Below are 278,591 nucleotides of genomic sequence, written 5' to 3' on the forward strand. Positions count from 1 at the left end.
GGAAAATGTTCATGGAATGAACTTTTCTATAGAAAATTGTTCATTGAATAAACTTTTCTATAGGATAATGGTCATAGAATGAAATTTTCTGTAATACCCCTTTGCACTTAACCGGATTTAATAAACTCACTGGGTTTCAAATGTCAATTCTATAGCGCAAACGTCAAATAAATCCTCAAAAAGAAGATTAAACCGACAAACGCCGTTTAAGAAAATATTCCTCGGATTAATATAATGCCTGTTCCAGAACCTGCAAGAAGCTACTACTTTTTACTACGATAACATTTTTTACTTTACGTTATCGAAAAAAATAGTAAAAATTAGTAAATTTTTGCAGTACTGGAACAGACCAATATTTAGAAAAAATGTGGAAAATACATTTTTGTTTATTCTGGCATCAGTGGCTCATGGTGAAATTCATTTGTGATGTCTGGAAATTTTTATTCTAATAAGGTGGCAATACTTTCCTCAAAATTCAGCTGATATTTACATATCAGTGTTGGGCACTTTATACTATGAGAGCGTGTGTTCATTTTCATTTCATTATTTTATTATTTCCTTGTAAAGATTTTTACAAGAAAAACGGTGACAAGTTTAGGCAAGTTTGTGGACTAGATACGGTTAAAATATTGTCTTAAACGCCGTGCTACTCAAAACTTCTTCAACTGAACTAGTTCGTTCACGATCTACACAACACTACTAGCATTCGTTAATGCGTCATATGTTTTTGGCTTCGTTGTTCGTCATAATATTCGCGAAATTCGAAATTCTCTCATTTAAGTCAGTGCAAGTGAAGAAGCTAAAACATTTATTTATATAAATAATATTTTTGTGGAGGGGAGGAAGCGTAAAGGGTCTACCCCCAAACAGGTTTTATTCAATTAACCATAAATTATTTACAAGTCACAAGAGTAAAAACAACTTGTTGTTGTGGCGTTACAATTGGACAGCGACAACCAACAAAAAACCCCAAAACACAAAGCTAAACAGTCTTTAATTAAACTTCCCAACAAGCAGTTCGTTTTAAGAGTTCGTCTTCGAAAACTACGGGCTATTGAAAAATCTCGAAAAGAAAAAATTAATCGAAATAAACGAAAATGGTAACACGTATTAGTGGAACCATTGTACTGGTGTTAAGTGCATTACTGCTACTTTCTCCCCCCTTAAGTGAGGCTAAGCGGGCTTTGGGTGGTGGAGGTCGTAAGACATCATCGGGTGGAGGTCACACCACCCGAAGACAACCGGATACACATGTCACGAAGCCGACGTACTCTGTTAGCAGCGGCAATTCACATGCCGACCAAGCTAAACTCAGCTATCCCAATTATAATGCACAACCCAATAGACCAGCCAGTGCTCCATCCTCTTCGAACAACCAACCGATAGGCTGGAATGTACCAAATAATCAACATGCCGCCGGACCTCCACCAGCCTATTCACCGAGTAATGTAGCTGGTGGAGCCAAGACGAATATTCATGAACCTCCACCGGTCTATCAAAAGCCCAACTACGGTGCTCCACCTCCAAACTATAACCAAGCAACTGGTACTCATTATGGTTCAGCCTCATATCCCCAACAACAGCTGCCGGCTGGCGCTACCTATCACAGTCCCAATAATCTTCCACCAGGGGCAACGCTCTATAACAATCCATCACATGTTCCAGGAGGTTATCCTATGGCTGGTGGTTATCCGATGGGCGGCGGAGGTTATCACGCCCCCAGTGGTGGTTATTATCCTGCAAATTCTGTTCCAGCTGGTGCTAGTTATTTCCCTGCTGGTGGTCAATTGCCACCAGGCGCAGTGATGTATTCATCACCGCCACAACAAACATCATCCGGATTAGGTTTTGGTAAGTAAAAGAGAGGGGGGAAATGGGGAAGAAAATTTTGTTGCTTTTCAGGGCAATCATGAATATTTCCCTCGGAATTTTCCGCACGGAAAATAATTTTAAAAAGTGATATTCCCTTAAAATCAATATTTTAATACGTTGAAAACCTACTAGAATCACTTAATTATGGAATATTTTCCCCGAATCGATAAAAATATTCTCGTTTTGGACATAAATTTGGAAATTAAAAATTGTAAAATTGGGGAAAGGGAAAAAATTCCGCACGGAATTTTTATTCATGATTGCCCTGTTTATGTTTTTAATATGCAAAAAGTGTGACGAAAATGTTTAAACATTTTATGGGCCAAGTTCGATGGTGGCAATGGGGAAAGTGACTTAAGTAATGGGCATCACTTGAATTTTCATTCAATTTCTCAGAGATTGACCATCTCCCTGCATGGTCCCCTAAACTTTACTTCAATCGTGACGACAACAACAACAAAAATAAGATAACGATAATCTTTTTTATGCGAAAAAGTTCATCCGATAAACTTTCATCTCATGCACTTTTTAGTAGGAAAAAGTTCATCCCATGAACTTTTCTATAGGAAAAAGTTCGTCCGATGAAATTTTCTATAAGAAAAAGTTCATCCGATGAACTTTTCTATAAGAAAAATTCATCCGATGAACTTTTCTATAGGAAAAAGTTCATCCGATGAACTTTTCTATAGGAAAAAGTTCATCCGATGAACTTTTCTATAGGAAAAAGTTCATCCGATGAACTTTTCTATAGGAAAAACTTCATCCGATGAACTTTTCTATAGGAAAAACTTCATCCGATGAATTTTTCTATAGGAAAAACTTGATGATGAACTTTTCTATAGGAAAAACTTGATGATGAACTTTTCTATAGGAATAAGTTCATCCGATGAACTTTTCTATAGGAAAAACTTCATCCCATTAACTTTTCTATAGGACAAAGTTCATCCGATGAACTTTTATATAGCAACAAGTTTATCCGATGAACTTTTCTATAGGAAAAAGTTCATCCGATGAACTTTTATATAGCAAAACGTTCAACCGATGAAGTTTTCTATAGGAAAAGGTTCATCCGATGAAGTTTTCTATAGGAAAAGGTTCATCCGATGAACTTTTCTATAGGAAAAGGTTCATCCGATGAAGTTTTCTATAGGAAAAGGTTCATCCGATGAACTCATCCGATGAACTTTTCTATAGGAAAAACTTGATGATGAACGTTTATATAGCAAAACGTTCATCCGATGAAGTTTTCTATAGGAAAAGGTTCATCCGATGAACTTTTCTATAGGAAAAGGTTCATCCGATGGACTTTTCTATAGGAAAAGGTTCATCCGATGAAGTTTTCTATAGGAAAAGGTTCATCCGATGAACTTTTCTATAGGAAAAGGTTCATCCGATGAAGTTTTCTATAGGAAAAGGTTCATCCGATGAACTCATCCGATGAACTTTTCTATAGGAAAAACTTGATGATGAACGTTTATATAGCAAAACGTTCATCCGATGAAGTTTTCTATAGGAAAAGGTTCATCCGATGAACTTTTCTATAGGAAAAACTTCATCCGATGGACTTTTCTATAGGAAAAGGTTCATCCGATGGACTTTTCTATAGGAAAAGGTTCATCCGATGGACTTTTCTATAGGAAAAGGTTCATCCGATGAACTTTTCTATAGGAAAAAGTTCATCCGATGAACTTTTCTATAGGAAAAAGTTCATCCGATGAACTTTTCTATAGGAAAAAGTTCATTCGATGACTTCTATAGGAAAAAATTCATCCGATGAACTTCTGTATAGGAAAAAGCTCATCCGATGAACTTTTCTATAGGAAAAGTTCATCCGATGAACTTTTATATAGCAAAACGTTCATCCGATGAAGATTTCTATAGGAAAAGGTTCATCCGATGAACTCTTCTATAGGAAAAGGTTCATCCGATGAACTTTTCTATAGGAAAAAGTTCATCCGATGAACTTTTCTATAGGAAAAGGTTCATCCGATGAACTTTTCTATAGGAAAAAGTTCATCCGATGAACTTTTCTATAGGAAAAAGTTCATCCGATGAACTTTTCTATAGGAAAAAGTTCATCCGATGAACTTTTCTATAGGAAAAACTTCATCTTATGAACTTCTCTATAGGAAAAAGTTCATCCGTTGAACTTCTCTATATGAAAAACTTTTCTATAGGAAAAAGTTCATCCGATGAACTTTTCTATAGGAAAAACTTCATCCGATGGACTTTTCTATAGGAAAAGGTTCATCCGATGGACTTTTCTATAGGAAAAGGTTCATCCGATGGACTTTTCTATAGGAAAAGGTTCATCCGATGAACTTTTCTGTAGGAAAAAGTTCATCCGATGAACTTTTCTATAGGAAAAAGTTCATTCGATGACTTTTCTATAGGAAAAAATTCATCCGATGAACTTCTGTATAGGAAAAAGCTCATCCGATGAACTTTTCTATAGGAAAAAGTTCATCCGATGAACTTTTATATAGCAAAACGTTCATCCGATGAAGATTTCTATAGGAAAAGGTTCATCCGATGAACTTTTCTATAGGAAAAGGTTCATCCGATGAACTTTTCTATAGGAAAAAGTTCATCCGATGAACTTTTCTATAGGAAAAGGTTCATCCGATGAACTTTTCTATAGGAAAAATTTCATCCGATGAACTTTTCTATAGGAAAAAGTTCATCCGATGAACTTTTCTGTAGGAAAAATTTCATCCGATGAACTTTTCTATAGGAAAAATTTTATCCGATGAACTTTTCTATAGAAAAAACTTCATCTTATGAACTTCTCTATAGGAAAAAGTTCATCCGATGAACTTCTCTATATGAAAAAGTTCATCCGATGCCTTTTCTATAGAAAAACTTTTCTATAGGAAAAAGTTCATCCGATGAACTTTTCTATAGGAAAAAGTTCATCCGATGAAGTTTTGGAGCAGGTTGAACGTTTGGACTGGATTCGGATAGATCTGAAATTTTTACCACCGGTAGGGATTGCTGTGCTGATCACGCCAATGTATATATCATGGGTAGGAAGCCCATACTTCCCGAGATATAGAATCCGAAATTTAAAAAAATTCCTTGGTTTTGACGATAAGTTTAGTTTAAAACGAATTTGTTTCATATATAGCCGGCCTTCGGTCGGGGATTTAAGACTTTCTCCTATGGACAGGAGCAAATCTCGGCTAACGCGAACAAAATTTTCCTTTAAATCAAAATTTTTTTTATCATCGATCCGAATCTAGTCCTTATATTCAACTTGTGCCGAAAATATTCATCGAATGAACTTTTTTATAGAAAAATGTTTATTGGATGAACATTTTTGTAGCATCGGATAAACTTTTCTGTAGGAAAAAGTTCATCGAATGAACTTTTATTGATCCAATGAACTTTTCTATAGCAAAATCTTCATCCGATGAACTTTTCTATAGCAAAATCTTCATCCGATGAACTTTTCTATTGCAAAATCTTCATCCGATGATCTTGAGGAAAAGGTTCATCCGATTAAATTTTTTATAGGAAAATGTGTATACGGAGAACTTTTCTATAGGATAAGTTTATACGATCAACTTTGCTATAGGAAATTCTTCATCCGATGATCTTGAGGAAAAGGTTCATCCGATTAAATTTTTTATAGGAAAATGTGTATACGGTGGCATTTTCTATAAGAAAATGTTTATCCGAAGGAATTTTCTGCCAAAAATGTTTATTCGACGTACTTTTTCTAGGAAAACAGTTCATCCGATGAAGATGAAAAATATAAGAAAATGTTTATCCGATGAACTTTTCTATAGGAAAATGTTCATTCGATGGATTTTTCTACTGTACCATTCGATGAAGATTTCTATACGGAAGTAAACATCCCACCATACGGAAGTACAATTCGTCGCCTGAGAAGGGTACTTTTTCATAGGTTTTTATATTGAGTTCGTGTGATCTGCCCCAAAAAAATTACGTGATGTAAATAATAAAACGCTACCTAGGTATTAATTGATGTACCCATCTAGGAACCGCTTTAGAAGAATGCTAAGTATGTATTGTATTAATTATACCCTCCACCATATGGAGGGTATAATTAAATTTGTCATTTATATATTAGAATTGTTCGTTTGGAATAATTTAATTCTTTTTAATTCTTCAGATGATGAGTATACTACCTTTCCAATATTTGCTTTGTTCACCGCTCACTTTTATTAAACTTTCTAATGAAGCAGAAAAATAACATAGCTATTCAAAATCTAATCTCCAAACATTATGCATGCATCAGTTAGCCGGGTGACAGATGCAAACGTGTGTTAAACTTGTTTTTTTAGTCAGTCTGTTACTGCTAAATAATACTCCCTTTGTTTCTCCTATAGACAATGCGCTATAGCCAGCTGGGGGATCAATGATAAATAAATTGGTTACGTGCCAGTTATTATTGTTACTCGTGTAAACAAATCTCAAACACAATAAAAATGTTATTAATTTTAAGGAATTCCATCAATTACATAGGAAATCTATTAAGAAGAAGGTTCAAAATTTAATCTTTTTCTAATGGAAACGATTTCGTCAGAGATTTCAATCTGTCGCCATACTTCAGCCAAGTTTTTTTTTTTTTGACATGAATATCAAAAACGTGTTAATTACTTCGATAAACAACAACGATTATCACAAGACCTTAAAGTGAAGACACAAACAAAATATGCTCCCCTTTAGAAGTTGTATACAATACCGGCGAAAACAAGTAAAAACATATATACCTAGAAATCATGATCGAAACACTTTGAATTTAAAAATATTTTTTTTAATGCTAAGCTGGCTTTAAATACCCTATGAAGACCCATGAGATGAAATTTTCAGTAGGACATTGTCTTCCTATTTTAATTAAAATAAAATGGACATTTTTGCGAATGGAAACCTACACATGTAGAGACACATTTCATAAAAATCCACTGTTTACTGACTCCCAACCAACTCCACTCTGTTTTCTAAATGTTAATTACATTACCCATCTTTTTCCCACAAGAAAACAATGTCAAAGTCGTCTTTACAGTTCCTTAACATATGAAACGAAAAGAGTTGTTAATCTGTCCATGACATGCAAATTTCGTATTTATGCAATCGACACATTTCTTGACCATTAAAAAAGTATATTGACATGTTTTGTTTGTCAATAGCTTTGTGTAGTGTGTGTTACCTTTTTGGGTAGAATTTTTGTTTAAATGGAGGAGGAGGAATGTTTGTGTATAGTATACTGAAATGTGACACTAAACAGTTTGTGTGTATGATTCAGAAGATTTGTCGCAATTTCTTTTTTTCCTTTGTTTCTGAAAAAAAAGTCTCGTCAATGTATTGCTGTGACTGATGCCATTTACTAATGGGCTTAAATGTAGTTTGGTGGCATTATTTTCATCATAAATTTGTCGTGGTCAGAACCATTTTTCTTGATGAGTTTTAAATATTACAAATTATTTTATTAAATATGGAAATCTAATGGGTACTTTACACGGTATGTTTTTTACATATGAGTTGTCACTTCTCCCATACAAAATGTACTTGCAAAGTGACAACTCATAAGTAAAAAAACATATCGTGTAAAGTACCCATAAGTACATACATACGTATTTTATTAAAATATTGTTTGGGGTTAAGTTCGTACTGTTTTTGAAAAGTGTCAATATCCCCCACAATACCTCATTTTATGGGATTGACCAAAGGGAAAATAGTTCTACATCAAATGTCACCATAGGTCATTGGAACAGAAGAAATCTGTAAATACAATATTTAGCATTAAAACCTATTAAAAACAATTTACTAAAACAAGTTTTTGGGGTTGTGTTCATACTATTTTCGAAAGGTGTGAATTTTTCCCACAAAACCTCATTTTATGGGGTTGGCATCAAAGGGTAACTAATTCTACATCAAGTTTCACCGTAGGTCATGGAAGAAAAAAATTCTGCATATACAATGTTTAACTTTAAAAATTATTAAAAGCAATTTACTAAAATCAAATTCAAGGGTTATGTTAGTATTGTTTCCGATAAGAGCCAATTTCTTCCACAAGACTTCATTTCATGTTAGGTTCTCGGTGTCAATGGAAAAATAAGCATACATCAAATTTCACTATAGGTCATAGAACAAAAGAAGTCTGTAAATACAATATTTAACTTTAAAAACTATTAAAATAAATTTACAAAAACAAGTTTTGGGGTTATGTTCATGCTATTTTGGAAAGTTGTGAATTTCTCCCACAAAACCTCATTTTATGGGGTTGGCGTCAAAGAGAAACTAATTCTACATCAAATTTCACCGTGGGTCATGGAACAAAAGAAGTCTGCATATACAATATTTAACTGTAAAAATTATTAAAAGCAATTCACTAAAATCAAGTTTTGGGGTTATGTTAGTATTGTTTCCGAAAAGAGGCAATTTCTTCCACAAGACTTTATGTTAGGGTCTCGGTGTCAATGGGAAAATAAGCATACATCAAATTTCACTATAGGTCATAGAACAAAAGAAGTCTGTAAATACAATATGTAACATTAAAAACTATTAAAACAAAAAATTTACTAAAACAAGTTTTGGGGTTATGTTCGTACTGTTTTCGAAATGTGTCAATATCTCTCACAATACCTCATTTTATCTGGTGGGTCTCAAAGGGAAACTAATTCTACATTAAATTTTACTATAGGTTACCGAACAAAAGAAATTTGTAAATACAGTATATATTATAAAAAACTACAAAAACAATTTATTAACAAAAATTTTTGGGGTTAAGTTCGTACTGTTTTCTCGAAAAACACTTAAATTTAGAGTCTAGGTGTAAGGGGAAAAGTAATTCTACATAAAATTTCCCTATAGGTTTCCGAACAAATGAAATCTGTAAATACCGTATATATCATTAAAAACAATAAAAAATATTTAACAAAATATTTTGGGGTTAAGTTCGTACTTTTTTTCAAAAAGTGTCCAAATCTCTCAATATACTTTATTTAAGGGTCTCACTGTGAAAGGGAAAAAAATTCTACATCAAATTTCACTATAGGTCACCATGCAAAAGAAAGTTGTAAATATGACTTGAAATATTAGAAAATTTAAAAACAAATTCGTTAAAAATGATTTATGGCCAAAGTTTTGTGCTGTTTTCGAAAAGTGTCAATTTCTGCCACAGGACTTCAATTTGGAGTCTTGGTGTCAAAGGAAAAGTAATTCTACATCAAATTTTAGTATAGGTCACAGAACAAAGAAAATCTGTACATACATTATATATCATTAAAAAGTGTTCAAATTAATTTGTTATACCAGATATGTGAGGTGAATTTCGTACTCTTCTCGATTAGTGTCAATTTAATATAGAAAACTTTATTCTAAGCGGTTGAGGTCAAGGGAGAAAAAATTCCACCGTAAATTTCATTGTAAATCTCCAAATTGATTCAAAATTTTTAAAGAAATATTAGTAAAAAAAACACTAAAAGCACTAAAAATGTTGTGAAGGTTAATTTCTTATTCTTACTGTTTTCGAATAGTGCCATTTTGTCCTACCATGCTTCTTCGTATTAAGCTGTAAACAGATACAACGTTTGGGTAATGTTTTGTGTCGTTTTGGCCGTTTTTACACAGTTGGGCATGATGCCGAAAAATTCAAATTCATTTGAAATATATGCCGGCAAACAGATATACGCTGGACTTTTGTATCGCCGTCGCCCTGTTGTTGTTGTTTTTTTTTCTCGACGCCCAACGCAAAACTTTAATCAAACGCTGTATCTGTTTCCAGCTTATCTGTTTTCAGCTTTAGAGGTGGAAAAAATATTGCAATTTAAATTTCGCCATTAGTCACTGAAGAATATAATCCTAAAGCTATAATATCTGTAACAATTTGTAAATGTTAACATAATTAAATTTCAGAATGTCCCCCCCAAAAGAATTTTACTTATATTTGCTGTTTTCTTTCCCACAGGTTCTGGTTTAGCTGCCGGTGCAATTGGTGGTGCAATTTTGGGACATGTCTTGACACCCAGTCACACCAAGGTCGTAGAACAGGCTCCAGCTGCTGGTAATGCTGCCGGTGGAGGTGATCGCGTTATTATTATCAACAATACAGGACAACCTATCAATGCCACAGATGCAAATGGTGCCACTATAATAAACGCTGGCGGTACACCAGCTCCCGCCACCAGTGATGCTGCAGCAGCTGCCGTTCCCATGGCTCCTTTGGCACCTTTGGCCCCAATGCCTGCCGGAGATATGAATAATACATCACCAGCTCCAATGGCCCCCATGGCTGATGGTACAAATGCCACAAATCCCGAACAACCTCCGGCTCCTGCTCCTGGCGGCATAATTTGTGTGCCCGTTCGAGTTAATGCCACTGATCCCAATGATGCAACCAAAATGATGGAAGTTGAACAAATTGCATGCTATCCAGCACCGCCACCAGCAGCCATGGATCCTGCTGCTCCAGGTCAACAACCCCCAGCAGATGGCTCAGCACCTTTGGCCCCCATGCAGCCTGTGCCCGCAGGAGGTTCTGAACAGCTGCAACAATCTACATTGGTGGGTGAACAAAATGCCAAAACAGCCGATTCTGGAGCCAATCGCCAACAACAACAACAACAGGGTCTAATTGGACTAATTGTTTGCTTTGTGGTTAGCTATTTGCTTGCCTATTAAAAATCTCTTTATAACCCTTTTATATTGAATCTCCCCACAAAAAAACCCCTTTGTTAATATTTCGAACAAAACAAGTAATCTTGAGAATCTCCATTGAATCTTGTCAAACAAACAGCAAATATTAAAACAAATTTGTAATTAAATGCAGTAACATACCTACCCCCTTTTATCCATTGCTAGCTTTTTGCTAATTAGTATTCGTTGCAGACAAAATAACTTGTCTTTAGCACTTAGTAACCTTGAATACATTTTTGAAAATAATTGAAATTGAAACTTAATTCGAATGCAAAGAAAAAAATACAATATACCTCTATTGAAGAAGCTTTAAGTGTTAATTAAAATTAAATTAGATTTTTTTGTTTTATATTTTTAATAAGATATTAAATGAACCCATTTTGTAATTTCATACAAAGAACTTCTCCTTACTTCTCTCTCAATTGTCAAAAAAAAAAAAAAACAAATATTTGTATTATTAATTAATAGTTCTCCCGGTGTTCACCCATTTGTCCACACCTCCAACCAACAAATGTACATTTAACACCATTCCCATTCCATTTGTCCTTTTAAAAGACCTTTTGTGACCTTTTGAGTTTAACCTCTTTTAACTTGTAACAAACTAAACTAAATGTGGACTATCATAATTCTAATCATTGTTTGTTTGTATGTATCTTCCTTCATTTATAATGAACAAGAAAAACAAACCGAAGAGCGACCAACAAATCGTCAAAATTTACTTATACACACAGTTATACCAACACCAATAACAAAACCACTTGAACTACTGGCAAATTTATGGCCTTAAAAATACGAAACGTAATTAGGGAATTTTTTTCTTTGTAAAAACTGCAAAACGTCTTTCTGTTTTTTGTATTATTTCATAACGGTAAACTACTCTACTATTGTTCAATACAATTTTGTTGGCAGCTTTTATTGATAAACTACTATATATTGTTGTATTTTTTATTATTACTATTATTAATTGTTAAAATTGTTGTATTTTATATTTTCAAAAATTTTCATATTTTTTCTCGAAATCCAATAAAATATATGCATCATAATACTCCAATGCAGGTATTTTAAATGTTAAGTTTGTCTTTAAGGATATACTAAGGTGGGCCCGCATCCCTTTTCTTTGGGCTGTTGTGGAGTTTTGTGAATGTGAAAAAATCTACCATCATTATACCCTCCACCATATGGAGGGTATAACTAAATTTGTCATTCCGTTTGTAACACATCGAAATATTCGTCGGAGACCCTATAAAGTATATATATTATTGATCAGCATAAAATTCTATGTCGATTTAACCATGTCCGTCCGTCTGTCTGTTGAAATCAAGATACAGCTCGCAATTTTAAAGATAGAGAGTCAATATTTGATACTGAAGTTTTTATTACTTGCAGGATGGTTGGTATTGAACATGGGCTATATCGGTCCTCGTTTTGATATAGCCCCCATAGAACGGTACCACCCGATTTTCGGTATTTTGAAGGTACTAGCTTCACTATCACACCGAAATGGCTGAAATTTGGCACTTAGTCTTCTTTAAGGGTATAAAACTTTCCCCCAGAATTTCGTCGGTACCGGTCCCCGTCTTCATATAGCCCCCATAGAACGGTACCTCACGATTTTCGGTATTTTGAATGTTTTAGTTTCATTATCACACCAATATGGCTGAAATTTGGTACTTAGTCTGCGTTAGGGGTATAAAACCTTCCCCCTAAATTTTGTCGGTATGGGTCCATGCCTTCATATAGCCCCCATAGAACGGTACCTCCCGATTTTCGATATTTTGAATGTTTTAGTTTCATTATCACACCAATATGGCTGTGTTAGGGTTCTACTGTAAACAATCAGAAACTAGGCATCATTGTTATTATACATACACACACACACACTTGCTACCCTCATGCTATACTCTTTCTCACTCAGTCAGTCTCTTTCAGTCATTCAGACAACACAGTCATTGTATTACACCACAAGTAGTAACACGCACATCAATTGTAACGTATTTTCAGTTTCCAGAATTAAACAGAATAAATCTTGCTTAAGTTTGTTAATTTATCAATAAGTCTTTTATTTACAACATAAAAGCACAACTAAATCTTTTACTCAAACGTAAGAGCACAACAACTGGCGACGAGGACGGTGAATAAGGAAATAAATTCTTTAATTTCAATTCATCTACGCAAAAATCAACTGCACATAAAATGTCAAGCGAGAACATTGTGAAATTACTAGCTGAACAGCAAGCGGCTATGAATCTTCAAACGCAGTTACTGCAACAATTAACAAATCTACTTCAAGCACAGAGTACTGGAAACACCAAAGATGCTACGAGTCCCAGCACTTCAAAAGCAGCATTGATGGAATCTCTTTCACATTCCATGACAGACTTCGTTTATGAACCGGAAAGCGGATTAATTTTTCAAGCGTGGTACAATCGCTACCAACATGTCTTCGAAAAAGAAGCCCAATCTCTGGACGATCATGACAAAGTTGCGTTACTCTGGAGAAAGATGTCAAACAGTGTTCACGAAAGATTCAGGAACTACGTTCTTCCAAAGAATCCAACAGAAATGAGTCTCAAAGACACCCTGGAGAAACTTAACAAACTATTTGGTAAGGTAGAAACTCAAGTGTCTCAACGCTACAAGTGTTTGCAAATGAAAAAACTTGAAGGAGAAGACTATAAGGAATACGCCGGTAGAGTTAACTTACAGTGCGAACTCTTCAAGCTAAATGAAATGCAAGTGGATCAATTCAAGTGTCTAATCTATGTCTTAGGTTTACAATCAAGCAAAGACAACGACATTCGCTTACGTTTACTCAAATTGCTAGACGAAGCAAAGGACTCCACAACTCTAGACACTATTGTAGATGAAACTCAACGACTCATGGATTTGAAAACAGACAATACATTGATCGAGCATCAATCGCAATCAATATGCGCAGTCAAGAAATTCGCCAAGAACAACAACAAGCATTCCCATAAAATTCCTAAAACGCCCTGCTGGTTATGCGGAGACATGCATTACTCAAAATACTGTCCATTTAAAAATCATAAATGTTCAAAGTGTCAGCAGACAGGTCACAAGGATAACTTTTGCAAAAGCGCAAAAGGAGGCAAGTCCACTACAGACAAAACTGCAGTCAAGTCGGACAAAACAAAATACAACGCCAACGCTGTATTCTCTTCAAAGCAACTCCAATTTCAACAATTGCGAAAATATACCACCGTGGAAATAAACAAGAAACAAGTCAAATTACAAATCGACACAGCATCCGATATTTCAATCATATCACGATCAACATGGGAATACATAGGTAAGCCTCACGTACACAAAACAAATGATACTGCAACAGACGTGAATTCCAACAGCATCAGCCTAATCGGAAAGTGTCAATGCAACATAACGGTATCAGACAAAACGCTAACTCTACAATGTTACGTCACGGAAATCGATAACTTAAACATAATGGGTATCGACTGGATACAAAGTTTTAACCTTTGGGACAAACCAATTTCAGCTTGGTGTCGCCAAATATCAAACGATGAATACATATCAAACCTGAGAAGCAAGTTCAAACCTGTTTTCGACAACAGCAGTCTTGGCCTTTGTACAAAAACCAAAGTGCATATTAAACTTCTTCCAGACGCAAAAGAAACATTCATTGCAAAACGCCCAGTACCATATGCCGTGAGAACAGAAATAGAAACAGAGCTAGATAGACTTGAAAAAGCAAATATCATCACACCAGTCAATTCTTCAAAATTTGCAGCGCCAATAGTCGTAAGTAGAAGGAACGGAAAAATTAGAATTTGTGCAGACTATTCCACGGGTCTCAACAATTCAATTGAACCAAATCAGTATCCTCTGCCCACTCCCGAAGAAATTCTCTCAGATTGTCACGATTGTATGATATTTAGTCATTTGGATCTCTCTGACGCATATCTACAAGTAGAAGTCGACGATCAAAGCAAAGACTTGCTAACTATTAATACTCACAAAGGGTTATACAGATTTAATCGCCTCACTCCAGGTATAAAATCAGCACCAGGATCCTTCCAGCGAATCATGGATGAGCTATGCACAGGCATCCAAGGAGCACGAGCGTACATAGACGACATAGTCTTGGCAAGTAGATCTCTTCACGATCACAAAACTAATCTTAATTTGTTATTACAGAAAATTCAAGATTACGGGTTCAAACTCAAATTCGAAAAATGTCAATTTTTCAAACCATCAATAAAGTATCTAGGTCAAATCATAGATAAAAATGGCATACGACCTGATCCAGATAAAATTCTTGCAATACAGAACCTGAAGGTCCCTGAAAACATTTCAGAAGTACGATCTTTACTAGGCTCCATAAACCACTATGGAAAGTATGTCTACAACATGAAAAACATCCGAAAACCACTAGATGATCTCTTAAAAAAAGATCACAAATTCATTTGGACCAAAGAATGTCAACAATCTCTCAACGAATTCAAACGCATTCTAACATCGGATTTACTACTAACTCATTACAATCCAGCATTGCCAATTCACATTGCAGCGGACGCATCATCACATGGCATCGGAGCGGTAATATACCATACTTACCCAGACAACAGTGTCAAAGCCATTCATCACGTCTCAAGATCACTTACTCCAACGGAGCGAAATTACAGTCAAATCGAAAAAGAAGGACTAGCACTAGTTTTCGCCGTACAACGTTTCCACAAAATGATTTTCGGAAGAAAATTCACCCTACATACCGACCATAAGCCATTGCTCACCATATTTGGTTCCAAAAAAGGTATTCCGGTCTACACCGCGAACAGGTTACAACGTTGGGCTCTCATCCTTCTCACCTACGATTTCGATATAAAGTATACCAATACAAAGGATTTTGGACATGCAGACGTTCTGTCAAGATTGATAAGCGCACATGAAAAACCATCAGACGAGTACATCATAGCTTCAATCAACCTAGAAGACGACATAAGATATGACATCACAGACGCCGTATCAACACTGCCAGTTAGCTTCAAAATGATACAGGATGCAACCAAAAAGGATTCAACCTTACAAACAGTTTCAAACTACGTATACAACGGCTGGCCAGAAAACAAAAACAGCATAGATTCTTCAATTCTTCCATATTTCAACAGGCAAGATTCAATATCAATAACAGATGATTGTCTTATGTTCAATACGCGCATAATAGTACCCGAATGCTACAGAAAACAAATTCTCAAACAACTGCATCGCGTACACATAGGAACAGAAAGAAGCAAATCTATCGCACGCAGCTACGTATATTGGCCAAACATAGACAAGGACATAGAGACTTACGTCAAGAAATGCAACAATTGCCAACTCGCAGCAAAAAGTCCCATCAAAACCAACCTTTGTCCTTGGCCCACAACAACACGCGTTCTCGAACGTGTTCACATAGATTACGCAGGTCCTGTAAAAAGCATTTACTACCTCGTAATAGTGGATTCATATTCCAAATATCCCGTCATATATGAAACTTCATCAACCACGACCGCAGCAACATTAAGGTTACTAACAACTTATTGTTCACAGTTTGGAAATCCTGAACAAATCGTATCCGACAATGGAACACAATTTTCCTCAGCGGATTTTGAAAATTGGCGTTCTAAACGAGGAATCAAACACACACGAACAGTTCGATATCACCCAAGTTCCAATGGTCAAGCAGAAAGATTCGTCGATACTCTCAAACGATCTTTAAAAAAATCAGAGGGAAAGGAGACGGCATCTAATGCACTACAAACATTCTTAGAAGTGTATCGTTCAACACCGAACAAAAACTCACCTAATGAACTCTCTCCAGCGGAATCATTCCTAGGTCGAAAAATGAGAACAGTTTTCGATTTAATAACAAAGCCTCCACCAGCGAGCAGAGAGAGAAACATTCAAATGGAGAAACAATACAACCGGAAACATGGTACAAAACAACGAAATTTCATCACTGGAGATCTTGTCTACGCTAAACACTTCAAAGGTAATAATAGCTACTGGGTTCCAGGTGAAATTATAAACAAAGTGGGAAATGTTACCTACAACACTCTCATTCAAGTGGATAAGAGACAAATTCTTGTGAGATCTCACGCAGATCAACTCAGACCAAGAGAAACCGATGAAAATGTACCTGCAGAGCAAAATGATAATCTTCCTCTTCAAATCCTACTAGAAGACTTCAACATTAGTCCACCAATGGAAGAAGATTTCACAACTCCACCATCATCACCGGTTATGCACCCACAACGCATCACTTCTCGAAGAAACCCTGTACAGCCAGTATCCCGGACCCCCGAGAAGTCTCAAAAAGGGAGATGTTAGGGTTCTACTGTAAACAATCAGAAACTAGGCATCATTGTTATTATACATACACACACACACACTTGCTACCCTCATGCTATACTCTTTCTCACTCAGTCAGTCTCTTTCAGTCATTCAGACAACACAGTCATTGTATTACACCACAAGTAGTAACACGCACATCAATTGTAACGTATTTTCAGTTTCCAGAATTAAACAGAATAAATCTTGCTTAAGTTTGTTAATTTATCAATAAGTCTTTTATTTACAACATAAAAGCACAACTAAATCTTTTACTCAAACGTAAGAGTACAACAGGCTGAAATTTGGTATTTACTCTAGGTTGGGAGTATAAAACCTTCCCCCTAAATTTTGTCGGTATCGGTCCATGCCTTCACATAGCCCCCATGGAACGGTACCTCCCGATTTTCGGTATTTTGAAGATTGTGGCCTCAATATTCCACCGACTTGGCTGAAGTTTGGTATTAAGCCTTTGTTGGGGGTATACAACTTTCCCCAATAAATTTGTCGGTATAGGTCCACGCCTTCACCCTATTTTCGGTATTTTGAAGGTACTAGCTTCACTATCACACCGAAATGGCTGAAATTTGGCACTTAGTCTTCTTTAAGGGCATAAAACTTTCATCCAGAATTTCGTCGGTACCGGTCTACGCCTTCATATAGCCCCCATAGAACGGTACCTCCCGATTTTCGGTATTTTTAAGGTTTTAGCTTCATTATTCTACCAAAATGGCTGAAATTTGGTACGTAGTCTTCTTTAGGGGTATAAAACTTTCCCCCAGAATTTTGTCGGTATCGGTCCATGCCTTCATATAGCCCCCATAGAACGGTACCTCCCGATTTTCGGTATTTTGAAGATTGTGGCCTCAATATTCCACCGAAATGGCTGAAGTTTGGTATTAAGCCTTTGTTGGGGGGTATACAACTTTCCCCTATAAATTTGTCGGTATCGGTCCATGCCTTCATATAGCCCCCATAGAACGGTACCTTCCAATTTTTTGTGTTTTGAAGGTTGTGGCCTCGGTTTTCCTCCGAAATGGCTGAAATTTGGTATTGAGACATCGTTTGGGGGTTCCTTTTCCTTTCCTCTTTAAATTTGTCGTATAGGTCCACGCCTTCATATAGTACCCATTCAACGGTACCTCCCGATTTTCGATATTTTGAAGATTGTGGCCACAATTTTCCTCTGAAATGGCTGAAATTTGGTATTTAGACTTGGTTGGGGATACTCAAACTTCCCCTTTAAATTTGCCGGTATAGGTTCGCGCCTTCATATAGCCCCCATGGAAAGGTGCCTCCCGATGTTCGGTATTTTGAAGATTGTGGCTTCAATATTCCACCAAAATGGCTCAAATTTGGTATTGAATTTTCTTTGAGTCTAAAAACTTTCCGTCAGATATTTGTCGGTATAGATCGATGTTTTGAAATACCCCCGATAGAACGGTGCCTCACATTGTTTTGCCGAAATTGCTGAAATTTTGTATTAAGTCCTCTTCATACACGAATTGAAACTAATTTTTCCATTTTACTTCAATACAACTTGTGGTGGAGGGTATAACAAGTTTGGCCCGGCCGAACTTAATGCCGTTCTTACTTGTTTTTTATTATTATACCCTCAGCATTTATGCTAACGAGGGTGCATACACTTTCATACCAAAATGTGCTTCATCGAAATAATGGTTTTAAATCCCAAGTATGTTTGGACGAAATGTGTTTCAGACAATTTGGAGTCGATTTAGCAATGTCCGTCCGTCTGTCTGTCTGGCTGTCTGGTGCACACGATAACTCTCGAACGGATGAACCGATTTGGTCCAACATTTGGCTTTCGCAATATTTTGTCATAACTTAGTTTAAGTTCGAAGATGGATTATATCGGCCAACTTCTTCCGGTACCTCCCCCACAAAAGTTCGAAAATGTTCGGAAAATTTGTGCGCACGATAACTCTTTGCACATCGTGAAATTTCTACCAAACTTAGATGAGGATCCAATATGGACTCAATCGGTCCACGCCTTCGGGTACCTCCCACACAAAATTTCGGAAAAGTTCAGTTAAGGACCTGCTCTCGAATCGTTTTGATTTTTGTTGTAACAACTTGTATTCACGGCCACCCATACGGCGGTACAAGTTTCATCAGAGGCAAAACTATACTTCCTGAGAAAATAGCCTGAAAGGTTAAAAAAACCCTACGACACCGTGTGTAGTGGTTGCAGCGCAAGATTCGATCCAAAATTTGAACTTCATAATATTTTGTCCAAACTTAGTTTAAGTTCGAAGATGGGACCAAATCGGTTCACAACTTCCGGTACTTCCCCCCAATATTTAAAAAAATGTCACAAAAATGGTATGCACGATGTCTCTTAAACGGGTCAACCCATTTCGGTCCTCTCCTTAGGATATCTCCCCCACAAAAGTTCAACATTTGTGTCCAAGTGCAGTTAAGGGTCTGTTCGGAGATCCTTTGGAAATTTATACCTGTTTACAACCATATTATGTTTTTTCGTGGACAAGTCCATGCTTCCTGGATTACTGGTCCAACAGGTGTACGATAACCCACTGAAATGACTCGATGTCTATCGAAAATATATGACTCTGTAGGTTCATTTCCTCCTTCGCAAAACTTTTGAACTGTAATCCTAATCCACATTTTTGTCGGCAAGTTCAAATGTCCAAAAAAAATCTGAAAAGACACTAAAAAATTCGGTCTGTCCGTAGATGGAAGTTCCAATTCAAATAGGCTGAGGGCATGATGAAATTATAAGGTGGCGTAAAACGGCCAGCTGATTGGTTTCAATCTGTCAAATATTTTGTTATTGTGAATAAATTGTATGAAAACGTAAACAAACATTTTGACATATTGAAGAATTTTTGGCCAAAATAGAGTTGTTGTTGTGCTACTTACGTGACCTGTTAAATAGATCTTGGCTGAGGGTATATCTCGTCGGCAAAGCATACTGATACTTTTTTACTTGTTTTTTTTTTTTTTTAATAGAGGCGATCAAGTTACCAATCCATTCGCTGCTTGTTATTGTTTACATACATCTATTATCCTCTTCTCTTGCACCTTCTAAAATGTGCGGACTTCTTTCACAGCAATACAATGGCATGGGAAATCCCCCTCCATAAGTTATATGCGATCTAATCTCCTCTCCAAAACTGAATGGCATGCAATAATTAATGTCAACTACACCAAGCATTCATTCATAGATAGAATGACTGACAGACAGAACGACAGGCAAACAGATCCATGACAATGAAACTGTTTTGAAATTCAGATTAGATTACAAATAAACTATAAAAATACTTAATTTTATAAATTTAATATTCAATTATAGCAAGCAGCTGAATGTTACATTTTGCCTTCAAAGTGTTTTGGTGTTGATTATGGCAAGCAATTGCCTCTGATATTCGTCACAATTGACGTTGGCGTTGAGTAATCATTGACTTTACCTGTGTTCCAAAAAAACACACAAAATGCAAAAAAAATGTTATTTGCATGAAAATCTCCAAACAAAGCCCACCTACCTCATGACTATGAAATGCCATAAGACCGGCATATGTTTGTTATTGTTGTTGTAATTGATAAGACAAACGCCAAAAAGGGAAATGCTGAGAACGGCTGATTTTTATCGGGGCAAAACTACTATAATCATTCATGACGGCATTATGAGTAAATAGAACCCATATTGAAAAAACACACAGAGAAAGAGCTGGGCTTTGAAACAGAGAGTGAGAGATTGCTGCTAATGAACCCTAATATAAATAAACAAGTTCATAGTGGAAAGGCGGTTATGAAAAAACAAATCAGAGATGGATAAAATCAACTGAATTCATTCGTTAAACATTTTCTGTAAAAAAATCATGCGATGAACATTTTCCTATAAAAAATTCTTACCATGACATTTTCCTATAGAAAAGTTCATCCGATGAACTTTTCCCTATAGAAAATTCATCCGATGAACATTTTCCTACAGAAAAGTTCATCCTATGAACATTTTCCTATAGAAAAGTTCATCCGATAAACATTTTCCTATAGAAGAGTTAATCCGATGAACATTTTCCTATAGAAGAATTCATTCTATAATCATTTGCCCATAGAAGAGTTAATTCGATGAACATTTTCCTTTAGAAAAATTCATCCGATGAACATTATCCTATAGAAAAGTTCATCCGATGAACATTTTCCTATAGAAAAGTTCATCCGATGAAAATTTTCCTATAGAAAAGTTATCCGATGAGCATTTTCCTATAGATAAGTTCATCCGATATACATTTTCCTATAGAAAAGTTCATCCGATGAACATTTTCCTATAGATAAGTTTATCCGATGAGCATTTTCCTTTCGAAAAGTTCATCTGATGAACATTTTTCTATAGAAAAGTTCATCCGATGAACATTTTCCTATAGAAAAGTTCATCCGATGAACATTTTCCTATAGAAAAGTTCATCCGCTGAAAATTTTCCTATAGAAAAGTTCATCCGATGAACATTTTCCTATAGAAAAATTCATCCGATGAACTTTTTCCTGTATAAAAGTTCATCCGATGAACTTTTTCCTATATAAAAGTTCATCCGATGAACTTTTTCCTATAGAAAAGTTCATCCGTTGAACTTTTTCCTATAGAAAAGGTCATCATACAAACAATTTCCTTTCGAAAAGTTCATCTAATGAATGTTTTTATATAGAAAATTCAACCGATAAACATTTTCCTATAGAAAAGTTCATCCAATGAACATTTTCCTATAGAAAAGTTGATCCGTTGAACACTTTACTATAGAAAAGTCCATAGGATAAAGATTTTGCTATAGAAAATTTCATCGGATGAACATTTGCCTATACAAAATTTCATTCGATGAATATTTTTCTACAGGAAAGTTCATCCGTTGAACATTTTTTTATAAAAAAGTTCATCCATGAACATTTTTCTATAGAAAAGTTCATCCGGTGAGCATTTTCCTATAAAAAAATTCACCCAACAAACAATTTCCTATAGAAAAGTTCATCCGATGAACTTTTTTCTATGGAATAGTTCATCCGATGAACATTTTCCTATAGAAAAGTTCATCCGATGAACATTTTCCTATAGAAAAGTTCATCCGATGAACATTTTCCTATAGAAAAGTTCATCCGATGAACATTTTCCTATAGAAAAGTTCATCCGATGAACATTTTCCTATAGAAAAGTTCATCCGATGAACATTTTCCTATAGAAAAGTTCATCCGATGAACATTTTCCTATAGAAAATTTCATCCGATGAACATTTTCCTATAAAAAAGTTCATCCGATAAACTTTTTCCTACAGAAAATTTCACCCGATAAACATTTTCCTATGGGAAAGTTTATGCGATAAACATTTTCCTATAGAAAAGTTCATCCGATGAACATTTTCCTATAGAAAATTTCATCCGATGAACATTTTCCTATAGAAAAGTTCATTCGATGAACATTTTCCTACAGAAAAGTTCATCCGATGAACATTTTCCTATAGAAAAGATCATCCGATGAACATTTTCCTATAGAAAAGTTCATCCGATGAACATTTTCCTATAGAAAAGTTCATCCGATGAACATTTTCCTATAGAAAAGTTCATCCGATGAACATTTTCCTATAGAAAAGTTCATCCGATGAACATTTTCCTATAGAAAAGTTCATCCGATGAACATTTTCCTATAGAAAAGTTCATCCGATGAACATTTTCCTATAGAAAAGTTCATCCGATGAACATTTTCCTATAGAAAAGTTCATCCGATGAACATTTTCCTATAGAAAAGTTCATCCGATGAACATTTTCCTATAGAAAAGTTCGTCCGATGAACATTTTCCTATTGAAAAATTCATCCGATGAACATTTTCCTATTGAAAAATTCATCCGATGAACATTTTCCTATTGAAAAATTCATCCGATGAACATTTTCCTATAGAAAAGTTCATCCGATGAACATTTTTCAATAAAAAAGTTCATCCGATGAACATTTTCCTATAGAAAAGTTCATCAGATGAACTTTTTCCTATAGAAAAGTTCATCAGATGAATTTTTTCCTATAGAAAAGTTCATCCGATGAACTTTTTCCTATAGAAAAGTCCATCAGATGAACTTTTTCCTATAGAAAAGTTCATCAGATGAACTTTTTCCTATAGAAAAGTTCATCCGATGAACTTTTTCCTATAGAAAAGTTCATCCGATGAACATGTTCCTGAACTGTCCGCTGAACTTTTTCCTATAGAAAAGTTCATCCGATGAACACTTTCCTATAGAAAAGTTCATCCGATGAACACTTTCCTATAGAAAAGTTCATCCGATGAACTTTTTCCTATAGAAAAGTTCATCCGATGAGCATTTGTCTATAGAAATACTAATCCGATGAACATTTTCCTATAGAAAAGTTCATCAGATGAACATATTCTTATAGAAAAGTTCATCAGATGAACTTTTTCCTATAGAAAAGTTTATCAGATGAACTTTTTCCTATAGAAAAGTTCATCCGATGAACTTTTTCCTATAGAAAAGTTTAACCGAAAAACATTTTTCTATAGAAAGTTCATCTGATAAACATTTTCTTATAGAAAAGTTTATCCAATGAACATTTTCCTATAGAAAAGTTCATCCTATAGAAAAGTTCATCCGATGAACTTTTTCCTATTGAAAAGTTTAACCGATAAACATTTTTCTATAGAAAGTTCATCTGATAAACATTTTCTTATAGAAAAGTTCACCCAATGAACATTTTCCTATAGAAAAGTTCATCCGATGAACTTCTTCCTATAGAAAAGTTCATCCGATGAGCATTTGTCTATAGAAATACTAATCCGATGAACATTTTCCTAAAGAAAAGTTCATCCAATGAACAATTTCCTATAGAAAAATTTCTTGGATCAACATTTTCCTATAGAACATTTCACCCGATTAACTTTTTCTTATAGAAAACCGTTTCCTATAGAAATAAAAAATGTCCATCCCTGATACGTTTGTCTCAATAACTGATAAGTGATTTAATTCAGTAATACTTCTACTATTATTTACTGACGTTGTTGTTGTTGTTGCTTTTGTTTTCGTCCAGGTTCCTGATAAGATATGCGATACCCTCAATCCACCAAGCAAAAAAAAAAAAACAAACCATGAGAAACACTAGTCGATGGAATGTCATAAAGAAAATATCGTTCATCGCACGGTTGGTTGTTTGTTTCGAAACAATTCCCTATCTTCACACGAAAATATGCCGGTAGAGTAATAAATCCCTTATGAAGAGTCAGAAAAAAAAGAACAAAGTGCATAATAATAGATACAATTTTACTGTGATCTGCGGTGATGTTCTAAAGTCCAGATTCCCATATAAAAAGTGCAACTGTTTTGCTTCAGTGATTAAATAAAGCAGAATAAAAACAAAAACGCGGAACGTCTGGAAACAAACAAATACTGGCTACTGGCCACTTTGCTACTGTCTCGAGTGCAATTGTGCAGTTGAGTAACGGAGAGTAAGAGAGAAGAAAAAAGAAGCAGAGGATATAAATATTTAAAAGATAACAAATTCCAAGCCACTGCTGGACACAAACATAACTGACCGCAAAGTTATTGTTGTATACATTGGCTTTCGTGCATATCGAACTTGGTAGCCGCCTTGCCTACCACCCACCGCCATAACTTCCATCATGCCTGATGGCTGGCTCTTTGTTTGATTAGCACTTTTAGGGTTTTGTTCTCCGCTTATTGTTTTAACGGATAACTCACTCTTCTACTCAATGGAATTCTGAGAGAGAGTATTTTTTAGAAATCAAAACTATGGAGCCAACGTATCGCAATTACACAAACATCAACTACACAAGTAATCAAGATGAGCCTTGGTTTCCTAACAATTCATCTCCAACAATACAACAATTACCACAGGCCCGCGAATCGGAAGGCATGCTTATCGCTACAGCAGCATCGGCAGCCAACGAACGTAGAGGCCAAACGAAAACCATTATGAATTGTTTGCGCGATCGTACGCCCAGCAGTAGTTATACTCGTTCCAACAGCCATATAGCACGTGCCAACGGTGGTCTGGTCTCCTCTACGTCCAGGCAACCACCTGTTCTCGCCCACCGGGAACCGCGTCCGCGACCCATTAAACTAACCTTACTCAAAAGTTCAAGCACTCGTGATCTTTCTCGCCTCTTAGAATTGGAAACACCGCCCCTACAAACATCCTCTTCGACGGCGGATCTTTTAAATATGACTTCTAGTCCAACGACATCGTTATCATCATCAACGGCAACAACGACATCCACTCAGTGTTCCGGTTCATGTAGGCAAAAAATTCAACGACTCGAACAGCGTATCAATGATTTGGAATTTCAATTGAATCAGCAACAAGTTACTGCCATAGAGATGGCCACACGACTGGAAGAGTTAAATAAGAAATTTCAGTTATTCTCAAAGGAAACGGAAATGCAACAGCAGCAGCAACAACAACAGGGTAAACGTAAAAAATCTGCCTCACCACGTTTTGGAAAAAAGGAAAGTGTTAATAATGCGGGGGTTTCAAGTGGTGGAGCAGGAAATGGAAGTGGAAGCGGTGGTTCCAGTATTGTAATGCAACCCTCGAAATTGGTGGCCTGGATAAAGTTATCAAATTTTTGGAAACAACGACCCAGCATTCAAACATTAAAGGAACAAAATATCTATAATGGTAAGAAGAATAAATAGGTGATAATAAGCAAGTAAAAAAAGTTAAGTTCAGGGCCGGCCCGAACTTTTTATACCCCACAGCATGAAATACCCTGAGCTAATATGGAATTAATTAATTTCTTTTTTTTTTTTTTGCGAATGTACCTTCCCCGAAGTTAATCTGTCACAGGAAACCATAAATGTCAAATTATAGCGAATTCGGTCAGAAAATGTAGCTAAAAACGTCAAAATATCTCTAATCGGGCGGTATCGTTATATGGGGACTATAACAAAACGTGGACCTATGTCCATAATTTTTGGTGAAGTTTCTTGGTCACTGGAAACTCTAAATATCAAATTAAAATGTATCTTATATCGCCAAAATGGCTGAAATCGGGCGGTACCTTTATATGGGGCCATACCAAAACGTGGGCCGATATAGCGCATCTTCGAACTTGATCTAAGTTCAGCCCGAAGACACATTACAATTACAACAGACGGACCGACGGACATGGCCAAATCGACTTAGAATTTTATCGGGGAGTTTGGACTTGACGCTTCAATTCCAAAATTATGGATTTAATGCATTCACATACATAATTCCAGTTTTGTGGGGACTCCAACATTAACTGGATTATGTTTTCTACACTTATTGTACTTCCAATTTGCCACTCCAAGTTCATCCTTTCCTAATTAAACCTAGGAATACACAAATAAGATATGGCTGGGATCCTCTACATCTTCTGCGCAGTTCGGGCAGAAGGGCGAGTTATCGAGTCCAAAGCGGAATAGATACGACCTAAAACATCCGTGCCCACTTAGAAATTGGGTTAGATAGAAATTTAAATCGCCGTGTTGTCTGTTACACCAAGTGTCAACGTTGGGTATTAGTTTTTGCGTCCACCTGCCTTTTGTTGACGTCGTCCATCTGCTCTGCCACTCTTCCATGGTTTGACTTGTGACTGCCTCCACGTCACCAGCATTTGTCGTTGAGCGACGAAGCTCAAACGTGCGTTCCGCTTGCTTTGCCAACAGATCAATCGGCGTCATTGCTGCAATAACAAACGCAGCATTATCGGATACAGTTCTGTATGCACAACACACACGAAGTGCAACAAGCCTATACACAGAATTTATCTTCGCACAGTACGATTTGAATCTTAACGATTTTGCCCATATTGGTGCTGCATAAAGGATTATATTTTTGATTACTCCTGCTAACATCTTTCTGGTCAGATACTTAGGACCCCTCGTATTTGGCATGATTCGACATAGCGCTGCACATGTTTTACCCGACTTCAGCTTTATGTAGTCGAGATGTTGTTTGAAGGATAGGCGGTTATCTATCATAACTCCCAGATATTTTAAACTTTCTGCAGTTCTTATCACACAGTCGCCAATTTGGAGTTCAAGATACTCCACATTTTTGCTTCTTGTTATTAGGATGGCTTCCGTTTTGTGTTCTGCTAATTGCAATCCCCTTGAGTTAAGCCAAGATTTAACGACGTGGATGGTGGCTTCTGACACTATTTTCGCCTCTCCTATAGTCTTTGCTACTATTGCCAAAGCTATATCGTCCGCAAAACCGATTATATTGGATTTTTCTGGTAGTTTTAATCTTAGAACCCCATCATACATAATGTTCCATAGCAGCGGTCCCAGGACAGACCCCTGTGGAACTCCTCCTGTGATTTTTTGTTCTTTGACTCCTTCGTCTGATTCATATATTAAGACTCTTTGTCGAAAGTAGTCTTTAATTATAGCTACTAGGTAAGGTGGGATGTTAAGGTGAATAAGGGCATTCACGATGTTTTCCCAGTTTGCTGTATTGAAGGCATTTTTAACATCCAGGGTTATGATCACACAGTATTCTTTTGTACCCTTCTTCCAACTCCTGCCATCTATTGCGGTTCTTGCAATGTCAACGACCGTTTTTATAGCCTCCACCGTTGATCTATTCTTCCTGAAGCCGAATTGCATTTCGGATAAGCCCTCTGTAGCTTCGACATGTTCTTGCAGTCTATTTCGTAGAACACTCTCCAATAGCTTCCCAAATGTATCGATCATACATAGGGGCCGATATGACGATGGTGTGTCAAGTGGCTTCCCTTCTTTTGGTAATAGTACCAACCTTTGTCTTTTCCATATTGATGGGAAAGATCCACATTGCAAACAGGAATTGAACAACTGTAGCAGTTGATCGCCGCAGCATTCAACAACTTCTTTAACAACAGCATTAGGAATGTTGTCTAATCCAGGTGACTTTGAATCCTCGAATTTAGAGACGGCTGTCATTATCTCTGTGAGATTTACAGGTGGGAATGTAAAGCATCCACCGGGGTCGAATGTTTCCCAGGATGTTACATCTTGGTGTGGAAAAAGGTTGTTTACTATATTTTTCAATGTTGCAGCTTCTGTGGGTGCGCTGTTTTTGAAGATTTTCAGCTTTTTGGTCACTAGTTTATAAGCTAGTCCATAGGGTTGATTTTCAATCTCATCGCAGATGCGCAGGAAACAATTGCGTTTGCTACGGCGTATTGCAACTTTAAGCTCCTTCTTATTCTCTTTGAGCGTCTGGTGATGTAAATCATTATCTGCTCTATTACGAGTTCGTATGAATCGTCGTCTGGCTCGGATACAGTCTTTGCGTAGTTCAGCTATTTCGTGGTTCCACCAATACACTGGGGATTTATTTGCACCTCGCTTTCTCTTTTTCATCGAAGCGTTACACGATTGGGTTATGTTTGTAATCAGTTGTTGCGCCATTCTCTCTGGGGAACCATTTAATGTGATGCCTTCAATTGATCGCTTGAATATCTCTCTGTTAAAGGGAATTTTCTTCCAACCTGTTGGATTCTGGTCGCGAGTACTTGCAGGTGCAGGTTCACTTAGATCCATTATTATGGCATTGTGGTCGCTATGGGTATACACATCTAAAATTTGCCAGGAAAGACGACTATATATACTAATACTGGCAAAGGCAACATCAATAACACTGTGCAACAAAATGGAGCTCAAAGTCTGGGGGGTGGAAAATTCCTACTGAAGATGAAAGCCCTTGGTGAGTATATACAGAACCCCGAAGGACAGATTCGCCGTGAGTCGAACTTTCGCGATATGGCGTGATGAATATTTTGCTGGAGACCCTAAAAGCCATCTGGAATCAGCGTTATATCTCTGTTCGCTGTTGCTTAAGCATATATTTAAGATGACATGTCTTCAGTGAAATCAAATGAGGATTTTTTTCGTAGAACATTTCGACCTTCTAACTCGCTTCCTTCAATGTCCTTTTCGTCCTTTATTTCAAGAACCGTAATAAAAGTGGCACAAGATGACCTTTTTTCAGCTTCGGAATATTCTACAAAAATGTCGCTCGGAAGATTTTAGGTACGGTTCCCAAAGACATAAAATCGGTAAAGTCTTGTTTAAGCGGTCGTTTTTCACTTTTACCCGAATCTTGCTCAGACAGCCCTATATCTATATATTTCAATATATTACTGTTAACCTATTGATGACCTAGAATTCTCGCAGTCATTAAAACAATTGTATCCCGTTTTGCTAAGCACGTTAATTTCATTATTTTTTGGAATAAAGATCCGGATATCCGAATTATGGAACCGATTATTCTGATATTAAAACCGAATTTTTATCCGGTTTTTATGAACCGATTAACCGTATATGTATATCATTAGAATGCTATTAAGATTGTCAATCAGATATGATTAATATGCATTAGACATTTTCAGCGGCTTTGGTGCTGGAACAAAAAAAAACGCATTTTTTAACCGTTTCTTAACGTTTGTAAGGATACATTTCTGTGCGTGAAAAAAAAAAATTTGATCATGACCTGGAGGGTGGAAAATTCTTTTTGTAGGTGAAAGCCCTTGGTGAGGACATACAGAACCCTGAAGGGCAGAAACGCCGTGAGCCGAACTTTGAGTTATGGCGGGTTGAATTCTGGGATGGTGACCCATTATTGCAAGTGTAAAAAGTTACGTAACTGAATTTCAAGTGGGTTTAGGGTTCTACTGGGACAGTATGTGCTGAGTCAAATCGATTTAAGGCGATTTCTGTAGAACATTTAGTGTCTTACTCTTATCCTGTTTTGTTGTTTATGTCCTTGTTGTCGAAAAAGGTATAAAAATATACTTTAAAGAAAAGGAAAGATGCAATTTCGGGGTTAAAATATTAAAACAAAAAAAATTTCATTCGATTTGGCTAGGGTATATCACGAAAATAATCTTACGCCGACATAGCACATACTGTTCCAGTAGAACCATAAACCAACTTGAAATTCAGTTACGTAACTTTTAACACTTGCAATAATGGGTCACCATCCTAGAATTCAACCCGCCATAACTCAAAGGTTCGACTCACGGCGCATCTGCCCTTCAGGTTTCTGTATGTCCTCATCAAGGGCTTTCACCTACAAAAAGAATTTTCCACCCCCCAGGTCATGATCATAATTTTTTTTCACGCACAGAAATGTATCTTTACAAACGTTAAGAAACGGTTGAAAAATGCGGTTTTTTTGTTCCAGCACCAAAGCCGCTTAAAATGTCTAATGCATATTAATCATATCTGATTGACAATCTTAATAGCATTCTAATGATATACATATACGGTTAATCGGTTCATAAAAACCGGATAAAAATTCGGTTTTAATATCAGAATAATCGGTTCCATAATTCGGATATCCGGATCTTTATTCAAAAAAATAATGAAATTAACGTGCTTAGCAAAACGGGATACAACTGTTTTAATGACTGCGAGAATTCTAGGTCATCAATAGGTTAACAATAATATATTGATATAAATAGATATACGGCTGTCTGAGCAAGATTCGGGTAAAAGTGAAAAACGACCGCTTAAACAAGACTTTATCGATTTTATGTCTTTAGGAACCGTACCTAAAATCTTCCGAGCGACATTTTTGTAGAATATTCTGAAGCTGAAAAATGTCTTCTTGTGCCACTTTTATTACGGTTCTTGAAATAAAGGACGAAAAGGACATTGAAGGAAGCGAGTTAGAAGGTCGAAATGTTCTACGAAAAAAATCCTCATTTGATTTGACTGAAGACATGTCATCTTAAATATATGCTTAAACAACAGCGAACAGAGATATAACGCTGATTCCAGATGGCTTTTAGGGTCTACAGCAAAATATTCATCACGCCATATCGCGAAAGTTCGACTCACGGCGAATCTGTCCTTCGAGGTTCTGTATATACTCACCAAGGGCTTTCATTTCCAATAGGAATTTTCCACCCCCCAAAATTTCGGTTCACAGTGTAATTGAACTTCCGCCATTTCGGTTAAATGTCGGACTGGTTCCTGAGTTCATTATCAACACATCAAGTCGGGCAAATGATTCCAGTAGTATTCGACCCCTCTCGTCGGTTCTTGGACTCCCCCATTCTGTTGCCCACGCATTGAAGTCGCCAGCTATAATGATTTGCTTCCATTTTGAAGCATCATTAGTTAATTTATCCACTATTCTCCCATACTCCTCAATGTCATACCTCGGTGGAATGTAGCAGCTGTATATTGTTATACCTGCGACCGTAGCGCGAACAAACCCCGTCTCTTTTAATATGTTTTTCATTGGCTTCTGTAAAGACCAAATTGCAGATGTTCCAGTGATATAGCTTGACCAGCTATCTGCCTTTATATTTCTATATTGTTCACTGATTATTGCCAGGTCTATATTTAGTTCCTGGATTGTTTGCCTTAATAAATCTTGCGCAGCTTCACAGTGATTTAGATTTATCTGCATATATCTCATATTAAGGTCTTGAGTTGACGCAGCGTTGGGGGCATACCCTTGACCCAGTTACATGTTTCGGGTTTGCTTTTGTGTTTTTACACAGTATACAACATGGGGGCTTCGTACATGAGGCAATCTTATGGCCAGATTCCCCACATCGGAAGCAACAACCTGAGTTGTCATTTTCACCTTTCAGGCATCTGTAGCATCTTTTTGGCATAAGTTTTGGACGTGTTCGGCAATCATCCCATCCAATACGTAGTTTCGGCCCTTCTAATATAATATTTGCTAGTACTGAATTCAAGGCAATTGTGGCAGTTTGAGTACCTCCATATGCTTTCCTCAGTGACTTTATAGCAGATACTTCCACAGAACTAAATTTCTCAGAGACAGCTTTGACTGCGTCCAGTACATCCTGTTTATTTGACACCTCATCTATGTCTTTTATTTCTAAAAGCACTTCTTGTGTCAGCGATCGAACTTCTGCTGTACTTCTAAGCACCTCCTTAATTGCATCGCGGAATTCGTTTGTATGCTGATGCGACGGCTTATTGAGCTCCAGTATCAACTCACCCTTCTCTGTTTTTCGAACGTTTTTGACATTTTCTCCAACAACTGCCAATTTTAGTTCTCTCTTCACCTGCTTAAGAATGTCCGTATACGACGAGTCCCCACAGGTTTTTATTATCAGCGCATCCGATTTGATTGGTTTCATTCTCCGCTTAGCTTTCGGATGTACTTTCTTCCAGTCATATTTCGTTGCTTCGAGAACCTGATCCCCTGTGTTTTTGAGCATATCTTCAGAGAATGCTTCTGCTGGCTTATCCTCTGTTTTCTTTTGGGTAGCTTCTTTCTTCTTCTTGGTTTTACTCTCCTTCGTGCTTTGAGTTTTTGGACCTCTTTTTAGTGCTGGAGTGCTAGGTGTTCCCAGTTTTTGAGGTTTTATCCAGGCCTTCGTTTGGGTCTCCTTGTTATCCAACTGTGCATTCTGGCAGTTTGCAGGTACTTTATTTGAGTCATCTGCTACTTTGACAAATAAAGCCTGTAACTCACGCGTCATTGAGGTGATATATTTATGTATGTTTGACTTAGATATTACAAAATCTGCCAACTGCGATATTTTCAATCCAAGTTTTCTTATCCTCTCGTCTAAGGGAGACTTACTATTTAGCTCTTGCCCAATTTGCTTATTACCACCCGATGATTTCATCGTACCGAAACTCCGTCTGAATGGGGAGTCTAAACCTCCTGCCTGTTGTTGATTTTCCACTCTTAACTCCGAGCAGCTTCCCAAAGGGGTTTCATCTACTCCAATGTTTATTCTGTTTGTTTCTTGAATATCTGTCATGTTTATGTTTCTTGGTCCCAACTCAAAGCCGCTATCTCCGCTCGTATAAAGTGTAGACACGTCTTGATCCCATGGGTCCCTATTTCTAGGTCCATGCGAGGGTTGACGAGAGACCCTTATGAGGTCTCCCGTTTAGAACCAGATCCGTGTTAATCGGGAATGTGCATCCGAACCTACACTGCCAACTTAATGGGACGAGCATTGAACGTACTTTGAGACTTGCCAGGTTTTAACGGGACGGAGGCAGTTGTGGCATTAGCCTGAAAGCCATTTCTGTAAGGTTCCACCCCGACATACTCAGGTTCCAGAATCGTAGTCCAGTAATGTCATAATCAAGATCGTGCTGGCTTGATCTTTATGCTTTTCAGCAGGGTTTCATGTTCCTCCTTGTATAGGTGTTTGACTGGGGAAACCACGGAGTCATCACCTCCTTTTCAAACCTCTCTTGAGGTGTACCCCTATGGTGGAATACATAATTGTGGGCGGTATTCATTCGCCCCGACACAGGGTTTCATAAAGCACTTGTACTATTTTAGTACGCTCTCCACACCTGCCAAGACTAGGGTCCACGGGGTCGTTACTCCCGTTATCCTCTCCTGAAGATTCTTATTCCCTTTATTCCCTTTCCATATTAAAATATATATTGTTGTATTCAGGACAAACGGACCTCGGCCTATACGGCGTAGTACACTCCTCTTCGCCCTATCAATCTCGTGGTGTGGTTAAAATAACGCGCGCTCCTCTTCGGATCTGTCACTGTAACATTGTTCAAATTAACAGTCGTTCCATGATCCTTCACGGGTTGCCTACAATTTTCTTTATTCTACTTTAATCTGATTTTGGTTATACGACCAGCAGGTATATGACGAGCCGTTGCAGCTGTAATGATATCCAGAAAACTTCTTTCAGGTACCCGAGGATCTGAGGGTGGGCAGCTATCTGAAACGGTGATTGGTAAATTCTCTGAACCCTTGCCAATCAGCTTTTCCATGATTCAAAAAAGTATGGCAGTCAGAGGTTAATACGTCGGGTGGTCTACTAATGGAGACGATGATTGTCATAGCCAAGTGAAATATGATGGGTATGGCAATCTCCTTTGTTGTTGTTGTTGTAACAATGTTTGTTATTATGTTTGTATGTTCGTTCTTTTGTTCAATCTGGCTCTGGGTCTATCTCCAGTTCCAGGAAAGTGGCTGCTTCGATGGGACGTAACCACAGATCCACTGGAGTTAGATTAGTAGGGTTAGCTGGGCAGTTGAAAAGGTGTTTTGTGTCGTGCGGGCCCATGCCACATACTGAGCAGATGTCCTGCACGGCGCGGTCGATTTCCGCCCAATAAGAATTAAGGCGACTGCAATATCCCGAGCGTAGTTGAGCCAAAACTACTCTAGTTTGTCGTGGCAGCTGACGCTCCTCAGCTGCGATAGATGGGGGATGTATTTCGAGGACTTAATTCACACTATATCTGCTTAAGGCCTTGGCAACTGCATCCGTGTGAATACCATTTAAACCTGTTTGATACGCTTGTTGATCTAGGGGTTCTCTCCTGTACCGTTGGACCACTCCCTCTACAGCATGGATATCCTTCCTGATCTGCCTGTATGTGACGGGCCTACCCACAAGATGGTGATTGGGATGGCTCACACGGTAACATCCAATCAGGTACTGCAACGAAAGCATCTCATTGTGATGCTTTACTGGAAGAATCTTTGCCTCCTCATGTTGATGGTTCACTGAAGATTTGGCAAGTTTGAATTTTTTTCCAATTCGTATCACATAATCTCGGGGACCAGACTGGCGCCGCATAGCTTACCACAGACCGACCTATCGCGTTATATGTGGTCAACAAGGTTTCTTTATCTGCACCCCAAGTGCAGCCGGCTAGGGACTTGAGGACCTTGTTCCTACTTTCCAGTTTGTCGCAGATAGCTGTGGCGTGCGCGCACGACGTGAAAGTAGTGTAACCCCTAAAATGTTGGGGCAATTTGTGGTCGGAATTCTGCTACCGTCGACCACGACATTCAATTCTCTTCCAAACTGCGCTGTCCATGTGGTGAACAGAGTGGCTGTTGATTTTGTGGCGGAAATCTGCATATTCCTCGAATGGAAAAAGGTGGTAAGATCGGTTAAATAGTTGTTCAGTCTCTCACAGATGTCATCAGGATAGGTACCCGACGCCAGGATCGTGCAATCATCGATCTCGATGCCGTCTGGAGGGGGGCGGAATACAGGAGAGGTAGAGGTTAAACAGTTCCAGAGATATCACCCCACCTTGGGGAACTCCCTGTTTCACTCTACGGGGTTTGGACTTCTTGTTCCTGAATTCCGCGTACGACTGGCGTCCACACATATAATTGACTATCCAACGTTTCAAGCTTGGCCGGAAGGTTGTCTGCTCAATGTCCTCAAACAGCGTGGAGTGCCTGACTGTATCAAAGGCTTTTGATAAGTCAAGCGCCACCATCACTGTTCTATCGCACGGCCGTCTCTGGTTGAGTCCTTGACAAATATGTGTGGTAATGGCGTGCAGCGCAGTTGTCGTGCTGTGCTGCTTACGGAATCCATGCTGATTATCGGCAACTTGATAGCTATTTCTGATACTGGGGAGGACTAAGGCCTCAAGGGTCTTTGCTACGGGCGACAATAGCGAAATCGGCCTGTACGATTTACTTTTGCTGGCATCCTTGCCGGGCTTCCGTAGTGGGACCACCCTGCCCATTTTCCAGACTTCGGGAACAATGAGGGTAGATAGCGACAAGTTGAGAACTTTTGTGAGATACTCCACTCCCGGCTCATCCAGCTGCTTCAGCATTACCATGGAGATTCCATCAGGGCCCAACGCTTTGGATGATTTAGCGTTCCTGATGGCATTGGCAACATCATCCATTGTAAACTGTGGTGGTTCCTCCTCGGCAGGAAGAGATCTGATGCGACGTAATACTCTTCTCTTCGCCCTGTCACTCTCGGGGTGCTCGACAAACTGTCGATTGAAATAACTTGCGCACCTCATCGGGTGGTCTGCTAATGGAGACAATTATTTTGGAGAACAGAACAGGTGACACGATGGTTATGACTGGCGAGCTGTGACACTCTATTCTAATTCTGGTAGGGGCGTCCTCATTGACGTAGATCTGTCAATCTGCTCAGCCAGCGCTGTACCTCTCTGGTTGTTCCGAGGGCCGAATGCCACATGCGCATTAAAGTCCCCCAGGACCAGACGATTATGACCTTCCAAAAGCGGGTTAATGTTAGGCACGTAATCTGAGATACAGCTATTTCTCGGCGGGATGTATACGTTCAGCAACTCTATCTCGGCAGTTCCACACCTGACTGCTACTCCCATACATTCCATGTACGGGTCATTAGAAACAGGCTCAAGCGAGATAGGTCTGTATTGGACAGACTGGTGCAATAGGAAAGCTAATCCCCCACCTTCACTTCTGGTGCGATCTTCCCTTAGCACATTGTAACCATCACAATGTTATAAACTACAGTTGTTGTTGAGCTTGGTTTCTTGCACCGCAGCGACCATGATGTTCTTCCGACTCATGAAATCTACTATTTTCTCGATCTTTCCTCGGAGTTCTTTGTAGGAGTGCCTTCGTTAATCGTGCAAAGTTTAGAGCTATCAAATTGCTCGGCCAGCGCTGTACCCATTTATGATGGGCATTGATGTTCCTTAGCACCAAACAGTTATTGACATCCAGGCATATAACACAGGGAACAACTGTGCATCGGTTGCATTGGCGGTATGTTTACATTCCCACACTTTACTTCTACCCCCATACATTCCATCTGTGGGTCACTAGAATCGAGCTTCAATGAGATAGGTCTGTACTGGACTGGCTGGAAGACAAGTCCTCCCACATCCGCTGCTTGTGAGATCATTTCGCAAAACATTGGAACCATCGCAACGTTACAACCTACCGGCACGGATCAAAAGAGCTCGGAACAGGCTTTTCGGGATATATGGCCGATCCGATAGTGAACAAATATATGAAAACAAACGAATAATTGTTTAGGTGACGACAGAAGATTCCTCTGAGTCAATCCGGTGCATAGTAACGTCAGCCGTGGAATTATGTCGAAGCGCGTGTCACCAGACAAGGCATCCGTATGATAAGATGGGTCTCACAACAGTGTTATACAGCCAGTGTATAATAGCTGCATTTAATCCACAGCTTTTCCCAATCGAATTCTTACATGAATATAGTGCAATTATACCTCTCTTCATCCGTTCCTCTTCCATCTCAATTGTGAATCCAGGATTGTACCTAGGTATTTAGCCTCAGGAGATAGATGTAATTGCACTCCATCTAATGTTGGTGGTACGAAGTCGCCGAGCTTGCGCTTTCTGGTGAACAATACCAGTTCTGTCTTTGTTGGATTTACACCAAGGTCATTTGCGGTGGCCCAACGGGACAGCTTTGATAAGGCTCTTTGCATAAGCTCCGATATTGTGCTGGATCTTAGGGTAAAAAGGGTTAAGGATCTGTGAAAAACTTCCACTTATGTTAGGTTAGCTAAAGGGTTGTTTACACCATCTATCAATGTCATATGAGCTGTCATTTCTTTCAACAATTCGACATTCTCTATGTTTGTCAAAAGTGACGTCATCCATACAACTTTCAATTTGTGCGTTCATACCTACAAATGTTATTTTCGTATGACATAACCTATAAATATAAAAACAGCTGTTTTTGTCATTGTTTACATTTATTGTTGAGTTAAAAAATTTGCGCAAATTTTAATTTTTTTTTAATTTTGGTTGAATGAAAATGAGTTTAACAATCGGTGATAAAGAAATACATAGCTGTGTCCACTATAATTTCAATGATGTCTACAATAAAAAAAGAAACAAGAAAATAAATTGAACAGGTAAAATTTTTTTGAGAATGCCAGAAAACAACTGATAAATTTGTGTTTACATACGAGAATGCCGTATCAAATAGAGCGCTCCCTAAATGAAAAATTTACATATGAGTTGCCAAATCATTTTGATAGATGAAAATTTTCATAGTGGTCACACTAGCTTTGTTCCCGTACTTTTTAATAGTAAAACTCGTAAAAGAGAGAAATAGAGAAAAATTGTTGTAACACCAAAGGTTTTTTCAAAAAGTTCGGGAACGCAAAAATGGAAAAAACGCCAAAAAAAGCTGGAACAAATGTCAAAGTCGGCATACCAGCCAATCAGACGCCGGCACCCATGTTACTATTTTTTACACGCACAAATTTGTCGGCATTCAGCGCCATTTTTGTTTAAAGAGAAGTGAACATTTTACAACTTTTCTGTGTACGGGAACGCTTTTTCGAGTAAAATGTTAAAAGTCGTAAAAATTTTAAAAACTTTTTAGTTCTGGAACACAGCTACTATGTGTACAACATTCGCAGGTTGAAAATTTGACATCTCATACGACATTGATAGATGGTGTAAACAGCCCTTAAGAGGTTATTTTTAGCAGTTACATGAATGACTTATCGATCTTGTCCATATTAGAAAACCACAAACTACATCTTGTGTGCTAAATCTGTGAAAAACTCCAACTTTTGCTGTGGTTATCATTAATCTAAAAAAATACAATCTTTTTAGGTTAGGTTAGGTTAACAAAGGGGTTATTTTCTACGATAACATGTAGAAAATTATATTTCGATTTTGTCAATGGCTACAATTTTGAAAAAATGGTAACTTATTTAAAAATGTTGTTGTGGTTTTTAAAAAATAGAATTGCAAGTAAGTGATTCAATTATTATTATATTTTTATAATCATGAATGATTATAAGATTATTAAAAATATCTTGTGACAAATTGGAAGAAAAAGCAATATCAGTAATGAGTTTGTTAAATGCGAAACAATGTTACCTAACCCATAAAATTTAATATTTTTAATTTTTTTCCAGATATTTTTAATATAGTAGTTTTAATTTGTTCTTCCAGATGAACCCTGTTTTGATACCGAAATTGAAATGGTACTAAAGGATGAGCTGCATGGTACGGTACCAAAAATTGTAGTCGATTGTTGTCAACTGATCGAAGATAAATATCGTAAATCCACTGAACCTGTTGAGGGTATTTACCGGCAATGTGGTGATTATAATAAAATGCAAGCATTACGTTTTTCAATAGATGCCAATGATTATAATGCCTTAAGGCAACCGAATGTGGATATACACACCTTGACGGGAGTGCTGAAATTGTTTTTAAGGGAAATTAAAAGTCCCCTTATATCGACAAATGAAGCTAAGACATTTATTGGGAAACCAAATCAGTGGGGTATGTAGAAACTATGGAATAAATCTATAGATTCTTAACTAAGTATCTTTAATATGTATATGTATTGCCTTTCTTCCATAAAAGTGTTAACAGAATTACCCAATAAACTGGAAATCTTGAGAAGACTGATACGCTCCTTACCGGAAATCAATAGAGATACCTTGGAATACTTATTTGCTCACTTCAATAGGTAAGAAGGGTTACAAAACTTTAAAAAAAGCTTAAATGTTGTAAAGTCTTGGTCCACAATAGAGTAATTTCATTTAACACTTCATGAAATTAGGTGTTCTTACATCGAGTTCCCCACTGCACCAATTTCATAATATTATTTTACTATGGAACTCGATCTAGGGACGCATAATTTCATAAAAATTTCTAAATTAATTTTCCATTGTGATTTTTGTTTTAATATTTCCAGACTCACCAAAGTACCTTTGCAACACATTAGCGCCGAAACCTTGGCCATTTCCATAACACCATCCATATTCCACACGGTTCAACAAGGAGCCCGCATGCAGGACATACATGCCCTCCTAAAAGAAAGTGAAATTTTATCAGATTGTGTTAAAATCATGATTGAATATCATCAGAAAATATTTGAGTAAGTTGGAAAAATTGTTTGTACCATGTTCTTTTCTTTAACTGAAATTGGTTTCTTTTCAATTTGTTTTCTCCCCCATCCCCTTACACTTTTTACAAAATTATTAGATTGCCGTCTAGTGGTAGTTTAACAAATCTAATAACACAATTCAATAATCTACCAATACCTTTACCACGTTCCCACACCGACAAAACAACAGCAACAACAACAGCCAAAAATAATTCATAATAGAAAATCTTTATACAAAAAAAGCATGTAAATTTAAATGACAAAATAGAATGGAGTCTTTGAGCTAAAAACATAGGCATAAATGTAAAATTTATACATTTTCCCTTCTAAAATTAACGATAAACCTCAATAATCTAAACCTCCAAAGCCAAAGACTTCATTCTGTTTGTATCTTAAAATGTATCCATCCTTGTATAAAAAAAAATATATATGTATTTGTTTTATTATTTTAGATGTACAGCCGATCGCAAACACCAAAAGAATCGCATCAGTGTTAAAAATCTTAAGAAGACTTTATCCCATCCAGATTTATTATTTCAAAATCTATTTTAAATAAATACACACATATTTTATATATACGTAATATTCTTTTTTAATACAAAATATTTATTATAATTTTATTTAAGTATATAACATTTAGTAATTTTTAAAATAATTTAATAATTTGTACGTAAATAAATAAAAAAACATAATTGAATATAACCTCAAAAATCCCTTAAAGGTATTTAACGTTCTTATATAATAGTTTCTAAATGGAAATAAATATATTGTAAAATTTATTAAAAATCATTGATAATTGTTTCCCACTTAGCTCTAATATTTTGTTAATATTTAGTATACATATCCCAGCAAAATAAATTGGAAGTAGTGCAATGTAGACTAGTGCTTGGTTTACATTTACGACATCCACTCGATTTCAACTGTCAATTCCTTTGCGTATACGTCAAATGGAAACTCATCTGAAATCGATTCGATTTCATTTGACGTTTGAGCAATGGAATTGACAGTTGAAATCGATTGGATTTCGTAAATGTAAACGTACTATAGTTCTCCGACGGCATGTTTAGATGCAGTTCAAACGGAGTCGTGAAAAAGGCACTCCGTTCGATACATTTTAGTTGTGTTCCTCTACTTACCTGAGGTTACCATTTTTAACCTGCAAAGCGTTCCTTAACCCCAAAAAGTGGTAAAACTGGTCGCAATTTTTAAGAGAGTGAGAGAGGAGAGAGCTCATATGTATGCCTTTCTCTTCTACCACAGGCTACCAGCAAAACTTCTGCAGGTAAAATGGTAGAACTGATTTTTCGACTTTTGTTTGACGATTATTTCACAATGAAGCAAACAAATAGACGAAAAATAGAAGAAAAAGTCGAACGCTGAGAAAACTAAATTAAAAACTGTGAAATAAAAGACGAAAATTGATTTTTTATGTTTCTTTCTGACATTGCTGCCAAATCTACCATTTTTTCGTTCCTTTACTTTTCTGGTGAAAATGTTCATGAGAGAGCAATTTTGAGTAGTTTTGACACTTTTCTCTTTTACCACTTTTAAAATTAAAAAAGTAAAGGAACAAAGCTTATATGTCTTGTTCCTGTCGGAAAAGGTCGTAAGTCCACAAAAAGTGAAAATTTGAGTACGAAAAGGTCGTAAGTCCACAGGAAAAGTTATGTTTTGATTGAATACTTCAGCTAATGTGGTTCAGATATAAACGTCATCCACGGTTGGGGTACATGGCAACTTTGGACTTTGGATAATCGAATGATATGTGGCGGAGCCAAAGGACCGAACTTTTGCAGAAAAATCTGATAATTTTTTTTTAATAATTTAACCCCCTGCATTTGTATCTATATAACAATCTGGTTTAGATTGTTCAGGAAAACACAAGTGAGGATTGATGTAGACTGCCAGACGGACACATTGTCTCATTGTGATCTTATCTGATAGTTACATAACGTGTTAGAATGGAGATCACCCCTTGTGATCTTATCTGATGGTTATGTAACGCGTTAGATTGTAGATCACAAACTGAGCGAATTTATTATAATTTCTTCTATTTAGGTCAGCCATGCACGCGTCTTTACGAAAAAGTTAACTACAACTCTCTTTCCCATACAAAAGCCCAAAATAGCATTCTCTTCTTGTGCACCATTGATTTAGGTACTGAGTATGAGAAGTACGTAGTAGTTACTAGTACAGAGTTATGTAATTTAGTAGTAAATAACAATAATAAGTTGGTTTACAAGTGGTCTGTTCCTTTACTTTTGAAAGTGGTAAAACCGGCAAAAGTAGCAAAAGTTGTAAACTGCTCCCATATAAATTGTATGGTGTCTGAAGTAAAGGAACGCTTTTCGAGTAAAAAGTGGTAAAACTTGAAGATTCTTGCACGTAATGGGTACTTTACACGATATGTTTTTTACATATGAGTTGTCACTTTGCATATACATTTTGTATGGGAGAAGTGACAACTCATATGCTAAAAACATATCGTGTAAAGTACCCATAAAGGAACAGAGCTAAGAGTAGTACATAGATTAAAATATTTACATGGTTGCATTTTGTCAGTTAATTTTAAAATTCAATGAATCAATCACAATAGAAAATTTAAATATTTACAAACTCACAATGACAAACTGTTACTATTGAAATGTAGATGGCGTAAAACTGTAATTACTAAACTATGGATTGCTTCAACTATTTTTTGTTCGTTCGTCTATATTTGTAATAATTTACCCCCAGTTTTTATACCCTATACCACAATGTGGAAAAGGGTATAATAAGTTTGTTTTCCCAAAAATTCATGTAACGCCGCGAAATATTCGTCGTAGACCCCTCATGTGGTATACCAAACTTCATATCTCGACGAGATAAAGCGATTTAGCGATGTGTGTCCGTCCGTCCGTCCGTCCGTCTGTCCGTCCATTAAAAATTGTAATCAAGCTAGAGGCCGCAATTATGGACCGATTGTCACGAAATTTAGTATGGAGGTCGGGTTTGGACCAGAATAGAACTGATTAGTTTTTGGCGATGATCGTGAAATGTTAAAGGGATCCCAGCGAAAAGTTTGCCTCCAAAGAGGCAGTTAAATGATATGTACAAGTGATTTGGAAGTGCATCAAATTATGCATTTTCACTCATGATTTTTACAAGGGAGTGACCCCGGAAAGAGGCACTCCATTGCACCGCATTTTAACTGACCCTTTGGCATTGCATTTTAACAGAACCTTTGGCACTGCATTTTAACTGACCCTTTGGCATTGCATTTTAACTGACCCTTTGGGGTAGAATAGGAGGCAGTCCAGAGCACGTGTTTTGAATAACAAAATAAAATGCATTTATTATTTGTGTAAAACAAAAATATTAATAACTTTATTAAATTAACATTATGAAAATTCTCTATTGAATTCAATAACAAACATGTGTGTTCCTTCGCTCTTTATTTAATCCAAGCTTAAGTGCTTTTGCTTCTTCTGCTAAATGGGTTTGATATTGTCTTCCCATCACTAGTTAAGATTTCGACATGTACTCCAACAGCACCCCATTGGGAAATTTTCTTCTCGTGAGTTACCGGAAAAATGTTCACAAATTAAATATTATTTAGTTTGTATTAACAAATGTTTGGAAATGTTAACGCGATTATCTCTTTTATTCCGCTGCCTGTAGAGATGTATAAACTGATTTATGTACATGTAGGGATCTCTAACAACTGCTAATAAAATGTAGTGAACGGAGTGCCTTTTTCACGACTCCGTTTGCACTGCATCCGGATGCTGTTAAATTGTGAGGAATTGGAGTGCCTTTTTCACGACTCCGTTGAACTGCCTCCGGATGTTGTTAAAATGTGACGAATGGATGTGATTCTTTGGATTGCATCCAAATGCGGTTAAAATGTGAGGAATGGAGTGCCTTTTTCACGACTCCGTTTGAACTGCATAAAAACATGCCGTGAAAGAACTAGTCTACATTGCACTACTTCCAATTTATTTTGCTGGGATGAAATGGACCAAAAACAAAATTTTTGCTCGATTTTGTAGCCGCTCTGTAGGTCGCAATAATAGTCCGATCGGCGCGAAATTTTAAACGTAGTTTTGGTTTGAGATGAAGAAGTAGCGTGCAAGTCAACGGTATGATCGGATAATATTTAGCGGGTTAAATTGATCAAAACTTTTGTGTATACATTTAAATAAAAGTTATCATTTATCAAAAGCTAGCCCGGAAAGCTAGTGCACAGGGATAGTGGTATAGGGTATCACATGGTCGGCCCCGTCCGACTATAGTCTGTTCTTACTTGTTGTAACTTATTTTTGTTCGTTCATCTATATTCGTAATAATTTAGGCATTCATAGCTCAGCCCCCAGATGACATACACATCTAATTTTTCGTATACCCGTTCCATATATCATTAATGATTCCTCATTTAAAAATCAGCGCTCTACATTTGCGCTAAAGCGAGTAAATCGATCTACAAAATTTGACAATTCGTGTGAGAAGAATAAAAATTGTTACAAAAACTGGGGGTTAGGCATCCATAGCTCAGCCAGATGACATACGGACCTAATTTTTCGTAGACGCGTTCCATATATAGTTAAGAAATCCTCTTTTAAAAATCAGAGCTCTACATTTGCGCTGAGGCGAGTAAATCGATCTACAAAATTTGACAGTTCGTGTTAGAAGAATAAAAATTTTTACAAAAACTGGGGGTAATTATTTATTTTGCTAGGAAAATGTATATTTGACAGGTATTTTGCTTTATAAGCACACTGATTATGAAAGCTGTACTCCTGGCCTTTTCATTGATGTATGTTACTCTTGTGCTCGACATTGAAAATAACACATGAAAATATTTTAGCTTTTAGGAGAGAGCGGAGGTGAAGGCGCTCCCTTTCTCCCTTCTTATCTATAAGTTAAAAAAAAAAAATCATGAAAATTTTCATAGTCTGGCACAAGAGTATTCTAATACAACGCATATTTTAAAATTTGTAAAAAATTTCAATTTTTTATTGTTGTTTTTTTGTCGTTTATCCTATTTAAAATTATATGTGATGCTTACATGTAATAAGTCCTTTGTATTTTGCAAAATAAAAAGGTTGATGTTTCCCCTGATTATATAGCAAAGCAAAGTAGTCCTTCATAATCCCGAATCGTAAGATTACACATTTGTATGAAGTATATTCTTCAAATACACGCAGAGAAAAAATATTTTTCGCTTTTGTTGGAACAAAAATATATGTTTTGGTTCCAAAAATGTATTTGTTTTGTTCAAACATTGTAATGCAAATCCAAAAATACCATCTTTTGTTCCAAACATAGAAAACAAAACAACTTTCGAATTTCCGCAATATTGTTAAAATCGTTAACAATACCGATTTTAGGAACTATCATAATCTAATTTTGTTTACAAAAAGTATTGTCAATACAGAAAACCAGCCCAGAAATTTTTGATTTGAGTGCATATACTTCTCATATACACTTTTCGCATAACTTGGATATAAATGTCGCGTATAATATTGCAATCATTGATGAACACAAAACATGGTTTGCTGCATTGGCTGACAACAAAGACAAACAAAAAGCCACAAGAACCCACCACAACATAAGGAATAATTAAACACCATAACAAACATGAAAAGGAAAGAAGAATGAAACAAAACAGAAACAAATAAAAATAAGAGTCTCACAAGTACATACACACAAAAACAAAGGTAAAGGCAGCATGTCATACAAACACACCACAACTCACCAAAATTGTTTTTTCAACACGGCATCGAATAGCGAGAGAAGAGAAACAAATTTTCGAAGAAAAGAGAGAAATATTGTTCAGTTGACACAAACTATTTTTGGATTTACAATACTACATGAGGAATCCAACAATATGTTAACAATACATATTTTGCTCTTGGAATATTGTTGGATCAAACATATTTTTTTCTCTGCGTGTATATTCGAGCTGGCCGATGATGCAAAAGTGACGGATCTGTGCGGTTTTAAATACATGTCCAATTGAGATCAATGGTTTAAACTGAACTTTTCGGATCAGTGGATGAGTAGCCTCAAGAAATTAATAATGGAATAACTGCATTGCAGTTCTAACCAACATATACATGTGGCAATTCCGTTATTTAACCGTTACTTTAATTTCAATAAATGGAAAGGTCGAAAGTTCTTTTCCATATATTTTTAAAGCAACTTTACCGAAATATGTCCTGAATGAATTAAAATATGCACCAAAATCTAAACATGATATTGAACTAAACATGATATTGAACTATAAATATCCTCTAGCGGATTATGGTTACACTACAAGCAATTACAACTGCGGATCCCGGTACATATTTTGCTGAAACTCTATTATCTGACCATGTAACATATTTGACATCAGTGGAAAGGTCAAGAGTTCCTCTTCTAAATATAACTTATGTGGTTGGAACATATCTAATGTTTCGGTCCATTTAACCCGTTTATTATTATCTGATCATGTTTAATTGTAAGCTTATTGTTTGTCGTAAACATAAACCTTACTTAAAATTTCGCCCGATCACACGATCATTGTGACATCCATTTTGGTCCATTTTACGATCATCACCAACAAATAATGGGGCATCTTCTGGTCGGAACTTGACCTCTCCACTAAATTTCGTGACGTTCGGTCCATAATTGTGGTCTGAAGTTTTTATTACAATTTTTAATAGACAGGCGGACATACATAGTTACTTCGCTCTATCTCGTCGAGATATGAAAAATGACATAGTGCGTCAACTCAACTTGTTCCCGTATTTGGGTAATACGGACGCTCAGAGAGCGTTGTTTTGGTAGGTTGGTGAAATATTTGTGTACGTCCCGTCGTTATTTAGTTTTAGCAGTAAGACATAACAAAGAAATAGTCCCAATTTACATTAGGCCATTTTACTTGCGGCAATTGTCAGTTTGTGGGTGAGAGAGGGTGTTGAGAGGCAAAGGGTTACCATATACCTCACCTCTCTCTCCATCAAACTGAGAATTGCCGCAAGTAAACTCGCCTTATGTAAATTGAGACATAGTATAAATCATTCGCAGTTCGCTCATACAGAACTATAGCTTTGTTCCAGAACTAAAAAGTTTGTACAATTTTTACACATTGATGCCCTACACCACTGTGAATAGGTAAAATATATATAAGGGAGCTAAATCCAAATGTGAACAGATTACGATATAATTTGGCACATATATTTCTAGACCACACACCGTCGCACATTCCAAATTTCATCAAAATTAGACATACATAGCGTCTTTGGTGCATCAAATACCTTCAATCGTGAGAAAATATATATGGGAGCTATATCCAAATTCAAACCTACTTCGATAAAATTTGGCACTCTTATTTCTAGACCAAATTCCGTCACACATTCCATATTTCATTGAGATCGGATATATAACGTGTTTCGTGCACCAAATACCAAAAATCGGCCAAAAATATATATGGGAGCTATATCCAAATCTTAACCGATTTTCACCAAAAGCTATAGCGTTCTTCATTAGGCTAAAATGATCTTCCCCAATTTTCAGCCAAATCGAACAATAAATGCGACCTGCACGTTGCGAACGGACGGACATGCATAAATCGACTCAGAAAGTGATTCTATGCATATCCCTAGAAGGAACTATGGGTCTATCTATTTTCCTTAGGCATGTAACATACAAATCATGGCACAATTACCCAGGTAGTGGCATCGTAAAATTTTGAATATGTTATGTCAAAACTTTCTTCATGTTGTTGGGGAAATTACAACAAAAATAATTTTTTTATAAAGGGATTTGACTTTTCATATATTCATATTCTGCCATGATACAAATACACTAACACATACTACCCTTCCCAGCAAAAAATTTTGGAAGTTGTGCAATTGGAGTTATGATTTCACATCTTTCGATGTAGTCCAACTGAGTTATGAAAAATGCACTCCGTCCGATACATTTTTTTTAAGCAGTTACTGTAGAGATCCCTACAGAAGAAACAGTTGGTTGATCCCTACACATTTCTTCAAAAGTAAACAAGAGTGTATACATTTCGAAGAAATTGTTATAAAATAAAGAAATAACAACTTAAGTTGCGAGCATTTTTGCGGTAATTCACGAGACGGAAATTTTTAATGGAGTGGATTTGGAGTCTAGTGGAACTAGTAATGGAAAGGCAACTTAGAACAGCTTTAGGATGATGAAAGAAAACGGAGGAAGTAAGCTCAAATGTGATTGAATTTAATGGATTTTTTTTTTAATTTGTGTTTATGTAATAAAGTTCTTTGTGTTCTTGTTTTACACAAATAATAAATGCATTTTATTTATTTTGGGATATTTCGCAATGGCTTGCATTTTAATTGCATCTTTAGACTGATTAAAAATGCAATCCGAAGAATGCATATAAATTCAATCCAAAACACTGCATCTTAAGCCGTGATTTGGATCGAAAATAGAGTGCATCCTAGCTGTGTGCTGTGGAAGCAAAATGGAGTGCATCCTAGCTGCGCGCTCTCTTGTAAAATTCATAAGTGAATTCATAGGAAAAGATGTACTCCAACGGCAAATGTACTGTACACATGTAGGTATTCAACTGCATTCACGCCCAGCAAAAAAGTTTAGAAGTAGTGCAATGCAGAGTTATGATTTCAATACATCTTTCGACGCAGTCCACACGGAGTTATGAAAATGCACTGCGCTCGATACATTTTGGAAGCACTCGCTTAAAGATCCCTAGCCAAGCAAGCCAATTTTTTGATCCCTACAGTCGCAGTCTTTTTTCTGAACACAAGAAAGAGTGTTAAAATTCTAAGAATTTTTTTTATAAAATAAATAAAGAAATACAAAACTAAAGTTATGAACTTTGCTGTAATGCACGAGACGCAAATTATTTTTGAAGTGGAGTTGGAGTTTTTTGGAAATCTAAACTGAAGTGGGAGGAAAAATGAAAAACCATTTGGATGATGATGAATATCAATTTTGATGTCATAAGCAGACTAGAGGAAGCAAACTTAGTTACGATCAAATTTAATGGAGAGTTTTTATAATTTGTGTTAATATAATAAAGTTAATATTCTTGTTTTACACGAATAAGCAATGTATTTTATTTATTTTGGGATATTTGCAATGGCTTGCATTTTATAGCATCTTTAGACTGCAATTAAATACAATCCAAAATACTACATCAAAGGCTGTGATTTGGATCGAAAATGGAGTGCATCCTAGCTGTGTGCCGTGGAAGCAAAATGGAGTGCATCCTAGCTGCGCGGTCTCTTGTAAAATTCATAGGTGAATTCATAGGAAAAGATGTACTCCAGCGGCAATTGTTCTAGTGATTTAACTGCATCCGCGGCTGCAAACTTTTTGCTGGGAATGTTTATTCCTGTTTGGTGTATGTGTTTTCATCAAGCGAATGATAAGAGCCCGTGAACGATTCTGATCCGAATTATTGAACTGGATAGTGTACTATGAACTAGATTACTAAACTAGTTCAGTTAAAAGAGCTGAGCTATTGAACTAGATCTTTCAAATGAACTAGATTGTACAACTCTATTATTAATTTAGGTTTTGCCTTTAATCAGCTGATTTTTGAGGTTATTGTGGATTGTATACTTGTTTTGTTTATTTCGAACAATACATCCTGAAAAGATGTTTCAAGCGGAGAAGACACTCCTAAAACCAATCACAAAACCAGGGAGGAGGGTCCAGCCATGTCTGTACTACTACTGGAACATATTTGCCTTACTTGTCTACAGGAATCTTCTGAATCTTCTGCAATGCACAAGTTATTGGATACGAGGAAAGATCAACCAACAACGTCCATTCAAAATATGTTGCAACGCACGCATCGTTCCCATATTAATTGCCAACAACTTGGATTCATCCATGCCCATTGAGATTTGTGGAGACTGCTTGAATAAACTAACCACAGCTTTCGATTTTCAAAAAATGTGTTTATGCAGTTATGAGAAACTACAAACCATCAAATCGAAAGAAATAAGGATGTGTGATGCAGTATCAACAGGAATTGTGGAAGATTTAGAGATGGCATTATCACAAGTTGATTATAATGAAACCCAAGGAAACGATAGTGATCTCGTGGACATTATTGAGATAGGACCCGTCAAATTAGAAACTGGAATAAATTGGTACAATGAAGAATCGCAGGAAAGTGTTGTGCAGCTTACAGAAGACAACAAAACAACAAAAACAGTTATTAACCCTAAAAAGCCAAGAAAAGTAAATCCTGGAACTTTAGAAGAAAGAACTTGCCCTGAATGCAGCAGAGTATTCGCAATAAAAGAAAGCTTGAAATGGCACATTCGTGTACATAACAAAGAGAATAAACATGTATGTGATATATGCCAATATCGATTTAGTAGTGAATCAACATTAAAGTCACACATTGTAAGCAAACATCAATATGGCAAATTACTTACATGTACTATTTGCGGTTGTATTAACGGAACATTTCCCGCATTAGCTCTGCACATGAAAAGGAAACATCCGGAAGTACCACCATATAAATGTGAAATGTGCAATGAAGTTTTTCCCTCGGAAGGCCATCGTGAACATCATATGAGTGTTCATAAAGGATATCGATGTTTTGACTGTGATGCAGGTATCAAGCACATTACATGTACATGTGGAAAACTATCGGTTTTATAACTGTCACCAAAAAATGTTATGTAGGTACCTCGAAAAAGAAAACATTTGTTGAGAATTAAAAAATCTCAGTAAGAAAATTATCTGGTCTTACAAAAAACAAAACTGAGGAGGTTTCTGAGAGGGATATAAAATTAAAAAGGGCATATCTTTCCTTTACCGACAGTATTCGAAAAAATATGAATTTATTACCACCGATAGTGATTATGCTGATTCCAAGGCTGTATAACTTTTGTTGGGGAAATGTATACTTGCCGAGATATGGGACTCTTAAGTTCCGAATACTCCCTTGTTGAAAGTCCTCCTACTTAGAGAAAATTTTTAATTTAAAAGTAAATGTTGTTCCCAGGCCGAATGCCGTCTATTAAAAGAAACTTAATATTAAAAAATGCGAACTGTCGGTAAAGGAAATTTGTTCCAAACAAAGTCTTCCCCGCATCATTATAATATTATTGTATTATTACATTATGTATTATTATATTATGTATTATTATATTATGTATTATTATCAATAATATTTAATTCTTTTCTGCGATTTCAGTTTTGACAACAAAAAAATCACTGGAAACGCATAGATCAACCACCCACAATGATGGGCCTTATCCTTGTCCAAAATGTGGCAAAATATTCAAAGGCAAACACTTATTAAAGCAACATTTAAGGACCCACGAAGAGCCGAAATTACAATGTCCCGAATGTCCATCCCGCTTTAAGGAGAAAGCTACTTTACAAAAACACATGGTTATTCACACCAAGGTGGTTGCATATGTTTGTGACATTTGTGGGGCTTCATTTAGTTGGAAAGCTTCTCTAAGATCTCATAGAAAAAAGCATGATAAAAATTTTATTATGCCTCATAAGTGTTCCCTATGCGATAAGAGGTAAATTAATAAGATAATCATATGTCAGTTGTATAATGAAAAAATATTTCTTTCAGATTTCCTACCAAATATAAAGGGCTGTTTACACCATCTATCAATGTCGTATGAGATGTCAAACTTTCTACCTGCGAATGATGTACACATAGTGTGACCACTATGAAAATTTTCATCTATCAAAATGATTTGGCAACTCATATGTAAATTTTTCATTTAGGGGGCGCTCTATTTGATACGACATTCTCGTATGCAAACATAAATTTATCAGCTGTTTTCTGGCATTCTCAAAAAAAAATTGAAAAACAAAATCTTTTAAAAAAGAAAATGGAAAGTTATGTATATTTAAATATTTAAAAAAGGAAATAAATGGTGTTTATAATGTTATTTTCAGATCGATTGGTCGAAAGAAGTAGTCTTGGAAATGATTGCTTTGTGGCAAAAACATGAATGCCTCTATAACCCCAAAAACCTATTCTACCACAACAGACATGCTAGATATTCATTTTCCTTCAACCAAAATTAAAATTTGCGCAAATTTGCAAGTCAACAATAAATGTAAACAATGACAAAAACAGCTGTTTTTATATTTATAGGTTATGTCATAGGAAAATAACACTTGTAGGTATGAACGCACAAATTGAAAGTTGTATGGATGACGTCAATTTTGACAAACATAAAGAATGTCGAATGGGTGAAAGAAATGACGGCTCATATGACATTGATAGATGGTGTAAACAGCCCTTAAATTGCAATGTCACGAAAAGACTCATTCTGGTGAGAAGGAACATGCATGTTCCTACTGCGATAGAGCTTTTACATCGACAGGGGAATTGAATACACATTTAAAACTGCATGTGGGCGAAAAGACATATTTCTGTGATGAATGTCCAGAGGCTTTTAAATATCATAGGGAATTACGGGATCATAAGAATCAACATTATAAAGAGAAACACGGTTTGGCTTCAAAGACAGAAGAGTCACCAGCAAGTGAATTATAATAAAATATGTTTAGTACAAAAATTACAATCAATGTTTATTTAGCAATGGTACACAGAAATCAAATTCAGGGCCTGGATTCTTGTTCTATGCAAATTTGAAATGAAAAATATTTTCTTTGTAATTTTTTTAATTTCTGGTAAACCTAACTAGGCTTTTTGTCCCAATTTACATTAGGCGAGTTTACTTGCGGCAATTGTCAGTTTTTGGGTGAGAGAGGGTGTTGAGAGGCAAAGGGTTACCACATACCTCACCTCTCTCTCTTTCAAACTGAAAATTGCCGCAAGTAAACTCGGCTAATGTAAATTGGGACTTACACACAGACAGTATTGGCAAGACAATGGCAAAGTTACAAACCATTTTCACCAATACATTCATAATTTTCTCTATACATGTTTACAATTTTATGAATGTATTTGTGAAAAAGGTTTGTATTTTTTTTTTTTGTATCTTGCCAATACTGGCATTTGTAAACGCCAGGTAAATAATTCGTTATTTACCCACACACACATACATCAGCGTCGCCCAACAGAATACCATCCCAATAGAAAATCGAGTCTTCGATGACATTTTCGTCGACGATTCGTTAATGAAATTGCCGAAATTGTCGTGCACGACACGATGCATGACTATTTCTTGCAATGTGTCACCAGAAAAAACAAAAATAATCAAACAAAATATGCTATGAAATAATTGTACACATATATAGGAAATTTTAATATTTCAATACGACTGAAATCGGTAAAACATTGCAGTTTGAATTAAAAATCCGCGACATTCTTCTAAACAGCTGAAGGTAAGTGAGAAATAGTATGACTGACATACTACATATGAGCTTTAAAATAATGATTTTGTTTGTTTCTTTAAGCCGTCATCAGACCATCTGCTTTTTCACATGTATGACATCAGCTGTTCTGTATATTAGTATACCCAAAGTGACAACATACATGTGAAAAAGCAGATGGTCTGATGGCCGCCTTAGCATAGGATGAAGCAATCAACATCAATTTTAATTTTTTATTTGGAGTCTATTATAGAGAAACGCGATCGGGGAAACAATTAAAGGTAAATGTGTAAATGACATACATACATACATATATTTATACATCACAAGATTGCGCATAATTTTTTATTAGTTGCAGAATTTGCTAAAAAGTCTTGTTGGCCTAGGAGTTGTTGTTAAATGAAGTCTTGGGCCGTTCTGGATTATAGACCACACTGCCGCGGAAATGTTTTTATATAATGTAGTATATTTTTATATGTACATAAATGTTATATTCTGTATGTTAACAAAATAAAAAGATGTTAAAAACATATTTATGTATGTAAATAAAATTATCTTTACGAGGGTCGTTGGTGACAAATTACAAGACATTGTCTGCAAAAGGATCGTTAACGAAAAGTAGGGTTTTTGTCTTCGAAGTCGTCGTCGACGACAGCTTCGCTTACCTAGTCGCCCAAGTTGTCATGCATGAATACTGGGGCACTTGTGTGGAAAAGTCGTCAACGATCCCAAAGGGCTGTCTGCAAGGAGTCGTGAACGAATTGGAAATGTCGTGTACGATTCATCAATGTTGTCTTAAAGACACTTTCTATTGGGATCAAACTGAAGCAAGTGTTTATGTATAGGTGAAAAAACAACAACCACATTATGTTTATCAGTCGTGTTTTTCTCACGTACACTGTGAATGAGGGAGAATGGCAAAAGCAAAACAACTCAGTGGGCGCCCGCAGTATACAGATGGGCGACCCTGACATACATGCATACAAAACGTTCGTCGAGTAAAATGTGTAAAAGTCGTAAAAATTGTAAAAACTTTTTAGTTCTGGAACACAGCTTTAATATAAGTTGCGGTGTCGCAAAAAGCAGAGCAGAGGATGTAAATTCAGTTATGATCAAATTTAGTGGAGAATTTTTGTTCTAGTGATTTAACTGCATCCGCGGATGCAAACTTTTTGCTGGGTAGTGCCTAATGGGCGACATATCTATGGAAAGGGATGACTCGAAAAAAACCACTTCCAATATTGAAAACTTTTGAGCTTTCATTCAAATTCATATCTTTGTCGACAAGAAAATAATCAAATATCTTATAGGGAAGTTTGACTATATATAAATAATTTTTATTAAAAAATAATAAAACAACAACGTAATAATAAAACAACCAAAAGGCAAAATAATTATATATAGAACTGAATACCTCATACTTATTATTTAAAAATTATTACTATAACAAATAAAGTATACAAAAATAATTAAAAATATAATATATAAAATTAATAACAATTATAAACTATATATGTTACATATCTACAAATAAAACCCTTCCATTTAAATGTACATCAGTTTACTCTTTGACGTAGATTTCTTTTTCCTTTTTTCCTTCCCGAAGATGGTAGTGATGTACGTGGAGTTCCTTCCAAAACATCTGAAGATAATTGTCTGGGATGACTTATGTGTTGACGATTTGGAGCTAAGGGTAAGAATTGCGTTTGTGGTATTGGTGTGGATGCATGCTGTGGTGCCATTGGTGGTGTATCCAAATCGTGTTCATTTAAATTAAATAAATGTGGCATATTTCTTCTACGTATTAGCTGCTGACTTGTTCCGGGTTCTTCAAAATCATAAGTTTGACTTAAGGGTGGTGGTGACTGGTAGTCTGGTTGTTCAGTTGTTTTCGGCCTTCTCAGACTTCTAACATCAGGATTTGTAACAGTTTTCCTTCTAACAGCACGAGTTGAATTTATTTTATTGCTGAATTCTTTTTTATTAACCAATTTTAGGTGTCCTGTTAAGCCACGACCTGTTATATTTTTAACTTCCTTAGAAGCTATTAAGCCATTGAGGTGTTTCTTTATCAATCCTTTTCTTAGTGAGGTTATATCTGCTGAGTATTTGTTTTTAATTGCCTTGTAAATGCCCACCAATGTTATGCCTAAGGGGGAAAAGAATGTATTACATCACAATTAAGAGCGACTTAAGCTAGTTTGAGGGTATCCGCCTGAAATTTATATTGAATATTGTCTATTTTCCATGATTTCCATACGAACATGTTTTACATACATACATATGTATGTATGTCACTCATGCCATTTAAGATACATAGTGACCCAAAATTGTACGTGTGCCTTATTTTTTTTATGACAATTAGGCCGATTTTACACTGTTGGGCATGATGCCGAAAAATTCAAATTCATTTGAAATATATGCCGACAAACAGATAAACGCTGGACTTTGGTATCGTCGTCGCCCTGTTGTTGTTGTTTTTTTCTCGACGCCCAACGCAAAACTTTAATCAAACGTTGTATCTGTTTTCAGCTTTAATGCTTGAAAGAGTAGCGCTCTCCTTGGCCCACTCCTACCTAGAGGAGTTTGAAAGATGTTAAGCTGGAAACAGATACAACGTTTGATTAAAGTTTTGCGTTGGGCGTCGAGAAAAAAACAACAACAACAGGGCGACGACGACACCAAAGTCCAGCGTTTATCTGTTTGTCGGCATATATTTCAAATGAATTTGAATTTTTCGGCATCATGCCCAACAGTGTAAAAACGGCCAAAACGACACAAAACTTTACCCAAACGTTGTATCTGTTTACAGCTTTAGAGCCATAAACCAAAGTACAAAGTATGAAAATAAGAAGATCAATCGATCAATAATCAGATTAGAGCTCAATATTATCTCTTTTACAAAATTCCACAATTACATATATAATTCCACATATAATTTTCAACTGCTCTAAATATAATGACGCGAGAAGAATTTTCAGTTCTTTGTACGAAGTCCTCGCCGTAGAGGAGTTCGTGAGTAAATTTGGCTTGGGTAGCCTAAATGTGCGTGTGCCTTAATGACAGACATTTACAAAGTTTTGTTACCTTTTCTTGCATCCGCTTCCAATAGAGCTTCATTGGTTACTTTGGATATCGTTGGAAGACGTGATGGCATAATTATGTACAATTTAGTTTAACTGAACACCCAAAAACTGAAGCAATCACCACAAAAATAAATGTTCAGTACATACATACGTACATATATTTATTTTTTATTTTATTATCAAAAATATAACGGTACTTCTTAGTGCAAAATGTCAAATCAAAACAAAAAAGTAAAAACTTATAGTACGTTTACATTTACGAAATCCACTTGATTTCAAACGTCAAATGAAATCCATTGGATTACAGATAAGTTTTCATTTGACGTATACGCAAAGAAATTGACAGTTAAAGCTTCGTTCCCGTACTTTTTAATAGTAATGCTAAGTTTACATTTAAGAAATCCACTCGATTTTAACTGTCAATTCCATAGCTCAAACGTCAAATGAAATCTCATCTGGATTTCATTTGTCGTTTAACCTATGGATTTGACAGTTGAAATCGAGTGGATTTCGTAAATGTAAACCGAGCATAAAACTCGTAAAAGAGAGAACTGCAAAAATTTTGTTGTCACACACAAGTTTTTTGGAATAGTTCGGGAACGGAAAAATGGAAAATACGTCAAAAAACTGGAACAAATGTCAAAGTCGGTGTATCAGCCAATCAGACGCCGGCAACCATGTTACTATTTTTTTACTCGCCCAAATTTGTCGTGTAAAAAGTTTTTAAAGAGAGCGTCATTCAGCGCCATTTTTGTTTAAAGAGAAGTGAACATTTTACAATTTTGTTGTGTACGGGAACGGTTTTTGGAGAAAAATGTGTAAAAGTCGTAAAAATTGTAAAAACTTTTTAGTTCTGGAACACTGCTTTTATGTCAATTTAAATTTTTTCATTCGAGTATGCCTAAAACTTCAAAACAATAGCTTCGTTCCCGTACTTTTTAATAGTAAAACTCGTAAAAGAGAGAACTGCAAAAAATTTGTTGTCACACACAAGTTTTTTCAAATAGTTCGGGAACGGAAAAATGGAAAATACGTCAAAAAAACTGGAACAAATGTCAAAGTCGGCGTATCAGCCAATCAGACGCCGGCAACCATGTTACTATTTTTTTACTCGCCCAAATTTGTCGTGTAAAAAGTTTTTAAAGAGAGCGTCATTCAGCGCCATTTTTGTTTAAAGAGAAGTGAACATTTTACAACTTTTTTGTGTACGGGAACGGTTTTTGGAGTAAAATGTGTAAAAGTCGTAAAAATTGTAAAAACTTTTTAGTTCTGGAACACAGCTAATATAAACAAAATGTGTATGTGTGTGTGTGGTGTTTGAATAATATGCCAAACAATTTTAAAAACAATCGAATTCAATGATTTTTTAAATTGTTTTTAGACCATTTGTATGGAAGAAATTGATGATAGTTGCATGGAAACAATCAGTTTATCATATATACTACTCGATTATGTGGAGAAAACTTAACTCTTCATTCATTTTTCGCGTTTTTTATAAAATGCTCAAAAAAATGCATTGTAAACAAACCCACTTGTTGCTTTTATTTTGAAGTTTTAGGAATTCAAGAAAAACAAGGGTTCTATAGATTTTTTTCATTTAAATCTACCTCTTTACTTATACCATGCTTTACACGATATGTTTTTTACATATGAGTTGTCACTTTGCATATACATTTTGTATGGCAGAAGTGACAACTCATATGTAAAAAAACATACCGTGTAAAGTACCCCTAAGAGATTCCACCATGGATTTTATGTAACACCTTCTTATAGTATGTTTACATTTACGAAATTTACTCGTTATCAACTGTCAATTCCATTGCTTAAACGTCAAATGAAATCCAATGGATCAGTTCTGCCATTTTTTACCTGCAGAAATTTTTCTGGTAGCCTGTGGTAGAAGAGAAAGCCATTTTCGCTCTCTCTCCCCTCTCACTCTCTTAAAAATTGCTCCCAATTTTGCCACTTTTCGGGGTTAAGGAACGCTTTGCAGGTTAAAAATGGTAAAAATGGCAACCTCAGGTAAGTAAAGGAACACAGCCGTTGCAACTTAAGGGAGAAAGTGAAAAAATTCACGGGCAGTTGCCGTTCATGATAATGCTTAGTTTACATTCGGCGTCGTTTCGTGATTTCGAAGGAGTTTCGTGATTTCGCGCGGAATTAAGCAAAATTTATCATGATTTCGCATACAAAAATGAAATCATCTCATTTCGTGATTTCAGCGAAATCAACATCGAAATCACAGTACACATGATATACAACCTTGCTTTTGCCTAAAAAAGTACCAAAAGTTGCAACACTTTTCACGTATCACAATAAACAAGGTAGATGTGCGAATTGCTGGAACAAAAAATGTTAATAGGTCTGTACGATAACTTCGCAAGTGCAAGTCGATGGTCAGACTAGCAAGGTTTCTCAAAACCAATTTCGTTAAAGTTTCTTTTAAAGTTTCGTTTGTGTCCACACACGTTAACGTGAAATTTAAGGTTTTTGCGTGTCCTCTTTATTCTACCATTCGCGTTTGTTGTGCTTCTCATACCAATAAAAACAAAAAAGACATAAATAAACCAAAAAAACAACACAAAATTATTAACATTAATAATTAATATTAATATTTAAATTTTCACTATTTCATTAATTAAATGTTTTTATTAAATCTTTTTATGTTTGTTTTGTTGTTAACGTTTGCTTGAAAGAAAACGGAAGAAAAAATCTTGCAACGAAAAACAAGAAGAGGCAACATAACAAACACAGAAAACCATGTACATGGGTTTCACTACTTCATACCCCTCGCCTATAAACTTGACGTCGCCATGTTGAAATCGCGCTAGTCTGACCATCGACTAAAGAACTTGCAAGTACTCAGCAAGTTCTCAGTAACGTCTCTCCACTTCTCAGTAACGTCTCTCCAACTTGCAAGAAGTCAGGTGATTTGAAGAAGAAGAATTTGGCGGAAAAGATTAAATAAATAAATAAAAAGTAGTCACCACAAACTACAAAATAAGATATTTTATTTACATTATCGTTTTCCATAATTTATTTAATAATTTGTCCCTTTTTTATTTCTATTTATTTTAATAACCAAACGTTTGTTTATGTTTTTGCCAAGAAGTCCGCCACAAAACATTCGAATTTAAATCAGCTGATCAAACTTGCAAGTTCTTACAAGAAAAATTTTCCCTGCAAAAACTTGTAAACAAAACTCTCCAAAGCTCTCCAAAATTTTCTCACTATTGTCTCCAAATTCGCTCTCTTTTACTTTACAAGTTTGTTATCGAACAGCATTTTGTAAAAGTTTGTGCAAATTTGTACAAACTTTTAGGTTATCGTACAGACCTAATATCAAAATTTGTAAACAATGTGAAAAAATATTAAATTACATTGTTACAATGTTATTTTTCATTGTGTTCCCGTACTTTTTTAATGGTAATGTTAGAAAATATACCGAATTGTCAAAAATTGCTTCCCCATACAAATTTCGTAAAAAATATGGGAACGGAAATATGACGGAAATTGCAAAAACTCCAGCAGAAATGCCAAAATCAACGTATCAGCTTTAAGATTAGATACCAAGATCTATTTAACAGGTCACGTAAGTAGCACAACAACAACTCTATTTTGGCCGAAAATTCTTCAATATGTCAAAATGTTTGTTTACTTTTTCATACAATTTATTCACAATAACAAAATATTTGACAGATTGAAACCAATCAGCTGGCCGTTTTACGCCACCTTATAATTTCATCATGTTAAATACCAATGAACATATGAACATGCTTGCTGCTAGTTTCTAGGCCAAAATTGTATGGCAGAAAACAGGAGAAGAGTGTGTTATTCGGCGCTATTTTTATTTAAAGAGAAGTGCAAGTCTTGCTAGATTTCGGAGTACGGGAACGTATTTTTAGCACTAAATGGAAAAACTACTGCAAGTACTAATATTTTGCAGGTTCTGAGCACAACTTTTATCTATTAAAATTAAGTATTATGTCTCAACGATAAAAATCTTTTTTTTTCATTTGTTAGTACTATACACAATTAATACGATGTATAGATAATTTTACGATAATTTTCCAAATAAAGTTGTAAAGTTCTATATTGTCGTATATTTTTGATGATTAATTCAATTTACAACAACTTGCTTTTAAAATTAATTAAAATGTATGCATCTACCTTGATCATTGTGATATGTTTGAAATCAACAAAAAATAAGAGTAAACACCGGGTTGTATTTCAGGATTTCGTGAAATGCAGTGGATTTTGGAGCGTAAAAGTAAACTTGGCATAACCCCCTATATGAAATCATATAAGATGTTATAATTGCTTTGCATTGGTTGGAGAGTTACGAATTTGAACACATTGGATTTCATTTGACGTTTATGCAATGGAATTGACATTTGAAATCAAGTAGATTTCTCTAATGCTTGGTTTACATTCGGCGTCGTTTCGTGATTTCGAAGGCGTTTCGTGATTTCGCGCGGAATCAAACAAAATTTATCATGATTTCGCATACAAAAATGAAATCATCTCATTTCGCGATTTCAGCGAAATCAACATCGAAATCACAGTACTCATGATATACAACCCTGTTTTTGCCTAAAATAGTACCAAAAGTTGCAACACTTTTCACGTATCACAATAAACAAGGTAGATGGTCAATTGCTGCAACAAAAAATTTTATTATACAAATGTGTAAACAATGTGAAAAAAATATTAAGTTACTTTGTTAGAATGATATGTTCCATTGTGTTCCCGTACTTTTTTAACGGTAATGTTAGAAAAAGAGCGAATTGTCAAAAATTGCTTTCCGATACAAATTTCTTAAAAAATACGGGAACGGAAAAATGACAGAAATTGCAAAAACTCCAGCAGAAATGTCGAAATCAAATCAGCTATCATATTCAGATGCCAATAAACATGCTGCTAGTTTCTACTATGCCAAATTTGTGTAGCAGAAAACAAGCAAGTCTTGCTAGATTTCGGAGTACTGGAAAGCATTTGTAGCACTAAACGGGAAAACTACGGCAAGTAGTAATATTTTGCACGTTCTGAACACAACCAAAATTTATTATTATGATGTCTCAACGATAAAATAATTTTTTATTTCTTCATTTGTTAGTATTATAACCAATTAATACGATATATAGATAATTTGACGATAATTTTCGAAATAATGCAATAAAGTTCTATATTGTCGTGTTTTTTTTTTTTTTGACGACTAATTCAATTTACAACAGCTTGTTTTGAAAATTCATGTTCGATCAGATGCGCATATGCATCTACTTTGATAATTGTGATATGTTTGAAATCAACAAAAAAAATAAGTATAAACACCGGGGTGTATTTCAGGATTTCGTGAACTCCAGTGGATTTTGGAGCGCAAGTGTAAACTTGGCATAAGTCCCGGTCCACTCTAGAGTGATTTCATTTAAAAAATTGCATGAAAGTATAAGTCACTAGATCGACTTCCATAGCAGAGTAAAATCATAAAATTGCTGTAGTGGGGAATTCGATTTAATAACGCCTAATTTCATGAAATTTTATAATGAAATTCATACTAGTGTGGACCGGGACTAAAGCCACACTCTTAAACTTTTATACAAAACTTTCTTATTATTTTGGCTTTCATAGATCGAGTTCCATAGTCCCGGTCCACACTAGGGTGAATTTCATTAAAAAATTTCATGAAATTAGGTGTTCTTAAATCGAATTCCCCACTACAGCAATTTTATGATTTTACTCTACTATGGAGGTCGATCTAGAGACGCATAATTTCATATCAAAATTTCAATGAAATTACTGTAGTGTGGCCCGGGAAATATTAAAGTAATTTTATGAAATTATTGTATTGGGGAACTCGACCTAAGAACGCCAAAATAATGGGAAAGATTCGTATGAAAGTTTCAGCGTGTGGATTTAGAGATTCGTAATTGTAAACCTAGCATTACTCCACCATGGGCTGGCTCCTCCTTGTAAATTGTGTACATTAAACAGCTGATTTTTAGGTTATTGTGGATTTTATATTAGTTCTGTTTATTTCAAAGAATTCATCCTGAATAGATCGTTGAGGCAGTGGAGAGACTCGAAAACCAATCACAAAATCAGGGAGGAGGATTCCATTAACCATGTCTGTACTTCTATTGGAACATATTTGTATTACTTGTTTGCAGGAATCTTCTGCAATGCACAAGTTATTGGATACAAGAGAAGACGAACCAACAACGTCCATTCATCATATGCTGCAACGCATTGCTCCAATTTTAATTGCAAACAACTTGGATTCATCCATGCCCGTTGAGATTTGTGGAGAGTGTTTGAATAAATTAACCACAGCTTTCGATTTCCAAAAAATGTGTTTGTCCAGTTATGAGAAACTACAAAGCCTCAAATCGAAAGAAATAAGGATGTGTGATGCAGTATCAACAGGAGTTGTGGAAGATTTAGAGATGGCATTATCACAAGTTGATTATAATGAAACCCAAGAAAACGATAGTGATCCCGTGGACATTATTGAGATAGGACCCGTCAAATTAGAAACTGGAATGAATCGAAGGAAAGTGTTGTGCAGCTTACAGAAGACAACAAAACAACAAAAACAGTTACTAACCCTAAAAAGCCAAGAAAAGTAAATCCTGGAACTTTAGAAGAAAGAACTTGCCCTGAATGCAGCAGAGTATTCGCAATAAAAGAAAGCTTGAAATGGCACATTCGTGTACATAACAAAGAGAATAAACATGTATGTGATATATGCCAATATCGATTTAGTAGTGAATCAACATTAAAGTCACACATTGTAAGCAAACATCAATATGGCAAATTACTTACATGTACTATTTGCGGTTGTATTAACGGAACATTTCCCGCATTAGCTCTGCACATGAAAAGGAAACATCCGGAAGTACCACCATATAAATGTGAAATGTGTAATGAAGTTTTTCCCTCGGAAGGCCATCGTGAACATCATATGAGTGTTCATAAAGGATATCGATGTTTTGACTGTGATGCAGGTATCAAGCACATTACATGTACATGTGGAAAACTATCGGTTTTATAACTGTCACCAAAAAATGTTATGTAGGTACCTCGAAAAAGAAAACATTTGTTGAGAATTAAAAAATCTCAGTAAGAAAATTATCTGGTCTTACAAAAAACAAAACTGAGGAGGTTTCTGAGAGGGATATAAAATTAAAAAGGGCATATCTTTCCTTTACCGACAGTATTCGAAAAAATATGAATTTATTACCACCGATAGTGATTATGCTGATTCCAAGGCTGTATAACTTTTGTTGGGGAAATGTATACTTGCCGAGATATGGGACTCTTAAGTTCCGAATACTCCCTTGTTGAAAGTCCTCCTACTTAGAGAAAATTTTTAATTTAAAAGTAAATGTTGTTCCCAGGCCGAATGCCGTCTATTAAAAGAAACTTAATATTAAAAAATGCGAACTGTCGGTAAAGGAAATTTGTTCCAAACAAAGTCTTCCCCGCATCATTATAATATTATTGTATTATTACATTATGTATTATTATATTATGTATTATTATATTATGTATTATTATCAATAATATTTAATTCTTTTCTGCGATTTCAGTTTTGACAACAAAAAAATCACTGGAAACGCATAGATCAACCACCCACAATGATGGGCCTTATCCTTGTCCAAAATGTGGCAAAATATTCAAAGGCAAACACTTATTAAAGCAACATTTAAGGACCCACGAAGAGCCGAAATTACAATGTCCCGAATGTCCATCCCGCTTTAAGGAGAAAGCTACTTTACAAAAACACATGGTTATTCACACCAAGGTGGTTGCATATGTTTGTGACATTTGTGGGGCTTCATTTAGTTGGAAAGCTTCTCTAAGATCTCATAGAAAAAAGCATGATAAAAATTTTATTATGCCTCATAAGTGTTCCCTATGCGATAAGAGGTAAATTAATAAGATAATCATATGTCAGTTGTATAATGAAAAAATATTTCTTTCAGATTTCCTACCAAATATAAAGGGCTGTTTACACCATCTATCAATGTCGTATGAGATGTCAAACTTTCTACCTGCGAATGATGTACACATAGTGTGACCACTATGAAAATTTTCATCTATCAAAATGATTTGGCAACTCATATGTAAATTTTTCATTTAGGGGGCGCTCTATTTGATACGACATTCTCGTATGCAAACATAAATTTATCAGCTGTTTTCTGGCATTCTCAAAAAAAAAATTGAAAAACAAAATCTTTTAAAAAAGAAAATGGAAAGTTATGTATATTTAAATATTTAAAAAAGGAAATAAATGGTGTTTATAATGTTATTTTCAGATCGATTGGTCGAAAGAAGTAGTCTTGGAAATGATTGCTTTGTGGCAAAAACATGAATGCCTCTATAACCCCAAAAACCTATTCTACCACAACAGACATGCTAGATATTCATTTTCCTTCAACCAAAATTAAAATTTGCGCAAATTTGCAAGTCAACAATAAATGTAAACAATGACAAAAACAGCTGTTTTTATATTTATAGGTTATGTCATAGGAAAATAACACTTGTAGGTATGAACGCACAAATTGAAAGTTGTATGGATGACGTCAATTTTGACAAACATAAAGAATGTCGAATGGGTGAAAGAAATGACGGCTCATATGACATTGATAGATGGTGTAAACAGCCCTTAAATTGCAATGTCACGAAAAGACTCATTCTGGTGAGAAGGAACATGCATGTTCCTACTGCGATAGAGCTTTTACATCGACAGGGGAATTGTAGGGATAGGTAATGGAAAGCAATAATCGATTTTTCGACTTTTCGATTTTGGTCTAAAACTAAAAATGCGATTTTTCGGTTTTGCGATTATTTCAGTTGTCTTAAAACTCGACTTTCGACTTTTTCATAACCACAGAAAATCGATTATAATCGACTATTCGTCGATTTTCGAGTTTTTTTTTTTGAAACTGTAAAACCGCCAAAAGTGTAAAACCGCCATGCCACTATCTATGGGCAAACTCGAAAATCGATCACAAGATAATCGATTATGCGATTTTCCCTCCAGACAAAAGTCGACTACGATTTGCAGATTTTTGATTGCAAAAAGTCGATTAATCGATTAACCGAAAGTCGACTTACCTATCCCTAGGGAATTGAATACACATTTAAAACTGCATGTGGGCGAAAAGACATATTTCTGTGATGAATGTCCAGAGGCTTTTAAATATCATAGGGAATTACGGGATCATAAGAATCAACATTATAAAGAGAAACACGGTTTGGCTTCAAAGACAGAAGAGTCACCAGCAAGTGAATTATAATAAAATATGTTTAGTACAAAAATTACAATCAATGTTTATTTAGCAATGGTACACAGAAATCAAATTCAGGGCCTGGATTCTTGTTCTATGCAAATTTGAAATGAAAAATATTTTCTTTGTAATTTTTTTAATTTCTGGTAAACCTAACTAGGCTTTTTGTCCCAATTTACATTAGGCGAGTTTACTTGCGGCAATTGTCAGTTTTTGGGTGAGAGAGGGTGTTGAGAGGCAAAGGGTTACCACATACCTCACCTCTCTCTCTTTCAAACTGAAAATTGCCGCAAGTAAACTCGGCTAATGTAAATTGGGACTTACACACAGACAGTATTGGCAAGACAATGGCAAAGTTACAAACCATTTTCACCAATACATTCATAATTTTCTCTATACATGTTTACAATTTTATGAATGTATTTGTGAAAAAGGTTTGTATTTTTTTTTTTTGTATCTTGCCAATACTGGCATTTGTAAACGCCAGGTAAATAATTCGTTATTTACCCACACACACATACATCAGCGTCGCCCAACAGAATACCATCCCAATAGAAAATCGAGTCTTCGATGACATTTTCGTCGACGATTCGTTAATGAAATTGCCGAAATTGTCGTGCACGACACGATGCATGACTATTTCTTGCAATGTGTCACCAGAAAAAACAAAAATAATCAAACAAAATATGCTATGAAATAATTGTACACATATATAGGAAATTTTAATATTTCAATACGACTGAAATCGGTAAAACATTGCAGTTTGAATTAAAAATCCGCGACATTCTTCTAAACAGCTGAAGGTAAGTGAGAAATAGTATGACTGACATACTACATATGAGCTTTAAAATAATGATTTTGTTTGTTTCTTTAAGCCGTCATCAGACCATCTGCTTTTTCACATGTATGACATCAGCTGTTCTGTATATTAGTATACCCAAAGTGACAACATACATGTGAAAAAGCAGATGGTCTGATGGCCGCCTTAGCATAGGATGAAGCAATCAACATCAATTTTAATTTTTTATTTGGAGTCTATTATAGAGAAACGCGATCGGGGAAACAATTAAAGGTAAATGTGTAAATGACATACATACATACATATATTTATACATCACAAGATTGCGCATAATTTTTTATTAGTTGCAGAATTTGCTAAAAAGTCTTGTTGGCCTAGGAGTTGTTGTTAAATGAAGTCTTGGGCCGTTCTGGATTATAGACCACACTGCCGCGGAAATGTTTTTATATAATGTAGTATATTTTTATATGTACATAAATGTTATATTCTGTATGTTAACAAAATAAAAAGATGTTAAAAACATATTTATGTATGTAAATAAAATTATCTTTACGAGGGTCGTTGGTGACAAATTACAAGACATTGTCTGCAAAAGGATCGTTAACGAAAAGTAGGGTTTTTGTCTTCGAAGTCGTCGTCGACGACAGCTTCGCTTACCTAGTCGCCCAAGTTGTCATGCATGAATACTGGGGCACTTGTGTGGAAAAGTCGTCAACGATCCCAAAGGGCTGTCTGCAAGGAGTCGTGAACGAATTGGAAATGTCGTGTACGATTCATCAATGTTGTCTTAAAGACACTTTCTATTGGGATCAAACTGAAGCAAGTGTTTATGTATAGGTGAAAAAACAACAACCACATTATGTTTATCAGTCGTGTTTTTCTCACGTACACTGTGAATGAGGGAGAATGGCAAAAGCAAAACAACTCAGTGGGCGCCCGCAGTATACAGATGGGCGACCCTGACATACATGCATACAAAACGTTCGTCGAGTAAAATGTGTAAAAGTCGTAAAAATTGTAAAAACTTTTTAGTTCTGGAACACAGCTTTAATATAAGTTGCGGTGTCGCAAAAAGCAGAGCAGAGGATGTAAATTCAGTTATGATCAAATTTAGTGGAGAATTTTTGTTCTAGTGATTTAACTGCATCCGCGGATGCAAACTTTTTGCTGGGTAGTGCCTAATGGGCGACATATCTATGGAAAGGGATGACTCGAAAAAAACCACTTCCAATATTGAAAACTTTTGAGCTTTCATTCAAATTCATATCTTTGTCGGCAAGAAAATAATCAAATATCTTATAGGGAAGTTTGACTATATATAAATAATTTTTATTAAAAAATAATAAAACAACAACGTAATAATAAAACAACCAAAAGGCAAAATAATTATATATAGAACTGAATACCTCATACTTATTATTTAAAAATTATTACTATAACAAATAAAGTATACAAAAATAATTAAAAATATAATATATAAAATTAATAACAATTATAAACTATATATGTTACAAACAAATACTACAAATAAAACCCTTCCATTTAAATGCACATCAGTTTACTCTTTGACGTAGATTTCTTTTTCTATTTTTCCTTCCCGAAGATGGTAATGATGTACGTGGAGTTCCTTCCAAAACATCTGAAGATAATTGTCTGGGATGACTTATGTGTTGACGATTTGGAGCTAAGGGTAAGAATTGCGTTTGTGGTATTGGTGTGGATGCATGCTGCGGTGCCATTGGTGGTGTTTCCAAATCGTGTTCATTTAAATTAAATAAATGTGGCATATTTCTTCTACGTATTAGCTGCTGACTTGTTCCGGGTTCTTCAAAATCATAAGTTTGACTTAAGGGTGGTGGTGACTGGTAGTCTGGTTGTTCAGTTGTTTTCGGCCTTCTCAGACTTCTAACATCAGGATTTGTAACAGTTTTCCTTCTAACAGCACGAGTTGAATTTATTTTATTGCTGAATTCTTTTTTATTAACCAATTTTAGGTGTCCTGTTAAGCCACGACCTGTTATATTTTTAACTTCCTTAGAAGCCATTAAGCCATTGAGGTGTTTCTTTATCAATCCTTTTCTAAGTGAGGTTATATCTGCTGAGTATTTGTTTTTAATTGCCTTGTAAATGCCCACCAATGTTATGCCTAAGGGGGAAAAGAATGTATTACATCACAATTAAGAGCGACTTAAGCTAGTTTGAGGGTATCCGCCTGAAATTTATATTGAATATTGTCTATTTTCCATGATTTCCATACGAACATGTTTTACATACATACATATGTATGTACAGTGTTGCGCATATCAAAAGCAACAAATCCAGGATTTTGCATTATTTCAATTTTTAGATCGGTTACAATTTTTTAAAATTTAATATTTTGTGCCCAGTTGTTCTTTGTTATGTACAGAAGGCTTTCAACAAGTTGTTTCTGTACTTTGTAGTTGGATGGGATAACAACAACAATATTGACTGATCCTCGAGAATGGGAAATGCAAAACAAAAGCAACAATAGAATATTATAAAAATTTTATTGTAGTCGGTGTTAATTAACTGTACTTTTGACTTAAATTTGTCTTTTGGAGCATGGCTGTGTAATTTTAGAAAGAATTGGCATTTGTTATCTTAACAGGGTTGCCACTTTCTACCACTTTTCCCATGGTATGGGGAAATATCAAAATACCCTCAAATTAAAAATTTTTCCCTCATATAAAATTTAAAATTTTAAAATGTTCATTCAGAAAGTGGATTAAAATCAACCATTCTAATGTTTGCCGTGTAATAAAAACGTTAAACAACCGAATATTGGTAAACACAATACATCCTATTGTAAACCCCATAAGGCCATCGGCACATTGTGGCTAAAAACGTTGGGGAAACTTCAAAAATAATGCAAATAGGAACTTCCAAGAATTAGTTGGGGCTCTTATTTCCGATATATGGGCCAGGGTACTTCGCAGAAGAAGTTTTGAAAACAATTTGAAAAGTTATATACTGGCCAAGAAACCATTGTCATACCCAAAAGGAAGACAATTTGGGAAACACTGGTAGAAAATGCAATATTTTATATGGTTTAAACGACACAATATGATTTTTTTTATTTAATTTTTAATAAATTATACTTTAATATAAGATTTAATAACAAAAAATATAAAAAACTTGAATTATTTAGCCATATTATGATATTTTACCCATTGTTGGTTGAAACAATAGGTTCTTGACCGTTGTGTAGTTTGAGATGGGGGCTGTGTAGCTTTTCAAATCGTTTTCAAAACTTCTTTTGCGAAGTACTCTGGGCCATATATCGGAAATAAGAGCCCCAACTAATTCTTGGAAGTTCCTATTTGCATTATTTTTGAAGTTTCCCCGACGTTTTTAGCCACAATGTGCCGATGGCCTCAAGGGGTTTACAATAGGATGTATTGTGTTTACCAATATTCGGTTGTTTAACGTTTTTATTACACGGCAAACATTAGAATGGTTGATTTTAATCCACTTTCCTAATGAACATTTTAAAATTTTAATTTTTATATGAGGGAAAAATTTTTAATTTGAGGGTATTTTGATATTTCCCCATACCATGGGAAAAGTGGTAGAAAGTGGCAACCCTGTTAGGATAACAAATGCCAATTCTTTCTAAAATTACACAGCCATGCTCCAAAAGACAAATTTAAGTCAAAAGTACAGTTAATTAACACCGACTACAATAAAATTTTTATAATATTCTATTGTTGCTTTTGTTTTGCATTTCCCATTCTCGAGGATCAGTCAATATTGTTGTTGTTGTTATCCCATCCAACTACAAAGTACAGAAACAACTTGTTGAAAGCCTTCTGTACATAACAAAGAACAACTGGGCACAAAATATTACATTTTAAAAAATTGTAACCGATCCAAAAATTGAAATAATGCAAAATCCTGGATTTGTTGCTTTTGATATGCGCAATACTGTATGTCACTCATGCCATTTAAGATACATAGTGACCCAAAATTGTACGTGTGCCTTATTTTTTTTTTTATGACAATTAATGCTTGAAAGAGTAGCGCTCTCCTTGGCCCACTCCTACTCCTACCTAGAGGAGTTTGAAAGATGTTAGAGCCATAAACCAAAGTACAAAGTATGAAAATAAGAAGATCAATCGATCAATAATCAGATTAGAGCTCAATATTAGCTCTTTTACAAAATTCCACAATTACATATATAATTCCACATATAATTTTCAACTGCTCTAAATATAATGAAGCGAGAAGAATTTTCAGTTCTTTGTACGAAGTCCTCGCCGTAGAGGAGTTCGTGAGTAAATTTGGCTTGGGTAGCCTAAATGTGCGTGTGCCTTAATGACAGACATTTACAAAGTTTTGTTACCTTTTCTTGCATCCGCTTCCAATAGAGCTTCATTGGTTACTTTGGATATCGTTGGAAGACGTGATGGCATAATTATGTACAATTTAGTTTAACTGAACACCCAAAAACTGAAGCAATCACCACAAAAATAAATGTTCTATATTTATTTTTTATTTTATTATCAAAAATATAACGGTACTTCTTAGTGCAAAATGTCAAATCAAAACAAAAAAAGTAAAAACTTATAGTACGTTTACATTTACGAAATCCACTTGATTTCAAACGTCAAATGAAATCCATTGGATTACAGATAAGTTTTCATTTGACGTATACGCAAAGAAATTGACAGTTAAAGCTTCGTTCCCGTACTTTTTAATAGTAATGCTAAGTTTACATTTACGAAATCCACTCGATTTTAACTGTCAATTCCATAGCACAAACGTCAAATGAAATCTCATCTGGATTTCATTTGACGTTTAACCTATGGATTTGACAGTTGAAATCGAGTGGATTTCGTAAATGTAAACCAAGCATAAAACTCGTAAAAGAGAGAACTGCAAAAAATTTGTTGTCACACACAAGTTTTTTGGAATAGTTCGGGAACGGAAAAATGGAAAATACGTCAAAAAACTGGAACAAATGTCAAAGTCGGTGTATCAGCCAATCAGACGCCGGCAACCATGTTACTATTTTTTTACTCGCCCAAATTTGCCGTGTAAAAAGTTTTTAAAGAGAGCGTCATTCAGCGCCATTTTTGTTTAAAGAGAAGTGAACATTTTACAATTTTTTTGTGTACGGGGACGGTTTTTGGAGAAAAATGTGTAGAAGTCGTAAAAATTGTAAAAACTTTTTAGTTCTGGAACACAGCTTTTATGTCAATTTAAATTTTTTCATTCGAGTATGCCTAAAACTTCAAAACAATATAAACAAACTGTGTATGTGTGTGTGGTGTTTGAATAATATGCCAAACAATTTTAAAAACAATCGAATTCAATGATTTTTTAAATTGTTTTTAGACCATTTGTATGGAAACAATCAGTTTATCATATATACTACTCGATTATGTGGAGAAAACTTAACTCTTCATTCATTTTTTCGCGTTTTTTATAAAATGCTCAAAAAAATGCATTGTAAACAAACCCACTTGTTGCTTTTATTTTGAAGTTTTAGGAATTCAAGAAAAACAAGGGTTCTATAGATTTTTTTCATTTAAATCTACCTCTTTACTTATACCATGCTTTACACGATATGTTTTTTACATATGAGTTGTCACTTTGCATATACATTTTGTATGGCAGAAGTGACAACTCATATGTAAAAAAACATACCGTGTAAAGTACCCCTAAGAGATTCCACCATAGATTTTATGTAACACCTTCTCAACTTCAACTGTCAATTCCATTGCTTAAACGTCAAATGAAATCCAATGGATCAGTTCTGCCATTTTTTACCTGCAGAAATTTTTCTGGTAGCCTGTGGTAGAAGAGAAAGCCATTTTCGCTCTCTCTCCCCTATCACTCTCTTAAAAATTGCTCCCAATGTTGCCACTTTTCGGGGTTAAGGAACGCTTTGCAGGTTAAAAATGGTAACAAATGGTAAAAATGGCAACCCAGGTAAGTAAAGGAACACAGCTTAGTCGATGGTCAGACTAGCACGATTTCAACATTGCCTCTTCTTGTTCTTCGTTGCAAGATTTTTCTTCAATTTTCTTTCATTTTTATTTTCTCAAGCAAACGTTAACAACAAAACAAACATAAATATATTTAATAAAAACATTTAATTAATGAAATAGTGAAAATTTTACTATTAGTATTAATTAATAATTAATGTTAATTATTTTGTGTTGTTTTTGGTTTATTTATGTCTTTTTTGTTTTTATTGGTATGAGAAACACAACAAACGCGAACGGTAAAATAAAGAGGACACGCAAAGATCTTAAATTTCACGTTAACGTGTGTGGACATTAACGAAATTTGAAAAGAAACTTTACCGAAATTGGTTTCAAGAAACCTTGCTAGTCTGACCATCGACTTATAGGGGTTATTATGAATGAAATTTCCCCGGAATTTTCGCCTTTCCGCAGTTGCAACTTAAGGGAGAAAGTGAAAAAATTCACGGGCAATTGCCGTTCATGATAATGCTTGGTTTACATTCGGCGTCGTTTCGTGATTTCGAAGGAGTTTCGTGATTTCGCGCGGAATTAAGCAAAATTTATCATGATTTCGCACATACAAAAATGAAATCATCTCATTTCGTGATTTCAGCGAAATCAACATCGAAATCACAGTACACATGATATACAACCTTGCTTTTGCCTAAAAAAGTACCAAAAGTTGCAATACTTTTCACGTATCACAATAAACAAGGTAGATGTGCGAATTGCTGTAACAAAAAATGTTAATAGGTCTGTACGATAACTTCGCAAGTGCAAGTCGATGGTCAGACTAGCAAGGTTTCTCGAAACCAATTTCGTTAAAGTTTCTTTTAAAGTTTCGTTTGTGTCCACACACGTTAACGTGAAATTTAAGGTTTTTGCGTGTCCTCTTTATTCTACCATTCGCGTTTGTTGTGCTTCTCATACCAATAAAAACAAAAAAAGACATAAATAAACCAAAAAACAACACAAAATTATTAACATTAATAATTAAATTAATATTAATATTTAAATTTTCACTATTTCATTAATTAAATGTTTTTATTAAATCTTTTTATGTTTGTTTTGTTGAAGAAGAAGAAGAATTTGGCGGAAAAGATTAAATAAATAGATAAAAAGTAGTCACCACAAACTACAAAATAAGATATTTTATTTACATTATCGTTTTCCATAATTTATTTAATAATTTGTCCCTTTTTTATTTCTATTTATTTTTATAACCAAACGTTTGTTTATGTTTTTGCCAAGAAGTCCGCCACAAAACATTCGAATTTAAATCAGCTGATCAAACTTGCAAGTTCTTACAAGAAAAATTTTCCCTGCAAAAACTTGTAAACAAAACTCTCCAAAGCTCTCCAAAATTTTCTCACTATTGTCTCCAAATTCGCTCTCTTTTACTTTACAAGTTTGTTATCGAACAGCATTTTGTAAAAGTTTGTGCAAATTTGTACAAACTTTTAGGTTATCGTACAGACCTAATATCAAAATTTGTAAACAATGTGAAAAAATATTAAATTACATTGTTACCAAGGTACATTTATAGAAGGTAGAAGTGACAATCAGCTGTATACTTACTTTTTTTGTAAATTTAGTTTTCAAAATGTAATAGGGTCTACTCATGAAATTTGAAACTTCGAAATTTGCTACCATAAAATACTGTTTTTCTTTCCAAACTTGTAAAAAAAATGACCTACAACAGTTCCGAATGCTTTATATTTACATTGTCATTCAAATTTACTCTATTTTGGATGATTTTCAAAATGTATTTATGTTTTTCCTGAGAAAATTTTTGGAACGACCCTATTATTCAATATTTTCTTTGACAATTAATTTTCTTTACCATCAATGTTGTTTTTGTAAATTTGTTAGTTGTTGTAATTCATGCACATACCTTCTATAAATTTACCTTGATTGTTACAATGCTATTTTTCATTGTGTTCCCGTACTTTTTTAATGTAATGTTAGAAAATATACCGAATTGTCAAAAATTGCTTCCCCATACAAATTTCGTAAAAAATATGGGAACGGAAATATGACGGAAATTGCAAAAACTCCAGCAGAAATGCCAAAATCAAAGTATCAGCTTTATGATTAGATACCAATGAACATAGCTCTGTTCCTTTACGTTCAAGAATCTTAAAGTTTTACCACTTTTTACTCGAAAAGCGTTCCTTTACTTCAGACACCATACAATTCATATGGGAGCAGTTTGCAACTTTTGCTACTTTTGCCGGTTTTACCATTTTCAAAAGTAAAGGAACAGACCACATATGATCATGCTTGCTGCTAGTTTCTACTAGGCCAAAATTGTATGGCAGAAAACAGGAGAAGAGGGTGTTATTCGGCGTTATTTTTGTTTAAAGAGAAGTGCAAGTCTTGCTAGATTTCGGAGTACGGGAACGTATTTTTAGCACTAAATGGAAAAACTACTGCAAGTACTAATATTTTGCAGGTTCTGAGCACAACTTTTATCTATTAAAATTAAGTATTATGTCTCAACGATAAATATATTTTTTTTCATTTGTTAGTACTATACACAATTAATACGATGTATAGATAATAAAGTTGTAAAGTTCTATATCGTAGTATATTATTGATGATTAATTCAATTTACAACAACTTGCTTTTAAAATTAATTAAAATGTATGCATCTACCTCGATCATTGTGATATGTTTGAAGCATGGTACAAATACACAGGTAGCCGCATTGGCAATTGTTGGTAACATAAGGTGTCAAAATTTGTCATCAATTCAATGCAGTTGACACATTATGTTACCATCAGCTGGCATGATAATGCTACCTGTATTATTGTACCATGGTTTGAAATCAACAAAAAATAAGAGTAAACACCGGGTTGTATTTCAGGATTTCGTGAGATCCAGTGGATTTTGGAGCGTAAATGTAAACTTGGCATAAAAGTCCCGGTCCACTCTAGAGTGATTTCATTTAAAAAATTGCATGAAAGTATACGTCACTAGATCGACTTTCATAGCAGAGTAAAATCATAAAATTGCTGTAGTGGGGAATTCGATTTAATAACGCCTAATTTCATGAAATTTTTTAATGAAATTCATACTAGTGTGGACCGGGACTAAAGCCACACGCTGAAACTTTCTTATTATTTTGGCTTTCATAGATCGAGTTCCATATTAAAGTAATTTTATGAAATTACTGTATTGGGGAACTCGACCTAAGAACGCCAAAATAATGGGAAAGATTCGTATGAAAGTTTCAGCGTGTGGATTTAGAGATTCGTAATTGTAAACCTAGCATTACTCCACCATGGGCTGGCTCCTCCTTGTAAATTGTGTACATTAAACAGCTGATTTTTAGGTTATTGTGAATTTTATATTAGTTCTGTTTATTTCAAAGAATTCATCCTGAATAGATCGTTGAGGCAGTGGAGAGACTCGAAAACCAATCACAAAATCAGGGAGGAGGATTCCATTAACCATGTCTGTACTTCTATTGGAACATATTTGTATTACTTGTTTGCAGGAATCTTCTGCAATGCACAAGTTAATGGATACAAGAGAAGACCAACCAACAACTTCCATTCAAAATATGCTGCAACGCATTGCTCCAATTTTAATTGCAAACAACTTGGATTCATCCATGCCCGTTGAGATTTGTGGAGAGTGTTTGAATAAATTAACCACAGCTTTCGATTTCCAAAAAATGTGTTTGTCCAGTTATGAGAAACTACAAAGCCTCAAATCGAAAGAAATAAGGATGTGTGATGCAGTATCAACAGGAGTTGTGGAAGATTTAGAGATGGCATTATCACAAGTTGATTATAATGAAACCCAAGAAAACGAGAGTGATCCCGTGGACATTATTGAGATAGGACCCGTCAAGTTAGAAACTGGAATAAATTCGTACGATGAAGAATCGCAAGAAAGTGGTGGTGTACAGCTTAAGAATGACAACAGCATAACTAAAGAAGGTGTAAAACCTAAACAACCACGAAAAGTAAATCCTGGAACATTAGAAGAAAGAACTTGTCCACAATGCGGTAAAGTATTCGTAAGAAAAGACAGCATGAAATGGCATAGTCGTGTACATAACGAAGAGAATAAACATGTTTGTGATATATGTCAATATCGATTTAGTAATGAATTACAATTAAGGTCACACATTGTAAATAGACATCAATATGGCAAATTACTTACATGTACTATTTGCGGTTGTAGTAATGGAACATTTGCTGCTTTAGCTCTGCACATGAAAAAGAAACATCCGGAAGTACCACCATATAAATGTGAAATGTGCAATGAAGTGTTTCCCTCGGAAGGCCATCGTGAACAACATATGCAGGTTCATAGAGGATATAGTTGTAATGACTGTGATGTAGGTATGAAGCACATAGAGAAAGTATCAAATTTATAAGTGTCGCAAAACCAACCTTCAATTTTACCTATGATTTCAGTTTTTGAAACAAAGCAAGCTCTGGTAACACATAGGACAAACACCCACAACGGTGGGCCTTTTCCATGTCCACAATGTGGCAAAATATTTACAAGCAGAAGTGCATTAAGGCAACATTTAAGAACTCATGCCGAACCGAATTTCCCATGTCCAGAATGTCCATCGCGTTTTAAGGAAAAATCTAAATTACAAAAACATATGGTTATTCATACCAAGGTTGCGGCATATGTTTGTGATATTTGTGGAGCTTCATTTACATGGCACGAATCATTACAACTTCACCGAAAAAGGCATCAAAAAGTAGAAATGCCTTTTAAGTGTTCCGCATGTGGTATGAGGTAAATTAATAAGAGATTCCTTTAGCCGTAGACCTAATACTGAAATTATTTATTACAGTTTCAGAACCAAATATAATTTGCACCGTCACGAAAAGACACATACTAGTGAGAAGGAAAATATATGTTCTTATTGCGGTAGAGGTTTTACACAAAAAGGAGACTTGAATAAACATTTGAGATTGCATTTGGGCGAAAAGACATATTCCTGTGATGAATGTCCAGATGCTTTCAAATATAAAAAAGAATTACGCGATCATAAGAATCAGCATTATAAAGAGAAACACGGTTTGACTATAAAGATAGAAGAGTCACAAAATGATTGAAAAAATTACGTAAATATTCTGTGCAGCATATATAATATAATTTAATATAATAAAATAGCAAAAAACATTAACATTTTGTTTTAACTTTTAAACCAAGCACTCTATAACTATTGGCTAATATTTCCTAGCTAAATATCTCAAAAAACTCACAATAAGAGACAGAAAAATAGATATCATTGAAAACGTATGTTAATGGCATTTTGCGTCTAAGTCCTGTAAGGATTGCTATCCCAAACACAAAGTTTGTAAATAATTTACAATGACTTAGGCTAAGCAGTTGATTTTTGAAAGGACATTTCACAATTTAACAAATTCCTTTTGTAATTTCTATGGTTTTTTTCCTTGTTTTCCATGGCTACTAGATATTCTCTAAAAAATGGAGAAGGAGAATGTTTATACATTTAACTAAACATGAGCAAAAATTAATCATAACCTCATAGTCAAATTTATTTAATTAAAAAGAAAATGTTAATTTTAACTAGGTATTCATTCCTCTTATATCACAAAAATGTTTGACCGTTGTGCTGTTACATATTATACATATACATACATACATATTAAACAAATTTAGTTCTAAAAGGTATTACTGACGGAGGCATCTCTTATTAAATGGTATTCTCGCGCTTGCAAAATATCCAATCGATCCGACCCTGCCAGGCAATTTTCAGACATGTTCAATTGTAAAATAAACAGGTTACAGCTATTCCTAACTCTCAGCCCGACGTACAAAAATTATTCACCAACCTACCACAACAACGCTCTCTGAGCGTCCGTATTACCCAAATACGTTGAGTCCAAAATCACATTTAAAACACAAATTCCGCAACCGAAACTTACTTAAATGTTTTTATTCGTAAAACAAGTAATTTTCCGTTGAAATGAATTGTATCTCATGTTTTGTTGGTTTTTTTTTTTTTAAATACAAAACACACACATACAATAACGTTCTGTCAAAGTTAAATTTTTTCAACTTACAAAAAGTATACGCTCGACGTATATCGGCACTTCTCATAAGAATACATGTGTTCTACTTTTTTCACCACACACGCCCTGGGTATACGGCCGTACATAGGGTATGGGCCTAAAATGGCTATGAGGCAGTGTTAATCACCACTGGGCTCGCGAGCCGTGTCTGTGTGAACACACACAATCTCAATTGTGGTGAGTTTGAACGTTACTCTCACCACCGATCGTCTTCTTTGTTTTAGCATTGAATTAACGCTCACGATGTTTATCAAGATCTATTTATAAGGTCACGTAAGTAGCACAACAACAACTGTATTTTGGCCGAAAATTCTTCAGTATGTCAAAATGTTTGTTTACGTTTTCATACAAATGATTCACAATAACATAAAAATTGACAGATTGAAACCAATCAGCTGGTCGTTTTACGCCACCTTATAATTTCATCATGATGTTTATCTAGAGAGGGATAGATTATCTCGTGTGTGTGTGCCCAACACAAACGCAGCGGTTGAATTTGTTGTTGCTGGTGAACCCTGCATTAGATCTGTACGATAACCCAAAAATTTGTACAAGTTCGTACAAATTTTTACTGAATGCTGTTCGATAACAAAATTGTCCAAAATTGGCATACACAAATATATACATGTCTAGAGTACGTACAAAGAGTTTAATGACATATGAAAAGCAGAGTTCGAAAATAAACAGTACACTAACATTTGGTCTGTTCCAGAACTGCAATAATCTACTAATTTTTACTAGTTTTTTCGCTCCGAGTACAGTATCACTAATATATTTTTAGCGGTAGTGTTCCGAAACACAAACACTAAAAAATATTTTAGTGATACTGTTCCGGAGCACAACGATAAACGTAGTGTACCACATTTTGGTACACTAAAAACGCTGGATACCGTAGTCGGAACACGAAAGTATGGCTGACTTCGTCGTATCGTCAGTTGCTTACAAATGACTGAAAATCTGCGAAGTATTATGTTTCTTAACGCCGTTGCAATTAACAACTACGAAGCTACGTTTTTCAAACAGATCTACTATTTCTCTGTTCCTTTACTTTTGTGCAAAACTTCTTACGTGAGAGCAATTTTGACAGTTTTTACTACTTTTACTATTAAAAAATTAAAGGAACAAAGCTAATATGTTAATCCTAAAGCTGAGTACACATTGCCAGTTTTGAATGACAACTTTGTTCGTGCTTGCTAGTGTGGCCGTTCATTTTTGTCATTCATCATTGAACCACAAAATATTTTAAAATTTGTCCATACCAACTTACTAGGCGTTTAGACACGACAGACTGTCTGCAAATACAACTCTGATTTACCAACACATACATATATTTGTCGTTTGTCTCCCAGCTGTCCATCATTTTTTCACAGGCAGTAGGGTTAACAAATGTTTGAAATTTTTTGTAAAAATTGGTCTGTTCCAGTACTGCAAGAATCTACTAATTTTTACTATTTTTTCCGATAACATAAAGGAAAAAATGTTATCGTAGTAAAAAATAGTAGCTTCTTGCAGGTTCTGGAACAGAGCAAATGTATGAAATAATAATTGAAATGTATTGAAAACAAATGAATATGAACAATAACAAAATATGTGAATGGAAAACAAAAAGAAATCGACGATTTCTGTTCATAATTTTACAACTGTTTTTGCAGTTGTCTGGATGACTACGTCACACAGGCAAGTTTTGGGTTTTTGACAACCAATACATGTGCTCAACTGTCCTGTCATGTGTAAACGCAGGGTTAAGCGGAGTACACACGATCAGTTTTGACTGTCGATTTTTTGGAATTATCGATATTTTGTGGTTGCCTGTAGGCCTATTCTGTAACTTTTATCGATTGAAAAGTTGTTAAAATTTCTTTTGTTTTTGTAACAACTACAAAACAAACAAATGAAATTGTTGTAAAATAAACAATGAGTAAAGTTGTTAAAAAGTTACTGAATAGGGGGGCTGATGACTGACAAAAGTGAACGGCCACACTGGCAAGCAAATGATTATTTGAGCAAAACTGACAGTCAAAACTGATTGTGTGTACCCCGCTTTACTTTCTTACATCCACAAAACCGAAAAGCCGCGAATTTCTATTAATTTCAATGAATTTTAGGTTAGGGGGTTTTAATCTGATAATATCGATATTGTATTTTTAAAAAATAATCGAAAGTGCCATCGATTTTGTCAGCTCTAGGGTAAACGAACACACATATTAGCTCTGTTCCAGAACTAAAAAGTTTTTACAATTTTTACCACTTTTACAAATATTAGCTCTATTCCTTTACGCGCAAAAATCTTCAAGTTTTACCACTTTTTACTCGAAAAGCGTTCCTTTACTTTATACACCGTACAATTCATATGGGAGCAGTTTACAGCTTTTAATGCTTTTGCCGGTTGTACTTTTTTCAAAAGTAAAGGAACAGGAAATTTACATTCCCGTTCAAAAAATTTATATGAAAATAGTTTACGAATTTTACCACTTTATAAAGTACGGGAACAGGTCAATTGTGTACATTAAACAGCCGATCTTTATTGTGAATAGCATTAAACCCGTATATTCTTTATATCGAGGAATCGTTGAGGCAGTGGAGGAACTCGAAAATAAATCATAAAATCAAAATCACATCGATGTCATCGATGTAACACCTTCTTATTCCACCATGATCAGACCAAACGTCAAAATTTGCGAACAAATGTTGATGTTTGGTGTGGTAAATGGCCCGATTATTGTTATCGATGTAACACCTTGTTATTCCTCCATGGTTTTGCCTTTGACCAGCTGATTTTGAGGTTATTGTGAATTGTATACTTGTTTTGTTTATTTCGAAGAGTACAACCTGAAAAGATATTTCAAGCGGTGAAGACACTCCTAAAACCAATTACAAAACCAGGGAGGAGGGTTCCAGCCATGTCTGTACTTCTACTGGAACATATTTGCCTTACTTGTTTGCAGGAATCTTCTGCAATGCACAAGTTATTGGATACGAGAAAAGATCAACCGACAACGTCCATTCAAAATATGTTGCAACGCATAGTTCCCATATTAATTGCCAACAACTTGGATTCATCCATGCCCGTTGAGATTTGTGGAGACTGTTTGAATAAATTAACCACAGCTTTCGATTTCCAAAAAATGTGTTTATCCAGTTATGAGAAACTACAAAGCCTCAAATCGAAAGAAATAAGGATGTGTGATGCAGTATCAACAGGAATTGTAGAAGATTTAGAGATGGCATTATCACAAGTTGATTATAATGAAACCCAAGAAAACGATAGTGATCCCGTGGACATTATTGAGATAGGACCCATCAAATTAGAAACTGGAATAAATTGGTACAATGAAGAATCGCAGGAAAGTGTTGTGCAGCTTACAGAAGACAACAAAACAACAAAAACAGTTATTAACCCTAAAAAGCCAAGAAAAGTAAATCCTGGAACTTTAGAAGAAAGAACATGCCCTGAATGCAGCAGAGTATTCGCAATAAAAGAAAGCTTGAAATGGCACATTCGTGTACATAACAAAGAGAATAAACATGTATGTGATATATGCCAATATCGATTTAGTAGTGAACCAACATTAAAGTCACACATTGTAAGCAAACATCAATATGGGAAATTACTTACATGTACTATTTGCGGTTGTATTAACGGAACATTTCCCGCATTAGCTCTGCACATGAAAAGGAAACATCCGGAAGTACCACCATATAAATGTGAAATGTGTAATGAAGTTTTTCCCTCGGAAGGTCATCGTGAACATCATATGAGTGTTCATAAAGGATATCGGTGTTTTGACTGTGATACAGGTATTAAGCACATTACATGTACATGTGGAAAACTATCGGTTTTATAACTGTCACCAAAAAATGTAATGTACCTCGAAAAAGAAAACATTTGTTGAGATTTAAAAATCTCAGTAAGAAAGTTATCTTATGCTGATTCCAAGGCTGTATAACTTTTGTTGGGGAAATGTATACCTCCCGAGATATGGGACTCTTAAATTCCGAATATTCTCTTGTTGAAAGGCATCCTACTTAGAGAAAATTTTTAATTTAAAAGTAAACGTTGTTCCCGAGATTGGTTCCTGTCCATAGGAAAAAGTCTTAAATCCCAGGCCGAATGCCGCCTATTAAAAAACTTAAGATTTAAAAAAGAATTGCGAACTGTCGGTAAAGGAAATTTGTTCCAAACAAAGTCTTCCCCGCGTCCTTATAATATTGTATTATTATATTATGTGTTATTATCAATAATATTTAATTCTTTTCTGCGATTTCAGTTTTGACAACAAAAAAATCACTGGAAACGCATAGATCAACCACCCACAATGATGGGCCTTATCCATGTCCTAAATGTGGCAAAATATTCAAAAGCAAACACTTATTAAAGCAACATTTAAGGACCCACGAAGAACCGAAATTACAATGTCCCGAATGTCCATCCCGCTTTAAGGAGAAAGCTACTTTACAAACACACATGGTTATTCACACCAAGGTCGTTGCATATGTTTGTGACATTTGTGGGGCTTCATTTGGTTGGAAAGCCTCTCTAAGATCTCATCGAAAAAAGCATGATAAAAATTTTATAATGCCTCATAAGTGTTCCCTATGCGATAAAAGGTAAATTAATAAGATAATCATATATCAGTTGTATAATGACAAATTACTTCTTTCAGATTTCCTACCAAATATAAATTGCAATGTCACGAAAAGACTCATTCTGGTGAGAAGGAACATGTATGTTCCTATTGCGATAGAGCTTTTACATCGAAAGCGGAATTGAATACACATTTAAAACTGCATTTGGGCGAAAAGACATATTTCTGTGATGAATGTCCAGAGGCTTTTAAATATCATAGGGAATTACGGGATCATAAGAATCAACATTATAAAGAGAAACACGGTTTGGCTTCAAAGACAGAAGAGTCACCAGCAAGTGAATTATAATAAAATATGTTTAGTACAAAAATTACAATCAATGTGCATTTAGTAAGGTTACACAGAAAACAAATTCAGGGTCTGTAGGCCTATTCTGTAACTTTTATTGATTGAAAAGTTGTTAAAATTTATTTTGTTTTTGTAACAACTACAAAACAAACAAATGAAATTGTTGTAAAATAAACAATGAGTAAAGTTGTTAAAAAGTTACAGAATAGGTACCCAGCCCCCCTATTCAGTAACTTTTTAACAACTTTACTCATTGTTTATTTTACAACATTTTCATTTGTTTGTTTTGTGGTTGTTACAAAAACAAATGAAATCCACTGGGGCCTATTTTTGTTCTATGAAAATTCGAAATGAAAAATATTTTCTATATAATTTTTTTCATTTGACAGTTTTTTTCCTTTATATAATTTTTCATTTCACATTTTCATAGAAACAGAATTGAGCCCCAGGTCTTATATTGCCTTTATATCATTGCACAGTTACCCAGGTAGTGGCATCGTAAAATTTTGAATATGTTATGCCAACATTTTCTTAACAAAATTAATTTTTTATAAAAATTAATTTTTTTATAAACATGTGATTAAAAGTCAGCTGGTCAGACTTGCAAATTTTTGCGGGACAAATTTTCCCAGCAAAAATTTGCAAGTTCTCAGTCACAAAACTCTCCAAAAATCTCTCCAAACTCGCTCTCTTTTGCTGAATAATTTTGTTATCGAACAGCATTCAGCAAAAATTTGTACGAATTTGTACAAATTATTGGGTTATCGTACACACCTATTATTGTGACATAAAATACAAAGGAAATCAAATCACAATAATGAACAATCTATTATGTTTGTTGTCAAATGTTGTTAACAGTACTCTGAATGGCCGACCTTCTGTAGGCCTTGTTGTGTACATTAAACAGCTGATTTTTCAGGTTATTGTGAATTTTATATTAGTTCTGTTTATTTCAAAGAAGTCATCCTGAATAGATCGTTGAGACAGTGGAGAAATTCGAAAACCAATCACAAAATCAGGGAGGAGGATTCCATTAACCATGTCTGTACTTCTATTGGAACATATTTGTATTACTTGTTTGCAGGAATCTTCTGTAATGCACAAGTTAATGGATACAAGAGAAGACGAACCAACAACGTCCATTCAAAATATGCTGCAACGCATTGCTCCAATTTTAATTGCAAACAACTTGGATTCATCCATGCCCGTTGAGATTTGTGGAGAGTGTTTGAATAAATTAACCACAGCTTTCGATTTCCAAAAAATGTGTTTATCCAGTTATGAGAAACTTCAAGGTGTCAAATCGAAAGAAATTAAAATGTGTGATGTAGTGTCAACAGGAGATGTGGAAGATTTAGAGATGGCATTATCACAAGTTGATTATAATGAAACCCAAGAAAACGAGAGTGATCCCGTGGATATTAGTGAAATGTTAGCCGTCAAATTGGAAACTGAAATAAATTCGTACGATGAAGAATCACAAGAAAGTGGTGTACAGCTTAAGAATGACAACAGCATAACTAAAGGAGATGTAAAACCCAAGCAACCACGAAAAGTAAATCCTGGAACTTTAGAAGAAAGAACTTGTCCGCAATGCGGCAAAATATTCGTAAGAAAAGACAGTATGAAATGGCATAGTCGTGTGCATAACGAAGAGAATAAACATGTCTGTGATATATGCCAATATCGATTTAGTAGTCCACTAACATTAAAGTCACACATTGTAAGCAAACATCAATATGGCAAATTACTTACATGTACTATTTGCGGTTGTAGTAATGGAACATTTCCCGCATTAGCTCTGCACATGAAAAAGAAACATCCGGAAGTACCACCATATAAATGTGAAATGTGTAATGAAGTTTTTCCATCAGAAGGCCATCGCGAACATCACATGAAAGTTCATAGAGGTTTTTGTTGCGATGACTGTGATGCAGGTATGAAGAACATACATTGATTTTTGTGTAAACTATTCATGTTATATACATACATATGTCACCATGGGCAGTACCTCCAAATACATCCTATATACAGTGAGTCATTAAGTATTTTTTTTAATGGTTATAGACTTAAGGTAAGGTCACATTAGGCAAATATTTGCTCCAGCGACGGGCATTGTGTGCTTACTGAGATCAAGTGAGTGTTAGTCCCAATTTACATTAGGCGAGTTTACTTGCGGCAATTGTCAGTTTGATGGAGAGAGAAGTGAGGTATATGGTAACCCTTTGCCTCTTAACACCCTCTCTCACCCACAAACTGACAATTGCCGCAAGTAAACTCGCCTAATGTAAATTGGGACTTAATAATACATTGAATTTATGCTCCCTTGCTCTCAGTAAGCGCACACTGCCGGTCGCTGGAGCAAATATTTGCCTAATGTAACACTACCTTTAGTCACTGTATTAACAATAGGAATTAGACTGTGATAGGAATATTGGAGCAACTCAGTGAAAATTGGTTTATTTCGAAATAAAAATGTTACTAATATATTGATTTTTTCTGTGATTTCAGTTTTTGAAACAAAACAATCTCTGCATAGGCATAGATCGAACACCCACAACGATGGTCCTTTTCCATGTCCACAATGTGGCAAAATATTTACAAACAGAAGTGCATTAAAGCAACATTTAAGAACTCATTCCGAACCGAATTTCCCTTGTCCAGAATGTCCATCGCGTTTTAAGGAAAAATCTAAATTACAAAGACATATGGTTATTCATACCAAGGTTGCGGCATATGTTTGTGATATTTGTGGGGCTTCATTTACATGGCAGGACTCATTAACACTTCACCAAAGAAGGCATCAAAAAATAGACATGCATTTTAAGTGTACGGTATGTGATAAGAGGTAAATAAATATGAAATTCCTTGAGAAGTCGTACATAATATTTAAATTATTCTTTGCAGCTTTCGTACCAAATTTAAATTGCAACGTCACGAAAAGATACATTCTGGTGAGAAGGAAAATGTATGCTCCTATTGCGGTAGAGGTTTTACACAAAAAGGAGACTTGCTTAAGCATTTGAGATTGCATTTGGGTGAAAAGATATATTCCTGTGATGAATGTCCAGAGGCTTTTAAATATAAAAAAGAATTACGCGATCATAAGAATCAGCATTATAAAGAGAAACATGGTTTGACTGTAAAGAGAGAAGAGTCACAAAATGATTGAAAAAAGTACATATTTAAATATTCTGTGCAACAAAATACATCTATTTCAACACGCAACACGCAGTTATACGTTTGGCCTTAAAGTTTGTAAATAATTTAGGGGTCGATTATGCATTGCCACTAAACTTGAGTTGCGTTGTCAATTGTCAGCACAACTGAGATGAAATTTTGTATTATTGATGTCAACGCAACTGGGTTGTCGATAAGCGTGTTATCTATCAGTGTTTTTTCAAACTTGTTAACTATATATTAATACAAAAGGCACAATTCGCAAAAAACTATTTTAAAATGATAAGTTCAGTGGAATTGTTTTTTGATGATGAAGAAAATGTACAGGACATGACATCTAATAGAAGAAATATGAGGGACAAGTCGAATCCATTGAAATTCCCATCTGCACTGTAAGTTGAAGCTCATGTTGGAAAGATCTGTATAATCAGTGAATTTCAGTACTTTGAAATGTCAAAAATGTTTTCCGAAAATAAAGCGATTCACACAATTTTTTCAGCAAAATTTTGTAAGGCAGACATTAATAAAAGCATCATTACAAAAAAGCAACAAAAATTCACAATTGTTCGTTTAAATTTTTGTTTTTTTATTTTATGTTTTCACTTACAACAATTTTTTTTGCAATAACAAATCCCTGGTAATGCGAACTTTATTCTTTTATTTTCTTAAAGTAAGGTTGTAACGTGACCATTACATTTATTTCTTTCCCTTAATAATATTTTACTTTGTGGTTTACCCATCTCAATATATATATGCCCTACCTTAAGGTACATATTTCCATGAGTACCGCTACTAATGAATTTACCTTTGGCAAATACATACCCTGCCATCTAACACTCCTTGTAATGGAATTATTTTACCGCAGTGCATATAAATTATGATTATTTCTAAAGTGTGGGAAAGTAATTCTCATTCACTTCGCATTGCCCCCCGAATAAGTACTCCAGTAGGCCGACAGGGGGCCTATTCTGTAACTTTTTAACAACTTTACTCATTGTTTATTTTACAACAATTTCATTTGTTTATTTTGTAGTTGTTACAAAAACAAAAGAAATGTTAACAACTTTATCATCGATAAAAGTTACAGAATAGGCCTACGGAAGTAGTGAAGTGCTGGAGTTAACCGAAGATACACGAAGTTGACGTGTGGCAGTGTCCGCAGTCGCCTGGTACCCAACATAAACGAAGCTTCCTGCGATTCGTTCGCTTCCGCGATTCGTTCGCTTCCCTCTAAATACGATCGTCTTCTCGTTCCAGGCTGACTAAACTAAAGGGCCCCAACTAGAACCACCAACCCGACTACAACTATTGTGATAAAAATAAATTGAACAAACTTAGTTTAAGTTCGAAGATGAGCTACATCGGTCCACTCCTTCCGGTACCTCCCCCACAAAAGTTCGAAAATGTTCGGACAATTTGTGTGCATGATAACTCTTGAAGGGAGTAACCGAATTGGTCCATACTTTGTCCATCGTGAAATGTGTACCAGACTTAAATAAGATTTCAATATGGACTCAATTGGTCCACCTACTCGGGTACCTCCCACACAAAATTTCGGAAAAGTTCAGTTTAGGGCCATCTCTCAAATGGCTTTGATTTTTGTTTTAGCAACTTGTATTCACTGCCCCCCATACGACGGTACATGTTTCATCAGGGGCAAGTCCATACTTCCTTAGAAAATAGCCTGAAAGTTGCAAGAAAGCCCCTATGACACCGTGTGAGGTGGTTGGAGCGCAAGATAACTCCCGAACGAATCTGCCGATTCGATCCAAAATTTGGCCTTAGTAGTATTTTGACCAAACATAGTTTATGTTCGAAGATAAGCCATATCGGTTCTCTCCTTCAGGTACCTCCCCACAGAAGTTCAAAAATGTTCGGACAAATTGTTCGTACGGTAACTCTTGAAGGGAGTGGCTGAATTGGTCCATACTTTACACATCCTAATACATATACCAGATATAGATCAGTTTCAAATATAGACTATGTTTGTCCACTCCATCCGGTACCTCCCACACAAAATTTCGGTTAAGTTCACTTTAAGACCTGATATGGAATCACTTTGATTTTTGCATTCGCTGCCTCAATTACAAAGGTAAAATTTTTTTCGGGGGCAAGTGCATACTTTTTGAACAACCAGCCCGAAGGGTGTAAAAACCATCTATGTCACCATATGTAGTGGCTGGAGATCCTTTCTTTTTAGTATCTCCTACGCAACACTTTTGATCTTTAATCCTAATCAATATTTTTGTCGGTTCAAACGACCAAAATTTTTAAAACCCCCTAAATACATACGTTTTTTGGGAAAAAAATTTTCAATATACACAGGCTGAGGGTATATCTCTGTCAGCAAAGCCGACTGATACTTTTTACTTGTTTTCTGTTGTTTTTAGTTAGTAAGATAGTTTGTAAGGTAAAAATTTAAATTTAGTTTTTAAGGAATTTATCTGTAGACCAAGAGCTCTACAAAATATGGTGGATGCCGGGAGCAAGCATAAATATTACTTTTACCACAATTTCAATTTGTTAATTCGCCCAAATTAATAAAATTAAAATAATACATTATAGTTTTAAGTCCTCTTGTAAATGTTTTATACCCTAGACAGACGGCAGCGTTAATTTGCATTAACTGCCTTAATTCAAATTAATTCGTGCATTATGCTTGGTTTACATTTACGAAATCCACTCGATTTCAACTGTCAAATCCATACGTTAAACGTCAAATGAAATCCAGATGAGATTTCATTTGACGTTTGAGCTATGGAATTGACAGTTGAAATCGAGTGGATTTCGTAAATGTAAACTTAGCATTATCCACATTCTTAATGCACAAAATCAAAGGAAATTTAAACTGAATTTAGCAATTTCAATATGGCAATGCTGGTGAAAATCAATTGTCTTTTGTCAAATTTCCATGTTTAAGAAAATAAAAAGGGGAAGCAAATCAGCAATTTTCGCGTTTCTTCAAATAAGTAGTGGTCATTCGCGAGTAGAATAGCAGCTAATCGTTTTTCACGCCTTCTAACAAATCTCTTTTTCAAATTTTTATTTTCACAAAAATTTCATTACCCCCCATACCAATTCTATCGAAAATTATATCTTCCTCAAATGTTTTTTAAAGTTTTGCAATATTTTTATAATATTAAAAAGACTCAAAAATATCGCGAATAAATTAAATTTATTTTTGCTTCATCGTGGTGAAAAGATCAAAGGTAGAAAGTGTATTTGTTTCGCATATTTTGGCGAACTTTTGTAAAGCTTTATGAAATGGTCTGCTGGGTACAAACAAACAACACAAACAGCTGTTTCATAAATACAGATACTATCGTCTGTCAGGGTGAAAAATTAATTCAAATTAGGACATTTTTATTGCAAATTAACTCTGCCGTCTGTCTAGGGTATTAAATTGTATGCATTGCATTGTATGTTTTTTATGAGTCTCAATAAACTTTAACTTTTAACGTTATCTTTAAAAAATAACTGACGTATTTACATTTGTACATATCATGGTACAATTAAGAAGGTAGATGCCTCAGCCCAGCTGATCGAATCTAAAACGTCAAAAAACTAGGAATTCGCCATGAAAAATCAAAACAAAAAACCATATGATTCGGTAAGTAAGAGATAGCAAGTGTTCACTTTATAGACAAACACAAGCGATAAAAAGAGACAACAAGAGATCATTTGGCGAAAATTTTGACATTTTACATTACAAAAAAGTTACTTTGTTGTAGCAATTCGCCGTTGTTTCTACCTTTTTAATTGTACCATGGTACATATGTATATGTACTACAATTATTTGTCAGAATACGTTTGACAACGAACGTACTTCAAATTCCAAATATGAAAAAAAATTGTATCAGCTGTTAGCACGGGGTTACCTTTTATCATTCTGAAATCATGGCAGAAATACCAGGTAGTGGCATCACACCAGCTGATCGAATATGAAAAGTTAAATCCCTTTATAAAAAATATTTTTGTTGTAATTTCCCCAACAACATAAAGAAAGTTTTGACATAACATATTCAAAATTTTACGATGCCACTACCTGGTTAATTGTGCCATGCATGAAATCAATATAATACACAACCTAGAAAAATACATAAAAAATAAACAATAAAAAATAATTTTAAAAAATTAAGTTTCAGTGTTTTATTTAGAAATGCACTTAAAACTAAAAAAATAATTTGTCGCTTAGCCTCAATATATACATTCTTTCTCATGATAGAATCTCTCAAAAAAAAAAATGAGAAAGAATGTACATATTGAGGCTAAGCGACTAATTATTTTTTTAGTTTTAAGTGCATTTCTAAATAAAACACTGAAACTTATTTTTTTAAAATTATTTTTTATTTTTAACTTTTTAGTAAATATATTTTTTGACCACTGAGATCCCCAAATGCCGATTTACAGTCCATTTGAGCAGAAAATGTAGATTAAAATGCTTGAAATAGGGTGGTACAGTTATATGGATGCTATATTAAACCTTGACCTACGTCCACAATTTTTAGTGGGGAAGTTCCTGGACTATTGAGAACTCCAAATGCCAAGTTACAGCAAATTCGGGCTAAAAATGAAGACAAAATCCTCAAAATACCAGAAGTCGGGTGGTACCGTTATATGGAGGATATAGGAAAAAATTGACCCATATTGGTTTTGGTTTCATATTCATGTATGTCATCTAAATCTGAAAAATGTGCAAAGTGTTAGTTCGATTGGTCAACTGCAATCGTGCTAAATATCAGTTACCAGATTTTAAAAAAGGGGGTCAAGTTAGACACCGTAAAAACACTGTAAGAATTAGGGATACGTAAAATCGATTTCGGTTAATCGATTAATCGATTATTAGCCGCAAAATTTCTAAAAGTCGTAGTCGAATATTGACTGTGCGAAAACCGCATAATCGATTTTTCTTAATCGACTTTCGAAAGACGGAGTCAACTATTATTCGTACTCGACCATTAGTCGTAGTCTATTATTATTCGTAGTCGACTATTAATCGTGGACGACTATTAATCGTAGTTGATTATTGAGTGTGCTAAAACCGCGTAGTTGGCGGTACTTTTTTATACATATACACATCATGAATCGCATCAACGAAAATGGTCGATTATATTCGATTATAATCGGTTTTCGGCGGTTAACGGATAATCGAAAGTCGACTTTTAGTACACTCTCAAATAATCGACTAACCGAAAATCGAGTTTTAAGTTTTTCACGAAAACCGTATAATCGAAAAACCGATTATTGCATTCCACTGCGTATCCCTAGTAAGAATGGACCAATATTAGTTTTGATTTCATATTCGTGTATTGCCATCCAAATCTGAAAAGTGTGCAAAGTTTTAGTACGATTGGTCACCTGCAACTGCGTGAAAAACGAGTTACCAGATTTGAAAAACAAAATACCGGAAATCGGGTGGTACCGTTATATGGGGGCTATAGGAAACAATGGACCCGTATTTGTTTTGGTTTCATATTCATGTGTTGTCGTCTAAATCTGAAAAGTGTGCAAAGTTTTAGTTCGATTGGTCAACTGCAACCGTGTTAAAAATCAGTTACCAGATTTGAAAAGCAAATTAGATAAAACACTGTAAAACAGTGTAAAAATGGACCAATATTGGTTTTGATTTCATATTCGTGTATTGTCATCCAAATCTGAGAAGTGTGCAAAGTTTTAGTTCGATTTGTCAACTGCAACCGTGTTAAAAATGAGTTAAACACACACCAAGGCAAGTTAAATAAAACACTGTAATAAAAATAAAACCTGGTATACAAATTAACTATGAATTGTATTTTTATTAATCCAAACAATTAAAAAGATGTACTGAAAATTTATTTCTGATTGATGAAAATTCGGATCCAAAGCATGGGTGCAAAATCCCATGACAAAGGACTGATGCAAGATCCCGTGGCAATGAACTGGTGCAAGATGTCATGACAATGAACTGGTGCAAGATGCCGTGGCAATGAACTGGTGCAAGATGTCATGACAATGAACTGGTCCAACATGCCATGACAATGAACTGGTGCAAAATGCAATGACAATGAATTCGTAAAAGCGTGTGTCACTCCCTTGCAAATTTCATCGATGCCATGTCACTTGCACCCATGATTCAACACATGATTTTTCATCGAACATTTTGTTGGGTATTGGATCGATGGAATCGGTTCAAATGCTGATGAAAAGATCGGATATTTCACGACTTTCTTTGCATGGGTTCAAATGCTGATGAAAAGATTGGATATTTCACGACTTCCTTTGCATTGGTTCAAATGCTAATGAAAAGATCGGATCTTTCACGACTTCGTTTGAACCAATGCCATGAAATCACGTCATCCTTCAAACTTTGCTAGGTATTTACGAATTCTTCTGTTTCGTAGTGTGAATTTATTTAAGACGTTCAGGTGAGTAAGTCTTGGTTTAAAAGTTAAGACAAATATATGCTCTGTTCCAGAACCTGCGAGAAGCTACTAATTTTTACTACGGTAACATTTTTTCCTTTATGTTATCGGAAAAAATAGTAAAAATTAGTAGATTTTTGCAGTACTGGAACAGACCAATAGTTATCTTTGTACTGAACTTTTATTTTATTACTAGCATAGTGTAAACCTGCGTAGTCTATATACATTTTATCTGTCTAACATTTATACCTCTAGATTTTCGAACCGAATTGACGATAAATCGACGATTTGGGCTAACCGTCATGCAATGGTATATCCAAATATAAAATTCCTTTAATTATACCATCTGAATAAGATGAAGTGTATAATTAACTTTATAACTCAATTTATATCATATATCAATATTCGTCGGAAAACCTATAAAACATACATTCGAGATCAACTTAAAAAATAAGTCGATATCGGCCTACCGAAATGACAATAATTTGCTATTTTGTCTTTTTGGAGTCATAAAACATTTTTGCAAAGAATTATCGGCATAGGTTTACGTTCTGATACATAGCGGCTTTGATGTCTCACTTTCTAAATTTGTTAATCTAATCAGTAAGAAAGTTTTCAAAAATTGGGCGCAATCGCAGTATTCTCCTTCCAAAAGTCCATTAATGACAGAGCCTCAATTGCTATTGTATTGAATACTAATACGTCTAATAATCTCTGAGATTTCCCAATTTGTTAAAACTCGTTGTGGGGAAGGTCCCCCACACCCTCCATTTTCGGTATTCTTTCACCTTATGAACCAACACACAAAATTTCATCAAAGTCGGTCCAGCCGATTCGGAAGTTTAATTTAGAAAATCATGTCAGTCTTAAAGAACTTTATATACAATTAGAAAGATTACAGATACACCGCATTGTTGGCCCGTCGATTAAGTGACCAATGCACATTTCTAGACGTTGTAGTCATTAACCCAACTTTTTTGGAATTTCGGTCAAGCGACAATTTAACATTATCGAGGTTGTAATGTATTCCAAAATGTTTGGTTGATCGCACTTTCCTACTTATTGAAGCCAGTGTTTATAGCGTTTTTGTGGTCACGCTTACTAAAATTAAGGATATTATCTATATAAATTTTTGAAGAATTGGGCTGACCGCGTTTTCCACATCCGAGATCACCATTCAGGATCAATACATTTATTATCATAGTATTGCAAGCAATTTTTAAGCAATACGTTCAAAAATATCTTTGATTTCACGGTTTCTTAAACAATTTTGTGGGGGAGATACCCTGGTCACTCCACTGATCAGAATAAAACAAAGCTAAAAACCTATTCTCAGACCTAAAAACACCACATACAAAAGTTCATCGAATTCGGTCCAGCCGTTTCGGAGGAGTTTAACTTCGAAGATCATGGCAGTTTCGAAGAATTTTATATATGTACATAATATATAGACATTAAATTACAAATTTAGTATTTATGTAAATTATTCAAACACTTTGTGACTCTTCTGTCTTTGAAGTCAAACCGTGTTTCTCTTTATAATGCTGATTCTTATGATCACGTAATTCCGTTTTATATTTAAAAGCATCTGGACATTCATCACAGAAATATATCTTTTCGCCCAAATGCAATCTCAAATGTTTATTCAGGTCTCCTTTTTGTGTAAAGCCTCTACCGCAATAGGAACATATATGTTCCTTCTCACTAGTATGTGTCTTTTGGTGACGTTGCAAATTATATTTGGTTCTGAAACTGCAATAAATAATTTCAGTATTAGGTCTACGGTTAAAGGAATCTCTTATTAATTTACCTCATATCACATACGGAACACTTAAAGGGCATATCTTTAATTTGGGTATGCCTTTTCCGGTGACCACTTAAAGAATCTTTCAATGTAAATGAATCTCCACAAATGTCACAAATGTATGCAGCAACCTTGGTATGAACAACCATGTGTTTTCGTAATTTAGAATTTTCCTTAAAACGTGATGGACATTCGGGACATTGGATTTTTGGCTCGCCGTGAAGTTTTATATGTTGTTTTAATAAGCTTTTGGTTTTAAACACTTTGCCACATTGAGGACATGGATAAGGACCATCGTTGTGGGTGTTCGATCTATGGCTATGCAGAGATTTTTTTGTTTCAAAAACTGAAATCACAGAAAAATTCAATATATTAAAACAATTTTCATTTCAAAATAAACCAATTTTCGCTGAGTTGCTCCAATATTCCTATCACAGTCTAATTCCTATTTTTAATACAGTGACTAAGTTTATAACCATTAAAATACTTAATGGCTCAGTGTATATAGGATGTATTTGGAGGTAGGTGACATATCGCACCTGTTCAAAAAAAGGGAAGCAACTCAAAATGTCTTACTTTTCAGTAGAGACAAAAACCTATTCATACATTACTAGTAACTCTGAGGACATGAAGAGTGGAATAACTGTATTTTTGATGAAAATGTAGAGAAACAATGGGAGATTTTTATAGTGGATGGAGTTTATCATTATCTGCCGTTTTTTATTAAAATGTGAAAATTTCAAAATTTTGATTTACTACCCTTTTGTTGAAAAGGTGCGATTGTATATACCTATCATGAATAGTTTCCACAAAAATCAATGTATGTATATATGTTCTTCATACCTGCATCACAGTCATCGCAACAAAAACCTCTATGAACTTTCATGTGATGTTCGCGGTGGCCTTCTGATGGAAAAACTTCATTACACATTTCACATTTATATGGTGGTACATCCGGATGTTTATTTTTCATGTGCAGAGCTAATGCGGGAAATGTTCCATTACTACAACCGCAAATAGTACATGTAAGTAATTTGGCATATTGATGTTTGCTTACAATGTGTGACTTTAATGTTAGTGGACTACTAAATCGATATTGGCATATATCACAGACATGTTTATTCTCTACGTCGTGGACACGACTGTGCCATTTCAAGCTGTCTTTCCTTGCAAATACTCTACTGCATTCGGGGCAAGTTCTTTCTTCTAAAGTTCCAGGATTTACTTTTCGTGGTTGTTAAGGTTTTACACCTTCTTTAGTTATGCTGTTGTTATTCTTAAGCTGTACACCACTTTCTTGTGATTCTTCATCGTACGAATTTATTTCAGTTTCCAATTTGACGGCTAAAATTTCACTAATATCCACGGGATCACTCTCGCTTTCTTGGGTTTCGTTATAATCAACTTGTGATAATGCCATCTCTAAATCTTCCACAACTCCTGTTGACACTGCATCACACATCCTTATTTCTTTCGATTTGATGCTTTGTAGTTTCTCATAACTGGATAAACACATTTTTTGGAAATCGAAAGCTGTGGTTAATTTATTCAAACAGTCTCCACAAATCTCAACGGGCATGGATGAATCCAAGTTGTTGGCAATTAATATGGGAACGATGCGTTGCAACATATTTTGAATGGACGTTGTTGGTTGATCTTTTCTCGTATCCAATAACTTGTGCATTGCAGAAGATTCCTGCAGACAAGTAAGGCAAATATGTTCCAGTAGAAGTACAGACATGGCTGGAACCCTTCTCCCTGGTTTTGTGATTGGTTTTAGGAGTGAGTTTCTTCTTCGATTGAAATATCTTTTCAGGATGTACTCTTCGAAATAAACAAAACAAGTATACTATTCACAATAACCTCAAAATCAGCTGGTTAAAAACGAAACCATGGCGGAATAACAAGATGTTACTTCGATGACAATAATCGGGCCATTTACCACACCGGAAGACCACTTCTCTACTCTCTATGAGAAAACCCGACCTAAAACTAATGATTGGAGTTATCACGGGACACTTCAGGATAAGACGAAGAATAAACAGAGACGATTGAGCACTTATTATGCCGTTGTCCAATGCTCAGGACCAGGAGAATTCAAACAATGGGTGAACATACGTTATCATCTCTGATAACATTCTGCCAAGCTGAGCCGACAACACTGTCCTTCTCGCCAAGGGTCTGAAGTGGCTTCAACATGAACAAACTACAGCATCTTAATACGGTAAACCTCCTTACGCGCTCTATCTCTCTCTCTCTTTACAAATAATTTCTCAATCTGTAGCACTTACTTAATCATTCTCAACTATCTTCTAATTTACTTAATTATTCCTTTTTCTTACTTCTAAACTCGATACCTCCTATGCTATTATTTCTTATCTTTTCTCCTACCCTTACTATAGGATGAACATAACCATAAGGTCTCCGAGTGGAGTGGCTGTCCTTTAACCTAACCTAACCACACCGAACATCAACATTTGTTCGCAAATATTGACGTTTGGTCTGATAAAAATGGGCAAAACCATGGTGGAATAAGAAGGTGTTACGTTGATAACAATAATCGGACCATTTATTCGCACAAATATTGACGTTTGGTGTGGTAAATTGTTATCGATGGAACATCTGGTTATTCCGCCATGGTTTTAGCACACCCAATAGTCAACTGCGACTAATAGTCGACTTCGTTTAATAGTAGACATTAGAGTTGTGTAGTTCCGGAACGAACTAGTTCCAAGGAACTATTCCGAATGAAGAACTATTGGAACTATATCCAGCTCTTTCTTTTATATAGTTCCTTTAGTTCACATAGTTCCTTTTGTGCACCCCTCATTCCTTTAATGTATCACCTCACCTACGTCGATCTTTTTTCGTTGCGTTAATTTTTCTTATTTTACATTGGCAAATAAACATAAATGACATACACCTAACATATTATGTCAATTCCAACAAACAATGAAAACAAAAGGTACGATATATTTCGCTCTCGGAACTATTTTTAAACGAAGGACACAGAAAGAACGGTGAAAGAGAAAGATTCATGGAACTATATCGCTCTCGGAACTATTTGGAACGAAGGAAACAGAAAGAACGATGAAAGAGAAAGATTCATTGAACTATATCGCTCTCGGAACTATTTGGAACTATGGAACTATATTAAGGAACTAGTTCCTTTTGGGAAAAGGAACTAGAAAGATCGATCCGCTCCGGGAACTAGATTGCCCAACTCTAGTAGACATGGCACACATGGTACAAATACACAGGTAGCCGCATCGGCAATTGTTGGTAACATAAGATGTCAAAATTTGACATCAATTCAATGCAATTGACACATTATGTTACCATCAGCTGGCTTGATAATGCTACCTGTATTATTGTACCATGATGGCACAATTATGATTGGGACCATGGTACAATAAGAAAGGTAGATGCCTCAGCCCATCTGATCGAATCTAAAACGTCAAAAAACTAGGAATTCGCCATGAAAAATCAAAACAAAAAACCATATGATTCGGTAAGAAAGAGATAGCATGTCTACACTTTATAGACAAACACAAGCGATAAAAAGAGGCAACAAGAGACCATTTGGCGAAAATTTTGACAGTTTACATTACAAAAAAAGTTGCTTTGTTGTAGCAATTCGCCGATGCATCTACCTTTCTTATTGTACCATGATTGGGACTTACCCCCTGTTTTTGTAAAAAAAATTATGTTCTCACACGAAATGTCAAATTTTGTAGATCGATTTACTCGCCTTAGCGCAAATGTGAAACGCTGATTTTTGAATGAGGAATTTTTAACTATATATAGAGCGTGTCTACGAAGAATTAGATCTGTATGTCATCTAGGGGCTGAGCCATGGTATAAGTAAAGAGGTAGATTAAAATGAAAAAAATCTATAGAACCCTAGTTTTTCCTGAATTCATAAAACTTCAAAATTAGTAAACAAAAAGGCAACAAGTGTGTTTGTTTACAAAATACCAATTTTGAGCATATTATAAAAAACGCGAAAAATGTATGAAGAGCCAAGGTTTCTCCACATAATTGAGTTGTGGATATGATAAAATGTTTGTTTCAATAATAAGCTGAAGGATTTCTTCCATACAAATGCTCTAAAAACAATTTTGAAAATCATTGAATTCGATTGTTTTTAAAATTGTTGGCATATCATTCAAACATCACACACACATACAAAGATTGTGTATATTGTTTTGACGTTTTAGGAACAGTCGAAAGAAAAAAATTAAATTGGCAGGAAGCTTTAGCTAACCTTGATTGTTAAACCATGGGCTGAGCTATTGATGCCCAAATTATTACGAATATAGACGAACGAACAAAAAATAGTTACAAAAACAGGGGGTAATAGTTGACTCCAAGCATGGTACAATTAGAAAGGTAGATGCCTCAGCCCAGCTGATCGAATCTAAAACGTCAAAAAACTATGAATTCGCCCTGAAAAATCAAAACAAAAAACCATATGATTCGGTAAGTAAGAGATAGCATGTCTACACATTATAGACAAACACAAGCGATAAAGAGACAACAAGAGACCATTTGGCGAAAATATTGACAGTTTACAATCCAAAAAAAATGCTTTGTTGTAGCAATTCGCCGATGCATCTACCTTTCTTATTGTACCATGGTTTTTTGTTTTGATTTTTCATGGCGAATTCTAAGCACCAAGGCGAATTGATGCTCCTTAAGTTTTAAATTTAAATTTTCGCCAAATTGTTTCTTGTTGTCTCTTTTTATCGCTTGTGTTTGTACCATGGTACAATTACTTAGGTAGAAACATCGGCGAATTGCTACAACAAAGCAACTTTTTTTGTAATGTAAACTGTCAAAATTTTCGCCAAATGGTCTCTTGTTGTCTCTTTATCGCTTGTGTTTGTCTATAAAGTGTAGACATGCTATCTCTTACTTACCGAATCATATGGTTGTTTGTTTTGATTTTTCGAAGCGAATTCCTAGTTTTTTGACGTTTTAGATTCGATCAGCTGGGCTGAGGCATCTACCTATGTAATTGTACCATGGTTTGTACAGTGAAGTGAACACATGCTATCTCTTACTTACCTAATCATATGGTTTTTTCATGGTACAATTAGAAAGGTAGATGCCTCAGCCCAGCTGATCGAATCTAAAACGTCAAAAAACTATGAATTCGCCCTGAAAAATCAAAACAAAAAACCATATGATTCGGTAAGTAAGAGATAGCATGTCTACACTTTATAGACAAACACAAGCGATAAAAAGAGACAACAAGAGACCATTTGGCGAAATTTTTGACAGTTTACATTACAAAAAAATTGCTTTGTTGTAGCAATTCGCCGATGCATCTACCTTTCTTATTGTACCATGGGTTTTTTGTTTTGATTTTTCATAGCGAATTCCTAGTTTTTTGACGTTTTAGATTCGATCAGCTGGGCTGAGGCTTCTACCTAAGTAATTGTACCATGGGCAAAAGTTGCTTTGTTGTAGCAATTCGCCGAATCTGCTACCTTCTATAGTCCGTGTTTAGACACACGGGAAAGTAAATTCAGTTTTTAGGCAATAGGGGGTAGGAATGAGTATTGAAGAGCTCTTTCTTCTCCGCTCTCTCCCAAAAACTCAATTTACTTTCCCGAGAAATTTGTGTGTCTAAACACAGACATATTTGCCTTGGTTGACTCTGTCTTCCGAAAGTCGACTTACAGCTGGTTTACATTACGAAATCGAGTCGATTCCAAACTGCCAATTTCTTTGAGTATACGTCAAATGAAATCAATTCGATTTCATTTCACGTTTGAGCAAAGGAATTGACAGTTTGAAATCGACTCGATTTCGTAATGTAAACCAGCTATTAGAATAATCGATTATCCGGTTTTCGCACATTCAATAGTCGACTACGACTTTTAAAAATTTTACGGCTAATAACCGATTAATCGATTAACCGAAATCGATTTTACGTATCCCTATTTCGTATGTGATTTTATTCACAATAATGCATTTTGACAACTAGTGTGATAATCAGCTGTTTTACCCGTTGTATCTGTGTTATTGTGCCATGGAATAGCATTAAACAAATTATTTGGGACCCTTCGCTATGGCTTAAAACCTCTGTCAATATACAGGGTTGAACAACAAACGTGAGCCAAGGAGTGTACTAGCTCTTAATCGTCAAAAAAAAAAAAAAAAAATATATTGGGACCCGTGTATTCTTTATTTCATAAAATCACAGAGGAAGATCCCATTAGACATGTCCGTACTTCTATTGGAACATATTTGTATTACTTGTTTGCAGGAATCTTCTGCAATGCACAAGTTAATGGATACAAGAGAAGGCGAACCAACAACTTCCATTCAAAATATGCTGCAACACATTGCTCCAATTTTTGTTACCAATAACTTGGATTCATCCTTCCCAGTTGAAATTTGTGGAAACTGTTTACATAAATTAATCACAGCTTTCGATTTCCAAAAAATGTGTTTATCCAGTTATGAGAAACTACAAAGCCTCAAATCGAAAGAAATTAAAATGTGTGATGTAGTATCAACAGGAGCTGTGGAAGATTTAGAGATGGCATTATCACAAGTTGATTATAATGAAACCCTAGAATACGAAAGTGATCCCGTGGATATTTGTGAGGTGGTAGCCGTCAAATTGGAAAATGAAACAAATTCGTACGATGAAGAATCACAAGAAAGTGGGGTACAGCTTAAGAATGACAACAGCATAACTAAAACAGATGTAAAACCTAAAAAACCACGAAAAGTAAATCCTGGAACTTTAGAAGAAAGGACTTGTCCACAATGCAACAGAGTTTTCTCAAGAAAAGACACATTGAAATGGCACAGTCGTGTACATAACGAAGATAATAAACATGTTTGTGATATATGTCAATATCGATTTAGTAGTGAAGCAACATTAAAGTTACACGTTGTAAGCAAACATCAATATGCCAAATTACTTACATGTACTATTTGTGGTTGTAGTAACGGAACATTTCCCGCATTATCTCTGCACATGAAAAATAAACATCCTGAGGTGAAACCTTATAAATGTGAAAGGTGTGATGAAGTTTTTCCATCAGAAGGCCATCGTGAAAATCATATGAAAGTTCATAAAGGTTATCCTTGCAAAGTCTGTGATGCAGGTATGAAGAACATACATTAATTTTTGTCACCATGACAGTTTCTGTACCCCCAAATACCGCCTATATACACTGAGTCATTAAGTAATTTGCCTCTTTAGAAAATTGAATATTTTTTTTTTAATTATCAAGTTAGAGGACAAAAATACCAATACCTGAAAGATCCAATATATTTAGGTAACGACACAATTTTTACAAAAACAGGGGGTAACAGCATCGTAACAAAACGAATTTGTTTCAAGTTTGGTTTGGAGCAAGTTGAGTTTAAGCATTAAGCTCAAATAAAATTATAATTTTTTTCTATATAGCCGGCCTTCAACCGGGGATTTAAAACTTTCTGCTATGTACAGGTGCAAATCTAGGACACGCGAACAAATCATCTTTTAAATTGAAAATTGTTCTCTAAGTAGCCGACATTTAACAAGGGAATTTTCGAAAATTCGGAGACCCATATTTCGGGAAGTATGGACTTCCGCAATTGTGATTAGGGTAACGAAACCTACCTACGGAAAAAATTGGTCCCGATCCGAGCTTAATTAACAAATGTCAATTCCATAGCATATATTTCAAATAAATCCTCAAAAAGAAGGTCAACACTGCAAAAGGCTATAATATAAACATGGCCTTAGTCTGATTTCGATAAGTTTTTCATATCAGTATTTCAAATATGTTCATTTTGAAAATTGTTTTAATTGTTCTCATTAAAAATTGTGTTATTTGTGGCAATCCCAAAAAATGTTCCATATACAGGCAAATTTTAAAAACAATTTTCAAAAAATTTCAATACCGACTTTGGGAAGATGCTGATATTTTTCCTGTAAATTAAATTAATAGCTTTAGGCCTCCACTCATCTATCAGCCATACTGTCGGGCCGATGAACCCTTTTTGTATGTGTGCGCATGACAAGTGTGTAGCAAAGCCTTCAGTCAATTCTCAAAATCTTGAAATTTTCCTCCAAAAAATGAATTTATTTTAAATTTTTCTTTGTTCCATCACAAACATTATTATTTGTTTTTGAAAATTGTATATGGACCATTTGAAAATAAACACAATTCACCCAGACTGGTGGGGTCCATTATTTTGAAATCAAGACTATTTTTGATTTTCATCAGTCTTAAAAAACTCACACATACATTCTCAATTTTTCGAAAATTTACACATTTTATCACAAATGCTGTCGGTCAGACTGATTGATGAGTTCTCAGCTTAACGCACTTAACGGGATATTGAAGCAACTCGGAGAAAATTTGTTTACTTTGAAATAAACATTTTATTAATATATTGAATTTTTCTGTGATTTCAGTTTTTGAAACAAAACAATCTCTGCGTACGCATAAAGAAAACACCCACAACGATGGTCCATATCCATGTCCACAATGTGGCAAAGTGTTTAAAACCAAAACCTTAATAAAACAACATATAAAACTTCACGGTGAGCCAACATTGCAATGTCCCGAATGTCCGTCACGTTTTAAGGAAAATTCTAAATTACGAAAACACATGGCTATTCATACCAAGATTGCGGCATATATTTGTGACATTTGTGGAGATTCATTTAAATGGAAAGATTCTTTAAATGGTCACCGAAAAAGACATACCCAAATTAAAGATATGCCCTTTAAGTGTTCCGTATGTGGTATAAGGTAAATTAATAAGAGATTCCTTTAGCCGTAGATCTAATACTGAAATTATTTATTGCAGTGTCAGAACCAAATATAATTTGCAACGTCACCAAAAGACACATACTAGTGAGAAGGAACATATATGTTCCTATTGCGGTAGAGGTTTTACACAAAAAGGAGACTTGAATAAACATTTGAGATTGCATTTGGGCGAAAAGACATATTTCTGTGATGAATGTCCAGAGGCTTTTAAATATAAACAGGAATTAAGGGATCATAAGAATCAACATTATAAAGAGAAAACCGGGTTGGTAATAAAGACAGAAGGTTCAGAAAATGATGAGAATGAGAAAATCCAGTTGACTTTAAAGACGGAAGAGTAACAAAATGATTTAAAATTGTCCATAAATATTCTGTGAGGCATATTAGTAATTTAATAAAAAATAACACACGCATTAAAATATTTGTCTTAACTTTTAAACCAAGCTATCTATAACTATTTGACTGTGGCTCATATTTCCCAAATAAATATCTGAAAATTGTCACAGGGACAGAAGAATAAACGCATATACACAATTGACAATCGCATTTCAAAACGTAATCGTGACAATTTTTGTCTATGTTTTCTGATTTACAAATAATTTATAATGGCTTAGGGTAAGACATCGTTACGATTTCGCTTCCAATTTCGAATTTTGTTCCAATTTCGTTACGATCAAGATCTATTTATAAGGTCACGTAAGTAGCACAACAACAACTCTATTTTGGCCGAAAATTCTTCAATATGTCAAAATGTTTGTTTACGTTTTCATACAATTTATTCACAATAACAAAATATTTGACAGATTGAAACCAATCAGCTGGCCGTTTTACGCCACCTTATAATTTCATCATGTTTTCGTACAAATGATTCACAATATTATTTGTTTTTGAAAATTGTATACTGACCATTTGAAAATAAACACAATTCACCCAGACTGGTGGGGTCCATTATTTTGAAATCAAGACTATTTTTGATTTTCATCAGATTGAAACATGATGAAATTATAAGGTGGCGTAAAACGGCCAGCTGATTGGTTTCAATCTGTCAAATATTTTGTTATTGTGAATAAATTGTATGAAAACGTAAACAAACATTTTGACATATTGAAGAATTTTCGGCCAAAATAGAGTTGTTGTTGTGCTACTTACGTGACCTTATAAATAGATCTTGGATTGAAACCAATCAGCTGGTTGTTTTACGCCACCTTATAATTTCATCATGGTTACGATGTCGGTACGATTGGTTTGCTGGGTTATTTACATTAAACAGCTGATTTTTTAGGTTATTGTGAATTGTATACATATTAGTTTTGTTTATTTTGAAGAATAAAAAAAATCTTTGAAGCAGAGGAGAACTTCGGAAACCAATTACAAAACCAGAGAAGAGGATTCCATTAGCCATGTCCGTACTTCTATTGGAACATATTTGCCTTACTTGTTTGCAGGAATCTTCTGCAATGCACAAGTTAGTGGATACGAGAGAAGACCAACCAACAACGTCCATTCATCATATGCTACAACGAATTGTTCCAAGTTTAATTGCCAATAACTTGGAGTCATCATTACCTGGTGAAATTTGTGAAGATTGTCTAAATAAACTAACCACAGCTTTCGATTTCCAAAAAATGTGTTTATCCAGTTATGAGAAACTACAAAGTCTGAAATCAAAAGAAATAAAGATATGTGATGCAGTATCAACAGGAGTGGAAAATTTAGAGATGACGTTATCACATGTTGATCATAGTGAAATCGAGGAGTATAATAATGGTGATACCGTGGACATTATTGAGATAAATCCAATCAAATTAGAATGCGATATAGATTGGGACGATGAAGCAACGCAGGAAAGTGACAACAGTATAACTAAAAATGACCTAAGCGGAGATGTAAAAGTCAAAAAACCAAGAAAAGCAAATCCTGGGACTTTAGAAAAAAGAACTTGTCCTCATTGTAGCAAAGTATTCGCTAGAAAAGATAGCTTGAAATGGCACAGTCGTGTACACAATGGAAAGAATAAATATGTATGTGATATATGTCAATATCGATTTAGTACTAAATTAACATTAAAGTCACATATTGAAAGTAAACATCAATCTGCAAAATTACTTACATGTTCAATTTGCGGTTGTAGTAACGAAACATATCCTGCATTAGCTCTGCACATGAAAAAGAAACATCCGGAAGTTAAACCATATAAATGTGAAATCTGTAATGACGTTTTTCCATCAGAAGACCATCGCGAACAGCATATGAGTGTTCATAGAGGATATCGTTGTGAAGATTGTAATGCAGGTATGAAGTACATAATGCATTGATACATAGGGAAACAATAAGTGTCTATATAAAAAGTTTCTTTGATCTTACATGTATTTTAAAATATTTAATTTTATTTCCTGTAATTTCAGTTTTTGAAACAAACCAATCTCTGATAACGCATAGAGCTGATACACACAACTATGGGCCTTATCCATGTGCCGAATGTGGTAAAATATTTAAAGACAAAAACCTATTGAGGCAACATTTAAAAACTCATGCCGAGCCGAATTTCCAATGTCCAGAATGTCCATCACGTTTTAAGGAAAAATCTAAATTACGAAAACACATGGTGGTCCATACCAAGGTGGCTGCTTATATTTGTGACATTTGTGGAGCTTCATTTACATGGAAAGACTCATTAAATGTTCACCGAAAGAAGCATGATAAAAATTTAGCTATGCCTTTTAAATGTTCCGTTTGTGATATGAGGTAAATGAACGAAAGTGATTCCTTTAGCAGACGTTCCTAATGTTGAATCTATTTCCTTGCAGATTACGTACTAAATTTAAGTTGCAACTTCACGAAAAGTCGCATTCAGGAGAAAAGGAAAATGTATGTTCCTATTGCGATAGAGCCTTTAAAGGAAAAGGTGACTTGAATAAACATTTGAGAGTACATTTGGGCGAAAAGACATATTTCTGTGATGAATGTCCAGAGGCTTTTAAATATCACAAGGAATTAAGAGATCATAAGAATCAGCATTATAAGGAGAAAAACGGTTTGTCCTCGAAGACAGAAGAGTCATAAAATATTTTGTTAAATTTACATACATATGTAAATAAATATGTAATGTGCATCATATTATTTTTAATTATAAGTTTTAGTTAAAAAAAAAACAACATTTGCCTTAACTTTTAAAATAAAGTAACGATCAAGGACAATTTATATAAGGTAGATGCATGAATTACAACAACTAACACACTTACAAAAACAACATTGTTGTTATTGAAAATTAAATGTCAAATAAAATATTCAATAAAATTTTTCTCAGGAAAAACATTAATACATTTTGAAAATTCTCTAAAACAGAACAAATTTGTGCCTTGGTAACGAATATGTAACTGACATCAGCAAGCCTTTACTATTGAAATGTGGGCCATATCATGGCAGAACTACCAGGTAGTGGTATCACACCAGCTGATCGAATATGAAAAGTCAAATCCCTTTATAAAAAATTATTTTTGTTGTAATTTCTCCAACAACATAAAGAAAGTTTTGACATAACATATTCAAAATTTTACGATGCCACTACCTGGGTAATTGTGCCATGGGCCATATGTATTTCTCTACTAGAAATCTCAAAAATATTCAAAATAGGGGACAGAAAAATTTACAACTAATAAAACCAATAAAAACCATAATAATGCAATAATATGGTTATCACGCTATGAAAACATCGGCTGACTTCATAAATGCAGTATGATTCGTCAATTGACATCGTCGCGACTTCGTAATTGCAGTACGTCTTTGGCATAAATAGAATACTCTCCCACCTGGCGGAAAAAAATCTGGAAAAATTACCACAGGTAGATATAAATATATAAACTTTCCATACTTCCCGAGATATGGGCCTCTTAAGTTCCGAAAATTCCCTTGTTAAAGTAAGAAAAAATTTTTGTTTTCGTGACATAAATTGGCTCCTGTCCATAGGAGAAAGTCGTAAATCCCCGGCCGATGGCCGGCATCTTAGGAAAAACTTACAATTGAAAAAAAAAATTTCAAATTTTTTCTGTCAGCTGGTGGAGTATTCAATTTGTTCCACGTCTTTTTATACAGGTATGTGATGGAAAACGATTCGACTCGTTTTGCCATAAATCGAAATCGTATATCTCTAATTTTGGTGAATATTTTAATGAAATTGACAATGGATTTTAAAAATATTATTCAAATAAGAACCGTTTGCGAAGTAAAACTATATATATCATCAACGGCACTCCGACTATATACCATTTCGATTCTGCAAATCGATTCGATTCGGTTTTCATCACATACTTGATAGACATCGTCGCGACTTCATAAAAGTCGCGCCACGTCAGATTGCGCAGCAATTGACATTTCTTTAGTATTGTTTTGCCAACTGATATTTGGGAAGAAACCAAGAAAAATACATAAATAGGAACACAACACAAATTTGTATCAAATAACTTAAATTAATTCCAAAAACAAAAAACATAATTTTTGCAAGTTTTTGACAGTTGAAATCGAGTGGATTTCGTAAATGTAAACCAAGCATTATTCCACCATGGAGTTCTGTTAACAATTTTTGACAACAAACATAATAGATTTTATATTATTGTGATTTGAGTTTCTTTGTATTTTAAATCACAATAATGTTTTTTACAGCAAACAACAATCAGGTGGGCTTATGCTAAGTTTACATTTACCATGGTATAAGTAAAGAGGTAGATTTAAATGAAAAAAATCTATAGAACCCTTGTTTTTCCTGAATTCCTAAAACTTCAAAATTAAGCAACAAGTGGGTTTTTTTGTTTACAACACCAATTTTGAGCATTTTATAAAAATCGCGAAAAATGAATGAGGGACCAATGTTTCTCCGCATAATCAAGTTGTGGATATGATAAAATGTTTGTTTCAATGATAACCTGACGAATTATTTCCATACAAATGTTCCAAACATAATTTTAACAAGTAAGAAAAGCGTTAAGTTCGGTCGGGCCGAACTTTTTATACCCTCCACCACAAAATTCAGCCATTTCTGTGGATTAATGTGGCCACTACTATTTCAGCCATATCGGTGTAATAATGAGGCTAAAACGTTCAAAATATCGAAAATCGGGAGATATTGTATTATGGGAGCTATATCAACACGTGGACCTATATAAACATTTTATGGTCGAAATGTTTCTTAGCCTCTGGAAACACAAAACACAAAGTTACAACCGATTCTTTGGTCAAATGGGTCTAATACATTCAAAATATATTAAAATGACGCGTACTTTATAAGGGGTCTTATGTGGGGACTATACCAAAACGTGGACCTATATAACCCAACTTTGGTAGGAATGTTTGCTGGCATCTGAAGACACAAAATACCAAATTACAACCAATTCTGTGGTCAAATCGGTCTAATACATTCAAAATATATTAAATTGACGCGTATTTTATATGGGGCCTTATATGGGGGCTATACCAAAACGTGGACCTATATATTCCAACTGTGGTAGGAATATTTTCTGGCCTCTGGAGACACAAAGTACCAAATTACAACCAATTCGGTGGTAAAATGGGCCAAATATCTTAAAAATTCCTTAAAACGACGACGCGTCACGCGTCATTTTGTATGGGGGCTATACGAAAGCGTGGACCTACATAGCCCGCTTTCAATACCAAAAGTCCTACATAAATATAACATATTTTCCCAAAATTTCATCAACGTACGTCAATCCGTTCGGACGCTAGAGTGATTTCCACAGACGGACAGACAGAGACGGACGGACATGGCTATATCGATGTAGAATTGCACGCTGATCAAGAATATATATACTTTGTGGGTTCTAAAATGATTATTTCGAGTAGTTACAAACGTAGTGACAAACTTAATATACCCCCATCCTATGGTGGAGGGTATAAAAATCATTGAATTTGATTGTTTTTAAAATTGTTTGACATATTATTCAAACACCACACATACATACACAGTTTCTGTATATTGTTTTGAAGTTTTAGGAATACTCGAATAAAAAAATTTAAATTGACATAAAGCTTTGGCTAACCTTTCTTATTAAACCATGACATTTACGAAATCCACTCGATTTCATCTGTCAATTCCATAGCTCAAACGTCAAATGAAATCTCATCTGAAATCAATTGGATTTAATTTGACGTTTAACCTATGGATTTGACAGATGAAATCGAGTGGATTTCGTAAACGCAAACATAGCATTAGTATCCAACTGTATAAACTGTGTGATCTAGTGATAAAATATGGAGTCACAAAAGAAGAAAATTAATAAAACACATCATCCTGCATGCTATCAACAATAGCACAAAAATTCATGGTTTTGGGTATTTCCCTTCTCGAATATTTTAGAGGGATTGCTAATTTACGGCGACGCCTCCTTTTTTCTAATTGTTGTATAATTGTTTATAAACGTACGATTTGAATCAAGATTATTAGCACTCAATTCGAAAGTTCTATTCAATAAGGCCCATACCTATATACGGACGTATACCCAGGGAGTGTGTGGTGAAAAAAGTAGAACACATGTATTCTTATGAGAACTACCGAAATACGTCGAGCGTATACTTTTTGTATGTTGAGAAAGTTTAACTTTGACAGAACGTTATTGTTTGTATGTGTGTGTGTTTTGTATTTTAAAAACAAAAGCACAACAAAACATGAAATACAATTCATTGCAAAGGAAAATGATTTGTTTTACGAATGAAAACATTTAAGTAAGTTTCGGTCGCGGATTTTGTGTTTTAAATGTGATTTGGGACTCAACGTATTTGGGTAATACTGACGCTCAGAGAGCGTTGTTTTGGTAGGTTGGTGAAATATATGTGTACGTCCCGTCGTTATTTAGGTTTAGCAGTAATAACCCAAATACCTAATACAAAGACATAAAATATAACAAGATGGGACATTTACATTGCTACTATACATCGGCAGATGGTGCTGGAGGTCTAACATAATGTTATGGTCCAATATGGTGACATAAAATTATGTTATACTTGTTTTTGTTGCCGTCGTGTTCTGTTAGGTGTATGTTATACACAAACACCCTCTATGGTTTAATAGCAAAATATAAATGCATTATGCACTATGTCCAATCTTTACAGTTCTATGTCTTTGCCTAATATGTATACACAACTCGTCGGTGTCATGCTTAAGTGTTCCATACGCCATTTGCCCGTTTAGAGATAATCGCATTTTAATGTTTTGCGTCACAACTGTGAGGAGCTGACTAAAACAAATATTTATATTTTTGACTTGAAATATTTGTTATGTGTTTCGTGTTTTTTTTTAAAGATTACACTAAATCAGCTAAAAATCGGAATACAAAATACTAAGAGGGCTGGTGCCAAGGAGGGAGTTCTATAACGAGGGTTGTGAAGTCTTCCAGGTTACATATCAGCCGGAGGCCGTAGCCCCGAGAACCGCCACTTTTTTCCTATAAAGACAAAAATTGAAAAAAATAAGTTTCCAGGAAACAAGGTAACAAGTCAAAAAGTATCAATACGTACCAAGAATTAAATATCCCCCACAATCCGAGCAAATTGACTGCTGTTTCCATTATATGTATGGACTGGAATGTCCATCGAGTTTTTTTGAAGCCACCCTGAAAAGAATATAAAGAGATAAAAATTAATAATTAAAAAAAATATAATTAACAGAATTAACATAATTAAATAATGACCAAAAATCTGCAAAGATAAAAACCATTTAATTAATTTGCCGTAACTACCAGATTTTATAATAATTGATTTAACGTATGTTTAGATTATAAGAAAAATCGTGTTGTCCGTAGTTAGTACGACTAGTGTTTAAGTTTCGTTTGTGAGGATTAGTAATGCCCAGTTTGAGTGTTTGAACAAGTGTGAGATAGGGTTACCTTCGCATATATCTAGATTGTTGTTTTGGTACATATTTCGGACATGAAATTGAAATGTCCAAATTCTATCTAAGCGAGCTCATTTAGGAAGAAGTTTTTTTTTGAATAGAAAAAGGATGCGTCACGATTGGCATCAAATCTAGTACTAAAGGAAGGCAATCTGTATTATTGACTCACGTAAATAAAATTAATTATAGGGTATTAATAGTCCCAGAAATATCTCCTAATTTGTTAGTGTTAAGAAAAATGATAATGTCAATAAATTGTTATTCTGTATGAATGTTAAGATGAATATGTTGTGTTAAGTCTGTTTGTAAGAGAGGAAATCAGGCGTACGTTAGGTTGAGGTAAGTGTGTGTGGAAATCGGGGCCCTTTTAAAATTCTAGTAAATTGATATGGACTAAAGGGTCAAGGATGGGCGGGCATAGTGGGGGAGTATAACACAACCAAGCTCCTTTGTCATAGGTGTATGTTGTGTAGTGTTTGTTTTGTTTGTTTGTTTTGTTTAAAGATCCATTTTTTTACGATTGGAACATTCCCTAGGTTTGATGGTGGCAGGGTTAAAAATCCCCCCTGAATTGCGCTCCTTCCTGAGCTAGACGGAACCCCACCATGATGCCGCATAGGCCAGAATGTAACAATATGGCGCCCAAACTGAAACGTTAATGCCTTTAAGGCATGAATAATAATGCATGTGCAGTAAGACCGAAGCACTGTACAATAGACAATAGGGCTCAATAGATTAAAATAAAATATCGCATTTTCGAACAAGCTATCGGATATTGCATCCACCTTTTATTCAATAATCTGTGATAACTGTGCAATATCTAGAATAGAAAGTTAGAAAATTAGGATATTTTGTTCCATGTAGTAAGGGTCTAGTACAATAGCTCATTGTTCGTTAAGTGTAACAAAGAATGTATTGTGTGTATGACCTGTGTTTGTATGTTTCTGTTTGTTTAATTTTTTTTGTAAAGGCAATAGATAAAGATGGCTTAAGATGAATTAACGTATCTGCTAAGGCAATGTGTGCCCTAGACTGTATGGTAATTGTATCTTTATCATGAATTCTTTTTTCTCATCATATGAAAAAATTGTCATGATGCCATCCCGCCAAAAAAGTCATAAAATTGTAATGTCCAACCTGTTCCATACCCTATGACAACCAGATCAGGCCACTTGATTTATAAGTACATGTTTTTGGTTCGAAAAGAAACAGTCCACACACTTTATCTATAACGTAACTGAAAATACTCCTGATAACCTCTCATAGTTGTGATTGTCTTGTGTGAAAATATTTTTATTTGTGTTTTCTTTTTTTTATATTAACCTAACCAGTAGTATCCTAATCTAATAAGAGTTTATACAATAAGATTTTTTCTAAATTGACACTTGTGTAACGGAAACCTAACATAAAATAATTATAGTAACATTTAGCATAGTTCTAATTTACCCTAGCTTTTCTTTATAATAATTCCAAAAAAAAAAAAAAAAAAAAAAAAAAAAAAAATTAAAATCTCCTTTGAATATAAAAACCAATGAGTGGATCGGCTGGTAAAAGGCATTTGAAAAGAAATAGATCTTTTGACTTGAATAGGACAGTAATTGTGTTGCCTAAACCGAAATATAAGAAAAAAGGACCTGAACCCATAATGGATAGCCCCAATGTCGATCCAACGGTCCGGGATCTCTCAGGTTCCATTACTAATCCTAATAGCGGCATTAATGCTCAACCAACTTCACAACCAACTAATACACTTGAACTCAACCGACTTGTAAGAAGTATGGTCCATGATACCCTAAACCAATCACAGACAAGAATAGAGTCCATGGTACAGGGGACTGTCACTAAAGAAATGGAGAAAGTCTATAATATTATTGGGAAACTGAATGAGGCTATAGGAAGACTGTCTCCCAACGGACAAAACCCCCCACAAGTCCCACCTGTTCAACCACCCCCTACCGTAGATCCGAGACCTCCATCTCCACCCCCAAGTACGGAAAGTAATCCAAGCGTAAGTCGTGCTCCTACAATTACACCGTCATTCATGAGTACTTATGGCTGGCAAGGTATAAAATTAGAACGTTTTGGCTTAAATTTCTCTGGCAGACCTAACACCCTGTCTGTAGAGGACTTTATATATCGTTTAGAACATTTCCAAAAACTTTATAATTTAGCATGGGAAGATATTCTGAAGGAGTTTCATGTTTTAGTTTCAGGACCGGCTAATGAATGGTTTTGGCTGGAACAAATGAATCGTAATATTTCTACTTGGGATTCTCTAAAATTTGCATTGTGTGAAAGATTCAAAACAAAAAGAACATGCTTTGAGGAAATGAGGGATCTGTTAGAGCGAAAACAACAACCCGGAGAATCCATTAATGCATTTTTTCATGACCTGAATTTGATGAGGGTAAAACTTGAAAGACCGGTGAAAGAACACGAAATGATTTCGCTGGCTAAGAAAAATTTAAGAAAAAATATTTCGGGAATAGTTTATTCTATGCCAGTAGGTTCACTGGAACAACTGAGGATAGAATGCCTTGAAATAGAAAAGACATTTTTCCGACGCGAGCCAGTCCCAATAACAAATCCCAGCAACAACAGGCCAATTCGCGTGAACTGCGTACAGGATGATAATGATATTGAGGATTTTCAGAATTTTTATGAACCAGAGGGGGCAGTGGACGTCTCAGCAATTAATTCTCAATTAATATGCTGGAATTGCCAGACCCCTGGTCATGGTTTTAGAGAGTGTATGTCTTCACAAAAAAATCAATTTTGCTTCAAATGTGGGAGGCCAAATACAATCACTCCTAAGTGCGTTAATTGTCGTACGGGAAACTCGAGGAAGAACGTGGTTGCCGCGGGGAACCGACGTTCGACCGAACAACCCGCCGACCCGACCGATCCTCAAATAAATTAGAAACTGATAAGAATGAAGAAATAGATTATTCCAAAATACGTCATTATTTGCCTCTGGAGGCCAGAAAGGAAAATTATAACCGAGTAAGGTCTCGAATTTTCCAAGGGCAAAATGAAAACAGTCTTAATAGCCAAGAATTCAACCTCCAATTGGGCAATATATCGAAAGTGTCAACCAAGAATAAACAAAAGATATTAAAACTAAGACAAAAGCATAAAGAAATTAAAATAATAAAAAAATCGGTGGTAGAAGCAATCGCGAGATGCCAACACAGAAAAGATCAAAGGCCATATGCCAATATTAAAATAGAAGGCAGAGAAATACGTGGTTTACTAGATTCTGGGGCCACGGTCAGTCTATTGGGAAGGAACTGCAGAGAGATAGTGGAAGAGATAGGAGTTGAAGTAAAACACTACACGTCGAATGTTACTACAGCCTCCGGTCAACATCACCGCATATTAGGTACAGTGGAAGTAAACATTGAGTATGAAAATAAAATCGCCAAAATGTCTTTATATTTGTGTCCAGATTTGGAGCAGGACCTATATCTGGGTATAGATTTCTGGAAGATATTCGGGATTGCACCCGAAATCTTTCCTGTGGAAGAAATCAATTTAGATCTCCAGATGAAAATTCATGGAACGTCAACGAATGAAAACATAAATATGCATATTCTATCTGAGGAACAGCTAAGTAAACTGAACGAAATCAAAGATAAATTCCTGACATTTGAAAAGGATGGGTTGGGTTGCACTAAGTTGGAAAAGCATAGTATAAAATTAGTAGAAGGGGCAAATCCTGTAAAGGACAAGCACTACCCCCTATCGCCCGCCGTACAGGATATAGTTTACAAGGAGATAGATCATATGCTCGCACTAAATGTTATAGAGGAAAGCGATTCTCCGTGGAGTAATCGCACAACCGTAGTAAGGAAACCGGGCAAAAATAGATTTTGCCTTGATGCGAGAAAGCTCAACGCCCTAACAATAAAGGATGCCTATCCGTTACAAAATATTGACGGCATACTGAGTCGCATAGACCAAACGCATTATATCAGCAGTGTCGACCTGAAGTATGCGTTTTGGCAAATAGAACTTGAAGATGAAGCCAAACCATACACAGCCTTCACGGTACCAGGTCGACCGCTGTACCAATTCAGGGTAATGCCGTTTGGTCTATGCAACGCGGCGCAACGACTCTGCCGGTTAATGGACCGAGTAATTCCTGGGAAACTAAAGTCAAATGTTTTCATCTATTTAGATGATCTACTCATAATATCAGAAGACTTCGACAGCCACATAAGATTATTAAATGAAGTAGCGGAATGCTTACGAAAGGCCAACTTGACAATTGGTCTAAAGAAATCATTATTTTGTTTTCGAGAGTTGAAATACCTCGGATTCATCATTGGTAACGGATGCCTTAAAACGGATCCTGAAAAAGTAAGTGCGATACTCAAAATACCCGTACCAAAAAGTCCTAGGGAAGTCCGAAGCTTTCTGGGTACTGCCGGATGGTACCGACGTTTCATCCAGGACTTTGCTACCATATCCGCAGCTCTGACAGACACGTTAAGAAAAGGTCAGAAATTCACTATAACTCCCCAAGCCACTGAATCCTTCAAAAAGCTCAAGAAAGCGTTGACATCGGCACCAGTGCTTCGCCATCCAGACTTTCGAAGAGAATTTTTCATACAGTGCGATGCATCGGAATATGGGATTGGGGCAGTCCTATTCCAAAAGGATGACGATGGTGGTGAATACCCCATCGCATTCTATTCACAAAAACTGAATGCGAGTCAGAGAAACTATTCGGTAACCGAAAAAGAATGTTTGGCTGCGGTGTTAGCTGTGAAGAGATTTCGGCCATATGTGGAATTGATGAAATTTACCATCATTACCGATCATGCCAGCCTTAAGTGGCTGATGTCACTTAAGGATTTGAGTGGAAGGCTTGCCAGATGGTCGTTGCAGCTACAAGCATTCGATTTCTCAATTGAACACCGTAAAGGATCCGAGAACATCGTTGCGGATACCCTATCGAGAACACCAGTAGATTCTGATATAATGGTAGAAGAAATTGCAAATGATGATCTGCTAGACTTCGAGACCACCGCATTTGAAAGCGAGGATTATGTAGAGTTACGTGAGACGATAAAAGAAAACCAAGAACGGCTACCGGATTTAAAAGTAGACAATGAAAAAATTTTCATAAGAATAAAACATTTCGATGAGGTGACGACAGAATTTGAGTGGAAGTTATGGATACCGCAGGAAATTGCGTATGCCATGATCGAAAAGGCCCATAATTATACACAATCGGTGCACGATGGCATTAATAAAACTTTAAATCGGCTAAAGACGTACTATTATTGGCCCAATATGGTTTCCCAGGTGAGGAATTATGTGACCAACTGTCAAATATGTAAAGAGACCAAGTCATCTAATCAGATTATGCGACCTAGGATGGGAAACGAGGTGATAACAGAACGGCCATTCCAAAAACTTTATATAGATTTTCTTGGGAAGTATCCAAGATCTAAAAAAGGCAACTCCTACATCTTCATAGTAATGGATCACCTTACTAAATTTATATTCCTGCACGCTATGAAAGATGCTACCGCGAAAAACGTTGTGAAATTTCTGGAATCCCAAGTATTCCACCTGTTCGGGGTCCCAGAAATAATTCACAGCGACAACGGTAAACAATTTGTTTCAAAGATATTCGAAGACATGATAAAAAGCTACAAGATAAATCATATAACCACAGCTTACTATTCTCCACAATCTAATGCGGTAGAGAGAGTAAACCAATCCGTACTGGCGGCGATAAGAACGTATGTCGAAAATGATCACCGCGATTGGGATCTGTATCTTCCCGAAATAGAAACGGCCCTTCGAACTTCAGTGCACTCAGCCACAGGCGTCAACCCATTCTTCGCACTATTTGGACACAATATGTTCACTAACGGGACAGATTATAAACTTGCGAAAAAGCTTCAGTCCCTGACAGACCATAATATAGAACAATTAAATAAAACCGAAAGGTTGGAATTGTTAAGAGAAAAGATTAAGAGTAACCTACATCAGGCGTATGATTTAAGCGCAAAGAGATACAACTGTAGATCAAGAAATGTTAACTTTAGGCCCGGTCAGGAAGTTTACCGCAGGAATCATATCCTATCCAATTTCAAGAATAACATAAATGCAAAATTTTGCAAGAAATTTTTAAAATGCAGGATAGTCCGACCCATCGGAAACAGTATGTACGAACTAGAAACGCTGCAAGGGAAATCCCTTGGTAACTTCCATGTTAAAGACATTAAAGCATAAAAAGATGCAACTAATCTGTGATATTACAACTCAAGTGCAATATAGAATAAAAGTATACGTCCATATTTTTTTTTTATGTTGTGCTTGTTGTAATTATACTAGAGATTGTTGTCTCAATTTATTATTTTTTTTATGCAATAGATATACGTTTTGAAACGAATGTGCAATATCAGAATCTGTGATACATGATACCTTAGTGCAATATAGATTTAATAAATTAGATTGTGATGTCCCAATTTATTAATCTAAGTTACATTTTAAGGATTCATGTACCCAGAGGCATTGATTTTTCGTTTACAATAGTATAACTTAAGCATGAAAAATGGTTAATAGCCCGGCTGAATGAGACTACAGGGTGTGGGAGTTCCCCACGTTGGGACTAGAAAGTATGAAATGGCAATACCGAAAATCTATAATAAATCAAAAAAGCCTATTTCAGGCAAAAGCCACCATCTCCAATATATTTAAAGCACAAAAAAAAAAACCTGTAAACCTGCGTTGCTTATAACTCGACACAATCATAAAAGGGTTCCAGTATTTTTCAATGTAACAACTTCATCACTGAATGGGTTTGAAAGCCATATGAAAATAGATGATAGTAAACATAGTAGTAACTACTACAACTGGAGTCTGTAAATCGGAATAATTTTCCTTGATAGTGTTTGGTTCATAAAAATCTCCAATCCCGGCACGAAAATATGAAAACCGCATAATATTTTAATTGCGATATAAAAAAAAACCGATACGATAGCTATTATACGCGAATCAAAATAATTAATCCCGATATCAAAACCCGATAAACATTTGCTGAAAGAAATATATATATAAAATATGTAATGACATAATAAAATATAACAATATAATAAGAATATAATATAAAACACAACCAAATAAAAATTTTATATAAAAGATTCAAACAAATACCCCCTGTAAACCATCATGCAATAAATCAATGACAATAAATATTTAGGATATCATCCACCGATATCACTATGGCAATAAAACCCATTTTCCACATGAAATTAATTTCTTTGTAATATTTCCCATTGATATTTAAATTTGGTTTCTCAGTCATCTTATTAGGTGGCATTTTTCTTGGTCTCATCCGCTGGAATTTCATTTGATTTTCCAATCATACTTTAATATGAAATAGTTATTCCTTAATATCATCCACTGATATTTCAAATTGCCGCTAATAACTTTTCACATGCGATATTTAAATGTTTTAAATATAATCCTTTTATATCCCCCTTAATATCCCAACTTTTTTATTATGGAATATTTTTTTTTAATTTTTCCAAGTAGTATTTCATGGGGTTTACCAAACAACTTTCAACATAAAATAAATTTTAATATCATCCACTGATATTGCAAATTGCCGCTAATAACTTTCCACATGAGATTAATATGTTTTAAATATAATCTATTTATTTGTTCTTTGGTTGATCAACAATCTTTTATTATGGCATTAATTTTTATTTATTTCACCAAATAGTATTTCATTTGTGTTTCTCAATCAGCTTTCATTAAAAGTAAAATATTTTTTATACCACCCACGTAGACTTAATCTGCCTCAAATTCCCACACAAAGTTGAAATTATTAAATATTATCCACTGATATACACATTTGTATCCCATGTGATAAAAAAATTTATATTTCACACTGATATGTATCATGAGTATACGAAGTAAATTTGCATAAAAATATTTATCGCATGCGACAATACACAATGAAGCAATGGATGGTCAACCACCTTCAACACGTAATTATATGTAACACTAAACAGCTGCAACATATGGGTTGTAATTCTGACGGCTATTAATGCAACACAGGCAAAAATAAGCGCTCACTATTACTGCACAGATTTCATAAAGGTAAACAAAAGGTTCTTCATGCCACAAAATCACTAAATGTCCTATCGCATTCACTTTGTTTTTTTGTTCTTCACACAAACAAATAACCCACAAGAAATCATGCAAACTCACCCTTATTGTGGCGGCAACATATCCCACGACGATTCGACATTTTTTTGCAATAATTGTATTCGCCAGCTTTTACAGGTAAAAAACACTGAACACAGTCAGGATGGTAGTTAACAGTCTATGGACGTTATTTGGAGTTCACTGATTGATGCCCACACTTGGTATTTTTAATTTCTTGCCTGCCATTACATCCATTTTTGATGTAAACAACCTCACACCTTATCCCTTTCTTCTTATTCGTTTCACATTTGTTTTTATTTTTCATGGACTGCCACTCTAACAATTTTTATCTGACCAATATTACATAGCTCGTCCAAACACAAACCAATTGGCTTATCCAGCATACAAAGATTATATTTTCTTGACCAGTCATTGTGCTCAGCCACATACATACATGCAGCATACATTCACAATGTCGACAAAAATTTGAGATGATGTGAATCTACCTAGAAAAGAAAAAAGAAACAATTGTCAGTAAATCAAATAAGTATGTATGCCATGTTTGTTCAATAAACAAATGAATAATGAATAATTGAATTACCTGCGGAAAAGTCTGATTAGAGTGGACTGCGTATTTGACATTCCAAAATTGATGTAAATTCCAAATGGTAGACACAGGTAGGCAAGTATTGCATCGATGGGCAATTGGTGGCACAAAAACAACTGCAGGTTAATTGAATGTACATGTTTGTAGGCAGAAATCTTCCAAGCCTTGAACACAATTCGACTCACAACCGACAGATTATAAAAGGTATTTCAGAACATCACTAATGGTATGGGTTGTTGTTGGTACCAGTTGCAAAAAACATGAAAGAATTCCAAAGAGCTGTAATGAAGAGAAAGAAGTAAGAATGAGCAAATAATAAAAAAAGGAGAATGGGTGAAAAGGGAGAAGGAGAAAACGCATTACCTGTTTGGGTGTATTCTGTTGATGAATGAGGAGTTATGCATGTGTGTGGATGGTTGGTTGACAAACTGGTTTACCAACGGTGTCGTATTCGAACACACACACACGCTAATGTACGATATATGCCGGCACGGCAAACACAATGAATTGACAAGGGTTTTTCAATGAAGATGACTAGCGTGGGTACACACATACGTATGTACACATGAGACTCCCAAGACAATGCACGCTATTAATTAACCTTTTTCTGGAAATTAAATAAGAAACACTTTTTAATTCCATGTTTTATGTCGAACAGAATGCAATATTAAACTCTTACCTTTATCCAAATTTGCAAATGTTCCTTGTGTAGAATCACGTAGAAAATTCCGCGTGGAAAATTTCATTTGATTTGGCAAAATTATCTCACTTTTTAATTAATTATTATTTAACTCTACGGAGATTATTTACAACACACGCACATCGCCACTTTCTTCGAATTGCTTGAAATTGGCGAAGTTTTGTTGCATGTGTTTCTAAGGCAGAGTTAATTTTTGGAAAAAAATGCCTGTGGTTTTGCGCGAAGCCGAATCAGGAGAGAACCGGATACACAGGGCGGCCGTTTAAAATTGTAGAAAAAGTGATGCCCGTATCAGGGATGATTTCCAACAGGGCCATTCTTGAACAAAGCCGTATAGCAAATACAACCCTGATAATACCATAGGGTTTAGAGGACAGCTGGTGAAAACCAAATAAATAAATGTCGGAAAATTGTGGGAAAATTACAGAAAATAGGGAAAATGGTGGAATAGCGTCTTTGGCGGGGGTATTTAAGCGACGGAATGGAAGAAAAACGCCATTACTAATTAGTGGTGTGCTTCCAGGGGCGGTTAACTTTCGTCCTAATAACCTTCCGAAATAAAAAGACAAATAAATTTCAAAGTGTTTTTTTTATTGTCGCCGAAGTAACTTTATTGTGATTTTTACATACGGTTGGAGTGTAAAAAAACAAGATGTGAGTTGGTTTTAAAAGTTGGGAAAAATTTTAAATAATTTACAGAGTGTTTTGTGTTTCGTGTTTTTTTTTAAAGATTACACTAAATCAGCTAAAAATCGGAATACAAAATACTAAGAGGGCTGGTGCCAAGGAGGGAGTTCTATAACGAGGGTTGTGAAGTCTTCCAGGTTACATATCAGCCGGAGGCCGTAGCCCCGAGAACCGCCACTTTTTTCCTATAAAGACAAAAATTGAAAAAAATAAGTTTCCAGGAAACAAGGTAACAAGTCAAAAAGTATCAATACGTACCAAGAATTAAATATCCCCCACAATCCGAGCAAATTGACTGCTGTTTCCATTATATGTATGGACTGGAATGTCCATCGAGTTTTTTTGAAGCCACCCTGAAAAGAATATAAAGAGATAAAAATTAATAATTAAAAAAAATATAATCAACAGAATTAACATAATTAAATAATGACCAAAAATCTGCAAAGATAAAAACCATTTAATTAATTTGCCGTAACTACCAGATTTTATAATAATTGATTTAACGTATGTTTAGATTATAAGAAAAATCGTGTTGTCCGTAGTTAGTACGACTAGTGTTTAAGTTTCGTTTGTGAGGATTAGTAATGCCCAGTTTGAGTGTTTGAACAAGTGTGAGATAGGGTTACCTTCGCATATATCTAGATTGTTGTTTTGGTACATATTTCGGACATGAAATTGAAATGTCCAAATTCTATCTAAGCGAGCTCATTTAGGAAGAAGTTTTTTTTTGAATAGAAAAAGGATGCGTCACGATTGGCATCAAATCTAGTACTAAAGGAAGGCAATCTGTATTATTGACTCACGTAAATAAAATTAATTATAGGGTATTAATAGTCCCAGAAATATCTCCTAATTTGTTAGTGTTAAGAAAAATGATAATGTCAATAAATTGTTATTCTGTATGAATGTTAAGATGAATATGTTGTGTTAAGTCTGTTTGTAAGAGAGGAAATCAGGCGTACGTTAGGTTGAGGTAAGTGTGTGTGGAAATCGGGGCCCTTTTAAAATTCTAGTAAATTGATATGGACTAAAGGGTCAAGGATGGGCGGGCATAGTGGGGGAGTATAACACAACCAAGCTCCTTTGTCATAGGTGTATGTTGTGTAGTGTTTGTTTTGTTTGTTTGTTTTGTTTAAAGATCCATTTTTTTACGATTGGAACATTCCCTAGGTTTGATGGTGGCAGGGTTAAAAATCCCCCCTGAATTGCGCTCCTTCCTGAGCTAGACGGAACCCCACCATGATGCCGCATAGGCCAGAATGTAACATATTAATAATAGTATATAGAACATATTTGCAAAAATTTAGAGGAATACATATTTGTATGTCATCACTACTCAGTGTGCATATGAAATAAACCTATTTAGTTATTTAAATTGAATCCTTACATGTAAACAATAAATGAGTCATAAATACCGGCAACTATTAATGAATGAATTTAATTAATGATATGTATTTTTTGCAATGTACGACAGACGTACTTTAACATTGTCGTAAATTGTCTAATACTTCTTTAATTGAAATATGTATGTATATACAGTCTGTCGCAAAAGTTAGTATACACCGTTGAAACCAAAATGTATTAGGGATAAATATCACTATAACTTATTGAAAACAACAAACAATTAGTTTTATTTGATAGATAAGAAGGTTGTCTTCCGTAATAACAATTAAAAGCGCGCAATATTTGCATACATTAGCAAATGTACGGTTCGAATCCCAAAAAGACCAAAATTTATGTCGCAAAAGTTAGTATACAACGGAGAATCTCCGTGAAACTGTTTAAAAAATTCTTGATATTTTTGAACAAAATGAAACTAAATCTGTACTTAAGATCATAAAGAGTATATTAATTGGTTTTAATGGCAGTTATAGTACTTATAGTGACAAGTCCAACGTACACTGGATCGTAAAATCCACAAAAATTGGTCATCTACAAATACAACAATTGTAGCGACAAAATTCCGGGTGTTATGTCCTGTTTATGAATTTTAAAGCCATGAAATGCTCAGAAAAGCTCTAAAGTTTCAATATGGAGTGATCTTGATCGAGTTTCGACTTGTCCTTTTTGAAAAAACGGAAATTTCTTGAAGGAACCCATACTTGTCCTTTTTGAAAAAACGGGAATTTCTTGAAGGAACCCATACTTTCGAGGCCGTTGTCCTTTTGAAACATGTAATAATCCTTAATCCTTACACGTAAGGACCTTCCTTTTCAGTTAATTTTCTTACAAATTATGTCCCTTTTCACTTTCCCACCAAAAATAAATAGTAGGAGAACCTCAAGTTCTGGTGTAAGCCCTAGAGTGATACTCCACCACCACAGAAGGATATGATAGCTAATTTAAAATTTTAATACAGAGCTTTCTCTGCTATTATAACGCATGGATTGTGCAAAAACGTTCTGAAAAGCTGTGTTCGCTTCACTTAGGACTAAAATACAACTAAATGGATCAGTTAGAAGTAGTTCAGTAGACATTAGTAGTACATTAGACACTAGGGACACGAGAAGAATGTCCGATACTGCTAAAAGGCCGGTAGGACAGTATAACTGTAGGGCTTACAACGGACCTTGAGGTTTTCCTATTATTTTCTTTATTACATGTCTCAAAAGGACAATGGCCTCAAAAGTATGGATTTCCTTCGAAAAATTCCCGTTTTTTCAAACAGGACAAGTCGAAACTCGATCAAAATCACCCCATATTGAAACTTTAGAGCTTTTCTGAGCATTTCATGGCTATAGAACTCATAAACAGGACATAACACTCGGAATTTTGTCGCTACAGTTGTTGTATTTGTAGATGACCAGTTTTTGTGGATTTTACGATCCAGTGTACGTTGGACTTGTCACTATAAGTACTATAACTGCCATTAAAACCAATTAATATACTCTTTATGATCTTAAGTACAGATTTAGTTTCATTTTGTTTGAAAATATCAACAATTTTTTACACAGTTCCACGAGGATTCTCCGTTGTATACTAACTTTTGCGACATAAATTTTGGTCTTTTTGGGATTCGAACCGTACATTTGCTAATGTATGCAAATATTGCGCGCTTTTAATTGTTATTACGGAAGACAACCTTCTTATCTATCAAATAAAACTAATTGTTTGTTGTTTTCTATAAGTTATAGTGATATTTATCCCTAATACATTTTGGTTTCAACGGTGTATACTAACTTTTGCGACAGACTGTACCTTGATTTGAATAACTGAAATGTAAGCACGATGAATATATTTACCAATAAAGAAGTCACTACTACTACTACTAATAAATGGAATACATACATTATGCAAAGCGCAGATATGTCACTACTCCAAAACATGGCATTAAAACATGCCTTATTAATATTAAATATAGAAATATTGTAAATCAAATGGAACAAAGTGACAAAAAAATTGTCCATATTTGCCCCAATAAATTAACCCCCAGTTTATGTATTTCGAAACGAAAATGTGTGCGCATGAAAGACACCCAAACTTTAGTTTTTGAAATATTATTTCATTTGCTTTTGCTTCAAAACAAAAAACAAATTTGAAATACACACTCAAATTTGGTAGTTTTTCTTCCGCATTCGTTTTCTTATCGACATACATAAACAGGCCCTAAATACTTCTAAATCGAAAATTAAAACTCTGATTTTTGAAACGTGTTTTTAAAATATTAATTTCATAACTGAAAAAATGTTATGCTTTCCCGTCGAGGCGTGGATATCTCGGAAACTAGAGCAGATAGGAGAAAGCCGACTAGAAATTTAGAAAGAGCATACCGAAAACCCTAGAAACCACCTGTATCTCTAAAAGTCAAAAATGGCGTATGGAACACTTAAGCATGACACCGACGAACTGTCTGCAAGTTACTTGCATGTGTAATCCTTGGGTTATTGGATGACCTTCTATTTGGATTATGACTTATATGATGCTCTGTTCCAGAACCTGCAAGAAGCTACTATTTTTTACTACGATAACATTTTTTCCTTTATGTTATCGGAAAAAATAGCAAAAATTAGTAGATTCTTGCAGTACTGGAACAGACCATGAATTTGCCTTGATTCCTATATGATCTGCAGGGCTGTCAGATAATTTTTATGGAAAATCGTCAAAATGGCGATTTTTAAAATTAAAATCGTCAAATCTATTTTACAAAATCGTCAAAAATTAAAATGGTAATATTTAGTTATATTTTTAATAAAAATAAACATTAAATGGCTATTCGAGTTAGAAAACATTTTTTACTTCAAATCAGTATTAAATTAAATGACTAATTATACGATTTTGTAAATAAATATTTGAGTTAACATTCTTAACAAGTCGTGCTTCAGCAATGTGTCAAACAATTTATTTAGTAGTAATACCTGTCATTATTTTCTATTTTGTTTTTCAAAATAGCCAGGCTTAATCCCATAGTCGTTGTTTTAATATTTTATTAAAACAACTTTAATATATTAGTGGGAAAAATTGGCGATGTTTATACCCAAGTGTCAATTGCCCGCTCAAATAGATACGTGTGCAAAGAAACACTCTGATCGAGAATTTCTTTGGCACTACCTAAACTCGAGCAACTTCACTTGCAAACAAAATCCAATCTTTCCCACTGCTATGCGTTCGTCGATTCTCGTTAATTGCCCAATTTTGACTTTTTGTTCCTTTATAAATTTACCAAAAAAGGAGATTGTTGCAGGTTCTGGAACAGTGCAATTATATATTTTGCTTATTTCCATTGAATTCAGTTTGGATCTAGTTAAAAATTCCTTTGCATATATGCACCAAAATATATTGTCACCATTGAAGAAATCTGATACATACAGCTAAAATACATGTTCTGGCAAAATTTCAAGCTTCTACGTTCAAAAATAACGATTATTGTGATTATTGTTTAACAATTAATTTTTAAAATCAACTAAGACTATGTTTACATTTACGAAATCCACTCGATTTCAACTGTCAATTCCTTTGCATATACGTCAAATGAAAACTCATCTGAAATCGACTGGATTTCATTTGACGTTTGTGCAATGGAATTGACAGTTGAAATCGAGTGGATTTCGTAAATGTAAACATAGTGTAAGTTTTTACAAATTCATACTTTACAACCTTTCTTATGCTTGGTTTACATTCGGCGTCGTTTCGTGATTTCGAAGGCGTTTCGTGATTTCGTCCGGAATCAAGCAAAATTTATCATGATTTTGCATACAAAAATGAAATCATCTCATTTCGTGATTTCAGCGAAATCAACATCGAAATCACAGTACACATGATATACAACCTTGCTTTTGCCTAAAAAAGTACCAAAAGTTACAACACTTTTCACGTACCACAATAAACAAGGTAGATGTGCGAATTGCTGCAACAAAAAATTTTAGTATAAAAATTTGTAAACAACATGAAAAAATATTAAATTACTTTGTTACAATGCTATTTGCATTGTGTTCCCGTACTTTTTTTATTGTAATTTTAGAAAATAGATCGAATTGTCAAAAATTTCTCCCCCATACAAATTTCCTAAAAAATACGGGAACGGAAAAATGACGGAAATTGCAAAAACTCCAGCAGAAATGTCAAAATCAACGTATCAGTTATAATATTAGATATCAATGAACATGCTTGCTGCTAGTTTTTACTAGGCCAAAATTGTATGGCAGAAAACAGGAGAAGAGGGTGTTATTCGGCGCTATTTTTGTTTAAAGAGAAGTGCAAGTCTTGATAGATTTCGGAGTACGGGAACGCATTTTTAGCACTAAACGGAAAACAGGTTCTGAGCACAACTTTTATCTATCAAAATTTATTATTATGATGTCTCAACGATAAAATCATTATTTATTTTTTTTATTTTTTGGTACTATACACAATTGATATGATATATAGATAATTTTACGAAAATTTTCCAAATAAAGTTGTAAAGTTCTATATTGTCGAATATTTTTGATGTTTAATTCAATTTACAACAACTTGTTTTGAAAATTCATGTTCAATCAGCTGCGCATATGCATCTACCTTGATCATTGTAATCTTTTTGAAATCAACTAAAAATAAGTGTAAACACCGGGGTGTATTTCAGGATTTCGTGAAATCCAGTGGATTTTGGAGCGCAAGTGTAAACTTGGCATTAGTCCCAATCATGATGAAATAATAAGGTGGCGTAAAACGTCCAGCTGATTGGTTTCAGTCTGTCAAATTTTTTATTATTGTGAATAATTGTATGAAAACGTAAACAAACATTTTGACATATTGAAGAATTTTCCGCCAAAAATGAGTTGTTGTTGTGCTACTTACGTGACCTGTTAAATAGATTTTGGTCCCAATTTACATTAGGCGAGTTTACTTGCGGCAATTGTCAGTTTGTTGGTGAGAGAGGGGGCTGAGAGGCAAAGGGTTACCATATGCCTCACCTCTCTCCATCAAACTGACAATTGCCGCAAGTAAGCTCGCCTAATGTAAATTGGGACTTATGACTGCATTATCAAAATATCCAAAACTCGTCATTTTTTTGGTAAAAATCGTCAAATCGTCATTTATCATTTTTTGACCAAAAAATCGTCAAAATGACGATAAATCGTCAAATCTGGCAGCCGTGATGATATTGTGAATAGTTTGCCCATTGACAAAATCAGCTGTTTTAAGATCTTCATTGTGAATTATTTACTATGTTTGGGAAAGGAAGGTGCTACAAGATATGATTGTGTTTCAGAATCTATAAAAAAACAAGCTAGTTTGTGATTATTTCGCCAGAATTTAATTATCAAAAAGAGAATACCACTCAGACAGTGGCCATGTCCTTGAATATGGAGCGAATCTGTCTTACCTGCCTACAGGAATCATCTTCAACAATGCACAAGATACTGGATACAAGAGATGACCAAACAATAACGTCCATTCCGCATATGTTGCAAGAAATTGTTCCAATATTAGTTACCACCAGTGATTTGGAAACATCTTCGCCCAAGGAAATGTGTATAGAATGTGTGGAAAAGTTAACAGTAGCCTACAATTTTCAAAAAATGTGTTTGGCCAGCTATGAAAAATTACAAAGTCTCCGAGAGGAAAATGAAGAAAAAGAAGATGTAGAGATGGATGTTTACAACGATGAAGAAACTTTGGATCATGATAGAGACACCATCACCATGGATATACTTGAGGTTGGACCTGTTAGATTAGAACCTGAAGTATGTTTTTTTGAAGAAACTACGTCCCACGATACGGAACTACAGTGTGAAGAAGATACATCTAATGACATTATGCTAAAACACAGAAATCACAATTCATATGATGGAGGAGAGGAAGCACATAACGATGACGAAGAACATGCAGCCCATTACAATGATGATGCCAATAATGAAGAATCCTCTTTAAAGGAACTTACATGTGTCCATTGCCACAAAGTATTCAAAGATAACAGAATTTTACAACAACATTTACATAATGTACATAATATTAATATATATACCTGTCAGATATGTCAATATCGTTTTCACAGTGAGAGATCGCTAAAGCTGCACATTACAAATGTCCACGAACAAAAAAATTTACTTTTATGTACAATTTGTGTTTGTAAAAATAAATCATTGGCGGAATTAGTAGCACACATGAAGACGAAACACCCTGATGTACAGCCATTTAAATGTGAAATGTGCGATAAAGTTTTTCCAACGGAAATTTATCGCGAAAATCATATGAGTGTTCACACGGGCTTGCGTTGTAAAATTTGTTATAAAAGTATGTATATTACTATATGTTTTTAAAATTTTTAAATAAATGGTCTTTATATCTATTTAATTATCTTACAGCATTTAAAAGTAATGAAATTTTAGTTGAACATTTAAAAATTCACGAGGAGAAGGTGTTCCCTTGTCCGGAATGTCCACAGCGTTTTCCACATAAATCGAAATTAAAAAACCACATGCTTAGTCATACCAAGGAAAGGCAATTTATTTGCAACACTTGTGGATCATCGTTTATACGCCGATCATCATTAACAAAACACGAAAGAAAACATTCTGGGAATTTGGAAAAGCCTTTTAAGTGTACGAAATGCTACTTGAGGTAAATGCGTAGTAAAAATTAGTTACAAATAAAAGGAATCTATTTTTTGTCCTTTATTAAGTTTTACAGACAATTATCAATTAAAACGGCACGAACTTTTACATACTGGCAAGAAGGAACATAAATGTTCCTATTGTCATAAAGCCTATGCTTCCAAAGGAGACCTGATTAAACATTTGAGACTGCATATAGGTGAAAAAACGTATGTCTGTGATGAATGTCCAGAGGCATTTAAATATAAGCATGAATTACGCGATCATAAGAATCAGCATTATAAAGAGAAGAAAACAGCAGTGTCTACAAATGCGGAGAAGACCAAAATAAATGAGGATGATGAATAGCATATTTATGCATAATTAGTAGACATTAATGCAATTTTCCTTTTTTATATGCATTTATTGTAAATATGCCAACATAATGTGTGTTCGTTTACTCAAAACTTGTACAAATTGTTACTAGATGTTGTTCGTTTACTCTACAGTACAATGCAAAAGACCTTAAGGCCTGGGTGCATAAGCTGCTTTGGTTGCCTTGCTTTCCTGCTTCATATTTGACATAATAAAAATAAAACATTAAAGGAGGTCGAGCAAATTGGGTTGCCCTTTTTTATTCTTTTATCAGAAGTAAGCAAGGTAAGCAGGCAAGGCAGCTTATGTACTCAGCCCTTTAGTCGATTACAAGAAGTTACTGGACTTGTACAAATTTATACAAATTGTTGAGTAAACGAACACACCTATAATAATTTTGACATATTGGCCGACTTCCATATTGTCAGTTGCTTTGTATTCGTGGATGAAACTGGGGGTTCTTAAATCGATTTCCTCACTACTGCAATTTCATAAAATTACTCTAGTGTGGAACTCGCTTTAAGAACCAAAGCAACAGACAATACGGAAGTTAGCCACTTTAAACATAAACAAAGTTACCTGCATAATTGTACCACGAATAATGATATAAATTGTATAAGCTCAATTCTAGTCTAGTAAAATCTCTCCGATTTTTTTTTATTTTAATGTTTTGCATAGTAGTTTTGTATTGTTGCGCTGATTACGGCAATACATTATTCCGGGGGACTCAAATGTATGCGTACCACTCTCTTATTTTTCCTCCATACACCCCACACCACTGTCCCAGCAAAATTTATTTGAAGTTGTTCCTTGTGAAGTAGTGATTGAATAGCTTTTTTTGAAGCAGTCCACGCAGAGTCATGAAATATGCAGTCCGTTCTTCACATTTTGACAATTGTCGATTTGAATCCATTTCATAAATTTTTCACATTTTAGAAATTTCAAAATTTTGCAAAAAAAAAAAAACTTAAAAAGACAAAGAACATAATTTGTTTCTTGTTAATTATAATAACAGCAATATGTTTGCATCCATAAAAAGTAATTTGTATACAAAAAATAATAAAAGTGATTTCGAACTACATCTTTGTTTGTAGCCAAAGAATTAGTTGAATCATATGTTGTGATTTATTCACTACAAAGAACTAATGCAAAATGTGTGCTTAAGAAGTAAATTAGACAGTATCCTTACTGCACCATGCCCTTGTAAACTTCTTTCACGTAAAAAGATGTAGTCCGAAACCACTTGCACTCATGATTTAACTACTTCTTTGGCTACAAACATTTTGCTGGGGTAACTAATTACAGGAGCCTTAAGTGCTTATGGAACGGGTCATACTAGACTTAGCATCTTCAATTAATCCCCCCTTCTCTTTTCTTCTTCTATGTTATATCTACCTATCCCTTTTTATATCTCTCAGGATGAGCACAATAATCCCATCGTTGATCGGGACAAAAAGTGGAGAGTGACTGAGTTTGCAAAGTGATGTTATTTTGTAAAATTAGTTCAATTCTTAATAAATTTCCAACCACAAGTAAAAGATTTTAGTATAAAATCCCAACAAAAGTGTTTATTTTGCATGTTTTGTACAAAGTTTGTGGGAAATACTAAGATTTTTTGTAAACTCCCTTCAGTTTTGCAAGGGAGATTTTTTTGGAGGAAAACACATGTTTGAGAGCGTTCATGATACCTACTTTTTCTCCATCGGAATTTTTTTCCGTGCGGACTTTTTGTTTGTGATAGCAAAGAAGGGATTTCATTCATGATTCGGCTGAACATTTTCTTTTAAGTTGTTGTAAATTTGTTCCAAGTAGCCGGTTTTCGAGCGGACATTTAAGATTTTCTCCTATGGACAGTTGCGAATCTCAAGATTTAATTTTATATTGTATTTTTTCCAAGTAGGCAGCTTTTAAGCACGGAAATATTAGAAACTTCATATCTCGGGAAGTATGTAGTTCCCGCCCAAAGAATATTGTATTTTTGTAATCGGGACGAAGATCTACCAGTCCTAAAATTTTCAGATTTTTCCGTTAGCTGTGAGAGTATTCAATTTATGCCTTTTTTTCGCTTAGTGTAAATTGTCTGCCCATTGACAAAAATCAGCTGTTTGCGTATGCCATTGTGAATTATCTACATTTATTTTTTTGGTTGAAAACCCAAAGGAACCCAAGACTAGAGGGACAAGAGGTATGGTTGTGTTCCAGAATCTACAGAATTCAGCCTAGTTTTGGATATTTTCGAGTCCCTGGTTGAACAATTTGAAAAGCTTTCTTGTTGCCGATAACAGAAAATCACTTAGCTTCTAGCAATGTCTTTGTATTTGGATCGAATATGTCTTACCTGTCTACAGGAATCATCTACAACAATGCACAAGATACTGGATACAAGAGATGACCAAACAATAACGTCCATTCCGCATATGTTGCAAAGAATTGTTCCGATTTTAGTTGCTGATAATTTGGAAACATCTGTACCCAAGGAAATGTGTATAGAGTGTGTGGATAAGTTAACAATAGCTTATAATTTTCAAAAAACATGTTTGGAAAGCTATGAAAAATTACAAAGTCTAAGGGAGGAACATCCACCAGTAAATATGACGGAGAATAATGTAAATACGGACTATACAGAGTCAATTGAAGTAGATCAAATAAAATTAGAACCTGAAATAGATATTTTCCAAGAAGCAACTAGTGATGATAATGACGTCTCCGTGGAGGAGCCACAGCAAACCGAAGAAACCTTAACTACTGGTGAAACAAAATCTAATGACAGTAATTCAAGTGAAAGAGCAGAAGAAGTTTGCGATAATTCAGAGCAAGTGTCGGCCCAGCAAAAAATTAAGAAAAATACCACTGAGGAGAACGTAAAAATCTCATGCATAGAGCGAAGAACATGTCCTCATTGCCGCCGAGTGTTTGATACAATTTCCTCTTTGAATATGCATCAATCCGTGCATAATGAAGATAATAAATATGTATGCAATATATGTGAATATCGATATGCAACAAATGCAGCATTACAGGGCCATATTGTTAAACATGAATTTGAAAAAATACTTTCATGCAATCTTTGCGATTGCAAGATCTATACATATAATTCATTAGCTAAGCACATGAGAACAATGCATCCTGAGGTTCCACCGCCAAAATGTGAAATGTGCAATTTATATTTTCCAACGGACCGCCATCTCGAGAGTCATATGCGCATACATAATGGATATCGTTGTAACATGTGTGATGTAGGTAAGTAACAAGGTGATTTTAATTAATTTCCTAATTACTTAATTAAAACTTACCAATTTTATTTTGTTATTAGTTTACAAAAGTCGAAACTCCCTGGCAACACACAAAAACAGCGTCCACAACAATGCTTCTTTCGTGTGTCCACAGTGTGGCAAAGCTTTTGCAGGCGCTACAAACCTGGCTCAACATCTAAAAAATCACGGCGAAAAGACGCTTCAATGTACCGAATGCCCGGCGCGTTTTGCCCATAAATCTAAACTTCAAAATCACATTCTCACTCATACCAGGGAAAAACCTTTTATATGTGACATTTGTGGGACATCGTTTAAGCGGCTTGATTATTTATCGCGCCATCAAAGGAAACGTTGTAAAGATGGCACCACCATCGATCGCCCTTTTAATTGCGAAACTTGTAATATGAGGTAATTTTGTTGAAAAGGAAATACCCCAAAAATATTAAATTTATAATCTGTTTTTTTTTTTAGATTTATTAATGCGTATAGCTTAAAATGCCACCAACTAACACACACGGGTGAGCGGAAACATGCATGCACCTATTGTGATAGAGCCTTTAAGGCAAAAGGAGATTTGATTAAACATTTGAGGACACATGTGGGTGAAAACACCTATTTCTGTGATGAATGTCCAGAGTCATTTAAATATAAAAATGATTTGCGGGACCACAAAAGTCAGCATTATAAGGAGCAACAGGGCATGGCAGTAAAGTCAGAGGAGCCGAAAATGGATTCATAAATAAAGAAATTCTTTATCAATTAAATAATTTTTTATTTATTTTTAAAAGTGCGTCTTTAACTATTCTTGAAAGAAAGTGTGCTTTTAAAGACACTTTCGAAAGAAAGGGTGCTTCTGTAGATTCTTTCTGAAATAAAGGGAACTTCTATAGATCCTTTCTGAAAGAAAGGATGCTTCTATAGATACTTTCTGAAAGAAAGGATGCTTCTATAGACACTTTCTGAAAGAAAGGATGCTTCTATAGATACTTTCTGAAAGAAAGGATGCTTCTATAGACACTTTCTGAAAGAAAGGATGCTTGTACACACCCTTCTGAAACAAATGGTGCCAATATAGACACTTCTGCAAGACCTGTAGACCTTTCGGTGCTTCTAACGACCCTTTCTGAAAGAAATTATGGTTCTTATGACACTCTCTGAAAGAATTGATGCTTCTATAGACACTTCCTGAAAGAAATTGTGCTTCTATAGACCCTCTATGAAAGAAAGGCAGCTTTTATGGACCCTTTCTGAAAGTTGGTTCAAGTCTTCCGCTTAGCTTCCTTGATTTCACTCTCGTACTTCTTGAAATTAACTTTGTGGGCGTTATATAATCTCCTCTTAGCCGCTTTTCGATGATTAGCTAACTGTATATTACACCAAAGCCGTATTCAAAACTACATATTTATTTAGTTTGTTATATTAGGGTAATTTTTTTATTATAATTATTTATAATCACATTTAAAATTGTTATGTCCTATTAAAATTTAAAATTGTTTGAGCTAAATATTTGTGGCTATTGTGAATGAAATTTTATTTTCATTCATCTCATCATTTCTCATAGGATTGCTTAGAATTCTATAATTTCTTATTAGCTGTCTTTATAATAATCACTGTGCCGCTACCACGTTTGGAACGTTGAAATGAATCCACTAAAGATGAGTCCTGATTAAGAGGTGCAACGGATTTGAATTGCTGGAAAATAAAGAAATCGCACAACTTCAAAAAAAGAAATAATAACAAAACAAAAAACCCATACCTTTGAATTCCATCGATCATCAGATGACTCTAGCCCAGTGGAATCGCTATATGTTGAGCGGGCATAGCACTGCATGTAAAAAATAATGAAAAACGGTTTAAAATTTCAAAGGAAACAAAAAGTTCCATTAATAATTATACCTGGGCCACCAAAAGGAATATAAATAGAGCAAAAAGTTTCATTTTTAGTTCAACGTAGTCTAATATTGTATTGTTTGTCGTTGCGATTTGAAGGTGTCATTCGCTTTTATAGTGATTTTGTATTTCTTATCTCACAATTGGTTATTTTTTATATTATTTCCCAGTTTCTTATAATTTAGTACCAGACGCTGAATTAGATTAGAGGAAACTGCTAAAATTGCAAATTATATTGAAAGGTCAAATGTCAATATTAAATCCCCTTAGGGGAATTTTCTTAGAGAAGCTAAAAGCAAATAGAGCTGCATTGAAATGTGGTGACCGCTAAATTGTATTATTCAGTTGACGTATTTATTTGCGCCCCAATTAATAGTTTATTTGCGCTTGGTGCCCTCCTCTGGTATCCCCTAAATCGTTAAAAAATCGAATTTGCATATGTTTTTATTTTTATTTAGAAAGTAAAACGAATGTTAAAATTTTTTAAAACTATTTTGCTTTGGCCAAAATCGCGTTAAATCATCATATTTGTTATGTGTAACTTGTTCTTAATAATTTTCCGAAGAATCTTTCCACTGGTTATTACGGTTATGGGAAGAATGATGGTTGTTATTGTTACGTCTATTGTTATTCTCCACACTGCTAATGAACTGCATAACTTGACCAGTGGCACGACCAACACAATGTCTATCGTAATCATCTCCGCTAGGTGTTTCACATTTTTCCAATTTCTCTTTAGCCACCTGGATAATTTTATCTTTGTATTCAGAATTATTCTTAATAGTCTCAGAGCCAGCTATACGTTGAGAAATTTTCTTTTTAAATGAACGAACAACCGAGGACTCATCATGATGGCGCGACGAACTTTGTAGGAAATGCTATAACAGAAATAAATATTTTTTTTTCATAAAACACATAAAAATAATTTCAAAAGGATTCTTACTTGTTTCCACATATCATCCGAAACTTCCATTTCAGAGGAGTCATCCCTGTAGGCATAGCACTGGGCCACCACCAAGCAGAATAGTGCAACAACAAAGAATTTCATTTTTTCTCAGTATTTTGTAGTTATTTCAGATGAAATCAGGTGTGAACTGAATACTTTTCGTCTAAAGTTTTCAGTTTTTATAGTAATTATCTGTAATATTCTAAATCAATATATTCTGTCAGTATTCTAACCATAGCAAAATAATGCAAAGTTTTCCACTTATTATCATCATCATTGCAAATATATTGAGATGTTGTTAGACTGATAGGGAAAATGCTGAATGTTAACTTCTCAGGTGAATGTCTGGAAGGGAAAAGTTCAATAAACTTTGCCGTTTTTCATTGAAGAAAAGAAACAAATACCAAGAATATTGAATGATCGATAAGCATCTATTTGAAGAATTCAAAAAATTGTTTAGTTGGATGAAAATAAAAAATATTTAATGAATTTCATGTGATCCTTATTTTAAAGGATAGAAAACCTCCGAGGACTTCTGTAGATGAGAAGACCTCCTTGGAGGACTTCTATACAATAGAAGAACTTCCTGTAAAAGTGAGCTCTTTTAGAAAAGAGAATACTTCCCTCGAAGACTTCTATAGAATATACAGAATAGAAGGACTTCTATGTAATAGAAGACATCTCCTGACGGACTTCGATAAAATAGAAGACCTCCCTAGAGGACTTCTACTGAGTAGAAAACCACTCTGGATGACTTCTATAAAATAGGAGAGCTGCCTGGAGGCCATCTATAGAATAGAAGATCTTTCTGGAGGACTTCTGTAAAATAAATGAGAGAAGAGAATACTTCCCTGGAAGATTTCTATACAATATAATAAGTCTCCATGGAGGACTTATACAAAATCGAAGTACATCTATAGAAGAGAAGACCCATGGTATAATAAAGTAGATTTAGGCCAGGAATGAAAATCGCTGAAAAATGCAACCCTGTAGCCATGGCTTAAAACGTCAAATGACATGGAGCAATAATAAGGGTAGATGTATATGCATAGTTAGTCGGTTTTACAAAAACATATGAAATTTAGAACTTCACTGTTTATTTTAAAAGTATCAAATATAGTAAAAAATAAAAATCATTATGCTCCAGAATATTATTGCTAGATAAGTGTTCCAAAAATAGCAAAAGTTGCACCCAAAACTGAAGACAGCGAAAACCAATTGATTGCTGGCATCCGATATGCAGATACGGCGACATTTCAGCTAGAAATTTTACAATATTAGTAATTTTTCCATTCCCGTACTCTTAGAATAAATTTCAATAAATGTCAATAATTGACAAATTGTTCATTCGCAAGTATTACTGCATATTAAAAAATCAACAATTTTATTTGGTGTAAAAGCAGTTTTTTGTTGGAACAATTCACCGACCCATCTACCTTTATAATTGCATAATGTCAACAACAGTAAAAAATGTCAACCCTGTTTTTGACAGAATAGGCCATAACAAGAAAAAAATTGTAATCAGCTGTTAGCTGTGGCCTACCTTATATATTACCCAGCTAAAAGTTTGCATCCGCGGATGCAGTTGAATCACTACAAGTGCACAGTATATTTGCCGTTGGAGTACATCTTTTCCTATGAATTCACTTATAAATTTTACAAGGGAACGCGCAGCTAGGATGCACTCCATTTTCGATACAAATCACAGCTTTTGATGTAGTGTTTTGGATTGAGTTTAAAGGTACTCTTCGGATTGCATTTTTAATCAGTCTAAAGCAGAGTGAGGCAGAGAACATTTTTGGGTCTCTCTTGTGCTCTCAATGAGCGTAAATTTGTTGTTGTTCACAACGTGTTAGCATCTACACAGGCTGTGAGCGATAACAAATTTACGCTCACTTAGAGCACATGGGCTCTCTTGTGAGTCACAATGCCTCCTCCTGGTCTAAAGATGCAATTAAAATGCAAGCCATTGCGAAATATCCCAAAATGAATAAAATGCATTTATTATTTGTGTAAAACAAGAACACAAAGAACTTTATTATATAAACACAAATTAAAAAAAGTTTAATTTAAATTCAATCATATTTGAGCTTACTTCCTCCGTTCTCGATTTAATCCAAGTGCATCTGATTTTCTTTCATCATCCTAAAGTTTTTTTATGTTGCCTTCCCATCACTAGTTCAGCTCTCGACATGGACTCCAACTCCACTCCATTAAAAATGTCCGTCTCGTGAATTACCGCAAAAATGTTCACAACTTAAACTTTTATTTCTTTATTTGATAACAAATTCTTCGAAATGTATACACTCTTGATTTCATGTCAACTTTTGCATTGGTTCAAAGGAAGTCGTGAAAGATCCGATCTTTTCATTAGGATTTGAACCAATGCAAAGGAAGTCGTGAAAGATCCGATCTTTTCATCAGCATTTGTACCCATTCCATCGATCCAACAGAGATGATGTTTGTGTTTTTATTTGCACACCTGTTTAACCTTTAACTGTGGAGGTGGGGGTAAATTTTACCCCTTCGATCATATTTTGTTAATTACTTTCAAATGATTTGAGCGATCGGTCTAATTTTCTCTGTATCTTCATATTTCCTTAACATAAGTAGGCAGTAATGTTTTGGTTGTCATATGACTAGCAAGTGAGGAGATATGCTTACGGTGGTGTAAAAACTACCCCACGTCCAAGTTTTTGTCACTGTGGCACAGATAATATTTTACCACCACCTCCAAACTAACGTAAGTATCCTATGTAAAAAAAATGACCCCACGTCCAATACGACGTATGAATTTCATGGAAAAGTTTTGACCACACGTCAAACTCGGCATATGAATTATATATTCTGCATTTTCAATTAATCCATTTTCACAGCAAATCAGTGTTCCTATAATAAGGCAATTGCTAGAAGAGGACGATAAGTTCAGCAACGTTGACGGTGATGTTCGATCCCGAATTCAACATAACCAAAGGCTACTTACGTAAAATTATTACTGGGATCTTGGGCAAGGACTCAATAGCCCCATCCAAAATATATCCCAGAGACTCGAAAATATGTTATATATGCTTAGTAGGCATAACAAAAAAAAAAAAAAAAAATACACATACGTGTTTCCAATCCAATAAAGGAATATGTGAATGTGGAATATTCTTACTTTTTTTGTAAATTTTGTTTTTAAAATGTAATAGGGTCTACTCATAAAATTTGAAACTTCATAATTTGCTACCACAAAATGCTTATTTTCATCGTAAACGTGTAATAAAAATTACCTACGAGAGTTTTGAATGCTTTACATTTACATTTTGATTCAAATTTGTTCTATTTTAGAGGATTTTCAAAATGTATTTATGTTTTTCCTAAACAATTTTTGGAACGACCCTATTATTGCATATTTATCTTTGACAATTAATTTTCAATACCAACAATTTTGTTTTTGTAAATTTGTTAGTTGTTGTATTTCATGCATTTACCTTCGACTTATGTCAGACAATGAAAATTTTCATGAAAATGTTTTGAGTTTATGGTTAATACTAGGTTTACATTTACGAAATCCACTCGATTTCAGCTGTCAAATCCATAGGTTAAACGTCAAATGAAATCCAGATGAAATTTCATTTGACGTTTGAGCTATGGAATTGACAGTTGAAATCGAGTGGATTTCGTAAATGTAAACCAAGCATAAGAAGGGAGAAAGGGAGCTCCTTCACCTCATCTCTCTCCTAAAAGCTAAAAAATTTTCATGTGTTAGTGCTGTTTTACATTTAAACGATTTGTCTTACGATTTTTTGTCTCCTCTTTGCTCATCTTCGTAAATTTCACACACAGGGTTGCATTTTTTTGTAACATTGTGTACATTTTGTTAAAAATTCTTTATGTCAAAAGAAGGTATTTTATAAAAAATATTTCATAAAAATGGTAAAAAAAACTCATAAAAAATAATAATTTTATGCGTTAAATAATTGTTAATGCACAAATTCATTGCAAAACTTAGTGCTGTTTTACATTTAAGCGACTTGTCTTACGATTTTTTGTCTCCTCTTTGCTCATCTTCGTAAATTTCACACACATGGTTGCATTTTTTTGTAACATGGTACCAAGTGTACATTTTGTTAAAAATACTTAATGTAAAAAGAAGGTATTTTATAAAAATATGTTATACAAATTTTAAAATGCTTATAACAAATAATCATTTTATGCTTTAAATGATTTTTTATGCACAAAATTCATTGCAAAACTAAATTTTGTTTCAATTTCTCTTACTATGTTTTACAACTCTGCCTAACAAGAATAACCACCACAAAGAGGAGACAAAAAATCGTAAGACAAGTCGCTTAAATGTAAAACAGCACTTAAATTCTGTTTCAATTTCTCTTACTATAGCTGTTTTCCTTTACTTACCTGAGGTTACCATTTTTACCATTTGTTACCATTTTTAACCTGCAAAGCGTTCCTTAACCCCGAAAAGTGGCAAAACTGGAAGCAATTTTTAAGAGAGTGAGAGTGGAGAGAGAGCGAAAATGGCTTTCTCTTCTACCACGGGCTACCAGCAAAATTTCTGCAGGTAAAAAATGGCAGAACTGATTTTTCGACTTTTGAGTCGAACGCTGACAAAACTAAATGAAAAACTGTGAAATAAAAGACGAAAATTGATTTTTTATGTTTCTTTTTGACATTGCTGCCACATCTATCATTTTTCCGTTCCTTTACTTTTCTGGTAAAAATGTTCATGAGAGAGCAATTTTGAGCAATTTTGACATTTTTCTCTTTTACCACCCTTACCATTAAAAAAGTAAAGGAACAAAGCTTATGTTTTGCAACTCTGCTTAACAAGAATAACCACCACAAAGAGGAGACAAAAAATCGTAAGAGAAATCGTTTAGCCTTTACCTAATTAACTGCGTGTTGCGTGTGCGTTCAAAAATACAAAAACAAAATACATGTATTTGTTTTTGTTTTCAATTTGAAATACATGTATTTTGTTTTTGTATTTTTGAACGCACACGCAACACGCAGTTAATTAGGTAAAGGCTTTTAAATGTAAAACAGCACTTATTTTCAGTGTCTGGCACAAGAGTTCTATAAATTTGCCTTGGTTTAGATGTTCCACATTTTGTTTTTTGAATTTTCTCATGCCTCTTTCGTAAACAACTAGCTTTGTTTTCTCTCCCTCCTTTTTTCGTTCTTTTGTTTTCTTTCGCATTTTTATCAGTTATTCTCCTTTCACTTCTTATTCACCAAAATGAACCCCACATTGTCAGATGGGAATTGGGGAAATTGATTTCCAAGCTCAAGCTTATGAAGTTTGAAGTTGATTACCGAAAAGTAAAATTAATTTGATTACCGAAAGTAAAATTATTTTTTTAAGCAAAATGTCTTGTAATGTAACCACAACAATTTGTCGAACATGTCTTGATCCCGAAAGTCGATATTTTCAAATTTCCGATTATGTGGACGATAGTATGAGTATCATGGAAATGTTGGACTTGATAGTGCCACAACTACGTGTCATGGAAGAGACACATTCCGCAATAGCACCACTAATCTGTGAAGAATGCTTGGATAAATTGTTGCAATGCTATAGATTCCAACAGTTGTGTATAGATGCTGACAATCAGTTACGGAAATTGGGTGAAGCGATGGAGGAGGAAACTAATATGGACGCAGAAGAATTAGAATTACATCCAGATTCAATATCACATGAAATAGAAGTAGTAGATGACAAAGAGGAAATAAAAATTGAAATTGAACGCAGTGGTGGAGTGAAGGAGATAAATACAACTAAACTAGAGGATGATGGGTAAGATATATGTTTGTAGGTCTCTTGACACGCAGTTTACATTTGAGAGGTTTTTTTTCAAGGATTCCAGTTCAAATAACAAAGTTTCCTAAGGAAGAAAACAAGGAGGAGGCATTTATTGACATTGTCGAATGTGAATCATCTCCAAAGTAAGTTCTATTACCACCATAGTAAAATCCATTAATATACCCTATATTCCAGTTCGAACTTAAAACAACATTTCTGTACAAATTGTGACAAGAAATTCAAATGCATTTCCCTTTTGGAGTCACATTCATGCACTAAGATAAAAGGTCGATCCTTACTGCATTGTGAAATGTGCAATACAAAGTTTGCCAATGAACAGATTTATAAAGCTCATATGGAACGACATCAGAATGAACTCAATGCGGATAGTAATGGAAATGTCTATGTAGGAGAGTTAGTTAATGAAGGCGAAAAGGACGAAATTGAAGTAGAGTTGGACAACTTAATAACTGAAGAGAATATAGATGAAGATGAACATTATGCAGTTGAGGAAGGCGTAGAGGAGGTGGAGAGGGAAAATAATCAGTGGTCTGATTTGGAGTAAGTTTTTAATACAAATTAGAAATCTGCAGTATTTCAAGTCTTTTATGTAATCTGTAAATATATTCAAAAAGGGGTCTAACGTTTTGTTGAACATATTCAACTTTGCCCCATCCTCATTCTTCTTACTCTTACCCCGCTCTTGTTTTATTGCAGTAACCGCAATGATGAAGAATATCTTTACGCAAAACAACCACAAAACGAAGATTCACAAAATTATTCAGTTGGTGATTGCGAAGAAGCAGTGGAGATTGAAAAGTAAGTAAACATGTTCTCTGTTCGTAGATTTTTGAAAGAAACGCTTTCATAAACACATTTTTCAGACCAAATGATAAAAATCGTCGCAGCGCTCGTTATCCATGTGAGGTGTGTGGTAAAGTTTATGATCGCATATCTCGTCTGCAACGGCACAGTCGCGTTCATTCACTGCATAAAAAATACGAATGCGACATATGCAAGGCACGCTTCTCTACCGCAAGTTATCTAAAAATCCATCAGGTCAAGCATTTAACAAAAGAACAAGAAAATGTGACACCTCCAGCAGGTGGTTATAAATGTCCCGATTGTCCGAGACGTTTTGAAAAGTTAACTGCCTTATCGGGTCACCGTAGACAACACTCGCTACGCAAGGTTATAAATGATAAACTACTCTGTAATTATTGTCAACGTAAATTTCTAACGGAGAAAACATTAACGGAACATATACGTAACAAACATCCGGAAGAAAAATATACCTGTGATCAGTGTGATCGTACATTTGTCCTCCACTCAAAGTTAATGGAACACATGAGTTTACATCGTGAACTCATTTGTAATATTTGCAACAAAGAATTCCCCTTTGAAAGTTTACTAAAGGAACATATGCGTATCCATAGCGGTGAAAGTCCTTATTTGTGTCCAGAATGTGGTAAAACTTTCAAATGTAGTGGAAATTTGCGACAGCATCTGGAACGACATTCTACGGAAAAGCGGTATGCTTGCACCAATTGTCCGCGACGTTTTAAATGTCGTACCGATTTGAAGAAGCATCAAATCACTCACGTCGGTACAAAGAATTTCGCATGTGATATATGTGGTATACGTTTTACCCGACAATATAGTATGGAACAACACCGACGTTTGCATATTACCAAAAGGTTTAACCATACGTGTGATTTGTGTCAAATGTCGTAAGTTGAGAAGAGAATCTCTCATTCATTGTTGGGAGTAGTTAATCTAACATTTAATTTCCATTTTTTTTTGTTTTAGATTTAATACTGCGGCAAATTTAAGGCGCCACACTATACGATTACACCCGGATGAAAGTATGGATTAGAATTATAGATAAGGCTATTTAAAGTTGTTAAATTTATTTGTATAGAGGCGTAATAAATGAAACATAATTTTCTTAACCAAACCTCGATATCTTGTTGTGCGTACATATCAATCGGTCTACCCTAAAGTAAGCCGTTAGTTTTCCATTAATTTAACAAAAAATAAATTGTTTGTAAAAAAGTCATTGTTAATACCAAGGCCTAGAAAAAAGGGTGCTTCTATAGACAAGTTGTAGACCCTTTTTGAAAGAAAGAATACTTCTATATACCATTTCTAAAAAAAGGATGCTTCTAAAGACTCTTTCTCAAAGAAAGGTTGCTTCTAAAGACCCTTTGTCAAATAAAGGGTGCTTCTAAAGACTCTTTCTCAAAGAAAGGTTGCTTCTAAAGACCCTTTGCCAAAGAAAGGGTGCTTCTAAAGACTCTTTCTCAAAGAAAGGTTGCTTCTAAAGACCCTTTGTCAAAGAAAGGGTGGTTCTAAAGACCCTTTCTCAAAGAAAGGGTGCTTGTAAAGACACTTTGTCCAAGAAAGGGTGCTTCTAAAGACCCTTTGCCAAAGAAAGGGTGCTTCTAAAGACCGTTTGTCAAAGAAAGGGTGCTTCTAAAGACCCTTTGTCAAAGAAATGGTGCTTCTAAAGACCGTTTGTCAAAGAAAGGGTGCTTCTAAAGACCCTTTGTCAAAGAAATGGTGCTTCTAAAGACCCTTTCTCAAAGAAAGGGTGCTTCTAAAGACCCTTTCTCAAAGAAAGGGTGCTTCTAAAGACCCTTTCTCAAAGAAAGGGTGCTTCTAAAGACCCTTTCTCAAAGAAAGGGTGCTTCTAAAGACCCTTTCTCAAAGAAAGGGTGCTTCTAAAGACCCTTTCTCAAAGAAAGGGTGCTTCTAAAGACCCTTTCTCAAAGAAAGGGTGCTTCTAAAGACCCTTTCTCAAAGAAAGGGTGCTTCTAAAGACCCTTTCTCAAGGAAAGGGTGCTTCTAAAGAATCTCAAAGAAAGGGTGCTTCTAAAGACTTTTTCTCAAAAAAAGGAGTCCATTCTTCCCTAGATGAGATTTAAACATGGCTCTGTATATGTATGTGCAGCTGATGTAAATCATTTTTTTTATTTCTCAAATATGATCAGCTGATTTTTAATTTTCCCATTTCTCATTTTTACCTTGTCAATTTTGTTTTGGCTACTTATTTTTATTGGATATTCTCTTGTACTTATATTCGTGTTGTTCCTCATTGAACTCTTCTTCACTAAAGTAAACTCCAACCTAACGTGGGAAAAATGTTTTAGTCTTCGATAGGATCAATCAGTATCAATCAGTTCAGATGGAATTCAAAAGGTTTCCAACAATGCAATTACATGAAATTTATGGTCGGATATGTCGTGCATGTATGTCCAAAAAGAAAAATATGTTGAGTACCAAAACTAAACATGACAAATTGACAAAGACAATTGACGAAATGCTTCAACAAACGTTTCCACAAATACAAGAAGGACATGAATCATTTCCTGTTCCCGAGGAAATATGCCGAGGATGTTTTTATCAACTGGTAGCTTCGTACAAGTTTCAAAGGATATGTGTAACGACAAATGATATGCTATATAATACATGGTCAACGTCAGTTGTGGGAAAGGAAAAAAGTTGTGAAGATCAGGATGAGAATTCCAAAAACAATTCCATTAAATCTGAAATTGCTTTTGAGGAAATTCAAAGCATTGAGAATATCAAGCAAGGAGAGGTAAACTATTTCTACAATATTTAGAGAAATATTTTAATGTATTTTATTCCAGTCTTCTAACTCGGAACAAAAGGACGATTTAGTTTCTTGTGATGCAGCTTTGTTTCCATCTGAAAATTGCAGTGATATTGAAGAGGAAAACTTACCACTTAGTTCCTTGAGGAAATTACAAAAGTCTATAAATGACAAATACAACCAAATTGGTGGGGCCATTATCAAGAGTTTTGGAAGGTAAATCAATGAAATGTCTGTTTTAAAAAAGTGTACGAAATAATGACGGCTCGGTAAGACATATGTAGTTTGGACACCGGTTGAAATTATTGTAGATTTAGGCTTAACTTTAACGTGTTGTCAGACCAATCCAGTTGGTGCCTCTAAACATATTCCAAAGCATTTATCAAATAAAAGTTTTTCAACAGAAACCAAGAGGAAAAGGAACCTGACAAGCCACAAGCAATGTGTGATCCCGTCAATGTTTTAAGCGAAACTAAACATCAATGTAATGTCTGCTCCAAGACCTTCTCCAATGAGAATATGTTACAAAAACACAAACTTAAAAAACACAAGGAGGCGGAAACAGATAAAATGGATAAAAGTCCTTCCCAAGGGATTGCGATTGCAGATATTAGTATAGATTGTTTTGATTCGAGCAGCAGGTAAGTAACCGTTAAGAAGTTATTATTTTGATATTAACAATTATAGTTTTGTTTTGTTTCAGAGATTTATCCCCTTCTGGCAAGGAGGAAAATGAGACAACTAATTCCGATAATGAATTACAACTTAGCGGAAACCCAAAACCCAAATCTCATTACTGTCCTCAATGCAAGGCAACATTTCGTTTTGAAAAACAAATGGAAAGACATCTCAAAAAACACACGGACTCTCATCGTTTTGTGTGTATTGTGTGTCATGATCGTTTCAAATATCCCTTTATGCTGCACAAGCACAATGAAAAACATCATCCCGAAGAAGTGAAAAATAAAACAAAACTAACGGAAGACAAAAAGGAGGCATTGGATAAATCATACACCTGTAATTATTGTACCTCGGCCTATACAAATGTTGGTGGCTTGGCCCAGCACATGAGTAAGAAGCATCCTGAAATTGTGCCCTTTAAATGTGACAAATGCAGCAAAACATTTGTGGTTGAGGAGCATTTGAAGATACACACCAATCGTCATATGGGCATTAAGAATTTCCAGTGTGAACTTTGTGATAAATGTAAGTTTCAGGTGTCAAGGGGGACTCTACAAACAAAATTTAATTTTCTTCTTTTTTTAGCCTTTTCATTTAAGTTTGCCATGAAACAACATATGCGCATACACACAGGAGATTTGAATTATCTTTGTACGCTATGCGGTAAGAAATTCTATAGGCCTAGTAATTTACGTCAACACATGCAGCGTCATGGTGACGATAAGCCCTACAGTTGCCCACATTGTCCCAAGCGCTTTAAATGTCCTTCCGATCGTTATATTCACCTAATGTCACATCAACAGGGTAAAAATCATGTGTGCTCAACATGTGGTGCGAGATTTTCGCGAGTTGATACTCTGCATCAGCATGTCAAGGTTTTACATTCGGGCGAGAAACCCTATAAATGTGATCAATGTCCAATGGCGTAAGTGTGAGAATTGAAATGGATTGACTTGAGATACGTTTAGGGGCACCATCTGTATTGTTGTACAAAATGTCATCAATTATAGATCTTGGTGGCCTGATTACGATGGTGTATTTCTTGTGTGGGGAAAGTCCATACTTTTCCTTACAATTATAATTTTGATACGTCCTGTCAACCATTGGGAAATGAAAGTCCTTAAGGTCATCAATAACCCAGGTATATTACATAAAAAGATAAAACAACGTAGAATGTAGTATGACAATTCAAATGGTGCACCTAATAACAACTTGTTCCACATGTTTCCTTCAGTCTAAAAATTATAACCTATCTTTTCTTTTTTTCAGTTTTCCACGTTTAATGAATCTCAATCGTCATCGACGTACTCATACTGGGGAGAAACCATATAAGTGTAGGTATAATTTTTTATACCTGTCCACCTTTACTAGGGAAATCTTTAGTAAGGGATGAAAGATTTAGATTTAATTATTAAAGAGAACTGGAAATCTAATTACTTGCAATGTACTGCCAATTAATTAGTATACTCATACCTCCAAGTGAGAACGTTCTTGCGGACAGAGCAAGAAAGCACGTTTTAACTGTATCTGCATCAACAATAAAACGACCGTTCAACGGAGTCGTTGAGAACAACCTAATATGATTGCTGTGACAAACGACAATAAGGGAAAGCTATCCCCTATCCCCACAGCGGAGTGGGGCAAAGTAGAAACTAAGTTGTCCGAACAAGTTATCATCATCAAAAGCATTGACTAGTTTTCAAAGGGATTTCGGGAAAAAACATATATCTAAGCTCAGCGATGCTTAGGACGAAAACAGCCTAAGGCTTATGCCGCCACAGAAAACCCGAAAGAGACCATGTGCCAGAGTTTGTTTGTCCAAGATAGAATGATACGGTCCAAAACTGATGAAATATCTAGTGAAGATGAACAGGGATGTTCGAATGGACGTGTGGTCAGTAATTGCCACTGAGCAATCCAATAACAACAGCATGAGTCCAGTTCTCTCAATAACAGAGGCTGGCTGGAGTGGAGGCACTGGAGAGACTGAGAAAAAGTTGTTCTTTGTCGAAAGCGGCTGGGCAATATATAGCCAGAGGGGTCCGTCTCATCATCGCCCCACAAAACTTATGCTTTTGGTCCTGTAGATCAATCTGAAACAATCTAGAGTAGCTTCAGATAACCCGCGGATTCTTCTGGTCAAGGATTATTTAGACCATCGATGGCCAGCAGAGGCAAAGCCACAGAAGCAGGTAGCAGAAGGTCTATAGGAGACCCCTACGGTGACCTTCTATTCTATAGAGGAACTCTACGACGATCGTCTATTGCATAGAAGAACACTACGACGGTCTTCTATTCTATAAAAACACCTAGGTTTCTATAGGATATGCATACGGTGCTCTTCTATTCTATAGAAGATCCATACAGTTGTCTTCTACTCTATAGAAGACCCTTATGGTGGTTTTCTAATCATAAATAAAATCTTTACGGTGGCCTTTTACTCTATAGCAGTACCCCCTACGTTGGTCTTCTATGCTACGGAAGATCACTACAGTTGTCTTCTATTCTATAGAATATCCCTCAAGTGGTCATCCTTTCTATAGAACACCCTTACAGTTATCATCTATTCTATAGAAGACCCTACAGTGGGCATCATTTGTACAGAATACCCCTACGGTGGTCCTAGCAGGACCATTCATCCCCTACGTTGGTCTTCTACTTTAAAGAAGACCCCTACGATGGTCTTCTACTCTATAGAAGACCCTTACGATTGTCTTCCACTCTATAGAATACCCCTACGGTGATCTTCTATTCTATAGAAGGCCCCTACTGTGATCTTCTACTCTATATACTCTATAGAAGATCTCTCAATGGTCTTCTAATTTATAAAAGACCCCTACAGTGGTCTTCTATTATAGAACCACATTAATCTTATATTCTATAAAAGACCTTAACGTTGCTCTTCTAATAAAGAGCACCCCTACGTTGGTCTTCTATTCTATAGAGGAGCCCTACATTAGTCTTGTATACTATAGAAGATCATCCGTTGGTTATAGTCTTATAGGAAACCCCTGCGGTCGTCTTCCATTCTATAGAAAACTTCTGCGATGGTCTTCTATTCAACAGAAGATTCCTAAGTTTGTCTTCTATTCTAAAGAAGATCACTACAGTTGTCTTCTATTCTATAGAATATCCCTCAAGTGGTCATCCTTTCTATAGAACACCCTTACAGTTATCATCTATAAAAGAACCTACAGTGGTCATCATTTGTACAGGAGACCCCTACGGTGGTCCCAGCAGGACCATTCATCCCCTACGATGGTCTTCTACTTTATAGAAGACCCCTACGGTGGTTTTCTACTCTATAGAAGATCCTTACGGTTGTCTTCCACTCTATAGAAGACCCTTACGGTTGTCTTCTACTCTATAGAAGACCCTTACGGTTGTCTTCTACTCTATAGAAGACCCTTACGGTTGTCTTCTACTCCATACAAGACCCTACGTTGGTCTTCTATTCTATGGAAGACCCCCACATTAGTCTTGATTTCAGTATAATAAATCTCTATAGAATAGAAAAACACCAGTTGGTTTTCTATTCTATATTCGACCCAAAAAATTGATTTTCTAGTCTATAAAAAGCACCTACGTTGATATATTCTATTCTGCTTTGGACAAAATACCTCCTACGAATGTCTTTTATGGACAAATTTATTGTTGGAAAAAATTTCCTAAAATAATATTTTTTTCTAAAATTATTTTTTTCTCATTTTCCAGGTAAATACTGCGATAAAGCCTACGCCCAAAGTAATGATTTGAATAAACATTTGCGAACACATGTTGGCGAAAATACGTATATGTGTAATCAATGTCCGATGGCTTTTAAATATCAGGCTGATTTAAGAAATCATGAATGGGAACATTATCGCAAAGAAAAAGAAGAAGAAGTCGGACAGCAACAATCCCTATTAGATTTGAACAGAAATGAAACATAGAATCGAAAATAAAATTCATCGAATAGTGCAATAAATATATACGGATGTGTGTTTGTAAATATGTTTTGTAATATAATTTATAATAAAAACTAAAATTTATTTATAAAAAGAAGAAAAAAATGCTACATTAAAAAAGTTTCACTGTATTTCCAACATAGTTTTTTATCTTAACACTAAAAAAAGTTATGTTCACTCCACTAGTTAAAATCCTGTGGTTTAGTTTTTATTGTACATGTATTATGCCTAAAAGTATGCTTTACAATTTGTTGGTCACCTAATTAAGTTATGAATTGGACAGATTTTTTTAAAGCGGAGACTCTTTTGCAACTCTAGCTCGTTAAACCAGTAAGTCACTCATCCGAATATGACAGATGTGCCCCAAATCCTTGGGTTTGCTTACTTTAGGACCACTTAGGGCCATTATTATATGTGTTCTTTAACTATCTGATAGATTTGAAAACGCAAAATAAACCAATTTGGAGGCATTAAAAATATAATTTTTACATTGAACGTTAATGCCAAGAAGCTCCCCCTTGAAATTTAATCATCACTTTTAACTTTAAATTAAGCGGAACGCTCTAAATCTGTTCGGTAAATCCAAAATATAACAAAAGAAGACTTGTAATAATGGGGGTTAATGAATCACTCGATTCAAAAAAAGAAACCCCCATCCCCTCGTTTACAAAATAATAACAATTTAGTTTTTTATTACTACAAAACAAATGACGTTTTAATTTGTTTTTAAATCGTTTGCTCTTCTTCGCTTTCATTGATAATATTAAACCCCCTCAGAGAGAAGAGGAAAAGGAGATCTATCAAAGAAAGCTTTAGTTTTGTTTATGTTGTCTTTGCCTTTGCCAAAAAGGTTATCAGCATGATACAACAAATAATATTGACATCGACATGCTGCTGCTGTCATTATCAGTTGCAATAATAATGAAATGGAGGCTGGCCGGTTCTTTTATATTTATTATTGAATCATCTCCTTATTTGTTGAAGAATAGTGCAAAGACAAAGACGGCATTGTTTGGTAAGGAAGCAAAATCATGTTAAAAACTATTGGGCGACGTTGTTTCTCCTACTCCTCCTCCGTGTCAGCTAAAACAAAATTGGGAATTTTGGGTGTACCATTTTGTAAAGGCCAAACAAAAGGTGGTGTGGAACAGGCTCCAGATTTTTTACGAAAAAATGGTTTAATTTCTGTGCTGCAGGAATCATCAAGAGGTGAATTGTACTTACCATTTAAAGGAAAAGGAAAACAAATTTCATGATGTTTATTTTTTTTATTTTTATTTTTAGGTAACTTGGTAATTACCGACTACGGCAATTTAAGTTATCAAGTTATTGATGATGAAAAAACTCCAACACATTATAAAAACATGAAAAACTACAATACATTTATGAGCTGTAATAAAACTTTGATAACAAAAATTCCCGAAATTCTCAAGGAACAAAATCAATTCCTGGTGGTGGGTGGTGATCATGCCATTGGTTTTGGTAAGTAAAACCTTGGACCTGGGTTACTTACACTATTTTGGAATAATGGGTTTGTGCACAATAGGTTCTGTGGCCGGTCATTTGATGCACAGTCCAAATTTATCCTTAGTTTGGGTAGATGCCCATGCTGATATTAACCTGCATTCAACCTCAAGCTCTGGTAATATACACGGTATGCCGGTATCATTTTTGCTGGAAGAATTAAGAGACTTTTGGAAACATGCCCATTTGGATGATATATCACCAAATTGGTAAGTGCTTTTTTTTATAAAATTTTATTATTATTTTTTTTTTTTATTTCTTAAAAATATAAAATCTATTATTATATAAACACTATATAAAATATTTTAATTATTATTTAATAAATATCACAGCCTTAACTTAGTCATTTATTGTTTTAAACAAATGTTTACTAGGGTTTTCAGTCTTATAAAGTGTTGTTTGTTTATAATTTTAAAATTAATTTAACTTTTATATTTTTTTCTCTAAGCAATGTTTAATTTTTGTGAAAATAAGAAAAGAAAACACAAAGGTGAATAAGGAAATTTAAACAAAAAAATAATTAAATTCAAAAATAAGTGAAATAATAACAAAATTACATTTTAAATGAGTGAAAATAAACGAAATTATCAAAAAAAGAAGAATACAAACAAAAATATCTAAAAATAAAATAAATTAAATATGTAGTAAAATTAATTGAAAATTAACAAAACGTAAACAAGGAGTCAACAATTCAATTCAGAAGATTGTGAAAATAAATAATAATAAATAAACTAAACAATTTAATTTAAAAAAATAATAATTCAAAATTATAATTAAAAATAATACTAAAACTAACTGAAACAATTGAATAACAGTTATTAAATGTATCAATTAATAATAAAACATATTGTAAATTATATAAATTCAAAATTACATTTAAACTTGAAATCAAGAAAATCAAATAATATGTAATGAATCAGCGGTATATAATATAAGAAAATCCAATTTATTAATGCTCTGTTCCAGAAGACTTCTATGGTGCTCTTCTCTTCTATAGAAAAGCCAATGACGGTCTTCTATTCTATGGAAGACCCTTATGGTGGTCTTCTATTCTTTTGAAGACTTCTATAGTGGTATTTTATTCTATAGAAGAGCCCTATTATAACACTTCGGCGTTGTTGTGTGGGGTACTAATAGATAAATCAAATCAAATCTCTTCTATAGAAAAGCCCAATGACGGTCTTCTATTCTATGGATGACCCCTATTGCGGACTTCTATTCTTTAGGGGGCCCCAATGGTGGTCTTCTATTCTACAGGAGGCGCCTACGTTGGTTTTTCTATTCTATGGATGACCCCTAGGTTAATTTTCTATTCGTTAAAAAACATCTTTTTTATTTACGAGTCTGTAAAAGTATCCTACTTTGGGTATTTATTCTGTAAAAGACCCCTTTGGTGTTCTTCTATTCTATGGGAGAGTCCTATGGTGGTGAAATTGACACTTGATTTTGTAAATAATTAACAATAATAGACACTAGTCTAAACGAACGCTTATACTATGTTTACATTTACGAAATCCACTTGATTTCAACTGTCAATTCCATTGCTCAAACGTCAAATGAAATCCAATCGATTTCAGATGAGTTTTCATTTGACGTATACACAATGGAATTGACAGATGAAATCGAGTGGATTTCGTAAATGTAAACATAGTATTAGAATAGATTAGTTTGACGTAAAATGTATAGATCTGTTCCTTTACGTGCAAGAATCTTCAAGTTTTACCACTTTTTACTCTAAAAGCGTTCCTTTACTTCAGACACCATACAATTCATATGGGAGTAGTTTACAACTTTTGCTACTTTTGCCGGTTTTACCACTTTCAAATGAAAACAACTGGCAATTTGTTGAGTGTTTCTATTTCGATTTGTAATGCTACGTTTACATTTACGAAATCCACTCGATTTCATCTGTCAATTCCATAGCTCAAACGTCAAATGAAATCTCATCTGAAATCCATTGGATTTCATTTGACGTTTAACCTATGGATTTGACAGATGAAATCGAGTGGATTTCGTAAATGTAAACATAGCATATGACAGATGTTTACATACATTTTACGTCAAGTTGAACGGGCACTTTGTAAAAACACCTAACGGGGTTAGACACATCTACGTTCAACATGAACATTTTCTAATTCCGAATTCCAGTGGGTTTCAATTGTCAAATCCACTACGTATACATCAAATAAATCCTCATAAAGAACCTGTTAACCCGGCAAAAAACTATAATATAAACAGGCTATTAGGACGGCAAAAACTCTAATGTAAACATGGCGTTAAGGAAAAAGTGACATTAGGTCTGTACGATAACTTCGCAAGTGAAAAGTACTTGCTAGTACTCAGCAAGTTCTCAGTAACCTCTCTCCACTAATTTTACTCTCTCCAAGCAAAAGATTGCAGATTGTTATCGAACAACAATTTGCCAACACTTGCAATATGTCAGCTGATTTGATAAACAAGAAGAAGAAGTTGGCGGAAAAGATTAAATAAAATAAATAATAAAATAAAAAAATAGTCCCCACAAACTAAAAAATAAGTTATTTCACTTACATTATCGTTTTTCTAAATTTATTTAATATTTTTTCCCTTTTTTATTTCTATTTATTTTAATAACCAAACGTTTGTTTATGTTTTTGCCAAGAAGTCCGCCATAAAGCATTCGAATTTAAATCAGCTGATCAAATTTGCAAATTCTTACAAGAAAAATGTTCCTTGCAAAAACTTGTAAACAAAACTCTCCAAAATTCTCTCACAATTGTCTCCAAATTCGTTCTCTTTTACTTTACAAGTTTGTTATCGAACAGCATTTTCTAAAAGTTTGTGCAAATTTGTACAAAATTTTGGGTTATCGTACAGACCTATTTTCCTCGTTCATCTCCCTTCTTCCATATTGAAACCGACTGAGTCAGATCTTCTATTTTGTTTTTTTATATACTATTGGATTTTCTTATATAAACAGTATTTATAAAATGTTTTTAAAAGATAAAGAAAAAAACAATAAAATATTTTTCTTCAATCTGTTGGTATGGTGTGCTCAAGAAAGGTTTCTTGCTCGCTGCGTCTTTTAAAAATTATAAAACTGAAAATTGTTTTGAAATTTAAATATTAATAATACTTTACAAAATAAGCAGCTCTTAGCGACAATTTACAAAACAAATTGTATTCAATTAATTAATAGCCCTATGGTGGTCTTCTATTCTAAAGCTATCTGACCACATAATAAAAGGTACCACCAATGGAAAGATCCGATGGTTGACTTTCAAGATTTATGGATCGATTTTGTGCGATTACGTGTATACCGGCGCTTATTATCACGATCAAGAGTTAGAGTCATGTTTGTTTGCTTATGGGTACTTTACACGATATGTTTTTTACATATGAGTTGTCACTTTGCATATACATTTTGTATGGCAGAAGTGACAACTCATATGTAAAAAACATACCGTGTAAAGTACCCCTTATATATTCATTAATTAAAAATTTTTATCGGTATATTAGTGAGCGGAATAAAGTAGTCTCTATGACATGGGATATGTTTAAACTAGCACTGTCAAGAAAAGGGTTCAATCTCGATTTGTTTTAGAGATAATTTCATAAATTTTAGTCTAAAAATCGAAATAATACACTTTATCATAATAGGTGTGTACGATAACTTTCCAAGCAATAATTACTCAGCCAGTTCCAGCAACCTCTCTCAGTGAATTTTACTCTCTCAAGCAAGAAAAATTGCAGAAAGTTATCGAACAGCATTTTGCAAAAACTTGCAAGAAAGTCAGCTGTTTCCGAAAATGTATGAAATTTGTTTTTGTTTCTTTTGATATTTTAAACCAAACGGAACAAAAACATAAATTTTAAAATTGCAGTTTACTTATTTAATGCTTTAATCCTATCCACAACGCTTTAGAATCTAAAAAAATTTGCAATTGTGAAATTTTCTTGGTCAAAAATGTTAACATTTCGAGTTGTTTACATTGAACAGGTGATTAAAAGTCAGCTGATCAGACATGCAAATTTTTGCGGGACAACTTTTTCCAGCAAAAATTTGCAAGTTCTCAGTCACAAAACTCTCAAAAAATCTTTCCAAACTCGCTCTCTTTTGCTGGATAATTTTGTTATCGAACAGCATTCAGTACAAATTTGTACGAATTTGTACAAATTTTTGGGTTATCGTACATACCTAATGTAAAGTTATAGTCCAAACTCACCATTACCGAGTTTGCAGTTTACAATTTAGTATGTATGTGATCAAGTAGCTTTAGAAATTTAATTTAAAAAAAAAATAATAAAGTCCATATTTATATTAGGCAATTTTCCTTGCGGCAATTGTCAGTTTAAAGGAGGGAGAGGTGAGGCATATGGTAACCCTTTGCCTCTCAACACCCTCTCTTATCAACAAAATGACAATTACCGCAAGGAAAATTGCCTAATGTAAATATGGACAAACAACAATTAAAGCCTATAACAGGCCCAACAATAAAATCATGTATACATTTACGAAATTCAAATTTATTGCCTTTAAAATCCATCCGATATCGTTAATGTTTACATGATTTTTGACAATAATCTCAGCATTATTGTGATTTGTATTTTGACAGGCAAAATTAAAAGTCAACTAGATTTTTGGGCTGCCGACCTGGTATAGTCCTTGAATAAGACCATGTTTAAATCGGCGTACATCATTCGAATCAAGGTTATAGTACGTTTACATTTACAAAATCGAGTGGATTTCAATTGTCAATTGTTTTGCGTATACATCAAATGAAAACTCATCTGAAATCCATTAGATGTCATTTGACGTTTCAGCAATGGAATTGGCAGTTGAAATCGAGTGATTTTGGTAAATATAAACGCACTATTATGGTCTTCCTACATTACTAGATATTTTCGTGTTTTTTTTTTAACTTCTTGTGGCTTTTCTTACAAATTGATAACAAAAAATATGCTTATTATCTGTAAAGAAAAAAAAACTTAAGTAATTATATATAGTACACTGAAAGAAAAAAGAAGAAATTTGAATTATAAAACGACGATATGAGCGGTTTTTTTATAAATACATGAAAGGGTTTTAATAATAAAATGATAAACAGAATTACATAATATACATTAGTTTGCAATAGATTCACCAAGAATTTTAATTTTTGTTAAACTTTATTTACACTAACAGCTACAACAACTGTTTTGACAAAACATGCCACTTGTTTGACACATATTTAAAAAAATTGCAATTAATATTCCCAGCTTTAAGTCATATTTACACCAAATAGATTTTAATAAAATGCGTAATTTAAGTTGTAAACTTTATTTGAATATTTGTTAAACAAGTGGTGTATTTAAACAGAACATATGTTTTAGTTGGTAGCGTAAATACGCTGTTACTGAATACCGTTGATGTAATTGATTTTAAAATAATAAGACCACCTGGTCACTTGTCAAACTGTCCAATGTGGATTTTTTAGACTTTTCGTTTTAAATAATAACAAAAGTTTATTAATTAAAAAAATAAAAAAAAATCTTGCAAACTAATGTCAACAATTACTTACCAAAAAACTTATAATGAATGTGTGTGTATGTTCGTTTTCTTAACAACACGACAACATTGAAAATCTTAAAAGAACAACATGTTTTCTGATTACAAACTATAAAACAGCAGCATAATTTTAATTAAAGTAAAAAATCATCTGAAATTTTTGATTTGAAAATATAAATATACAATATATAAATGAAAAATATAAAAATTACTTACCAAAAATTTCTAAAACTTTTTAGTTTTACAAAACCAAAATGAAACGTATGTTTTTTCATCACAAAACAAAAGAGAACTTCTGTGGTTTTTATAATAAAAGGAGAGGTACTGGCGGGTATACTTTTTGTAGCAATAATTGACCCACTAGTGACCTTACTGTTGTGGCACATGGAGGGTCAGACGCAGACATTTTTTTGTTTTGAAAACATCCGAGTGTGACTCTCAAGTAGGGTAGCAATCTATATTTCGGTTTCCAAAAACATAGAATGCAATCCTCCAAAATTTGTATCACATGCCACCTAGTAATCCATCTTTTTTTTTTTTTTTTTTTTGGAAAAATCATAATCACTTCTCATATACAGGGAGCAAAACGAAGAAGTACAAGAAGAAAAACCAAAGAGTAGAACCCAAAATACCACACCATACAAAAGTAAAATCTAATAAAGTGCTGAGGCCATTACCACCTACATTTGCAAGAAATATTTTCACACAATGTTCCAGAAAACAAAAAATCCCTCTTATGATTGACACAAATCAAGAGAAATAAAAAGAAAAACAGACAAAATTATTTTACAATGGGAAGAGAGAAACATAAACATTATGTTAGGAAAAAAATAAAAACACCACAAAGTAATAACGAGGCTGTAGTTGTGAAAGAAAACTTAAAGTTTGAAATAAATGTTTGAAATAAATGTTCATCAACAATATTGCCCAAGCGGTCGGTTGGTAAAGGTAATTTCACCCTAACAAATCTAAATATCGACACATGTCAAATTAAAGTTGCATTAAGTTTCGTTTACATTTACAAAATTCAGTCGATTTCTACGGTCAATTCCGTTGCGAATAGGTCAAATAAAAACTTATATGAAATGCAGTGTATTTTCTTTGAATTAACCATTGAAATCTACAGCATTTCGTAAGTGCAAACGTACGCTTAAACGCCTCTTAGACTATACTTATAACATGTTTAATAGAACGGTTATTACACTACAGCTTTTTGCAATCCACTTCATGAGGATTTATTGCTTAATCTGGTCAAATCTGACCAGATTTGCCATACAAAAATTAAATCCTCTCACGACTGGGTTTATTTTAAATCCGGTACAAATCCACCAAAAATACAGTGTTGTATTCGGTAAAATTCGGCAAAAAAATCCAACTCTACTCAAAAAGTACCAAAAGTTGCAACTGTGTTTGCAACAGAGTTTGACAATATCTCATAGTCCCGCGCCACACTACAGTAATTTCACAGAAATTTTGATATGAAATTATGCGTCTCTAGATCGACGTCCATAGTAGAGTAAAATCATAAAATTGCAGTAGTGGGGAATTCGATTTAAGAACACCTAATTTCATGAAATTTTCTAATGAAATTCACGCTAGTGTGGACCGGGACATACGAGAAATTATAAAAGTGTAAAACACGACATTATTAGTTATTTTGTATGTATACGTAAACAAACATCAGCTGACAGTTTATATCCTCGAAAAGCTAAGTGTAACCAGCAAAGATTAACACACTGGATCTATTAAACCCAGTGGGTTAACCTTCAATAGTGTAACCGGGGTGGGTGACGTAGGGGATGGAAGATACCAAGCAACGGTCCTGACCGGTTTTAACATGGCAAAGCCCAGGATTTATCTTGGTCCCTCTTTCATCTCAAGTGGACACTGACCTCCCCGTGGTGTCACCTGGGGAACTGCCTTTAACACCCGTTAAAGGTAGTGAGCTAACATGTGCCGCGCGTTCTCCCATAAGATACTATGAAAAAACGAAAGAAAAGGAAAACAACCTAATGTTGACGAACCTCGAATCTGTACCTGGAATGTTCGCACTCTTTATAGAGAAGGTGCAGTCTTCGCATTGGCAGACGTAATTGAAAAGTACAAGGCCGATATTACTGCCATACAGGAAATACGATGGACAGGGAAAGGCGTCACAACAACACCTAAAGGTGACGCACTGTATTATAGCTGCCATGACGTAAAGCATGAGTTTGGTTGGGGATTTGTAGTTAGTCAGAGACTAAAACATCTGGTATCCAGCTTCACTCCAGTGAATGAAAGACTTGCTGCAATTCGAATAAAAGCTAAATTCTTCAACATCAGCTTTATTTGCGCTCATTCTCCCACTGAAGAAAAGGACGAACAGACCAAAGATATATTTTACGAGCGCTTAGAAGAAACATATGACCGTTGCCCTGCCCATGACATTAAAATTATACTAGGCGATTTTAATGCCAAAATTGGAAAGGAGAATATCTTTGGCCCAACAGTCGGGAAATTCAGTCTCAGTCTCACAGTGAAACATCTGACAATGGTATGAGGCTGATAGACTTTCCAGCTGCAAAAACATGGTAGTTAGCAGTACCAGATTTAATCACCCGCACCCGCTTAAACGTGGCAAACAAAATACGAACAGACACAACACGAAAGTTAGACATCGGTAAGCTGCAATCACAACAGATAACCACAGCATATTCCACTCAACTAGCCCAATTGCTTAATCAAAGCACTCCTCATCCCGATAACATATCAGCGCAATGGCAAAGCATTGCCCACTCCATGCAAACAGCCGCAAAATCCATACTTGGATACCAGAGGCCTCCACCAAGGAATCCATGGTATGATCAGGAGTGTCGTGCTGCCACCGAAGAGAAAAATGCGGCATATAGGGCTACTTTACAATCCGTAGCAACGCGTAGCGCACGAGAGAAATACAGGGAGAAAAGGAGAGAGGAGAAACGTCTTTTCCGCAGGAAAAAGAGAGAGATTGAAAAGCGGGAGTGTGAAAAAATCGAGATGTACAGGAGCCAGAATGAAGTCCGAAAATTCTACCAAAGAGTCAAGCATCAAACTGATGGCTTTGGTACAGGCACATCCTCCTGTAGAGACCAGCAAGGTAATTTGGTAACTGATACAGATAGTGTACTCAGGATATGGAAGGAACATTTCTCCAATCTGCTGGTATCCAATAGTGGCGAAGACGATGATACCGCAGATCCAATCCCAGAAGATGGTATAGAATGTATACCACCCGGCCAAGATGAGGTAAAAACAGCAATCAACCGGCTGAAGAATAATAAAGCAGCAGGAGCCGATGGCTTACCAGCCGAGCTGTTTAAAACCGGAGTCGACGCGCTGATAAGGTGTATGCATCAGCTAGTTAGCACCATCTGGAAGGAAGAACGCGTACCCGACGATTGGAACCTGAGCATCCTATGTCCCGTCCACAAGAAAGGGGATAAGACTGTATGCTCCAACTATAGGGGCATAAGTCTACTCCCTATTGCCTATAAGATAGTGTCAGGGATACTGTGCGAACGAATAAAGCCTATGGTCAACAAGATAATTGGACCATACCAATGTGGCTTTAGACCTGGCAAGTCCACCATTGACCAGATATTTACCCTGCGGCAAATCCTAGAGAAGACCCAAGAGATGCAGATCGACACATTTCACCTTTTTGTCGATTATAAAGCAGCATTCGACAGTCCCCTCCGATCAAAGGTATTCCATGCAATGTCTGAATTTGGTATTCCCGCAAAGCTCATCCGGCTTTGTAAGATGACTCTAACTGATACTAGGTCCTCAGTTAAAATTGGAAAGAACCTCTCCGAAGAATTTTGTACCAAAAGAGGTTTCAGACAATGAGACAGCCTTTCGTGTGACCTATTCAACATTTTGCTGGAAAAGGTAATACGAGATGCAAATGTCAAAAGAAATGGCACAATTTACACCAATAGCCACATGTTACTTGCCTATGCTGATGACATAGACATCATGGGACGATCAGTAAAGGAATTAACTGATACCTTTAGGAAGGTCGAAGCAGAATCTGCGAAAGTGGGTCTGGCGGTAAACGGTGAGAAGACCAAGTTGATGGTGTCGACGCGCAATGCGTCCATTGAGCTCGGACCGACTGTGGAAGTTGGTTCCTATAATATTGAGGTAGTAAAAGACTTCGTCTACCTCGGCACCTCCGTAAACACAACAAACGACATCATTTGTGAAATAAAAAGAAGAATCGTATTGGCAAACAGTTGCTACTTTGGTTTAAGTAAGGAGTTTAAAAACAAAGCCACATCTCGTCAAACAAAAATAACGCTCTACAAAACACTGATACTACCCGTGCTGATATATGGCTCCGAAGCCTGGGTACTTGCGCAAGCAGACATGGCAGTGCTTGATGTGTTTGAGAGAAAAATTCTTCGAAAGACCTACGGACCAATCTGCGTTGACGGTGAATACCGACGTCGCATGAACCACGAGCTGTATCTGCTGTACAACGACATCAATATTGTTAAACGTATCGAGATGCAGCGATTGCGTTGGCTAGGCCATATCATAAGAATGAGCGATGATGACCCCGCTAAAAAGGTGTAGTATAAACACGGACCGCTTGGCGGAGCCCTCAGAATTGGCAGGCCAAGGAATAGATGGCGCAAACAAGTGGATGATGAGATGAAAAGGCGCGGTATTCCAGAAAGCGAAGCAACAAATAGAGAGAATTGGAGATCTTTTCTTAGTTCGGCCTATAGAACAAATGTTCTGTAATGGGCCAGCTAAGTAAGTAAGTAGTGTAACCGGGGTATAAGCGCATTATCTCGATTTATTTGACATATATTAGGTGTGTTCGTTTAGTCAATAATTTGTACAAGTCCGGTAACTTCTTGTAAACGACTTGCATTGTACTGTAGAGTAAACGAAGAACATCCAGTAATAATTTGTACGAATTTTGAGTAAAAACTTATGGCTATATTACACCATATATTTTTCACATGTATGGCATCAGCTGGTTTTTAAATCCAGTTATATGTAAAAGGCTTCACTTATTGGATTTGACTGTTTATATTTACTGGATTTACTGAATCCACTTATATGTAAACGTACTGTATGATCATGGTGCAATTATAAGGGGCCAAATACATACGGAGCGTTGAGCGTTGCAACAACCACATGAAAACTTCAAGAACAAACTTGGCATCACTTACACTTACTAAAGTTGCTTTATGAAATTGCTGTAGTGAGGAACTCGATCTAAGAACGCATAATTTCATGAAATTATTTCATTTAAATCGCTCTTGTGTGGACCAGGACATATCTGACAAATAAATGACCTATTTGATCAAAAAGTTGTTTTAGGTGGTAGTGTAAATTAGGTTTAAAGCCGAAAACACATTTAACTAAGATCTATGTACCAGGTCACGTAAGTAGTACAACAACAACTCTATTTTGCTCGAAAATTCTTCAAGATGTCAAATGTTTGCTTACGTTTTCATACAATTTATTCACAATAAAAAAAATTGACAGATTGAAACCAATCAGCTGGCCATTTTACGCCACCTTATAATTTCGTCATGAATTTAAACTAATGCCATGTTCATACCAACATTTGAATAACGTCGTTCGTTCTCATAATTACGTACACGAATTAACCCGTTCATACGACATGGTACACAATTCATAGCAACTTGATTCATATTTTCATAGTTTATGTTTACTGATTTGAAAGAAAGTTTCAGCCAAAAGACGAGTAAAGTTAATTTATATGAACTGAAAAAATATTTGTCTTTTTTCAGATGTCTATTTAATATTAAATTATATTAGTTTCATTCATGTTTTCTATTTTTTCTCACAATTTTGGTGTTTTCAGTATATTTTCAAATTGTTCTATTTTAAAAATTAAGGAGAGAGAGACCTGCCAAAATAACTTTTTGGTATAAAGACTTTTCGGCAGGCATTTGATTTGTGTTTCTAAATTTGTACGCGAATTTGAAACGATGGAAAAAAATGCAAGTGCAATGAAAGAGAAGACACAATTTGCTATGATTTGAATATATACTAGTCGTTAAACCGTTTACTTTTCATTCATATTTTGCATTTTTTCTAAAAATGTTTGGGTTTTTAATAAATTTTTAAATTTTGTATTTTTCCTGTCATAATTAATTTATTTCGATAAATTCTCTCATTTGTTAGAGATGGGACATATTTTATCGTCGTTCTGAGAGTAATTTAAATTGAACAATGTACACAAATCGTTGTTCGTTCTCAATATTTTGTATGGGAAATGAAGTAATTACCTCGTAATTTGGGGTCGAACAACGAATAGAGAGCGAAACACCGTCAGTCTGAACAAGGCATTACATCCAACCATGGCACAATAATACAGGTACAGCGGCAAAAACAGCTGGTTATCACGCTAGTTGTCAAAATTCATTATTGTGAATAAACAAGCAATTCACAATAATAAATTATTGTTACCAAATTTGACGTTTGGTAAGATTTGATGTAACACCTTATTCCACCATGATCCAACCTTATGCTAAGTTTACATTTACGAAATCCACTCGATTTCATCTGTCAATTCCATAGCTCAAACGTCAAATGAAATCTCATCTGAAATCCATTGGATTTCATTTGACGTTTAATCTATGGATTTGACAGATGAAATCGAGTGGATTTCGTAAATGTAAACATAGCATTACAGTAAACTTGGGCGTCATTTCTTAAGGGTTGTTTACACCATCTATCAATGTCGTATGAGATGTCAAATTTTCTACCTGCGAATGTTGTACACACAGTGTGACCACTATGAAAATTTTCATCTATCAAAATGATTTGGCAACTCATATGTAAATTTTTCATTTAGGGAGCGCTCTATTTGATACGGCATTCTCGTATGTAAACATAAATTTATCAGTTGTTTTCTGGCATTCTCAAAAAAAAAAATGAAAAAAAAAAAATCTTTTAAAAAAGAAAATGGAAAGTTATGTATATTTAAGTATTTAGAAAAGTAAATAAAGGGTGTTTATAATGTTATTTTCAGATCGATTGGTCGAAAACATGAATGCCTCTATAACCCCAAAACAGCAAACATGCTAGATATTCATTTTCCTTCAACCAAAATTTGCGCAAATTTGTAACTCAACAATAAAAGTAAACAATGACAAAAACAGCTGTTTTTATATTTATAGGTTATGTCATACGAAAATAACACTTGTAGGTATGAACGCACAAATTGAAAGTTGTATGGATGACGTCAATTTTGACAAACATAGAGAATGTCGAATGGGTGAAAGAAATGACAGCTCATATGACATTGATAGATGGTGTAAACAGCCCTTTATAAAAGAAAAATGAAAAATTCTATCTATGTTGCCCTTGATCCTTTTTTGGACTTAATGTGTGGATTGATTACCAATACCATCGTCACAATCGAACCTTTGTGGAAAATTATTATTTCTTGTCACAAACAAATAATATATAACACAAAAAATCACGAAGCCAAAAAACAAAATATAATGTGATTACATACATATATAGTATTTGTTTACAGATTAGCCCACGGTACAAAATACATACACAAAGAAAAAAAACCTCCTTGACTGGGTGAAAAACAGAACCTAGCAAAGAACCTATAATACCAAATGAAAATGAAACCAACATTGATTTCTTTTTTTGAGATAACTATGCAAAGATTTGAACAGAACAAAAAATATAAAAAAATAATTAAAAATAAATTAAAACCATTAACATTAAAAAAATATAAATAAATGTAAATTTGAAACAAATTAAAAACAATTAAATTAGTTGTGTAAAATAATTAAAACCAAAAACAAGGAAAATTAAAAAAAAAAACTAAAAAATCAATTTGAATTATATGCTTGGTTTACATTTACGAAATCCACTCGATTTCAACTGTCAATTCCTTTGGGTATACGTCAAATGAAAACTCATCTGAAATCCATTTGATTTCGTTTGACGTTTAATCAATGGAATTGACAGTGGAATAAGAGTGGATTTCGCAAATGTAAACTTACTAATACTCTCCACCAAAAATCTGCTTATATATGGTCTGTTCCTTTACTTTTGAAAATGGTAAAACTGGCAAAAGTAGTTAAAGTTGTAAGGAACGCTTTTCGAGTAAAAAGTGGTAAAACTTTAAGGGCCTGTTTATGTATGTCGATAAGAAAATGAATGCGTAAGAAAAACTACCAAATTTGAGTGTGTTTTTCAAATTTGATTTTTTGTTTTGAAGCAAAATGAAAGGAAATATTTTTCAAACACTAAAGTTTGGGTGTGTTTCATGCGCACACATTTTCGTTTCGAAATACATAAACTGGGGGTAAGATTCTTCCACGTAAAGGAACAGAACTATAAATAAAATGTTTATAATGCTTGGTTTACATTACGAAATCCACTCGATTTCAACTGTCAATTCCTTTGCGTATACGTCAAATGAAAACTCATCTGAAATCCATTTGATTTCGTTTGACGTTTAATCAATGGAATTGACAGTTGAAATCGGGTGGATTTCGTAAATGTAAACCAAGCATAAGAATATATTGATAATTTTTGGGACATATGTAAGTTAACTGTAAATAAATACAGTTTATACAACAATGGAAATCAAAATCAGTTGAATTCCATTATTGTATAAAATTCTTCAATGAAGTGATAATTTTGGGAACCCTGGATTGCAGCGCTATTTTTAATTAACTTAATGATACTGGACCGAGTCTTTGACATCACTTGTAGAGAAGTTTTTCATGACTAAACGAAGCACAAGTGCAGTTTTATCGATATATCGAACAGATTTATTCTACAGTTTTGAGTTCTGCAAAATGATTGAGTACATTTTTTTAGTGTACTGGCCATTTTAGGGACATGTGGACATTCAAACATATTTGGTGTGTTCCTTTACTTTTAAAAATGGTAAAGGTGACACAAATAGTTGCTCTGTTCCAGAACCTGCAAGAAGCTACTATTTTTTACTCCGATAACAATTTTTCCTTTATGTTATCGGAAAAAATAGTAAAAATTTGTAGATTCTTGCAGTACTGGAACAGACCAAGTAAAAGTTGTGAACTGGTCTCATATTAATTGTATGCTTTCTGAAGTAATGGAAGGTTTCTTGATAAAAATGGTGATACCAAGGTGTTTGGCCTCCCTTTCGTTGCGTTCGAATCGCCTCTATTTTTGTTTTTGGTGGAGGGCATTATTTAAAAAAATAGAATCAAAACAATTTAACAAAATACAAAGAAATGAACCTGGTTATTTTGTTTTTTGGATTGCAAGTTTGTTTCGAAAAAGAATTGAAAATGAAAAACTCATAATTTTTTTTGTAATTTTTAAATACATTTATAATATTATTTTTTGTTTTGTTTAAAGATGAGTTTTGGTATTTTTGCATATTTTTTGTTGTTGTTGTTGGGTTTTGGTTTTAATGATAATTAAGTAATAAATATAAGTAAGTAATTGATAATAAGATTAGAAGTAATAATAATTAATTAATAATAAATTTGTTGTTTTTTGTTCTTGATTGATAATAATTAATATCATTTTGTAATTAATTAATGGAAAAAAAATAATTAAATAAATAATTATTGTGTAGCTTTTTTTTTGGTTTTTTGTTGTTGTTAATTAAATTAAATTCAATAAATAAATATTTTGATATAAATATGCTTTGATTACAATTACACACGCATACAATTAAATTATTATTTGTTGTTGCTTTTTGTTTTTCACAAATATATATAAAATTAGAAAAATATGCAAGAAAAACATAAAACAATGTTTTTAAATGTTTGCTTTAAATATTTGCATAAAAACTTAAATGTTTATGAGTATTTATTTGGTTTTGTTGCTAATAAACAAAAAAACTATACATTTCTTAAAAAAACGTAATAGAAATTAGATAGAAAACATTTTAAAAACATAAAAATGTATTTCAATGATTTTTTTTTTTTTTGGTAACACACATTACCTTGAAATGTTCCTTGTAAACACCATATTCACTAGGATAAATGTTCCAGAATGTGAGACATGTTTGAGTCGGACAAATTGCATTGGACCAATATAAATGAACGCTAAAGTAAAAGTAGTCTTTTTTTTGTCTAGGGTTGGCCTATTAAATGGTTCTCATGATGCAATAAATAAGGTGAACCAAAAACTACAACAAAACTATTTTAATTTAATGCCCTTAAAGCTGTCATAATTTTTTTTGCATGTTAATACGAGTAATTCACAATAACGATGAATTTAACAAATTAGTTGAAATCAGCTGGTCTTATTTTATCACCTTTTATATTACATCATGATGAATCTTGAATAATCTCTGATTATAAAGTGCACTATTTCGATTTATTTGACATATCAAAACATCTACGAAACAAATCGATAATAAACGCTAATCTGAACGGACTCTTTAATAGTACTTTTAGGATTTTAAATGTCAATTCCATTGGGTAAACGTCAAATAAATCCTTGTCACAAATCCAGTCGATTCCATTTGACGTATACGACATGCAATTGACCTTTGGAACTGAGTGAATTTCGTAAATCTAAACGTACTATAATGCTTGGTTTACATTTACGAAATCCACTCGATTTCAAGTGTCAAATCCATAGGTTAAACGTCAAATGAAATCCACATGAGATTTCATTTGACGTTTGGGCTATGGAGGTGACAGTTGAAATCGAGTGGATTTCGTAAATGTAAACTTAGCATAAGTGGCTTTTAGTTATAGTCCGGAACTTTCTTCTTTGGGTCATGTGTGTTACAAATTTCTGGTTGGGTTTCTTTCAAAGAATGAAATATTATCCATTGAATGTTCTTCTTGGTAATTATTATGTTGTTTTTTTGTTTGTTTTGTTTTATAATGTTTATAAAACATTTTAAACTACTTTTGTTTTAAGAGTGTTCATTTTGTTTTTGTTCACAAGTCATTATTTTGTTGTTGTTTACTAAGCTATAAAATGTTTAATTTTTTTGTGTAGTTTCTTTGTTTTTTTGCAATGAAATTTCGATTTTGTTTAGGAATTTTAATAATCTTTTTGTTTTTGTTATTGTTTTATAACAAATTTCGACTAGCAATGGTATTAAGTACGTTTAGTATATTATAAAGATTCCAAGAAGAATGTGGAATGTATTGTTCATTTTTGTTTTGTTTTTTTTTTTCCTTTTCTTTTATAAACAAGATTTGAGATCATATTTTGTAAAATATTTTTGGTTTTCTTGTGTTTTTTTTAGATAGAAATACATTATGACTAGAATTGTTTGAAACAGTTGGAATGTTAAAGGTTGATGGTTTTTTGTTTTATAATTTGTTGGAATGTTGGTAGCTAAAAGAAAATCAAAGAAAAAAATCTACAAAAATAATATTAAAAAATTATAAAATAAACACAAAAAGAGATCAATTTACCTGCCTACACAATGATTTGGCTGTTCAAAAAAAAAAAAAAGATTTCCTTTAATTTGTAAAAACTTTTCTCACAATTTGCCATGTGGCCATGCAGCTTAACTAGAGTGTTTGCCTAAAGTTATGTTTACATTAGGACTTATTATTATGATTTTTGCTCTAAATTGTGGGATTTGTTGCACATTTAAATACAAATCGAGTTGTTTATCATGATAATAAGCCCTAAAGCGTCTAGCGTTCTCACTGTGTAAACAGGTTTTATTGATAAATAACACCCAAAAATCTCTCATTTAGAACCATACTCTCTTGCACTACACAACACAATGGAAGGGTTAACAAAAAAATAAATGCTTGATGTATGTAGTAGGTTAGCAGCTCACTCTCTTCACACTGGTAATAAAAAAGAAAAAGTTTTACTTAAAAAATTAAAAAAAATAAAAAATCAAAGTTTTTGTTTTTGCCAAAAAATAAAACGTTTGTTTTTATTAATCAAAAGAAATTGTTGTTGTTGTTGTTTTTGTATGTTGCATTACATTATTAATAATAATAAGAAAAATTATAATAAAGAATGAACAAAAAATCGAACCGAAAAACAAATAAAGTTGCAAATTAAAAATAATATAAACTAATAATAATTAAATAATAAAACTTGTATATTAAATAAATCTAAAAACCAACCGATATGTGGATGTATGTTTGTATGTGTGTGTAGAAAAAAATGTGAAATACATCATGATATTACAATGGGAAATTCTTTTGAGAAATACATAGAAGAAAAATTGGAAAAAATTTTAGCAAAAACTATTTGCAAAACGGAATTGTCCTTGCAATACGACGAACATTTACGCAATTGTTGTGAAAATTCTCTGCAAAAGAAACCATTTTTCTATAAAGACTATTCACAGTAGCAATTGAATAAGAGGCAGGAATATATAAAATTTTTATTTCTAGGATTTTTTCAAATTACAAACTTATACTAAGTTTACATTTACGAAATACACTCGATTTCAACTGGCAATTCCTTTGTGTATACGTCAAATGAATTCTCATTTGAAATCCATTGGATTTCATTTGACGTTTAATCAAGGGAATTGACAGTTGAAATCGAGTGGATTTCGTAAATGTAAACTTAGTATTAGTTTATAAAGCATTCTGTTCAGTGCGACATTACTAAACACCAAGCTTTAAGTAAACATAACCTCAAAATTGAAATTTTGTCAAATATTATCCCAAAGGCATATTAAGTTTTTTAAATAAAAAATCTGTCCTTCTAATCCGAGCATTTTCATAACTTTTTGTAAAAATAGTCCACAAGAGAAAAAGTATTCATAAAACGACCATTCACAATAGCAACTACAAGAAATGGACACTGTCTAATGCTAAGTTTACATTTACGAAATCCACTCGATTTCAACTGTCAATTCCATAGCTCAAACGTCAAATGAAAACTCATCTGGATTTCATTTGACGTTTAACAAATGGATTTGACAGTTGAAATCGAGTGGATTTCGTAAGTGTAAACCAAGCTTAAATATCACTGGGCACTTGTTATTAAGAGAAAGCTACTTGTATAATTTAAGTCATACTTTTCCCTAACTACTTCCGACATTAAGTCAAAACTGTAATTTTCTTATTTTTTTAATGAGTTTTTTTAAAAATAGTTTTTCTTCGACATAACCTCAAATTTGTAACTTCTTTCTTAAACAAGGCCCGAAAATCACTCTTTATGTTTAAAGTTTTATTTTTTAATTTCAAACCCCCTTCTAATTGTTTAAAAATCGAATTAATTTAGCCTTGCTAAAAACAAAACCTCGAAAGTGAGGTTATGTTTATTTTGAAAAATGTCCATTTTCCAATATTTTCTTCTAATAATGATAACAAGCATTACAAAAATGTGTTGTTTTTGTGTTACTGGTATAAAAATGATAGTAATTAGTTCAACATTTCCCAAAAATTGTTTTTTTTTTTCACATTTATTTCACAAAATAATAAGGAAAATAATTAAAATAAAAAATAGTAATTGACAAAAAAAAAATTATAAAAAAAATTAAGAACAAAATCAAATTACAAACTAAAAAAAATATTGTGAAATTAAAATCTAAAAAAAATTAAACTAAATACAAAAAATAATAATAAAAAACCTAAAACCCACAAAACGGAAAAAAATAATAATAATAAAAATTAAAATAAAATCATGTTGCTTTTGCTAAATATATATGTATGTGTGTATATATGAAATCTTTGTTAAAGAAAATTATAATTTAAAAAAAAAGAGATGAGAAAAAAATTATATTAAAAATTTTACTTCAAAAGAAAGTCAAGATGCCAGATCTAGAAACTTTCTTTCGGTATTCATAATGTGATGAATTTTATTTTTTATAGAATGAAAATTAAAAGAGAAAATGTTTAAATAAAATTAAATCATTGCCTTTTTGTTGTTTGTTTTGTTGTTGTTATTATTCTTTTCGTTTCCTTCATTTTGTTGCTTAAATACATAACTGTTGTTGTAATAAATAATGTTTATGTGTATATATAATCATGAAAAAAAGAAAGAATAATAAAATAATTCATTTAAATATATATTTACATAAATTGTTAGCAATATTTTGTTGTTTTTGTATAAAATGAGATACCTAATTTTCTTATATAAAAAAAAATTTGCAATTTGCCTTCATTTGTTACATTTCATTTCTTTCTATTGCACAGAAATTTGTGTACTTTTCTTCTTTTCATTCTTTGCATTCTTCTCTCTAATTGATATTGTATTGTTGTTGTTGCTTGTTTTTTGCAACAACACATTTAAGAAGTATTGAAAAGTATTTTATAAAAAAAATATTATAGGCTGACTTTCGTATCGTCATTTGCTTTGTGTTGTTTAAACTTCGTCAAAATATTTCAGTTGCACACTCATACATTGTCGCTCGAAAATGCAATGATACATGTTTGCTTTTTACCTGCGTTGAAAATTTGTATTTTTGATGTTTTGAAAAACATAGCTTCGTAGTTTATAATTGCAACGGCGTTAAGAAACATAATACTTCGCACATTTTCAGTAATTTGTAAAGCAACTGACGATATGGAAGTCAGCCATACTTTCAAACTATATAAATAAGTTTTCATATTTTTTATATATTAGGTTGCTAAAATTTTTGGGCTCCATCCTTCTTTTGGGAAAATGAACTTCAATTGGTTGTCAAAATGTCATCAGAAATGTTGCACACCACCCAAATTGTCCTTTTGGACAAATGCAACATTTACATTAGTGCTAATGTTCTATCCTGTTCTATTTTCACAGCTTTAAGAAACACATAACCTCAAAAAAATGTTGTTTATTATAACTTTGAATTTAAGGGAAGGGGGAAAAGGCGGAAATGTAAACGCACCCATTTCTTTATCACCCACTTAACATAACTTTACTCCAAAGTTATGGTTTCTCTTAATTAAATTTTCAATATTTGACAGAAGAGTTGTTTTTTAGCTTTTTCAAAACAACTCAGAGATGTTTTGCACTTCAAATAGTGTAAATATACTATAACTCGTATGACAGAGAATTCGATTTTGTCTATTTTGCAATATTTGTTGTACGGAACACATACGTAAAATGTATGAAAATAACGGTTAAAATATTAGCCATAGTGTAAATGTACTATAACCCTTATACCAAAAGACAATTGTTTGCAGAAAATTAAATTTTATGCTAGGTTTACATTTACGAAATCCACTAGATTTCAACTGTCAATTCCATTGCTCAAACGTCAAATAAAATCCAATGGATTTCATATGTGATTTCATTTGACATTTAAGCAATGAAATTGACAGTTGAAATCGAGTGGATTTCGTAAATGTAAACATAGTATTAGCTTGAAAGAGTATATGAAAGTGTAAAAATGTTATCATTTCCCTCTCGTCTTTCACAAGAAATCATGAATATTTTGTTTAATAATTACATTTTCATTGTCGTTGGTATAACATAACCTCAAAATTGTTTTTGTGACAATTCACAATAGTTTAAAGTTTTTTCTCATAATTTAAAATTTTTGTCCATTTTATAATCTATTGTGTGCAAAACGTATGAAAATAACAGTTAAAGCAAAACTAGATAGAGACATTATTGTGTTATTGGCACTAGTGTAAATGTACTATAACTCTTATGCCAAAATATTTAATTTTTAAAGAAAATTAAATTTTACCATAAAAAGGGATATGAATAAGTAAAAATTTCATCATTTTCCTCTCTCCCATTAAGAACGAAATTATCATTTAATTTTAATTATTAATTTTTTGTTTAATTTTAATCTTCAAAAAATGTCGTTGGTTTAACATAACCTCAAAATTGTTTTACAACACTTTTGACATTGTGTCCCTTTTTTAATACTTCCGAGAGCATTTTATCAGAAAAATAACATTCATAAGAGTCATAAAGTTAAAAAAAAGCATTTACCAAGTCCATATTTACATTAGGAAATTTTCCTTTGCCTCTCAACACTCTCTCTCACCAACAAACTGACAATTGTCACAAGGAAAATTTCCTAATGTAAATATGGACTTATTACGTTTCTTGGGAGAAATTATGGAAGAAAGAGTATAATTTTTCATTCGTTGAACTCAGTTTCTGTCTAAAGTAAACTTTTAATGTCATGAAATAACCATTCACAATAGTTTTAAGGGTTAGTGCAAAATGGCTAAGGTTACGTTTACATTAGCCTCCATTGCAGTTATAATTAATCTAAATTAAATTTTTGTTAAATGGAATTGAATTTCATGTGAGAGAGGATGGATGAGAGAGTAAATTTTATTCATTCCCTTCCCCTTTTTATTCAATTTCACTTTCAACAGCAACATTAATGTCTTCTGTAATAAAATCAACTTTTCTTCCTATTTGATTTCCCAATTGAGAGTTACATTCTTCCAATTTCCAAATCAAGCCCATATTCTTCAAAACTTCTTGTATATATGCATTGAACTGTTGTTGTTGTTTTTTATATAGAATTTTACTAAAAAAATATTTAAATCTTTGGATTGATAATATAGGTTATGTTTTCTTTTCAATAAACAAAAAGAGAAAAAATTAAAATCTTGCTTTTCATTATAAATTAGTGTACAAAAACTGAACTGAAAATATTTAAAATAAAAAGAAAAAAACTTTTAGCTAAATGTTGTTGATATTAAACTCTTAAGATATTTAAAGAGTTGTATATATATTATTAAGCTGCTTTTGTTTTGTTTAACTTAATTTTAAAATATATATGTTTTTCACTGACTAGATTTTTGTTTGTTACTTGTTGTTGTATTAGATTTGTTCTCTTTTCTTTCTTTCGTTCCTTATTAGTGTGGAGGTTGTTGTTTTTCCTCACTTTATGTATTTTTTTCTTTTGTGTGTATATATAAATAATGTTTTTATGTTTCTTAATAGCTAAACTTGTGTTTTTGTTTATTTTTTAATGAAATTATAATTGTGTGTTGTGTAAATATATATTCTAAAAAAAAGTTACTAAATTGCATACACATAATAATCAATTATAAATATTAAATAGAATAATAAATATGTATGTATATATATGTAAATATTAGATTTAGATGAGAGAGAGTTACAGGGGGGAGGTTGGTTGTGGTGTAAATGATTTGTTTTTAATGAAATATTGAATATGCAACAAAAGGTAATTGAAAATAGAAATAATTTTTAATATGACAAATAATTTGGCATTTTTATCCAATATTTTTTGTTTGCTTGCCATAATAATAATTATTATTATTTTGCTATTGCCTTTTGTTTTTATGCATAATTTTCATGTTAAATTAAACAAATAATGCTTGCCTTTTGAAGAATACATAAAAAGGAATTGAAAAAATATTTAAATACATAATTAAAATATAAATCTTTCTATGGAAAATATAAAAGTTTTTACATTATCTTTTTTTCATTTTGAAAACTTAAAGGAATCAACAAAAGAAATTAATAATATGTAAATACCATATACATACATAAATATGTAAACAACAATTAACAATAAGTTAAAGAAAGAAAAACAAACTAAAATAAAAACGCAACCCTCGAAACTCAAGAAGAAGTAATAACCAGTGAAATAAGGAGGGTGGTATGGTTTTGGGTGGAGATTGGGAGAGATGTTTTTTTTGTTAATGGCCTGATTACCAAAACAAAAAGAAAACTATAAAACACAACTCAAAGCATTTCTATATATATGAAAAATAATATATAAGAGAAAGTAACTAATCACGATAAAAATTATTTATATAAAAAGTTTTATTGTATATGTAAAAAAAACTTTGTGCTTTATAATGTTACCTTCATTTTGTAAATGATCGTTTTGTTTGTTTGCTTTCTTTTAATAACTTTCTTTTCGCCTAATTAAAAACACCCAAAAGGAAGGAAGATTGGCCAGAGAAATGCTAAAGGTGTTGTTACAAAACTAAGATGGGATTTAGGTTTTGAGGTTAGTTTAAATATCAAACTTAGTGAACGTTTATACTAGCTTTTATTTCCACAATAAACAGTTGTATATTGATTTATAAAGGTATGACAACTATTGTAAAATGAATTAATATAAACTCATTATCATAATAAAGGGCGCTAATAGAAACGTAATCTAAGTTGAAATTTAAAATTTAGATTTTCCCAAACCTAACCTCAATTTTTTTGTGTTATTCCTTTTCATATATCGATATAAAATCTTGCGACATTTATATGCTGGCAATAATAACCAGCTAATTATATAACAAGAGTGAAAAGAGCCAAAAAAAGAGGTATCGTTCAAACATAACCTTAAAATAGCAACTGAATTTCTGTGATTTTCTGAGACTTTTTAGTATTAAGCAAACATAAGCTAACGCAGAATGTGTTATAATTCTGCGATGGCTTATATATGGATGTCTTCTATTTTGTAAAATATCCAAAAATTTAATTTTTACAAAACCTAACCTCAAAAAATTATTTTCCCAATTTCATTAAATGTTTGTGTTTTTGTTTAGTTTATGCTCAGTTGACCATATTATTACCCTGTAATGTGATCTTATTTATTTTAAAGTTGCAAAGAGTACAAAGAGCCAAAAAAGATGTATCGTTCAAACATAACCTTAAAATGGTAACTGAATTTCTGTGATTTTATGAGACTTTTAGTATTAAGCAAACATAAGCTAACGCAGAATGTGTTATAATTCTGCGATAGCTTATATCTGCATGTCATCTATTTTGTAGAATAGCCAAAAATTTAATTTTTACAAAACCTAACCTCACAAATTTTTTTCCTAATTTCATTGAATGTTTGTGTATTTGTTTAGTTTATGCTCAGTTGACCATATTATTACCCTGAAATGTGGCCTTATTTATTTTAAAGTTGCAAAAATTACGTTTTCCCTAAACATAACCTCAAATTTTGGAGTAATTTTCATGGAATTAGATTCTTTGGAGTTATTTAGGGTTGTTTTAAATTTGGCCCTAATTTATCAAATCATTAAGAAATGGGACATTTTTCGGATCCGAGATCACAAAATTACAATGCTGTTCACATAACCTCAATTTTCTAGATCCTTACTTAAATCTTGCTCCTATACAAAAATGTAATTTATAGCAAAAATATCAATTTTAGTAAACATAACCTCTATTTTAGTTAATATAACCACAAATTTAGTTAATGTATCATCCAAACTATCGATTTTTTAGTTTCATTTTGAATGTTTCCTCCGAACAACTTCCTCCTAAGCATTCTCTAGACCAATCCCCTAAATTTTTTCTTTTTCGGGTGTTTTCTTTTTTTTTTTTTTAATTTTTACCAATTCTGCTACATTTTTTTTTGTTTTCCTTTAAATAATAGTTTTAATAAATTATTGTATTGTTACTTTGAGTTTTTTTGTTGTTGTTTAATTTTTAACTAGTTATTTTTTATATAATAAAAAGGAGTTTAAATAGGGTTTTCTTTTCTAACATTCACCAGTAAATGATGCTTAGATGATGAGATGGGCCTAATGCTACTTCACTCATTCAAATATTTATCGATTTTGTTCTGAACAATTGTTGCTAAAATAATATTTTCCATTTAATACTGTAAAAAGCCTCTTTTTAGCTGTGTGTGTGTATTTTTTATATATATAGAAAACATTTCTATATTAATTATTATTTAAAAAAAAGTCTGGATTTTTCTTTCACTGGCGAGTGTTTGAAAATTTGTTTTTTGTTTTTTTTATAGTGACATTATTTGTTTAAATTTATGCGTTTTCTTGGAAGATTTACTGTTATTTTTCATTTTAGTTTGTTTTTCTTTTTTCTGAATTGTTTTTATAGCCTATACGTTAAAATTGTTTTTTTTTTGCGTTTAAAAAAATCTTTGCTTATTGCATTTTAACATTTCTTTTGTTGATCTCTTTAAGCATGTGACCATTGAGTTTCGCAAGGAATGGCTCTTTATAAGAACCAATATCCTTAACTATTCTGGGACTTTTCAAAAAAGGACATGCATTACTTAGTTTAAGTGATTTTTTTTTGGTATTTGAGTCTCAAACAACAGAGAGAGCAGGGAGGGGGCGATAAAAAGAGAGCCACAAACTCTCTTATTCTTCTTCACTTCTACTCTTTTTCCTCACACGGAGTCAAAACTCCTTGTAATTCTAACTCATGCTTCCTCCATCATTTTCAAAATAGCTATTAATGGTAACCACATTTGGGGCGGGGTGTCGAGAGTTATCATCTATTGTAATGTTCTTAAGAAATTTGTTGTTGTTGTTTTTGTTCTGTTATTCTATATACTAGTTTTCTTACTTATATAGTTTTACAATCTAGGGTATATTTACTTTTTGTTAGTCTTGAAACTAACTTGTAATACTCGATTACCCAAGGTGTAACCATTGAGCGCCCTTATTGCCATAGCTGCTTCATCATAGTTGGTCATGGACACGAAGCCATAACCTTTGCATTGATTGGTCGATGAGTCTTTGACGATTTTGACAGATTGCACAGCGCCGAAGGGACCAAACAATTGCCACAGCGATGATTCCTCAGTTTCGGGTGCCAAGTTGTAAATGAATATGGGATAAGCACCACCGGGACCGGTGGCCAATGATGTGGCGGCGGCTGCACCCAAACCGTTTGGTAGCATTACATCCAACATATCACCGGCCATGGGTGAAAAACGGGCCAAACCCTTGTTGACGGGAGTGTGCATGGCCCCACCAATGCGTCTTACCAATTGAGGATTTAAGAAGGTGGGTATTTGGGGTTGTATGATCTTGTTTGTACTTCCGGGGGTATTGGAGAATTTCACAACAATGGGATCTGTACATCCTGTGGGCGTGGTACCATTCAAGGCAATAATGGCCCTGGTGGCTTCTTCACGTTTGTCAAAGCGTATAAAACCCACCCCCTTGGTTTGGGTATCGTTACCGGCATTTTGTAGAATACGTGAGGTGATAATCTGGCCGAATGGTGCAAAGATAGCCTCCAAGTCCTGTTGGGTCATTGTCTTGGGCAAACCGCTGACATATAAATTGGCACCCTTAATGGCCTCGGATGAGGGGCGGGCAAATGACACCTTAATGGTTTTATTTTGCAGCCTCAAACCATTCAAAACATTGACAGCCTGTTCAGCATCCTGGGGCCGTACATAGTTCACGAAACCATAACCCAAACTTTGACCCTTTGTTGCTGTGGGATTGAGGGGGTCCAAGAAGGGTTGGCTCTTGTCGCGTATCAACTTAACCGATTCAATTTCTCCCACACTCGAGAATAGAGAACGTATTTCATCTTCACTCATTGTCTGTGGCAAATAGTTAACAATCAAATTGGTACGGGTCTCACTGGAGCCATTTGTGCCATTGGTACCACCACCATTCGTTTGATTTTGCAATTGCTGGGCAACAGCGGCGGCGGCTGCAGCCACAGCTTGTTGTGTTTGTTGTTGCTGCACTTGCAATATGGCCTGCTGCACTTGCTGCTGTTGCAGTTGGGCAGCAGCTGCGGCGGCTGGTGATACGGCCAGCTGCGCTGCCGCTGCTGGATTGGCACCAGGCAAAATGGCAGATTGATTATCAACTGCTGCTCCAGGATTGGCCATCATGAAATCCACTAAAAATTTAAGTAAAAGAGAGAAAAACAAAAAACAAATTAATAAAAGAAAAATAAAATCACAAAAAGAAGAAAAACAAAATCACACAAAAACTGTCAAATGATTGAGAAAAAATGTTGGTGTTGTGCTGCTTTCGAAGATTTTTTGATATTTAAAGGTTATGTTGAAGAGGATATGCCAAATACCAAAGAACATTCACCCCTGGAAATGGAAATGAGGTCGCCATTACTTTATTTAAGGGAAGAATGTAAAAAAGCAGTAGAGCAAGAAGAAGAAGCAGAAAATTTAGTGAAATGTAAACCACACATTTAAAGGAAACTTTGGTTACTTGTATGTGATTTGTGGGGATATGCACAGATTTTTATGTGAACCTTATTGGTCTGTTCCAGTACTGCAAGAATCTACTAATTTTTACTATTTTATCCGATAACATAAAGGATAAAATGTTATCGTAGTAAAAAATAGTAGCTTCTTGCAGGTTATGGAACAAAGCATATATTTTTATATATTTTTTCTGATTAAAAAACATTTTTCACATTAACCTCAAATAAACAAAAAAATAATTTTAGCATTTTGATACCTTAAGAAAAATATTTTACATTTTTTTGATTGATTTAGATATTGATGGTTGACATTGTTGTAAAGAACAAATTTTTTGTTTTTCAAAATAGTCAGGCTTAATTCCACATTTTTTAATAAAAAAAAATATTTTTGCAACCTAACCTCAAACTTATAAAACACTGTATTTAGTCTTTAGAAACATATAAAATAACTTTTATTGATTTAACTGAATATTTTTAAACGGAGGAGGAGATATTTCATTACTTTAAATAGCACTGTTTAATCAAAAAATTGATTTTTTCAACATAACCTCAAACCAAAAAAAGGGAAATTTAGCCTTTTGAAACTTTGAAAATAAACGATATTGTTTGAATTTCAAATCTCTTGTCTTTTTGCAAATCCCATTTTGCAATAAAAAAGAAAATTTTTTCATCCTAACCTCAAAATAAAAAAGACAACATTTAACCTATAAAACTTAAAAAATCAACCAACTTATACCCCGGTTACACTTAACCGGATTATTCCAGTGGGTTTGGGGTTCAAATGTCAATTCCATAGCGCAAACGTCAAATAAATCCTCATGAAGTGGGTTAACCCAGCAAAAAGCTCTAATGTAACCGTACTATTAGTGTCTAGTGAATGCTTAAAAGGGATTACAAGAATATTTGTTCAGTGCAAATACAACTTTTTTTAATACATATAAACTGATTTTTAACCTAACCTCAAACCAGTAATGACAGATTTTAACTTATTAAACTTAAAAAAAAAAAATTAAGTGATTTTTTGCAAAAAATTGTAAGAATATTCATTGCGGGCAAATAATATTGTTATATATTTTTTTAATAAAAAATATTTTTCAACCTAACCTCAAAGTTATAAATATTACATTTAACCTGTAAATTTTAGGAAAACCAACATTGTTTGCTTTAAGTGTATCTCTCAGCGGATTCACAAGAATATTTGTTGAATAAAAATATAATTTTTATAATGTTTTCTTAATAAGAAATGTTTTTCGACCTAACCTCAAAGTAATTTTTAAACTATGAAACTTTAGAAAAAGAACAAACTTTGTTTAAAGAAAATGTTTTAAAGGAGATGCAAGAATTTTTCCTCACTGCAAATCGTATTTTTATACATTTTTTTAAATAAAAAAATGTTTTTCGACCTAACCTCAAAGTTATAAATACAAAAAATAAGCGGAAAAGGTTAGAAAAACTAACAAACTTTGGTTTAAGTGTATCTCTCTGAGGGTTCAGGAGAATATTTCTTGAGTGCAAATAATAGTTTTATAATGTTTTCTTAATAAAAAACCTTAATAAATATAGACTAAGTCCATATTTACATTAGGCAATTTTCCTTGCGGCAATTGTCAGTTTGTCTGTGAGAGAGGGTGTTGAGAGACAAAGGGTTACCATATCCCTCACCTCTCTCTTCTTGAAACTGACAATTTCCGCAAGGAAAATTGCCTAATGTAAATAGGGACTAACTTCAAAGTAATAAATAGCTCTGTTCCAGAACTAAAAAGTTTTTACAATTTTTACCACTTTTACACATTTTGCGTTCCCGTACACAAAATTTATATAAAAATCGTTTACGACTTTTACAACTTTTACCACTTTATAAAGTACGGGAACAGGCCAAATATGAATTTAATAGTACGTTTATATATAACCGGATTTAACAAACCCACTGGATTTCAAATGTCAATTCCTTTACGTATACGTCAAGTAAATCCTCACTAAGAAGGTTAAGCCTGCAAAAGGCTATAATACAAACATGGCATAAAAGTATAAAACTTTAGAAAAACATCAAAATGTGTTTTAAGAGAATTTTTCAAAAGCACTATAAGAATTTTTTCTGACTGCAAATCATCAGTATTTTTATATATATTTTTTAAATATTTTCTGCAACCTAACCTTACAAAAATTAAAGACGAATTGTTACCCATAAAACTGTGGTCATCTTTGTGAATCTTTCAAAGGTTTGCAACAACAATTTTGCACAGTAAATCTCATTTTGTATATTTTACTTTCTAATAAATAATAAATTCTTTTTTTCAACATAACCTCAAAAAACTAAAAACACAATTTTTGCTGCTGAAACATGAAAATATGACAAACATTTGTTTTTGTGTGTATATGTATATCCAATAGAAACGCAAATATTTCCTTTTTGCAAATGATATTTCCTCAATAAAAAATATTTGCAAACTAACCTCAAAATAATGAAAAAAAAACGAAATTTAAAGTCAATAAAACCACAAATATTAATTTATGTGACTATTTTGCAGGGTATTTTCTTATTGCTATTAATTTAGATTACAATTTTTTTAAAAATTAAATAAATACCAACGTAACCTCAAAATAAAGTGAAAAAAAAAAACAAATATTTACCAATAAAATATTGAATTCAAAAAAGCTTTCTTTTAGTTGCACAAGAATAGATTTCCAAAATATGTATATATTTTTTGCACAAATGCGGAAAATGTTCTATCTATCCAGCAGCAGCAGTAGCAGGAGTACCTCAAACGAGTATGTATACAGACTACACAACAATTGCAGTAAATTTTTATGAATCCCGGTAAAATTTTATCTACTTTTTGTGTCAACTATAAGCGAGTGCTGCCGCCGGGATACTGGATAGATAGATGGTACAAAAGAGTAAATACAGTTGCAAAAGAAGGTGGTGGAACTCAACATTTTTCGCTTGGAAATCCTAGGGGAGGCTAGCTTAGCTGAAATGGCAAAAATCAACCCTTATTTGCAATATTTACATGACAAAAAAACATAAGAGAAAAGTCTTTACAAAGAGAATGAGTACGCGCAATAACGGAAACCACCCAATAAACTTCATGTTACAAATGATTTTGTGAACAGGAAATCCTTCTCTCTCAGATTTTGCAAGTCATGGAAATCAATTCCAAAGCCGGTGGTGAAATTTTCATGACAATGTTTACTTGACAGATTTTGGGAAGCAAACAAAAAAGGTAATAACGGAAACGAACGAATGAACATCATGAAACTGTCTCCCACTCTCTTTAACAGTTACGAGTTTGTTTTTACCCAGTACAAGTATACAATGCCCTTTAATGCATTACCTGTTCAGTAAAGAACAATGTAAACTTTACATAACATAAAGCCAGGTTCTAATAGTACATTAGTGTACACTAGTGCCTATCATTATTATAATAATCTCTATCTTTTTTCCATCATTAATGTGTAAAAATCAAGATTGAGACATTTATCATTGTAATAAACCTTAATGTAAACATACTGTAACTATTTCAGCTTTACATTATGTAAAGTTTACATTGTTCTTTAACAGGAACAGGAAATACTCCCTTAAAGTTTCTCTCTCTCTCTCTCTCACTCTACTATTTTGAACTCTCCTAGGCCGTCGAACAACAAAACCATTTTGGAAATCTGTTCCAATAACCGTGGTGAAAAACTTCTGTGTTGTTTTCTATGAAGGTGTGTGTGTGTGTGAGCGTGTAAATATCACCCACAAAACCTTCCCTTATTGAATGTTTTCTACCATTGCACAAGGGAGGGTGGTTGTGGTGGTGTTTTGTTAAACTAGAAATAAGGGTGAATGAATGTCGTCGCCCTTATCTTTTATTTCGTTGCTCAAAAAAAAAAAAAGGTGGAAGAGCATTAATTCATGCATCCAACGCCATGTGTTTTTCCCAACAAAAAAACATTTCCAATGAAGTGCTTCTTTTCGTTTGTATTCCACAAACAGCAGGGGGTGGTTTTAATGGATGCAAAGAGACAGAAAATTGGAAATGAAATTAATAGAATAGCAGAATAATGTTTATTGCTATGTTTGTCACATTGAATAATACAAAAAAATGGCAGAAATTGGAACAAAGGCTTTCCATTCTGGGCTGTATTTAAACAAATTTGCAAAAAAAAAAAAAACATGTTGGATTTATTTCAGCTAAAGTCCACATTTTTGGACTTCTCCTCGACTGCAAGATTTGTTTTTCTATTTCTTCGATATTATAAAGAAAAGTTTTCGATAACAACTTTTCTATAAAGAAGATGTCCATAATAGCATGCCTGTTTCAGAACCTGCAAGAATGTACACATTTTTACTTCGATAAAAATTTTTCCTTTATGTTATCGAAAAAAAATAGTAAAAAGTTGTAAATTCTTGGAGTTCTGGAACAGACCAAGCATTTTCATAAAATAAAGTTGTCGATAACAGCCTAGCTACAACATAACAACCATTCTATAAAGCGAATTTTAAGAATTATCGATAACTGTCTAACCGTCCAGCAACCACAAAATATTTTATGGTTGCCTGATGACTGACAAAAGTGAACGGCCACACTGGCAAGCAACCGATTATTTGAGCAAAACTGACAGTCAAAACTGATCGTGTGTACCCCGCTTAAAAGAAAATTGTCAATAACTACTTTTCTATAAAAAATTACGTCGATAACAACTTTTCTGTGAAGAAAATTTGTCGATAACAACATTTCTATAAAGAAAAGTTGTCGATAAAAACATTTATATAAGGAAACGTTCTCGATAACAGATTTTCTATAAGAAAAAGTTGTCGATAACAATTTTCCATGTCGAAAAGTTATTGATAACGACTTTTCTAAAAAGAAAATTTGTCAATAAGAAATTTCCTAAAAAGAAAAGTTTTCGATAACAACATTTCTATAAAGAAAATTTGTCGATAACGTTTCTATAAAAATAACAAAATTCTGTAAAAAAAAGTTGTCGCTAAAAAATGTTATATAATGAAAAGTTGTCGATAACAACTTTTCTATAAAGAAAAGTGGTCAATAGCAACATTTCCTTAAAGACAAGTGTTCGATAACTAAATTCCTATAAAAAGTTGTCGATAACAACATTTATTTAAAGACAGGTGTTCTTGTCATCGATAACAACAAAAGTCGTTGATTACAACATTTTTACAAAGAAAATTTGTCGATATAAACTTTGGTATAAAGAAAAGTCGTAGACAACAACTTTTCTATAAAAAAATTTAATCGATAACAACAATTCCATTAAGGAAAGTTTTCAATAACAACGTTTCTACAAAAAAAATTGTCAATAACAAATTTTCTATAAAGAAATTTTTATCGATATGGACTATTCTATAAAAAAAGGTAGTAGTTTCTTTAAAGAAAAGCTATCGGAAACTACATTTCTATAAAAAGTTGTGGATAACTGTTTAATTTAAAAGAAAATTTGTCGATAACAACTTTTCTATAATGAAACATATTCGATAACAACTTTTCTATGAAGAAAACTTGTCGATAACAACATTTCTATAAAGAAGAGTTGTCAATAACAACTTTTCTATAAAGAAGAGTTGTCGATAACTACTTTTTTATAAAGATATCTGTTTAATTTAAAAGAAAATTTGTCGATAACAACTTTTCTATAATGAAAATATATTCGATAACAACTTTTCTATGAAGAAAAGTCGTCGATAACAACATTTCTATAAAGAAGAGTTGTCAATAATAACTTTTCTATAAAGAAAAGTTGTCGATAGCAACTTATCTATAATGAAACATATTCGATAACAACTTTTCTATGAAGAAAAGTTGTCGATAACAACATTTCTATAAAGAGTTGTCAATAACAACTTTTCTACAAAGAAGAGTTGTCGATAACTACTTTTTTATAAAGATAACTGTTTAATTTAAAAGAAAATTTGTCGATAACAACTTTTCTATAATGAAACATATTCGATATCAACTTTTCTATGAAGAAAAGTTGTCGATAACAACATTTCTATAAAGAAGAGTTGTCAATAACATCTTTTCTATAAAGAAAAGTTGTCGATAAGAAAAATACTCGATAGTGTATTTTCCAAAATGGAAATTAGTCGATAAAAATTTTCCTTGGAGAAAAGATGTCGATAACACCTTTCCCATGAAGAAAATTCGTCAATAACAACTGTTCCATGAACAGAAAATGTCGATAACAACTATTTTTCATAAAGACAAGTTGTCGATAACAACCTTTCCATAAAAAATGTCGGTAAAAACGTTTCCTATAAAGAAATGTTGTCTATAAAAAGTGTTTTATATGCAAAAGTGTCTAGAACGCCATTTCTAAGATGAAAAGTTGTCGATAACAACTTTGCTATGAAGAAAAGTTGCCGATAACTGGTTTTCTATGAAGAAAAATTTTCGATAAATGTTTTTCTATCAAGGAAAAAATTGCCGGTAAAAGCTTTTCTTTGAAGAAAATTTGCCGATAATGCCTTTTCTAAAATGAAAAGTGATCGATAACAATTTTTCTATCAAGAAAAGATGTCTTTAACAACTTTTCTATTAAGAAAAGTTGCCGATAAGATATTTTTCACAAGGAAATATTGTCAATAACAAGTTTTCTTTAGTGAAATGTCATCGATAGCAACTTTTATATGAAGAAAAACTGTTGGTAACAATTTTTTTGTAAAAAAAGTTGTCGATAACAAACTTTCTATGTAGAAAATTTTTCGATAACAGCTTTTCTATAAAGAAAAGTTACCAATAATAATTTTTCTCTAAATAAAATCTGCCGATAACAACATTTCTGTGAAGAAATGAAAAGAAATCAGCGACCTTTCTTTGAAAAAAATTGTCGATAGCAAATTTTCTGCATTTGACATTTGCCTATGAAAACTTCTTTTGTAGAAAATACTTTCGGTCACAAATCTCCTATACAGAGAATGTCTGTACTGGTCTGTTCCAGTACTGCAAGATTCTACTAATTTTTACTATTTTTTTCGATAACATAAAGGAAAAAATGTTATCGTAGTAAAAAATAGTAACTTCTTGCAGGTTCTGGAACAGAGCAAACATTTTTTCCTTTATGTTATCGAAAAAATAGTAAAGATTATTAGATTGTTGCAGTACTGGAACAGACCAAGAGTGTGTCCATGTCTCATATTTTGAGTCAGCTTCTAATTCTAAAGCCCAAAACACATCCAACTCAATAATGTTGGGCATCAAGGCCGACTTCCGTATTGTCAGTTGCTTTGTATTCGTGCATGAAACTAGGGGTTCTTAAATCGATTTCCCAACTATTGCAATTTCATAAAATTACTCTAGTATGGAACTCGTTTTAAGAACCCCTAGTTTCATCCACGAATACAAAGCAACTGACAATACAGAAATCGGCCCAATTCTGTTAAAAGAACAAAAGACCATGAGTAACATAGATCGAATTATTCTTTTTTTAACAGAAATGACGCCCAAATCTACTGAAAAGTTGGAAGTGTTTTCGGCTTGATAGAGCGTTTACATTATGCTTTGCAAGATACAACTTCTATTCTAAGTTATTCAATCTTTAATTTTGTTTACTAGAACCGACACTTTGTAGTCTCACAGGCTGTAAGGGGGCCTGTTTCACTATGTCGAAAGGAAATGAATGCGAACAACTTTGTTTTTGCTTCGAAACAACGAAAAATTGAAAATCATACACGAGTTAAGTAGTTTTTCGTTCGTTTTCATTTTCGTTCGACATACGTAGTGGAACAGACAGACACAATGTAGTGAAGATCGTGATGTTTCCCAGTCAACAATTGGTCTGTTCCTTTACTTTTGAAATTGGTAAAACCGGCAAAAGTTGTAAACTGCTCCCATATGAATTATATGGTGTCTGAAGTAAAGGAACGCATTTCGAGTAAAAAGTGGTAAAACTTGAAGATTCTTGCACCTAAAGGAACAGAGCTAATTTGAGTTTTGCCAAATTCAACATCCCTTATCTGTTACATTTCGCAAATCGGTGGCAACTCTATTGTTTACCTTAAGAAAAATAAAAAAAACCATTAAAATAAAAATCCAAAATCTACATTAAAAGATGTTTTTCGTTAGGATGAACTCGCTAATGCCCTCATATGAGAACTTAATTTACTCCCTCCATTTGGCTTTCTTCTACAGTTTTTTTGCCATTCAATAACAGCACATTTACATTGACCACACAGACACACAATTTACATACACTTTGTTCCGCAACAAAAAAATTATTAACACGCCACAGTCGAAAAAACAACAAAACAACAAGAAAATTTATAGTAAATAATAGACAGGATGAAAAAAATTAGAAGTTACTAAAAAACATGGAAAGGTTGTCATCATCATAATCGTGTCGTGAAAACAAAACACACACAACGAAAGAGAATGAGGGAGAGGCAAAAAAGAAGAAGAACCCAGTCAACACAACACAGTACAAATACTCACTTTGTTTTTTGGGTTTGTTTTGTTGTATTGTGAAAATGTAGTGTACGCTGTTTTTTGTTGTAATGGAGAATAATAAAACGACAATTGAAGTGTTTTCTTTGTTGTTGTTGTTGTTATTTCTGTCGGGGTTTAGTTTTTTAGATCAGAATGCGCTTAATTTTTTCGTGTTGCCAGAGAAGAGAAGAGCACACACTCGCACAAAAATATTTAATTTGGCGTTGTGTGTATACTATGATGATGATGTTTGTTGGGCCTTTGGGAAACGTCGACGTTCGTTTATTGTCGGCGGCGACGCGCGGCGGGCGTTTATAGATGAGGTGTATTTTCACTATTGTTCTTGATGGTGTATCTGTGTTTCAGTCAAATTGTGACAGTGGGTGTATGTGTGTGTGTGCTAATAGGTATGAATATCTGGTGTTGTTGTTTTGCTGCTTCCTCCTCTATTTTTATATATTAGTAAGAAGTGGTAACAAGCGGCGGCGGCAACTTGCAGGGGGTGAGCGTTCTTTTCTTTTTCGTATAACAAAAAAAGTAAAGAGAAAAAGAAAAATCGATTTATTGATTTTGTATTTGGCCTGTGTAGGAAGGGAGGGAAGTAAAAGGGAAGGGTACTTGTAAAGAAACAAAAAAAAAAAACTCATTTAGATTTTCGCATGTGTAAAATATTTTCTTTTTCGTTTATCATCGTCTCGCCGTCCGTCATTGTACATTATGGAGGTATGTAGCTGGTTTTGACTTGACTTTCTTTTCGTAGTTTTTCCTTTGCGTGTATACTTAGTTGGATATTTGTATTTGTAGTATTCCACAATTCACACAAAAAATTTTCTTTTGAAACGTTTTCAAAATTTGTTACACAATATATTTATGAAAGGAAAATATGTTTTCCTCTAGTCGACGAATTTTTTCTCAATCATTTAACTTAATTTTCTTTTCGGCATTTGTTTCTGTGTTTCAATGTTCATTCATTAGATACAGATACGTTTTTTTGTATTCTGCTCTTTGCTCTTTACACTTTTCAGATACAATTTTTTTCATTTCATCTTTTTTCTACTTTTGATGCAACAACACCACTTTGTCAGAGTTCTTTTATATTTTCACATTAATAAAATATTTATTTGAACCGTTTCTTGTATTATTTCGAACGCACACTTACTTTTATGTATTTTGTGTATTGTTAAATATTTAATAAATAATTGTAATTAAAAGCTTTAGTTTGCTTTTCCGTTTCTATTTTCTATGCAAAAAATTATTTTTTTCTTTTGTATTAATTTGTAGTGTTTCCGCCTCTGCGTTCGTTTAACAGAACACGTCTCTTTAGCTCGAATGTTAGTTTTGAAATAAAAATGAAGTGAGCTTGGTAATTTAGCTAACCAAACGACAAATCGTCAATACAACAACAAAACGGTCTCGCTCTCTTTAGTGTGGTGAACAACAAGAAAACAACAACTACTATGCGGGGAGAACTGGCAGATGTCCTCTCTTACCCTACCTGTACTCTCTTAAAATAACTAAGAAGAGAGGGAGAGAGAGAGACAGTTTAAAATTTAACAGGGTGATTCAAAGTATAACGATATTGGGGATTTTTACAAAGGATTACAACAAAATAAGTAAAGTAGGCGTAAAGAAGTTATTATGGAGAGCATTTATCAGTATAAAGCCTTTATCGCCAATTTCTTTACATACACATTTCTCTATAGAAAATTAGTTATCGACAATTTACCTCTATGAAAAAATTGCTAGCGGCAACCTTTTTCTATAGAAAATCTGTTGTCGGCAATAACTTTCTCTATAGAAAAGTTGTTATCGATAAGAAAAGATCTATAGAAAAGTTGTTATCGACAACTTTTCTCTATAGAAAAGTTGTTATCGACAACTTTTCTCTATAGAAAAGTTGTTATCGACAACTTTTTTCTATAGAAAAGTGGTTATCGACAACTTTTCTCCATAGAAAAGTGGTTATCGACAACTTTTCTCTATAGAAAAGTTGTTATCGACAACTTTTCTCTTTAGAAAAGTAGTTATCGAAAACTTTTCTCTAAAGAAAATTTGTTATCGACAACTTTTCGTTATTGACAATTTTTCTCTATAGAAAATTTTACAACTTTTCTCTGTAGTAAAGTTGCTATCGACAACTTTTTCTAAAGAAAGATGCTGTTTCTCCATTGCTTTTCTCTCTAGAAAAGTTATTATAGACAACCTTTCTTTATAGAAAATATGTTATCGAAACCATTCTCTTCTTCTTCTCTCTGTAGAAAAGTTTACAACTTTTCTCTATAGAAAAGTTTACACATTTTCTCTATAGAAAAATTTACGACTTTTCTCTATAGTAATGTCGTTATCGAAAAGCTACGATCGACAACTTTTCCGTGTAACAACTGTATCGACAACTTTGCTGTGTAGAAAAATTGTTATCCACAACCTTTCTGTGTACCAAAGTTGTTATCGGCAACATTTCTCTATAGAAAATTTGTTATCGACAACTTTTGTCTATAGAAAAGTAGTTGTCAAAAACTTTTCTCTAATGAGAAAATTTCTTTCTTTATAGAAAATTAGTTATAAACAATTTTTAGCTCTCTATAGAAACATTTGTGGTCTGTTCCAGTACTGCAAGAATCTACTAATTTTTACTATTTTTTTCGATAACATAAAGGAAAAAATGTTATCGTAGTAATAAATAGTAGCTTCTTGCAGGTTCTGGAACAGAGCAATCGTTAGCGACAACTTTTTTTCTATAGAAAAGTTGTTATCAACATATTTTCTCTATAGAAAAGTTGTTATCGGCAGCTTTTCTCCATATAAAAGTTTTTCTCGGCAATTATTCTATGTAGAAAAGCTGTTATCGCCAACTTTCTCTATAGAAAATCTGTTATCGACAAATTTTCTCCACAGAAAAGTTATTATAGACACCTATTCTATATAGAACATTTGTTATCGACAACGTTTCTCTATAGAAAAGTTGTTATCGGAAACCTTTTGCCAAAGAAAAGTATTATTGACAACTTTTCTTTGTAGAAAAGTAGTTATCGACAACTTTTCTCTGTAGAAAAGCCGTTATCAACAACTTCTCTGTGTAGAAAAGATGATATCGACAATTTTTCTATATATAAAAGTTGTTATCGGAAACTTTTCTCTGTAGAAAAGTTTTCGTCAAATTTTCTCTGTAGAAAAGTTGTTATCGGCCATTTTTCTCTGTAGAAAAGTTGTTGTGGGCATCTTTTATCTCTGGAAAAGCTGTTATCAAGAACTTTTCTCTGTGTAAAAGCTGTTGTCGACAACTTTTCTCTGTGTAAAAGCTGTTATCGACAACTTTTCTTTACAGATAAAATGTTCCTTAATGTTTTCAAAATTTCTCTATAGTAAAGTTGTTATCGAAATGTTGCTTCGATACATTTTCTCCGTAGAAAAGTTGCTGTCAACAACTTTTCTCTATGGAAAGTTGTTATCTATTATCTACAAGCTGTTATCGACAACTTTTCTCCACAAAAAATTTGTTATCGAAAAATTTTCTCTATTTTAAATCTCTTATCGACAAATTTTCTCTATTTTAAAGTTGTTATCGGCAAATTTTCTCTATAGAAAAGTTGGTATCGACAACTTTTCTTTATAGCAAGTTTGCTATCGATAACTTTTCTCTATCTCTATCTGTTATCGGCAATAACTTTCTCTGTAGAAAAGTTGTTATCGATAACTTTTCTCTATAGAAAAGTTGTTATCGGCAACTTTTCTCTATAGAAAAGTTGTTATCGACAACTTTTGTTTATAGAAAAGTTGTTATCGGCCACTTTTCTCTATAGAAAAGTTGTTAACGACAACTTTTCTCTATAGAAAAGTTGTTATCGACAACTTTTGTTTATAGAAAAGTTGTTATCGGCAACTTTTCTCTATAGAAAAGTTGTTTTCGGAAACCTTTTGCCAAAGAAAAGTATTATTGACAACTTTTCTTTGTAGTAAAGTAGTTATCGATAACATTTCTGTATAGAAAAGCTGTTATCGGCAATAACTTTCTCTATAGAAAAGTTGTTATCGATAACTTTTCTCTATAGAAAAGTCGTTATCGATAACTTTTCTCTATAGAAAAGTTGTTATCAACTACTTTTCTCTATAGAAAAGTTGTTATCGACAACTTTTCTCTATAGAAAAGTTGTTATCGACAACTTTTCTCTATAGAAAAGTTGTTATCAGCAACTTTTCTCTGTGTAAAAGCTGTTATCGACAACTTTTGTTTATAGAAAAGTTGTTATCGACAATGTTTCTCTATATAAAAGTTGTTATTGGAAACTTTTCTCCACAGAAAAGTTGTTATTGCCAACTTTTCTCTGTAGAAAAATTTTCGTCAAATTTTCTCTGTAGAGAAGTTGTTATCGGCCATTTTTCTCTGTAGAAAAGTTGTTGTGGGCAACTTTTCTCTCTGGAAATGCTGTTATCGACAACTTTTCGTTACAGATAAAATGTTCCTTAATGTTTTCAAATTTTCTCTATAGTAAAGTTGTTATCGAAATGTTGCTATCGATAACTTTTCTCTGTAGAAAAGTAGCTGTCAACAACCGTTATCTACAACTTTTCTCTATGGAAAGTTGTTATCTATTAACTACAAGTTGTTATCGACAACTTTTCTCTATAGAAAAGTTGGTATCGACAACTTTTCTTAATAGGAAGTTTGCTATCGATAACTTTTCTCAATAGAAAAGCTGTTATCGTCAATTTTTCTCCATAGAAAATATGTTATCGACAATTTTTCTCCATAGACAAGTTGTTATCGATAACTTATCTCTATGGAATCGTTGTTGTCGACAACTTCTCCATAGAAAAGTTGTTATCCTCAATAGAAAAGTTGTTATCGACATATTTTTACTGCAGAAAAATGATGATAAATTTTCTCTATAGAAATGGGGTTACCGACATTTTTCTATGTAGAAAAGTTTTCTCTGTAAAAAGGTTGTTATTGAAAAATTTTCTTTATAGAAACCCAGCAAAAAAAATGGAAGTGGTGCAAGTTGGAGTGAGGATTTCATTACATGCATGGATGCGCTTCCAGTGGACTAATGAAAAAGGCAATCCTTTTCCTCACATTTGGATTACATCCAACAAGCACTTTTATGTATAAACGATAAAAAATTCAATTTTCATTCAACAAATGAAATTAAAGTAATACGGCGTTTATATTATAGTTTTTTGGAGGGTTAACCTTCTTTATGAGGATTTGTTTGAAGTATATACAATGGAAATGACATTTGAAACCCAGACCCACTGGGTTAACCTTGTTATATATAAACGGCATATAAGAATAAAATTAAAATGTCTTATTAATGGCCTGTTCCCGTACTTTACAAAGTGGTAAAAGTCGTAAACGATTTTCATACAAATTTTGTGTACGGGAACGCAAAACTCGTAAAAGTGGTAAAAATTGTAAAAATGGAGTGCTTCCTAGCTGCGTGCTGCGGAAGCAAAATGGAGTGCTTCCTAACTGCGTGCTGCGGAAGCAAAATGGAGTGCTTCCTTTCTGCGCGCTCCCTTGTAAAATTCACTGAGGAATTCATAGAAAAAGAAGCACTTCGTGACACTTGCACCAGTGATTTAACTGCTTCCGTGGATGCAAACTTTTTGCTGGGAAAGCTTTTATCGCCAAATATTATCTACAAAAAAGTTGCTATCAACAAATTTTCTCTTTAAAAGAGTTGTTATCGACGGTCTTTCTCTATATAAAAGTTGTTGTTATATAAAATCTTTTCCCTACAGAATCGTTGTTATCGAAAAATTTTCTCTACAGAAAAGCTCTGATGGACAACTTTCCCCTATAAAAGTTTGTTATTGACCAAATTTTTTGTATAGAGAGTTGTTATCGAAAATTGTTCTAAATAAAAATGTTATTAACAGATTATTACACTCAATTTGAAGTTTGTATAATTTGTTCCTCTTAGGAACCCCACTAATTTCCGTTTCATTCCAAGGTGCTATTTTAATTTTTATTGTAGGTATTCCAATAGAAAACCGCACCCATGGCTAAATAACAAAAAGGAAGACTTCCGTTCAGATTGAAACATTTCATCTGCCCCTTTTTAACACTCTTCAGAGCTCTCTTTGTAGGTTCCTGTGGTGGATAGCTGCAATATGATACAGCAGCAGGCAGCAGCATTACAGGCTCTAGTTTACATAAATCCCAGATGCGTGTATAAGGATTTATTTCGCACGTACTTACACACATATGTACGTGCCGCATACGACTATCCTTTTATTTCCTTTGGCTGTGATGTGTAAATGTTTTTGTTGCTGTGTATCCTGTGTAAAGGGGGATGTTAAAGTTTTCATTACAAAATGAGGGTGGTGTAAATGAGCAGCAGTAACAGCCAGCGACCAAATGCAAATGGAAAGCAAACATTGGAAACTTTAATACCTGTTTTGCATTTTATATAACTAAAAAAGTATGTATGTATGGATGTGTGTGTGTGTGCAGTTATGTACACACATACATATGTTTGTACATTATGCAATATTCAGCAGGACCAAGGGTTGTTTGCTTTCGTTATTTCCTTGCCACTGATTACTTCCGCGTCTCTGCAGACTATTGTAAAATATTCCAGATTTACACCCTTTTACAAACAACAAACACGAATGAGGGTGCGTTTCAAATCACCCCGCAATGTTGGCAGGACCTTTGTTTTGTTTACTATTACAAATTCCCATTGGAATAGAGTAACCTGTTTTATGTAGTGGTCGACAAAAGGGAAGCTAACAAAAACTTTGCTCATTCAGACGGTGAACTGAAAAGCTAAGCTAAGTATAAAGGAAAGAATTTAACCGGCATTCTCTAATCAAAAGGCGGATGGTGTCGTTGAACTGATTCAAAACTATTAATGGGATCTATTCGATAAAACGGTTTGAAATCCTGTGTTCTGTTTCTAGCGTTGGTCAAGAAGTTATGGAAGTTTTGAAATTTGACTAATATACGGTCTGTTCCAGAACTGCATCCATTGTTATCGTACTAGAAATTTTTAGATTCTTGCAGTTCTGGAACAGACCCATAGTTACATATAAGCTTTGGAACCAGGAACACCATAAATGGCTGCAAAGTTGTTTGTTTCAGGACAAAATTGAAGAACATTCAATGAATGAAACTTTCCATTGTTATTGGAAGTATCCTTTCATCAGTTGCTAGCCGATTATACCAGCAATAACCTCGCTCATTGCCTCTTTTTTCAATGCGCATGTCTACCACTTTATCTTTAGCCAAGACATCATCTCTATTTTTATATTTCTGACCAAAAAATAAGGAGAGCTCATGTATTTTATTCATTATTGAAAGGTAAAGATAAAAAGGAGGAAATTATTTATCATGCTTATCGATAATAACATTTATTTAACAAAGTTTGTCGACAAAAACTGTTTTATGAAGAAATTTTATCGAAAACAACTTTTATAAAGAGCAAAGGTGTCGATAACAACCATTCTTTAAAGTACAGTACACATTGTCAGTTCTGAATGATGCTTTTTTGCAATTATCGATAACTGTCCAACCGTCCAGCAACCACAAAATATATTGTGGTTGCCTGCTGACTGACAAAAATGAACGGCCGCACTGGCAAGCAACCGATTATTTAAGCAAAACCGACAGTCAAAACTGATCGTGCGTACCCCGCTTAAGATCAGTTTTGTCTGTCGATTTTTCGGAAATATCGACAACTGTCAAATTGTCCAGCAACATCAAAATATTTTGTGATTGCCTGATGACTGACAAAAGTGAACGGCCACACTGACAAGCAAGCGATTATTTGAGCAAAACTGAATGATGTCAATATCGACTTTTTGTTGAGATACAAATTCTCGATTATGGATTTTTTAAAGAAAACAGTTGCCGATAACAAAGAGAAGTTGTCGGTATCAACTTTTCAAAAGAGAATAGTTTTCGATATGAGGGGAAATTACCGATAACAACTTTTTATAGAGAAAATTTTTCGATAACAACTTTTCTATAGACAAAAGTTGTCGAAATGGACTTTTCTATGGAGAAAAATTGTCGATAACTACTTTTAAAAAGAGAAAAGTTTATGGGGGACAAATTATAGATAACAACTTTCTACAGACAAAAATTGTCGATATGAACTTTTCTATGGAGAAAAATTGTCGATAGCTACTTCTCAATGGACAAAAATTTTCGATAACAACTTTTCTATGAAGAAAATTATCGATAAAAACTCTTCTGTGGAGGAAAGTGTTCGTTTAGAACTATTCTATGATAAGAAGTTGTCGATATCGACTTTTCTATAGAAAAAATTTGTCGATAACAACTTTCCTAGGAAGAATACTTGGTCCCGGGCCACACTAGAGAAATTTCAATGAAATTTTGACATGAAACTTTGAATTTTTTTGGAGAAAACACATAATTTCAAGAAACTAGTGTACACGGTTTCATGTGTTCTGCAATTTTGCTTTGTTGCAATATTCGTATGAAACAAACAGACCGTTTTATTTTACATTTTAATGTTAAAATTTCAGTGAAATTACTCTTAGTGTAGCCCGGGACTTGTCGAAAAAAAACTTTTCTATGGGGAATAAATGTCGATAAAAACTTTTCTATAGACAACATTGTCATTTTCTATAGAGCAAAGTTGTTGATAACAACTTTTCTGTAGAGAAACAGTTTTCTATGCAGATTAGTTGTCTACAAAAATTTGTCAATGGAGAAAAGTCGTCGATAGCAACTTTTCTATGGAGAAAAGTTGTCGATAACAACTTTTATATGAAGAAATGTTGTCGATAACAACTTTGCTATTGAGAAAAGTTGTCGATAACAATTTTCTATAGCGAAAGCTGTCGGTAGAAAAGTTGTCGATAACAAATTTTCTATATACAAAAGTTGTCGATAACAAATTTTCTATATACAAAAGTTGTCGATAACAACTTTTCTATATACAAAAGTTGTCGATAACAACTTTTCTATGGAAAAAAGTTGTCGATGACAATTTTTCTGTAGAGAAAAAGTTTTCTATGGAGATTAGTAGTCTACAACAACTTTTCAATGGAGAAAAGTCGTCGATATCAACTTTTCTATGGAGAAAAGTTGTCGATAACAACTTTTCTATGAAGAAATGTTGTCGATAACGACTTTGCTATTGAGAAAAGTTGTCGATAAAAATTTTCTTTACAGAAAGCTGTCGGTAGAAAAGTTGTCAATAACAAATCTTCTATATACAAAAGTTGTTGATAACAACTTTTCTATATACAAAAATTGTCGAAAACAACTTTTCTATGAAAAAAAGTTGTCGATAACAACTTTTCTGTGGAAAAAAGTTGTCGATAACAATTTTTCTATGGAAAAAAGTTGTCGATAACAAAACTTCTGTGGAGGAAATTGTTCGATTTCTATGATATAAAGTTTTCGATATCGACCTTTCCATAGAGAAACTGACAATAACAACTTTTTGATAGAGAGAAGTTGTGGATAACAACTTGTCGATAGAGAAAAGTTGACGATACCAACTTTTCTCTATCGAAAAGTTGTCGATAAAAAATAAAAGAAAATTGTCGATAGCCTCTTTCCATGACGAAAAACTTAGGTAAAGCTTTCGATAACAACTTTTCTATGACCGGAACAACTTTTCTACAATAAAAACTTGGCAGTATGAAATTTTCCATAAGGAAAACTTGCAGATGAAAACTTTATTGTAATGGGAAAGTGGTCAATAACTTTTTTATAATTGCTCTGTTCCAGAACCTGCAAGAAGCTACTAATTTTTACTACGATAACATTTTTTCCTTTATGTTATCGGAAAAAATAGTAAAAATTAGTAGATTCTTGCAGTTCTGGAACAGACCAAATCAGAAATTGTAAATAAAATGCCTGTTCCAGATCTTGCAAGAATGTAAAAATTTTTACTACGATAACGATAAGTTATGGAACAGACCAAAAAACTTTTTCGCTGTCGAAACAACTGGGTCATTAGTTCAGAAACTTTATTCTGTTATGTGGTCTGTTCCAGTACTGCAAGAATCTATTAATTTTTACTATTTTTTCCGATAACATAATGGAAAAAATGTTATGGTAGTAAAAAATAGTAGCTCCTTGCAGGTTCTGGAACACAGCAATGCTGTTATGCTGTTATCGAAAAAAATAGTAAAAATATGTATGTAGAATCTTGCAGATTCTGGATCATACATTTTGGTCAGATATTTTGTTTAATCTTAAAAACCAAGGTGTGACAAATCATACACCGGAAATTTTAAGAAAATTGATGTATGGCCATTTACCGAACAGCTGATTAGAAGGATCATATGATTAGACTCCAACATGCCTTTAACTACAGCAAAGCAAATGTTATGGCCAATTATTTGTAAAATCAATTACCAATAGAACAAATGGTGGTCCAAATAAAACACCCGACCGACTCAAACTGACATATGCAATTCGCACATTGGCAGATGCTAGACATACACACAGATCCTAAATGACATTATAGGTGAAAGGACCATGTAAGGAGATGAGCATGCGTGCATCAGTAATAACAAAGAAGTTTTTTTATTCTATTATCACAACACTCTCTCCTCGATGGAGGGTATCAATGTGTCAATGGACAGAAAGTACATCATTGCACTCTTTGCAAAAAAAACCTACACACTCACACTCTTGCACACATCAATGAATGGTGCCTAAATGTCTGGGCAATTGTTTCAGATTTTTTATTCTGACAAGGTTCAAAGTCTGATGGTGGTGGCATGCTTATGAGGATGATGGTGTTACTGTTGTTGTTGCTAATGTTGGTGGTGGAAATAAAAGTGATTTACTTTTGATATTGGGGTTGTCACAAAAGCAACTACACGAAAATAAAAATCAGTCCATGAACATGAACGAAATTTGCCCAACTACCATACTAAAGAATGTTTTTGTTTTCCACCGTGATCCGGGGGTGGGGTGCCGGTGCGTTTGGCATGCGTTGTCGCTATTGTTTATATCTCAAATAATTATAATTTATTGCATGATGTCAGCGTCGACGGAGACAGCGACTCGGTCAGCAAATGAAATGAGAACAATATTTTATGTCTGTTCCAGAACTGCAACTCATTTTTACTATTTTTTCGATAACGTAATGAAAAATTATGTGCCTGCAAGAATCTACTAATTTTTGGTCTGTTCCAGTATTGCAAGAATCTACTAATTTTTACTATTTTTTCCGATAACATAAAGGAAAAAATGTTATCGTAGTAAAAAATAGTAGCTTCCTGCAGGTTCTGGAACAGAGCATTTAACTACGAAAAAAAAATTTTCCTTTATGATATCGAAAAATAAACTAAATAACGTAGCACTGCGAGATGAATTAATGAAACAATATTTCAAAACCCGTTCCTTGCGTGTGTGTGATATCATTACTGATGGTCCTGGCAGTGACGTTATAAGCCGCGTGTATCTTAATGACCATTACACTCCAGCTGCTGCTAATCTGAGTGTGATATGCGGTAAACTTCGCAAGTTAAATATTATATCAAAGTTTAAAATTTTGAATAGACACAATGTACTGGTTGAGATAACGGATCCTAGTGGTGTAAAGTCTAAGCGAGATACGAACTACTGTAATTCATTGTTGCAACAATCCGAAATTTCACCTGCTCAGTAGCATTTGCCATCACGTTAATTTCTTTATGAATTTAATTACTTTTATGATCTCAATAATCTCATGATCAGCTGTAAAGCAGTAAACAGTATTATAGATTGATTATATGTTTTTGTATACATTTTTATTGAATTTCTTACTAATAATACATTTTCTTTGGTTCCCCATCATATCTTTTTTTAAACATTTTGATGTCTTTTAATGACAACTTAGGTCCTATAGCTAGCAGCAGCACATATCTGAAATCGGTTTTAATGCCTTTCCAGAACCAATTAAAAATAGGGCACTGGAACTGCAGGAGTGTTAAACCATCCATGAAAATGGATGAGATAAGGTCTATTATAAATGACAATGTTTTAGATCTTTTTGCTGTATCTGAAACCTGGCTTACGGATGATATTCCTGACTCTGCTGTATCTATTCCAGGCTACAGACTAATTCGTAATGATCGCTCTACCTCTAGGAGAGGAGGCGGTGTGGCCATTTATGTTTCGAATGGACTTCGATTTGAGCGTAGTTTCGCAGTCTCTGTTGCAAGTTGTGAGTCTCTTTTTGTGAAATTAGATCTGAATAATACTAAGATTATATTCGGTGTTGTCTACCTGCCTTTCGGCAGTATAGGTGATTTTGAGTCTTATCACCGGAATTATTTTTCACTTGAACCCAACATAATTACTGTGGGCGACTTCAATTACAATTTGTTTAACGTAGCAAGATCTGACACGTTTCGTTCTCTTTGCTCTCGATTCAATCTATCTGTTGTGCTTAATTCCAAACCAACGCATTTTAACTTGAGAAGAAGGAATTATCGAAATTATGCTGAGATAGATTGGATGGGCATATTTTCCCTCTTAAATGAGTATGACTTTGGCAATGTGTTTAACTCCACTACTATTGATTCAAAGTGTTTTCACATTTCTAGTTTGTTAGGCAGACTATATGCACATGTTCCCATTGTTAGGAAAACAGTTAGACCTTGTGCTGAAAATTGGATAAAAGCGCAGGAGATTCGTTTTGCTAGGTCGATAAGGGATTTGTCATTCTCAGCATTTTTGAATAACAGGTCTGACCAGAATTTGAAATCATTCTGTCGTTATCTCAACAAGGCTAAGAGCGTAATGGTGTTGACCCATCTGACATGTGGAGAATTCTAAGGAGCTCTGGGTGTATTGGTGGTGATTCTAGTGATTTTAAAATCGTCCCGAATGAGTTAAATGAATCGTTTGCAGGTGATTATGGTTCTTCTGATGAGATGAGTAGTCTTGAAAACTTTTTGGTATCTGAAAATCAGTTCTTCTTTTCTTGTGTTAATGAGGTTGATGTTTTTGCGGCATTGCAAAAAGTGAAGTCAAAATCTTTGGGAGTAGACTGTATTCCGATTACCTTCATCAAAATAATTTTTCCTTATTTGTCAAATGTTATAACAGATTTGGTTAATGGTATTCTAATGACATCATCTTTTCCTCAGGCTTGGAAGATAGGTCGGGTTGTTCCCATTCCAAAAACCAAGAACGTAAGTGGACCTGATGACTTTCGGCCGATTTCGATTCTTCCGGCTATCTCTAAAATTATTGAGCACGTTATGAGAAATCAAATAGTTCAACACTGTTCTAGTTTGATTTGTCATTCACAATATGCTTTTAGACCTGGGCACAGCACAACACATTTGCTACTGAGTCTTACTGACAAAATTCGGGAAAATGCCAATGTTGGAAAACTAAGCATGCTGATTTCTCTGGACTTATCCAAAGCGTTTAATTCAATTAACTATAATCGATTGATTGCTAAGTTGAACCAACAGTTTGGGTTTTGCTATACTGCTTGTAAACTTATATATTCTTACCTGTCTGGAAGGACTCAATATGTGACTTATAATGGACTTCAATCGGATTTTGTATCCATTTTCTCGGGAGTTCCCCAAGGATCAGTTCTGGGGCCCCTATTGTTTATATTATATGTAAATGACTTGCCAATTCACACAAGTTCTAATGATTGTGATACCTTTATGTTCGCAGATGACATGTTTCTGCTCTTTAGGAATTTAATTTCATTCCATAAAATAATAAAGACTGCTAAACCAGTCTCTTTATATAATTGTTTTAGCTTTGGTCGCTCGTTCAGAAACCCGCAAATTCCTATTTAGAAGATCATTTTTAGTACGAATAGCTCGAAGCTGGAATCGTTTACCGTCAGAGTTACGGGTTTTCTCTCATTCTAACAATCTTTTTAAGTTAAAACTTCTCCAGTTCTTTTGTGGCCAAACTAGCCGGGCTAGGCACTTTGATTTTTATGACTACTGCTGACTAGGACTTATTATTTGATTAATAAATTCTTTCTCAAATTTTATGGTTGGGGAACCATATTTACTTATATTCTTTGATGTTTAATTTTATTATCTTACTCTTTTATTTTATTATCTTACTCAGTTGAATTATACTTTGTATTACAAAATGAATTGAATAAAATAAAATAAATAAAATAGTAAAAATTAGTAGATTCTTGCAGTTTTAGAACAGACCAATTGTTATCGTAGTAAACCTTTGTAGCAGGTCAGTAGTGCGATTCTCTAAAGCTTGGTACACATTGTCAGTTTTGAATGACAGCTTTGTTGTTGCTTGCTAGTGTGGCCGTTCATTTTTGTCAATCATCATGCAACCACAAAAATTTTTGTGGTTGCTGGACTGTTGGACAGTTATCGATAATTGCAAATAATCGTCATTCAGAACTGACAATGTGTACTGTACTTAACTCTTTTTTGAGTTACCGACAAAAATCGGTAACATTAAAACGCAAAACTATGAACGAAAAGTTAAAATAAAAGTTGACAACACTGTTGCTACTTTACAGAAAATTTTCTTTACAGAAAATTTATTATGGACAACTTTTCTCAATAGAAGAGTTGTTATCGACGAATTTCCGTAATATAAATAATATCATCGACAACTTTTCGTAACAGAAAAGTTGTTATAGGCGACTTTTCGTTATAGAACAAATTTTATCGAGAACTTTTTATTACCGGAAATTTGTCGTTACAGAAAAGTTCTTATCGACAACATTTATCCAAAGAAAATTTTTTATTGGCAACTCTTCTTTGTACAAAATGTGTTATCGACAACTTTCCTATATCGAAAAGTTGATATTGCTATCGACATCATTTCTTTACAGAAAATGTGGTATCGAAAAATTTTCTTTATACCAAACGTGATATCGACATATTTTCTTTTCAGAATGTGTGTTATCTACAATTTCTCTTTATAGAGAATGTGTTATCTACACCTATTTTCAGCAGAAAATGCGTTGTTGACACGTTTTCTCCTAAATGGTTTGTTATGGAAAACTTATCGTTGTAGAAAAGTAGTTATCGACAACGTTTCTCTATAGAAAAGCTTTATCGGAAACTTTTCTCTACAGAAAATGTATTATCGACTAGTTTTCTCTTTAGAAAATTTATTATCCACAACTTTTCTCTATAGAAAAGTAGTTATCGAGAACTTTTCTCTATAGAATATCTGTCATCGACAACTTTTCTCTATAAAAATTTTGTTATCGACAACTATTTTCTATAGAAAGGTTGTTATCGACAACTTTCAATAATAGAAAGGTTGTTATCGACAACTTTCAATAATAGAAAGGTTGTTATCGACAACTTTTCTCTATAGGTAATAGCCCGTTTCCACGGTACGTCGTTCGTTCTCTATTCGTCGTTCGACCCTCAAATACGAATAAATTACTTGATTCCCCATACAAAATTCTGAGAACGAACGAAGATTTTTCTATGTTGTTCAAGTAGAAATACTCTCCGAACAACGATAAAATATGTCCCATCTCTAACAATTGAGAGAATTTATCGAAAAAAATAATTATGACATGTCTAAATTCAAAATTGAAAAATTTGTTGAAAACCCAAAAACTTTTAGAAAAAAGGAAAAAGATGAATAAAAATTAATGAACTAAAGGTTTTATATAGATGCAGAAGGAAGATGGTTGTGTTTCTTTCTTAATTCCACACACATTTCTTGTCCATTAGTTCAAAATCGCGTAAAAAATCAGAAACAAAAAGGAAACAAATAGCTGAAAGTCTGTATACACAAACATTGTTTTGACATGTCTCTCTATCTTTAATTTTGAAAATAGAAAAATATAAAAATATATTGAAAATACAAAATTATTCAGAATTTATGGAAAAAATTAATAAAATGTGTGTAGATAAATATAGAAGATACATTTGAAGGAAAGTCTATTGTTTTTCCTATTCATTTAATGTATATTTTATGCGTTTTCGGTTCAAATTTTTCTGAAAACAAGGAAACAAATATGAAGGAAATTTGTATATGTTTCTGTTAATTACGAATGGTGTCGTGGAAACGGGTTAATTCGTGTACGTCGTTCGACAGGCGAACAACGTAATTGAAACGCTCGTGTGAACATGACATAAGTTGTTATGAAAAACATTTCTCTAAAAAAGGCTGTTATCTGAAACTTTTCGTAATACAAAAGATGTTATCAACAACCCCCTCGTTATAGAAGTGTAGTTATCGATAACTTTTCCCCGTAGACAGTTTCTTTTGAAAAAACTTTTTCTATACTTTACGGAAAATGAGTTATTAACACGTTTTCCCTATTGTTATCGAAAGCACTTTTATATAGAAAAATTTTTATGGGCAAACTTTCTCTATAGAAAAGTTGTTATCGGCAATATTGCTCTATAGAAAAGATATAACCAAAACTTTCCTCAATATAAAATGTATTAATGATAACTTCTCTCTATAGACAACATTTCGCAATAGAAAAGTTATTATCGATAACTTTTCACAATACGAAAGTAGTTATCTTTTCTTTTTATAAAAAATGCATTATCGTCAACTTTTCTTTATAGAAAAGTTGTTATCGCAACTTTTCTCTATAGAAAAGTTGTTATCGGCAATATTTCATAATAAAAATGTTGTTATCGTAAAATTTTCTCTGTAGAAAAGTTGTTATCGACAGCTTTTCTCTATTGCAAAGTTTTTGCTGACAACTTTTCGTGATAGAAAGGCTGTTATCGACAACTTTCTCTATTTTAATGTTGATATCAAAAATGTTTCTCCGTAGGCAAATTTTTATCGACAATTTTTCTCTATAAAAAAGTTTTTATCGAAAATTTTTCTCTATAGACAATGTAATATCGACAACTTTTCGTAATAGAAATGTTATTATCGACAAATTTTCGTAATAGAATAGTTGTTATCGATAACATTTCGTAATAGAAAACTTATTACCGACAGCTTTTTGTAATAGAAATCTTGTTATCGACAAATTTTCGTTATAGAAAAGTTGTTATAACAATTTTTCATTACAGGAAAACGTTTTTCTATTACAAAGTAGTTATCGACAACTTTTATGTATAGAAAAGTTGTTATCGAAAACTTTTATTTATAGAAGAATTTTTATCAGCAACTTTTCTCTATAAACAATAAGTTTTCATGCACTTTTCGTTGCAAAAATTATATTTTCAAACAACTTTTGTTACAGAAAATTTGTTATCTGTATCTTTAAAAACACGTCTCTTGTATTGAGTGATTGATGCTGCCATAAACTGTCCATTCCATGTCGATTGCTAGAGGTCAGATATGGTGCATTAAAAACCAAAAAACAGCCGAGCGAGACATTCTTAATCATTTGTAACACGTGTCCAGAAAAAAAAACAACAACGACAAACAGACATGTTGTTGTAAAATCAACCCTCATGTCCTCACGTATCAAAGAAAGTTTTAAAAAAACATCTGTGTCTGTGGTCTGTAGATCAGGATAAAAAAGTAAATTTATTTCGTAACCTTAAAACTTAACGATCATTGTAGACACGAGGGTGAATAGTTATTTACACAAATACATACAATCATAAATACATTTCCATGTTGGACTACAGCTAAAACCTCCTATTTTTAATATTGAGTTTGTTTTGGTCCTAATTCGCTAGATTACAAAATAGGTTGATTCTAGTCCCTAGATTTCATTGAAACAATTTCTTGAAATTAGGTGCTCTTACATCGAGTTCCACACTACAGCAATTTCATAATATTACTCTCCTATGTCCCGGGCCACACTAAGAGTAATTTCACTGAAATTTTTACATGAAAGTAAAAGAAAATGTCTGTTTGTTTCATACGAATATTGCAACAAAGCAAAATTGCAGAACACATGAAACCGTGTGCACTAGTTTCTTGAAATTATGCATTTTTCCAAAAAATGCAAAGTTTCATGTCAAAATGTCATTGAAATTACTCCAGTGTGGCCCGGGACTATGTTCCGATCCACTCTAGAGTGATTTCAATAAAATAATTTCATGAAATTAGTCGTTCTTAGATCGAGTTCCATACTAAATTGTTTTTATGAATTTGCTGTTGTTGGGAAGTGCAAACTGGGTACTAGATACGCAAATATAATACCCCGTTTATATATAACCGGATTTAACAAACCGACTGGGTTTTAAATGTCAATTCCATTGCTTATATTTCAAACAAATCCTCATAAAGAAGGTTAACCCTGCAAAAAGCTCTAATATAAACAGCATTGGGGGGCCACCGTGGTGCAATGGTTAGCACGTCCGCCTTGCACTCAGAAGGTCTGCGGTTCGAATCCCAGGCCAAGCAACATCAAAATTTTCAACGGTGGCAAAATTCCCCCTCAGTAATGCTGGCGACATTTCCTGAGTATTTAAGCCATGAAAAACTTCTCTACAAGTGGTGTCGTAAGACACGCCGTTCGGACTCGGCAATAAAAAGTAGGTCCCATATCATTGAGCCAATATGAATCGGCGTGCACTCATTGATATGAGAGAAGTCTCCCTTGTCTCATCTGGGATGTTTGTGGAACAATTATAATTATAATTATAAACAGCTTATAACAGATACAAAAATTTCAAATTATGTTATATGATAGAGGACTTTGTTTTTGGGCCATGGTCAAATATCAGCAAAAATGTCAAGATGAACGTTTTACGAGTAAAAAGTAGAGTTGTGTAGTTCCGGAACAAACTAGTTCCAAGGAACTATTCCGGACAAGGAAATATTGGAACTATATCCAGCTCTTGCATTTATATAGTTCCTTTAATTCATATAGTTTCTTTTGTTCTTCTCGTTCATTTAATTTAAAACCTACGTCGATCTTTCTTCGTTGCAGTTTATTCGCTGCAATTTGTTTATTTTTATGTCAATTCGTCCACCAGACCGAAGGAAGCAAGTGAAACTATGAAAGAGAAAGCTTCGTAGAACTACTTCGGTCTGGGAACTATTTGGAACGAAAAGAACGATGAAAGAGAATTATTCGTTGAGCTAGTTGTATCTTATGCCTCTTGAATTTTTTGCTCTGTTTCAGAACCTGCAAGAATTTACTAATTTTTACTACGATAACAATTTTACCTTTATGTTATCGAAGAAAATAGTAAAAATTAGTAGATTCTTGCAGTTCTAGAACAGACCAATTATTTTCATTAAATTTTGATATTCTACTGGAATTGAAACATAGTTTAGTCATTTTGTTAATCCCGGTCCACACTAAAGCGATTTCAATGAAATAATTCCACGAAATGATGTGTTCCTAGATCGAGTTTCAACTAAAAAAATTTTATTAAATTGCTGTAGATGGGAACTCGATCTAAGAACAGCTAATTTCATTGAAATCGCTCTAGTGTGGACCCGGACTAACTTATGCTTGGCTTACATTTACGAAATCCACTCGTTTTGAACTGTCAATTTCTTTGCGTATACGTCAAATGAAAACTCATCTGAAATCCATTGGATTTCATTTGACGTTTAAGCAATGGAATTGACAGTTGAAATCAAATGGATTTAGTAAATATAAGCTCTGTTCCTTTACGTGCAAGAATCTTCAAGTTTTACCACTTTTTACTCGAAAAGCGTTCCTTTACTTCAGACACCATACATTTCATATGGGAGCAGTTTACAACTTTTGCTACTTTTGCCGGTTTTACCATTTTCAAAAGTAAAGGAACAGACCAATAAACTTACTATTAGTGCTCAAAGGGTATTTATGGTTAGGGACAATAATGATGTTATATGTATTGAAAGTGTCATAAATATATCTATAGTAATGTTGTATGTTATTGTTGCTAATGGGTACTTTACACGGTATGTTTTTTACATATGAGTTGTCACTTCTCCCGTACAAAAGGTATATGCAAAGTGACAACTCATATGTAAAAAACATACCGTGTAAAGTACCCATAAGTTTGTCACAAATTCATATTCTATTCATAAAAATCGCTAATCCACTGAATTTAAACCTTTCTTTTGCGTTCAAAAGTTATTTTTGTTTATGGACAATCATTTAATCACTTTTCATTGCAACCTCACTTTTTGAGGTTATGTTTAAACAAGGTTTATAATAAAGCTGTATATTACTGTTGTTGTTGTTTATAAAGCTTAAAGTCCTTTCTTTCACAAAGAAAAAAAAAACGAAAAGCATTTTAATATTTTCCCCTTCTTCTTCCTTCCTAACTGCTCCTTTTCCAAATTTGCCACAGACACCGTTATTTGGAATTCTTCTCATTCATTATCCTTTGTTTAACAAAAAACATTGTATGCATCAATAATTCCTGTTGTGCTCTATTGTCCTAATGCGTTTTGCTTGTTCTTTTTTTATTCCTTTCTTTTCTTATTTTCAGCTTGCGTGCCGATCAGTTGGTTTACATTGGTCTAAGGGACATTGACCCTTATGAAGCCTATATTCTGAATAAATTGGGAATACGCGCATATGCCATGGATGTAAGTAGTAGTTTGTAGTTGTACGTTATACACATACATGCGTACTTACATATGTGTGTATTAAATAGCTTATAGGCCAAAGGACCTTAGGGCCAGGCCTAAGTATATGTGAACGTTTGTATGTGTGTTTAACTGTTGTAAAGATCAGCATTTTTACCTTTTGAATTTGATTCAGGTTTTTAGTAGTATTTCAGTATTTAACAATTAAAGGACACGCTCACTCACACACACACCCATGCACACGATCAAAACTAGAAACCAACCCTGTTTTTATGACTGACTGGCTGTCTGACTACTTACTTGCGTATTATGGTTGTTGATGTTTGGTTTTAATGATCCTTTGTGATCGTTACAACATCTGTAACTTTGAGTCAGTCAGTCATGAACCCCTCTCTACATATGTCCTTATTTTTGTCAATGCCTTATTGTAGGGGAGTCTATAAATCTAGGGGTGGGTTTCTAAATTATTGTTTTACGGGCACGGCCAAACTTCATGGCATTTGGTGGGTTTCTTTTTGTCGTTGTTGTTGTTGTCGTCCTGTTTTACTAGTGGGATAGGACATGGTTCATTATTGTATAGCCAGAAGCTGTTTACACGCACGTGCTTTGTGCATGTGTGTGCGTGCATGTGTTTCTCTTTTGTTTTATTTTATTTTAGCATAAATTACGATCAGCAATATTTTGTTACTGTCACATTAAAAATGCAATGTTGAAAAATTAGTATGACAGGATTAAAAAAGGACCAAAATGGTAGTTTTTTTTTCTTTTTCTGCTTGCAAATTGAAGAAATGTTAATTTTTCGATCATAATGGAAAGGGGGAAAAATATAGTAACGGATGTAATAAAAATTCTTATCAGCCAGAGAGAATCACAATAGAGTACGTTTACATAACCCGAATTCCGTGGATATCAACTGTCAATTCAATTGAGTATACCTTTAATGAAATCCAATGGAATTGTCAGTTGAAATCCACGATATTTCTTAAGTGTAAACTGGATTTGAAATTCCACATAGGCTAATGCTTTTTGACACTTTAATAACATATCGCATATCGACACCTCCAAATAATAGTAAAGTGAGTTTTGCAGGAGAAGCTCTCAAAGTTTGGAAATTTCTTTGACCATCAGTACTATGCTAAGTAAATATTTGTTTATAACTTCTGTTCGGATTGTCCGATCATTACCAAAATTTGACAGAATTTAAGTTAAAGGATGTTAAATATAAAAATGTAAAGAACTTGAAAACATGCTAAGTCGACTTAGCACACAATTGTTTGGAGGCGTCGATATGTCAAATAAATCCTAGTTATTCGTAAATCTAAACGTACTATAACAATGAAGATTTATTTAATGTATACGCAATCGAATTGACATTTGAAATCCAGTGGATTTTTTCAATCCTCTTATATGTAAACGTACTATAATTGTCGATTCCATTGAGTTTACGTCAAACGAAATTCACTGGAATTGTCAGTTGAAATCCACTGGATTTCGTAGTCTATGAAGAGATTATAGTGAGTTTACATTGTAGTGAATTTAACGTATTCAGTAGATTATGGATTAATAAATTCACGAACTGGATTTAGTATATATGTCCATAATATGTCATAATACCCCGTTTGCACTTAACCGGATTTAATAAAACCATTGGGTTTGAAATGTCAATTCCGTAGCGCAAACGTCAAATAAATCCTCATAAAGAAGGTTAACCCGGTAAAAAGCTCTAATGCAAACGCCGTTTAAAGGAGGTAACCCGACGAAAAGCTCTATTGTAAACACACTATTAGGAGGAGTAATTAATTGTATATAAGAGGAAGCACCGACGTAGTCAGAGGGGATGGGTCCTGAAATGGTAATGTTTCTTTCTACATTTTGTTAATTTTACTTGCAAAAGTTCAAATTTTGTACGCTAGGCCATAACCTCAAAGTTACCCTGCGTTTACACATGACAGGACAGTTGAGTACATGTATGGATTGTCAAAAACCCAAAACTTGCCTGTGTAAACATGTTTTGTAGTCTAGTCGTCCACACAACTGCAAAAACAATATTAAAATTATGAATGAAAATCATCGATTTCGTTTTGTTTTTCCATTCACACATTTTGTTTTTGTTCATGTTCTTTTGTTTTCAACAAATTTCAATTACTATCTCACATATTTTTACAAAATTGTCAAACATTTGTTAATCCTACTGTCTGTGAAAAAATGATGGACAGCTGGGAGACAGCCGACAAATGGATGTATGTGTTAGTAAATCAGAGTTGTATTTGCAGACAGTCTGTCTTGTGTAAACTCCTAGTTAAGTTTTACAATAAAATAGCTTTGGGAATGTAGTTTTATAGCCCATTTAGATATGACTTCATTAGCCGGATTTAGCCCATTATCAGGTTTTATTTGCTAAATCCAGCCAAAATCTACCAGATTTCCCATACAAAAATAAATCCTCCCATTGAGTGGATTTGTTTTAAATCTGGCATAAATCCTCGTATACAACTCTGTCTTTTGCAACATGTTGCTAGAAAATACGAAAAGTTGCAAGCTGGCACAAGAAACAAGGTAGATGCATCGGTGAATTGCTACGATAAAAATAATTTAATATGTAAAAATTTGTAAACAAGGCGGAAAAGTTCAATTTGTTTTGATGTACAAAGTTGATTTTAATCAACCAAGACTAATATTTATGATGTCTAAACGATAAAATAATTCGTTTATTTATTTTAGATGGGCAAACTGCGATAAAATAATTCTTTATTTGCTCTTTAGTTAGCATTAGTAGCATAATGTGCTAACATTTTCAGTATTAATCAATAAATTTGTAATATGATGTATGTTTTTTTTTTTTTGAGACGAATTCAATTTACAAAAAATTCTTTTGACGTTTTAAATTCGATCAGATGGGCTGATGCATCTACCTTGGTAAATGTGCTATGAACAATAAACAGCTGACTGCCATTTAAATCCTCCAAAATCTATATCTAAATGCAATGAGATTTGTACTGGATTTATTAAATCCAGTCGAGGATTTATGGCTAGTCTAAATGAGCTATTATAGCCTTTTTACACACTCCACCATACATAGTATGGAGGGTATTATTAAATTTGTAATTCCGTTTGTAACACATCCAAATATTCCTCGGAGACCCTATAAAGTATGTATATTCTTGATCAGAGTAAAATTCTAAGTCGATATAACCATGTCCGTCAAGATACAGATCGCAATTTTTAAGATATAGCTTTTTAATTTGGTATTGCAAATGGGCTATATTGGTCCACATTTTGATGTAGCCCCCATATAACTGTAAAGCCATGTTTATATTATAGCCTTTTGCAGGGTTACCCTCTTAATGAGGAATTATTTGACGTATCCGCAAAGGAATTGACATTTGAAACCTAGTGATTTTGTTAAATCCGGTTATATATAAACGCACTATTACACGCTATTTTCGGTATTTTTGGCTGAAATTTGGTACTTAGTCTTCGTTGGGGGTATTAAACTTTTCCCACAGAATTTTGTCGGTATAGGTTCTCGTCTTCATATAGCCCCCATAGAACCGTACCTTCGGTATTTTGAAGGTTGTGGTCAGAAAAATACACCGAAATGGCTAATATTTGGCATTAAGTCTTCATTGGGGATATAAAACGTTCCCACAGAATTTTGTGGGTGTAGGTCTATGCCTTCATATAGCCCCCATAGAACGCTACCTCCCGATTTTCGGTATTTTGAAGGTTGTGACCAGAAAAATCCACCGAATTGGCTAAAATTTGACATTTAGTCTTCGTTGGGGGTATAAAACGTTCCCCCAGAATTTTGTCGGTATAGGTCTACGCCTTCATATAGCCCCCATAGAACGCTACCTCCCAATTTTCGATACTTTGAAGTTCGTAGCATCAATATTCCACCGAAATTGTTGAAATTTGGTATTTAGTCTTCATTTGGGGTATAAAACTTTTCATATATAATTTGTCGGTATAGGTCCACACCTTCATATAGCCCCATAAATCCCAATTTTTGTTATTTAGAAGGTAGTGGCCTCAATATTCCAACGAAATTACTGAAATTTGGTATTTAGTCTTCGTTGGGGGTACAAAACATTCCGTCTGAAATTTTTAGGTATAGGTCCACCCCTTCATATTGCTCTTAAAGAACGGTACACCCCGATTTTCGGTATTTTGAAGGTTTGTGGCCACAACCATCAAAATACTGAAAATCAGCCACCGATATGGCTACAATTTGGTATTTAGTCTACGTTGGAGGTAAAAACCTTTCCGACTGAAATTCGTCGGTATAGGTCCGCGTTTCGATATAGCATCCGTAGAACGGTACCCTCCGATTTTTCGTATTTCTGAAGGTTGTGACGTCAATATCCCACCGAAATGACTGAAATTTGTTATTTAGTCTTCCGTGGGGTTATAAAATCTCCCAGAAGAGAATTATCAGTATAGGTCCACGTCTTTCTATATAGCCCATAGAAGCATACCTCTTGATTTTCGGTATTTTGAAGGTTTTACCCACATTATCTTACCAAAATATCGGAAGTGTGGTATTTATCCTTCTTTGAGTCTAAAATCTTTCCGTCAAAAATTTGTCGGTATAGATAGACGTTTTGATATAGACCCCATAGAACAGTACCTCCCGAATTTTGGTATTTTGAAATTTGGTATTTAGTCTTCTTCATAAACGAAAGAAAACTAATTTTAACATTTTACCTCAATACAACTCGTGGTGGAGGGTATAACAAGTTTGGCCCGGCCGAACTTAACGTCGTTCTTACTTCTTATGTTATAACTTTTTGCAGGGTTAATGTTCTTTATGAGGATTTATTTGACGTATACACAATGGAAATGACATTTGAAACCCAGAGGGTTTGTTAAATCCGGTTATATATAAACCGACTATTAGTGCATTTCGGTATTCAGTTAAAGTTGCTTAATCTGAGAGACAAATAATTAAGACGAATGGGTTATTTTTAGCAATTAACCTCATTTTTTGAGGTTATTTTTTCACTTTACTCTTCCAAATATGTAATAGATCGATTCCTGAAAGGAAGGGAACTTGAATATAACCTTTTAAAGAAATGTTCAGAAGAAAAAATATATTAATCATTTTTATTATTATGTGAATAAAATTTTCCTTTTTGGAACATAACCTCAAAGTTGAGGTTTACAATAAAACAGCTTCGGGAATGTAGGTTTAGGCCATTTCGGTACTCAGTTACTGTTGCACAATCTAAGAAACATATAATTGACAAGAATGAGTTATTTTTTTTTTTTTTTTTTTTTTTTTTTTTTGAAAATTAACCTCATTTTCGAGGATATTCTTTCACTTTACTCTTTAATATAACCATTAAAAAAATAAAGCTATAAGATCGAAAAACAAAACATTTCCTACTGCCTGCTATTCGAATCTAACCTCAAATTTGTAACCAAAAGAAATAAGTTTAAAACCTATCCAGAAACGTAATATGGTGGCATTATGATATGAAAAAGTTTGTCAAATCATTTTTTCTAAAAATGTCTACTGATTTTTAAAATAACCTTACTTTTTGAGGTTATATTTTAAATATCCTATATAATATAAAATAACCTTGTAAAGGTCATGGTAATTTAGAGTGACTTCTTCTAAATTAACACGTTTTGTGGCTCAATATCTATACATTTTTTTTATTATTTTCAGAATTGCTGAAGTTATTGAGTATCTAAATATTAGGTTATAGCAAAACTGTAACGTTAAGTTCTGTAACGTAATTCTAGGACAATTAGATGCTTGATTAATTTTGAAGCCATATCTTTCACAATCGCAATCATTTTCCATTTCTTGTAATAAAGTTTAAAAGGTAATGAGGTTAAAATATAAAATTTTGTTAAAAAATAAAGGCATCTTGTAGATATATGGTCTGTTCCAGTACTGCAAGATTCTACTAATTTTTACTATTTTTTCCGATAACATAAAGGAAAAAATGTTATCGTAGTAAAAAATAGTAGCTTCTTGCAGGTTCTGGAACAGAGCAATAATGTGTAGAACAATAGGGTGTCTTAAATTCACATGTTTTGCTCGCATAATCTCTTTTTTCCTAGTATTTGCAAAACTCAGAGGTTAAAGCGGAGTACACACGATCAGTTTTGACTGTCGATTTTTCGGAAATATCGATAAATGTCAAACTGTCCAGCAACCACAAAATATTTTGTCTGATGACTGAAAAAAATGAACGGTCACACTGGCAAGCAACCGATTATTTGAGCAAAACTGACAGTCAAAACTGATAGTGTGTACCCCACTTTAGAGGTTATGCTCGAATCGCGAACTTTGAGGTTATTGAAAAACATGTTCTGCAATGTAATTTCATTACAGCTAGATACTTTATTAAACACGTACAAACTTAAGTCCCGGTCCACACTAGCTTGAATTTCATTAAAAAATTTCATGAAATTAGGCGTTCTTAAATCGAATTCCCCACTACAGCAATGTTATGATTTTACTCTACTATGGAAGTCGATCTAGAGACGCATAATTTCATGCAAATTTTTTAATGAAATCACTCTAGTGCGGACCGGGACTAAGAGAACTTAAACCAGGTTTTTTTACAAACTGCAATTATTTTTGCATACTTTTCTTATTATTTGCAAAAGTGAGGTTCTGTTTGAATATCAAATGGTCTGTTCCCGTACTACACATTTCTACACATTTTTACTCCGATAACCGATTTTTCCTTTATGTTATCGAAAAAAATAGTAAAAATGTGTAGAAATGTGCAGTACTGGAACAGACCATAAATTTGATATAATAACAAAACATGTTCTGTAATGCTTATGCTAATTTTACATTTACGAAATCCACTTGATTTCAACTGTCAATTCCATAGCTCAAACGTCAAATGAAATCTCATCTGGATTTTCTGAAGTAAAGGAACAGACCAAAAAAGTACTAAAATTTGCAACACTTTTCACGTATCACAATAAATAAGGTAGATGGTCAATTGCTGCAACAAACAATTTTAGTATCAAAATTTGTAAACAATGTGAAAAAATATTAAAGCTGTGTTCCAGAACTAAAAAGTTTTTACAATTTTTACGACTTTTACACATTTTACTCGAAAAAGCGTTCCCGTACACAAAAAAGTTGTAAAATGTTCACTTCTCTTTAAACAAAAATGTGCGCTGAATGACGCTCTCTTTAAAAACTTTTTACACCATGGTTTAATAAGAAAGGTTAGCCAAAGCTCTATGTCAATTTAAATTTTTTCATTCGAGTATGCCTAAAACTTCAAAACAATATAAACAAACTGTGTATGTGTGTGTGGTGTTTGAATAACATGTCAAACAATTTTAAAAACAATCGAATTCAATGATTTTTAAAATTGTTTTTAGACCATTTGTATGGAAGAAATTGGTGAGATTTGCATTGAAACAATCAGTTTATCATATTCACAACTCGATTATGTGGAGAAAACTTAACTCTTCATTCATTTTTCGGGGTTTTTATAAAATGCTCAAAAAATGCATTGTAAACAAACCCACTTGTTGCTTTTATTTTGAAGTTTTAGGAATTCAAGAAAAACAAGGTTTCTATAGATTTTTTCATTTAAATCTACCTCTTTACTTATACCATGTTTTACACGACAAATTTGGGCGAGTAAAAAAATAGTAACATGGTTGCCGGCGTCTGATTGGCTGATACGCCGACTTTGACATTTGTTCCAGTTTTTTTTTGACGTATTTTCCATTTTTCCGTTCCCGAACTATTTCCAAAAACTTGTGTGTGAAAACAATTTTTTTGCAGTTTTCTTTTTTACGAGTTTTACTATTAAAAAGTACGGGAACGAAGCTTAAATTACTTTGTTACAATGCTATTTTTCATTGTGCACCCGTACTTTTTTAATGGTAATGTTAGAAAAAAGAGCGAATTGTCAAAAATTGCTTCCCCATAAAAATTTCTTAAAAATACTGAAACGGAAAAATGACGGAAATTGCAAAAATTCCAGCATAAATGTCAAAATCAACGTATCAGCTATCATATTATATACCAATGAACATGCTTGCTGCTAGTTTCTACAAGGCCAAAAGTGTATGGAAGAATACAGGAGAAGAGTGTGTTATTCGGCGCGATTTTTGTTTGAAGAGAAGTGCAAGTATTACTAGATTTCGGATTACGGGAACGCATTTTTAGCACTAAACGGGAGAACTACTGCAAGTACTAATATTGTGCAGGATCTGAGCACAACTTTTATCTATATATATATATATATATATATATATATATTGTTACGGAATTAGATTTAACTAATGTCCGTGTAGACGTTGTTTTATTCCCCGATACGATTTGTACCAAATAAAACAGGGTTCGTTTTAGATTACGTTTCTACAATGCTTTATTTACTTTATTACACTTATTCGGAGCTGACTGTTATAGCTAAGTACACAGCTTTACTTTACTTCTTTACTAGTCGATGTTTACACTTCGGTATAAAATTCACAACTGCTCACTGTTTGCCCGGCAACTCAAATTTATATGCCCACATTTGTCGTTTAGAAGTATCTAGAGCATGCATCTGGCAACATCGAGAAGCCAACTAACAACAAACACACAGACGCACACTCGCACCTAGCGAACAACAACAACACACATATACGGGATACAAACACAGAATACAGACATGACGTAATGGACAAAGTAAAGTACAACAAAAACAAATACTGGGCGATAATTGAACGATTATGGCAAAACAAATGGAAACAAAGGCACATTAGTAACATGTAAAGAACTAGAATGATGAAGAGAGTTCTACATGGTAGTTGTTGTTGCTTAAATAAAATAACTGCGTAATAAAACGTTACGTTACAATTCAAATTTTTAAATTAACGGAAATTAAACTAATTTAACATAAATCTATCAGTTACATTCGTAACATTGCCTCCCGCTTAAGCCTGTTCGTCCCGAATAGGCACAGTTCCCTCTCTGTGGTATGGGCATTGGTAACACTGCCTCCCGCTTAAGCCTGTTCCTCATGACCTGGCACAGTTCTCGTTCCATAGCGGGCCAACCGTTCTAGATGTACCACCTTCATCTTTGATCTAGGGCTGTCGCTCTTCTGTATGCGATACACGACGTCATTTATTTTCGTGACTACCTTGTAGGGGCCTTCCCAGTGCGTTTGTAATTTGGGGCATAGTCCTTTCTTCCGTTGTGGGTTGAACAATAGTACCAGTTGCCCTTCTTGGAACCCATCAGTATTTGCCGCTCGATCGTACCTCGCCTTCATGCGGTTGCTGACCATTTTTATCCGATGGCGTACTGCATCGTGGACTTCACTGAAAGAGTTTTGACTGTTTTCATCGTTATCAATTTCGGGGTTTGGTGTGGCACCGAAGATCAGGTCACCAGGCAGCTTCAATTCATTCCCGAACAAAATTTTGGCTGGGGTTCGAGATGTGGAGTCATGAATGGCCGACCTATAGGCTAGTAGGAATTTTGGAATATGCTCATCCCAGTCTCTTTGGCCGCTATCTACCACCTTTCGTAGATGCTCTTCCAGGGTGCGATTAAATCTTTCCACCATGCCATCTGATTGTGGATGCAGGGGCGTTGTCCTCGTTTTCTTGATTCCGTAGGTGTCACACATTTCTTTGAAGATCGCTGACTCAAAATTTCTTCCTTGATCGGAATGAACCTCGGATGGGACACCATAGCGACAAATCCAATTCTTGCTGAACACATCCACTATTGTCTTGGCTTCCTGGTTGGGAATGGCATAAACCTCTGGCCATTTGCTGAAGTAATCCATGACCACTAAGACATACCGGTTCCCAGAGTCGCTTATTGGAAACGGTCCAGCCACATCCATTGCGATTCTTTCAAATGGAGCTCCTGAATTATACTGTTGCATGTGGCCTCGACTCTTCCGGGTTGGACCTTTAGCTCTTATACACCTCTCACAGTTGACAATCCAGTCTGCGATGGATTTCTGACAGCCGACCCAGTAGAACCTCTGCTTTATCTTTTCAGCAGTCTTTGTCACACCAAGGTGTCCTCCACTTGGCCCATCGTGAAACTCTGACAAGACATCTTTTATTTTGGAGTCTGGTACGACAATCAAGTTGCGGGTAGTTTTTCCATCGTCGCTCTCCCACTTACGATGTAGGCACCCATCTATTAGAAGTAGACTGTTCCACTGGGCCCAATAAGATTTCAAAAGGGGGCTTTCGGGCGCTATTTCTTTGCGACTAGGTCGTTCGCCCACTTCCATGGCAGAAATTATTTTGCCTAGGGTGCGATCTTTTCTTTGTTCCGCTGACCAATCCTCGCCGGACTCAACCTGCAGTAGCCGGACATCGACGATACTTGCTTTGCCTTCAGCCTTCGAGCAATGTCTGCATTCAATTTTGCATGGCCGACGAGACAGGGCATCAGCATTACCGTGTTTTCCACCTTTTCTGTGCTCGATACTTAGGTCATAACTCTGAAGCCTTTCGATCCAACGGGCCAATTGACCTTCCGGGTTCTTAAACTGAAGCAGCCATCGGAGAGCTGAATGATCGGTTCTTAACAAGAAATGCTGTCCATACAGGTATTTGTGATAGTGTTTGACGCTCTCCACAACTGCCAGCAGCTCTCTCCTCGTCACACAGTAATTCCTCTCTGGCTTCGACAATGTTCGGCTGTAGTACCCGATGACTTTTTCTTGGCCGTCTATTTCCTGGGAAAGGACACCACCGATCCCGTATGCACTGGCGTCCGTGTCCAACACAAACTTACCGCCCGGTACAGGGTACGCCAAAAGAGGGGCTGTGCAGAGCATGTCTTTGAGTTTTTGGAATGCCTCTTCCTGGTCGTTGCTCCACAGGAATTTCTGCCCTTTTTGAGTCAATCGGTGTAAGCTTGCGGCAATGCTGGCAAAATTGGGGACAAACCGACGGTAATAGGTGCAGAGACCCAGAAAACTTCGCAGCTCGTGGAGATTTCGAGGCTGCGGCCAGTCTCTGACGGCTTTAATCTTCTCGCTATCCGTCGATATGCCCTCCTTCGTCACATGGTGCCCCAGGAACTTTACCTCTCGCTGGAAAAGGCTACACTTCTTCGGGTTCAGTTTCAGACCCGAAGACGATAGCTGCTGGAGTACATTCCTTAAATTCGTGAGGTGTTCGTCGAAGGTCCGTCCCATGACTATGATGTCATCCAAGTATATAAGGCACGACTTCCACTGCAACCCTTTCAGCACCCGCTCCATCAGCCTTTCAAAGGTGGCCGGGGCGTTGCAGAGCCCGAATGGCATGACATTAAACTGCCAGAGACCGCCGTTAACGCCAAACGCTGTCTTTTCCTTATCTTTTTCGGCAATCTCTACCTACCAGTAACCACTCTGCAGATCGAGGGTAGAGAACCATGACGTCCCGGCTAAGGTGTCTAGTGTGTCATCGATTCTTGGGAGCGGGTAGCTATCTTTCTTAGTGACATCATTTAGTTTTCTGTAATCCACACAAAATCTGGTGCTTCCATCTTTCTTTTTGACCAGAACTACTGGGGAACACCAGGGACTCGACGACGGTTCGATCACTCCACTCTCCTCCATTTCGCTTATCAACTTCTGGACTTCGTCCCTTTTTGCCAGTGGAACGCTTCTTGGGGCCTGTTTTATTGGTCTTGCGTCTGCTGTGTTTATTTCATGTTTCACCACCGATGTTCTTCCTTGATGCCCTTTTGTAGACGCAAAGGTAGAGGCATGTTTCCATAATAACTGCTTGGCCTTGTTCTTCTCGGAAGGTGATAAGTTCTGTGTCCACTCTTTGATGTAACCATCGAGGTGCTTCTTTTCCGTGGCTGCTGATTTTTCGGTGTTATTTTCCAAATTGATTACAGCTTCGGCTGGTGTACATTGTCCAACGTCGGAAAATTGGCAAATTTGTTCTTGCTTATCTGACAGGTTCAAAACTCTAACTGGAATCAGTCCATCGTCGTTGCTTTTCACCAGGGCATTCGCTATTAAGATGTTACTATTTTTGTTCTCTGCTGGTTCCACCACCCACAATTTCCCGACTCCACAATCTCCATCCATTGGTACCCATATCAATGTTTCGGCACAAGGCGGTATAATCTCTGGATGTTCCGTAGTCAGACGTCTAATAGGTGTGTTTTCATCGTAGCCCATATTTAATGGTATTTCCACATTGGACCATGTCATCACACGTTCTTTCATATCCAGATTAAGACCAAAGGCAATCATAAAATCTGCGCCTATGATAACTTCGTCTACGATATCAGCCACTATAAACTCGTAGTCGACCGATTTATTGGCAATAGTAAGTCTCACGGTTATCTTTCCATGTACTGCCGCAGGCTCCCCCGTTGCTGTGCGCAGTCTGACTCCATTTAGTGGCGTTATCTTTCCTTCTGCCAGATCTGATCTGATGATTGACTTTGATGCGCCTGTATCCAAGGTCAGAATTCGCTTGTCGCCATTGATGTAACCAGTTGTTGTAAGGTTGTGGTTTTTCTGCTGTACAATCGCTATGGAGATTGTGGGGCCGTCGTCGATGGGAGCCAGTTCACGCCCCGCTGGACTGGCTCGATTTAGTTTAACGGTGACTCATTTGCAGAACGTTGAACCACTCTTTTACTTTCCCTTGACGGGGGTGGTGACGATGACCTCGATCGCTTGCGCTTCGCTCTACAATCACGCGCAAAATGACCCTTAATGCCTGCTTCAATGCTGCCACCATCTCGTTAGTAAGAGATTTGGGTTCATCGAACTCGGTATCCAGTTTGCGGACCTTGTGAGTCTGGGGATTTGTGATTATTCTTGCCGTCTCTTGTGTAAGGGCGTACGACACGGTTTCAGCAAACGACGATTTTGGTGACGCATACGTTGCACGTTTGATCTCGGGGTCACGTATACCATTCACAAATGTTTCGATTTTCATACGGTCCAACAATGGATGGTTTTCTCCTGGATACGTCATTAGCACCAAACGTTCTACCTCCGTTGCGAAGTCCTGTAAGGTCTCATTTGGCTTCTGTATTCTTCCCCTTAATTCCATTAAGTAGATGTTTTGCTTATGTTCGCCACCGTACTTACGTTCAAGAGCAGCCATAATATCTCCATAACTGTTTCTAGAAGCGGCGGGAATAGTCTGTATTACCTCAGCAGCACCGCCCTGCAATGCCATTAGTAGTGATACAGCCTTGTCGTTGTCGTTCCAAGAATCTCTAGCAGCCACGGTCTCGAACTGTAATTTGAACACATTGAAAGAGGTTGAGCCGTCGAACACAGGAGGCTTGATTTTTAACGTGTTATGAATAGCTCTCACTGGGCCACCTTTGATTTCCAGTTCCGACATTTTCCTCTCTATGCCCAGAATCTTCTCATCTTGAGCCAGAAATTTCTCGTCAACAGACAAAATCTTTTTATCCAACTCTTTAATTTGTACCTCCACGTTTTCTACTCTCTTTTCAATCACCATCGTGATGTTCTCGAGTTTCTCGTTAATTGTTCTAGAATTTACCTCTAGTTTCTCTTCCATGCCCTTAGAGATTTTTCTAGAGTTCTCTTCTAATTTTTCCTCTAATTTTCTGGAATTTTCTTCGCTCTTTCTGGATATCTCTTCCAACATTTTACTGGAATTTTCTTCCATCATTCTACAATTTTCTGCTTTCATTTCGTCCATCATAAGTCTAGAAGTTTCTTCATTCTTTCTAGACATCTCTTCTAACATCTTACAGTTGTCAGATTTCATTTCCGCCATAAGCCTGGAAGTTTCTTCATTTTTCTTATTCATTTCCAGCATTGATTTCAAATCGTCACCCCTGGCAGCTACCGACGAAACTTCCTCAACGCTGGATTCGCCCTTTGCCGATAACTCGACTTCCTCCTTACCGTCGAACTCATATTCATCGATGTTCATTCCACGGCGTTCGAACTCTTCCAACAAGCGTTTTTGTAGTTCGGCCTTGTTGCCAGTAGAACACAACTCCAACTTACTTAGCTCCTTCTTCAAGTCTTCCACTCGTAGATCCTTAAACTTCATTGTAGGATGATCGTAATCCCACTTCTGGCACCAATTGTTACGGAATTAGATTTAACTAATGTCCGTGTAGACGTTGTTTTATTCCCCGATACGATTTGTACCAAATAAAACAGGGTTCGTTTTAGATTACGTTTCTACAATGCTTTATTTACTTTATTACACTTATTCGGAGCTGACTGTTATAGCTAAGTACACAGCTTTACTTTACTTCTTTACTAGTCGATGTTTACACTTCGGTATAAAATTCACAACTGCTCACTGTTTGCCCGGCAACTCAAATTTATATGCCCACATTTGTCGTTTAGAAGTATCTAGAGCATGCATCTGGCAACATCGAGAAGCCAACTAACAACAAACACACAGACGCACACTCGCACCTAGCGAACAACAACAACACACATATACGGGATACAAACACAGAATACAGACATGACGTAATGGACAAAGTAAAGTACAACAAAAACAAATACTGGGCGATAATTGAACGATTATGGCAAAACAAATGGAAACAAAGGCACATTAGTAAGTCGATGGTCAGACTAGCACGATTTCAACATGGCGACGTCAAGTTTATAGGCGGGGGGTATGAAGTAGTGAAACCCATGTACATGGTTTTCTGTGTTTGTTGTGTTGCCTCTTCTTGTTCTTCGTTGCAAGATTTTTTCTTCAATTTTCTTTCATTTTTATTTTCTCAAGCAAACGTTAACAACAAAACAAACATAAATATATTTAATAAAAACATTTAATTAATGAAATAGTGAAAATTTAACTATTAATATTAATTTAATTATTAATGTTAATTATTTTGTGTTGTTTTTTGGTTTATTTATATCTTTTTTTGTTTTTATTGGTATGACAAACGCGAATGGTAAAATAAAGAGGACACGCAAAGATCTTAAATTTCACGTTAACGTGTGTGGACATTAACGACATTTGGAAAGAAACTTTAACGAAATTGGTTTCATGAAACCTTGCTAGTCTGACCATCGACTAACATGTAAAGAACTAGAATGATGAAGAGAGTTCTACATGGTAGTTGTTGTTGCTTAAATAAAATAACTGCGTAATAAAACGTTACGTTACAATTCAAATTTTTAAATTAACGGAAATTAAACTAATTTAACATAAATCTATCAGTTACATTCGTAACAATATATATATATATATATATATATATATATATATATATATATATATATATAATTGTTCCACAAACATCCCAGATGGGACAAGGGAGACTTTTATCTATCAAAATTTATTATAACCATGTCTCAACGATAAAATCATTTTTTTATTTTTTCATTTTTTAGTACTATACACAAATAATATTGTGATATGTTTGAAATCAACAAAAAATAAGTGTAAACACCGGGGTGTATTTCAGGATTTCGTGAAATCCAGTGGATTTTGTAGCGCAAGTGTAAACTTGGCATAAGTCCATATTTACATTAGGCAATTTTCCTTGTGGCAATTGACAATATGAATGAGAGAGGTGAGGCATATGGGAACCCTTTCCTTCTCAACACCGGCTCTCACGCTACGTTTGTACATGACAGGACAATAGAGTTCATGTTTTGATTGTCAAAAATCTAAAACTTGCCTGTGTGACGTAGGCGTCTAGACAACTGCAAAAACAGTTGTAAAATTATGAATGAAAATCATCGATTTCTTTTTGTTTTCCGTTCACATATTTTGTTTCTGTTCATGTTATTTTGTTTTCAACACATTTCAATTATCATCTCACATATTTTTACAAAAAATGTCAAAAAATTTTTAACCTTAGTGTCTCTGGAAATATGATGGACAGCTGGAAGACAGCCGACAAATGTACTATGTATGTGTTAGTAAATCAAAGTTGTATTTGAAGACAAATTGTCTGGTGTAAACGCCTAGTTACCCACAAACTGACAATTGCCGCAAGGAAAATTGCCTAATGTAAATATGGACTAACCCTGCGTTTACACATGACAGGACAGTTGAGTACATGTATTGATTGTCGAAAATCCAAAACTTGCCTGTGTGACGTAGGCGTCCGTACAACTGCAAAAACAGTTGTAAAATTATGAATGAAAATCGTCGATTTCTTTTTGTTTTACGTTCACATATTCAGTTTTTGTTTTGCTGCATCCCAGTCCTGTTGTCTTTTTTGTTATTTGAAATAGTTTTGCTGTTATTTGTTAAAAAAATGTCCATGTTTACTGTCTACGAAAATTACCAGACAGTGCCGAGGCAACTATTCAAATGTTTATATGTATTAGTAAATCAGAGTTGTATTTGCAGACAGTCTGTTTTGTGTAAACGCCAAGTAACGTAATTTTATTAAACTGAGATAGATGATAAAAGTTACACAATCTCTACAGTATTTAAGAACCAGTAAAGAAAGGATCAAAGTCGGGTGGGGCTGACTATATGATACCCTACGCCACCACGATATAATAGTTACATGAAATCGTTAGAAAATTTAATGAAAATTGGAAAGAATTTTTGGTTGGTTTACCAAATACCTCAAATCGGGCGAACATATATATGAGTGTCATATCCAAATCTGACACGACCGAGTCTTATAGTACGGATACATTAGAGTCTTTTGCCGGGTTAACCCACTTAATGAAGATATATTTTACGTTTGCGCTATGGAATTGACATTTGAAACCCAAACCCACTGGGTTAATCTTGTTAAGTGTAACAGGGGTATTAAATTATAGCCTTCTAAATATAACCTCAATTTTGAAAGTTTTTACAAAACAACTCAAGTAGGGAAATTTTATTGCAATCAGGATATGAGTACATATACGCTTATTTTCTCAAATCTAGAAAGCATATCAAGTTTTATTGTCTAAAAACGTACTTTTGGTATTGACATAACCTCAAATTTTCAGGTTGTTGCAAAATAAGTCACGAAACGTAAACTTATTATAATTTTATATTTGTATGTATATATAATTAATTTAAACAATTTATATTGTTCTAATGAGCTCAATTTTTGCCGGTGCCGTGGTTTGTTTTAAATTTTCATATTTATAGGTCATATTTCTTAATATTTGGCCTGTTCCTGTACTTTATAAAGTGGTAAAAGTCGTAAAAGTTGTAAAAGTCGTAAACGATTTTCATATAAATTTTGTGTACGGGAACGCAAAATGTGTAAAAGTGGTAAAAATTGTAAAAACTTTTTAGTTCTGGAACAGAGCTATTAATAGAAAAGTATTATTGCATTTATGTTAATCAAATTTGGAAGATAAAGCAAAACTTCTCGCGCGATGTAATTTTATTAACATTCGTTGGCGGTTATACGTACACAAGCTATACATTATGCAGAACCCCATTCGTTTATAAACCTTTTTATATTTTTCATATCCTTATGTGCCAAATATATGGTCTGTTCCCTTACCTTTGGAAATTGGTAAAACCGGCAAAAGTAGCAAAAGTTGTGAACTGCTCTCATATGAATTGTATGGTGTCAGAAGTAAAGGAACGCTTTTCGAGTAAAAAGTGGTACAACTTGAAGATTCTTGCACGTAAAGGAACAGAGCTATATACGGTCCGTTGTGTGACGCAACCACATGACAAATGTGTAAGTGATGCCAAGTTTCTTCTCGAAGTTTTCATGTGGTTGTTGTAACGCGACGCTCAACGGACCGTATGTGCAGGGGCCTTAAGGTTTAATATATTTTAATAATATTTTCTGTATCCTTCCTCTCTTTTCCAGTCGATTGATCGTTATGGCATATCGAAAATTATGGAAATGACCTTGGATGCCCTGGATGTGAAGAATAAAATACACATCAGCTTTGACATCGACGCCTTGGATAGTAGAATTGCACCCAGTACCGGTACAGCTGTATATGGTGGTCTGTCGTTGCGTGAAGGAATCTATATTGTCGAAACACTGAGTGAAACGAAGCGTGTGCAAGGTTTTGATTTGGTTGAAGTTAATCCTAGTTTAGGAACACCAGCAGATGTGAACGCGACATTATCGGTGTCAATGGAAATTTTAAAGACAGCTTGTGGAGGATATCGTCGAAGGGGTACATATTATGATATTGATGAGAATCTATTAAAAACATAATGGAGAGAGAGAAAGATTTGAAATAAAATGAAAAATAAAAAAATAGGTATTTATTGGAGTGGGGTGTTGAGAACAGCAATTCCAATAGTCAGTGTTGGGGAAAAATTTGCCAACTTCGTGTCTGCTGTATTTATTCAAATTATGTAATAACAAATCGCGTGCTTAAAATGGTACTTTCTGTCTTAAAAATAATTATTTTATAACATATAAATCAATTATGAAAAACATTTCTTTTCAAACTATCCAATATCCATCATAAAACCTAGCAGAGTATTCCAGCCGATGACATCGACAAAGAAGGTCTTCGGCTTCTTCTTGCACGACAAGCCCGATGGCAACGGCATCACATAAGCAAGCAGTTTAAACGGTTGTAGTAACGAGGTCCAGGGACAAATCAGCTACTTTTCAAACGTTTTTTCTTAAATCCTTGGTATCGAAAAACTCATGCAACCATCAATAATATAAGATCATGGAACAAGTCGCTGTCAGTTTAGGGCTGCCAATGACGATATAGGCATAATTTATCTTATTTTTCTTTTCGCATTTCAAGAGATCATATCTCAAGAAATATCGATTTGCGTTACAAAAGGTATGTTCCAGAACCTGCAAGAAGCTTATAATTTTTACTACGATAACATTTTTTCCTTTATGTTATCGGAAAAAATAGTAAAAATTAGTAGATTCTTGGAGTTCTGGAACAGACCAAAAATTTATATATCATCACGCTCCGTACAACAGGACATAACAGTGGGAAAAATTTCATTGTAATCAGAATGGTGCGCTTAAACTTAATGTTAACCCAAGAAAAAAATTTTAGGTTAGGTGCATGGCACAATTCTCATGGTATCGTAAAATTTTGAATCAGTCTGTACCAGAACTGCAAGAATCTACTAATTTTTACTATTTTTTCCGATAACATAAAGGAAAAAACGTTATCGTAGTAAAAAATAGTAGCTTCTTGCAGGTTCTGGAACAGAGCAAATATGTTATGCCAAACAACAAAACTCGAATACATGATACAATAAGAAGGTAGCATTATCAGCCCAGCTGATGGTAACCCAAGGATTACACATGCAAGTAACTTGCAGACAGTTGTGTATACATATTATAGTCGAAACTTCAATTTTTTCGAAATGACACTTGCATGTGTAAACGTTCGAAAAAAATGTTGATGTTACTTTCAAAGCACTTACATTTATTACTGACAAGGAAATTTTGTCGGCAGTGATGTTGTTAGTTGGTGTGGCAGTCAATATGTGTGAGTGTATTGGTATTTTTCGAACTGTCACTTGCATGTGTAAACGGGGGGTTACATAATGTGTCAATTGCATTGAATTTATGTCAAATTTTGACATCTTATGTTACCAAAAACGGCAGTTGCTGCTACCTTCTTATTGTATCATGCTCGAATACGATACATTTTTTTTAATTTTGTGAAATTTCAAAAAAATTAGTAGTCCATATGGATAAATAGCCCTTATCTAGGAAATTTTGAACTTACACCTTGAAATATGCAAATGCTCGTGGTAAGGATAATAATATCAACTGTGATAAAAAAAATTCACACCAATTCAATGCAGGTGAGTAAAATGATACAATTTAAAGAATATTTTTTCTTTGTTTTTTTATTAATCTGAATTTCTTTTGGCTGGCATTTTGATATTAAATTATCAGCCCTATTCTGAACGCATGGGAGTTGGGAATTTTTTCCCATTCCCACATTGAGTGAACACAAATTCACGAACCCCTAATCAACAATCAAAAGTGAATTCACGAACCCTGCTTTCCCCCTTATTAGAACCAGTTTTCCCCCCTATTTTTAATATATTGCCTGCGCCATCTGAATAAAATTTTGTGGGAGTTTTTTCCCATTTCCCATCTCCCCTCATTCTGAATGAAGTTCGAATTGGGGATTTGTTCCCATGGGAAAAAAGTATACATTCTCTATCTTGAATTGTGGGAGAATTTTGTGTCTTTTTGTGGGAAAAATCTCCCCAGCAAACAGTGTGGGAGATTGAAAAAAAATTTCAAGAAATTTCATATTTTTATGAAATTTTATATTTTAAGACATCTACACGACAAAATTGTTGCAAATATTTATAATCGCCATGTGTTTGCTTAATAAAAACATACAAAATGTACTGTAAAATATGTCATTAGTAGACTTAGGATTTTGCATATTATTATATGATACAAAAACCTGCAAGAATCTAACATGTTTTACACCGATAAAAAATTTTCCTTTATGTTATCGAACAAAACAAAAAAAGTAGTAAAAATTAGTAGATTTTTGCAGTTCTGGAACAGACCATATGTATTGAAATACGAGAAAAAGAGTCATGGTTGATTCTGTTAACGCAGCACAGCAAGTAAAAACAAATCAATTTCAAACGAATTTTTGGCAATAATTATTAAAATATATTGGAAAATAACCATAATATATGGTCTGTTCCAGAACTGCAAGAATCTACTATTTTCTACTATTTTTTCCGATAACATAAGGGAAAAAATGTTATCGTAGTAAAAAATAGTAGCTTCTTGCAGGTTCTGGAACAAAGCAATATACAATCTTTACAACTTTTATTCATTTTCGTAATATAACCTTCGGGTTTTTAAATCAGACGACTAACGTTCTATTGAAAACGTGTTAGTCTCCTCAACGACACGACAACGATCACACAAACGTACATACATATATGACAAATTATTGCAATGCCATTCCATTTTCCGAAATGCCTTTTCTTGAATAGGATCGTTATTTTTGAATGTAGAAGCTTGAAATTTTTCAAGGGCACGTGTTTTAGTTTTAGATTCAATCAAAAACGTATTTTATTTATTTTTTTTTTTTTTTTTTGAGATACGTCTTCGGAAATTTATGGTGACGATATGTAATAACACGCAAAAATATGTAATGATTGAGAAAAATATCCGAATTTATCTTTTTGATTTTTTTTTTTTAAATATGCAAAATACCAATTCTAGCGATCATTAGGAATAAGTAAAACTAGCGATATACTCGTTAAACCCCTAACTAAAATTACTCCGTATCAACATACAATTTTTAAACTCGTTACAAACTTAAAAAGTTCCAATTATTTTATACACAAAAATTATTTTTGCCTACTAAATAAAAAATGCTTACACCAATTCGCACATTCTGAAGAAAATGTGCTTATTAGAACAACATCACAAAGCGCTGGCTCCATTCACTTAAAAAATCCATAAATCAATGCACGGTTGTTGAATTAAGTGAGTTGTGCTTTGCTAATCGAATTCAAAAACCGCGAATTCAATGCAAATAGGCATTCTGTATTACAAAACAAAATAACAGCTCCCAAAAGTATGCTATAATAATTTGGTATAACTAATTTCGAAATTTCAGCTCCCATGGTTTGCTCTTCCCACGTCGTTTAGAATATGGAAAACGTGGGAATGGGAAATTTCGCTCCCATGGGAAACAGTTTTTTTTTTTTTTTTTTTTTTTTATTATTATTTATTTCAATGTATAAAATTTCATATATATATATTAATGCCCCAGCGCCTCGTGGACATTATTGGGGCAAGACTAAATCTAACATTTTCAATTTGTATATATACATACAATAAAATTGAGTAAATGTGAAAAAATTGATTCATGAAAATACTTAATCACATTAGAAGCATTTCGATATTATTTAAGAGATATAATTTTGTTTGGTTTTTAAAATGTGAAATTCTTGGACTATTTTTAATATTCTGTGGAAGGCGATTATATTCCGAACAACCAATATATTCAATTCGCTGTTTTGTGGTTTCTAATCTGCACCTTTTAATATGAAGATTGTTACTATTTCTAGTGATGATATTTGTTTGGTTTTGAGAAAATGGTATTACGTGATAACCAATGTTGTTAACAGCTTTATACATATACATTAGTAGTTGCATTTTGTGAAGTCCGTGTATTGGTAAAATAGTTTTAGATACGTTTTTGAATAGCAATGATGTGGAAAATCTTTGTGGAAGATTGTAAACTAGTCTAAGAGCCTTGTTTTGCGATCTTTGCAATGACTTGAAATCTGTATTCTTTTTGTAACAATATATCATTGGTAAATAATTGTAGTGGCTATGTATAAGAGCATTATATAATAATAACTTAGTTTTTTCATCGAACTTGTTTTTGAATTTATAAAGTAAACCTATTGCTGGGGCTACTTTTGCTTTAACATATTGCAAATGATTATTCCATGCCAAGTTACTCTGAAAATTTAAACCTAAATATTTCAAACAATTGCTCTCTGTTATAACCTTGTTACAGATATTAGCATTAAAAACATCGCCACCATTGCAATGAGGGCGAAATCGAATGATTTTAGTTTTTTCCGAGTTTAAACACAATCCATTTATTCTTGCATACTCATAAATTGCCAATGCGTCATGCTCAATCTGGGCTTTCAAGATAACTGCATGAGAATACGGATAAAACAGACTCATGTCATCAGCATACATAATTAGCTTCCCATATAATTTCAAATTTGCTATATCATTTAAATATATTGAAAAAAGCAAAGGTCCTAAAACACTTCCCTGTGGGACGCCATATTTGACATCTTCTGTTTTACTGCAACATGTACCTATCTGCACAAACTGTTTCCTGTTTCGAAGGTAACTTTCTATAATTTTATATGAATTGCCAACAACTCCATAGAATAAAAGCTTCTGTAGTAAAATGTCATGGTCTACTAAGTCAAATGCTTTTGACAAATCATAGAACACACCTGCTACTCCACCGTGACCATTATCTAATCCATCGCAAATTGTGTTAACTACGTTGACTACTGCTTCTAGCGTCCCACTACCTTTTTTGAAACCAAGTTGGAGATTGTATAATAAATTGTGTTCTTCCAGGTATGTTGTCAATTGTTTGTGTAAAATTTTTTCCAAAATTTTATCAAATGTAGATAACAGCGCAATCGGTCTAAACTCTTCGATATTATACGTATTTTTGCACTTCGGTATAGGAATGACTTTGGAAATCTTTAGTACATCCGGATAAACCAATGTATCAATAACTGTATTAAATACATTTACTAACTTTGGTACAATGATATTCGCACATAATTTCAACATCTTCGTGTTGACCCCATCATGACCTGGACTTTTGCTTATTTGAAGTTTATTAATAATGTCAAAGACCTCCTCGTCAGTGGTTCCACAAAAGTTAAATGAGTGTTGTACAGTTGTAAGCGTGTTGAACATGTTAAAGCAGTCAGTAGGAAAATGCTCAATCTGTTCTTTCAACTGACAAGGAATATCTACAAAAAACCTGTTGAATCTTTCACACATCTCGTTATTATCTATACAGTCGCCATTCTCATCCTTCAATTTTATTTCTGAATGTGAAGCCCTACCTAAATGTTCATTCAAAAATCTCCAACATTTCTTCGGATTGTTTTGAAGGTCTTTAAGATTAGATTGATAAAAGCTATTCATACATATCCTAGTAGCCTTTTTAATGATTTTACTTATGCTTTTTAGCCTGCTCTCTATACTTACACTTGCGCCTTTCTTTCTTCTTTTGGATAACAATTTTTTCTTTAATTTTATAAGTGCTAAAATATTGTCATTGATCCACGGTGCTATCAAATCCCTTGAGAATACCACTTCTGTTCTTTTCGTTGTTGATCTCTCAATGGAATCAGAAAAAATTTCCATCATGTGTTCTATATCAGCATTTGCGTCACCACACATTTGCATGTTTCCAAATTTTTCTCGAATTTTCTCTTTCAACAAGTTATAATCACAATGGCTATGTATTATCTTATCGTTTCCAATTTGTTTCATATCGCACATTATTTTGCAAAATATTACATTGTGATCTGTAAGCTTACATTCTACAGAATCTACTAGGATCGTATTTGCAAAATTGCTGAATACATTATCTATTGACTTCCCACTCGATGGACGGGTAATAAGATCGTGGCAAGTTTCATAGTTAAATTGAAGTAAAGTATTTGAAAATTCAGATGATTCAGAGGCATTTAAAAAATCTATATTTGAATCTCCTACAATAACACTTGGTGAATTACCAATGCTCAGTAACCTGTTCTCAATAAAATCATAAAAAGAAATAAGATTGCATTTTTGCGAGCGATAGAAACTCGTGAATTTCAAAGGTTTTCCATTTATTTTAAAATTGTTTATTGAAACAGTAATTGAATCAATAAAATGTTTGTTTTCACAGATATCAACATTGTATTCAAAAGCGTTCTTAATAAAGACAGAAGTTCCACCGTATGCATCATTCCAGCAACAATGGATGGCTTTGTAGCCAGGAATATTATAGATCTGTTTTACATCATTATGAAACCACGTCTCCTGTACTGCGATAACATTTGGCAGTATCTCAAACTGTAAGATTAAATTCTTAAATTCATTAAATTTATTAATTGACGAAATGCTTCGCATGTTTACAGATATTATACTAAAAAAGTTATTTGCGAATTTTTCTAAATAATTATTAAAATCATTTAAATTTGAAAAATATTTATTATTGGAATTCATGTTTAAAGTAATTAAATATTATATAAAGAAAAAAAAAATATACAATGATTATTTAATGTTTAGTTACTGGGGACATAAATTGATTATCATCTTGATCTCCATCATCGGATACATCTGAAATATCTGATACAGACACAAGTTTTTTGGACTGTCTTCTCGAATGATGTTTATTCGTAGTTGCATCCAATAATAGTGCGTCGACATCTTGTACCGAGTTTATTAGTCTAGGCTTGGTTATGTCACTCTTCTTCACGAAAATTTTTCCAGAGTGTGAATAAACTCTGCTATAACCGACGGACTTTAGTGATTTTGCATATTTCAATAGTTCCATGGTCTCTCTACCCAAGAAATCGTTTACGTAAATCGATTTAGTTTCTTCTTTGCAATTCAATTGTGGTTTTAAAGACATAAGTTTGTTTTTCGCTGTTTTTGATGCAAATTTCACAATTAAACTTGCCTTTGTGTTGCCTTGGCTACTTCTTTTTATAAAATAAGCATCATCAATTGATTCTTTTTGTATTTCGACACCAACTGACTTAGATAAATCAATTACAGTTCCCATGGGAATGTTCAGAATAGGGCTGTATGAACAGGGGGAAATTTCGGCAACGTTCTAAATAATTTTTTTTAATTTCAAAACATCCATTGCCCATGGGGACCTTCCACCACAAACGATGTATAAAATATTATTCTAAATAAGATGGCCTCACATTCTTTTAAATTTAAGTAAAAAACGTCATTTTTATTGCAAATTAAAAAAACAGAGATTCTTTGGAATGCTAAAAGATATGTGGACCACAAAGTCTACTGCTGTTCTGCCGTTTTGTTTATGGCTGGAACAATTGCGGCCTCCACCTTTGGTGCCATTAAATTGGCACTAGTTATCAAATCATTACTAACCACAATAGGCGGCGTTGCAGTCATTGTTGTGTCCTTGAAAAGATGAGGTTTGGCCAATGGTGTATTCTCTGGAGATTCTTTTAGTCTTTTTAGCAGCAACTGGGGAGCAAATATGGAGAGTAGTTTCTTTTGTACTGAAACTAAGATGAAATTTAAGATTCCTGAAAAAAGAAACAAAACATTGAATCAATCATAATTATCTAGGGAATTAGCTGGGGGAGACCTACCTGATATAACAATAATACCTGCTATAATGGAACATAGTCTTATTATAAAATTAATAAGATTTTCCCGATCGGTGCGGACAACAATTTTCAGAGCAGACCAATCATATTTGAAATAAATGCCAGGGGAACCAAAAGAACTGCCATCGCCATCTAAAGAAAAAAACACACACACAATATTTAATTTTCATAATTGCAGAAAACCAAGGACTATAGATAAAGGTCATCTAACTGTCCGATCTTGTATAGACCTTGGGACTTGACAACTTACCCAATACCCTAATATTTTCCGTTACCGAATACTGATAGGTATTAATGGTCGAAAAGGCAGTATGAATTTCAGTGGGCACAATATTGAGGAAATATTGTACCCTTGTCGATTCATCGGCCACAAAAGTTTCATCACCTTCCAACGGCTGTATCAAGCGCTTCGAATATTGACCGAAACTTAAACGATTAATGCGATGGGTAAAATTCGAGGGCAGGCGGCGAAAACCAATCATCAAATGGTCACCAATCATATCCACTACAGGCATTGCTCCACCCACCATGTGTAATACACCTGCAACTTTGTGTATTCCCAAAGTACCATGTAAACGACATGCATCAAATTTCTCTTCTGGTAAAACATGACCTCGATGTTCTCCATCTCCTGCTCTTCCTCTTCCATCTGCTCCCTTCTCGACCTTCTCGGGATGAATTATTTCATGTGTTGTCTTGATGACATCTTTAAAGAGAATATCAGCAATCGAATGATATTGTTCACGTAAAAAATGATTCAAATGTTGTTGTCGTTCAAATTCTTCCCGCTCTTCGACAGACATTTTCCACCATACATCTTGACGTTGTAAGGTGCCATAGGCAAAAACATCTTGTTGGGTTTCATCCATTAAATCGACGCCCGACAGTGAACCACATGGCATTGCCACCGTGATGTCAACATGCATTTGTACCTTTTCGCTTTCTGTATCGGGAACAAATTGATATTTCAATTTGGCATCTTGATAATATTGTATCTCTTTATAGATCAAGAAGACAATCAACAGGCGGCTAATGAGTGAGACTAAAAGGAGGAGAAGTTGTGATTAGATTCGTAGTTCGGACAGTATTTTCGTGAAACAGTAATGGCGTGATCATTGGTTATTAATAATACTCACGTGTGCCCCCGATCTCTGTTGTCTCTGTGTATTTTTCTGGAACCTTTTTAAAGGCATCTAATGTTTTGGCAATCTCTATGAGATTACTTTTATTGCCACGATACCTTAATGTAGCCGACATTTCCAGTTTTTAAAGCCTCATTTAAAACTAAAAGACAAAAAGGGGGAGTTACATTAGTCGCGGAGTCAGACAGGAATAAGGAAACTTATTCAAGAACAGGAAGAACCACGACGGAATTACACGCCTGAAGACTCTCTTCGTACCTTATACAGAATTACATCAAATTCAATTTTTTGCAAAATTTTTAGAGATAAAAATCATCTTTTGTTTACGTGTAAATCTTAAAAGCCGAACAGTTATAAAAGCGTTCCCAAAGTACGAACAAGGTAGACAAAGAGAATGGCCGATAAAAATGACCGGCTGTTCTGTTGTTTACGAATGGAGGAATGGAAAAAGCTGATAAAAAATCAAAGACGTATAGCAATAAAGACCCGAACAAATGCATTTTCCAAAAACATATGCTAATAGTTCCACATTTTGGTTACAGATGGCTACACAACTCACTGGAATTGATAACTGCAATTCCAATCGATTTTGATTCCCATTTCTCGCGGCAGAAAACATTAAAGTTGTGTTTTGTGGTCGAAATTTATTTCTTTACTTTTTTCATTGTTTATTTAATAAAAAAATTAAAAGTGAATGCCGTCAAACTTGAGTTTTAATGTTTTTCTTGTCAATATTCCAATGAATAACAGTTTTCGTTTAACAGAATGTTGCTATGATAGTCGTGTTCCTTTACGTGCCTGAGGTTACCAGTTTTTACCACTTTTTACCCGCAAAGTGTTCCCTTACTTTCAAAAGCATACAATTTATATGATAGCAGTTCACCACTTTTACCATTTCTTGCCACTGTTACCATTTGTTAAAGTAAAGGAACAGACCAGATATCGTAGCAACAGAGGTACTCCCTCTACAGTTAATTGTTCACAATTGACTTTTCCTATCTTGTAATTGGTCTGTTCCTTTACTTCTGAAAATGGTAAAACCGGCAAAAGTAGTAAAAGTTGAAACCTGCTCCCGTATGAATTGTATTGTATCTGAAGTAAAGGAACGCTTTTCGAGTAAAAAGTTGTAAAACTTGAAGATTCTTGAACGTAAAGGAACAGGGCTAATATTGACATCTTTGTCGAAAACAGCTTTTGGGATGTAGAAATTGATTGTTGTGACCATGGTACAATAAAGTAGAGGTAGGCCACGTATGAAAATCACTGAGAAATGACACCCTGCAGCCATGGCGTAAAACGTCAAATGGCATGGTACAATAATAATGGTAGATGTACCTGCATAGCTTTCCCGTATTACAAAAACATATGGAAATTAAAGCTTCACTTTGTCCCGGGCCACACTAGAATAATTTCACTGAAATTTTAACATGAAATTATGAGTCTCTAGATTGAGTTCCATAGTAGAGTAAAATCATGAAATTGCTGTAATGGGGAATTCGACCTAAGAACACCTAATTTCATGAAAATTTTTAATGAAATTTACTCTAGTGTGGACCGGGACTTTTTATATGTTAAAAGTGCCATATAGTGTAAAAATATTTCTTTAGCTAGGCTCTAGAATATACTTGTTGGAAAAGTGTTTCAAAAATAGCAAAAGTTCTTTCCAAACTTATGACAGTGAAAAATGTCATTCACTTATTTTTTACTTGACAAGGTAGGCTAATCTGACATCGTGATTGCTGGTATCCGATTTGCAGATTAATGTCAGCAGAATTTTTACAAAAATTGTAATTTTTACATTCCCATACTTTTGGAACAAATTTAACAGCCAGTTTCTGTATGTCGAAAGAAGAATGTGTGCGAATGAAACACGCCCGAACTTTAGTTTTCGAAATAATTTTACCTTTGCTTTTGCTTCAAAACAAACAAAAAACAAATTTGAAAAACACACAAGAGTTTGGACGTGTTTCTTTCGCACACATTCTTCTTTCGACATACAGAAACAGGCTGTTAATTAATATCAATATTTGATAAATTGTTCATTCGTAAGTTTTGGTAAAAAATCAACAATTTTATTTTGGCACGCGAATACATATTTTTTGTCCTTGTTTTCAAGTTTAAGATATAGTGTTACAGCAGAATTTGTTTGTTAGAACAATTCAGCGATACATCTACCTTTATGATTGCATAATGTCAAAAACAGTACAAAATGTCAACCCTGCTTTTGACAGATTAGGCCATAAACAGAAAAAAATTTTAATCAGCTGTTAGCTGTGGCCTACCTTTACATTATTCTACCATGGTTGTGACAATGGTATAATACTATAGCTCTGTTCCTTTACGTGAAAGAATCTTCAAGTTTTACCACTTTTTACTCGAAAAGTGTTTCTTTACTTCAGACGCCATACAATTCATATGTGACCAGTTTACAACTATTACTACTTTTGCCGGTTTTACCATTTTCAAAAGTGAAGGAACAGACCATGATGAAATAATAAGGTTGCGTAAAATGGCCAGATGATTGGTTTCAATCTGTCAAATTTTTTGTTATTGTGAATAAATTGTATGAAAACGTAAACAAACATTTTGACATATTGAAGAATTTTTGGCCAAAACAGAGTTGTATTTGTGCTACTTACGTGACCTGTTAAATAGATCTTGGGAACAGACCATATGTTTACATTTACGAAATCCACTCGATTTCATCTGTCAATTCCTTTGTGTATACGTCAAATGAAAACTCATCTGCAATCGATTGGATTTCATTTGACGTTTGAGCAATGGAATTGACAGTTGAAATCGAGTGTAGAAGGAATTCCATATGAGTGAAAAAGTGACATTTGCTATGCATTACATGTGTTAAACATACCGTGTAGAAACACTTGTTATGTAACTACGTCGGGAGTGTAAAGGGGAATGAGGCATACCAAGATGTCGCTGGTATACACTTGCCATTGAAGAAATTCGGTCTAGCTCAGTGGCCACTCCTGACTAGCCATAAACAAAATTGATTCATTATCAATCACAAACAGGATGCTTTATTTCAAAACAATGATATGATGTTGTTGTTGTTGATATTGGTACCCAAGGTGTTTGTTGGGATACCATGCCCTCCCAATGGATTTTCTACAAAATCCCCAATGAGTCTCATCGATGATGATGACTCCCAAAATTTGCATTGGCTGAAACCTCCTTCTACATTACCTTCAATAAATCATCCTTAAGACATAACCATGTTTATAAATTTCCTTTAAACATCCTTAGAGGAGTACATTTATTCATGGTTCGATATAATAAGCTTCCTTATACTTAATCTTAGATTTAAACTAAATCTAAAGGTTCAAAAAAAAAAATTCAAGTTTATAATCAACCATCAAAGTTCTTTCTTTAACTATTTTTTATAAGCGTATTAAAAGCATACACTTTATTATCAAATTCATATATATGTAGGGTTGTCAGTCCCAACTTATTTAAGCCAATTTGTAGGCGAGATCACAAAAAAGGAATAATTCAAAACCTGAATACCTATCGAGCTCAATAGTAATTTCAGAATGATGATAAAGATCGATAAATTCTTTGTTTAATTTTGCTGGGATAGACATTCACATAATAGATGACGATATTGTGAAGCAAAAAATTCAATAATCAAAATATCAATCAATAATCAGTGGGGGATAGGGTGACAATATTGGGACGTAGAATCGTAGATAATGATATAATCGGCGCAGAATAATTATATAGTTATGTAAAAGGAATCGGGGTAACAATAGGGTGTGGTAAATATAGAGTATAATTTAGAATATAGAAATCGAAATTAAATAAAAGAAATAATTTTACGTCTTTTAGGGTAACAGACTGTCTCCAATATGTCTCAAAATTCCAACTTGTCTTTTCAAAATACGATTCCAATATTCTCATAGATATACTCAATATGAATTTTTGTTGTTTATTGTCATCAGGAAGAAGTTAAAAAGGTTTGCCAAAACATGACCGTCAATTTGAATCAGACTGAGTTGGTCTAGTTGGATTCAACTGACTAAATTGATTTCTATTTTTGCACTGGGATATCAAATTTTGAATTCGGGATTCAATTTAACAAATTACGTAGATTTATATTCAAAGGCTAAATAAGCACAATATGATTAGATTTATTCATATGGTATAGTGGTAAATGAAAATGAAATCATCCCTTTTTAAATGAAAATTGGAAATATAAAAAGGATTAGATTTCCATGCAAAATCACCATTCAATTCCTATTTGATAATTGTCATATTCAATCTTCAATCATAATATGATTCTAGAATCTGAATATACAATCTATAAGTACAAGCCAATTGCATTCAATATCTCCGAAAATGAATGGTAAACCAGATTATAATGGACGATTAAAATCTCCAAGGAATCTTCATCACTCATAATTTCATTTTAAAATACCACATACAAATTCTCTCAAAAGTGTCTGAAATCCATTAATCATTTTGCTTTTTACTTCTAAAACTATAATTATTGTCAGCCAAGAATTTCAAATTTCGAGATCCCATGAAAAAAATCTCATTAGAAATGGCTTCACATTACTGATATTGCAAAAAAAATTCATATTGGTATGTAACATGAAAACAGAAGTGCAGTCGGATTACATATGTACTCTATACGCGAGAATGTTAACGGTTAATGCCCGTGGAGAAAGACCGTTACACTAAACTATACATGTATTCTACACATGTACACATATACATACGCATACAGTTAGGTATAATCTCAAGAAATCAAAAAAAAATTATAGATAATTATTTAATTATCATAAGATTAAAATAATCCGGCTGACCGTCGGTATGGACAAAAAAAACTAGATCTTGAACTTTCCGATCTGTGATTGGAAGGTCCAAGATGCTAGAAACATTATACACTAACACTGATGTTGACAGGCTGCTACTTTACAATGTTGGTACTCACGAACTTCTGGGTAATGGTACTTATCCGGGTGTTTTGTAACAACTGCAGGAATGTACTGCATGATTTTGGGAAGGCTTGACTCACTACTGGTGGCTTATGAAAATTCTGCCTGGATGTTTCTTGAATTACGACTCGAAAAACGGCAGGGCAAAAATATCTTCATTGAGTTAAAATGGCACGGTAAATTTTTGACGCTTCCCGTAGCAATAGCTTGGTATGGAATTGATGTTGTTTCAAGGTAGGGTTATGTAAAGGTGATCCTGAAGCTGTCGCCTTTATTTTGGAACAATTGAAGGGGGCTTGGATCCCATAAGCAGTTCCACGCAACACAAAATGGTTTCCAAATGGTAGAGAATTAATGGTATGCACTGTTTTGTGGCTGCCAACAGTATTATGTTTTGCAGGTTATAATTTATCACACGGCAAATATTGTGGTTTCGTTGTGGCGGGCGAAATTGTATGGTGGTGTGTATTGTTAACCAAATGTTAACTAAATTGCACTGGCCTTGTTGCACAAAAACACAATTGTCGGTTATGGTCGAACAAAATGTCTGACTTTTGATGAGGTTATGGCTGGTGGTATTGGAAAATTCCACGCTCAACAACACTAGGTGCAACAGGCACTTTTACCACCAAAAGGAATTTCTAGAAAAATGAGAAAAATTCATTTTTGTTAGAGGTGTTGCTTTTCTGTTTCCAGATTGGTGCATCTGGTTAACACTCACCTTAAATGATCGCCACACAATTATTATAAAACACGTTTCCTATTGGAAACGTTTTCACTATGCCACAACTTGAAAATTAATTAATTTTTAATATGGCGTCACTAGCGAAAAATTGCTTTGCAATTTTTTTTTTCTCCTTGTTCGACTTGCCGCCTGCTGTTCGTTTTTGCAAATGACAGCAGCTAGGTTGACGTAGGTCGAAAAATGTCTTGTATGCAATGTTGCCACATGGTCATACAAATAAGTATGAGGCGGAACATACGATGACTACGGGATGACTTGGCGCACAATTAAAGCGCTCTGTACGCGGCGGCTTACGTCGTTGTTATACAAGGTTAACATAACACACTTTCCCAGCAAAATGTTCGATGCCAAAGATGCTATTCAAGAATGGGTGCAAGTGAAATGGAATGTCATTTTTTCAGCATCTTCACTCATTCTTTTTACAAGAGCGTGACCCCCTAAAGATGCAATTCATTTTCAGATCCTAAGCATGTCATCTTTACTAACTCGATGGAATGGCATCTTCAACAATTCTTTGGAATGGCATCTATACCAATCCTTTGGCATGCCATCTTAACCAATTCCCAAGAATAACATTTTCACTAATCTTTGGCATGTCATTTTCACCAACCCTTTGGCATGTAATTTTCACGTTTTGTTCGGAAAATGGAAAATGCTGTATTGAAAAATGATTTTATTTTTTTTATTTTATTAATTTAAAGGAGTTAATGAAATAACTATAATTTATTTATCATCATAAAGTTTACATCTATATTTGCAGTTTGTTCTCGTTGTTGTAACAGTTTGTATTCTCATTTTTCTGCTTAATCTGACTCTTGGTCTATCAGTCGTAAGAATGTGGCTATTTCGCTATTTATATGGTTTGTAACCACAAAGCTGCAAACTTAAGTTTCTTAGCAGGATTGGTAGGGCAATTGAAAAGGAGCAGTGTGTCGTGGGGGCCTGTGCTGTATGCTGGGCATTTGTTTTCCACGGTGTCATCAGTACTTGCCCTATAGGAATTTTGACGGCTGCACCATCCCGAGCGTATTGACCCAAAACTACTCTGGTTTGTCCTGACAGCTGGCGCTTCTCAGCTGCGATAGATGGTGGATGTTCTCCAAGGACCGCATTCACACGATAACTGTTTACTGCATCTGCGACTGCATTCGTGTGAATGCTACATAAACCTGGTTGAAAGGCTTGTTGATCGAGGTTCTCTCTTGTAACGTTAGACTTCTCTTTCTAGATTATGAAGACCCTCTGACTGCGTGGGCCTGTGGTCTGAATTCTGCTATCATCGACCATGACATTCAACTCTATTGTTCCCAACTCGGCCGCCCAGGTAGTGAACAGAGAGGCCGTAGATTTATTGGCTGGTATTTGCATATTCCTCGCGTGGAAAAAGTGGTAAGATCAGACAAAAAGGAGCTCAGTCTTTCACAAATATCGTCAGGGAAGGCACCTGACGCCAAGATAGTACAATCATCCGCATACGTTACGTTCTCAATGCCGTCTGCAGCGTTTGGAATTCAGAAGAGGTTTTCTTCACTCTACGGGTCTTGGACTTCTTGATCCTAAATTCTACGTACTACTGTCATCCACACTTAAAATTTATTATCCAACGATGACATCAAACAACGAGGGTGCTTGACAATATCAAAGGGCTTTGCTAAATCAAGTGTCACTATCACTGTTCTATCGCACAGCTTGCTCTGAGTGAGTCTTCGGCTAATATGGAGATGGCCTTCAGCGCAGTTGTTGTGCTGCTTATGGATATCCTATGCTATTGATCGGCAACTCGAAAGTTATTTCTGATGGTGGAAGAACTAAAGCCACAAGGGTCCTTGCTACGGGCGACAAAATCGGCCTGTAAGATTCAACTTTGCTGGCATCCTTTTCGGGCTTCAGTAGCTGGCCTATTTTCCAGACTTCGAGAACGATGTGTTTGGCAAGCGACAGGTTGTAAATTTAAGTGAGAAACTTGACTTCCGGCTGTCCCAGCTGTGGCAGTCTAAACACCGCCGCTGCACCGCAACAGAGTTTACTACGTCCACTCTCAGCCACTGATTTTGTTTCATCTTACAAAAGCTTTTCTATTATCTTCTCATCACCAGTTCAGGACTCCAACAGCACTCCTTTAAGAATTTCTAGTTCGTGAACCTACATTTAACTTGTAATTTTATAACAAAATTTTTGGAAATGTATACTCTTTTGTTTTGATGTCGCCACATGTAGGGATGTACAAATCGACTTGTTTTTTTTGTAGTGATCTGTAAAAATGATTCAAATGCTGATGAAAAGATCGGATCTTTCACGACTTCCTTTGCATGGGTTTAAATGCTAATGAAAAGATCTGATCTTTCACGACTTCATTTGAACCAATGCAAAAGATCCAGTGAAATCATGGCATCTCATGGAACCACTTCCATAAAATTTTGCTGGGTTAATATTAATAAACTATAGACCATGGCACAATAATACAGGTACAACGGGAAAAACAGCTGACTATCACACTAGTTGTCAAAATGCATTATTGTGAATAAAATCACATACAGAAGGTAAACAAGCAATAGCATTTGGTATGATTTGATCATGGTGGAATAAAAAGGTGTTACATCAAATCATGTCAATCGTCAAATTAGCTCACAATAATGCATTACTGTAAATTGTTTACATTTTGTATGTGCTTTTATTCAGAATAACGCATTTTGACAACTGGAATGAAGATCAGCTGTTTTTGGCGTTACACCTTATTATTCCACCATGGATTTGATGTAACACCCATGGTATAATAATAGCTTCGTTCCAGTACTTTTTTAATGATAAAAGTGTCAAAAGAGCAAACTGTCGAAAATGAGTCCAACACACACATTTTCCAAAATGTACGGGAACGAAAAATGGCAGAAACGTCAAAAAATCTTTTTTGGTGTACGGGAACGCATTTCGGGGAAAAATGTGCAAAATGTGCTAAATGTGTAAAAACTTTCTAGTTCCGGAACGAAGCTAATGTATAAGGTAGGCCACAGCATGGTACAAATACACAGGTAGCCGCATCGGCAATTGTTGGTAACATAAGATGTCAAAATTTGACATCAATTCAATGCAATTGACACATTATGTTACCATCAGCTGGCTTGATAATGCTACCTGTATTATTGTACCATGGGCCACAGCTAACCCTGCGTTTACAAATGACAGGACAGTTGAATTCATGTATTGGTTGTCAAAATCTCAAAACTTGCCTTTGTGACGTAGGCGTCCAGACAACAACAAAAACAGTTGTAAAATTATGAATGAAAATCATCGAATTCCTTTTGTTTTCCGTTCACATATTTTGTTTTTGTTCATGTTCTTTTGTTTTCAACACATTTCAATTATTATCTCACACATTTTTACAAAAAATGTCAAAATTTTGTTAACCCGGCTGTCTGTGAAAGAATGATGGACAGCTGGTAGCCAAACGACAAATGTGTGTATGTGTTAGTAAATCAGAGTTGTATTTGAAGACAAACTGTCTAGTGTAAACGCCTAGTAACAGCAGATTACAATTTTTTTCTTGTTATGGCCTATTCTGTCAAAAGCAGGGTTGACATATATTACAGTTGTTGACATTATCCCAGCAAAATTTGACGGAAGGGGTTCTTTGCGATGACGTGATTTCATGTCATCTTTTGCATTGGTTAAAAGGAAGTCGTGGAAGATCCGATCTTTTCATTAGGATTTGAACCAATGCAAAGGAAGTCGTGAATGATCCGATCTTTTCATCAGCATTTGTACCCATTCCATCGATCCAATAGAGATGATGTTTGTGTTTTTATTTACACACCTGTTTATTTTCATTTTGGTATGTTCCAGTGCTGCAAAAATCTACTAATTTTTACTATTTTTTCCGATAACATAAAGGAAAAATTGTTACGTTGTAAAAATAAGTAGATTCTTGCAGTTTCTGGAACAGACCAAAGTTGTTAGAACTGTCGTCGTGATGTTGTCTTACATTTCCTGCATATCAAACAACTAAAACTCTAAACAATTGGTATTATATGAAGTCCCAACCATCGAGCTAAAAATAGAATCTGACTGCACACATTGCTATTTTAAAAGTTCCCTTGTCTGTTCTAAATCTGACATAGAATGAAATCAATCAAATCTCGCTTCTTGGAATTTGAAAAAAGGTCCGAAACGAAAAAGAACAAGAATCTGAAAATAAAGAAGAAACTACTTTTGGAAAGAAACAATTAAAAATAAATTAATTAAGCATAAATGGTATTTTCCATAAAAAGTCTCTCCTCCCCGTTCGTTACATTTTGTTCTTAGAGATCCCTAAAGCAAGCCGGGTTGTAGATCCCTACATATTTCCGTCACTAAACAAAAGAGTATAAATTACCAAAATGTTGTTATAAAATAACAAAATTATAAAATAAAAGTAATTTACGAAATAAAAATACTTAAAGGAGTGCATTTGGAGTCCATGTCGAAATCTGAACTGGTGATGGGAAGATAATTGAAAAAACCTTTTGTAAGATGAAAGAATATCAGTTGCGGGGAACGGAGGAAGTAATCTTTTGCGTTGCAGCGGTGGTGATTACATTGCAATTTTGGATGTAAACTTTTGAAAAACTAAACTGATAAATTAATTGTAGTTATTTCATGAATTCGTTTGAATTAATAAAGAGTTTTGTTTTTCATGAAAACCATATTTCAGTACAGCATTTCCATTTTCCAAACAATACATGAAAATTTCATGCCAAGGGGTTGGTGAAAATGACATGCCAAAGCATTGGTTAAAATGACATGTCAAAGCATGGGTGAAAATGGCGTGTCAAAGCATTGGTGAAAATGACATGTCAAATCATTGGTGGAAATGACATGCCAAAGCATTGGTGGAAATGACATGTCAACGCATTGGTTAAAATGACATGCTTAGGATCCAGAAAAGAACGTCATCTTTTGGGGTCCACGCTCATATAAAATTCATCGATGAAGATGCTAAAAAGATGACATGCTAGATCACTTGCACCCATGATTGAATGTCATCTTTGGCATCGAACATTTTGCTGGGAAGCTACAAATTTTTACTACGATAACATTTTTTCCTTTATGTTATCGAAAAAAATAGTAAAAATTAGTAGATTCTTGCAGTACTGGAACGGACCAATAGTTATCGTAGTAAAGAACATTTCATTGCTTCGCACAAAAATTTTGACAGCAAATAAAGACTGAGGCCTGAATTCACCTTTTGGATAAACTTACTATGTAAATCAGCCTCGGTAATACCCCGTTTAGACTATGCTTGGTTTAGCAAATCCAGTGGATTTAAGTTGTCATTTTCATACAATATATGTCAAATAAATCTAGATAATACACTTAATCATCCTATAAGTGCATAGTCTAAACCAAGAAACCAAGGTTTTTTTTCTCTTCTGTAAACATGTACATATATTTCTCTATACCAAAATTAGATTTTATTTTAAAATAGTTATAAATTACAAAATAGCTCTGAAATACTTTAAATTAATTCTGACCAGGTTCTGTTTCTTCCACTTGCATTGTCGCTGATATGCCATGCTTCTCTCTATAATGTTGATTTTTATGATCCCTTAAGTCCAAATGATATTTGAATGCCTGCGGACATTCATCACAAAGATACGTTTTTTCACCCAAATGAGTTCTTAAATGTTTAACCAAGTCACCACTTGCTGCATAAGCGCGATCACAATAGGTACACATGTGTTTCTTTTCACCAGTATGGGTGATTTTGTGGCGTAACAAGTGTCGTTTAAAAACGAAACTAAAAAGAAAGAACATTTAGGACAAATGTTTACCAAATAGAGGTACTAATCAAATATTGTTCCTAATCGCTATTTAAATTGTTCTTCTTTACCTCATATTACACTCTTCACACTTGAAAGGTCTTTCTCCAGTGTGTTTGAATCTATGGGCCTTCAGGGAATCTCCTCGGGTAAAGGATGAACCACAGGTATCACAAACAAATGGCTTTTCCTTGGAATGTGTACACATGTGTTTTTGCAAATTGACCTTGACATAGAAACGCATGGGACATTCGGGACACTGGAAATTCTTTTCACCATGCCTCTGCAAGTGTTGCCGTAAAATATTGGAGGTTTTAAAGGATTTGCCACAATGTGAGCAGAGATAAGGACTTTCGCCGGTATGCGACCTTTCGTGATCTTTCAAGGCAGTGCTGTTGGGGAAACCTAAAAATAATTGCATAAAGTGAGCAGAGAAGATAAAAAGTACATCTATTCTACTTACTCTTATCACATGCTTCACATTTAAATTTCTTCAAACCCTTATGCCTATTCAGATGATCCTTGAAATGCGACTCCACGGCAAATGCCTGATCACATATCTCACATTTGTATGGTAGTACACCGGGATGTTTGCGATTCATGTGACGTGTTACAGCTGACATAGTTTTCAGATTAACATCACACACTTGACACTTAAAATCCCTTTCTGCATGTATTACCCTATGGGCAGCTAACGCTCGTGCCTGTTCAAATACCATTGGACAACCGGTGCAGGGATAAGGTCCCCCTGATAAGCTCAGGGTAACACCACGATTGTGTTTATATGAAATATGGACCTTAAGTAATTTTTCACTGGCAAAACGATATTGACAGATATCACATACGAACTGGTGCTCTTCATTGTGTACCGACATGTGGCGCTTTAAAAGGGTGCGTTTCTTGAAAATTTTGCTGCACTGAGGACATACTATGTCACTGCCATTATCATTAGTTGATGAACGTTTTTTGTACTTTCTTGGTTTGGTTTGTTCCATGGTTACTTCATTTGCGCTATTGGCACTATCTTCGTTTTCATTGTGTGGCCAATATTCTTCATCATCATCCGATGCATTGTGGAAATCTTCAAAATCACATGCTCTACCCCCAACAGTCTCACTTTCCAACTTAATGTTGTCATTATCTGTTTCTGTGTGATCGCCACCATCAACTTCTCTGTCGTCGTTTTCGTTGTGAAGTTGTGTTCCAACTAAACGCTGTATTGCATTTTGTACAAACTCATCTTCAGGTTCCAGTTTTAATGGTCCCCCCGTATCACTTATGTCCAAATGATCTTCCTTGTCACTTTCATCAACATATGCCACCATAATAGCATCCTCCATCATCTCTTGCTCATGTTGTGGCTGATGCAGAATGAGGTTTTGCAATTTCTCATTGCTTGCAAAGCACATTTGTTGAAAACTAAAGGCTGTTGTTAATTTGTCCAAACAATCTTCGCAGATTTCGACTGGCAAACATATATCATGGTCTTCCAATTTCAATTGCAAATCAAAGTTGGGAATTGTAGCATTTAGCATTTCTTCAATGGCCATTTGTGTGTCTCCTTCTTTGTCCATTAACTTATGCATTGTAGAGGATTCCAGTAAACAGGTACGGCAAATGCGTCCCAATAGAATTGCCGACATGGTGGTTTTTCTTGTGGAGTTTTAATCCTTTTTCTAGGAAAACGCAATCTGCTCCAAACAAAACTAGGAAATAATTCACAATAAATGGAACAAGAATTCACAATAGTGTTTGTAAACAGCTGTTGTTTGAATAAAAATAAACAAATCAAATAATAGGTCTGTTTGATAAGGCTGTCATCAGACCATCTGCTTTTTCACATGTATGACATCAGCTGTTCTGTGTATTAGTATACCCAAAGTGACAACATACATGTGAAAAAGCAGATGGCCTGATGGCCCCCTAAGATTTTTTAACGGTAAATGTAGTGAAAACGAGGTTTCTTGGATTTTCAACTTAAAACCATGATGAAATAATAAGGTGGCGTAAAACGACCAGCTGACTGGTTTCAATCTGTCAAATTTTTTGTTATTGTGAATGAATTGTATGAAAACGTAAACAAACATTTTGACATATTGAAGAATTTCCAGCCAAAAAGAAGTTGTTGTTGTGCTACTTACGTGACCTGTTAAATAGATCTTGACTTAAAACGGACATAACTTCTTTTTTCCACAATGGAATTTTACAGTTTATTTTTTATTTAAAAGGTTGAAAATTATTTCTTGTTCGAAAGACATGATTTTCACATTTTAAATAAAAAATAAGCTGTAAAAGTCCATTGTGGGAAAAAGGAGTTATGTCCGTTTTAAGTTTAAAATTCGAGAAACTCCGTTTTTCACGACATTTACCGTTATAAAATCAAAAAAAACGAAGTGAACCAAAGATACCAAAGGTAATTTCGTCTTCCATGGACTCCCACAATACAGAATTTATGCATCAGAACCCCAGCAAATTTTCACTGTAGCACAGTGTATTTAGAGATATTTTGTAATAATTAATTAATTGCAACAAATACGTATTGAAAAATAAAAAAATCGGTATTTTTTATTATATGTACTATGCTTTTTCTTGACATTTATTAATTATACATTGCTTTATACATAAATACACTATTTATTCATTCATTTCTGGACTCTTCTGCATCAGTGGACATTATTTTTTTCTCTTTATAATGTTGATTTTTATGATCACGTAATTCCTGTTGATATTTAAATGCTTCTGGACATTCATCACAGAAATATATCTTCTCGCCTATATGCAGTCTCAAATGTTTATTCATGTCTCCTTTTGCAGTAAAAGCCCGATTGCAATAGGAACATTTATGTTTCTTTTCGCCAGTATGTGTAAGTCCGTGACGTTTCAATTCATATCTACGAGTAAAACTAATGAAAAAAAAATCAATTAAATATAAGTTTTAAATAATTTTTGCTTATTGTGTTTACCTAAAATCGCATTTCGTACACTTAAAAGGCCTCTCCACATTTCCAGAATGTTTTCTTTGATGTGAGGTTAATGACGATAGACGCTTAAACGATGAACCACAAGTATCACAAACAAATCTCCTTTCCTTGGTATGAGTTAACATGTGTTTTTCTAATTTCGATTTATGTGGAAAACGTAATGGACATTCGGTACATGGGAACATCTTGTCTTTGTGAGTTTTTAAATGTTCATGTAAAAATTCTTTACATTTAAATGCTGCAAGGAAAAATAAATAAGTTATAGCTATTAAGATAAGTTTATTTTTATGGACCAATGCCATAAGTATATTATTTATTCTAGGGTATTTGTAGAGGTAAAGAACACACTAATAGTTTCCTTAGTACTATCTCTTGAAAATGTTTCCGTACCTCTAAGAAACGCCATTGTTTCTAATATTTTCATTAAAATATATAATTCAGGCATAAATTGATTTTACGAACACCTGGCAGAAAAATCTGAAATTTTTAGCATGGGTATATCTTCTCGTCCTGATTACAAAAATTTAAAGCTTTTCGGGGGGAAGTCCATACTTCCCGAGATATGGGCCTCTGAAGTTCCGAAAATTGCATTGTTTACGTGGAAAAAATTTACAATTTAAAAGAAAATTTTGTTTCCGTGCACCTGTCCATAGGAGAAAGTCTTAAATCCTCGGCCGAAGAACGACTACATAGAAACAATTTACAATTTGAAAAAAAAAAAAATAAGATTGTTCCGCCAACTGTTCGTAAAATCAATTTGTTCCATAATTCATACTTATATAACACATTTTACAACGATATCCCATGTGAGTACTCATGTGATTTTCGCGATGAACTTCCGTTGGAAAAACTTTATTGCACATTTCACATTTAAATGGTTGTACATCAGGGTGATTCGTTTTCATATGTGCTAGCAATTCAGCATAGGTTCTGGTATTATAAGAACAAGTTGTACACATATGTAGTTTTAGAGGTTTGTGCATATTTCTAATATGAATCGTTAATGTTCTTTCACTGGGAAAACGATATTGGCATTTCACACATATATATCTGTTATCTTCGTTGTGTAAATTATGTATATGTAGTTGTAAAATTCGTTTTCTTTCGAATACTTTGTGGCAATGGACACATGTAAGTTCATCTAAAGAGGTTTCTCTATTTTCGGCATCATGGGGTGCTTGTTCTAAGTCATCATCGTTATGTGGTTTTTCTCCTCCGTCACATGAATTGTAATTGCTATAATTTAACAGGTGATCATTAGATGAATCTTCTCCACACTGCAGTCCCGTGCCATTGGATGTTTCTTCGGAAAAATATACTTCAGGTTCTAATTTTACAGGCCCAACTTCAATTAAATCTATGGATTCTCTATCATGCTCCAAATTTTCATCATCGGGGTAATCTTGTGAAACTTCCATCTCCAACTTTACCTCTTGTATCACTTGTGGTTCTCTAATATTTTCCAATCTAAGACTTTGCAATTTTTCATAGCTTTCCAAACATGTTTTTTGAAAATTATAGGCTACTGTTAATTTATCCAAACAATCTTTACACATTTCCTTGGGTAAAGACGTGTCCAAATTTCTAGCCACTAATATGGGAACAATTCTTTGCAACATATGAGGAATGGACGTCGATTGGCCTTCTCTTGTATCCAGTATATTGTGCATGGTTGAAGATTTCTGTAGACAGGTAAGACAAATGTTTTCCAATACAATTGCCGACATGGTTAATGTCGTTAATGTCCGTGGAGTAAATAATATTTGTTGTTTTTTCTCTAATTTCAACGATTCCAACAAATTCCAAGCTTAAAATTTTATTCACAATGGCTTGGGGGTATGTGTATGGAACAGTAGATCAGCTGATTTCCTCTCAACTCAACTACAATTCATTGTAATTGTGAATAAATGGTAGAAAACGTAAACAAACATTTTCGAAACTTGGTGGTACTTCAATCACAATAGTCATGTTCACGTTTTCCCCCCAACCATGGCACAATTACCAGATGCATCAGCAAACAACTACAACAAAAACGAGTTCAGTACTGTGAAATGTCAAAAATGTTTTCCAAAAATAAAGCGATTCACACATTTTTTTCAACAAAATTTTGTTAGGCAGTTATTAAGAGTGTCTGCGTACTCGATAATTTGTAATAATTATTACAAATTATCACTGAATGTTGTTTTTTTACACAAATGTTCAGTAAAAGAGAATGAATTGAGAAAATTATTTTGAAATTTTTATTACTGAGAACTTATAATTTTTACTGAAGGAATTTTGTTCAGTAACATTTTGTAGCTTTAGGCAGTTGTCAAAAGTTTAAAATATTCAAATATCATAATCGTAAATATTAATCAAATTAAAAATTTACTGAATGTTGTCTTTTTACTTTTTTAATTTTTTCCTTTGAAAGAGTATAAAATGCTTTACTCTCTAAATAGAAGTTACTGAGTAATATTTACTGAGAAAGTACAAGGACAAACCTATTATAATAAAAATCCGTCAAAAATTCAAAGTTTTTCTTTTAAATTTTTGTTTTTTTAATTTTGTGTTTTTCAATTACAACAACTTTTTTGACAGCTCACAGTACATCAGCTGGGCTGACGCGGGTACCTGTATAATTGTGCCATGCCCCCAACAGAATTGGTTTGAAATATTATTTATACTAAAATCACAGGATCATAGATGGATATTACAGCATATAGCACCATTTTGGAATGGTTATAGTGAAAGCTATAATTTGTCATATGTCGTCATCCCGCATTAATGTTCACAAATCGTTTTTTCTTTTCTATATCTTCTGAACCCCGAAAACAACCTCATCTTATGATGAGGATTGTATTCCATAAGTTTTTCAGGTTTTTGTACATGGGGTTTCGTCTCAAATCACCTGATAAACTGCTCCGTCCCCAGAAAATAATACACTCCCACAGTCAGCGTAAAATACCATGCTCTGGAAAAAAATCGGTGAGTTTTTACTGGACTAGAGTTGTTCTGTCGTACTAAGTTCTCGACTTTTAAAGATAAAAAATAATCTTTGGTGATGATTCCATAGCTTCCAGGAGAATCGCTACCAAGAGCCCAATTGCATAATAACCAAAAGAAAAATGGAAAGTGTCGTTATTGGTGTACGTTATTAAAGTAGGCCAAGCAAGTGATCGGTTTTAATATTAAAGAATTAATTCTAGGATAAAATTTCACACTCGATATGTATTCTGTGATTTTCTTTCAGAAGTCTATGAGGTTTTCTAAGAGAAGGAAATGAGGTCTTCTAATAAAAGGCTATGGGATCTTCTAGAAGGAGAACTTACAGTAGACCGACCAAGGTGTTTCTTATAGGAGACCATGAGGTCTTTTAGAAGATCAAGAGGTCTTTTAGAAGATCAAGAGGTATATTCATAGAAAAACAATAGGTTAGGTTTAGGGATGCGCAGCTGCTGTGATGGCTATCACAAAGTCTCCAAAGAAGTCCTCGAATTTCCCTTAAAAAGTATGTTACTGCGAATGACGAATGGTTTCGTGGAAACGAGATAATTCGTATACTTTATCCGAAGAACGAACAACGTAATTAAAACGGTCATGTGAACTTGCCATTAAGGACAATTATTAATGTATTTTTATATAAAACGTTTTTGGAACCATACTGGGGAAAAACACTTACATAAACTCAATCTAACAAGCGTTTTTATTTGCATTTTTGGCGCAATTTAGTGGCGTTATAAGTCCCAATTTACATTAAGCGAGTTTACTTGCGGCAATTGTCAGTTTGTAGTTGAGAGAGGGGGCTGAGAGGAAAGGGGTTACCATATGCCTCACCTCTCTCTCCATCAAACTGACAATTGCCGCAAGAAAACTCGCCTAATTTAAATTGGGACTAACTTAGATAAAGTTACACACATTTTTTGGAAAATTATACATAGCAATTACAATACAAGATCTACAGTGGGCCACAGATAAAATCAACAGTGAAACCAAATAACAAAAACTACATAATTTTGGTGAACAAATTCAATTTCATTATCAAAAAGTGGAACATAATAACAACAAATAGTGAAACAGGACAGTAAAACATTGTGAAAAACTACAAAAAAATAAGAAAAACAGAACATTGGCACATTTTTCCAAAAAAAAAAAAAAAATAAATAAATAAAAAAGATTCAACAATTAATTATTGGTTCGGGTTTCGCGCTTTCAATGAATAAAAATAAATAAAAATGTCCAATAAATAAAAATGAATTCTTGGCTAGTTAAGAAAGTGTATTTAAAGTACAACATCGTTTTTTGAAACCTTCGACTTTACATTTATTTTATTTTTCTCTCTAAAATGTTGAATTTTATGATCTCGTAATTCTATGTGATATTTAAATGATTCTGGACATTCATCACATATATATATTTTGTCACCCAAATGAGTTCGGAAATGTTTGACCAAATCTCCTCTTGCTGCAAAGGCTTTATTACAATAGGAACATACGTGCTTCTTCACGCCCGTGTGTTGAACTACATGACGATCTAAACTGCATTTGTGTTCAAACCTAAAAAAATATTATTAATTGATTAATAGTACGTTTACACACAAGCAGATTTAATAAACCCAATAGCGTTTGGGCCATCGCAAAAATATTTACCTCATATCACATGTTTCACACTTAAAATGCTTCTCTTTGGTATCTTGACAATGTCTTTTTTTATGGGACTTTAATGAATCTATTCGCTTATAGGAAGAGCCACATATATCACAAACGAATGGTTTCGTTTCCCTATGAGTAAGTATGTGTTTTTGCAAGGCATGTTTAAGGGTAAAACGTGACGGACATTCTGGACATTGAAAGTTCTTCTCACCATGAATTTTCATATGTTGTTTAAAATGATTACTACGTTTAAATGCCTTATCACATTTCGGGCAAATGTACTTCCGTTCGTTGTGTTTTTCTTTGTGATGTTTTAGCGATTTCTTATTGTTGAAAACTGCATCACAAACTTTACAAGGAAATCCCTCGTGAACACGCATATGATTCTCACGATGTCCCTCTGATGGAAAAACTTCATCACACTTTACACATTTAAATGGCTGCACATCGGGATGTAACTTTTTCATGTGCCTCTCCAATGCCGGAAATGATCCAATATAACTTTCGCAAATAGTACAGGAAAGCAGTTTTTCAAAGTCGTGTTTAGTTGCAATGTGGACTTTTAATGCTCTTTGCGTAACATAACGGTATTGGCATATATGACAGACATATGGATTCTTTTCATTGTGAACACTTAGATGCAATTTCAAGAGACGTTGTTTCACGAATACCCTTTGGCAATGGGGACATGTCTTATCATCTAAAGATTTGTTATTTTCCCCATCAGCTTTGGTGTCTACGGCTTGTTCCAGTGACTGTTCTTCATTATCACTGGAATCTTCTCTACTTGCATTGCTGTCATCGTCCCCATCAGCTTTGGTGTCTACGGCTTGTTCCAATGACTGTTCTTCATTATCACTGGTATCCTCTCTACTTGCATTGCTGTCATCGTTCTCATCATGCTTGGGAATATTTGGAAATAGGCCCTCATCATGCTTGGGAATGTTTGGAAATAGGCCCTCATCATGCGGTATGCGGCCGGTTTTTTGAACATTTTCTTCACAAAAATGTACTACAGATTCCAATTTCACCGGACCTATTTCAATGGTATCCATGACATCATCCAAACTATATTCCTCTTCATTTTCATTCAGATTATCTTCTATAACTTCTATTTTCATATTTTGTATTGTAGTTACCCTAATTAGACTTTGTAATGTTGCATTGTTTTCCAAACACATTTTTTGAAAATCATAAGCTGATCTTAATTTTTCCAAGCAATTTTTACAAATAGCCACATCTGATGTCGTTGATTCCACACTGTCCACAACAAGAACACACATTGGCACAATTCGACGCAGCATTAACTCAATGCAAGAGTCGTCTTCTCCTTTAGCATCCATTAACTTATGCATTGCAGAAGATTCCTGTAGACAGGTAAGACAAAGTCGTCCTAATAGAAGAGCAGACATAGCTAATGGTTGATGTTACTCTCTCTTATTTGGATCTTGTAATAATAATTAGAATTTTTTGTAACTAATTAAGTTGTTTATTTTGTAAACAAAACAAGCAAGTTATTCACAATAAACATCCTAATGATATCACAATGTTTTATTAGGTGTGTACGATAACTTCCCAGCAATAATTACTCAGTCAGTTCCAGCAACCTCTCTCAGTGAATTTTACGCTCTCAAGCAAGGAAAATTGCAGAAAGTTATCAAACAGCATCTTGCAAAAACTTGCAAGAAAGTCAGCTGTTTCCGAAAACATATAAAATTTGTTTTTGTTTCTTTTGATATTTTAAACCAAACGGAACAAAAACATAAATTTTAAAATTGCAGTTTACTTATTTAATGCTTTAATCCTACCCTCAAAGCTTTAGAATCTAAAAATGCGCTATTGTGAAATTTTCTTGGTCAAAAATATTAACATTTCGAGTTGTTTACATTGAACAGGTGATTTAAAGTCAGCTGATCAGACTTGCAAATTTTTGCGGAACAAATTTTCCCAACAAAAATTTGCAAGTTCTCAGTCACAAAACTCTCCAAAAATCTCTCCAAACTCGCTCTCTTTTGATGGATAATTTTGTTATCGAACAGCTTTCAGTAAAAATTTGTACAAATTATTGGGTTATCGTACACACCTATTATAAGGTGGCGTAAAACGGCCAGCTGATTGCTTTCAATCTGTCAAAATTTTTGTTATTGTGAATAAATTGCTTGAAAACGTGAACAAAGATTTTGACATATTGAAGAATTTTTGTGCTACTTACGTGACCTGGTAAATAGATCTTGGTATGATTTGATATAACACCTTTTTACTCCACCATGATTCCACCATCATCAGAAGATACAGTGACTGTCACTGAAAATGATGCAACATGAAATAAAATATGTAAACGCAAGATCTATTTAACAGGTCACGTAAGTAGCATAACAACAACTCTATTTTGGCCGAAAATTCTTCAATATGTCAAAATGTTTGTTTATGTTTTCATACAATTTATTCACAATAACAAAATATTTGACAGATTGAAACCAATCAGCTGGCCGTTTTACGCCACCTTATAATTTCATCATGTGTAAACGTCATGGTGTAAGTAAAGAGGTGGGTTTAAATGAAAACAATCTATAGAGCCCTGCTTTTTCCTGAATTCCTATTATTTCAAAATTAGTAAACACAAAAGATGGTACAATAAGAAAGGTAGATGCATCGGCGAATTGCTACAACAAAGCAACTTCTTTTGTAATGTAAACTGTCAAAATTTTCGCCAAATGGTCTCTTGTTGTCTCTTTTTATCGCTTGTGTTTGTCTATAAAGTGTAGACATGCTATCTCTTTCTTACCGAATCATATGGTTTTTTGTTTTGATTTTTCACGGCGAATTCCTAGTTTTTTGACGTTTTAGATTCGATCAGCTGGGCTGAGGCATCTAACTTTCTTATTGTACCATGCACAAAAGCAACAAGTGGGTTTGTTTATAATACCTTATTTTGAGCATTTTATAAAAAACCCAAAAATGAATGAAGTGTCAAGGTTTCTCCATATAATCGAATTGTGGATATTATGAAATGATTGTTGCAATGCAAAGCTGAAGTATTTCTTCCGTACAAATATTCTAAAAACAATTTTAAAAGTCATTGAATTGGATTGTTTTTAAAACTGTTTGGCATATTTTTTAAACAATACACACACATACACAGATTGTGTACTTTGTTTTGACATTTTAGGAACACTCGAATGAAAAAAATTAAATTGACAGAAAGCTTTATCTAACCTTTCTTATTAAACCATGGTAAACGTTGATAACTTGGGAACGAGTTAAGATTTTTTAACAATTCAAAAAAAATAATTTTGTAGGCTGAAAAGTTGTATTTAAGATGGCATACAGAAATATTCCGTTTGCAGTAATAAAAATGGGTATTTTTGAATTGAGCATTAAAAATGATGCACCACAATAATCGATTACTAATTTCCAAATTTTTCGCTTTTTATGTCATTTTAGTAATTAGAATGGTGGAATAATAGATTCCCTATCGTTATCGGTAGTTGTCTCATTGATTCCGACAGAAAGAATAATGTTCCTGACGTAATTTTGGCATGATCGTAGTTAGTGTCTCTTTGTAGGCAATTTGGCTAGAAATTTCTAGTTTTTGAAGTTATTTTCCAAAAATTGACTATGAAAAACCAGTAAGGGTTATGTTCAGAGTACGTACAAACAAGCTGCCCTATATTATACTAGTCTTTAACGGCGTTGGCTTATTAGACGTAAAGCATATGTAGTACACACCGGCCAACAAAACTGACAGTCATTGCGGTCTATTTTGTTAATGCCAAAGTCTAGCTGAATAATTACTTTCCCAACCTCTAAATAATACTTTACGCATTGTATATCAAACATTATTACCTAAACAAAAGTTTTTATTTGCCAGAAAATTGTAGCAAAAGTTCGTTGACTGTCAGTTTTGACTGATGGTGTGTACTCCCCTTAAAAATCAGGGCATACGGCTAAAATTTTTGCACCTTTCTTTGTAAATAGTTTTCAAAAGTATTGCCTACAATGTTTGCTTTTATAAAAACAAAAATTTCAACACCCTTTGTTGCCATTCAAGCCCAAACCATAATACTTCTTACGAAGCGTTTTGATAGCGACAGTTTATTTAAACTCAGGTGTGTGTTGGCTTCTTCCACAAGTAAAATATCGATTTTACGCCAGATATGCATATTTTCCGAACTAAAATGCAGTGCTTATGGAGTGCATCTTTCAGTAGTCACGCTCTTGTAAAAATCATGATAATGCATAATTTGATGCATTTCCAGATCACTTGTTCATATGATTTAACTGCATCTTTGGAGGCAAACATTTTGCTGGTATTTTAAATGATTTATTTGTGATCGCTACACATTTGTTGTTGTATTTTAAATTGAACTCTTTTTTTTAATCATTGCAGGGAGTCACTTTCAATCATACAAGCCACTTAATCAGTTTTTGATCACCAAACGGACTCTTAAAAAACTCCGCAATGCGATATTTGAAAAAACAATTTTCCAAATGCTAGTTGGGAATTCACAATTACAATAGATTTACAGCTGGGTGGAAAACAGCTGTTTTACTGTTCCATACCCATGCCATTGTGAATAAAATTAGAATTGGAATCATTGAAATTATAGAAAAAAACAACAAATATTATTGTTTACTCGACGGACATTAACCATGTCTGCAATTGTATTGGAAAGCATTTGTCTTACCTGTCTGCAGGAATCATCAACCATGCACAATATACTGGATATAAGAAAAGACCAATCGACGTCCATTCCTCGTATGTTGCAAACATGGCAGAACTACCAGGTAGTGGTATCACACCAGCTGATCGAATATGAAAAGTCAAATCCCTTTATAACGAAATTATTTTTGTTGTAATATTCAAAATTTTACGACGCCACTACCTGTGTAATTGTGCCTTGAGTAACACCCAGTTTTTGTAAAAATTTTTATTCTTCTCACACGAATTGTAAAATTTTGTAAATCAATTTACTCGCTTTGGCGCAAATGTAGAGCGGTGATTTTTAAATGAAGTATCCTTAACGATATATGGAACGGGTATACGAAAAATTAGATGTGTATGTCATCTGGGGGCTGAGCTATGAATGCCTAAATTATTACGAATATAGACGAACGAACAAAAATAAGTTGCAAAAACTGGGGGTAAATGTAATAAAACTATTGTGTGTTCTGTCCTCTACACACATCATATTTGTATATGTATAAATAATAGTATACTTATAGCATTGCTCCATAAATCCAAACTTATCTTATACATAAATATTTTACAGCATTTAAATGTAAAGAATTTTTACATGAACATTTAAAAACTCACGTAGACAAGATGTTCCCATGTACCGAATGTCCAATGCGTTTTTTTATATAAATCGAAATTAGAGAGACACAGTTAACTCATACCAAGGAAAGGAGATTTGTTTGTGAGGCATGTAGTTCATCATTTAAGAATCTATCAACATTAATTGCCCATCAAAGAAAGCATTCTGCCAAATTGGAGAGGCCTTTTAAGTGTACGAAATGCGAGTTAAGGTAAGAACTTATGCTCTGTTCCAGAATCTGCAAGAAGCTACTATTTTTTACTACCATAAAATTTTTTTCCTTTATATTATCGGAAAAACTAGTAAAAAATAGTAGATTCTTGCAGTACCAGTAGTTATAACTTAAAACGACACGAGCTTACCCATACTGGCGAAAAGAAACATCAATGTTCCTATTGCAATCGGGCGTTTACTGCAAAAGGAGATATGGTTAAACATTTGAGACTGCATATAGGCGAGAAGACATATTTCTGTGATGAATGTCCAGAGGCATTTAAATATCATCATGAATTACGGGATCATAAAAATCAGCATTATAAAAGAAGAAAACAATGCCCAGAGGAGTCCAGAAATAAATGACAAAATTATTGGTCTGTTCCAGAACTGTAAAAATCTACTAATTTTTACTATTTTTTCCGATAACATAAAGGAAAAAATGTGATCGTAGTAAAAAATAGTAGCTTCTGGCAGGTTCTGGAACAGAGCAAATGTTATACCCCGTTTGCACTTAACCGGATGTAAAAAACCCACTGGGTTTCAAATGTCAATTCCATAGAGCAAATAAATCCTCATATAGAAGGTTAACCCGGCAAAAAGCTATAACGCCAACTACATTTTATGACTCAATGCATGGTACATAATTAAATCCGGTAATTCTTCTTTAATTAATCCTTTCATAAATACTTTATTTTGGGCAAAAATCCTGATAGATGCCAAAATATTTCTTTAAGTTTTAATACATCTAATTCGCAATAACAACGAATTTGGCAGATTGGGTTCAATCTCTCTGGCCGTTTAATACCCCGGTTAGACTTAACCGGATTAACCCAGTCGGCTTGGGTTTCAAATGTCAATTCCATAGCGTAAACGTCAAATGAATCCTCATGAAGTAGATTAACCCGGCAAACATCTCTAATGTAACCGTATTATAACGCCACCTTATTATGTATTCCATCATGATCAGTTGGTCCCAATTTACATTAGGCGAGTTTACTTGCGGCAATTGTCAGTTTGTGGGTGAGAGAGGGTGTTGAGAGGCAAAGGGTTACCATATACCTCACCTCTCTCTCCATCAAACTGACAATTGCCGCAAGTAAACTCGCCTAATGTAAATTGGGACTTGTTTTTGATGTAACACTTGCTTATTGCGCCATGAGGGCACCTCTTGGATCGAGCTGAAATGTTTGCCATATGTAGTCCTTGGAACCCTGATCGCAACGGTTTATAGTTTTCTTGGTGGAGTCAACATTTCACTCGCAATTACAAACAAAACACAATTTCATTCACAATAGATATCTTAAGAATACAGCGAAGAGAATCTAGTCTAATTTGTGTTGTTTTGAAATTTAGACTTCAGGACGAAAGGATACAGTGATCACAACAATGTATTCTGTTCCTGGGGGAGATCCATGCAATCCGACATATGCATAGGTCAATAAAGTAAAGCTTTAAAAGTTATTCTGTAAGCAATATTTATTGTAATTGATGGCAGTCCATCCTAGTGAACTAAAAAAACTCATAAAACGTCGTAGTTTTCAGATATTCCGGGTTTGAGAGCTATAGGACATTGTTTACATGTAATACGATCTGGTACCCCCTTGGACCATATGGTAACCCTCTTATTAGGGGTATTATATACCTAATATGGTTGATATTTGTTAGTAGTTAATACTTATTAAGAATAAAATCATAAAATGTCATGACTTTTAAGTATTTACTGAATAAATGGGGTACAGACAACGAAGCCGACCCTTTTTTCGACTCGCTCGCTCAGTTCTTATGGTAGCAAATCGGCGGCGGCGCGCCGACTAATGTACCGACTGGCGGCTAATTTTGGCATATTTTGTAGAACAAAATTTGCCGTACAGAAATGTGGGGTTTTGAAAGATGGTGGAGTAAAAATACTCTTGATGTTGTTGTTTTACTATCAAAGAATCTAAACATTTTATTGCTTTTAAAATTTTAAAGGAACAAATGTTGGCAGTTGGATTTATACAGAGCAATTATCTCAGTCAGTATGGACTTAAACGCGATAAAAATTATACAGTCGTAATATGAGCCGCACGGGCCCGTTGTAAATATTTAAAAGTGATCCTAGACATGTCTCTAAAATGTACTTAAGCAAAAATGTTTAACTTTTGTGAATGAGGTACCTTGTGAACTCTTGGAACTTTTGGTATGTTTGCAAGAAATGTTACGATATATGAATTTTCGGCTATATCGGATAAGTTTTATTGCTCAGCAGTCATTTGGGTTGTGCCGGTACGTGTTAATCATGGCGGAGTAAGAAGGTGTTACATCAGTTGCTCAAAATCAGTCTAAAAGTGAACATTTCTTAAAAATAACGCATTACTGTGAATTTCTCGTTTACGTTTTGTATGTAATTTTATTCACAATAAGGCATTTTGACAACTAATATGATAATAAGCGTTTTTTCCGTTAAATCGATTAAAAAATATCGGCGCGCGACATCTCCAGTCGAGTTTACGGCCGCGATTTTTAGCTGATTTGAGCCGATGTAATCGGCGGCGGCTAAAACCTTAAAAAAAGGAGAAGCGGCGGCGCGCCGCCGACCGAAAGTCTACTCGCTTCCACCTATGATGGGGTATTTTGAAACCTTCACTACGTTTTGAAAACATTTGTTTGCCACCTTGCTGTTCCCACGTCGTTAAGAATATGGAAAGCGTGGGAATGGGACATTTTGATTTCATGGGAATGAGTGGCTCAATTCTGTTTCTATGAAAACTTTTATAAAGGAGAAAACTGTCAAATGAAAAAAATTATAAAGAAAATATTTTTCATTTCAAATTTTCACAGAACAAGAATCCAGCCCCAGAACATTGTATTTGTGAAGAAATAAAAAATGTAAGTTCATTCATTTTTAGAGGAAAATTTGAATATTTCGGTTGCAGATTGAAGGCTGATTGAATCCTTTGCTACACACTTATCAAGCACATACGTACAGAACGAGCATGGTACAATAATACAGGTAGCATTATCATGCCAGCTGATGGTAACATAATGTGTCAATTGCATTTAATTGATGTCAAATTTTGACATCTTATGTTGCCAACAATTGCCGATGCGGCTACCTGTGTATTTGTACCATGAGAACGAGTTCATCGGTTGGACAAGCCAATTTGAGAGTGTATGGGCCGCTTAAGAGAAACTGTATGCGACTATTGTGCATGACATGCTTCTTCATTGTGAATTGCCAAATTGATTGTTTATAAAAAAACTTGGGTTTATTGAACTACAAGGAAATAAATTGCAAAATTGGAACTACAAGACTGGAAAATAGCGCCCCCAAAGCCATGTCGGAAATTCTCTTGGGACGAATTTGTCGTACCTGTCTCCGGGAATCTTCAGTAATGCACAAATTACTGTCTATGACAGAAGTTGGTCATCTGCCCATTGAAGAAATGTTACACCAAGTAGTTCCGGATTGCAATATAGTTGCCGAGGATTTGGAACTTTTTCTACCAGTTGAAATATGTGAAGATTGCTTGAATAAGCTAACAAAGGCCTATGACTTTCATCAAATGTGTATAGAAAGCAATAAGAAACTACGAGATCTAAGGGTGAGAAATGTAAGGATGCCGGTGGAGATAGCGCTATATAATCCAAATGAAAACATGGAAAGGAATGACGACGACCCTATGGACACAATTGCTATAGAAACTGTAAAATTGTCGGCGGAGATAGAACAAGATAATCGAAAGGAAAACATGGAAAGATATAACAACGACCCTATGGACACAATTGCAATAGAAACGGAAAATGATTTGTTAAAAGAAATTGGATTTGAAGCCGAGAAGAACGAAAATAGTGATAACAGTTTTAATAACAACAGGGATGATGACATTAGCAGTGCGGATGATTTATTAAAAGAAACTGGATTTAAAGCCGAGGAAAGGGAATATAGTGATAGCAATGGAAGCAGTTTTAATGACAAGAGAGATGGTGACACTGGCAGTGTGGATGAAGATGATGAAGAATGGCGCCCGAACGTTGAAGCCAGTAATGTAGGCAGTTTTAATGACAAAATAGGTGGTGACATTAGCAGTGTGGATGAAGATGATGAAGAAGATAAATATAAAGATAAGTTTACCTGTACCGAATGTCACAAGAAATTCGAATGTAAAACATCTTTCAGATGGCACAAACGTGTACATAATCCTAAGCATGAATTTGTATGTCAAATATGTCAATATCGATTTCCTACTAAAAAGGCATTAAAAAGTCACATCACAACTAAACATAATCCCAAAAGGTCTAAAAAAGTACATGCATGTAATGTATGCAATTTTCAGATAGAAAATCTAACTGGCTTAAGCATTCACATGAAAAGGAAACATCGTGATGTATTACCCGTTAAATGTGAATTATGTGATGTTGAGTTTCCTCCCACCGAAGCCCATCGTGAAAATCATATGATTATACACAGGGGATATGCTTGTGATATTTGTAAAGCAAGTATGGTACACATATTTAAAAAAAAAAAAATTGTGTTGATTCTAATTTAATACAGAGCTTCTTCCATATTTCAGCATTTAAAACCAAAAAGGATTTACGTAGCCACAAATTTAAAAATCATGTAGAAAAATCTTCCTATCTTTGTCCACATTGTGGAAAGGCATTTAAAAGTAATGGCCTTCTAACTCAACATGTACAAATTCACAGGGAAAAGAATTTGCAATGTCCTGAATGCCCAAAGCGTTTCAATTTCAAAAATAAATTGGAACTTCACATGTTGACCCATACAAAAGATAAGAAATTTGTGTGTAAAACTTGTGGTGAGACATTTCAACGACCTGAGACATTGAATAAACATCGCAAGAAGCATTCCAAGGATTACAAGGTCAAGACATACCAGTGTACACAGTGTAATATGAGGTAAAATAGAATGGAATTTGGAAGGTTATACATATGAATGAAATTCATGTAATAATCATTTGTTTACAGTTTTACCAGGAATTTCAACTTGATGCGTCACCAAGTCACCCATACCGGTGAGAAGAAACACCAGTGTTCGCATTGTGATAGAGTTTTTGCAGCAAGTGGAGACTTGGTGAAACATTTGCGCACCCATTTGGGTGAGAATACGTACATGTGTGATGAATGTCCGCAGACATTTAAATATCAAAAAGAATTGCGAGATCATAAAAGTCAACATTATAAAGAGCAAAATGGTGTGGTGGAGAGTCATCATGCAAAGACAGAAGGGATAACAATTATTAAATAATAAATGATTTTTTAATTTGTACATTTTATTTTGTTGATTCAATGCTTTGTAAGTCCATATTTACATTCCGCAATTTTCCTTGCGGCAATTGTCAGTTTGTCGATGAGAGAAGGTGTTGAGAGGCAAAGGATTACCATATACCTCACCTCTCTCCCCTAATATAAATATGGACCATGGATGCATTTTTTTAAAATTATGGGGGTTATCATGAACGGCAATTCCCCGTGAATTTTTTCACTTTCTCCCTTAATTTGCAACGGCGGAAAAACAAAACTCACGGGGAAATTTCATTCATGATCACCCCCAACAAGTCTGTTGGTCAATTCATGATGAAATTTTTAGGTGGCGTTAAACGCCAGCGTTCTGATTTCAATCTGTAAAGATTTAAGTTATTGTAAATAAAGTGTATGAAAACGTAAACAAAAATGTTGACACCTTGAAGACTATTCGGCCAAAATATAGTTGTTGTGCTACTTACGTGACCTGGTAAAAAGATCTTGGATCAAATGCTATAAAATTTTCAAAAGTCAACGACCTTTGGTTTAGGTGTTCACTTTGAAATTTTTAGTGAGAAGTAGGGTTTGATGTTCCGATCACAAGAACATAGAATTGTATGGATCTTCCCCCGTAATAGAATATATTGTTATGATCATTAGTCTAAATTTTAGAATAATCCCAATGGAACACACAAACTAGAATAGATTATCTTTAGTTGTATTCAACGACGCCCATATCTCAAGATGTATAGACTTCCCTGCCAAAAACCAAAGTATTTTCTTGTGATCGACACAACAAACGCCACTTGCCGCTAAACGTTTCAAAATGATACGAGTGGAACAATTAAACGAGACTATAGGCCTTTAACTTTTTAGAATGTTCTACCATTTGGACAAATCAAATAAAATTTACAAATTAAATTTGATATAAAAAAAAATTTTATTATTTAATAGTTATCCCTTCTGCCGGCTTTTCATGGCTCCCCACCACACCATTTTTCTCTTTATAATGTTGACTTTTATGATCTCGTAATTCCTTTTGATATTTAAATGCTTGCGGACATTCATCACACATGTACGTATTCTCACCCAAATGTGTTCGCAAATGTTTCACCAAGTCTCCACTTGCTGCAAAAACTCTATCACAATGCGTACACTGGTGTTTCTTCTCACCGGTATGGGTAATTTGATGACGTTCCAAGGTGAATTTTCTGGTAAAACTACAAAGATATTATTATTACATGAATTTCATGCATATAACCTTTCAAATCCCATTCCATTTTACCTCATATTACATTGTGTACACTGGTAAATCTTAGCCTTGTAGTCTTTAGAATGTTTTTTACGGTGAGTATTCAATGTCTCAGGTCGTAGAAATGCCTCGCCACAGGTTTTACACACAAATTTCTTTTCTTTTGTGTGGGTCAACATATGAAGTTTCAATTTATTTTTGAAATTGAAACGTTTTGGACATTCAGGACATTGAATATTCTTTTCTTTGTGAATTTGTACATGTTGATATAGATTCCCACTCTGCCTAAATTCCTTGCCACAATGTGGACAAAGGTAGGGAGATTTTTCTACATGATTTTTTAATGTGTGGTAACGTAAATCTTTCCTTGTTTTAAATGCTAAAATAAGGAAATTAAAAAAAAAAATGTAAGAGCCAAGGTAAATTAGTATTCATGTATATCATACTTGCTTTACAAATATCACAAGAAATTTCCCTGTGTACAGTCATATGATATTCTCGATGGGCATCGGTTGGAAGAAACTCAACATCACATAATTCACATTTAACGGGCAACACATCCCGATGATACCTTTTCAGGTGAATAGTTAAAACAGTTAGTTTATCTATCTGAAAATCGCAAATATTACATGCGTGCATTTTTTTAGGCCTTTTGGGATCATGTTTCGTTGTAATGTGACTTTTTAATGCCATTTTACTTGCAAAACGATATTGACATATTTGACATACAAACTCATGATCGGGATTGTGTACACGTTTGTGCCAATTAAAAGAAGTTTTAAATTCGAATTTCTTGTGACATTCGGTACAGGTAAACTTGTATTTATTTTTGTCTTCTTCATCATCTTCATCCTCACTGCTAACGTCGTCATCACCCATTTTGTCATTAAAAGTGCTTACATTACTATCGTTAACGTCCTGTTGCCATTCTTCATCATTTTCATCCACACTGCTAATGTCGCCACCTATTTTGTCATTTAAACTGCTTACATTACTGGCTTCAACGTTCGGGCGCCATTCTTCATCATCATTATCATCTACATCCGCACTGCTACTGTCATCATCCCTGTTGTTATTAAAACTGTTATCACTATTTTCGTTCTTCTCGGCTTCAAATCCAATTTCTTTTAACAAATCATTTTCCGTTTCTATTGCAATTGTGTCCATAGGGTCGTTGTTATATCTTTCCATGTTTTCCCTTCGATTATCTTGTTCTATCTCCACCGACAATTTTACAGTTTCTATAGCAATTGTGTTTATAAGGTCGTCGTCATCCCTTTCCATGTTTTCATTTGGATTATATAGCGCTATCTCCACCGGCATCCTTACATTTCTCACCCTTAGATCTCGTAGTTTCTTATTGCTTTCTATACACATTTGATGAAAGTCATAGGCCTTTGTTAGCTTATTCAAGCAATCTTCACATATTTCAACTGGTAGAAAAAGTTCCAAATCCTCGGCAACCACATTGCAATCCGGAACTACTTGGTGCAACATTTCTTCAATGGACAGATGACCAGCTTCTGTCATAGACAGTAATTTGTGCATTATTGAAGATTCCCGGAGACAGGTACGACAAATTCGTCCCAAGAGAATTTCCGACATGGCTTTGGTGGGTTATTTTCCAGTCTTGTAGTTCCAATTTTGCAATTTATTTCCTCGTAGTTCAATAAACCCAAGTTTTTTTATAAACAATCAAGTAGGTAATTCACAATGAAGATGCATGTCATGCACAATAGTTGAATACAGTTTCTTTCGTGGTAGAATAAGTAGGTGTTACATCAAATATGAATGAAATCACATACAAACGGGTTAACAATAGTAAACGAATTGTAAACAAAAATGCTAAGTTTACATTTACGAAATCCACTCGATTTCATCTGTCAAATCCATAGGTTAAACGTCAAATGAAATCCAATTGATTTCAGATGAGATTTCATTTGACGTTTGAGCTATGGAATTGACAGATGAAATCAAGTGGATTTCGTAAATGTAAACTTAGCAAAATTCTGAGCTTGGTCTGAATATATATTATATAATATATATGATCAGCATTCACATACCTACCTGTGCTAAAAGATCAGAACCTTCTGAATCCAGCGGTAATATGCATCTTATGCCGACCTTGTTTATTGTGCCATGCACAAAGGGAGCATGGTACAATAATACAGGTAGCATTATCATGCCAGCTGATGGTAACATAAGTCGTGTTCCTTTACGTGCCTGAGGTTACCAGTTTTTACCACTTTTTACCCGCAAAGTGTTCCCTTACTTTTAAAAGCATACAATTTATATGAAAGCAGTTCACCACTTTTACCATTTTTTGCCACTGTTGCCATTTTTAAAAGTAAAGGAACAGACCAATAATGTGTCAAGTGCATTGAATTGATGTCAAATTTTGACATCTTATGTTACCAACAATTGCTGATGCGGCTACCTGTGTATTTGTACCATGAAAGGGAGAGAGTACTTACATTCACAATGTAAACTGTTTATGTGCCATTGTGAATGGTTATAATAAATTGTTTTTATTTCCCGAGAAAAATAATAGAAATAAGCAAATAAGCGCAAATTCCTGAATTATCCTTTACGAACGGAGTAAAAAATGTCGATGAACTTTCCCAAGCAAGGAAGTGAAATGTCGTCCTGTGAATTAAGTGACAAGGATAACTATTGCAGGACATGTTTAAGTGCAGACACAAAATATCAACTTAAGGACTATATAGAAGAGAATAAAATTTTTGATATGTTGCAAGGTGTTGTACCACAAATCAGCATTAGTAACAATGAAAAGTCCATTTGCCAAATTTGTGCTGATAAACTTTTAAGTGCCTACAAGTTTCAACAGCTATGCATGCAGACTGAACATAAGCTACATTTGCTCGCCAAGGATGTAAAAGTTCAGCCATCATGGGATCCTTTAATGGAAGGAAACGTGAAAATGGAAAATGATGAATGTGAACTAGTTAATGTTGAGGTTCTACTTAAATATGAGGAGAGTGATTCCCGACAAGATGCTGTAATGCAAAACAATAACTATGATACAGATCTAAGGTATTAAAACCCGAATTTGTTTATTCATATTTGTTTAATTTGTTATTGTTTTCAATTTATGTTAGTGACGGGCCATCGAGTGCGGCAATAGAAAGCAAATTCAAGAGGTAAGATTGAAAATTTAGTTTTTTTATTTAATTTCTGGTATCATCTACCAAGCCATCCTTGTAAAACCCTGGAAAGGAAGTCCCAGTTATGCAAAACTCGAAAAAAGAAACAGGAAAAGATGAACATCAAAGAAGACATGGATGTCGATGAAAATCAAGTACTGGAACAAATACTTATAAACGAAGAAGCAGAAGTATATCCCTGTGAAAGTAAATCAAATGAAGTTGATGCCTTGTAAGTATGCATAAATTACCATTAACTTCTTCAGTAAAACTTATATGTTTTCAATATTTCAGATCAGCTTCCAAAACACATAAATGTGATATTTGCCAAAGATGGTTTAGCAGGGAAAAATATTTACGAAACCACAAATTGAAAAGACATGGTACAGAAACGAATACTGACATTGCATTACCAGCATCGGACACAGATGACAAAGCTGATAACATGTCATCAAAAGATTCCGATTCGGACGATTTTTCATGCAGCTTATGTTTGGAGCATTTCGAAAGCTCAGCCTTACTAAAAGAACATGTCAAAACTCACACAAAATCGTCAAAGGAAGTAATTTGTGAAATATGCCAAGATCCATTTGAATCACTACGACCATTGATAAAGCACATAAAAGCGGCGCATCCCATGGCAGAAAAACACGAATGCACCACATGTCAACAATTATTTATTGCAAGACAACAATTGCAAAAGCACATGAGACAACAACATAAAAAGGAACAACTTATTTGTGAAATATGCCATAAGGATTATAAATATGAAAGTGCTCTGGAGAAACATATGCTAAGTCACGCAGAGGCTAGAACCTACCTTTGTCCTCAATGTGGTAAAACTTTCCGCAACTCAGCTTATTTAAGAGAACATTTAACCCGACATGCAACCCAGGCCACATTCCCCTGTCCAGAATGCCCAAAAACGTTTAAATGTCGTGTCGATTTAGGTAAACATAAAGCAACGCATGCCAATAAAAGGCCACATGAATGTGATGTATGTGGTTTTCGTTTTTCACGAGCATATTCCTTGGTCGAACATAAACGTTCTCATACCGGAGAAAGGCCCTATAAATGTGGAGAATGTTCCAAAACCTTTGCCATATCGTATAATCTTAAAATGCACATGCGTACCCATACAGGAGAGAAACCATATAAATGTAAATATTGTGATAAAGCTTTTGCAGGTGGAGGTGATTTAACGAGACATTTGAAGACCCACTTGGGCGCCGAAACATATTCGTGTAAAAAATGTCCAATGAAATTTAAATATCATGCAGAATTGCGTCAGCATCTATTGGAACATTTTAGAAATGGTAGTTTGAATGATGAACAGGAAGAGGAGGGGATGACAAACGATGAGGCGAAGTTGGAAGACACTCTGTTGGTTAAGCAAGAACAATAAAAAATGTTTTAGAATAAAAACCCAAAAAAAAAGAAAAAATCATTTTTTTCCACAAACATTCTAAAGGGGCAAGGAATGGAATTCTCTTATATCGGAAGAGTTCAGGGGGCATGGACATTCAACAATTCTTGTATTTTTTTTTTTTTTTTTTTTGTTTTTTCAGGTACAAATTACACAAATAATTTTAAATTTGGATGATATTTTTAAAGAAAAGCCATTTTTAAACAATTTTCTTAAAAACGTGGATTTTCAATCTTAACTTTCAAAGGCTGCGCTAAGTGTTTTTCATGGAAGTTATACACATTGAGTGGACAAATATCCACCACTGTAAACACAAATTGCATTTGAAAGAGAAAAGGATCGTTGACAGAGAAGCCACACCACAGCCGATATGTCTGATGAGCCGCTGCCAGGCGAAACCGGTCACACGATGGTGTTTGTGTGGGTTCGAATGTTCGGCTTTCCTTTTTCACTTGCAAAAAAACAATGGTTATTAAGCTCTACTCCAACGAGAAATTAATTAAAAAAAAATTAAATTTTCTTATAGAATAATTTTTCTAAAAAAATATTTTATCGAAATGTGAATTTAAAAACATGTTCTTTGAAAAATAATTTTCTTCAAATTGTGGATTTATTAATTTTCACCAAAAAGTTGATCTTTTTAAAAAGATTAAAATATTAACAAAAATTCCTCAACACGTGGTTTTTACACAATATTCCTCAAAACATGGATTTTTTTTAAATAATTTCCCACAAGCATTTTTTTTTAATAATTTCTCTCAATTATATTTATAAAAAAATCAGAATGTGGATTTAAACAAAAAAAAAAAACTATCCTCTTTGAGGGTAGTTTTTCTTAAATATTTCTTCCAAATTTGGATTTTCTAAAAACAATTTTCCTCAAAACGCGTATTTTTTAAAAATAATTTTTATCTAAACATAGATTTTGTAAATAATAGTTATCAGCAAAACCTGGATTTTAAAAAAGTAGATGATTTAAAAAACAAATTCCACACAATTGGATTTCATAATAAATAATTTTCCTGAAGACGTGGATTTTTAAAATCTATATATATAAAAATGGTGTAAAAAATGTATAGTAATTCATAAAATGAGAACGGCTAGGCCGATTTCTGTAAAATTTTTTGTCAGTTATTCGTATTTTCGAGGAGAAGGTCTTTACGGAAGAAAATTTTGGAAAATCTCTCTGGAAAAGTCGGAAAATTGGAAAAATCGAAAATTGAGTTTTTGTATGAAATTTTATTCCTTAATAGCGAGACGAAGTTCGCCGGGTCCGCTAGTAAAAAATAATTTTTTTCAAAATGTGGATTTTTAAAATAAAAAATAATTTTTTTCAAAACGTGAATTTCTAAAATAAAAAATAATTTTTTTCAAAACGTGGATTTTTTTAAATAAAAAAATTCTCAAAACGTATATTTTTTACCTAAAAAATAAAATTTCTCAAAACTTGGATTTTTTACTAAAAAATCTCAAAACGTGGATTTTTTTAACTAAAAAAATCTCAAAACGTGGATTTTTTTAACTAAAAAAATTTCCAAAACGTGGACTAAAAAAATACATTTTCTCAAAACGTGGATTTTTAAATAAAAAATACATTTTCACAAAACGTGGATTTTTTAACAAAAAAAAAAAATAAAATTTCTCAAAATGTGGATTTTTTTAACTAAGAAATAAAATTTCTCAAAATGTGGATTTTTTAACTAAGAAATAAAATTTCTTGAAACGTGGTTTAAAAAAAAATAAAAATAAATTTTCTCAAAACTTGGATTTTTTAATTAAAAAATAAATTTTCCCAAAAGGTGGATTTTTAATTAAAACATAAATTTTCTCAAAACGTGGATTTTTTTAAAATAAAAATACACAGTTCACCTTTAGCTTTCGAAGTAACAGGTCAACATTTTATTACGTGCGCACAACACACAAGTAATCGTCTACATAACATAAACCGTAGTCTATTACACTCATATTTTCGTGTACTTTTTCATTCGTTTTATCTAAAAAACTTTTTTAAATAAAACGCGTTAGTGGTTGGTGTTTACGATGGCGTCCTCCTCTGGAGGAAATTATTACGCTTGCCTAGATCCAGGGGAAGCAAGTCCCACATCTCCTAGGCGTAAAAAACAAAAAACAAGTTCAACACTTCATCTTGGGAATTCTTTGAATTACCCTCCTCTTCTTCAAACAAAAACAAGGAAACAATGTCCTAAATACATTGTAATGAAAAGCAAATATGCAGAAAAACCATTAAATTCGTTCAACATTTTTCTCTTATCCAAAGCGATTCAAGGCATATCCAGTGAACCGACGCTAAAAACTGTCTTTACAAGGGATGGCAATATTTTGTTCTTAACTAAAAACGAAGCTCAAGCCACTCGTTTCTTAAAGGCAAAGAATTTGGCAGGTGTCTGTCCCATCGAATGTACTCTACATCCTACATTAAATACCATAAAAGGATTCATACATTGCGACCTTCTCACTAATCTTAGTGAAGAACAGATCGTGGAAGGAATGAAAGCACAAGGAGTCACTGCATGTCAAAAGATCACATCTTACAAAGACGGAACAGTAAGCAACACACCGATGCACATCCTTAGTTTTGATCTCTACGACTTGCCAGAAACGGTCGAAGTTGGAATAATCCAATGCAAAATAAAAGAGCATGTTCCAAATCGGACACACGAAAAAGAACTGCAAAAACAATGCAATTTGTGAAGTTTGCTCTTGTTCAATTCACGATCCTCAACTTTGCTCAAAAATTCAATGCACTAATTGCAGCCATCCACACCGCTCCAAGAACAAAAAATGCCCAGCGATTCTGCAAAGAAAGGAGGTACTCAAATACAAAATAAAAAACAAGTGCTCATTCAAAGAAGCACTCGAACAAACACCAAAAAACATATCATTTGAAATACCCACAGAATCTCTAGAAAAAGCAATCGAAGAGCGAAGAAAAAGAATGAATATATCGAATAAAGAAAACAACACTTCATCCACCGTTACAGAACAGAACAACATTGTCCATAAACCTTCAGAACTCAACAACAAAACAACCGAAACAACAACAACAACTCACATAACTAAACCCACCACAGAAAATTTAACATCTAAACCTTACAGAGATACTCTCTCTGTTAATTCTCAAATAAATAAAATTAAAGCACAAACAAATATACAAACATCAAATACCGATCTAGCACAAAATGAAAAGGCAACCACAAACAACAGCTCATCAACTCTCAGCAAACCTAATTCATGCGCTCTCAATATCTCAAGAGATTTTTCTAGAGAAACAAATGATGACTCTCAAGTTACTCCAGCAAAAATACAATCAAGAAGATCTGAAGTGCACGACAGAGATGACATTGACATGTCTAATTAATATCTTATAGTACGTTTGGATTTGTGAAATCCACTCGATTCCAAATGTCAATCCCATAACGCATACGTCATGAATTCCTTAACGTATGCATTATGGAATTGGCATTTGGAATCGGGTGGATTTATAAATCTAACGTACTATTTGATACATTCCTTTTAACACCTCCATATGGATAATTTTAGAATTATTCAATGGAATATAAAAGGACTTGTAAATAATTATATCGATCTTCAATTACTGATAAAAGATTACAATCCACAATTCGTATCTTTACAAGAAACCCACATACCCTACAACTCTCAACTTATTGCCCCTAAAGCTTACACCTCACACGCAGCTAATAAACCAGAAAACACCACAGCTAAAAGCGGCGTTGCAGTATTAATTAAAAATAACATACCCCACAAAAGAATATTCAATAACTCAAACATCTTGAATATCGTTATCGAAATTACATTAAACATAAAATTTAGCATTGTTTCGGTGTATATTAACCCAAACGAACCATTCACATTATCTGACGTACTGGATATATTCACTAACATACATACACCGGTACTTTTCGTCGGCGATGTCAACAGCTGGAATGTCATCTGGGGATCTATCAAAAACAACTCCAGAGGTGTAATATTGGAAAATGCCCTAAATATGCAAAACTTATGCATAGTTAATGATGGCAAACCCACCCACCTATCAACGTTTGGGACTCTTACAAATAATGATATTGCGTGCTGCTCCCCATCTCTTCTTCCTTTAGTTCAGAGTCACACGCTTGACGATCTTTACGGAAGCGACCATTTCCCAATCACTACCAACATCAATTTTGGCTCTCCCTTCATTAAAGTAAAGCCATCCTACAGATACAATCTAACTAAGGCAAATTGGACCTCTTACAGTTCAAACGTGCATGACGAATTAGTCAACAAAAATCTTAATGGAAACCCTAACAAGGTAAACGCCATCATCACAAAAGCAATTCGCAAAGCGTGCAACAAAAACATACCAAAAACGAAGCCTTCCCATAAGACATCTGTACCATGGTGGAACAAGGAGTTAAACTACCTTCGTAAAAATAAAATAGCAACATATCGTAAATTCAGAAGATCTCCCTCTTCGGAGAATCTCAAAATATATAAAAAGGCCAATGCGAAATTTAGGTACGAGTCAAAAAAAGCTAAAGCTATCTGTTTCCACAATTTCTCCAGTACTATAAGCCGTGATATGCCTCTCAGTATTGTTTGGCAGAAAATAAACAGAATGACCAAGAAAAGTACACATCATACATTTACAACAATGGAATCCAACGGTACTTGTATTAGTGATCCAGTGGAAATTGCGAACCATTTTGGCAACAAATGGTCAATAGAATCATCCACTAATAACTTCTCTACGGAATTTCGATCTGCAAAAAATCGTATTCCACATTCTTTTTCTAATATCCCTTCAAACAAACATGCATCAATTATTGAATCAGGAATCACACTTACAGAACTTGATTGTGCTTTAAAGAAGGTGAACGGTATCACACCAGGGCGGGACAATATTTCCTACCCCATGATACAGAATTTGTCTGGCAACACCAAAGTCAAATTGATTGCTTTATATAATTTGGTATTCGACACTGGGATAATTCCTCATTCCTGGAAATCGGCAATTATTGTTCCAATACCCAAGCCACATAAAACAAAGACCGATTTTTCTTCGTATCGACCTATTTCCTTATTACCATGCCTTGCCAAACTATTGGAACGTATTATTTCCAATCGTTTATCATGGTTCCTTAATATTCGAAATTTGATAGCTGCCAATCAAGTAGCTTATAAAGCTAATCAAGGCTGCATTGATGCCCTCCTGCATATTGATTTTTACGCAACTAAAGCCATTTCCAGCAGAAACCATGCTTCAATTTTATCGATTGACTTCGAAAAGGCATTCGATCGCATAGGCATGCATATTATTTTGGACTCCTTATTGTCTTGGGGAGTAGGAAGCAAAATATTGAACTTCGTAAAATCTTTTCTATCTGGGCGCTCTTTTCGTGTCCGTATCAATAACTATTTCTCGGATCAATTCACATTGGAAAATGGCATCCCCCAAGGTTCTCCGCTGTCCGTTATACTTTTTCAAATTGCGTTCAACGAGATTAGCCACATCATAAATAAATGCCCAAAATTGTATCACTGCCTTTACGCTGATGATCTTTATATTTTGAGCTGCAATACTGACAATAATGCAACGAACACCCAATTTTCCAATATTGTAAACGAAATTACTAATTGGGCAAATTTATCTGGCGCCAAAATATCCCCTACAAAATCATCAATTCTTCACGTATGCCGAAAGCACAATTGCATTCCGGCAGATATATCCACAAGTGGCTTAACCATCCCATACGTCAATCAATTAAAGGTATTGGGTGTAATCTTCGAAAAGAACTATCGATGGAAGCAGCATATCATTAAACTGAAAAAGGATCTGCTGCTCAGGTCTCATGTAATCAAGTACCTGTCCTCCAGAAGTTTTGTACACATAAACACTCTAATCTACTTAGTTAAAACCTTGATATTGAGCAAAATTGACTATGGTTTATACCTATTCGGCAACTGTCCTAAATCTACGCTCAGCCAAATTAAAGCTGTATACCATGACAGCATCAGAAATAGCATATATGCCTACAGAACGACTCCCATAAACACATTATTAATTGAATCTGGATTACCTTCCCTTGAACAGAGAATCGCAGAGGTACGTAACCGCCTGTTACCAAAAATTCTGTCATCTAAATCCTCAATCATAGACGCCGATATTTCAAAAATCTTGAAAGCAAAAAGAATTCCAAAAGTTCCATCGGCTTTATATATGTCCATAACAAACAACGTTCTCAATTTTAAAAATAAGCTATCCAGCTATAAAGTAAAATTCCCCACATGGATGTTTTCTGCAAGACAGTGTAATATATCACTAAGCTCTCTTGGCAAGAGTTCAACCCCCAACGATACCCAGCAAAATAAATTGGAAGTAGTGCAATGTAGACTAGTTCTTTCACGGCATGTTTTTATGCAGTTCAAACGGAGTCGTGATAAAGGCACTCCATTCCTCACATTTTAACCGCATTTGGATGCAATCCAAACAATCACATCCATTTGTCACATTTTAACAACATCCGGAGGCAGTTCAACGGAGTCGTGAAAAAGGCACTCCAATTCCTCACAATTTAACAGCATCCGGATGCAGTGCAAACGGATTCGTGAAAAAGGCACTCCGTTCACTACATTTTATTAGCAGTTGTTAGAGATCCCTACATGTACATAAATCAGTTTGTTCATCTCTACAGGCAGCGGAATACATTTCCAAAAAGAGCTAATCGTGTTAACGTTTCCAAACATTTGTTAATACAAACTAAATAATATTTAATTTGTGAACATTTTTCCGGTATCTCACGAGAAGAAAATTTCCCAATGGAGTGCTGTTGGAGTACATATCAAAATCTTAACTGGTGATGGGAAGACAATATCAAACCCATTTAGCAGATGAAGCAAAAGCACTTAAGTTTGGATTAAATGAAAAGCGGAGGAAACACACATGTTTGCGATTGAATTCGATAGAGAATTTTCATAATTTGTGTTAATTTAATAAAGTTCCCAGCAAAAAGTTTGCCTCCAAAGAGGCAGTTAAATGATATGTACAAGTGATCTGGAAGTGCATCAAATTATGCATTTTCACTCATGATTTTTACAAGAGCGTGACTACTGAAAGAGGCACTCCATTGCACTGCATTTTAACTGACCCGTTGGCACTGCATTTTAACTGATCCTCTGGCACTGCATTTTAACTGACCCTTTGGCATTGCATTTTAACTAACCCTTTGGGGTAGAATAGGATGCAGTCCAAAGCACGTGTTTTTGTGCAAGCCATTACAAAATATCCCAGAACAAATAAAATGCATTTATTATTTGTGGAGAACAAAAATATTAAGAACTTTATTACATTAACACAAATTATGAAAATTCTCCATTGAATTCAATCGCAAACATGCGTGTTTCCTCCACTCTCTATTTAATCCAAGCTGAATTGTTTATGCTTCATCTGCTATTTGGGTCTTGCCATCACCAGTTAAGATTTCGACATGTACTCCAACAGCACTCCATTGGGAAATTTTCTTCTCGTGAGTTACCGGAAAAATGTTCACAAATTAAATATTTTGTAGTTTGTATTACCAAATTTTTGGAAATTTTAACACGCTTATTTCTTTTTATAAAATGTATGCCGCTGCCTGTAGAGATGTATACACTGATTTATGAACGTGTAGGGATCTCTAAGAACTGCTAATAAAATGTAGTGAACGGAGTGCCTTCTTCACGACTCCGTTTGGACTGCATCCAGATGCTGTTAAATTGTGAGGAATTGGAGTGCCTTTTTCACGACTCCGTTGAACTGCCTCCGGATGTTGTTAAAATGTGACAATTGGATGTGATTCTTTGGATTGCATCCAAATGCGGTTAAAATGTGAGGACTGGAGTGCCTTTTTCACGACTTCGTTTGAACTGCATCAAAACATGCCGTGAAAGAACTAGTCCACATTGCACTACTTCCAATTTATTTTGCTGGGTTATTAATATTTTTGTTTTACACAAATAAAAAATGCATTTTATTTTGTTATTCAAACCACGTGCTCTGGACTGCCTCCTATTCTACTCCAAAGGGTCAGTTAAAATGCAATGCCAAAGGGTCAGTTAAAATGCGGTGCCAAAGGTTCAGTTAAAATGCGGTGCCAAAGGTTCAGTTAAAATGCAATGCCAAAGGGTCAGTTAAAATGCGGTGCAATGGAGTGCCTCTTTCCGGGGTCACTCCCTTGTAAAAATCATGAGTGAAAATGCATAATTTGATGCACTTCCAAATCACTTGTACATATCATTTAACTGCCTCTTTGGAGGCAAACTTTTCGCTGGGTACCCAGCAAAATTTTATGGAAGTGGTTCCATGAGATGCCATGATTTCACTGGATCTTTTGCATTCGTTCAAATGAAGTCGTGAAAGATCCGATCTTTTCATTAGCATTTAAACCCATGCAAAGGAAGTCGTGAAAGATCCGATCTTTTCATCAGCATTTGAATCATTTGTA

The 278,591-nt window shown here is 34.3% G+C and overlaps 22 protein-coding genes and 4 long non-coding RNA genes across 32 annotated transcripts; 13 read left to right on the plus strand and 13 right to left on the minus strand.

Moving 5' to 3' along the window:
- Nucleotides 1–481: 481 nt before the first annotated feature.
- Nucleotides 482–11,587, plus strand: LOC141397670 (uncharacterized). The gene is made up of 2 exons (XM_073974266.1): nt 482–1,851; nt 9,809–11,587. The coding sequence occupies exons 1-2, from the start codon at nt 1,098–1,100 to the stop codon at nt 10,519–10,521; spliced, it is 1,467 nt and encodes a 488-aa protein (XP_073830367.1). The 5' UTR covers nt 482–1,097; the 3' UTR covers nt 10,522–11,587.
- A 7,868-nt stretch (nt 11,588–19,455) lies between these two features.
- Nucleotides 19,456–20,509, minus strand: LOC141400107 (uncharacterized). The gene is made up of 3 exons (XR_012412081.1): nt 20,406–20,509; nt 19,783–20,330; nt 19,456–19,571 (listed from the first exon to the last, which is right to left on the minus strand). It is a non-coding gene; the product is annotated as an uncharacterized lncRNA (long non-coding RNA).
- A 3,374-nt stretch (nt 20,510–23,883) lies between these two features.
- Nucleotides 23,884–40,218, plus strand: RhoGAP16F (Rho GTPase activating protein at 16F). Of its 2 annotated transcripts, XM_073979617.1 has the most exons (6): nt 23,884–25,549; nt 38,578–38,913; nt 38,998–39,103; nt 39,332–39,514; nt 39,622–39,769; nt 39,976–40,101. In XM_073979617.1, exons 1-5 carry the CDS (start codon nt 24,661–24,663, stop codon nt 39,740–39,742), a joined length of 1,635 nt encoding a protein of 544 aa, XP_073835718.1. In that variant the 5' UTR covers nt 23,884–24,660; the 3' UTR covers nt 39,743–39,769; nt 39,976–40,101. The 2 variants fall into 2 exon arrangements, with proteins under 2 accessions (XP_073835718.1, XP_073835720.1); XM_073979619.1 differs by lacking the exon at nt 39,622–39,769 and having other exon boundaries at nt 24,015–25,549; nt 39,976–40,218.
- An 8,878-nt stretch (nt 40,219–49,096) lies between these two features.
- Nucleotides 49,097–52,074, plus strand: LOC141398826 (zinc finger protein 711-like). Of its 2 annotated transcripts, XM_073976529.1 has the most exons (4): nt 49,794–49,918; nt 49,995–50,132; nt 50,718–51,057; nt 51,114–52,074. In XM_073976529.1, exons 2-4 carry the CDS (start codon nt 50,003–50,005, stop codon nt 51,163–51,165), a joined length of 522 nt encoding a protein of 173 aa, XP_073832630.1. In that variant the 5' UTR covers nt 49,794–49,918; nt 49,995–50,002; the 3' UTR covers nt 51,166–52,074. The 2 variants fall into 2 exon arrangements, with proteins under 2 accessions (XP_073832629.1, XP_073832630.1); XM_073976528.1 differs by having other exon boundaries at nt 49,097–50,132.
- Nucleotides 52,075–52,198: 124 nt separating this feature from the next.
- LOC141398841 (uncharacterized) lies at nt 52,199–53,766 on the plus strand. The gene is made up of 3 exons (XR_012411716.1): nt 52,199–52,846; nt 53,038–53,115; nt 53,187–53,766. It is a non-coding gene; the product is annotated as an uncharacterized lncRNA (long non-coding RNA).
- Nucleotides 53,767–54,373: 607 nt separating this feature from the next.
- On the minus strand, nt 54,374–56,020 carry LOC141398833 (uncharacterized). Its single transcript, XM_073976537.1, has 2 exons — nt 55,922–56,020; nt 54,374–54,983 (listed from the first exon to the last, which is right to left on the minus strand). The coding sequence occupies exons 1-2, from the start codon at nt 55,989–55,991 to the stop codon at nt 54,391–54,393; spliced, it is 663 nt and encodes a 220-aa protein (XP_073832638.1). The 5' UTR covers nt 55,992–56,020; the 3' UTR covers nt 54,374–54,390.
- A 5,786-nt stretch (nt 56,021–61,806) lies between these two features.
- LOC141398834 (uncharacterized) lies at nt 61,807–65,244 on the plus strand. 3 transcript variants are annotated; one of them, XM_073976541.1, is made up of 4 exons: nt 61,807–61,922; nt 61,978–62,924; nt 63,510–63,849; nt 63,906–65,244. In XM_073976541.1, exon 2 carries the CDS (start codon nt 62,043–62,045, stop codon nt 62,544–62,546), a length of 504 nt encoding a protein of 167 aa, XP_073832642.1. In that variant the 5' UTR covers nt 61,807–61,922; nt 61,978–62,042; the 3' UTR covers nt 62,547–62,924; nt 63,510–63,849; nt 63,906–65,244. The 3 variants fall into 3 exon arrangements, with proteins under 3 accessions (XP_073832642.1, XP_073832640.1, XP_073832639.1); XM_073976539.1 differs by having other exon boundaries at nt 61,812–61,889; nt 61,962–62,924; XM_073976538.1 differs by having other exon boundaries at nt 61,897–62,924.
- Nucleotides 65,245–67,004: 1,760 nt separating this feature from the next.
- Nucleotides 67,005–78,349, minus strand: LOC141397677 (uncharacterized). The gene is made up of 2 exons (XM_073974294.1): nt 78,074–78,349; nt 67,005–68,158 (listed from the first exon to the last, which is right to left on the minus strand). Exons 1-2 carry the CDS (start codon nt 78,108–78,110, stop codon nt 67,566–67,568), a joined length of 630 nt encoding a protein of 209 aa, XP_073830395.1. The 5' UTR covers nt 78,111–78,349; the 3' UTR covers nt 67,005–67,565.
- On the plus strand, nt 75,162–77,169 carry LOC141396571 (uncharacterized). Its single transcript, XM_073972139.1, has 3 exons — nt 75,162–76,363; nt 76,439–76,775; nt 76,834–77,169. The coding sequence occupies exons 1-3, from the start codon at nt 75,463–75,465 to the stop codon at nt 77,096–77,098; spliced, it is 1,503 nt and encodes a 500-aa protein (XP_073828240.1). The 5' UTR covers nt 75,162–75,462; the 3' UTR covers nt 77,099–77,169.
- A 2,512-nt stretch (nt 78,350–80,861) lies between the features above and the next one.
- On the plus strand, nt 80,862–83,039 carry LOC141398822 (uncharacterized). Its single transcript, XM_073976524.1, has 3 exons — nt 80,862–81,880; nt 82,351–82,690; nt 82,747–83,039. The coding sequence occupies exons 1-3, from the start codon at nt 80,983–80,985 to the stop codon at nt 83,015–83,017; spliced, it is 1,509 nt and encodes a 502-aa protein (XP_073832625.1). The 5' UTR covers nt 80,862–80,982; the 3' UTR covers nt 83,018–83,039.
- Nucleotides 83,040–83,087: 48 nt separating this feature from the next.
- Nucleotides 83,088–86,772, plus strand: LOC141398823 (zinc finger Y-chromosomal protein 1-like). Of its 2 annotated transcripts, none has more exons than XM_073976525.1 (3): nt 83,088–84,954; nt 85,529–85,865; nt 85,925–86,772. In XM_073976525.1, exons 1-3 carry the CDS (start codon nt 84,057–84,059, stop codon nt 86,187–86,189), a joined length of 1,500 nt encoding a protein of 499 aa, XP_073832626.1. In that variant the 5' UTR covers nt 83,088–84,056; the 3' UTR covers nt 86,190–86,772. The 2 variants fall into 2 exon arrangements, with proteins under 2 accessions (XP_073832626.1, XP_073832627.1); XM_073976526.1 differs by having other exon boundaries at nt 85,529–85,851.
- A 5,194-nt stretch (nt 86,773–91,966) lies between these two features.
- Nucleotides 91,967–95,634, minus strand: LOC141398831 (zinc finger protein 711-like). The gene is made up of 3 exons (XM_073976536.1): nt 95,246–95,634; nt 94,409–94,748; nt 91,967–94,350 (listed from the first exon to the last, which is right to left on the minus strand). Exons 1-3 carry the CDS (start codon nt 95,373–95,375, stop codon nt 94,086–94,088), a joined length of 735 nt encoding a protein of 244 aa, XP_073832637.1. The 5' UTR covers nt 95,376–95,634; the 3' UTR covers nt 91,967–94,085.
- A 4,774-nt stretch (nt 95,635–100,408) lies between these two features.
- Nucleotides 100,409–106,513, plus strand: LOC141398100 (uncharacterized). Its single transcript, XM_073975328.1, has 6 exons — nt 100,409–101,532; nt 102,834–103,173; nt 103,232–103,531; nt 104,540–105,486; nt 105,600–105,939; nt 106,002–106,513. The coding sequence occupies exons 1-6, from the start codon at nt 100,635–100,637 to the stop codon at nt 106,255–106,257; spliced, it is 3,081 nt and encodes a 1,026-aa protein (XP_073831429.1). The 5' UTR covers nt 100,409–100,634; the 3' UTR covers nt 106,258–106,513.
- Nucleotides 106,514–110,403: 3,890 nt separating this feature from the next.
- Nucleotides 110,404–120,854, minus strand: LOC141398839 (uncharacterized). Its single transcript, XR_012411714.1, has 6 exons — nt 120,556–120,854; nt 120,240–120,483; nt 119,871–120,155; nt 119,333–119,775; nt 110,719–110,813; nt 110,404–110,645 (listed from the first exon to the last, which is right to left on the minus strand). It is a non-coding gene; the product is annotated as an uncharacterized lncRNA (long non-coding RNA).
- A 7,039-nt stretch (nt 120,855–127,893) lies between these two features.
- LOC141398101 (uncharacterized) lies at nt 127,894–133,671 on the plus strand. The gene is made up of 7 exons (XM_073975329.1): nt 127,894–128,976; nt 129,048–129,303; nt 129,365–129,643; nt 131,721–131,835; nt 131,948–132,890; nt 132,964–133,312; nt 133,376–133,671. The coding sequence occupies exons 1-7, from the start codon at nt 128,034–128,036 to the stop codon at nt 133,641–133,643; spliced, it is 3,153 nt and encodes a 1,050-aa protein (XP_073831430.1). The 5' UTR covers nt 127,894–128,033; the 3' UTR covers nt 133,644–133,671.
- Nucleotides 133,672–134,449: 778 nt separating this feature from the next.
- LOC141398836 (uncharacterized) lies at nt 134,450–135,908 on the minus strand. The gene is made up of 4 exons (XM_073976546.1): nt 135,738–135,908; nt 134,801–135,672; nt 134,661–134,729; nt 134,450–134,596 (listed from the first exon to the last, which is right to left on the minus strand). The coding sequence occupies exons 1-2, from the start codon at nt 135,840–135,842 to the stop codon at nt 135,343–135,345; spliced, it is 435 nt and encodes a 144-aa protein (XP_073832647.1). The 5' UTR covers nt 135,843–135,908; the 3' UTR covers nt 134,450–134,596; nt 134,661–134,729; nt 134,801–135,342.
- A 5,064-nt stretch (nt 135,909–140,972) lies between these two features.
- LOC141398102 (uncharacterized) lies at nt 140,973–149,864 on the plus strand. The gene is made up of 13 exons (XM_073975330.1): nt 140,973–141,540; nt 141,603–141,689; nt 141,742–142,107; nt 142,264–142,365; nt 142,431–143,276; nt 143,356–143,411; nt 144,684–145,147; nt 145,200–145,378; nt 145,567–145,803; nt 145,866–146,368; nt 146,429–146,768; nt 147,113–147,177; nt 149,558–149,864. The coding sequence occupies exons 1-13, from the start codon at nt 141,113–141,115 to the stop codon at nt 149,773–149,775; spliced, it is 3,891 nt and encodes a 1,296-aa protein (XP_073831431.1). The 5' UTR covers nt 140,973–141,112; the 3' UTR covers nt 149,776–149,864.
- Nucleotides 149,865–150,435: 571 nt separating this feature from the next.
- On the plus strand, nt 150,436–225,590 carry arg (arginase). Its single transcript, XM_073976535.1, has 5 exons — nt 150,436–150,999; nt 151,075–151,272; nt 151,337–151,523; nt 207,355–207,454; nt 225,177–225,590. Exons 1-5 carry the CDS (start codon nt 150,822–150,824, stop codon nt 225,534–225,536), a joined length of 1,023 nt encoding a protein of 340 aa, XP_073832636.1. The 5' UTR covers nt 150,436–150,821; the 3' UTR covers nt 225,537–225,590.
- On the minus strand, nt 176,489–188,484 carry elav (embryonic lethal abnormal vision). Of its 2 annotated transcripts, XM_073976533.1 has the most exons (3): nt 188,246–188,443; nt 187,093–187,602; nt 176,489–178,333 (listed from the first exon to the last, which is right to left on the minus strand). In XM_073976533.1, coding segments are annotated over exons 2-3 (1,275 nt in total). In that variant the 5' UTR covers nt 187,094–187,602; nt 188,246–188,443; the 3' UTR covers nt 176,489–177,059. The 2 variants fall into 2 exon arrangements, with proteins under 2 accessions (XP_073832634.1, XP_073832633.1); XM_073976532.1 differs by lacking the exon at nt 187,093–187,602 and having other exon boundaries at nt 188,246–188,484.
- Nucleotides 225,591–232,790: 7,200 nt separating the features above from the next.
- Nucleotides 232,791–234,776, minus strand: LOC141398827 (endoplasmic reticulum-Golgi intermediate compartment protein 2). The gene is made up of 5 exons (XM_073976531.1): nt 234,622–234,776; nt 234,358–234,505; nt 233,472–234,263; nt 233,204–233,353; nt 232,791–233,137 (listed from the first exon to the last, which is right to left on the minus strand). The coding sequence occupies exons 2-5, from the start codon at nt 234,476–234,478 to the stop codon at nt 232,881–232,883; spliced, it is 1,320 nt and encodes a 439-aa protein (XP_073832632.1). The 5' UTR covers nt 234,479–234,505; nt 234,622–234,776; the 3' UTR covers nt 232,791–232,880.
- Nucleotides 234,777–237,607: 2,831 nt separating this feature from the next.
- LOC141398840 (uncharacterized) lies at nt 237,608–240,685 on the minus strand. Its single transcript, XR_012411715.1, has 2 exons — nt 240,043–240,685; nt 237,608–239,962 (listed from the first exon to the last, which is right to left on the minus strand). It is a non-coding gene; the product is annotated as an uncharacterized lncRNA (long non-coding RNA).
- Nucleotides 240,686–245,487: 4,802 nt separating this feature from the next.
- LOC141398817 (uncharacterized) lies at nt 245,488–247,605 on the minus strand. Its single transcript, XM_073976518.1, has 3 exons — nt 246,322–247,605; nt 245,930–246,263; nt 245,488–245,836 (listed from the first exon to the last, which is right to left on the minus strand). Exons 1-3 carry the CDS (start codon nt 247,499–247,501, stop codon nt 245,560–245,562), a joined length of 1,791 nt encoding a protein of 596 aa, XP_073832619.1. The 5' UTR covers nt 247,502–247,605; the 3' UTR covers nt 245,488–245,559.
- A 750-nt stretch (nt 247,606–248,355) lies between these two features.
- On the minus strand, nt 248,356–250,839 carry LOC141398825 (uncharacterized). Its single transcript, XM_073976527.1, has 3 exons — nt 249,615–250,839; nt 248,822–249,077; nt 248,356–248,761 (listed from the first exon to the last, which is right to left on the minus strand). Exons 1-3 carry the CDS (start codon nt 250,564–250,566, stop codon nt 248,497–248,499), a joined length of 1,473 nt encoding a protein of 490 aa, XP_073832628.1. The 5' UTR covers nt 250,567–250,839; the 3' UTR covers nt 248,356–248,496.
- A 1,993-nt stretch (nt 250,840–252,832) lies between these two features.
- Nucleotides 252,833–255,476, minus strand: LOC141398821 (uncharacterized). Its single transcript, XM_073976523.1, has 2 exons — nt 253,468–255,476; nt 252,833–253,374 (listed from the first exon to the last, which is right to left on the minus strand). The coding sequence occupies exons 1-2, from the start codon at nt 254,880–254,882 to the stop codon at nt 253,101–253,103; spliced, it is 1,689 nt and encodes a 562-aa protein (XP_073832624.1). The 5' UTR covers nt 254,883–255,476; the 3' UTR covers nt 252,833–253,100.
- Nucleotides 255,477–261,897: 6,421 nt separating this feature from the next.
- Nucleotides 261,898–270,108, plus strand: LOC141398103 (uncharacterized). Its single transcript, XM_073975331.1, has 7 exons — nt 261,898–263,483; nt 263,558–263,903; nt 263,973–264,231; nt 268,109–268,554; nt 268,620–268,661; nt 268,714–268,896; nt 268,959–270,108. Exons 1-7 carry the CDS (start codon nt 262,322–262,324, stop codon nt 270,067–270,069), a joined length of 3,549 nt encoding a protein of 1,182 aa, XP_073831432.1. The 5' UTR covers nt 261,898–262,321; the 3' UTR covers nt 270,070–270,108.
- LOC141398818 (uncharacterized) lies at nt 265,170–267,212 on the minus strand. Its single transcript, XM_073976520.1, has 3 exons — nt 265,947–267,212; nt 265,534–265,879; nt 265,170–265,468 (listed from the first exon to the last, which is right to left on the minus strand). The coding sequence occupies exons 1-3, from the start codon at nt 267,103–267,105 to the stop codon at nt 265,192–265,194; spliced, it is 1,782 nt and encodes a 593-aa protein (XP_073832621.1). The 5' UTR covers nt 267,106–267,212; the 3' UTR covers nt 265,170–265,191.
- Nucleotides 270,109–278,591: the final 8,483 nt, after the last annotated feature.

The sequence above is a fragment of the Musca autumnalis genome, unplaced genomic scaffold (genome assembly GCF_047663935.1).
Source record: "Musca autumnalis isolate F117 unplaced genomic scaffold, ASM4766393v1 scaffold_3, whole genome shotgun sequence".
NCBI lineage: Eukaryota > Metazoa > Arthropoda > Insecta > Diptera > Muscidae > Musca > Musca autumnalis.

What these genes read in the sequence shown, in the direction of transcription:
- LOC141398821 (XM_073976523.1), bottom strand. Translation starts at nt 254,882, where the DNA reads ATGTCTGCTCTTCTATTAGGACGACTTTGTCTTACCTGTCTACAGGAA. An exon ending in TGTGAAACATGTGATATGAG is followed by an intron (nt 253,375 to 253,467) that starts GTAAATATTTTT and finishes ATATTTTTTTAG; the next exon opens with GTTTGAACACAAATGCAGTT.
- LOC141398825 (XM_073976527.1), bottom strand. Translation starts at nt 250,566, where the DNA reads ATGTCGGCAATTGTATTGGAAAACATTTGTCTTACCTGTCTACAGAAA. An exon ending in TTGTAAAATGTGTTATATAA is followed by an intron (nt 249,078 to 249,614) that starts GTATGAATTATG and finishes TTTTCCTTGCAG; the next exon opens with CATTTAAATGTAAAGAATTT. An exon ending in TGTACGAAATGCGATTTTAG is followed by an intron (nt 248,762 to 248,821) that starts GTAAACACAATA and finishes TTTTTTCATTAG; the next exon opens with TTTTACTCGTAGATATGAAT.
- LOC141398100 (XM_073975328.1), top strand. Translation starts at nt 100,635, where the DNA reads ATGTCCGTACTTCTATTGGAACATATTTGTATTACTTGTTTGCAGGAA. An exon ending in TGTTCCGTATGTGGTATAAG is followed by an intron (nt 103,174 to 103,231) that starts GTAAATTAATAA and finishes TATTTATTGCAG; the next exon opens with TGTCAGAACCAAATATAATT. An exon ending in TTGACTTTAAAGACGGAAGA is followed by an intron (nt 103,532 to 104,539) that starts GTAACAAAATGA and finishes AAATCTTTGAAG; the next exon opens with CAGAGGAGAACTTCGGAAAC.
- LOC141398834 (XM_073976541.1), top strand. Translation starts at nt 62,043, where the DNA reads ATGTCTGTACTTCTATTGGAACATATTTGTATTACTTGTTTGCAGGAA.
- LOC141398836 (XM_073976546.1), bottom strand. Translation starts at nt 135,842, where the DNA reads ATGAAATTCTTTGTTGTTGCACTATTCTGCTTGGTGGTGGCCCAGTGC. An exon ending in CGGATGATATGTGGAAACAA is followed by an intron (nt 135,673 to 135,737) that starts GTAAGAATCCTT and finishes TTTCTGTTATAG; the next exon opens with CATTTCCTACAAAGTTCGTC.
- LOC141398102 (XM_073975330.1), top strand. Translation starts at nt 141,113, where the DNA reads ATGTCTTGTAATGTAACCACAACAATTTGTCGAACATGTCTTGATCCC. An exon ending in AGAATATCAAGCAAGGAGAG is followed by an intron (nt 145,148 to 145,199) that starts GTAAACTATTTC and finishes ATTTTATTCCAG; the next exon opens with TCTTCTAACTCGGAACAAAA. An exon ending in TGTGATCAATGTCCAATGGC is followed by an intron (nt 146,769 to 147,112) that starts GTAAGTGTGAGA and finishes TCTTTTTTTCAG; the next exon opens with TTTTCCACGTTTAATGAATC.
- LOC141398823 (XM_073976525.1), top strand. Translation starts at nt 84,057, where the DNA reads ATGTCTGTACTTCTATTGGAACATATTTGTATTACTTGTTTGCAGGAA. An exon ending in TTGCGATGACTGTGATGCAG is followed by an intron (nt 84,955 to 85,528) that starts GTATGAAGAACA and finishes CTGTGATTTCAG; the next exon opens with TTTTTGAAACAAAACAATCT. An exon ending in TGTACGGTATGTGATAAGAG is followed by an intron (nt 85,866 to 85,924) that starts GTAAATAAATAT and finishes TATTCTTTGCAG; the next exon opens with CTTTCGTACCAAATTTAAAT.
- LOC141398101 (XM_073975329.1), top strand. Translation starts at nt 128,034, where the DNA reads ATGTCCTTGAATATGGAGCGAATCTGTCTTACCTGCCTACAGGAATCA. An exon ending in ATAAATGAGGATGATGAATA is followed by an intron (nt 129,644 to 131,720) that starts GCATATTTATGC and finishes TTTTTCGCTTAG; the next exon opens with TGTAAATTGTCTGCCCATTG. An exon ending in CAAGACTAGAGGGACAAGAG is followed by an intron (nt 131,836 to 131,947) that starts GTATGGTTGTGT and finishes AAAATCACTTAG; the next exon opens with CTTCTAGCAATGTCTTTGTA.
- LOC141398826 (XM_073976528.1), top strand. Translation starts at nt 49,160, where the DNA reads ATGTTTCAAGCGGAGAAGACACTCCTAAAACCAATCACAAAACCAGGG. An exon ending in ATGTTTTGACTGTGATGCAG is followed by an intron (nt 50,133 to 50,717) that starts GTATCAAGCACA and finishes CTGCGATTTCAG; the next exon opens with TTTTGACAACAAAAAAATCA. An exon ending in TGTTCCCTATGCGATAAGAG is followed by an intron (nt 51,058 to 51,113) that starts GTAAATTAATAA and finishes TATTTCTTTCAG; the next exon opens with ATTTCCTACCAAATATAAAG.
- RhoGAP16F (XM_073979617.1), top strand. Translation starts at nt 24,661, where the DNA reads ATGGAGCCAACGTATCGCAATTACACAAACATCAACTACACAAGTAAT. An exon ending in GGAACAAAATATCTATAATG is followed by an intron (nt 25,550 to 38,577) that starts GTAAGAAGAATA and finishes TTGTTCTTCCAG; the next exon opens with ATGAACCCTGTTTTGATACC. An exon ending in TGGGAAACCAAATCAGTGGG is followed by an intron (nt 38,914 to 38,997) that starts GTATGTAGAAAC and finishes CTTCCATAAAAG; the next exon opens with TGTTAACAGAATTACCCAAT.
- arg (XM_073976535.1), top strand. Translation starts at nt 150,822, where the DNA reads ATGTTAAAAACTATTGGGCGACGTTGTTTCTCCTACTCCTCCTCCGTG. An exon ending in GCTGCAGGAATCATCAAGAG is followed by an intron (nt 151,000 to 151,074) that starts GTGAATTGTACT and finishes TTTTATTTTTAG; the next exon opens with GTAACTTGGTAATTACCGAC. An exon ending in TACGCGCATATGCCATGGAT is followed by an intron (nt 207,455 to 225,176) that starts GTAAGTAGTAGT and finishes TCTCTTTTCCAG; the next exon opens with TCGATTGATCGTTATGGCAT.
- LOC141398827 (XM_073976531.1), bottom strand. Translation starts at nt 234,478, where the DNA reads ATGTCGGCTACATTAAGGTATCGTGGCAATAAAAGTAATCTCATAGAG. An exon ending in AACAGAGATCGGGGGCACAC is followed by an intron (nt 234,264 to 234,357) that starts GTGAGTATTATT and finishes TCCTCCTTTTAG; the next exon opens with TCTCACTCATTAGCCGCCTG. An exon ending in GGAAAATATTAGGGTATTGG is followed by an intron (nt 233,354 to 233,471) that starts GTAAGTTGTCAA and finishes TTTTTTCTTTAG; the next exon opens with ATGGCGATGGCAGTTCTTTT.
- LOC141398817 (XM_073976518.1), bottom strand. Translation starts at nt 247,501, where the DNA reads ATGTCGGCAATTCTATTGGGACGCATTTGCCGTACCTGTTTACTGGAA. An exon ending in ATGTGAAGCATGTGATAAGA is followed by an intron (nt 246,264 to 246,321) that starts GTAAGTAGAATA and finishes AATTATTTTTAG; the next exon opens with GTTTCCCCAACAGCACTGCC. An exon ending in TGTGAAGAGTGTAATATGAG is followed by an intron (nt 245,837 to 245,929) that starts GTAAAGAAGAAC and finishes CTTTCTTTTTAG; the next exon opens with TTTCGTTTTTAAACGACACT.
- LOC141398818 (XM_073976520.1), bottom strand. Translation starts at nt 267,105, where the DNA reads ATGTCGGAAATTCTCTTGGGACGAATTTGTCGTACCTGTCTCCGGGAA. An exon ending in TTGTGATATTTGTAAAGCAA is followed by an intron (nt 265,880 to 265,946) that starts GTATGATATACA and finishes TCCTTATTTTAG; the next exon opens with CATTTAAAACAAGGAAAGAT. An exon ending in TGTACACAATGTAATATGAG is followed by an intron (nt 265,469 to 265,533) that starts GTAAAATGGAAT and finishes ATATCTTTGTAG; the next exon opens with TTTTACCAGAAAATTCACCT.
- LOC141396571 (XM_073972139.1), top strand. Translation starts at nt 75,463, where the DNA reads ATGTCTGTACTTCTATTGGAACATATTTGTATTACTTGTTTGCAGGAA. An exon ending in TTGTAATGACTGTGATGTAG is followed by an intron (nt 76,364 to 76,438) that starts GTATGAAGCACA and finishes CTATGATTTCAG; the next exon opens with TTTTTGAAACAAAGCAAGCT. An exon ending in TGTTCCGCATGTGGTATGAG is followed by an intron (nt 76,776 to 76,833) that starts GTAAATTAATAA and finishes TATTTATTACAG; the next exon opens with TTTCAGAACCAAATATAATT.
- LOC141398831 (XM_073976536.1), bottom strand. Translation starts at nt 95,375, where the DNA reads ATGAAAAATAAACATCCGGATGTACCACCATATAAATGTGAAATGTGT. An exon ending in TTGCGATGACTGTGATGCAG is followed by an intron (nt 94,749 to 95,245) that starts GTATGAAGAACA and finishes CTGTGATTTCAG; the next exon opens with TTTTTGAAACAAAAAAATCT. An exon ending in TGTTCCGTATGTGATATGAG is followed by an intron (nt 94,351 to 94,408) that starts GTAAATTAATAA and finishes TATTTATTGCAG; the next exon opens with TTTCAGAACCAAATATAATT.
- LOC141397670 (XM_073974266.1), top strand. Translation starts at nt 1,098, where the DNA reads ATGGTAACACGTATTAGTGGAACCATTGTACTGGTGTTAAGTGCATTA. An exon ending in ATCATCCGGATTAGGTTTTG is followed by an intron (nt 1,852 to 9,808) that starts GTAAGTAAAAGA and finishes TCTTTCCCACAG; the next exon opens with GTTCTGGTTTAGCTGCCGGT.
- LOC141398833 (XM_073976537.1), bottom strand. Translation starts at nt 55,991, where the DNA reads ATGCCATCACGTCTTCCAACGATATCCAAAGTAACCAATGAAGCTCTA. An exon ending in GGAAGCGGATGCAAGAAAAG is followed by an intron (nt 54,984 to 55,921) that starts GTAACAAAACTT and finishes TTTCCCCCTTAG; the next exon opens with GCATAACATTGGTGGGCATT.
- LOC141398103 (XM_073975331.1), top strand. Translation starts at nt 262,322, where the DNA reads ATGTCGGAAATTCTCTTGGGACGAATTTGTCGTACCTGTCTCCGGGAA. An exon ending in TTGTGATATTTGTAAAGCAA is followed by an intron (nt 263,484 to 263,557) that starts GTATGGTACACA and finishes TCCATATTTCAG; the next exon opens with CATTTAAAACCAAAAAGGAT. An exon ending in ATAGAAAGCAAATTCAAGAG is followed by an intron (nt 268,662 to 268,713) that starts GTAAGATTGAAA and finishes TCATCTACCAAG; the next exon opens with CCATCCTTGTAAAACCCTGG.
- LOC141397677 (XM_073974294.1), bottom strand. Translation starts at nt 78,110, where the DNA reads ATGAGAAGTGCCGATATACGTCGAGCGTATACTTTTT. An exon ending in ACGTCGAGCGTATACTTTTT is followed by an intron (nt 68,159 to 78,073) that starts GTAAGTTGAAAA and finishes TTTCCCCCTTAG; the next exon opens with GCATAACATTGGTGGGCATT.
- LOC141398822 (XM_073976524.1), top strand. Translation starts at nt 80,983, where the DNA reads ATGTCTGTACTTCTACTGGAACATATTTGCCTTACTTGTTTGCAGGAA. An exon ending in GTGTTTTGACTGTGATACAG is followed by an intron (nt 81,881 to 82,350) that starts GTATTAAGCACA and finishes CTGCGATTTCAG; the next exon opens with TTTTGACAACAAAAAAATCA. An exon ending in TGTTCCCTATGCGATAAAAG is followed by an intron (nt 82,691 to 82,746) that starts GTAAATTAATAA and finishes TACTTCTTTCAG; the next exon opens with ATTTCCTACCAAATATAAAT.